Source organism: Canis lupus, chromosome 5 (assembly GCF_011100685.1).
Source record: "Canis lupus familiaris isolate Mischka breed German Shepherd chromosome 5, alternate assembly UU_Cfam_GSD_1.0, whole genome shotgun sequence".
Classification (NCBI taxonomy): domain Eukaryota; kingdom Metazoa; phylum Chordata; class Mammalia; order Carnivora; family Canidae; genus Canis; species Canis lupus.
In genome coordinates, this window is record NC_049226.1 from 73,888,270 (window position 1) to 74,176,627 (window position 288,358).

Consider the following 288,358-nt stretch of genomic DNA (forward strand, 5'->3'; position numbering starts at 1 on the left):
ATTTTTTTGTATTTCAAATATTTGACCATTGTGTCCCAATTAAAAACTTGGAATGGGGATCCCTGGGTGGCGCAGCGGTTTGGCGCCTGCCTTTGGCCCAGGGCACGATCCTGGAGACCTGGGATCGAATCCCACATCGGGCTCCTGGTGCATGGAGCCTGCTTCTCCCTCTACCTGTGTCTCTGTGCCTCTCTCTCTCTCTCTCTGACTGTCATAAGTAAATAAAAATTAAAAAAAAAAAAAAAATAAAAATAAAAATAAAAACTTGGAATGTTTCCAAAGTGCTTCTGTTTTAACATGCACACTTTGTCTCTTACACTGCCTCTTTTCCTCGTTGTGCAATAATAATCCTTTGTCAGGCTTTATGTCCTGACCTTCCTTTGAGAAATGTAGAATACAGCCGGGAAAATAAACTCTCCCCATTACAACCTCACCAAGTTTTTCTTTTTTTGTTTTTTTCTTTTCCTTTTTTTTAAGACTTTATTTATTTATTCATGAGAGACACAGAAAGAGAGAGGCAGAGACACAGCAGGCAGAGGGAGAAGCAGGCTCCATGCAGAGAGCCTGACGTGGGACTTGATCCCGGTACTCCAGGATTACACCCTGAGCCAAAGGCAGGTGCGCTTAACTGCTGAGCCACCCAGGCATCCCCTCACCAAGGTTTTCAAGGCTCAGTTCAAAGACCCCCTTTTAATCAGGTAGGGCTCTTTATGCATGCAATAAAAATTAGGTCTGGCTTACTTAAGCTATACATACAGGATTGCCCACAGAATCTAAGACAAGTCTGAAGATCTAGACTGGGGGAAAATAGAAACATGATATCTTTGGGGATCTGGGTAGCAGGGAATCATGGGGAGGCTCTTTAGGGTACCACCATTGGGATTATGCACTCCGTTCATTTTCCTGTGTTTGCATCCCTCTTCTTAAACTTCATATTACTAGGAAAACATCCATTTGGGCTTTCCCCGGGTCATGAGTCCCATTTGGTAGAGAAGGGAAGGGCACCTTGACTTACCAGACCCTTGAAACAACATACAAAGCAGGGTCATTCCCCAAAGGAAAATCAGGCACAATTGACAAAACACCTCAAAATCACAAGTAGTTTTTATGTACCAGGCACTCAGTTAAAAATTCAACATCTGTATTGACTGATTTAATATAAACCACAACCTGATAACATTTTAATGCTGTCATTCCCTCCCCCCTTTTTTTTTGTCATTCCCCTTTTACAGAGGATACAACAAAGTAAGAGATTAAGCACATCATGTGTTCAAGGTCATATAGCCGGTAACTTTTAAGAGTCCCAAACCTAGTGATCTATGGAGTCCCTGCTTTGACCACTGAGCTGTAGGTAAAGTGCAGTCAGTACTTAGCAGAAGTCTAGTGCCCACCCTCTTCCGTTCCATAGAGACTTAACTCTTGTACAAATATCACATCTACCAATTTTGCATCCTAGAGCTGTATGCATCTCTCCCTTTTACACTGCTAGCCTTCTCTGCGTGATTGGGTCCCTGTCTCACTCTGTCTTCTGGACAGTGGGCTCCTTACCAGCAGTGCCAGGCTGTATATAGCTCTGAATCCTTAACAGCGCATAAAACAGGGCCATGCACATAGCAAAAGCTGAGTAAATATTTGTAGACTTGAATTGAGTCTCCTTAGTAATATTTCCCTTAGCTTAGATAATAGTAATATTTCCCTTAGCTTAGATAGATAATAGATACGTAATACATACTTACATGTAGATAGAAAGACAGGTCGCTCCTGATTGAGAATGGGAGCTTTTAATACCCTCTTAATTCATCTAGTTAACAATAAAATACTTTGTGTCAAAATGATGTACAGTGACTTCCTGTCTTGCTAGTTGATTAATCTCAAAAGATTATTGGGATATCCAGACTTCTGCCCTCAAACAGACAATCAGCCCCACTCTTAATATCACCAGTCTGAGCTTAGGCTCAGTAAATAGGTATTTATGCTTATTTTTGCAAAGGATTGGTTGTTTTTGCAAAGAGATCAAGAGATCAAGTATGTTGTGATGTGTGTGTTAGTCTGACTCCCTGCTTCCCAGCACAGCTTTTTAATTCATCAGGCTGTTGGGCCCCCTCCTGCTGGCTTTGGATAGAATTCTCTGGAGTCAGAAAAACAGCAATAATCCTTTCTTGCTCCCTGGGTAGGCTTTTGAAAAACTGAGAAGGTCTGGCCCCAGAAGTCATTTTAATTGACACTGGCTTGGCTTTTGAATAATTTTTTTTTCCAATTTGTTAAGTGGTATTGTGTGTTTTCAGTGACTCGGGCATTAGAGAGTGCTTAGCTTGATTTCTGGGCCCAAATTCTGGAAACTCAGTTGCTCTGTGTAGTGTTGGGCATTTTACTTAACTTTTCTCAACTTTACTTTGTCATCAGTAAAATAGGAATAATATCACTTACTTTATAAGGTTGTTGTATTTGGAAAATTAATACATCAAAAATGCTGTTTTCTCCCAAAGTAGCCCCCAAGATAAGGACTTGGGTGCAGGTCATTTATTTAGAAGGTGATATCAAGAAGCAAGAATTGAACCTTTGAGATCCTGTGTAGAACATGCCCCAGAATCATGACAGCAGAGGGAATGTGGGCATTTATCCACTGGCTCCCACCCTCTGCTTCCGTGATTGGTTTAGGATAGATGCGTGACCCAGGCCGGAGGAATCAGAGCCTTCTCAAGAGCTCCTTGATTCTCAGCAGAGCTAGTAGATTGGAAGTTTTAGGGGTGCTAAGTTAGAAGTGCTGGGCCCCATCTTCCCCAGCTGAGTAAACATGGCCAGGTCACCTAACCTGTCAGAAAGGTGGTGTGCTTATCTGAAAGCAGGATTGATGCCTTCTATCCAAGGAATTGTTTTGATTCCGCAAGAATATACGTAAAATGCTTGGCAGAAGCAAATCCTCAGTTAAATATTAGTTTTGTTTTTGTGGTTTGCCTTGATCTGATTCCATTTTGTGGAAATCTCTGAACGCTAAGCTGGGACAGTTTTTTGAAAGCGATTCCCATCTTTATGCATGTGAGTGTTTGTGAGCATGCCATGTGGGTCCTCTGTTAGTTTTGACACCCAGCTCTGATAGGTGGTGATTTACGTTCTGGGGACTTCCCATGGACAAGCGTCCCCCAGTCCTCAGGAGAAGCTGCATCAACAGCCCCTCGTGGTCTTACCACTCCAGAAAGAAAGATGTGTCCTTCTGTTCCCACTCATGCTAGATTGGTAGCTACCTTAATTCATGAGCAAATAGACAACGGGTCGGCCTTGGGGGACAAACCAGAGAACCACTATGTGCCAGGAGGACATTGTACCACTATGTCCTCCCTCCCAGTCTGTTCTGCCTCCCCAAACTAGACCAAGTAAAATGGTGATATTTATTTTTGGAAGATTTTCTATTGTTTTCTCTTACTTGAGAATATTCTCCAATAATCCCTTGATTAGTCTCTATGCTTTTAGTAAAAATCCAGAACTCTGGAAGGGACCTTTGTGGCTTTCTATAATCCAATCTAGTCCATCTTTTGTCTCTCCTCTCAATACACACAATAGCTAAAAGGGCCATTCTGTGAACCTACCCCACTGATGTGCCCAAAGATAGTTTTTTCTCCTGGACAACTCTCTTCACCTGCTCTTGATGGACATTATTCAACAATTACAGCACTCTTTACCACTCTGCCCACATAATTTCTCAGTACCAAGGCAGGCTTTCCAAATAAGCTGCCATTTCCAGAAGAGATATAATTTATTTGTTATTTCATCATTAGATTGTAAGCTTTTGGATGGCAGAGGCTATGTATTTCTTATTTTTCCTAAGACATTAAAAATATTGTGTTGGGAAGATGCTAAGTATTTGATTGATGTTTGTCAAATGAATGAAAAACCTTGTTTGAAAGCATTTACCATCTGGTTTCCAGACTGGAACTTGTGGGTCGTGGTTTCAATCTGCTCACACATACACAGTTAAATTTGATCTTCATAACAATTCGAGGCCATAGACAATATGATTATTCCCATTTTAGTAGGGGAAGGCTCAAATGCCAAGGAATTTGCCCAGATTTGATCCCCAATTTGCAAGATTCCAAGTCTTATGCTCTTAATCACAGCACATGTGGGTACATATGCTTGTGGTGTATTGAGGTTGCAGTTGCTCCTGTCTGAGTCATTCTTTCGTTTGGTGTTTGGGTGCCAATTTGAATAACTCATGGGACATATTTCCCAGCATCTTTGCTTGGCTGATAATGGGAGCTGTGCTCATTATGCAAAAACACTTATGTCTTAGACAATCCAGGCTGCTGTAACAAAGTGTTGTAGACTGGGTGGCTTCTGAACAATGGAAATATATTTCTTATTGTTTGGAGGCTGGAAGTCTGAAATCAGCCTGCCAGCATGGTCAAGCTCTTGAGAAAGCCCTTTTCTGGTTGCAGACTGCCAATATCTTTGTATCCACACACGACGGGTGTGTGTGTGTGTGTTTGGGGAGGGAGGGGACAGACACTGTCCTGGCTTTCCTAATGGCAGTAATCTCATTCATGAGGGCTCCACCCTCATGACCTCACCTATTCCTGATTACCTTCTGAAAACTCACCTCCTGATATCATCCCATGGGAGGAGAGAATTGCAACATAAGAATTTTGGAGTGTCACAAATATTCAGTCCATAACAACTATTTTTCTTCCACAATCAAATCTAGAAATGAGGGGCACCTGGGTGGCTCAGCAGTTGAGCATCTATCTGCCTTTGGCTCAGGTTGTGATCTCGGGGTCTGGAGATCGAGTCCTGTGTAGGGCTGCCTTCGAAGAGCCTGCTTCTCTCTCTGTCTATGTCTATGTCTCTGCCTCTCTCTCGGTGTCTCTCATGAATAAATAAATAAAATCTTTTTAAAAACCCACACAAATCTAGAGGTGAAATAATGAGATCTATGTATTTTCTATTGTTAAAAAAAAAAGGAAGCTACTATTTCCCAAGTATCCCATTTTTCCCTGCACTAGCAAATGGGAAAAGAAGCCAAGAAGCCAATGTTGATGCTTACTATGTACCAGGCACTATGCCATGTGCATTAAGTACATTATTCCCATGAACAACAGCCACTCATCTTAAAAGTCCTCACTCAAAAAAAAAAAAAGTCCTCACTCAAGCATCACTTCCTCTGTGTACACTTGCCTTGACACCCTCTTTTATCATAGAGTTGACCCCTCTCTACTTTGTGCTCCCACTTGCCCCCCTAACATTGTCTCTTTGAAGCTATGTTGCATATATCGGTGTCCATTTCTGCCCATTCTCTAGACCTGTCTGTCAAAATGGAAGCCTAGTCACAAGTGCTACTGAGCATTTGAAATGTGTTCAGTCCAAATTGAGATGTGCCGTATTAAAATACACACGAGACTTTGAAATCTTAGTGTGAAAATTGGAATGTAAAATATCTCATTAATAATCTTTATATTGACTGCATGTTGAAGTGATAACATTCTGTATATTGGGTTAAATAAAATATTAAAATGATTTTTTTTTACTTTTTAAAATTTGTTAGAAAATTTAACCAAATGTGTGGCTCATATTCATATTTTTATTGTATAGCATGGTTTTAGACTGAATTTCTCAAGGAAAGGTCTGTGTCTTCTTTTTTTTTTCTATTTCTAGGACCTGGAATAAGGTCCTATGCCCCGTAAATGTGCATTAAAAATCTGTTGAATAAATATGTCTTCATTTAACATACAGCCCCAGATCTTCTGGCCCCAGTGATGAGACCTGAAATTTGCAGGAAGACCCCAATGAAGGAGCTCATCACAGTGAAGGTTAGGTGGGGGGCAGGCATTTTGGCTGTCTCTGCGCAGAAACCATATTCTTCAAGTCAAGAGACCAGTTAACGAAACAAATGCAAAACAGAAAGAGTGGTATGAGCTAATGGGATAGCTGGAGTGGGGAAGTAGTTAGTAAGCCTGGAGTATGGCTAGTGGAAAGCCTCAACAGCTTCCCCCTTTGACTTCCAAAGAAAGAGCAAATTCCCTGGAAGAGTCACAGTAGGAGCTTTGGGAACTTAGCTGTTCTGAATTCCCTTACTGCTCCCATATATCCTAATGTCTTCTTGTGGCAATTCATCTGAGGGCACTGTCTGGTGCATGGTTCGCACAAGGTGATGGTCAAGTGCGTCAGGGAATCAACACACTTGTTAGAAGCAGCTTTCTACCAATGATACATTGGAATTGATGGACATGCGACAACTTCTTTACCTTTCAAATGAAACAACTATAGGGGCTGTTTACCTCTCCCACAGTGGTTACTTGTTCATCAACATAACCTGAACTGGCTTCTTCTCTATCCCTCTTTTCCCCAGCTGTGCTTCTTGGGAATACCTCCCAAGACTGCTGACACTCAAGTCCTTGTTCTGACACTCAGTGTCTGATTCTGGAGGATCTGAAGCAGGGCAGGGGGTATGAGGTACTTGATGTCTAAGTGGGACCACATTTAGGCTCATCTCCTATTGCTCATCACACTGAACCCCACATTCACTCTTGGTAATCACCTCCATGCCCAAACTTTCATGCCACAAGAACACCACACATCCTGTTCCTTTCCACAGAAATCCAAGATTATCAACTTGACATTCAAAGGCCTCCACATGTGGTACTGACTTCCCATCCTGCCTTCTTCCTTTTCCACTCCATCCCCATGTGTATATTTCAGCTACACTGTTCTACTCTCCACTCCTCGCTATGCCCTTCAGATGTTCTCACCTCCTGGCTTCTACACAAATGTTTGCCTATGGCCCCAAATGGCTTTTTTTTTTTTTTAAGACTATTTATTCATGAGAGACACAGAGGGAGAGGCAGAGACATAGGCAGAGGGAGAAGCAGGCTCCATGCAGGGAGCCTGATGTGGGACTCGATCCCAGGACCCCAGGATCGTAACCTGAGCTGAAGGCAGATGCTCAACCACTGAGCCACCCTGGTGCCCAGCCCCAAACAGCTTTTGAAAGATTTACCTCCATTACCACCCAAAGCTCATTCACACTGCTGAAAAGAATTTTGTTTCCAACTGCTTCACTTCTTCCCCATTCTCAGAGTGGTGCTGGGCTGTGTTTAAATGTGACGGTGTACCAACACTGGCTAAGTGAGACCATAAGATTTATGTGGGATACATGAACATTAAATTAGAATATGTAAGAAAATCCTTTGTGGAAGGAATTTCACTGACAATGTGAGTAATATTTCTACCTTGCAAATTCAGGTTTATGTATGTGGCTTTTTATTAATATGGGGCTTAGCTCTATTTTTTTGGCTTCCTGCTGAGAATATGGTAAACACAGTGAAGCCTCCCTAATCACAAATTCCTCCTTCATGAAATCTTAGCCTTGGGGATTTACTTTTGTGTATCTCTTTGATAACTTTGAGGATCATGAAAATGAAATGGTTGAGATGTGTGAGGTGTTTCTTTTGTTTTTGTTTTTTGAGAGTAAGATGTGTGAGTTTTAAAATCAGCACCTCACTGAACACTGGGATGGAGCCAGAAAAAAAAAAAAAGCTTCTTAATATGCATAGTATTTGCTATACAGCAAAACAAATTTACAAACATATCCTTGAAATCAGAGGAAACGGAATACCTGAAGAGTTTCTAGGGAACAAGGGATGGTAATTTGAGATGCATCATATTTCACCCTATTTAAGCCAAGAAGCACATTAAGGTGGTTAAGAGCATGGGTTCTAGCTTGGCTCAAAATCCTGGCCCCATCACTTACGAACTGTGGGATCTTGGCCAAGTGCAAAACCTTAATCTTCATTCGTGTCACCTATAAAATGGGTGTAATGATAAACCCTGCCTCTAGGGCTGTTGGGAAGGTAGGAAAGTTACTGTATACAGTATTTAACTTTAGTTTATATATATATATATATATATATATATATATATATATATATATATATACAGCTCTCTTAACAGCATATTGTAGGTGGCTTATAAGTGCCATTATAATTATTGCCATTATTATTATACGATGTCTTCAATAGTCCTTTTATTTAGTGGTTATACTTTCTTGCTTGAGGGAACTTGAATATTTTTTTAAAGGCTTCTCTCATCCTGACTCCTATTTCCTTTACACAGTCTTTAGTTTCTCATTTGAGAATTCTTCTATCACAAATTTTTAATTTTTTTCTTTTTTAGTCACCCACTCCTTGCATTTTTAATAGTGGGGCTGCTTTTCCAACAACTATTTATGTGGAGTCACCAATGCCAGGCGAGGTTATGCTATGCTGAATACTTTATTTATATATTTTATGTAAACATAATTTGCTTTGTAGGCACAATGTAACAAAAGCTCTAAAGCCACAAATACATTAGACAATGTTTCAGTTCACTCCAATCAAGTTTAAATGACAGAGAAGCCTTCACAGTTCCTTTAAGGCAAACTGAGACTTTCTTACACTTCCTTCAGAAAACCAATCACGTGACAGAAAGAAGGTGCTTAAAACGAGAGTGCATTAAATGGCTAATTTTGGCATTATCTTTCTCCTGTTCTTCGCAGCATAGCTTGACCTTGATAGTCAAACTCTAGTTTTCTCTTTTCACGCTGTATTCTGAAGAGACAAAAGGGTTTTCTTTAACCAACTGCCATAATTTGTGACGACTATTGATTTTGCTAGTTGAAAAACAGATTTGGGGAAGCATGATTTTCTTTAATGCCTCTCCTCCGGATAGAACAAAGGCCATTTGGATTCTGCACGTAGAGTTCCCACTCCCTTGGCAGAGGACAGCTCTGATATGGCCAGTGGCTCTTTGTTACCCCAGCCCTAGAAAATGCCATTCTGTCCAGCTCACCAGGAATGTCACTTGGGTTGTGGTTCTCCTTAAAACCTCATTGTCAACTTGGTTATGGGAGAAACATGACCAATAATACAGCATTTAGCAAAAGTGTTGGGGGGAGGTGGGGATAAACCTCCTCTTTCTGAATGGCCCAGAAATGAAATATTGGTGAGCCCTGGGGTACGAACAAAAGATGATGTGAGTGTCTTTTTCTGATACTCTCATCTCTCTGCTCATCAGATGGCAGCACCCTTTCTTGTCTTCATATTTTACAAGTACATTCACAATGAGGAGAAACTCCTGTCAGATAAATATTTGGCATAAATAAGTCATCATCACAAGCTCAGGGTAGGAAAAAAGAACATGATTAATGAGGTGACATTTGTTACAAAAGGACTTTGGAAATAGAAAGGTAATTGCTGGAATGCATTCATTCCCATTGTTTGGGGAAAGAGTTGGGTCTACCCTAAGGCTCACTGGTGGAGAGATGGGGCAATCAGGGAGCCCTCCAAGGTCTTTTAGAAGGCAAAGTGACTTGGGGTGCTAATAATGTGGGCTCCTTGTGTCTCCAGCTTGGTTTGTGAGTGAAGGAGTCACTCTTTGAGCCATAAGGAGTGGGAGGAGGGAATGAGGAGTGCTCTTGTGGAGACATCGAGCCTCTCCTTCATCCTCCAGGGGAACTGTTCACCTCAAGACATGTCAAGTATTGGTGGGGCAGGTGTGGGGTTTCTTAAGAGTTTAGGAGCTGGAAAATTCGACAAGGGTATACAATCAAGTAGTTTGGTCCCTGATTTCCAAAAAGCAGGGGCTTGCAAAGAGTCTGCACCATAATTTTATATTTTAGAGGAGAGGAACTGCACATTTGGCATCAGATACTGAACATCAACCGGTTTGTATCGCTAGAGTTTGTTACATGTCAGAACATGCTTTGGCAAGAAAAGAGATACTCATTGAATATTTTTCCCAAATATGGTCTACAGGGGAGGTCTTCCTTGGGGATCCTTGGTAAAGGTAGCTGCTCACTACCTGGAAATGAAAAGAGCAAAATCAGTAATGCCCATGGCAAGTGTGCAAACGTAGGCAAATCTCAGTAATGACTTCTGAAATAGTCCCACACATGTGGAGTTTTCTTAAAATTAAAAGAAAATATATATGGTGGGGAAAGATTTTGCTCATGAGACCTGGTTTCAGAGGAGAAATCTCTGTGGCTGATCCTCAAACTCATGCTATTGACCCATCTTCTATCCTGAGAAATCCATTATCTACTTTCCAGTAATGATGATTAAGAACCAGTGAAGGGATCAAGCATTGGAGGCTGCGAGGAGAGTGGTTTAACCTTTTGACCATTAAAAAACTAAATGAATGTAAGGAAGTTGCCTCTTAAATGGGGAGAAGGAAAGTACTATTTGGAGAGATCCTACACATATGGGTTCATAAAAGCACCTCCTGGCCTACCCTCGTTCTGCCAGCCACATTGGCAAGTGCTCTTGTCAGAATCATGGGTGGCTGGCAGCAAAAAGTGTCATTGGCCTGAAGAATTCTACAATCTGGACAGTGCTTTTATGATAACACCTTTTAATCCACACTTGTCTTTGCCCATGACTGGTCTCGTAGGCATTGGGCCTGTGGGCTTGTATTAATTTGCAAGGCTGTTCTAGAACTGTTCAAGAAGGACCCAAAGATGTATAGTTTTGAAGTAGGAGAGAGTGTAATACACAGATGGGGGAGGGACATAATACTGCATGGAATGGGATTGGCACTTAATGTCAAAAACAACAGTGATCAACAGCTTTTTAGCTCAGCTGACTGCAGACAAACACAACACACAGTGGACTACAGCATTTGTTCACTGGGGCACAGAAGAGCTTTCTCAACAGGCTCCTCTTGTTCCAAACCATCCTTCACATTTTCCTGTCTGGGTCCTGGGTTACTGGATAAAGGGCATCCGCTCCTTGTTCTCGCTGTCACCCTCGTGGTCCTCCTCCTCTTCTCCCGCCTCACTGGTCTCTGTGCTGTCATTGGCCATCTACAATTCAACAGAGGATGTGTTAGAGGGTCTGCAGTCTGTCTCTTACTTTCTTCATATCTGAGGACGCCCCTTGGGAAGGACTTCTTTGAGAGCTCAGAGTTAGGGTTGCTTTCTTCCCCAGGAAGGCAGTGTGCTGCTAGCCATCTTCTGTTGGGTGTCCTAAGAAGCAGACTCTGAGATAAGGATTTGAATGCAAACATTTGGAGTTTGGGAGATGATTCCAGGAAGCACAGGTAGGGAGGGAGGAGATGGGACAGAAAAGGCAAGGAAGTCAGGACAGGATGTGTTAATAAGTAGGCTCCTACTGTGGGCACCTGGGGCTCAGTCCTGCTGGGGACCACTGGGAGCCAATGAGGGACACACCTCATAGTTGCCCTACTTGAGGGAGAAGAAGCCAGGGAATGGCTAAGGTGGGTCATCTCCCTGTCATCTCTGGCCAGTTCTAGACATGCTGGCCCAACATGCTCCTGCCACTAGAGGTTCTCAGGCAGAGGGGTCAGCACTGGGGGAACATGGGTGGGCAGAGAGAGCATACCCTGCACAGACTGGCCAGGGTTTAAGTCCTGGTGCTGTCAGTTACTAAGCCGGAAAAACAATGCTAACAAATGCATGTTTGTCTACTTTGCGGTCTACGCCCTTCGCTTGGAAGTTGTTTCTGTGAAGACGTGGAGTTTGATTCTACCCAAAGCCTCAGAAAAGCCCTCCTTAGATTCAGGAACAAGGCCCTTGGCATATGCCAAAGCAGGCTCTGAGCTCTTACACTCAAAGGTGGGTTTTTCAGCTCCTGCTCTGATGAAAATCCCTTGTGGTCAAACAGGCCTTCCTAAATCCCAAGGGTCCCAGTAGGACCTCACGTGTTATGGATACAGACAGGAAGCTGATGTCAACTATCCTGCTTAAAAGCAACACACTGTCCAGGATGGTCCTAGATCTCTTCTACAGACAGGGTAAAATAGAGCTGGTTATTTGTTTTAAGAACAACACAGGTGCAAGAAGACCTGTGACCCAGCCCCCTTCCCCTAGTCTCACCCCCTCATCTGCTTTCAGACATTTGCTGGCACAGTCCTGGAACTTAGTAAGCACTCACTGAACAATGTCCCTATTGTTATAAGTCACTTGCACTTTGTAAAATGCCTCCTCATGAAGCCATCCTTCATTGAGTGAGATGACCATCACTCCCAAACTACCTAATGGTTACAAAAGCCAAGGAAACAAAAAAAAAAAAAAAAAAAAAAAAGCCACACGTGGTAAAACATGCAAAGATTTAAAGATTTCAGTTCTTTCTGTTTTACAAACGTCTGATGCAGATTTGAGACTAAACAGGTGAGAAAGCAAACAAAAGACTCTTCCTAAATATGTTCTTGGTTAAGCCTTCCCTAGGATTTAGTATGAATTCCTGTGTATCATTCTACCCGACTTGTGAGAATTTACCAATCTCCAGTTTACAGGCAGGGGTACGAAGATGGAGTAGCAGAATGACTGCCCAGGGTCACCCACAGGAGCTCAGAGCCGGGCTTCAGGTGGAGGAAGTCTGAGGGCGCTCTGTGTGTAGACCACCCACCACATTGCCCCCTGTCCTGGACCAGTGGCCACTGCAAGGGGGCTGGGTGAGCGTGACATGCTTCATGCCTGATGGGTTCCATGGGTGTAAGGGTATCATCCTGATGAAAGGAGACGAAAATCAATGCAATCATCAGGAGGCATCTCGGAGGCAGGTGGCATCCTCCTCTGAGTACTGAGTGTGAGTTTATTAGATTTTACCAGGAATTCCTCCCACTTGTGGCAGCAAAGAGACGGCCCTTGTAACCGACACGGGTCGATTATCCGCTCCTTTCCCGACTGCCCTCTGATTGCTCCTCAAATGCTCTCATGGGCACCTTCCTTGCCCTTTCAGCGTGCGTCCCAGCTTTGTGACTAATGGCTCATTTGCAGAATCAGTTGGTTAGGCTGGTCGAGAACTGCGGGCTTTCCCTCTACCTACCCCGTACCTGCCCCGGCAGGCCCTCTTCTGCTGAACTGAACGGATCCCTCGGCTTTTGACTCACCAGTGGAGTCGGGGTCTTCTCCACATCCAGAATTAATTTGCCGATGTTCCCCCGGTCATGGATCCGCTGCATGGCCTCCTTCACCTGAGAGGAGAAAAGCAGAAGCGCTGGGTGGGGGAGAAGCGCCCAGGTGGAGGAGCCGCCACTCGCCGCCCGCCTGGGGGGCTGTGGCTCAAGGTTAGCCGCCAAGCCGCGCTGGAGGGGGGCCAGGGTGCGAAGACATTCCGGTTGTGTCACTCACGCACACTGAGCTTGTGCAAGCAGCTCAGTCTTCTGGGTCTAAAAAATGAAACTGGTAGTTCCTGAAATAAGACGAAATTTTCTTAAAAATAAAGGTGGGGGGGGGCACCCCGGGTGGCTCAGAGGTTGAGCGCCTGCCTTTGGCTCAGGGTGTGATCCTGAAGGCCCAGGATCGAGTCCCGCGTCGGGCTCCCTGCATGGAGCCTGCTTCTCCCTCTGCCTGTGTCTCGGTCTCTCTTTCTCTGTTGTCTCATGAATAAATAAATAAAATCTTAAAAAAAAAAAAAAAAAGGTGGGGGGTGGTGGAGAGGAGAGGACTGTGTAGTTCTAAAAGACAGAGGACACATCAGCCAGAGTAAATTTTGACCAGCAAAATCATTTTTTTTCAAAGTCACTTGTGATCCTGCTTACCAAAATGTTATATAACTCTGATTCATAGTTTTAACTAAAATAACCCATTGCCTAGGCTAACCCATATTCAGGAAAATTCCCTTCAGTTAGTCCTGGTTATTGGGTGGAAATTTTGTTTCCACCAAAGTAGAGATTTTTCCAGAATTAGTAGTCTACCCAGAAAAGAAGGCCTAGATTCCTTTTCATATGATAGGGGCCTGTCAGACCAAGCCCCTCTAAAAAAAAAGGCAACGTGTGCCCTCATCTGATTGATGCTTTAGCCTTTCACTCCGTGGCTGTGAGGAAAATGGACTTGGAGGGGGTGCTGTGCGGGTAAAATGAGATAAGGAAAGGGCCACACTACCCAGTGCTGGGCATGAATAGGTCCTCCACATCTCCTACTGCAACTTTTTTCTTTTAAAGATTTTATTTATGAGGGATCCCTGGGTGGCACAGCGGTTTGGCGCCTGCCTTTGGCCCAGGGCGCGATCCTGGAGACCCGGGATCGAATCCCACGTCGGGCTCCCGGTGCATGGAGCCTGCTTCTCCCTCTGCCTGTGTCTCTGCCTCTCTCTCTCTCTCTGCGACTATCATGAATAAATAAATAAAATCTTTAAAAAAAAATAAAAAAAAATAAAGATTTTATTTATGCATTCATGGGAGACACAGAGAGGCAGAGACACAGGCAGAGGGAGAAGCAGGCTCCCTACTGGGAGCCCGATGTGGGACTTGATCCCAGGACCCCAGGATCACACTCAACCACTGAGCCACCCAAGTGTCTCTCTCTCAGTGAAATCTAAATGGAAATACAGCATCTCTTGATTAAACAACAAAACAAAACAAAAACAAATAAACAAACAAAAAAAACAAAGCTACAAGAGATCTAGCCTAAATATTTTTCCTACAGTCTCAGATTTTTAAATATTTTTGTTCACTCATTCAGTCCACAAAGTATTCTGTAAATGTCCTCATAAGCTAGATGCCATGTTTTGTTTTTTGTTTTTAATTTTAAGTAAGCTATGATGTCTGTCTTTGAGGAACTCAAACTGGGGCTGATGGAGTAGCGTTTGCTTAAAACCCCAAAGCTGTCTTCTCATTTGGATAACAACTTGACAGAGCCATTTAAATGTGCATACTCTAATTGCTTTTCTGGGACTTATCCTAAAGACATAATTCAAATTGTTGGGGGAAAAAAAAAACCTTAATCACACAAAAGACACTCAATCACAGCATTGCTTTTAATGGCAAAACACCGAAGCAACTTATGTATCACAGAATAAGGGAATGGTTAAGTAAACCATGGCTCTTACATTTATCTATGAAATGGAAATATTTTGTTGCTATTAAGCTGCTAATTATAAAGAATGTACAGCAGGATTAAAAGCCTTTATAATATTGCTAACTGAAAATTGAGATGCATATTTTTATTTATATCCCCATAAAAACATGGACATCCTAAAATAACTAGAAAGGGATTTGGATATATGATAAAGCATCAGGTAGGGGAAATAAATGCCTTTTAACTCCAAACATTGCTATTTGGTAACATGTTATCAAATTCAAATCAGTACTTAATATAAGTTAAACGCCTATTTAAATATAGTCTTTGGAAAACCTAGCATTGGTTAGAATCAGCCTTTTTTATAGACTGAACTGTCATATGATTGTTAAATTTCCTGACCCTAATACATATGCCAATAGATTTATTTCTGTGGTGAACATTGCTTTTCAAGATGCTGTCATGTCTGGTCATAACCAGAATTTATTTACTGAGAAATTAAAAATTTGGCAGACAGCTTCCACAATGGCTCCCCCCCATCCTTTCCTCCTGACGCTTACCCTCCCGTGTAATCTCCCTCCCTTGAGTGTGGGCTGGACCTCCTGACTTGCTTCTGACCAGTAGAATATAACAAAAGTGATGGGATGTCACCTCTAAGATTAGGTTATAAAAGACTGATTTCTGCCTGTTAGTCTCTTTCTCTGACTCTTCCTGCCTTCTTCCTCTGATGATAAAAGCTGCCATGTTGTGAGCTGCCCTGTGGAGAGGCCCACATGGCAAGGAACTAAGAAAGACCTCCAGCCACCAGCCAGTGAGGAGCCATTACCCTTAATCCAAAAGCCCATGAGGAACTAGATTCTGTCAACAACCAATGGGAGAGCTCAGAAGCAGACCCTTCCCCAGTGAAGCCCAGAAATGAGACCTTATCCCTAGCTGATACCTTGATTGAAGCCTTGGGAAATCCTAAACCAAAGGACCCAGGGAGCCCATGCCCAGGTTCCTCACCCACATAAAATGAGGTCACAAATATTATTTTTGGCCACCAAGTTTTGGGGATAATTTGTTATGCAGCAAGAGATAACTAACCTTCTTATCTTTCATATACAATTCTTACCCTGCGAGACCTATATTATACCCATTTTACAGGTAAGTACCTTGATGCCCAAAGATATAAGCAATTTGTCCAAAGATGATAATGGCTATCAGTGACAGAATTGTGATTCAAACGCAGGTTTGTGAAGACTTCAAAACTGATGTTTTTTCCAAGTTCCACGCAGACTGTGTTTCATTTAATTCTCAAAGGCAGAGGAAGGTGGTAGGTAAAGTCTCACATAATGACTTCCCAGAATTCAGTTGTTTATTACCCTGGCAAGTCATTAAGCACCTGGAAACTCCTTGGAGATCCAGAACAATTTTTGTGCTGCATCTCCAACTAGACAGAGCCCAGGGAAACTGAAAAGCTGTTTTCCTACCAGTTAAAGCTTATTGTGATGTTACAAAAAAGCCCCCTGAAGGGCTGACTCTAATCTGCATATTTTGGGGGACATTTCTTCTTTGAAATGAACTGACTCCTTGAAGTTCCTTTGGGGGGGGGGGGCGGGTAGAGAAAAAGGTAGGAGTCTTTCCAAGAGGTGACTGAAGTAGTCTGATCCCCAGCCATGCTGTCTGAGTTTATATCCTCTTAGGCTGCTCTTGGAGACATGCAAGAGACCTTTTGAGGACAGCTTAGAAAGAAAGAAATGACCAGTTTTTGATCAATTCTTTATCAGGTACAGTATGAAGCGTTTTACATACATTCCTTCTTTTTATCTGCACAACCCAGCTTCATAGACGAGAGACCTAAAAGGTGAGAAATCTAAGGAATCTGTCCCAGGTCACCATCTGAAAGGTGACCCAGGAACCACCTGGGAACCAAGAGAGCGGGTTCCCCTTTCCCAGAGTTCAGACAAAATTCAGGACAGGCAGGGCTCTGCTGTCCACACTCCAGAACTGCCCTCCAGGAAATCCATGGCAAGGTCAAGAGACTTTGCTCCTAAATTACCAGTTTATAAGCTGAAGGACCTCAGTAGGTGACAGTGACCAAAAGGTGGTGGCAACAACCTCCAGAAAGCTACTGGTTGTCTCTTTGGCTAGCAGTTTTCGATACAGTACGCTTCTGCTTAAAACTCTCTCCCTTAGGACTCAGGAAAAGCTTGGTAGACCTGCATTGCCTCACACAGTAGCCACAAGTCACATGTGGCACTGGGCACTAGAAACGAGGCCAGCACAGACTTCAGCGCACTGTTGGTGTAAACCACCTGGCCAACTTCAAAGACTTAAGACAGAACAGACCCTGTGACATCGATCACATGTTGCAACGATCGTGTGTTAAATATTCCGGGCTAAGTAAGACATACTACTAAAGCTAGTTTTGCTCACATTTTTCTTTTCTGATGTGGCTACTACAAAACTGAAAGCTTCACGTGTGGCTCGCGTTGTACTTCTGCTGGACAGCCCTGGACTTGATCTTCAGGAGCTGCTGCCTGTTGCTCTTTCCGGCTTCCCTCTTTTCCTCTTACACCGCCCTCACTCCTGCTGCTGGAGATTTATCTGAAGTTCACTGGGTTTCTCATCTTTGTGCCTCTGTATGGATTGGGTTCCTTCCTGGAGTCCTGGAGCTAACTCACATCTGTCCTGTGGCTGGTTTAGATGTGAACCCTTCTAAAGCTGCTCTGCACCCCCGCCCCTGCCCCTTGAAATTGGGGCCGAGTCTCCTTTGAGCTCCCTTCACAACCTGGGCCAGCTAGTAATGTCACCCTTGCCCTCGGCTTAGAACTTGGCCCCTCTTCTCTACAGTACAATTCTCTAGACCAGTGCCGTGCAGCAGAAATAGGAAATGAGCTATAGAAGTACTAAAATTTCTCTAGTAACTCACACTAACAAATATGAAAAGAAACTGGTGAAATTACTTTTAATAATGTATTTTCTTTAACCAAATCTATCCAAAATATTATCACTTAAGTATATGCCCCATATAATAACGTCTTAATGAGTATCTTATATTCCTTTATTTCCCCTTTTGTACTACGTGTTTGGAATCCAGGGTGTGTTTTACATTTACAACATGTTTCAACTTTGGAGAGCGCAGCTTCAGATGGTGGGACAGGGCAAAGGGACCCCAGGGCACAGGAGTATTTAGCATATGATAGCCTCCAGAATGAATGAATGAATGAATGAACAAGCAGGTATGTGGAGAGAGCGAGATGCCACATGGCTGAGCCACACAGGAGGTTTCTGTTTCATGTAACCCATATGCCTCTTGGTGGCCTCCTCAGTGCTGCCTGCCTGGGTGGCCCAATGGATTCTGTTTGTAATCAGGGCCATGGTCCCTTCACATCCAGTTTGAGATGCCACTGCCAGCTGTGTGGCTGGCCAGATCTGGTGTTAGCAGCTGGATTTTCCAGGGCGAAGGATTCTGGGCATACTCAGACTGTCCCAGCCAGAGCTGGTATCCCATCCAGACAGTGGGAGGAAATTTGAGTCATCTCATTAAAACATCTCAAGATGCCAAGATCCTGCACACAGAGGCTACGTGAGCTTTTCCTTGGTACCATCCCAAGTGAATGGCATAGGAGGCAGTGAGATCATCACTGAGTCCCAGGCTCTGCTTTAACTCAGCAATGTCATTCCAGCAAGTTACATCATCTCTACTCTTCACCTTCTTTTTTTTTTTTATTTTTATTTATTTATTTTTTTATTTATGATAGTCACAGAGAGAGAGAGAGAGAGAGGCAGAGACACAGGCAGAGGGAGAAGCAGGCTCCATGCACCGGGAGCCCGACGTGGGATTCGATCCCGGGTCTCCAGGATCGCGCCCTGGGCCAAAGGCAGGCGCCAAACCGCTGCGCCACCCAGGGATCCCTCTTCACCTTCTTAATATATTAAATGATATTAGCTATTCTATCCATTTATTCATGCAGTCAGTCACTCATTCAACAGTGCCAAAGCCCTACTTGGGAGCTGTGTATAAAGTAATGGATGAAACAGATATGCTTTCTCTGTGCCGAGGTACTCAATGCAGAGGTACACAGTGCCTTTTTTTGCTTATTAGATAGGCTAGTCATAATAAAAAGAATCTCACAACTAAAAAATGTGTTCTTGATTTGTTTAGTTAGCCCCCACAGATTGCAACCCATCAGAGCTGATCCTTTACCATGGGTTCATGCTCCAGCAAAGTCCACTGGCATTCAAAGTGGTATTCAAGCATGACCTACGGGGGAAATGTAATTGATTCAGACCATGTTTGCAGAGGAACAGTAGTTAACGGTCATTCCTATTTCTGTCTGCAGTAGAACTAGGAGTTGCGGCTTCTGGAAGCCTAGGAAGATAACGGTGAGTAAACACCTACAAGATTCCCTGCTGTCATGAAGTTCATGGTCTTATGGGAGACATATGCAATCAAAGAATGATTCGAATAAATGTAAGATTGCTGCTCGATAATTCTAAAATGGTGTTAAAAGAAGGTGGATAGGGAATTTGATCTGGTTGGGAAGATCAGGGTGGGCGTCCCTGAAGAAATGGTAACTGAGCTGGGATTTAAAGGATGAGTAGGGAGTAACTAAGACAAAAAAGGAGACGGACCATTCCAAGTGGAAGGAGCAGAATGTGAAAAGAGAGACTGAAAAGAAACCAGTGGGCATGAAGATGAACAGCAAATGTGAATATAGGGCAAGGTGCTGGCAAGTTTGGTTAGGGCCTTTGGTATTATATTTCAAAGAGTTTCCAAGGATGAGGTGGCCACACTGACCATACAAATCTAGAATATCTCTCTACCTCCAGTTACTCACTGAGTAGTCAGTTTTTCACACTTGAGTAATGAGAGTTAACAATGCTCGATCTTTGTTGGGATCTCATTTAATGTTTCACGGCATTCAATTTCCTTTTGAATGGTGTGAAAGACACAAAGTCATTAGGGTATAAATGATACCACTTAATAATCAAAGCATTTGGCCTGTGCTATGAATAATAATAAGCCTAGTCACCTAAAATAGGAAAAAAATTAAGATGGGTTATTCCATGGATCACTGTGCCTATTAGGTGATAAATTAAAAGGTTTGAAAAGGAAGAAATGAGTAATACTATAATTAAGTAGCACATCTACCAATGTCATCTATGGAAGATTACTCACATTAACAACAGCCATCTTTGGGATGGCTTAAAATACAAAGTGGGTGTTGAAAAAACACATTCGTTGCAAGTGGACTTGGAATCCGGAATTTCTGTGTTCTATCAAGTAGCTCCAGGAGTCTAAAGTGAGTGAGCTCCCAGATTTTGACCTAGATGAAAGAGTGACCAAAAAGGTAAAATGCCAGGGACCATGGATTAACCCACTTGGGAAAACAGAAGATTCAAACAGTCAACTGCTTTTTGGGGCTAGTTGCACATGGGGTCGTGGCAATAATACTGAGTCTGGACTAGGGTGGAAAAGGGGAGGTGACAAGGGTGCAAAATTTAAGGATGCACCCATTCTCAGGGTCATGCAGGGGCTGGGTTGGCACCTGAGAGGAAGCCCCTCTTACCTTTTAATCCTTGTTACCTGCCTGGCTCCATCCTAGTTCTACTCCTAAAGGAGTTTCTTTAAGAAGAGAAACATTAAGTAGCTTTTAGAAGCATCTGTTTGGCCAGTGGACAGAAAATGGAAGTGCTCCAAAAGGATTTTTCAAGAGGCCATTAGTAGGGAACACTTGTATAAAAGAGGTAAGGAACATTCTGAGTAGGAGGAAGAAGGAAGGGAGAAAACAAGATGGTGGAATCTGGCTGGAGTAACTGGTCCTTTGTCCTTCATGGGTACGTGGACGACACTGACTCTTTTGACCAAATATATATTGTGGTCACGAGGGGTTCAATGAATTGAACCAAAAGCCAGGATATTCTGTAGAAATCTGCAATTAATAATTGAGCCAAACTATATATTTTTATCCCTATTGTATTTTGAACTAAAGCAAAAGAGGAAAACAATCTTATGAATTCTCTCCACTGTTTTATCTCATTTAACCGTGTTTCCCAGTGTTGGATTTGGATGGTTGGATAGAATTGAAGTGGACACTCAGTGGACTCTTATTCCAACATGAGAGTGAGGTTTCTGGGGAGGAAAAAGGTGCAGAAGATGATTCCTGCTCCCTGCAGAAAAATATCTGTTGTACAGTCCGTAAGAGGGACATTTGAAATGTGACAGGGCATAAAAGAGGAAGCAGTTGGGGTTAGGACAAGGATGAAAACCAAGGAAGTAGCTCTTAGTCTGAGACTCATAGGTTGAGTAGAATAGCCAATAGAAGGACACTCAGCCAATAGAAGGACATACACCTAATCCATAGGAGTATTGCTCAACTCAGAGAATGAGTCACTGATGGCCACAAGCACGTGGAGGGTGACTCTCATATCACTACGCAACTAGGTCCAGAGGTCCATACATTGTATTAGGAGAAGGCAAGAGTGCCAAGGAAAGAGCTGCATCTAAAAATCAGGTAAATGTAGAGGACAGGAGGGCAGAGGCAGCACCTCCATGGGGTGGAAGTGGGCGTTGTTCGTCATCATCACAGCGGCTGACATAGGACGAACACTCAGCAGGTGCTGTCACCGAGCAAAGCACCTTATAGGCATGACCTCATTTCATTGCATCAACCCGGTGAGGTAAGCGGGGGTTTGTCGGACTGTCAGTCAGAAGTACATAAAAAATTCTCCAGTTTCTTCTGGAGTCCCCATTGCTCTTGGAGGACAGCTGAGATGAAACTGAGGTTTAGTGAGGAGAAGTGGCTTGCCCAAGGTGAAACAGTGGAATACGGAAGAGCCGGGCTTCCAACTGAACCCGGTGTAACTCCAGGGCTTAATGCACGGTTGCAAGGTATGCAAGCGTGGGATGCTGCAGGAAACAGGAGGGAAGGCTCTGGGGCCCGGGGCCCTGCACTGTAGGACCAGTAATGTGTTACTTCCTCTGTACTTTGGTATACGCCTTACTGGTTTCTTGGTTATGACACTTACTCCCTTCCCTCTTGAAGAGTTTCTCAACTGAGGTACTATTGACATTCTGCACCAGAGAATTCTCAGTTGGGAGGGGCTGTCCTGTGCATTACAAGGTGTTCAGCAGCATCTCTGGCCTGTACTCATTCAATGCCAGTAGCACTTCCAAGTTTGACACGTAAAAATATTTCTAGCTATTGCCAAGTGTCCCCTGGAGGGCAAAATCGCCTCCAGTTGAGACCTGTAGTATTATGGGAGCATATTCCCCATTATCCCCTCTCCACCCCTCCCACTGGTCTGTGGGCTCAAGGGCAGGCGGTTGCCACACCTCAGTACTCACATGTCACCTTGGACAGGGACTTGCCCACAGGATCCTGGGTTCTGCTCTATTCCTAGGACTAGGAAGAGTGTGTAGTACACAGCAGGTGCTCAATAACAGAAGAACACAAGATGGCCTATGATCTCAAAATGCTCATTGGTTATATTAGGTTCTCTCAAAGTGTGGACTGAAGGCTGCCTGCACCAGAATCACAAAGCATGGCTTTTAAAGTGGTGTTTTGGCCTCGCCGTACACCTGTTTGTGGAGCCTGTGGAGATACTTCACTTTAGGTGATTCAGGGCTCTTAAGTTTCAGACCCTTGAACTTCACTGGTTCTTCATTTAACAAATATTGACTGCCGACTATAAATCAGGCACTGTGCTTGGCTAACTCATGGCAAGGAACAGGAAAGACAAGCCCCCTGCTCGGCTAAGATCGCTCTTAGAGAATGAGCTTCTATTCCCTTTTCTCATATCTGGGTAGAGCCTAGTTTAACACTTGGCTTATATATCATTGCATGTTAGAATGTGGCAGAGAGCCACAGCTGCAGCCCCTCCCATTCGGGGCTATAGGGGAAGTAATCAGATGTCAGCTTTGGTTTTGCACCCTTGTGTAGACCTCAAACAACCTGATTTCTGCTCAGTGCATCAAGAAACCTTCAGGATATTGTCTTATGATTAATTATACCCATTCACTGGCTCTGTGTGGCCCCTCAAAGGACCCAGCAGCTGATTTCATGCACTCATGGTTGGAAGGGATGATGTCTGTGGTGGTGGGGGTCATAGGATGTGTGTGTATCAGTTAGAGTCAGTGAGTTATTGAGCAGTTCACAACCTGTGGTACAATGCGCCAGATCTTACTGTGACATGAGCAAAAAAATCAGAAGCAGAGTTGCATGCTGGAAATGCAGTGGGAAGGCTTGTTTCATTTTGAGGAAGGAAAGTGGGATCTAGTGTGACCCAATGGCTGGTAGAGACGTACATCCTTGAATTAAGAAATGCAAATCAGTGCTCTGCAAGGTGAAAAAAAATGTCCAGAAATAAAAATTGTATTTAGCTATAACTACAACCAAGTAAATAATTGTTTGCATATAGACAGGAATCCGGTAGTAATACCTTGAATAATCATACCCAGTCTACCGCTAAACCATTCTTTTCATTAAAAAAATTATGAACACGTGGTAAAGTTTGGGTAATAGTTTTGTAGGGCTGCAGAAACAACATACATCAAACTGGGTGACTTAATAGCAATTTCTCACACGGTTCTGGAGGTTAGAAGTTCAAAATCAAGGTTTGATTGGTTCTCAGCTGCCGTAATTTAGAGGAGACATGTCCCTTTATCCATTATTTAATTACCAGTGATAAACAATTCCTATAGCAGAGGCAGAATAAACTATTTTTTCCTTATATTTACCGGTAGCAACAGCTTTTCAAGAGAAGCAAAATGAAAGAAGGAGAATAAATCCGTATGAGTAAAACATCCACTACTTTAATAGTTAATATTCCTTATTTGATATTTAAAGGCTAAAAAACTAGAGAAAGATATTCATTGGGAATAGAATAGTTATGAGAATTGCAGGATATCTCTGTATCTTACTGACATGATAAGGAGAGTAGGTAATTGTATATTCAGTGTGATCACATGTATATAAAATACATATTAATGTAAATAATAATAGGTTGTATCAACCTAACAACCCTGGCGACATCTGAGTGGTAAGGACATGGCTAGTTTTCATTCCCCTCATTATCTGTGTTTTAAATTTTTATTCATTCATTCATTCATTCATTCATTCATTCCACTTTATTGAAGTATAACTGACATGTAAAAAGCTGTATATAATTGATGATTACAGCTTGATGAGTTTGGGGATAAGTGTACACCTGCGAAACCATCACCACCATCAAAGCCATAAACATACCCATACCCATCACCTCCCAAAGCTTCCTCCTGTTCTCTTCATTATAATAATTATGTTTTAGTCATATTTTATGAGAAGAGCACTTAATGTAAGATCTACCCTCTTAGCAAATGTGAAGTGTACAATACATACAGTGCTGTTAGCTGTCGGCACTATGCTATATAGTAGATCTCCCGCACGTATTTATCTTGTATAACTGAAATTTGACTTTGCCTTTGACTACTGCCTCTACAGTCCTCCCTCCGCCAGTCCCTGGCAACCACTGTTCTATTCTCTGCTTCTGTAAGTGAGACTAGTTTAGATTCCACATATAAGTGAGATATTTTTTTCTGTGTTTGTAAAAATGTCCACAATGAGCCTGTATTCATTGTAGAGTATAAGCGATGGTGAGTATACTCTCTAGGTCCATCTGTGTTGTTGCAAATGGCAAGATTTCATTTTTTTTTATGGCTGAGTTATATGTGTATGTATATATATGCCACATCCTCTTAATTCATCCGTCTACGGATGGACACAGGTTGCTTCCATATCTTGGTTATTGAAAATAACGTTGAAATAAACATAGGGTGCACATATCTTTTTGAATTAGTGTTTTTATTTTCTTTGAGTAAATACTCTGTAGTGGAATTACTGGATCATATGGTAATTCTATTTTTAATTTTTTTTTTTTGAGGAACCCACAGGGTATAATGCTAAGTAAATCAGTCAGTCAGGGAAAGACAAATACCATATGATTTCACTCGTATGTGGAATTTAAGAAACAAAACAAAGAAAGAAAGAAAAAGACAAACCAAAAAGCCAGACTTTTAAATACAGAGAACAAGCTCGTGGCTGCCAGGGGCGGGGGGGGGGGGTGGGGGGGGTGGGGTGGGGGGGGTAGGGAAAACAGGTGATGGGGATAAGAGTAGACTTATCTTGATGAGCACTGAGAAATGTATAGAATTGTGGAATCATTATATTGTACACCTGAAACTAATATAACACTATGTTAACTATACTTGAATAAGACAAATAAAAGAAATAATCCCACTTAAAATAAAAGTGATGGTGAGTAAAGCAGCAGCTCCACTTGGATCATCCCAGTAGTGAATGGAGGTTACAGAGCAGAGGCAGAGGGAAGCTTATTGGGGGGGGGGGTATGGAAATCTGGAGCCTTTCATGGAGATGTGCAAGTGAATCCAAAGTAAATGAACCAGCAGCCACATGAGAGCATGTGCTAGCACAATCAGTGTCTCTTTGAGGATGCCCCATCCATGCTGCCCAAGAGGACACTCATTATTTTCCACCTGACTCTCCCCAGGCCACCAGAATCGAAACTCAACCTTTAACTCCAGAAGGTGCCACCCCTGTGGCAGCCAGTCAGTGGGAGGTCTTTGCTTTCATCTCTTTATGTATGTTGTCTCCCCACCTCAAGTCCCCCATCCTGGAGGGTGATTTTTCCAGCCTCCTATCTGGTCCCAGGCTCCAGTTTTTCCACATTCCAGTCTGTCCTCAATTCTGCTGCCAGAGCCATGATTGCTGATGGATACTGTTGTTTGTCTTTCATGCCCCAGATGCTAGGACTGTGCCGTAAATTCAATAATGATTGTGATAATAATCATAATTTTTAATGGCTATTCTTGACCACTTAGCACATGACCTAGGCACATGTTAAATAAGCACCAAGTGTTTTTCATGGACTATTCCATTTGCTCCTCATTATAAGCCTGTGAGGGATGTATCATCATTACTCTCATTTTACATCTATAGAAAATGAGGATCAGAGAGGTTAATTAACCTGCCTGAGGTCACAGACACAGTAGCTAGAAGAGCAAGGATTTCTAACCTAGATTGTTTATGAAATATAGACAAATGAAACTATTATGTCTGGGATTGCCTTAAAACACTCCAGATAAACAGTGGCGTGGGGTGGGGGCAACAGAGAAAACAAAACTGACCAAACGTTAATCATTGTAGAAGCTGGGTTGATGGGTGTGTAGTTGGGGGAGGGCAGTTAGTGTTGTTGCTAATTTTGAATACGTTTGGAATTTGGCAAAAAGCTTATAAATATGAACTTTGAGCATTGCTCCCCTAACAGCAACCACAACAACAACTGCAGCACCCAAATGCTCAACTGTTACACCATCATTAGGAACCCAGTATATATTTGATGATGACGTTACAACTGAGGGCTTTGGGTTCCTTAGAAATTTGGTGCTAGAGAAGTTAGAGGTGTTGATATTTCCCCATAGAGAAGAATGTACCCTTTCAACCAGATAGCCCAGCTATGAGAAGGTAACAACTTCCAGTACTGAGCACATGCCAGGCTGCATTAGGGGGGATGATGCACGTAGCCCCTACCCTCCACGAGCCCAGGGCTGCCGACAGGGGAGGCCACGGGAACACTCAATTCCAGGAGAGTGTGGGAAGAGCTATATTGTGGGAATTAATGAAGAGGCGTTGGAGCCAGGAGATGAAATGACTCAGTTTAGAGAAAAATGGCATTTGTGTTGGGTTTTTAAGGATAGGGAGGCGTCTTCCGGGAAGAGGAAATGCGTGTACTTGAGGCAAGAACAGAGTGCTGGGAGGGAATTTATGACTCATTCAGGGAACTGAGTTTAAGTGAGGGGGACACTGCGTGCTGAGTTTTGATGGTTGGGCTCTCTCGTGGGTACAGGGAATGGGGCAGGGAGTGGGAGAGGCCTTCACCTGGATGCAATCGGAGGTGTACCCTGGCAGGTGGGGCACTGGACAAGGAGAGACTGGAAACCAGTGAGATCCGGGACTTAGGGATGCTGCGGACATGGAACTGCCAAGATGGCAGTGGGATGTCGAGATATGCTGTTAAATCCCACTTCTCCTTTAAGACCATTTCAGGCTATTTCCAGAAGCCATACAATTCCCCAAAGCCTAGAAAGATCCTCTAAAATGTCCTATGTTTTGAAAGATTCTCCATCAAGTGGAGATGAGATCTGAGGTAATCTGATTTATCTTCATCCATTTTAATTAGCTTTGCAAACAGATGACCTTGCTAGCCCTGGGACCTTCCTTATGTCAGAGTCTGTGACGCTGAAGTCTAATTTCTAATTATCTGTGCCCATTTGCCGAGGCTCAGAGGAGTACTGGGGGGGCTAGCCTCTTCTTTCCTGCCTCTCTCTCTCTCTCTCTCCTGCTTGTCTGTCAGCTTTTTTTCCTCTAAGCACCAAGGAATAGCTATTAGCCTTGAGATGGGGTTGCCATGGCAACGAGAAGGCAAACAGACTCAGTGTGGGGGGGAGGAAGTAGGAAGATGAGGGAGTTGTCATCCAGCAACTTCCCATTCCTGGTCAGGGGTCCCCTGCCTCAGCCAACTTGTTGGCATATAGGGGACAGAGTGGCTGAGTCACTCTTGCTCCAAGTGGGGTTCAGTGACTGTGTGGTCAAACTGGACTGATCTCTAAGGGATGGCTTCTGGACAAGAGTCAGATCCTCTCCGTTCTTTGGGGGATGGTGGATCTGGGAAGGTCCCCATAACAGACAAAGGGTTTGGTAGTAGCTGGAGAAGCAGATGGCAATTCACCTACACTAATAAGACACTGAGGTCCAGTACTGTAGGAAATGTTTGTAGGGTCTTTAAAAAAGTCCTTAAAACACCGTGCAAAGCCTTTAAATTTCCCTGACTTAGTAATTCCACTTTGGGGAATATAGTCCAAGGAAGTAATCCTACAAATGGAATAATAATAGAAAAAAAATATATCCAAAATGTTTGTTACAGCTCTAAAAATAAAAATGAAATCTAGATGTCCAGAAACAGGGAACAGTTGAGTAAACTCTGACATGTTAATTTGTTGGCATATTATGTGACCATGATAGTTTAACATGCTTAATAAGAGTCTCTGAGAGGCGAAAAAAAAAATCAGTCTGCCAAGTTTTTAAAGCAGTGTGATTATGATTGCTAAAAAAAAAAAAATGTCAAATCCCTGAGCCAAAGAAAAGCAAAGCCAACCCCCCAAATATGAAAATATCAGAAGAAAAAAGGAAAAAAGTACAATTGACCCTTGAAAACAGCAAGGTTAGAGCACCAACCCCACCCCCCAGGCCCCACAGACAATTGAAAATCCAAGTATAACTTTGGACTCCCCCAAAACTTAACTGCTAATAACCTACTGTTGACTGAAAGCCTTACCAATAACACAGTCGATTAACACATATTTCATACAACACATATTGTGTGTTTCATATACTGTGTTCTTACAAAGGGGTAAGGCAGAGAAAAGAAAATCAAAGGGAAGAGAAAATGCATTTATAGTCCTGTATTATAAACAATCCGCATGTAAGTGGACCTGCACAGTTCAAACCCATGTTGTTCAAGGATCAACTGTATTCACAAGGGTTTTTATTGGGTGACGTGGCTACAGATGGGTTTTTTTCTTATATTTTCTCTTTCTTTAAAGGGGCATTTTTTTTTTTTTTTTTTTTTTTAGGTTTAAAAATCTCCTCAAGCCTTCATTTGTTCATGGTAAAGGGGCATATTTTTAATGTCTCCACTGAGTATGTGTTATTTTTCCAGCTGGAAGGAAATTTTTAAAATTTCTACAATCTGGAATTGGCCATGTTTTCAAGGAATGAGCTGATAGGCTTAGCAAGTACAGGTGCCACAGGCCCCTTACTATATACTTGTTTTCAGGCCCTTCTATTGTCAAAGCACTTTTAGGCATTGTGGGACCTAAAAGACCAGGTGACACAGCAGTTTTGCCCCATGGATATGATGGACTAGGTCTGTTAGCTTCTGCATGGTTCTGTCACTGAGCATTCAGAACAGACTCCGACTCACCCCAGACAATCTGTACGAACACACAGCAGACAGTCCTGTGTACAATACGGAATCTGTAATTAGCCTCATCATTTCTCATTACTTGGGATTCCATGCAGATTTTAAAGAAATTATCCCTTGGATGAAGAAGGGTTGGGAGAGCGTTCAGTGAATCTCTGCGTGTGTGCAGGTGGAATTATGCAAAACCTGCCCCCGTGAAGGTCCCATCTGCCTGGGTTGTTTTCCTTTACCACTGCTCATCGGTCTGCAAAGTCCTGGCACAAAAAAGAGGCAGGTATACCTGCCTTTCAGCCACCCACAGCTGTTTAAGAAACTGAAATAGATCCAGAATAATAATGTGGACAAAAATAGCTATTTGAGCTCTGATTATGTTAGGCAATATAATAGTAAAAGTAATGATGATAACGGTTATGTTTTCTGACTACTTAAAACATGCCAGCAGTGACCGGCTGATGGGTTTAGAGGCATCACCTCCCTTACTTTTCACATCAGTTCTGTATATGCAGGTGCATTGTTTCTACTTTACATGAGGGAATCAAGAATCCTAGAGCTTCCTATGCTCAAGGTCACACAGCTGAAAAAGTGGAACAGCGAGGATTTAAAGAGGGGAACCAAGGTATTTAAAATATACTTTAAAAAAGTCTACTTTAACATCACCATTAAGGAAGTCACTAGTGCTTCCAAAAACGTCTGAGAAGCTTGGAGCATCATTGCAGTTTCTAAGGATGAGAACCCTGAAGCTGAGAGAGGTTGAGTGACTCTCCCAACATCGTGCAGCTGGCAGGCAGCAGAGCTACGATCCAAACCCAGGTAGTGTGTGTGTGTGTGTGTGTGTGACCCTAGAGCCTACTTCCGTCTCCCTCCTACAGTGCAGTGGCCCTGTCACCTGGCAGGGGCAAATATTCCTAACACTCTGCATTGAGCCCAGGGCAGGGCAGATGCTTAACAAGATTTGTTGAAAGCCTGATTAAATGACATACAGAGGCTGAGAAACTCTAAGCAAGACAGACAGTGAGAGTTCCAGGTGCATCCATCCATCCCAAACGTAATAGTCAACCAACCAAACCAAAGCGTCTTTGAATCAACATCAAGAGTGTTGCACACCAAGTATCAGGGTGTTCATCCATACCTTATGACTGAAGAGGTAAAAAAAAAATCATGCTCTAAGTGACTGGTTTTGCTGTCCTGGAAACTAGGTGCTGCTCCATGGGGCTGCCTTGCTGGGAGGTGCCTTGGAGTGTCATATGGGAGGCAGTCACCAGGAGCAAATGAAGTGAGAGCCATTGTGGAAAGATGAGGAAAGTGCCACTGCAGTCCCAAGATGGTCCCTAACTCCACCAGCAGAGTATGAGACGTAGTTACAATTCACGGAGGCTATGCCATTCCTTCTCAGCATGGGAACTCCAGAGATGCTTCCAGTATCCCAATAGAACAAACACATCTTCCACAGTGACCCAGCTCACTAGCTCTTTAGATAGGTTCTGCAGCCTCGACACCGGTGGCATCATGGGGTGGATGATTCTTTGTGGTGGGGAGCTATCCTGTGTATTGTGGGATGTTTAGACCATCCCTGGCCTCTATATGCCAGTAGCAGTGGGTGAGCAGTAAGTGCCAGTCTCCCCCAGTTGCGAGAACCAAAAACGCTTCCAGACATTGCCAACTACCCCCTGGAGAACAGACTCTCTCCCAGTTGAGAACCATTGCCTAAGAGGTAGGCATTAGAAATTGCAAGCTGCAGGGGAGGACAGGTCTGTGGCCAAGCATCATGCAGCCAAGTATAGGTGGAGTTAACTCTGAAGTTGTATCATCTTTAAACAGTGCCCCTTTTCCTTGGTACTGCATTCGTGGGAGGTAAATAGGGATGAGGATCCTAACAGCATTCTGATAGCTACCACTGCTATGGGAGAGCCATGTGTTCTGTGCTTCTAGACACATGATGACGCCTTGAAGTTAAATGACTTGCCAGGGACCACACAGCTAGTGAGTGGCAGGTCTGTGGATTCAAACCATGGTGCTGCAGTGTCTACATGTATATGACCGTGGGGCCTCCCTTAACCTGATCCTCCTAGGTTGTGAGTGTCACTAATTGGAGGAGAGACAGAGAGAGCTGTTCCCTCAAAGTATCTCCCCTTCAAAGGTTCCACTCTCACCACTGCCATTACCACTCCAACCTGTGGAGGGCGCTGCTGTCCTTCCCTGTCTGGCCCGAGTGTGCCATTGCAATTTTTACTTACTGAATGAGTTGAAAATTGGTTATAACATGTAACTAAGGCTTAACCAAAGGCTCTGACTTTACCCCTTCCAATAATTTACTCATCTCTGGATGAAGACCATGGCATCTTCTCTTAGCCTCAGGATAACCCGGCAGTGATAAAGAACAAAGAACGCCAAGGAAGAAATCAGCAGTGAGAGGTAAAAGGGACTAGCCTGAGGACACACAGCTACCCAGTGACCAAGTTTGGATTAAGATCCTAGTCTGTATGATTTGGCAATCCCGGCTCATTCCACTATTCTTGGAGGACTGCAGTCAATGTGGATGCTGAAAATCTCGGCCAGCACACTTAGGGACTCACAAGCAAGCCACGATCACTCTTTCATGAGAGGCAACAGCAAGAAAGAGGGAAAGGTGGCTGAGTTGGGTTCTCAGAAGACCACCAGTGGAGTATGGTTTCGATGCTTTAGAGGAATCTTGACTTTTTGCCAGTTGCTTCATTTTCATGCCTCTGGTTTTTCTTTGGAAATAGGACTGGGGGCAGGTTCTATCCGACTTGCAGGTACCAGTGTTTAAGAACCGCCCCCACCTGCACATCTCATGGATCATCTGGAGAATTGAGATCGCCTCCAGAACTGAGAGAGCCACAGCAACCTTTCTAGAAATGACTGCATTTGAGGAGGCTCAGACAAGCTGCCAGGGGTGTGGCCACCTGCCACAGTGTCACACACCAGTTTGCAGAGAGTCTGGCCTCAGACCACCTGCTCTGCGTCCATGCAGCCTCTAGCCCATCCTTGCTTCTGAGAGCTTGTCTCCAAGACAGTGCACCTGGGCAAATGACAGACACCCCAACACCACCAAAGTTGACCCATGTGATCTATTCACTCAACAAACATCTACAGGGATATACCACCTCCTCCCTGGCTTAGGAGCTCACTATCAGGGACCAGGGAGGGCCAAACAGCACACTTACATCCAGAATAGAGGGGTCTACTTTGGGAGGATGAAGCAAGCACTGTGACATCCCAAGAAGATGGTCCCTAACTCTGCATGGGACTGTGAGGTTTAGTTACAATTCCCAGAGGCTACACCAGTCCTTCTAAGGATGGAAATCCAAGGAATCCCTCTAGTCCTCTAGTATAATATGCCTTCTGGAGTGACCCAGTTCAGTAAATCCTGCCAATAGCTTCAGGAGGTCAAGTGGCCTCCTCTACTGCCCTTCTGCTCTGTACCTTGACAAGGAAATTTAGCCTGAATTCAGTGTGTCTGGGCTTGTGCTGGGTCATGGGGCAGAGCTAGCTCAGGGGAGACAGTAACACTGGAGCTCCAATCCCAGCCTCATCACTCCCAAACGGGGTGACCTTCAATAGGTCACTCAACCTCCCAGAATCTCACTTTTGTCATCTACAAAATGGCATAACAACACCCACTCCATGGAATGGTAATAAGGATAAATGAAAGAGGATCCTGGGTGGCACAGTTGATTAAGTGTTCAACTCTTAGTTTTGGCTCAGGTCATGATCTCAGGGTGATAGGATCAAGTCCCACACCAGGCTCCATGCTCAGCAGAGAGTCTGCTTGAGATTCTCTCTCCCTCTGCCTCTGCCCTCCCCCACTGATGTGTGTGCACATGCATGCACATTCTTTCTCTTTCTCAAATCATCTTAAAAAAAAAAAAAAGATAAAATGAGAGAAGAGGGTAAAGCCATAAACAGAAAGCCAGGCATATAGCAGGAACTCAATAAACAATGGGTCTTCTCTTCCTCTTTACCCTAGTGGAAGAGGATATTCAATGTCATGGTCAGGGTGAAAGTGAGCTCTAACAGCAGGATGTTGACTGGGACTGTCAGGGGGCTGAATGAGGCCCTTATGAAGTACCAGGTGGATTAAATGTTTTTCTTTCATTTTTCTTACTTGCATGCTGTGTAGATGGGCTTGGGTCAGAAGATGTGCATCATGAGAGATAAGGCAAGAAGGGCAAGATGGGCAGAGCTTCAGATGCCACAAAGGGTGTTTTGAGCCTCAAGTGGTAGAAGAAAGGGAGCTACGCTCCTCATGCCGGGGGCTGATGCATCTGAAGGGATGCATGAGGATAAGGCACCGAGTGCAGGGACGTCTGCTCCAGGGGTAGAGAAGGATGCTTGTGCTGACTCAGACCTGGTTCAAACCCCAACTCCATCACCTACAAGCCACATGGCCCTGGGCATGTCTTGTAACCTCTCTGTCCCAAAGTAGTTGCTTCTGCAAAATGGGAAATCATTTTTAGCAACTACAGTTTTGGGGATTTGCATGAGATGTCAAGGAAACATGCCCTGTGTGGTGCCTCGCAGCATAATCTGAAACCTATATGATACATGGTGTTTAAATCCAATGGTGTGCTGGGAGCCAGCTCCTACTGGTTCATGAAAACTGTGCACGTTTCTTCCCAGTTCTGAATCCAGTGATGTCATGTTGGTTGCTTGAAATCAGCCATGGTAGGAATATTTACACCAGAAAAATTGGCACCTGCAAATCAGCATATGACAGCACACCACTGCCTGAGTCTAAATCTATTTGATTTAGATGAATGGGAGCAGGAGATACCAAAGGTAGAAAATAATTACAAATGCAACCAAGCTGCCTCCAGGCCCTTCTGCCCCCAGAGAGGCTTGCAAGCATACCCCATGGAGGCGGGGTGTCATCTTCTGGAGATTCCCAGATGCAATTGACTTCTGCTTCATCCACATACCTCCTAAGGATCAGTAGCACATTTAGTAACATGCTTAAAAGAAAACTCTGAGGGCCGCCTGGGTGGCCCTGTCAGTTAAGCATCCTCCTCTTGTTTTTGGCTCAGGTCATGATCTCAGTGACCTGGGATTGAGCCCCAGCATCATTGGGCTCCATGCTCGGAGAAGATTCTGCTGGGGATTCACTCTTCCTCTCCTTCTGCCCCTCCCACTCATGTTCTCTCTCTTTAAGTACATAAATCTTTAAAAAAAAAAAAAAGCCCACTAAACTGCTGTGCTGCATAAATGAAAAACATAAGAATCATTTACTATAAAAAGCTAAGCATAGTAAGTAAAATAAGATGCAACAATTTTATTACATCCTAGCTTGATACCACTGCCTGCCTAAAGACTTAAACCTGAGGCCCACTCCCTCTTTGTAAAAGAGGGAGAGGAGCAAGTGTTCTAGAGGTGTTAAAGCACACTAGCTCCCCCGCTGGGATTTTACTCTTTGCAGAGAGGATTAAGGTGGAAACCCAAAGGACATACCTTTCTCAACGGGTGTTTCAACCCTGAGGCTATTACATGTTCAAACCCTACACCGTGCCATTGCACGTAAGCAGATGAAACACTGTATTAGATGTTATTAAAAGATCTGAAAGCAGGAGGAAAGCCATTTAAAAACATTTATGCAGGGATGTATCATTGAGCTGAATGCAAAAATTCTCATTAACCTTAAAACCAAGTCAATGGTGTGTTGGACTTGCTCATGGGAATTAATGGTTAAATTCTCCGGATTTTCAGCAAGTCAGTAGACAGCATGTTGGCCGCTTTAAAACCACAATGGTGGGAATCTTTACATCATGAATACTAGCAAGTGCTACAAATAAATCAGAGCTTCCCATACCCCTAAAATCCCATTGTTGAAACATTCCCGAGCATTCCTCCAGCTAAAGCTTTCCATGCCATTTTGAACTTGTAAAGGGGTTTCTTCATTAGGCTTAGAGTTCTGGGGACATCCCTTCCCTTCCTCCTGCCTTGGAGACTCGGTGTGGAACAATCTGAGATGTACTGAATAACTTCTTTAAGTGTGATGACCTCATTTCCATTATTGCATCTTAAAGAAGAGTGATAGAAACCGCCGCTGAGAAATCGGCCGTAATTGATTATTGTGTATAAAGCACACTGACAATCCTTCTTTCCAACACGCACTCTTTAATGAGCTCTTTTAGTGCTGGCTCTGCTAACTGCTGGAATTGATAACGCCCTGGAAACTCAGTGTCTGAGGGTATAATGGCTGTTAGGGAGCAACAACAAAAACAAACTATAAGACAATAAATTGAGTGCGTGGATTTTTCACCCTTTGTATTCCCTCGTGTCACCACTGTCTGTTTCATTCCAAGCCTCTCTGTGTATCTTTTTGGCCCAAAATCCCAAACCCTTTGGTCTTCACTAACCCAGGAAGAGAGAGACCACACCCAGGTTACCTGACAAGGAAAGGGTGGGGCTTTATCAGTGTGCTGGTTAAGTGGGTAACCAAACATTTGTTTTGGATCTGGTGTGTGTGTGGCGGGGAATCTGATGTGTGGCACTTGCTGATTACTACGACCACAGCCAAAGTTAAGCTACATTATAATGTCACTGATGCATAGTTGGAAAGAGGTGCATTGTAAGGGGCTCTCAGGAGCTGGTGCATGGTGGCGCCAGCACACTCCTGAGTGTGGCTTAAGTGAATTTTCAGTCCTTCTAGCATTTCAGAGAACTAACAAGTGCTCAGTTCTGCAGAGAGGTGTGGACAGGTACTTCCCCACAGTTTGGAAAGGTGGTGACAAATTCCAGTCAGCAATGGAAGGGTTGGCCTCCTGTCCTCTGTGGGTGGGTGGAATCCATGGGGACCGGAAGGGGGCAGCAAAGCGCTTGCAGGGGAAGAAGCTGCTCGGAAAAAGAGGCGGTCCAGGGCTAAGCAGTGCCGATGGGTGCAGGTGGAGAGGCCCGAAGCCTCATTCCAGGAGCGGAGAAAGGATTCTGGGACACATCCGAGCCAGTACACCCCTTCTCTCCCAACCCTGCTCTCACATTTCCACTTTATCCTTCTATTTTCTTAGCTTCTATTACCTTCTGATACAGAGTGAAAAGCTATTTATTCATTATGTTTATTATTTTCCTCCCCAACCCCTATCCAGAAGAATGTAAGCCCTAGAGATTTTTTATTTTTTTGTTCCGTTTATAAGCGTAGCTCAAGTGCCTAAAACACAGCTTGGAAAGTAGTTGGAATTCAATAAATAATCTGTTAATTCGGATCCAGTAGGCAAACACAAGAGCTTAGAGCAGAGGTTCCCGACTTGTGATGGGAATTAGGGTCAGCAGGGGATTCTGATAAAATGGAAGACTCTGGTCCCCTTTCCAATAACCTCTGGTTTGCTGGGTCAGAGGGGAGGCTCGGGATTCGCTCCACGTGGGTCCACACTGAAACGCAGTCTCTGTACTCAGAGGGAGTAACTACAAGTGGCTACAGCTCATAGGAGGAAGGGATCTGCCCTGCATGTTCTCAGCACCCCCTTCACGGGTGGTGGCAGGCAACTGAGTGGACCTGTCAGAGGACGCCTGGTCGGGGAGGCATGACCCAAGCAGTGGTCTTCTCTCTGGGTAAGTTCAGAACCATTTTAATTAACTGTGGCTCTTCTAGTGCCAGCACCAGCATCAACAGACGTGGAGGTGAAATAACCATTTTACCTGTTCAGAACGATGCTTTTTATTTTCAGAATTGCGCATTTTCCCAGTTCCTAAATCTTTCATGACTTAGCATCTTCCTTCAAAGACCATGGTCCTATCTCAAGTCTTGGGAACGTTTTCTTGTTAACTCTCTTAAAACCTCTGGCTTAACAGCCTGTTTTGAATCCTCACCTCCTAGGGGCATCACAGCTGGTTGCAGGCTTGCTGGTCTTCTCCTCTATGTAACTCTACAGATGCAACTGGCCTTGTCCACAGGCTTTTCCCCTGGTCTCAGAACTTTGCTCCTTCTCTTTGCTGTTGGCTTTTTCATGAAGGTGGGAGGCAAGTGCATTGCGGCAGAAAAAACTTCCTGCGTGGTGATTTGAGAAAATTCGGTGCCTTTCACCGAATTGAACTTAGTGATCCTGGGCAAGTCATGAAACTGCTCTGAGCCTTAGTTTCTTCTGCTCTAAAATAGGACACATACTGCTTCAGAGGTTTAGGCAGAGGAAATATGGCTACAGAAGTACAAGAACCCTTTGACCTTCGGTGTCAGTATATTAAGATAACTAGGCTCTCACTGTACCTACCAGGCCTTTCCCCAATCAGCCTAAGGAACCAAACAGCCTAAGCATGCCTCCCCCTTTCTTCCTACCTGCTCTCCTTTCACCCAGGCACATGTCACCAATTCTTGGAAGAGAAAACTCAGGGGGTGTGGAGGATGAGAGGCAGGATGCTCTGGAGAATGAAATGAATATTTATTAGGCATCTACTATGTTTAGACAGTGCTGGGCACTTTACATACATCAGAATGCTTAAACAGCCCTCACACAGGTGTGATTCCATCAGTCTGATGGATGGAAACCTGAAGCTCAGAGCTTGGACATCTTGCCCATGGTCTCCCGGATAATTTGCGCCAGACTCTGGTCAGCGTAACTTCGCCACCAGTACTGATTATACCAAGCAGTTCTGTGTCCTGCAAGGGCTGTAGACACAATCCTAGGAGTCTGAACCTCCTTCTCCCATTAGAACTTCCTGTTCTGATCTTCATTTGCTCCCTCCCTCTTTGGAGACAGCCTCTCTCTGTCTCTCTCTGAGATTTAGGGTAAGGGCAGGATCTTCTCATAAACATCACTGAATGGGCAGTGGAGGGAGTACTGGGCACAAGGTTCCCGCTGACTGGAAATATTTAAAAACTTTCTGGTGCCCCCAAGAGGCTGCTCACCTCCGATTTCCCTAGGAGTTGCAATTCTGTAGAATATCCGTTCCGCTACCCGCACTGCCAATTTATTTCATTATCTATAATGAGCAGTAATGACATTTCTTAATTGCACTCCATAAAAGTCTCAGTTATCACTTTAGAATTATATCAGATTCGGTGAAGAGACGTCTCCTACAACTGAAAAAAAAAAATTCACTCTTCAAATAAGTCTGTCATAATTTTTTTCAGAGATGTCTTATATCCTGTGAGTCATTTGTGCTGGTTTCATTGGAAAGTCAAGAGTCAAGTGGAGTAGGCTACATTCAGTGGGGCTACAGTAAGAGAGAGGAAGACTGTCTAAGGAAACATTCTGGGGGTCTATAGGCAACAGAGTATTGTGAGGATACTCAAAAATGAAGGCTAGATGAGGGTCCCTTTGAGAGGTCACATGAAAGATGGGTCCATTATGCTGCACTGAAATGGCTACACAGCCTGCAGAGTTCATCCATGACATGTAGCCCTTCCTCTTGCTCATCCTTACCCTTCTGTCATCTCTTGCAGGACCTGCCATAAATGGACACCTCCTGCTTGTCTTTGAAACCCTGTGCTACCACACTATTAATTTCGCTTCTGTTTTCCACTTGAACAATAAAGCCATCTGTCTCCCTCTGTCTTGTCTGCTCTAATTCCTAGGTTTCTGTGGTGGCCATTGTTTCATGTTTTACAGTTTTCAAAGCACTGTTCCGCATACCCCTGTATTAGTTTCCTCTTGTTACCACAACCTTAGTGGCTTAAAATGACACAAACCTATTTCTGGAGGTCAGAAGCTCCAAAATGACTTTCATTGGGCTAAAATGAGGATGTGAGCACCTCATTTTCTGTTTCTTTGGATTCTGGCTATGTCCTTTGGCTCATGGCCCCTTCGTCCTCCTCCATAGCCAGCAGCATCCTCAAATCCCTCCCTGACTCTGACCCTCCTGCTTCTTCTTATAAGGACCCTTGGGGTGACATTGAGCCCACCTGCCTAATCCAAGCAAACATCCCCACCTTGGGACCCTTAACTTAATCACATCTAGAGATCTTTCATTTTGTCCTGTAGAATAACATATTCACCGTTTCCAGAGATTGGAGCATGGACATGTTCGGGGGGCACTCTTCTACTTAACCACACCCACATCCTGAATAGCAAGTGGTACATGTAGGAGTTTAATAAATAAGTCCATGAATGAATGGATTTCTAATTTAGTCCTCAAAATAGCCCTGTAAGGTACATATAGCATCTAGAGTCAGACAGCTATGGGTTTGGTCCTGGCTTTATTACATAATACCTGAAGGACCTTGGGCAAGCTACATTCTGAGCTAGTTTCCCCCAGTTGAAAATTGGAACTAAGGTGAATTGCAAGTTGACTCAAATTAAATAGATTAATGAAACTGTTAAAACGTGATACTTGAAGTATTCTATCGCATTAATCTCCTTTTCTTCTCTTGGCCATTGAAATTAGGTACTTGAGGGTTTGAGGTAGAAACACGGGTGCTGCCCAGATCTGGTCCTCTCCTTCCTGGACACTCGGGAGAACTACATTTCCCAGCCTCGTTAGAGTGAGCCAGGACCATGTGACTGGTTTTAGCCAATGAGACTGGTGTGAGAGAATTGTCCCACTGCATTGTCCCTCAGTGCGCACTTCTAGCATGCTTCAGACAACATTCTCTTCTGTGCTCTCTCAGCAATCCTGGTTCAGAAAGACCCCTTTTGTTTTTCTTCCCCCCCTTTGGATTTCTGTGAATTCATGGAGGCAAACAAGAATGTAGGTTGGTGGGCAGAACAGAGAGAAAGAGCAGCCTGGGCTCTGTGGCTGGCATAAATAGTGCATGGTGATATCTCACAGATTGCTTCGTTGGTAGGAGGTGGTATTCTTTTCCCCAAACGTGCTGCATCTCTACTGTGGATTCGAAGTAGGGAAGCACCATCCTGTCTTTCCCCCAGGTTTGAACTATTCCATTGCCAAGATCTGACAGTCTGATGGCAGAGACATAGATAGTTATATGTCTGTAAAGAAGGTAGTTTCCCAAACTGTGCTCCATGGGACACTTGTGCCTCAGGAACCTTTAAGTGAACTACAAAGGAAGAGTTTCCACAGTCCAAAGTAGGACAGTGTAATAGAACCTGTTAACAAGAAGTCCTGCACCAAGAAGGAAATCTGCTGAACTTTCTTTAACCTGGCACTTCTTAAACATACCCTAGTTCAAGCTTAAAAGATGCATTTCCTGCATGTCTTCTCCCCACCTTGCAACAAAAGAATAAGAATCCAAAGATCACCCTGCACTAAATGTCCTGGTATGGATGGGTGAATGAAAACCTGAGGCAAAATAATACTGGATGACTTCCTTAGAGGAAAAATGGATAGCCGAAAAATAGCCCAGTAAAGATACTTTTTTTTTTTTTTTTTTAACATTAGTTCAGAAGTTTTCTTATCAAAATAGCAAGTTAAAGGCCACATTCTGCTTAGGTATAGAATTTGAGTTTTCTCCCTAACATTTTGAACTTAATTGATTACTACTAAGCTGCCGTGTGCCAACATTCACTAAGGCCCATACATTTCTGTAAGCTATATAATGTTCATATCCCCTCATGGGTTTGCAAGGAATTACGACATATTCCGATTTTATGGTTTCCAACTAGATTCCACTATACAACATTCTGTACTTACATGTATATGGGGTTTTTCCCCTCTATAGTATCACTTCCTAAAAAGTGATGAAAAGTACTATTTTGCACAAAAATGAAATTGGGATAGATCTCATAAAATCAATGAATTTTGTACACCAGCAAATATAGTATTTGACCCCAGAACCTTTACTCCCTTCCCTGATCTACCTTTTAAGATCTCGCAGGCCTTACTCTTTCAGGAACACATGCGGGAAAATCTGATGTAAAAATGATTTCTAAGTAGATTGCTACTGTTTGTTTCCCAGAGATAAAATCTGTGATCTGGGCCAGGTTGTTTTACCTCTCTGGCCCTAAGTTTCCTTATCTCTATAGGTAGGTAGATAGTAGATTAGGTAGGTATATATAGCTGGGTAGGTTAGGTAGGTAGATAAGTAGGTACAGTAGGTAGGTAGGTAGGTAGGTAGCTTAAGTAGGTAAACAAGTAGGTAGGTAGGTTAAAGAAGCTATTGAACATTTCACTTCCAATATTGTCATTTTGTGTGTGCTGATGTAGTCTTGAATGAACTAAGCTGCTTAATGCCCACTCACCCCCCTTCAACAGAAGAATGTTCTTCTGAGGCAATAATTCTGATTTGGAAAGTAGTCTAATAAAAAGATTAAGCTCTTAGCCTCTGGAGTAGAATGACTTCGGTTTGAATTTCAATTCTACTACCGACTGGCTGTGTGCTTCTGAGCAAGTGACCTTTTTTTTTTTTTTAGCCTCATCTGCAAAATGAAGTAATACTTTATCCACCTCTAGAATTGTGAAGTTTAAATGAGATAAAATTTAAAATACTTAGTACAGAGCCTGGAACATCACAAGCACTCAAGAAACAAGGCTGAATATTATGTCTTAAGGTTGGGTCAGGGTCAAGCTGAAGAGAATAAAGTGTCAGAGACCAGCCCACCTTTTTTCACCTAAAGGACAAACGCACTGGCTGGAGAGAGAACATATATCTTCATGTTCCCTTGGATAACTCTGCAATATCAGGATAGGCCAAGAGGAGATGTACGTCTCCTATGAATAAGAACAAAGGATTTTCTTAGCAGTCAAGACTTTCAGTGTTCTGGGATTAATATTGTCCAAGCACTAAAGGGTGATCCATGCCATACAAGGCCCATGCATGGGGTTTTACTGGGTGTCAGGGAATTCACTCTGTGATGTAAATTGAAGCAAGAAGAGCCCCGAGACCCATCTAGAATACTGGATCAGGATTAGGGGTGTGCAATTGAGTATGATTCAATGAGGTGTCATCTATATGACACCAATCCCCCACCCCCACCCCCGGAACCTGTCTCACATGCTGTGACAATCATTCAAAGCATAATGTTATCCTGAAACCAATACTACACTATATGTTAACTAACTTGAATTTAAATAAAAACAAAGGCCAATGTCCGACTAAACTGCTTGTCCTCCTCAGTGTGGTGAGACACAGGACCGATGGATGGGAGTAGGGGAAGGTGGCCATTACACAGAAAACTGCCGAGCAGTGTACCCTAAAGAACACTAGGTAGTGGTAACAGCGAAGAAAACCCAATGGCTGCCACTGGGGCCGCGCATGGCTAACAAACTCAGAGTATGGGCTGGGGTGGAATCTGGGTTTCATTCCACAAATGATAAGAAATATGGCCCCACGATAGATGTTGGTGACTCATTTTAGGAAGATGGAATATGGGCTGGGGATGTTGGTGGGAAGTGTTGGTGGCTCATTCCAAGAAGGACAAGATGTGGGTTGGAGAAGGGGCTATATTGGTGGTTCATTCCAAAACAGATGGGGGCCATGGGTGTGGTTTAGAGGTTCATCTGGAAATACAGTGCTATTTCTAGGAAGGCATGCAGGAAGCAGAGTGTATTATGTTGGATAGGATGGTGGCCTGGGGGGATGGGCATTTCAGAATCATTCTGCTGGCTTCAAATCCCAGTTCTATCATTTACCAGTAGGGTCTCCTCAGACAATTTGCTTAACCTCTAAGTGTTTCCTCAACTGTAAAATAAGGGTAATTATAGCACCTCCCTCATATCACTTTATGAGTATGAAGCACTTATTAAGGGTGAGGGTGGCCTTTGCTTCATTCTGTGAGAGTCTTCATTCCACCACAGAATTCCCGTTTGATTCCCTGTCTCCCTCTCCATTCCGGAAATGTCACTGGTTTGAGATATGTTGACTACTTGGGAAAATGGGGCTGTTTGCTTCCATTTCAAATTTACTTTTATATTTTAAATGTTCTCTGGAACATATCCATGATTTGCTAGAGCTGAGAATTGCCACTAAGGCTTTATTTATGAAGTATTAAACACTAAAAGAAATTCAGCATGTCTCAAAACTCCTTAGGGAATAATACAAATATATGTTCTTAAAAACACACGCAGAGAGCTTGTGTAATTCCTGTTCCCACCAGTGTAGAAAAATATTGCTGGTCTTTCCCTTACTAGTGATCTCTGCTTGGAAGAGAATGTCCCACTGTTCAGGTGGCATGGAGCCAAGTGCTAATTATTGAAGAGGGGGCGGGGGATTTCTGGAGACAAAGAAAGATGTCATAATCCATCCATCTAGAGAATTCAGCGCTCAAATAAAGGGCATTCAAAGTACATCAATACCATGCAGCATTAAAATAACAGCTTTCTGTTGCAGTAACCTGGAAATTTTCAAATACTCTTTAAAAAAATTTTTTTTACTTGTCTGATTCTATCAATGTAAGATATTTTGCACATTTGTTTTTACAACTGATTTTAGTAAGTCATTATGAGGATGAATATGAAACAAGTTATTTCAGAAGGGATTCTTTCAAATCTTATTCCCCTGATCATAGCTACTTCTTTAAATGTCACCATAGTGGTGAGAGTGAGGTACAAATGCTTTAAGGAGGAAAGGTTGCACATAACACCCAAGGGAGAGATTTCCATGACACCAATTAACGGGACATTTGGATATGACTTTTGTCTCACATGTAATGTAATGTTATAAAGAGTCTCAACATTTGATGATGAAGTTTTATAAGCTGAGACACAACCTCTTTCCATCCCTAAGTCCTCCCCCATTCATGTGGAATAATAGTGAGAGCCAAATAATCAGTTAACAATAGTAGAATTAGTGAACAGTCTTTACAAGTACTGGGTATGGAGCTAAGTGATTACATAATTTTTCTCATTTAGAGTTATCCACATACACATTTGTCAGAAAGGAATGGTGTCTAGAGAGATTATGGCTTCCCTGGTACCTTATGGGTAGCTAATGGTCCACAGCTGGGTGGGGATGTCCTCACAAAGATTTCACAAAGGGAAGCCAGCTCTGGGGTCTTTGATGGGATTCAACTACATGAAAACTCCCTCGTCAATAAGTCCTGCTATGAAAACGTTCCACGTGAGCCAGCAGACACCAACAGAAGAACTGCTTTATTATCTCTCTGATATCGCAGAGAGGAGGCATCTCATTGGAAAGAACAAGGATCAAACCAGAGGCCAAATGACACTTGATTTCCACACACAAGAGAAAGGGGAGTTAGAATCAGGAATGCTAATTACAAGAACTTGAATTTTGAAGTTCAAAAAATTGCCACAGCAATTTTATTTTCTGAACTACAAGTCAGGGCAGATGGCAGGATGTGAATCAATGGGTGTATCTAGAGTGACCACAGGGACACAGCAGTTGTTTGACCTTCATCAGGTCATCAGGTCATCCCTGATGTATTGTTATTTAAGCTTGCCAAGCCTCAGTTCCTCCATCTGTAAATTAGGGACAATAGCAGTACTCACTGTATGCAAAGCCCTCCTGTGTGCTGGGTTCTATGTTCTCAATAAGTAGCTAATGATTATTATATTGTATTGCATACTCCTAGTGGGATAGATGACTATGTGAATGTGTAATTGTCATTAAAAATCTGGAGGAAGGGATAGCCATGATCGAGTGATCCGAGGAGCTGGAGTCCTTCCTAGGTCACAAGTCGGGGTAGAAGTGCCCCCCACAAAGGGAGACTGCAAGAGGGATTGCAATTCTGAGCTGAAAACAAAGGCTCAGTTAGAGCTGTGGGTCAGGAAGCTGCACAGTCAAGAAAGCCATTGGGCCTGGCGGTGGGGTTGGGAGGACTGTGAGCCAAGTTTATTTTGTATTCCGAGATACTTTAAAAAAATAAATAACTGCACATACTTAATCAACTACCACATTTTTGAGTGTTCTCTTTTTTCCCCATTATTCTTTAATGATGGATCATTGGCAGGAAAGAATCAAATGGACATGAACCATTGATCATCAAAGGACCAAATAAAGCATCTAGTCAATTTCATGGTCAAGGACTTTCAAAACAAGAAAAGGTAGTGGGGGGGATTAAAGAAAGATGATGCTTCCAGATTTTTATGTTGTTTTAAAGATTTCTCAAAGGGCACCATCTTGTGATCCAGCAATGACTCCCAAGTCCACGATCTATAATAATCTCAATTTCCTCTAGCCTCTCCTCTAGACTTTATATCATTCACAGTGCTGGGGGAAAGCAAAATTGATTTTAGGAAGGGAAACCGTGAAAATGCTTTGGGTTAGTCTCCTCTCCTGCTGAGTTTCTTTATTAGGAACAGAGAAAACACTGGAACCCGGGAAGCTGAAAGTGTCCTTTTTTCTTATATTAGCTGGGGCATGAGGAAAGCAGCATTTACTGAATGAACACCTTTCATATATGGACACTTTTCATTCATCTCAACAACTCTTTACATTTAGGGGTATGAACTCAATTTTATAACCAGGGTGAAGCTCCAGCAACTGAAGTCCAAATAGAGACTATTTGGTAAAACTGGGCTCAAATTCACACCTGTCAGATTCAAATAACTATGAGGGCAGACAGTGCTGTAACCAGGACAAGAGTAAGATGAGATTTAAGGGGGGGAGGGTGTTCACTCACAAGATTGTACATGAATCTGAGAGTGAGCAATTCCTCACATTTTGCACTGAGTGCCTCCTCTGTCCTAGCCTTGTCCATCCATGCGACTGTCAGGATTCGTTATTGGTGGTGGGGAGACGGGTAAGTGGGCTCCTAACTTTAGGGGCCTTCTATGAACTGGACAGTCTGCCAGGAGCTTTATGTAAAGAACCACTATCTTCTGAAAAGCCTTGAGAGACGGTATATTTACCTTCCATGTGCCCATAATTAGGTAGAAACAATTTTCTAAACCAGAATTTCTCTTCTTGAGAGGCCCATATACTTGGCAGGAAATCCTTTTAATAAAGAGAAAAGGGACAGAGAATGAGCTGGCATGTTCCCTGCCCTGGGGCTTAGGTATTTGCTGATAGCAAGTCTAAGAAAAGAAGAAATTACTCTGCCAGACAGAGGGAAAAAGAATTTGAAGGTCTTAGGAGACAGGGTTGAGGGAAGATGGAAAGAGGAGGGAGTGAGTGGCAATTTAAAGAAGGCTGAGGACTCATGAACCTTGATGTGACCCCTCCCCACACCCTCATATGTTCTTAAGTCTTGAGCAGATTTGACTAAAGCTCAGTGTGCTGGACATGTGTGGCGGTGTTGGTGGGGTGGGGTCGGGAGGGGTGTGTTATGCAGTGATGGTGCTGAATTGATGCCAGGATGGCTCCCGGTGAAACAGAGACCCTGCCACAATCATGGGAAGACCACCAGATCACAACAGAGCAAATCCTGGAGAGTATCAGACTTTTGCAGACCGTGGGAATCGCTGGGCATATGAGCCAATACTGTTTTTTAAGGGGAAAGGAGGTCCCCAGAAGGCATCTGTATATTAGGTACAATGGAGAAGATGAGGTTTGGAGATCTTGAGTCTTCTGCTCATTGGCTTACAGCTGGAAAGAGTGGGGGTCCAACCTCTGGTGTGTCTAGGTTCAGAGTTGCATGAACCTCGTCCTCATGTGTGCTGGAGGGAGAGAAGGTGGGAAGGCAGGTCCCAAACTATGAGGGAGACATTAAGGCTTGTGGAAAGAGGCCTAACTCGACAAATACATCCCCTACACACCAGTTTGTGGCCACTAAGCTCTGAATAGCTCTCTGATGGTTTTCTCAGCAGCCATTTGTTTTCGTGGAACGCACTTTGTTTTCAGAAGCTGCATCTATCAACTCAAGTAGGAAATTTAAGCAAGGAGGGGTATTGGGAGATGTCCTCGCATTTTATGGCTTGGAAAACCAAGGCCCAGAGGAGAAAGTCCAGTGACCATACAGGAGGCTGGCTTCTGAAAAATGCCAAAGGGATTCTACAGAAGCCCAAACGAGAGCAGAAAAGGTTTTTCGAGTGAGGAGGTCTGCTTGATTTTGTTAAAATCAATCCTTCCTGGGCAAGGATTTGAAGACCTGATTCTGAGTCTGAGGTTGCTCCTTTTAATGGACGGCCTGTACCCAGTCCCTGGTTACTTACTTGCTGGCTGATAAACTCCCAGCTGCCCCTCCTGCTGAATTACTCTCTAGAAGCTGAGGTGTGTGTGTATTGGGCTGGAGGGAGGGGGATCTTCAAGTTATGAGGTCAGCTGCTGGGGGAGAGCATCATGAATTGCAGAAATTTCCAAACCCCGGCCCTGTGGCAAGAGGCTACCAAGCCTAGTGCCGTGGTTCTCAAGATTTAGTGCATGTAAAGTTCAATTAGGATTCTGAATTAGAAGCTCTGGGTTGGGGCCCTGGAACCCACATTACAGAGCTCCCAGGGAATCCAGCTCGGGTGCTTCACAGACTGCGCTCTCAGGGGTACTGATCCAGAGCAAATCACATGGGTTGGGAAGCCCCACAAAGCTGGGTTGAAATCCTGGCTCTCCCTACTAGTAGCTCCTTGGCTGTGGGGAAGGAGCTTTGTCCTTTGTGCTTATTAAGCTGCTGCTGCTTTTTTGGATCTAAATGGAATTCTAAACTGAATTAAAAGAATTTCTATAACATCAAGACAAAAGGGTGCTGATTGTCCTTAAGCTTCTTCATGAATCACATGGAAAGGGTTTTAGGGGTATGAAAGTTTAATAAGAATTTCCAAAAAGTGCCTAACACAGTGCCGCATATAGTAGGAGCTTTATAAATGTTTGCACCCATCTCCCCCTCTGCCCGTCTTTGAGAGGTTGCTTGCTTTCCCGCTTCTCCCCCACCATAAGCTCCCACCTCTGCTGTCACTGCCAAACCACCTCTCTTCCCAGCTGCGACAAGCCACCAGCAGCTGCCTTTTCCTCATAAGGAATTAATCTCCATTCACTGTGAGGCCAAGGCAGAAAAAGAACCTTCCCTTGCAACCATTAATAAGCAGTGCATTTCTCACAATGGCTCAGGCTTCCTTTGTCTGTTCAGTTGAAACATGTCTAGCTTGGCTGCCTTGATGGAACAGGCCCTGGTAATTACTGTACTTTTGTGGCTCTGAAACACTCAGCTTGAACACTGTGCCTTTTAATTCCAAGACCCAATAAGAGCTGCATGCATTTCATGTACATATGCGTGTACAGACACACAGATATGCACGCAGTTATTCTTCATTTTCCAAATACAGTGTCCCACATGCTTTGAGTTTTCCAGATTGTAATGACTTGTCTCAATAGGTGCTAATCTGAAAAAAAAAAAAGTTTTCCTGAAGTGTACACAATTCCCTGTTATTTATTGAAGAGGCATTTGAAATGGCTTAGATACATATGCCCCCAAAGTCTCAAATAAGGACAGAGGGAAAATGTTAATAGAGACATAAAGTTAGGGGTGGGAGGAGCAGACAAAATGCCTACAAAAGGCCCTACAAGTTTATGGGAGAACCCACATCTGGCTCCCACAACCAGAGCATAGAGGATTTGCAGTCTCCAGCAGATCAGAGACAACCCGTTTCTTAAGAGAAACACTGTTCCTCCTCCCCCTGGATGTTTTTTCCCCACGGGTCCTCATCAAGGGGAACGGAACCCCTGACATGGTTAAAGTTCTGCAAACGCCCCCATGAGATACATAGCGAGTCTCATCTTATTGCAGCGTCTCTCAGGGGAGAACAGGAAAATGTCAGCACACCACTCAGTAAAAGCAGTTCCATGAGGAGTCAGACCAATAAGGCCTTGATTTACAGTGTTCTTGGGCTCTCACTTGCTTCAACTAGGAAACCGTCAGAAGCCTGTCAGCACTCGCTTCCCAGGTCCCAAGACAGTCCTATCACCTTTCAGTAAGAGCCCTTCTAGCTAACATGAGATTTGGCCTCCGAATCCTTCCCAACACAGATTTCCAGGTAGCCCCTGGCAACCCACTGAAATTGGTATGTGAGAGAAAACTTATCTGCCACTGTTACTCATCTAGAAGAATGGATGTTCGTGTTAACTTCTAATGGATTCGTTATATTGTGTGTGTATACACTCTACATGCACACACACTGGATACGCTTATAGAGTGCATATTCATATACAGAGGCATATTACGTATACATATATACTTAGTCTTCTGATCATTAGGTAACATCTTGAACTATAATCCAGTGGGGTTTTTCAAGTGCTAATGTGCTCACAGAGTTATTTTGTTCCTGCTATAAATGGCAGCTGTGTTTTGCTGAGACCTGTGGACGGCTTTGTGGAGGTCTATTCTGCTTTTTCCTCCCCTGTTGCTGGGCTACTGGCTGTCATACTCCTCTCCACAACTTGTGAGTGGACCTGCCTCTGTCAGTTTCCTCCACCTTTTATTTTTTTTATTTTTAATTTTCTTTAAAGATTTTATTTATTCATGAGACACACACACATACACACACAGAAAGAGAGAGAGAGAGAGAAAGAGAGAGGCAGAGACACAGGCAGAGAGAGAAGCAGGCTCCATGCAGGGAGCCCGACATGGGACTTGATCCCAGGGCTCCAGGATCACAAGGATCACGCCCTGGGCTGAAGGCAGCACTAAACCGCTGAGCCACCCGGGCTGCCCTTCCTCCACCTTTTAAAACTTCATATCCCAAAGCAGCCAAGATCTGCAGTGGTTAGAACTGTGTGAAAAGTACAAGTCCCCAGGTGCTGAACTAGGTCACAACTGAGTAGGCTTAGGCTTTCAGCACCTCTTTAAAGTTCCAACAGTGAGGTCTTTCCCTCTCTTCTGGAATTATGACGTGTCTGGGTAAGGTTTGCAGTTTAGGTAAATGAGATGTGTTGAACCTGTCCTAATAGGTCCAGGTATTTCTTGCTTTCTGAAGTCCTGCTCTTGGGATCCCTGGGTGGCGCAGCAGGTTAGCGCCTGCCTTTGGCCCAGGGTGCGATCCTGGAGACCCGGGATCGAATCCCACATCGGGCTCTCGTTGCATGGAGCCTGCTTCTCCCTCTGTCTGTGTCTCTGCCTCTCTCTCTCTCTCTCTCTCTGTGACTATCATTAATAAATAAAAATTAAAAAAAAAATGAAGTCCTGCTCTTTGAATCCAAGAACAAGGAGATTTAGACAGAAAAGGATATTTTCTCATTTCTTGCCCTTTCTCTGTTGTCTCTATTTCATATACAGATGCACTTTCAGTCCTGCTCCATGAGATCCCGTTTAAAGAAATGGGGTCTGAGAAGACAGCTCAAACTGACTCAACCATCCTTGCAAAGTCCCACATCCTCCTCACCCTACCCAGCCCCGTGGAGCTGGAGAGGCAGCAGGGGTGGGGGGCTCTCCCATTCTGCATATTTCCACCTCTAATTAATTTTAAATAGGCTGCCTGGCAGTGTTGTTGCTGAACACTTCACATTCCAGCTCCTGACTCTATTTCTGTTAATTGGAGAATGTTTTATTTCAACTAATCAGCCCAGCATCCTTTCCAATCAAAACAGCATTCTGGTCTAGGTACAACACCCATCACCAAAGGGCCAATCAGATTTGCAAATTGGGAAGCACCAGTGACTTTCTATCCCCCACTCCTGACACCCAGGTTGCAGACAACACACACACACACACACACACACACACACACACACACACCTGGAAATTCTCAAGGGACTTGTATCCTTTCTCTAGTCTAGTGGCTGGCTGGTTTCAACCCTTCCACTTCCCCACGGGCACAGTTTCTACTGTGAAAGGTGATATTGATGCCTCAGCATTGTTTATCAAACCAAGACTCTTGTGAATAAATAAGAAGCTAGATAGGAAAGAATGATGGACAATGCCTGCTTCCCGAGCAATTTAATTTTAACTAACAAGCAAGCTAACCTAATGAGAGAAAGAACGCACTATTCACTGAGCAGTTACTGGGAGCCTATCCTGGGCCAGGTATTGTGTTATACATTCCGAACCCTGAGATGATAAAGCAAGTTTCCTGCTGCCAAGGAGCTCAGAGTTGGATGGATTTGCCATGAAAGGCAAAGTAAGAATTATGTAGAGTGTAATAAGAGATAGGGCAGAGGAAACCCATGGGTCTTGGGAGCATGGTGGTGAGAGTGGTTGGCTCTACATGGGGAGCAAAGAAGGCTCTCTGGAGGAAATGTTTGGTTTGACTATAAAAGAATTCTTGATAGGACAGGGTTTTTTTTTTTTTTTTTTATTCTTGTGACCTTCTTTTCCACCCTTCCTCATCCATAGTGTCTGTGTTGGAGGGAGGTTGCCTCTGGATAGAAGAGTAGAAAGAAATAGTTTACTTAAAAAGTAATATATTGAAGTTATATTATGGGAGGGGGGTGTCAACAAGGTCACCAAGAAGAGAAATGTGTTTGACTTGTAGATGCCCCTTTTGTAGAGTGTAAAAGGCAATATGCCTCTTTGACTACACAGCAGGATGGAAATTGGGATGATACCCATGTGTGCTACTCCAGGATGAAGCCAGGGCCCTGTGGAGTGTCAGGGATGAGGAAGGGCCCAGGAGGCTGTGGGGAAGGAGAGAAGACAAGGAACCCTGAAAGCTCATACCAAAGAGAGTATGGACTGAAAACTTAAGAAACCTTGTTCACTGCCCCACGAGATGCATACTCATGATCCCCTTTGGAGGGCTGACATATCTCCCTTCCATTTTAAGACTGTATTTTCAGGGATGGGGCTGGATATTGAGAAACAGTCAGAAGAGGAGATTTTTCCATCCCTCCTACAACTCAGGCACATCAAGTGCATTGTGAGTAGCACCTACACTCCCAGCAGACATTTGCTGGCCACAAGGAAAGCAGGAGTCAATGGGACTGGAAGCAAGGAGACAAGCGGCCAGAGAAGAAGCCTAACAGAGAAAACAGTGAGTGGGCTTATAGCAAGTAGCCATAAGCTACTTTCTCCCTTTTCTATGGGAGAAAAGACTAAATTCAAGAGAAATGCAGAAGAAAGAATGGATAAAATATGTGTCTGTGGAGGAGAGGGTTTTGCCATGGCCGCCTGTGTGGATGATAGTACCGTTAATTGGGATATAATGAGAACAACATATCCAAATGTCTCCATCAGTAACTAGCTTACTGGGCTCACTGTATCATCTTTTCCTAGCCTCTGAGACAACACAGAATAAACAGCTTGCTGGGCCAGCTGGTGTAGGGTCAGTGAGAGAACCTTTCAGTTTCCTGAGCCAATTAGTAAATTCCTTAATGCCTTTGCTTTGCATCCCCACAGCTCCCCATTCACACACTTACTGGACCATGAAATTCTTCAAAATGTGTCTTTTTGATGGAAGAGATTCAGGCTTATGTCTCTTCTCTTCATTTCCTTGTCTAGGTGGATGTCCTATAATTTATTGTTTCCTAAGATGATGGGAAGGGGCTGCCTACATCTGGAGGGTCTTATAGATCGAGAAATTCAGTGTCTGACTCGGGTGATTTCCATTCCTGGGGCTCCCATGAAGATGGGGAAGTCTGGGAATTCAGGATCCTCCCAACCTGTGTCTCCCACTCAAAGGCAAAACAAATCATATACCTTCCTCATTACTCTTTAACATATTTCAAGAAATTTACTTGGCAGTATAGTAGAGGGACCCTTAGGTTAGAAAACAAGAATCAAATCTCTGCTCCCCCCATACCAGTCTTGTAGAGCCTTGGTTTTCTCTCAGTAGCTATGTAAACTGCCTATTAATGGAAGCTGCAAATACTGCAAAACATGAAGAAAACGTGGTTAGTTCTCTAGCTGGATTGAAAAGTGCCTTCCTAAATGCAGTGATTTCAAGCTGAACAGGGATCTTTGGGACTACATTAGGATGAATTTAATGATCTCAGTTAATTTGCAATGGGACCTGAAAATCCCTTTAGCAGTTTCTTTTTACCCAATATTAGAGGAGGTAGGGTTATAGGAACTACTTTAATAAAAGGTATTATCACTGACATTACAAAGCGTAGATATGCCTTTGCACATAATAGGCATATCTTAGAGCTCAATATGCCTTAACCTTCCCTTTCTTGTCTCTTCTAACTTTTCTCCCCTTCTGATTCCACCTCCCATCTCTCTTCGTAATACTTACTGAGAAGATGAGCCTAGACTTCCTCTAATCTCTTCCTTTCTTTTCTTTTCATCATCTATCCAAATTGGCCCTCCATTAATGAAGTGAGACTTCCAAGGTGATTCTGAGAATCTAGGTAACATTTCAGAGGCTCTGTTAGGCCAAGAAGACAAATCACTCAAGAATATCTCTTATCTTAATCCTTCAAATGCTGGCAGATGAATCATAAACTTTGATTCACTGAAGTAATACACAGAGATGACTTTTATTTTATTATTATTATTACTTTTTAAAATCAAAGCAATGTGTGTTAGAGCTCCTGGCTGGCCTGGCTATTACTGTGAGGATGACTAATGTCACCATGAGAGCAATCATCACTAATCAGAGGGCACTCTTTGCACAGGATGTTGACAACAAAGTGGAGAAATGACCGAGGTTGCTTTGAAGATGTGCCTGCCTTTCAAAAAAGGAAAGAATTCAATATGTCATAAGAAGGATCCCCTTAGGAGGAAGTTAAAAAAAGAAACTCTACTATAGATTCCTTTAAAAACCTTTCTTTCTTTGATATTTCTACAGTTGATAAAATAACAAAATAGCAATTTAGAAACCATCCTCACATTTATATGTATATATTCTTTATCCTCAAACCAATCTTATGGGAGCATAGTAATATTCCCATTTTACAGACAAGGAAGAGACAAGGACCTCCTGAGTTTCATAGTCCTGTAGCTACTAAGTGGCACAGGTGGGACTTGAACTTTAATCTTCTGAACCCAAGCCCCTGGTACCTTCTTCTGTACAATGTTGTAGGGATCCTATCATAGGAGAAGTTCCTGTGGAGGCAGCATTTCCAAGGATACTTCTTTGCTCAAGAACATGCTCACGTGAATCTCTACTGTTGAATTCACTAAACCCAAAATTAATGGGTATAGCAGACGCTCATCCTCGCTGATCCCAGAGCGCTGCTCACCCATTTCTTTGCCTAAAGGCTTCCTCTTGCTGATGCTACCAACACAGCAGGCCAGAAGTGTAAAAATATTAATGTTCCTCATCCTTGGAGCATCTGTCAGAAGTTGATACTTAAGTGTTCTGGTTCCCCTCATCCCTCAGGTGGGATTACTCTGAGATGAGACTTTTGTGGAGCCTCCTATCTCCCCCGTGGGATTAACCTCCATTACCCACAGGGGTAGTTGGTTTGCTAAAGCACCTTGCAATGATTGCCTTTCTTTTCCTATTCTTTCCTACTTCTCCCAGGATTTGCTGGATCCTAAATAAGTATCTTGTACTTAGATCCCTGCTTCTGCCTTCTAAGATCCTTTGGTCCCATCTCATCTTTCCCACCCCTACTTACCATTAGTTCTCCATTCATTCATGCAACCCTATAGGCTTAGTCTTGGAGCACAATCAGTCCTAAATGCCAATGATATGTTCTCCTGCCTCTAAGCTTTTGCTTACTCTGTTTTTACTCAACCTTGGCACTGTCATATTCTATGCTTTCTTTAACATTCTACTCCTGTCCATCTCCTCTGTGAGGTCTTCACTGATGATTCCCATATGGGTCCCTTCCACCTACTTACCAGGTCTTCTGCATTATTTCCCCACAGTAAACAATATACTCTTTTGTCATGTTTCTTTGTCCCCTAATTCTTCTTTCATTCATACCATTTGTTTTCCCCAAAATAGACTTTAAGTTCCTATATATTAGGATCATGTGCACAGCCAGCAAGATGCTGGTAAATGTTTAACAACTGACTCTCTGGGAAAAAAAATATATGCATATACTGACATATATACATTTACTAGAATTTTACTGACATGGAGAATAGATAGCCCACAATTTACGATTGATAATAAGACACACTCTACTCTTTATTTTAAAGCCCATATGAGTCAACTGACTCGTTTTCACAGAATGCTTTTGCTGATTTTTGCAGAACTGTTCTATCTGTAGCCAACCGACGGTCACAATTCAATCATGACTTGACAAATTGAGTTGCATGCCCAATAGATTCGGTGTTATTGACCCTGATATATGATTGATATCTGATCTACTGTTAAGCTATTTCTCACCTCCATCCAGATTTAACTCAATAAACTGTCACGTCTTTCAGCTTCAGCACCAGATGTGACATATTTTCAAATTTAATCTGCAGTATTCACATTTTCTGCTTTACTTTCTTAAGTTTATGCAATCAACGGCAACAAAAAATCAAGCCCTGGTTTCCATGGTGTAAATACTCCCACTGTAGCTGATCTTCAAGCTACCCAAGTGATGTCACTGCATGTAGAGTCATGAAGCACCATTATATAGTACTTTACCCATGCAGATAAAATAAGTAACCTCAAGAGCACAGAGAGTGAAATATAAAATAGTTAAGAACTCGTGAGTTTTAAGTATATATTATCTTTTCTTACAACATAGTTTTTTAAATTATAAGTTTATATACTTTGATATTTAATAAAATAGTTTTGTTGAATGACTGGCTCACAAAATTCCTGAGTATCTAACAATAGGCTCTTGTGAGCTGGTATGAGCCAGCTCCGGCACACCACTGCATCTATTTTGTAATTCAGAGTGTCTAGCACAGTTCTGGGCTGCAGTAAAAGCTCTCTGAATACTTGCTGTGTGAATGAGCAGCTTTAGTTTTCAAAAGGGCAGAAGACCAAAGAACTTGAAAAAATAAGGCAGCCCTCAGTAAATGTTGTTGCCCAACTGCTCAGGGCACCAAGCCACAGGATGAGAGGGTCGGTCCTTGCTCTGATAGTGGGGAATAAGGTCAAGTAATAGAAGCTGCTGATTGACCTCTTTGTTACTTCCTTATTATAAACAAGGATTTTGGCCAATTAGCATTTGGATTCCCCTTTTCTCTCCTCAACTGAGACATGGAGCTAACCAAAGATACTGTATGTCTAAGGTTGGGATTATGTTTCTCATTGTCAGTTAAAAACTGGCATTCTGGTTGAGACATTGGCCTTATTGGGTGGTGCAGGCTGGTGTAGATACTGGCTGGTCACTACTGCAAACCAGTTGGGCAGCCTTCTTCTGCAGGATGATAGTCGATGTTCACATGTCATGATTATAAGCAAGGCTCTGGAGTCAGTCTATTTGGGTTCAGATGCCCATTACTAGCAATGTGACCTCGGGAAACGTATTGAATCTCCCCAAGACATTGCTTCATCGTCTATAAAATGGGGATCATGATTGCGTCTTACTCACTTGTTGTCAGGGTTCAAGGTGAAACTGAACATAAAGCTCTTAACACGATGCCTGGCATGCAGTATGTGCCCAAATAATGCACGATGCTCATGCTGATGCCAATGTCAGTGATGTGCTAGTGCCTTTGGGCAATGATCATCTAACTGGTATTAATAAGGTTTCTTTAATGCAGACTTCTCCAATCCTTAAGATGTCACATGCCAAGTGATACTATATGCCAAATTTCCCAAACCGCTGGTATTCATGCTTGTGAAACATGCCCTGAGAAGTCCATTTTTAGCTCTATCTGGAACTCTTTGAAACTTCCCTTCAGGAGAAAAGAGCAGGTGCTGCTTCTCAACTTTTCATTTTCCTTCCTTTGAAGTGGAAATGTTATTTGTGCCTGTTTGTCAGATACCGGGGCCTTCGTTAGAGCTCCAGGGAATTGAGAGGAGCTTCAGGCATCCCAGTTTTCCATGTGGGAAAATGTATATATTTACAAACAATATTCAAGTCTAATTAAATTTCACCCTGTTGGTCATTCTTGTTTCCCAAGAGATCAGAAGAGGAGTCTCCTAAGACTGTCCTCTCTAGCAGTTTGGCTATAGTATTTTCAACTATATTCTTCCAAAAGCCTGAGGTGTCCCTGAGCAGCTCTCAGGAGGAAGGTGGGGAGGGGTTGCTGGCGGGATGGGGTCAATAGGCTGAGGCAGTATGCAGGCATGGACAGATTTAGCATCCCAGTGATGCGGGTTCAAATCCTGTCTCCTCCACCAAGTAGATGTGCAGTGTTGGACAAGTTCTGAATCTCTGTCTCCCTGCCAAGGTTGGACTGGTTGTGAGTAGGTTGCAAAGATCACAGGTAGACTGCCTGGCACCTAATAGCTCAAGAAGTCTTTATAATCCTTAATGCCGAGAAGCGAGGCAAAGAAGTGCAAGAGGAGGCAAGGATTAGAGGAAACATACAATTTTTTTGAGAAAGAACTGCCTTCACATTTTTTAAAATTAATTAAAATTAAACTAATTTTTAAAACCCTCTTTAGAAACAAGAGATTGTCTTCTCTTTCATGTTTGTGTGATCCTTGGCAAGTTACTTTCTTCCTCTGTGTCTCATTTTCTTTCCTCTGAAATAGGGATAAATAATACTACTACTTCCTATGGTTATGGTGAGGGTCAAATGAAATTAAATAGTGCATTTAAAGTGTTTAAGACAGTGCCCAGGGCAGCCCCGGTGGCACAGCGGTTTAGCGCCGCCTGCAGCCCGAGGTGTAATCCTGGAGACCCGGGATCAAGTCCCACATCGGGCTCCCGGTGCATGGAGCCTGCTTCTCTCTCTGCCTGTGTCTCTGCCTCTCTTTCGCTCTCTCTTAATAAATAAATAAATAAATCTTTAAAAAAAAAAAAAAAAAAAGACCGTTCCCAGTTCATTGCAAGTATTCGATGTGTGTTTTGTATTTTTATTATTATTATAGTATTGTTATTAGTATCATCCTTTGCCCACACCTTCCTGTTGCCTCTTCTCTCAGTTCTCTCCTTGTCTTGTTTTTTGGTTGTTTTTAAGATTTTATTTATTTATTCATGAGAGACACAGAGGCAGAGACATAGATAGAGGGAGAAGCAGGCTCCCTGAGAGGAGCCTGATGTAGGACTCGATCCCAGAACCCTGGGATCACGACCTGAGCCAGAGGCAGACACTCAACCACTAAGCCACCCAGGAGCCCCTCCTTGTCTTATCTGAAGTCACTAAAAGATCATCACTACTAGGTGATGGCTGCCTAACCCTTCTGCGCATCCTACAAGTGTTCTCGCCTTCTGAGCTTGGATAGATGCTATTATCTGGGGCTTCACTTGAGAGCTAATCATGGAGAGCCTTAGGATGGCTTTTTTATTGTTGTCTGAGCTGTTATTCAATCTTTCTTTGCTACTCTCTGCTTCTGTTACCATTCTCCCTAAACAGGTACGAAATAAGAGTTAGAGGCCCTCTCTCTAATCACTGATGCTGAGAAACACAGCTGGGCTTTTGCTCTTCCCAGACCCAACGTACCCTGCTCAGGGGCAAACACAATGCACAGCACAACTCAGTACTCTTTCCTGGGGTAGGGAAGAAGAGAACTAATATTCATGAGGTTTCAGGCACTGAACTGTAAGTTAGGTGTTGGGAATATAAAACTCAGCACAGTGTCTGCCCCTGCCTTTAGGAAGCTCACAGTTTGGTGGAGACTATGGATGGTGGAAAGACAGTATATCTCAGTGTTGGAAGTACAGGGTGCCGGGGAGCCCACAGAACAGACTTGAGCTGAGAAAAGTCCAGCAGGGAGTGGGGAGTATCCAAGAAATGCCAGGTAAACAGAAGCCTAAAGACTTACGCAGGGCAGCCTGGGTGGCTCAGCGATTTAGCACCGCCTTCAGTCCAGGGCGCGATCCTGGAGATCCGGGATCGAGTCCCATGTCGGGCTCCCTGCATGGAGCCTGCTTCTCCCTCTGCCTGAGTCTCTGCCTCTCTCTCTGTGTGTCTCTCATGAATAAATAAATAAAATCTTATTTAAAAAAATCATGCAGAAATGGACCTGAGGAAGGCCTGAAGCCTGGATACTGATTTTTTAAAAAATATTTTTATTTATTTCAGAGACAGGGAGAGCAGGAGTGGAGAAAGGAACAGAGGGAGAGGGGAAGGAGACTCCCCACCGAGCAGGGAGCCCAATGGGGGGCTCGATGCCAGGACCCCGGGACTATGACCTGAGCCAAAGGTAGATGCCTAACTGACTGAGCTACCCAGGCACCCCCAGATATTGATTTTTTTAATAGTCTCACAGTAAAGATTCTGGAATGTTCTGAGATTGTTTCCGCCTGTGTTATATGGCACCGGTGGTCAAGCAGGCACATAGCCAGGTTTGCTCACACAGGAGGCTAGCAAGAGTGAGCTCTGTGCCTGGTGGAATGCGTCCTCCAAGTGACCGGACTGTCAATCAAGCCCTGGAGCCCGGGGCCGAGGCATGTGTACCCGGGAAGCTAGCTCCCGCAGTCGGTTATGTGCGCCTCTTCTCAACTGCACATTCAGTGACGTCCTATTGATCACCTGGTCATGGTAGGAGTGCTTACGCCACCGACACTGGCAAGTGCGACACATCAAGGCTTTCTTCTCCAGGCCCAGTTGCTGAAGCACTTACTACCATAACCACTGTGTGCACCTCCTGTTGAGAACTTTCTGTGCTACCCCTCGCAAGGTGTATCCCCCTTGAAGCGTCTGCATCTTATTTCACTAAAGAAACTTTATCGTATCAGACCCCTCCTACTTAGCCCTTCATATCTTCTGGCTTCCCTTCCTACTCTAGCTGCTGCCGCTGGAACCATAGAGGTGCTGAGCAACTTTGTGCAGTGCTTCAGTCCTGCTCACACCTGTGCCTCACCCTGAGGGGTCCCTGACGTGGAAGTGGGGGACATGCACGCACAGCCCCGTGGCACCCCCTTTGCTAATGGGGCCTGACGTTCAGTGATCACACCTCCCCTCGGGTGTCCTAGGAAAGCAGTTCCGAGACACGTTTCCTAAGTGTCCCCAGGAATCGAACACTCTAGCTGTATTTACTCATACAATCTACCCACGACCAGTCTGACTTTGGCAGCTAGAGAGACGAGGGCTCAGAGTGACTCAGTCACTTGTCAGAGATGGTGCATCTGCTCGGGAGGAGACTGAATTTGGACCCGCATCATTGGGACTCTGAGGCTGTCCATACCTGCATACTGCCTCTGCCCATCAACCCGGTCCTGCCTGCTTCCCCTCCTCTCCTCCTCCTGATGCGGCTCGTATGGGATCACCTTGGTCTCGGAAGAGTGTGGTTGGAAACCACTTCCCAACGCACCGGCTGCTTTGATAACACATCCTTTCTTCGGTTCCTGAATGTTCGCCTCCCTCACTTCTCTCTCCTCCTTATCACTTCCCACATAAATGTTTGCACACAAGCCTGAACGCTAGGCTCTGCCTTGAGGGGATCCCAGCCTAAGACATGTTCTGACTGTACCAACCAACACCTCGCATGTGACCCACCTGTTGTGATAACCACAGTGATAAGTAGGAAGTGGCCCAAGACGGAGAACCAGATCAAGGGCCACCTTGAAGCCTTGCCTCGCTTCCCTACCCCTGGTCATACTGTGCTCCCCACAGAACCACCCTGTTCTAGAATGGATGGATTTACACACCAGACCGCTCTCCTTCCACACTCGAGGCATTAAGGCAGTAGGCACGCTGCTTTTCTCACAGCATTCCCTGGCACAGAGTAGGTATCAGGAAACTTTCTGAAGAGCGAATAAAGAAGGCACTTTTTAAAAAGTTTACTGTTCGGCACATCTGAGAAGAGCCTGTTGGTCTAACACTCACTGCCCAGTGGAAGATGGAAACAAGAAGTCCCGCTGTGTGCCAAGGCCATCCCCAAATGGCAGAGATGGATGGTGAGAGGAAACACCAACAACTGGCAAGGAAATGTAAAAAATTAAGCCTATAGCAAACATGAGCCCTGACAAAATGCTTGGAATGTCAATGAGAGAAGCAGTGGCCACTGCTCCTAACTATTTTTAATGACTTTTTTTTTTTTTTCCCAACCCTGCAAGTCTGGGATAAGCTCATAAACGCTTTAGGGGAAGCACAGACATTGGTGATGAAAGCAACAGAGTGAGTCATATTTGCAGAGCATTGAGGGAAGATCCTGTAACACAACAAACCTAAATTGCATCTAATGACATAAACAGAGAATAGCGATGCAGGGAAACCTGCCAACCGGGAAAACAGACCAAAGGAAGTCAACTTGGAAATAACAGGATGGCCAAAGACACTGGGAGCCACCGGGAAACCAGAAGCAGGAAAGCGATGAAAATTGATCTGAACAGAAAGATGATCTCCATGGGGGCAGCAGGGACTCTTCCGTATTTGCTCTCAGAAGCTTGCCTCTGGGGAAGATCTAAAGAAACCTCCAAAATTTTAAACTCAAGAAATAAAGGTAGAATCTTGGCAAAGGGAAAGAGGGCAGTAAGAATAATATCAGCTGTCTCCTCTCAGCGATTGCTTTTTCTTCTTGATTCTGCCTCAAATTCTTTTTTTTTTCCTTCTTTTTTTAAATTCTTTTTTTCCTTAAAGATAACGAAGCCATGGCAAGACATTGACTCTTACCTTTCTTTCTCTTAGCCATAGGAAAATTATTTCAAGATCTGGAGCACCGAAACATTCCATTGTCTCCGCAGGCTGCCCACCAGGGACATGCAAATAAAGCCCGGGTCCTGGACAGGTAGGAGGCTTTCGTAACCAGGTAACCATTCAGGCAGAGCTGAATTCCTTCTGTTTGCCAGCAGGCTTCCTTGTGAACCTCTCCCATTATTCAGCTTGCAACACTATAGTTTAATTGTCTGTTGACACGTCTGCTTTACCACCAGCTGGTATTCTCCTCAAGGACCCTTTGCTTTTCTGCCTCTCCAGCGCCCAGCTCTGGGCTTGGGAGATAGCAGGTGCTCAGTAAAGGCAAGTTGGGTTACAAATGAATGAAGGATTACTCCATGCAACTACAGGGAATTGAAGAAAGCATTTTCTTAAATAAAAAGTGGGTCAGGGAAAGAATCCCTGAGTCTCCCGAGCAATATTGAAAGCACGCTTATTTACCTGAAACCCTTGTATTAGAAAAGGATTGATCTAAATGTCTCTAGGGAATCAAGGAGGTGCTTGTGGACTGAATGTTTGTGGCCTCCCCTCCCCCCCCAAAAAATTTGTATGTTAAAACCCTAACCCCCGATGGGCCAAAGCAAATACCTCCTCCATTTTTAAGGGATACTTTGTCCCTCCTTAAGCAAGCATCAAACACACTCCTAATTTGCTCACACAGGCTCATGAGCACATCTGGGGCACTTAGGACCACAGTTTTGTGGGCAGGGGCAGCAGATGTATAGGAACAAAGCCAGGAATGGGCTACATTAAAACAATAGCAGTCATTTTGCTTAGGGTTGCACAACTGAGTGATCTCTTCTCTTTTGTTTTCTAAATGCTGTCTACTGTGATTATATGATATTTATATAACTTATTCTTTTAATTGCAAGGAAAAAGTTATTCTGAGGAAAAGGCAATATAATCAGCAACGCACGCACACAGATGCACAAACACATACTCACAAACATACATAAGCTCCAGAACAAGAAACCTAGCTTGGATTCCTGGTTCTGCTACCTCGTACACATTATCTTGCCCAGTCCCTCTTTTGAAAATTCTCTATGATGGGCATTGTGTCATCTGTCCTGCCTATCACTGTGGGTCTTGATGCCCAAAAGGCCAGTAAAATGCTGTGCAAAGAGAAGGTGCAGGGCAGGGTGCAGCCTCTCCGAACTGTCACCTCTATACTTCCCAGCACAGCTTTGCATTCAGGGGTTTGGATGATAAAAGCCATCGTGTGGAGTACATCCAAGTGCCGAGCAATAGAAATGCAATAACATTAGCCCCAACTAGCTCATAATTTGTAGCCACTGGTGCAAGACAGGGAAGGGAAGTAGCGAGCTCAAGTACCAGCCTTGAAGTCAAGGTAATCTGTGCTGCCATTAGAGTCCTGTGTCTTGGAGGAAGCATCAGCTTGCCTGGCCTCAGCTTGCCTGGCCTCAGTCTTGTCATCTGAACCGTGGACATAACCATGCCACCTACAAAAGATCGGGGTGAGCATCATGTGGCCAACAGCTAAATCATCATGTCCCCATCCTCACATGTCCCCAACCCAAGGGTTTGTTGAGCAAATTCGCCGAATGATAATGTGTGTATGTGCTAGGGAAGCCATAAAAATGACACACATTTGGGAAGAGATATGGCAAGAAAGAAACTAGAGTTGTGTTAAGCACCCACTCTGCGGCATTTCCATACAGCATGCAGTCTACAGCTTACACATGGCTTGTAACAGACTTTAAAACTGGCAGGAAGAGCAAGGGTTATCAGCCCATTTTTACGGAACCAGGAAACTGAGGCTTGCAATTCAAAGTCACCCGTTTGCAATCACTGAAGTTAGGGAAGAATGAACCAAGGTCTTGAAAGACCAGTCTTCTTCCCCTGAACCAAGTGCCCTCCAATCAGGAAGACTGGGCAAGCAGGGTGAAGAAGGGCCTGGGACACCCCTAGGAGTCACCCCTACTCCTGAAGGGGCCAAGCTGTGGCCATGAGCACGGATTCAGGAGAGAGCCAGCTTGAGAGTTGAGTTTTGGCTTTAGCACTTTTGTCTGTATGACCTTATCCAAGCCACTAACCCCTCTCAATGTCATCTGGACAGTGGGGAAATAATAGTTCCTTACAGCACTCAGGATTGCTGTGAGTCTAGATGAGCCGGTGCATGCAAAATGCCCAGGACGATGCCTGGCTCAGGCTAAATGTCAAACTTGAGCCACCATTGTTACTTTGTCGCTTGCCCAGGGCTCCAGAGGCAGCTGCTCACTTGGAGTTTATTAAATGACTAACCAGAGCATGGCACTTTCCTGGCAGCACCACCTCAAACAAGCTAACGGTTTAGTAATCAGAGCCTAGATGGTTGGAGGATCAGAGGATCCAAACACCAGCATGTGTTTATCATTTGTGCTGCTTAGAGCTTCTGTTCCAGAAAGCAGCTCCCACAGATGCCTTTGGAAATGAGTAAAAACAAAGGCAAGAGCAACGGTAAAGCCTGTTCACGTCATGGTGGTGGCAAACCAGAGAGGGGCCAGCTCTGGGAGGATGAATTATAAGAGACAGGCAGGGCCATACCCTATCCATGCATCCCCAGGTGATAACACAGCTGACTTTTATAGGGTGCCTGGACATGCCCCACAACCTTGCCCTGTACCACCCATGGCATTTGCACAACAACCCCATAGAGGAGGCACCGCTACTATCTCCACTTCACAGATGACCAAAGGGAGCCTAGAGTCCTTTCCCAAAGACTCACATCTGTAGCCAGTGGAAGGAGGACTTGGCCCTGTTTGGGAGCCTACTCTTAGGCAAAAATTTGTCTCTTCAGCCCTTTACGTTTCACAAAACATTTTCTCATTTTGAGTGTATCTGACTTACCATCTGTTGTGTCTTGAATTGCGCTCCCAGGCCCTCATAGAAAATTCATATGTTGAAGTCCTCACTCCCAGGACCTCAGAATGTGACTGTACTTGGAAAGAGGGTCTTTGCAGATGTAACTAGTTAAGACGTTGGAGTAGAGGGAGCCTTATTCCAACAACTGCTGTGCTTCTAAGAAGGGGAGATTTGGAGACAGACTGTCACATAGAGAGCGCCCCATGTGAACACAAAGGCAGACATGTGGTGATATGTCTACAAGCCAAGGAACAACCAAGGATGCTGGTGAACCACCAGAAGCTGGGGGAGGGGCTGGAACAGATTCTTTCTCACAGCCTTCAGAAGGACCCAACCCTACTGACACCTTGATCTGGAACTTCTGGGCTCCAGAACTGTGAGACAATATATTTCTGTTGTTTCAAGCCATTCAGCCTGCGGTCCTTGGTTCCAGCAGCCCATTTTCAATGGAGGAAAGGGATGCTGAGGGAGGAAAATGCCTCCAGCAGGTGGAAGTAGAGGCAACATCCACAGCACGCCTACCTGCCGACGAGCAACCTTTCTTTGCACATTCTCTGATTTAAATGTGTGCTCTAGTGGTTCAAACGATCTTGGTCTGCCACACGGTTATCTTCGTTATCTGCTTCTAGTGAATAGTTCAGAATCTGTGATTAACACATCAGTACAATACCTCGGAAAATATTTGAAAACAGTCCTTCTGGTGTTAGCCTTGCAAATGAGACCTATAAACTGATTGCTCCATCGACTTGGAAAGCAAACAGAAGCAACCAGACATTTCTAGCCTCAGAAGCAGCAGAATTTTGTCTAGGTCTTTTAAAAACACAGTCAAAAGCAGCCTGCATCGACTCTATCCCTGGCTTACAAGAAACTCCAGTTTTGTGATGTATTTTCAGCCAAACGATAGGCTTGGAGGCGAAAGCAATCATTTTCTTCATCACAGAAATGTATTCATTGCTGAGCTCCCAGAAGGAGTACTTAGCTGTGAATAAACCTAATCCCGCATCCTGCTGTGGTCTCTGGTGGAGACGAAATTGGTTAGAGCCTGGATGGTTAGACGCTGCACCAGGCTGATGGGCACACCTGCCCTGAGGCCCTAGAAATCTTCAGCATGGCGCACCCTGTGTTCTCCTTGCTTGATATTTTGCCTGAGAGTCTCTGGCCCCAAAGATCTCAGCTCTGTGGGGGATACATTTACGTCACACTGCAAGAGTAATAGCTAGTGAGCACTTAATATTTGTCAGGTATTAGGTCATTTAATTCCTCCAATTAGAAACTGGTAGAATATACCATTTTCTCCATGTATCTTTTTTTTCCCCTTTTCCCTATTTTTTCATAGGTAGCTGTCCATTAACATGTTGATGAAGGAGGCAAGCCCAGGGAACCCAAAATCAGAGGTTCCTCTCTTGGATTTGGGCATCATGGCAAGACCATGGGATGTTGAGGATGCTTTTGCAGAAGAGCCAACACCATCCCTGAATCTTGAAAGGGGAGCAGGGACGTCATAGGCTAAGGATGAGGGAAGGGCATGATAAGCAGAAATAACAGAAAAGCATGAAGACAGGCAAGGGGGCAATAGAGACCCAGGTTCTTGAAGAACCACACAGTCCAGTTGGCAGGAGTGAGGATGGCACACTGGGTGGGGGTGGGAGCTTGCACGTGCTCCGTTTCCCCATCCTCCTCTCAAGGTCTGCCTCTTGGCATCCCCATCACTTCATGCTCAGCCAGATGCACCTTCTCCCTGTGCTTGGATGTGCCAGCCACCTCCTCTCTCTCAACGTCCAGGCCTGGGCCTGGGCTATAGCACATGTCTTGGTCACCCCTCCAGCTCTCTCCCTTGGGTTTTATGTCCTGCTTAGGTAACCGTCTGGCTGTTCACTTCTGCTACCTGGCTGCTACCTGAGTGTGGACCCACCGCTTCCCACTTATAAGTGTGTTTTCAAAGCCCGGCCTCTGTGTTTGCTGAATAGATGTTGTCTTAATTCCCAATTGCTGGGGCAGCCCCGGTGGCGCAGCGGTTTAGTGCCGCCTGCAGCCCGGGGTGTGATCCTGGAGACAATGGATCGAGTCCCACGTCAGGCTCTCTGCATGGAGCCTGCTTCTCCCTCTGCCTGTGTCTCTGCCTCTCATTCTCTCTCTGTGTCTCTATGAATAAGTAAATAAAATCTTAAAAAAAAAAAAATTCCCAATTGCTGCTGTCACAACCCCCACCCCCACCCCAAACTCAGTAGCTTAACAATACAAATTTATTCTCTTACAGTTCTGTAGGTCAGAAGCCCGAAATGGGTCTCTGCATTAAAATCTGGGAGTCCAGTGAGAATGGGGAAAATTAACAAGGCAGGAAACCACAAATGTTGGAGAGGATGTGGAGAAAGGGGAATCCTCTTGCACTGTGGGTGGGAATGTGAACTAGTGCAGCCACTCTGGAAAACTGTGTGTGTGAAGGTTCCTCAAAGAGTTAAAAATAGACCTGCCCTACGACCCAGCAATTGCACTGCTGGGGATTCACCCCAAAGATACAGATGCAATGAAATGCCGGAACACCTGCACCCCAATGTTTATAGTAGCAATGTTCACAATAGCCAAACTGTGGAAGGAGCCTCGGTGTCCATCGAAAGATGATGGATAAAGAAGATGTGGTTTATGTATACAATGGAATATTCCTCAGCCATTAGAAACGACAAATACGCACCATTTGCTTCGATGTGGATGGAACTGGAGGGTATTATGCTGAGTGAAGTAAGTCAGTCGGAGAAGGACAAACATTATATGTTCTCATTCATTTGGGGAATATAAATAATAGTGAAAGGGAATATAAGGGAAGGGAGAAGAAATGTGTGGGAAATATCAGAAAGGGAGACAGAACATAGAAGACTCCTAACTCTGGGAAACGAACTAGGGGTGGTGGAAGGGGAGGAGGGCAGGGGGTGGGGGTGAATGGGTGACGGGCACTGAGGGGGGCACTTGACGGGATGAGCACTGGGTGTTATTCTATATGTTGGCAAATGGAACACCAATAAAAAATAAATTAAAAAAAATTAAAAAATAAAGAAGCCAGAGAAGAACAATTTTATATTTCAAAAAAATAATAAAATAAAATAAAATAAAATAAAATAAAATAAAATAAAATAAAATAAATAAAATAATCTGGGTGTCTTCAGGACTGGTTCCTTCTGGAGGAGAATCAACCTCCTTGCCGTGTCTGGTTTCTGGAGGTGCCTGCATGCCTTGGCTCGTAGCACCACATCATGTCATGTCTTTCCCTCAGCTTCCTTTGTCACATCACCTTTTCTGACTCCGGCTCTCTTGTCTCCCTTTTACAAGGACTCCTGTGATTATGATCACCACACAAATAATCTATAGTAATCTCCTTCCCTCAAAATCCTTAAACACATTTACCAGGTCTCTTTTGCCACATAAGGTAACATCTTCAAAGACTTTGGGGATTAGGAAGTGGACATCTGGGCAGCCCGGGTGGCTTAGCCAGTGGTTTAGCGCCACCTTCAGCCCAGGGCCGGATCCTGGAGATCCAGGATCGAGTCCCGCGTCAGGCTCCCTGCATGTAGCCTGCTTCTTCCTCTGCCTGTGTCTCTGCCTCTCTCTCTCTCTCATTCTGTGTCTCTCAAGAATAAATAAATAAAATCTTAAAAAAAAAAAGGAAGTGGACGTCTTGTGTGGCTGTTATTCTGCCGGAGCTGTGACTAGCCGGAGCTGTGTCTCAATTTGCTGATGTGTTGGGTAGCTCTGAGCAGGGTTGAGGGCAGGTGCATGGGAGGGCTTGTGGGCAGGATGGTCCTGGGATGTTTGAGCTGCAGAAAATACCTGTGACTGGGGCATGCAGGGAGACTGTGCGTGGAAATGGAAATTGAGATTGTGTGTGTGCGCATGTGTGGGGCAGGACTGATTGAATTGAAAAATCTAAGATTCTACTTGAGAGGAAGGGGAACATGAGGCAAAGGAAGAATGAAGTTTAGGGACACAAAGCAGACATAGCAGTCGCTTCTGGAGACTCGGTTTCCTTATCTGGAAACTAGAGGAAGGGACCAAGATACATGGATGGTTTCACAAGGTCATGCAGATAGGATTCTCTAAGGATAGGGGCCAGGGATCTGGACTCCCCAAGCTGTACCTCCTCCCATCTCTCCCATTCCCAATTCTATGCAACCCCCCACAATATAACAGCCTTACTGAGATATCATTTGCAAACCATACTGCATGATGCATGATAATGCATATAATGTATTATGCATATAATGCAATGGTCTTTAATATACTCATAGAGTTGTGCAACCACTACCACCAGTAATTTTCGAACATTTTCATCCTCCAAACAGAAGCACCATACCACTTAGAGGTACCTTTTCATTTCCCCCCCAAATCCTCCAGCCCTAGGCAACCACTAGTCTACTTTCTAAACAGCCCTACCCTGGAGCCTGTTCCTCCTGGCTATTCTCAGAGCTTTTGTTCCACTCAATGTGGAATGGGAGGCTTATGCTGGCTGTCAGCCTGTCTTACCCACACGTTCCCTTCCTGACCCTCTGCATCCAGACTTCTGCTCTCATCATCCTACAGAGAGGGCTTTCTGAAAGGTCAGCATGACCCAGAGTCAAATCCAAAGGCTTTTCCTCTATGTGCTTCCTGACTTGTCAGCAGCAGCCGACACTAATGACCTGTCAGACCGTGGTGGTCCCCATGCCACCGCCGTCTATGGACACCTCATCTTTTGCCTGCTGGCGTGAAGGCTGGGGGATTCTGGGTCTCAGGCCTTAGCCCTCTTCCCTCTGCAGCAAAGAAGTGACACGGACTCGAGAACTGATCTGTCTTGGTGTGATTGCCATCGTGGACACATACCAGCCGTGTGACCTGGGGCACCTTACTTCATCACTAATCCCATTTCCTTACTCGTGCCACAGTGATAATAACACTACCCACCCCTCGAGGTTATTGTGGGGATGAAATGAGTTAATTAATGGAAAGTGCTTGGCACATGTAGACAGGCGATGCCAAGTGTTTGCTAATGTGATTATTTTGCTTATTCTTTTGTTCAGTGAGTTTAATCATTGCCATTTTTTCAATAACTTCTCTGCATCAGACTTCACTGGGCTTCAAATTTTCATTAAATTCAACATAAGCAGGAGATTTGGACAAGTATAGCTTCCCAAAAGCCTCACATTTGTAACCTGGAGGATGGGGATAATAGCAGCTGGGTCTCAGGGCTTGGGGCAGTCCAAATGATTTAATACATGCAGAACACTTAACAAAGTCCAGCACACAGTGAATCCTCTGGAAATGGCAGCAGTAGCCGCAGCAGTAGTCACAGCACCAGTCAGGACCCTCCTCTTGCATCTCCATGTGATTGGGGGTTTGAATTGTGGACATCTCCACCTGCATGTTCTCTCATCCCCTTCAACCAAACTCATAACTAAGTTCATCAGATTTTTTTCATGGTAGTATTTACCACTGCTGAGTAAAAATGGTGTTTTCCAGCACCCCACTCCTCGTCTCCTAGGTAATAAGACCCTTGGTCATCTCTGACTCTTGCTTCTCTTTTCTCTTTTATTTTCAATTTCCATCCCTTCCAGTGACCCCGACTCACTTATTCTCTCCCATTCCGCTGCCCTCACTTTTGCCTGGGGCTCACCTACCTGTATTTCAAAATCTGCAGTGACTTCCGGGCCAGACCAGCTGCCCCCAATCCATCCTCCAAACCAATGCACCCATGATACAGCACACATTGCCTGCTTTGGGATGATGTCTTTAAAATACCCTCCCTACCCCCAAGTGTGTCTCGAAAGGAGCTTCTAAATCTTTAAAGACAGTCCATGCAGCCAGCTGCCAGCTGCCATAATTAAGTGGAATTTTTCATGGTTTCTCCTTGAATCTTTGCCTCCTTAGCTTGAGTTTAGACAACTGTTTCCGATGCCTGGCTTCATCTTCTGTGAACTTCCCAGTCTGGTGTTGGAGTCGAAGCCTGCCATTCTTTTACACTGACAATCACACTCCCACCCGATCTGGTCTCTTGGGTCATTCCACCTTTGGTTGCTGGTTTCAACATTAAACTGTCTCTTACCAAGTTACCCTCCTGCTCCAGGACAGATAAGTGTCCCTATCAAGCTCAGCATTGTATTTTTTTTTCCTTCATTAATTCTTTTAGGCAGACCTATATCTCTGTATAGGTTTTGTGATAGCTTTGTGATGGCATAGGATGAAAGACACACATGTTATTAAACCATGACTATTAACAAGAAGGGGAAAATGCAGGGAAAATATAATGAGGGCTTAGGGGCACTTAAATAAATGACTACATTTGGATAGCAAAGAGAGATACACAAGGAAGGGCATAATTAATATAATTTGCTAAAAGGTAATCATGCCAGATTGCTAGGGAGGAAAATTTTTTCCTACTTTCAAACAGAAGGATGACATCATCTCAAAGATCAGCTCCAGCAGGATTTCTGTAATGACAGGCACGTTCTTCTATCTCTGCATGGTCTAATACGGTAACCACCAGCCATGTGTGGCTATTGACCACTTGAAATGCACCTAGTACCCCTAAGGAACGGAATCTAATTTGACTTAATTAACTTACATTTAAATAGCCACATGTGGCTAGTGGTATCAAACTGCAGAGTGCAAACACAGACGACTATGTAAATAATATTGTAAAATGCTACAGACAGTGCCTTTAATAGAAGATTTTGAAACTGCCAAGATCTCCATGCAACCCTGTATCATTTTCCTGGGGCTGCCATAATAAAATAACATAGACTGGCGGCTTAAACAGAGACTTATTTTCTCACAATTCTGGAGGCTGGGAGTCCCCGATGAAGGTGCCGACAGGGGTGGTTATACTCTGGGGCCTCTCTCCTGCCCCTGCAGATGGCCATCTTCTCATCATGTCTTGACATGGTCTCTCCATATGTCCTAATCTTCTGCTCTTAGAAGGGTACCAGTCAGACTGGATTAGGGCCCACCCCAAGGCCTCATTTTAACTTAATTAATTCTTTAAAGGCCCTATCTCTAAATATAATTCCATTCTGAAGTACTGAAATTAGGGCTTCCACATATGAATGTGTAAGGGTATGCAATTTGGCTCATAAGAGAGTAGACCCTGTGCTACAAAATGGCAGATGGGAAAGGCATTTTTAATTAGAGGCCACACCTACATATTCCAGGTGTATCATACTAGTGTCCCACTTGGGACCAGGATGGGCTTCTAGGAATTGAAAGGATCAGATGGTACCATGCTCCTCAGACCATGCTCTCCAAGAGCGATCACCTCACCTAGAACATCAGTCCTACTTCTCTGCTTGGCAGTGAAGGCCTCCAGGATGTGACTCCATGACCAAACCTACCTTCCTCTCCTCCTTAGGCAACCACTTCTGCTGTGTTTCACTCAGACCTCTCACCCCACCTACCCCCTACTCTTGCTTTGGAGATTTTTCACTGTCCCTCCTGCTTAGAATGCCTTGTTTTTGTCTTTTTTTTTTTTAAGATTTTATTTATTGTCTGAGAGAGAGAGCAGGAGTACAAGAAGGGGGAGGTAGAGGGAGAAGAAGACTCTCCGCTGAGCAGGGAGGCTGACTTGGGACTCAGTCCCAGGACCCTGGGATCATGACCTGAGCCACCCAGGTGCCCCTGAAAGCCTTGTTTTTTTAACCCAACATCATCCAAGGAATTTGTATCCTTCTGATCTCAACTAAGCCCCATCTCATTTTTGGAGCCACTTCTGAGCATTCATTCTTACTTAACAGTTTTTAACCCCACGACTGACACCTCAGTGTTGTCTCAGAAACTAAGTCACAAACCTAAGGATCAGGGAATCCTAAAATAGTACTAGCACACAGTAGGTCTCAATAAAGTCACCCTGCTGGTTGACAAATACAAGTATTTTTCATTTCCACGTCTGAATTGTTGGGAAAGATGAGCTTTTCTCTGACTTAATGTATAGCTACACATTTAATATCTAGAGGCAAACCTGAAGCCGGAGTGTATCTCTGCCTCAAGTATTAAATTTACAATAAAGTCAAAGACAGATGGCTAAAAAAGAAACACTAAATTGTTTCTGAAATTATTAAATCTTCTAGTCTGAGGGCTCAGAGAGCCCAAGAAAATTTTCTTTTAATCCCTATGGGCTTTATATTCCATTGATGAAGTTACAGAGCTGGCCTGAAAAGCAATTTTGTGAAATCGTTTACCAAAGGGGAGGGGAAAAATCATTACAGTCATCCTTCTGAGGTTCGCAAGTAATAAGCAGGCTCTATTCTCCTCAAGCCCAGAAGAGCCGCGTGGGCTTGATAAATAACCGAGTCTGTCCCAACTGCAGCTCTAAACAGATGTCTGTAAATATTGTAGAAAAGAACCCCCAGAAAGTCGGTGGGTGTTACTGATGAGTGACTGTAGATGTTTTTGTTGGCAAACAGGCAACATCCTCTGTGGATGACTAGCCTGCTACAGGAAATTGTAATTCCTTTGTTATCCTAGTCACTATCTTAACCAATATGGCTTCTTTTAAAGCAGTGTTTCTCAACTAATGGATGCTTTGCCCTTCTTCCTATCCCATCTGGGGGACATTTGACAATGTCTAGTGGTATTTTTTATTGTCAAATAAAAAATGCTGGCAGGGAGGGGTGCTGCTGGCATCAAGTGGGCAGAAACCACTTGATGCTTTAGATGCTGCTAAACATCCTACAATGCATAGGGCAACCCCTACCCCCAGCAAAGGATGATTTGGCCAAAATGTCAATTGGGCCCAAGTCATCTTAAATAATACCTTGTTTTTGTATGTCATTCAACAGACATTTATTGTTGAACGGAGACAATACCCAGGTAGTCCTATTTCTGTGTATTGCTGGATTCATCAATTCACTCATATAATGCATGTTTATTGAGCACTGACTCCATGCCAGGCACTGGGATGTTGGAATGGCACAGTCGGGGTCTTTCCTCATCTGAGGTTTATTTCCTAGTGGAGGGAGACTAGAGTCTCCACAAGCCAACAGACCAACTAGATAATTTCAACTAATGGTAAATACAATGTAGATTGTGGAACAGGGTAAAAAGGGGGAGAATACCTGGGTGGGTGGTTGTGCAGGAAGCCACTTTGAGGAGGGGCTTTGGGAAGGCCTCTTTCTATAGGTCTCATTGAAGTTGATAGACGAATTGGTAGAAGGAAGCAGCTCTGTGAAAATCTGGAGAAGGAGTGTCCAAAATACCCCTATTCACACAGGTTTGGGTAGTTTCAGGACCAGGGACACGCGAGCCACTGAAACTCAGAGGGAGGAGGTGAGGTGGACAGTGTAAAGATGGTAAGTGGGGCAGGAGTTGTACAGTCCAGGAAAGAATTCAGACTGTATCTCAGGTGCAGTGGGAAGTCATGGCGGGAGTTTAAGCAGGGTGGACGTGTCTGGGTTAGGTAGTGAGAAGTCCACTTGGGCTGCTGGGTGGAGAATGCGCTGTAGAGGGGCAAGATGGAAGCGAGGAGCCAGTCAGGAGCTCACTGCAGGAGGGAGGCCAGCTCAGGCCACAGTGCCATGAGTAGAAAGGAGAGCAGGTGGGTATATTTGGGAAGCATTTGGAATAAAGTTCCTGGACTTGCCTGGATAGGACCCATTACTCAGTCCATTGCCAACTGCCAGCCTGAGCTACCCATCTCTGGTCAGTGCGCATCCTGAGAGCCTTTGCTCTGCATCCTCGGCTTAGCCCACCCTGTTAACTCCCACCTGCACAGGAGTTCCACAGTCCCCCTGCCTTACATGAGCAGATCTTCCCTAATAAAAGCCGGGTTTACGTTGGTGACCCCCTCATTCCTTGATCAGGTTGAGAGCTTTCCTGGATATCAGACTTCTACAGCTGGAGCCTGGGATGCAGCCTTAAAATTTTTGCTTCTTCCTTGGTGGATAATACCCTTGGGGGTCCCAAATGTGGCAGCTTTTGATCATGACCTGTTAGCAGCCTCCCATGGGACTTAGACTAAAATCCAGATTTCTATCCAGCCCCTGCTCACCTAGGCAGGCACTCCTTTAAACAAATTTTTTTTAATTTAAATTCAATTTAATGAACATATACTGTATTACTAGTTTCAGGGGTAGAATTCCGTAATTCATTAGTTTCATACAACACCCAGTACTCATTACATCAAGACCCCTCCTTAATGCCCATCCCCCAGTTACCCATTCCCCTACCAACCTCCCCTCCAGCAGTCCTCGGTTTGTTCTTTAGAGTTAAGAGTCTCTTATGGCTTATCTTCCTCTCCGATTTCCTCTTATTTTATATTTCCTTCCCTTCCCTTATGTTCATGTTTTGTTTCTTAAACTCCACATACGAGTCAAATCATACATTTGTCTTTTTTCTGACTTATTTCACTTAATGTAACACCATCTAGTTCCATCCATGTCATTGCAAAGAGCAAGATTTCATTCTTTTTGATGGCTGAGTAATATTCCAGTGTGTGTGTGTGTGTGTGTGTGTGTGTGTGTGTGTGTGTTTATATACCGCCCCCCCACCATGTCTTTATCCATTCATCTGTTGATGGACATCTGGGCTCTTCCCATAGTTTGGCTATTATAGACATTGCTCCTATAAACATTGGGGTGCATGTGCCCTTTCGAATCACTATATTTGTGTCCTTTGGATAAATACCATTTTCACATTTGCTCACACCAACCTGTTGAAAGGGGCCACATAATCCATCCCTCTAATCCTTGTCCTTTTACTTTTGTGGGCCTCTGCCTTGCAGGGGCACTTTTTTTGTAGCTTTCTGCCTCTTTCATGTCCCAGCACAAATGATACCTAACATTTTTTGTCTGAAGTCACTCAACAGCATGTATTTCCAGTGAGTATAATACGACCCCTCAAAGGGATGGAAATTGATTCTTGGAAGATGAAAAAAATCTTACTCTTCTAATCTGTAAAGCACAGATATACATGCAGGACATAAACAGCAGGGCAGCTAGCTAGATGATAGGTAGGTAGCTAAATTGATACAGAGGGATGGATGGTATACCCATGGTATTAGAATATCATAGAGGGGCTTCAGCAGGAAAGGAAGTCTAAAAAGTCTCCTGAGAGGGCAGATAATAAGGAAAAAGAGGTTGAAAATCAATGGTCTAGGGAGACCATCTCCCTGTTCCACTTACTTGCCAACATATACCCTAATTTAAATTTTTTCAGGAACTTCGGAAAATTGACAAATACCTTGCTTATTTTTGTCTCCTTCCCAGTATTTTCTGGGCTTCCCCCATCCCTCTAAATGTAAGCTCCATGAAACCCAGGTATCTTGGCTGTCTGGTCACCACTATGTCTCCAGCATGTGCACAGTGCTGGGTATACAGTAATTATTCAATACATATTTGTGACCAAGGAATACCATTGTGACCAAGGAATGATTTCAAATACTAGAATAAGGACTCACCAGGCCAATTGGACCCCTTCTGGATTTCATCTCTTACTTAAATGCTTCCAGATTTGTTGGGTCCTTCGGAACATTGAGTTTAAGTATAAGCCCCCTTCTTTGTCCCATAGTCAAGTTCATCTCTTAGCCCTGGTCTTGACTACCTCCAGTTTTCTCTCCTCTCTGACCACTGAGAACCAGTAACCATGTAGTCCAGCCCTCCTCGATGCCACTGAGATACCACAGTGAATATGGAACAGATGTCTGACTCGGTAAATTAAAAACATTTTTGAGGAAAGCATAACAGTAGGCTAACCATCTTGGAAATTACAAAGCAAAGGAATGCACGATTATTGGGTTTAACAAGAAGCCGAATCACAGTGAACATCTGCAAAAGAAAAAAGACTGGAAGGACGCAAACCAAAATGTCAGCTATGTTATCTCTGGAATGTAGACTTGCAGTTTATTTTCTCCTTATGCTTCTGTTCTTAATTTAGGACTTTCCTACAATAAGCATGTATTTCTTTTATTAGAAGACACAAGGGTTTTATTGGTTGGTTTTTTTTAAAGACCATCCAGGATACTGCAGTATCAGAGAGGCATATATAGGCGCACCCCTGGTCCGTGCATCTAAGACCAGTTCTACTTGATTACATGCGGACCCCCACAAAGCTTTTTGTAGGGCGATTTCTGTGCTTAGGGGAGCCATTTGATCTCAGCTAACCTAGTTCATTAGGCAAATAGCACCAGCTTTATTGCCAGGACAACACGTACTATCCATTCCACAGCACATTATGTTTGTTAGCTTTTTCAGGGATGTGTGTGACTCCCAAAAGTACAAAAAATTTCTTGTATTGTAAGGCACTCACCCATGCAAAATGCAAAGACGAAACAAACACAAAACACATTCCCATATTTTTTAAGATATTTCTCAGGGGCTTCATGGCTCCCAGAAGCCAAAGGTCTGACTTAGGAAGATTTCCCACTGAAATGTCTCTTGAAACCTAGGCTGTACCTCTTTATTTTCTCCTAGCAGGTAGCCACCAAGACTGGCCACCCATATGCCCAGAACTTCCCTGGTCCTGGAAGATTTTCTAGACCCTGCCTCCTCCTAACACATCCTACCTGCACCAATGCAGACAGTTCATGCTTCAATATCCTTAAAGATTCATTAGGGATTCTTGATTTTTTCATGGTCAAAGGAACACTTTCAAATGCTAGAACTTTTGGTAGATCAATTAATACACTCAGATGAATACTAGATCCAACAATTCATTAATAATTACAATGCCCATTGTGACAGCTAATAGCATCTCGTCTCCAGGGGTCTCCAAGCATTGAGGTTTAGCACACAAAATATATCAGCTCTGAGTCATTGTCTGACCCCACCTTAATGTCATATGCCCACAAGGTGATATCATAAATGATGCTGCAGTAATATTCATGCCCTCTAAGAACCCAGGTGGATCGTCCACACCCATGAAAACCTGGTGGCCTGAGAAGGGGTCATAGTACAAGTGGTAGTTTGAGGCACAAAGTTTGAAAATCACTATGGAACTGAGAATATTTCTCATATCCAAAGCACGATTCTAGAGGACAACAACTTTTAGGACTCTCATTTAAAATGAACCAGCCCGGAGAATAATATTCGAATAAAAGACTGTATCTGGCTGCCCAGATCTTCTTGGAGTAAAAAGAGATTATTTGCTGGGGGTGGTGACATCATTCTTACCTCCTCTAGGGCCCAAAGGGAGTCTACCACAGGCTTGATCTTCTTCTGGTTGTAGAGCCCAATGAGTTTGTCCACCACTCCTCGAATGAGGCCTGCACGGCCCTGTTTGAAGAGCAGATTTAGGAGGGAAAATCCTGCGATGACTTTGTTCTCTTCATAGAGCTTGATGGGGTTCACCTTCTCGACCTGCCACCACTGGAGGGAGAGCAGGTGTCAGTTAGAGGGAGCCCAAGCCAGCCCTGTCCACAGCACTGCAGGCAGAGGAGGGGGCTGCTATAGTGGGGTGGGTTCCAGCTGGCCCAGGGGTGGTCCTTGTTGGGGTATTTTTTTAAAGCAGCTATTTAGCTGGCAGAGCTATAAGTGCCTGGTGATGCTCATGAGCAAAGCACGAGCTCTAGGTGGAAGTGAGAAACAGACTTCCTGAAAACAGCTACTAGGACACATGTCATGGGACCATTGAGGCGTGGGGCTGGGACTGTTAGCTCTGGAGCCAAATCCTGGCTCTCACTTGTGCTCTCTCTTCTTCTGTGTGTTTCATATCCCTTGGCTACGGATAGTGGCTGGGTATTTCCTCAGGTTTCTGGGAGAATTTAGCGTATGAATGGTGATGGCAGTGACCTGGTGGGGGCAGGAGCAGGGTGGCAGAGAAGTCCACCAAGTGTGGTGGGGACTCAGTGGGATGATGATTTAGCCACAAGAGCAGCTTTCCTAGGGGGGATGATGGCACAGCTGGAGAAGTGGGTGGGAATCCACGAGGAAAAGAGCGAGGGAACATAATATAGGCAGAAGGAACAGCATGATGTGGCGGCGAAGCCATAGCATTGGGACTAAGCCAGAGGTTCTTATCTGAGGTAAGTTTTACTTCCCATGGGACAGGTGATAACATTTGAGGACGTTTTTGTTGTGGTGACTGGAAGGCAGAGGAATCTACTCCATCTATTGGGTAGAAGCCAGGGGATGCTGGTAAACATCCTATAGTACACAGGACCAGAATTTAGAAACCCCAAGTTCCAATTTCTAGAGGGCTCTAGAAGGGAAATGTGATGGGCACTTAGGAACATTGGTAATGTTTATATTATTGGTGTGTTTATTTACACCGTGTCTCTTTCCTGAATTGTGGGAGCTCACAAAAGATTTTGATTTTTTTTTTAAGTGGGAAAATCATATGGTCAGGAAAATCAGTGTGAGAAAAACAAGTCAAAAGCAAGGATAAGATTCATGCACAAAATTTTTTACTAATGCACATTCCCTGAGGGCCCGGAGGCCAGCTCCAAGAGACACATGTATTTGGCCATGGACTGGCTTCCCATAAAAACCAAGTAGAGAAATGATTAATGACTCGTTTCATGGTGCATCTGCGGTGTCTCAGTAAATGTTTGTGAAACGGATGCTTGCTAAATCTGCAATTCCTGCATAGTTGTGGTTAAGTGAGTTCTAGAGCCAAGTGTCTGGTTTTAAATCCCAGTTCTGCCACTTAGTAGCTGTGCAATTTTAAGCGAGTCACTTAACCTCTCTAGGCTGTGTTTCCCTACTGCACCTCATGGGGTCATCATGAGGATTAAATGTGTTAATATACAGAAAGCTCTTGGAACAGTGTCTGACCCAGAGTAGGTTTTCTATAAATATAAAATATTTCCCTTATCTTTGACTTAGTGAGTAGGAGCTCTGAAATTGGAGTCAGATTGCTCTCTAAGTGCTAACCACTGTTAACCATTGCTATAGTCTAAAAGCAAATAGCATATTTGATAAAGAGTGAGTACAAGCTCTGCAAGAGCTTTAAGGTGGAACATAATTAGGATATCTGAGAAATTCTTGTATAGTTCTAAGTATGGCTTTAATTTCTAAGCCTTTCTTCAATAGGTAGAAGAAAATTCCTTTCTAGAACCTTCTAGAACAATGTCATCATTCCACTCCTTAGCATGCCCTATCTTCATTTTGCTTCTAAATGACCAACTAACATTGGACCAGGTCTCTGAAAGGAAATAGTCTTTGTTCTTGACCTCCAACTATATAGCATTCTTGTAATCGGCACCCCTGTTTCAGGCAGGAGAATCTCAACCTCCATCCTGGCCATGTTTCTATGAGTGCTGTCATTGAACCTGGGCACACTGCAATTATTTCATTAACACTGTGTGTTGTGATTGTGCGTTGAGGGGAGAAAGGGAAAACACTTCTTACAATTGCATGTAATTTGGGATCAATCTGGTTACCCACAGCAGGCTGTCAGCATCACGTTAATTACAGCCACAGCAACAAAACAGCTGTGAGTGGCACAAAGCCTATCTTCAGGGGACTTGCTCCAGACAGCATCCTTCATTACATGCCATTCTTGCTCCCTTACAGATTCTTTTGTTGCAATGATCTTGACCTAAACTCTGAAGTTTAAGGGCAAAAACAGGCCCTTAATTCTACTGTAACAGGGCAGGCAGTACTAATAATTCGAGAATCAGGGAATGTTTAAGGGTAAAGCCAGCCAATGCTGGCACTTAGGGGGCATATGAATGCCCCATAGTGCCACACGTAGAATGATTTCTATGGCTTTCCCTGGCCACCTATGCAAAATGCCTCCACCCCATCCTGCATCTTCTTTTTAATCCTTTTCAGAGTTCTTATGACCACTTAGAATAATCATCTTATTAATATGTCTTTCTTATTTCAGTTTGTCTCCCTCATTAGAATGTAAGAGTCACAAGGGGCTAAAATGTGCCCATCTCATTCACTGCAATCCCCTGGTGTCTTGCACACATGGCAGGTGCTCAGAAGATGCTTGTAAAGCAAATGAACCAATGAGTGCTGCACTGGCTGCTAAGGCAGTTGAGAGGATAGGATACAAGAGCAAACTCTCTCATAAGAAGTAGCAATTCTCTATTGAGGGGGCATGGCTAAAAACTGAAGTTCTAGCCCAAATGAGCTTAATTCTAGCAAGTGTTGTTCTAGGTAGGAATAGCGAATACCCAGGGATGTGGTTTCTCAATCGCAAAGTAAACACTGCATTCAGAGCATGATTATTTAAGCTAGTGGTTCACAAATTTGCCTATGTCTAAAATCACCCTGGGGACTCACTAAAATTGTGGGATCCCATTTGTATCTCCAGCTCAGTAGAATGGAGATACGGAGAAATCTTAAGTACCCCCAGAGGACCTGGTCAAAAGAGGCCACACTCACAGTTGGTTTCTCCATGAAGCAAATAAAATGCACTAATGTAAGTTTATTTTTAAGCAATGATGAAAAACACAAGAACTTAAACAATCTTGGCTGAAATCAAAATGCTTTTGTGATTTTCTCAAACGTTCCCACCTCTCCACTTCATTTAGACAAAGCAGCCGAAGTATATACACAGTCTTGCCCGTGTGTAGTGTGCAAGGCAGGAATACACAGGCTTTATTGAAAATGAATGATGCAGATGAAGAACAAACAAGATTTAGGTGCTTAGTCAATGTCTTTAGTTGGAAGAGCTCACAACATGCAAGTCACTGCATTACCACAGTACATTTGACACGTATGGATACTTACTGATTTTGCAAAGCTAAAGAAGCTCTTGGTCTCTCCAGTCACCATGTTGGATGAACCTGTAAATGGAGGATTCCCAAATCAAGCTATTGCTAATGAAAACCAACATCTCTTGCTATACATGGAAGAATGGCAGTTGTTTGGTCCAAAACTGCCCAACTCAGCCTTGGAAAAATGAGGGAAATGGAGGGAGTGATGACATCAAGTTGACTTAATTTTAGCCAAGTTTCCCTGGATCAAAGAGAAAGTAGTATTTCTCAAGGTGACCACGTCATTATTTTGGAAAATTGGGCATGTAGCAAAAATGTGATTTACATTCTAATACAATGATGAATTGCTTAAAATATTGGTTCTGTTCTTCAAGATTGGGAAGTGAAATTCTATGTGAGCCTAATTCATGGTTTGAATTTGATTTCTTAACAAGTAAGGAGCTTGGGGCTCTGATATGGGCTGGACACTTAAGTGGCAGGGAGAGATGCGACTGCACTAGAATTTAGATGAATGAAAAAATGGCGTACAGGAGAGCAGGTGTGGGTGAAAATAGGTTCAGGAGCCAGGGAAGTGATATGATGAACATACTAACTCCAAAGATATCTGAGCAGAGAGGTCAAAACCACTTGAGACAAATAGTGTGAGAAACCGAGCTTTGCTAATGGAAACAAATAACATTCAGAAAGAAGATGGGAAATGGTGTTAGGAAGATTTCCCAAGATTCTCTTTCAGAGAGAAAAGACTCCCTTGTGTGGTTCTTAGGAATGTGGAGGGGATGACAGAGCTCTTAACAAATCAGATGCCATATCGGTGCCTTTTCGGTGACTTTCCTGCCTTGTCCCCAGAGATTGGGAATAAGCCCTTAGAGAACCATTACTTAATGAAAAAACAATGTACATTTTAAACTTCATTGTTTGGCCTGGGTAGACTAGTTAGTTAATCGCTGGCCTGCTTTTATGGGGTGACTACCACCAAGCATCATGGTACCAGGCTTTGGTTCCTTAGTAATCAGTGTAATCAGTTAGATACTTGCAAGGTGATAAAATTGTACTCTGCCAAATGCATCATGGAAGTGGGGCAAAAACAGAACTGGTGAATAAGTAAGAAAGAATAAATTGGCCATCGAACATTTGACTCCCAGGTTAGTTCTATCCAATATCCCCCATTGTGCACTGACACAGCTTCTGTTATCAACAGTAATAGTTAAAGAATTATGAACCCACTTGTAAGGACTTTCAGATACTATTGAAGATACCAGAACACTCCAGCAACGGGAGGCTTATTCCCTCTCTTTCTGTCATAATAACAATGACAAAAAGATGCTTGAATATTTATATCTTTCAAATATCTCTTTTATAAGTTTCTCAGGGAATAGCAGGGAAATGAAATTTTTTTTTCTGAGTTATACAGAGCTAAGTCTCAATCTTCTATGGGATCTATGGAACAGAACTGCCAAAAATCTCAAATGTTGGCTAACCCCAGTATCATTTGGCTTTGTAATATGATATCTGGCTTCAGATAGGCTTTTTTGACTTTGTAGAGAGACTAATGTTTAAATTAGTTTACAAGCATATTACAGAAGAGAGGAAGAAGATGAGGAGGCGGCTCTGAAGTCTTCTGCTTGAGAAAATCTCCCAGATATCTTTGATAAATCCCTCAGACTTAAGAGCATACCGGGGGCTGCAAAAGAGCATACCGGGAGCATACTGGTGTGCTTTAACCACCCAGAGCCTCTTTGTGATTTGGGACATACAGGGGTAGTTTCAAATTTGAGAGTTGTATTTTGCAACATCATCTCCACTAGGGAAGAATGGCCCTAAAACCTGCATATCCTAGCCACCCTTCCCATCCTATTGTGGGTCCTTCATTCCTCCATTTTTAAAATTTCCTTTGAAGCCATTAATATTTCCCACCTGTGCCACCTTCTGTGGGCCAAATCAATGACTGCACTGGCTTGGTCTTTACCCCTTTTGGAATGAGAAGTATTCACAGGGGTAATAGGGCAGTAGACACATATGTTACTTTTATTTATTTTTTTTTAAACCTTAATGTTTTTGTTTTCTTTTTATTTATGATAGTCACAGAGAGAGAGAGAGAGGCAGAGACACAGGCCGAGGGAGAAGCAGGCTCCATGCACCGGAAGCCCGACGTGGGATTCGATCCCGGGTCTCCAGGATCGCGCCCTGGGCCAAAGGCAGGCGCCAAACCGCTGCGCCACCCAGGGATCCCCATATGTTACTTTTATAATTGAAAATAACTAATGGCAATAGCAGTATTATGGAAAACACTAAAAAATTAAGCCCTCCCAGGGCTCCTGGGTGGCTCAGTTGGTTGAGTGTCTGACTCCTGATTTTGGCTCAGGTCATGATCTCATGGGTTGTGAGATCAAGCCTCATGCTGGGCTCTGTGCTCAGCGAGGAGTCTACTTGAAGGTTCTCTCCCTCTGCCCCCCTCTCTCTCAAATAAATCTTTAAAAAAATTAAGCCCTTTCAATCTCATTACCCCAACATATCAACACATTTCATTCATCAGAGCTTTTGTGAGCATATGGACAGTGCTCCCTGTTGCAGACCATCCCCACTTCTCTTTAACACTTACCATATAAAATGTAGGTTCCCAGTGGTTTGAGAAGGCTGAGACCTTTTCCAGTGTTATCCCCACAGAGGCAATCCAAAACAATGTCCACTCCTTCAGCCGAGATTCTAAATGGTGTGAAGACAAAGTAAGATACTGTTACCTGTTAGGGACCAAACTTGATTACTCTCCCTTCCTGTGTCATGCTGTTTACTCCCAGAATCAGGAAGAGCAAGGGCTCTGGGAGTAGCCATAAATAGGACAGCAAAGGAGTGCCTGGGTGGCTTAGTCGGTTCGGTTAGGCATCTGCCTTCAGCTCAGGTCATGATTCCAGGGTCCTGGGATGGAGCCCCGCATCAGGCTCCTTGCTTGGCGGTGAGCCTGCTTCTCTCTCTCCCTCTGCTTCTCCCTTCCGCTCTGCTACTCCCCCTGCTTGTGCACATGTGTGCTGGCTCTCTCTCTCTCTCTCTCAAATAAATAAATCTTTTTTAAAAATTTGAATTTGTATCTAGCCACCTCACACTGCTTCTCTGAGCCTTAGCTTTCTCCTTTGTAAAGTGGAGTGAGCATGTCTTCTTGTGCTGAGGATGAAGAAGGTGACAGATGAAATGTGTGGCCCATTGCCAGCCATACAACAGTCACTCCGTAAGTGAGTCACTCAACAAGTCTGATCTGTGGAGCTTAGGTTATGGGCTAGACTCTGTCCAAGGTGCTGGAGACAGAGCGGGGGTGGGCAAAACTTAACATGCTCCTGTCTGCTTGCGGCTTCCAGTCTAGCAGGGACTAGCTTTCCTCACTCTCTCTCTCCATCCTCAGTGCCATAAAGGCACATTAATGTAACTCACAAACTTGTATTCATTCAATCTCTAGGTTCAATCTAAAATGGAATCTTTGAGGAAGAGGGTTAAATAGATAGGACCTTGGAGCACAGGAGTGGCTTAATTGGTTAAGCAGCTGACTTTTGGTTTTGGTTTAAGTCATGATCTCAGGGTCCGGGGATCGGGCCCCATGTTGCGTTCTGCACTCAGTAGGGAGTGTGCTTGTGGATTCTATCTCTCCCTCTCCCTCTGCCCATCCTCCCCTAAAATAAAGAAATCTTTAAAAATACATAGGATCGTCTTATAACAATAGAAGGTTCCAGAGTATAACCACATTTGTATTGTATTAAGTAGACAAAATATTTTTTGATCCCTTCTTCCATTAATTTATTTATAGATTCATTGATTCAACTTACTCATGCATTTAACAAACATACACTGGGCTTCCACTGTTAAAAGATATTATGCAGAAGGGAGCTGTAAACAGGAAGGTTCTGGGGATTGTAGGGGAGCTATTATTCATGCTCCCAGGGCTCCCAGTTGTGGTTAGGCCTTGTTCTGCTAAGACAAGAATAGCATTTCCCCGGATTTGTGAGTTTGCAGGATCATCTTTCTTAGCACACTGCTCAACATTTCTACCTCCAACCTCATCCTCAAACCAAGTTCGGCCATTGCAGCTCATGTGGACAGCTAGATCCTGTTTTCAGAAGTAGGAAATTCTGCATGTGCATTTTTAGAGATCAGACACTAAGTCAACTGCCCCATGACCCAAGACAGCTGAGTCATGACTTTCGAAAGCTGAGTCATGACCTTCAAAAACTCTCGAGTCAAGTCCAAAATCCAGGCATTACAAAGACTCATCAAAAAATTATCAGCTTTGCTTTTGCCTAATAGGATCCTTATCTGTAAAGGTGTATCTATTCAAGTTCCACCTATAAATTCAGAACCAGGGAGTTAGGCCAGTGGATCTAAACCCTTCATGAACATCAGAATCTCCGGGGGGGCTCATTAAAAGAGATTGCAGTTTGCCCTCCCTCCCCCTCTTCTCCTAGCTTCTGATTCACTTGGTTTGAGGTGGGCCCCGAAGATGTGCATTTCTAACAGGTTCCCAGGAGATACTGATGCTGCTGATTCTGGCTCTACACTCTGAGAACCACTGGTCTAAGCCAGCTACTCAGGAGCCAAACTGGCATTATTTCTTATATTAACAATTAATTTGTCGATTAAATATTTGGCACTGCACTTGGCACTGGAGACACAGTGGTGAGCCCAAACAGCTTTGATTTCTCCGCTTTTAGAACTTTTATTAGGTAGATGTTAAACCCACGATTACACGAATAAAAATTAAATTAAAATGCATGGTGTCTAGTGCCACACAGGTGCTCTGAGATCATGTCAATCTAGAGTTTGCCCAATCAAGTCTGCCAGAGAAGGCATCCCTGGGGAAATGCGAAGTGGAGGAGTTATCTAGGTAAAGAGCAGCAGGAATAATGTTCCAGGTGAGGTAACAGCACATGCAAAGGCCCTGTGGTAGGACGAAGACTGGGAAGCAGCCAGTTTGGCTGGAGCAAAGGAAACGTAAAGAGGCGAGGCCTGAGAGGCAGGTGGGAGTTGGAACACACAGACTCCATTGGTGGGCTCTAGGTTGGTGCCTCACACCGACTGCTCAGGTCTGTACCTTGCATCATGGGCTGGGTAGCTATGCTCCTGCCTTCCTCACTTCTCCCAAGTTTTTTTTTTTTTCTGCCAAGTGTGTTCACTCCTATAGAAGTAGGACCCTCTCCATTTCTACTACTAGCCATCCTGGGCCACCAAGTCTTCCCTGTAAACTGCTTTTCTGCAGGACGTGTTTCCTTTACTGCAAGATGCCCACCTGGGCTCAGGAGCAGCCTCCCAAATGCTGGGCTGTGCACACCTTTTGGGTATCCCTAAAGGACCTGCCCCCCAAATGCTCACTTCTTGCCTGATGCTCCTCACGTCTGTATTCTGCTTGTGAGTGCACATTTTCTCCCACAAACTGCCAGTCACACCTGCTCGTATTAATTAGCTGCCCCATCTAGGCCTGTTACTCTATACTCTGGTTCTGCAGAAATGCAGGGCAATCCATTGGCAAGGGGTGACCTATAAGCTACAGCCCACTTCCTCATCCTCACTTGCCACTAACTGCTCAAGGCATTCTGACCTTGGAGCTATTCCTAAAACTTCCTTACCTCAGGTCCTTTGCATATGCTATAATCTCTGCCAGAACAGCCTTTCCCCAGTTCTACTTGGAGTTGGCTCCTTCTCATCTTTTAGGTCTTACCCACATGTGACCTCCCTGGAGATGATGTAACTAACCACCCCACCTGAAGTGGCAGCCCCCCGTTATCTCTGCTTCAGTATCTATAATAAAGACACTTTTCAGTTTGTCATAAGCTGTAATTATTCTATTTCTTTGTCTCTTCCACCAAAACCTAAGCCCCATGAGACAGGGACCATGTTTGTGCTGCCTGTTGTTGTATCGTTGGTCCTTCTCATTCTGATGGATGAGGCATTAGATCTCAACATATATTGATTATATGAATGGATGATTAAATAAATGGAGGAGTGAATGAATGCAGAACAATGAAGAAAACATTTTAAGACTGGTATCCCACATTTCTATATATGTACTTCCTTCAAAGGAAACTCACATTTTCTGAGCTCTGCTATATCCTGGGCATTTCAGAATTAATTTTCATGACAAGTCTGAGACAGGCATTTTAACTCCCATTTTTTTGAGGAAGAAATGGAGGTTCTCAGATGCAGTGCCTTTCCCAAGCTTATGTAACAGGTACAACTGGAATTCAAACCTTGGTCCAGTTTCACTCCAGAGCAATGGCCTTTTCACCATTCTGAATTTGAGATTTAATTAATGTTCAAATCAGTCTAACTATGGAAGCATCGTTTTAGCAAGCAGCTCCGGGAAGCAGTCAATTTAATTTATTCTTTGTAGAATTCTGGTTTAAATGTTGTCTTCAAAAATAAATATAGATATATCCAGAGTTAGACCATGTTATTCCAAACAGATAGGCCAGGAGGTTTCTATTTTCAAACTGCTTTTTTTTTTTCCCCATCCTAGATTATAGAAGAGGCCCAAGGTCAGGGTTGCTATACATTCGTTCTGCATTTCCAGCCACTGGACAACCACTCAGTGCTGATACTATGCTGGACAGGGTATATGCTGAGCTGGGGGGACATAGATAGGAGCTCAATTCCTCCCTGCCATCTGGGAGCTTATGGATATTAGGGAAGCAGACTAAACAAATGGCCCAGCCAGTCACCACAGCTTCAGCAGAGCCACTTGGGGCAGTGGAGGAGTATCCTGTTGAGTGCTGATGGATGAGCAGGAATTAGCCAGGTGATGAAGGAAAGGCATTTTACAGAAAGCACTGTGACAGGTTGACCCAGGGCAATCAGTGCTGAACAGGCCAAAGGAAGAGGCTTTGGGACACCAACATGGTAATGAGAGACCCTGTCTGCACGCTGTCTCCTTCCAGAAGGACCCAAGAGTGTCTGCCACAACTGACAACCAACATAGAGGTAGAGGGCAGGCATGGGGTTGGCATGGGGGCAGCATAGCACTGGGCTTAGGAATATGAATTTAATCTCCATATTAATCATTTAGTTTGCCTCTCAGTGTCCCCAACTGTTGAAGGAAATGATGGTTATAACACCTGCCCCATGCTTCTCTGGGAAGCTTGGATGAGTTGATGCACATGAGACATACGGCCTGGCTTACGGTAACTTCTGTGTCCATTGGTAGCTTTTTAATTATTTTTTTCAGAGTGGGCCAACTTAAAGAGAATTCTTTTAGTTTGGGAAAGGAGTATAAAGGAAAGACTGCAAAACCTCAACAACCAAACCATTAACCCAAGCAACCTTCAAGGTGGGTGTAGCCACCAGTCCAGAAACCATTAGAGCAGAGGCTTGATACCCTTGATCCTCCTAAGAGAGCATGTCCCACATTCAAAAGCACTTGCTATGTGCCAGGCACAGTGCTGAGCACTTCCTAAATCCCATCTCATTGAGAATGCCTCATGCCAACCCTTTGACTCAGAGGCCATCATTACCCCACTTGTGCATAAGGAAGCTGAGACTCCATGGAGTCAGGCAACATACCCTAGGACCCACTACAGGGAATGAGGGGACTCTGGTTTGACCCATCACATCTAGAAACCATGTGAGGGCCCCTGAAGCAAGGCAGGGTTTCATACAGTGAGCTGTGGCCAGCCCTGGTGACCACTGCCGCCACCACTAGGCACGCAGGCTACCAGCAGGGGCTGAGAAAAGCTGGGAGCTGCCTTCTTGAGCTTCTTGCTGGAGGGAGACACCATAGATCCTCTGTGTACCTCTCTCTCAGCCTCTCTTGGCATTGTGATAGCTGAATCAGGTAAGATAGGGTTTGCACAGGCACAAGGGTCATATAAGCCACAAATTCATGCCCCTTGCTGTCACTGTGTCCTTTTGAAGGTCAGTGGTGGGGTGGGGGTGGTAGGTGAGAGTAAGATGGATAGTGAGCAGAGGGAGATGTCATTTCCCAGACCCCGAAGGTGAGGATGCTTTGGTTGTTTCTATCAAATCTTCAAGCAGATGTTGCTCCTTTTAAGGCTAGATATGTTCCTTCAGGTGGGTTTCAAAATTGAAAAAATGCTCCATCATGCATTCAATCAATCAATTATAAGTCCAACCAATGAATCGGACGGAATGGGACTCAGTTGCATCTATTTCCAATGCTCCAGGCCCCACAAGAAGTAGCCTTGGAACAGGGCCTCCTTTACTCAAGCTCACACTGAAAAGCACCTTAGCAGCTCTTTTTAATGGAATAATCATGAAAATCACAAGCAGAGCTAGGTGACTCCTCGGAAGCTCAGAGGCTATCCTCATTTCTTGGCACCTCCCCAATCCCTGGGGGTGTCGGCCTCGCCTGTGTGTGCATAATCATAATCACACAAAAGCAGACAGGATGAGGGCTTTCTCCTGCTGCCACAAATCTCTGCAGATTCAAAAAAGCAAACACAAAGAGCCTCGGTTCAGAGATTCTCTGAGCCAAATTCAGCAGCAAGACATTTTGGAAATGCTGATCCAAGGTTTTCCAAACCCTGCCCCTCCCTCCTGGATCCCTAAAAAACTATTGCCCCTTTATTGTGAATGCCATCACTTTGCTTCCCACCCACACGGGTGAGTGAAGAATTTCTCCTGAGCAGTGCTAGGTCCAATAGGGCTATTACTGGGAGAGAAGCCCTTGACTTTGCCAGGAAATTAATCCCCCTTTAACTTTCATCTCCAGCTGATTCTCTGGCTCTCCACTCAGTGCTTCTCTTTCTGAATTCCTTTTTCTCTGAGAATTCATCTGTGCCATAGCTTTAACCATCACCTCCAAGCTCATGATGGAGGGATGAGGCCATTTCAGGGTGCCCGGCACACTGCCTGGTGCACAGCAGGCTTCTCCCAGAGGGTCCAGCACAGTGTCTGGTGCACAGAAGGCCAAGTGCAATTCCACACACACATAGCAGCCTTCTCCCGGAGGGCTGTGCACAGTACCCAGTGCACAAGAGGCTTTCCAAAGGGTGCTGAGCACAGTGCCTGGCACAGAGTAGGCTTCCTAGTGAATGTGTACAATTACTTAGCAATACCATCTCTAGGAATCCATTCCTGATCATGGTCTCTGTTCTCTCCAGGTGATTAGATTCCCCTTGATTTCCACCATCTCAGTTTCTTTATCTGTAAAATGAGGAACTTTCCCCTTGCAGGACTGAGAAGCATGCACCATGGTCCAGTCGTATGGGTCAGCAGAGGGAGAGGAGGCCAGCAGAGCCTGGTGCTATGATCTGCCTTGCCTGTGCCCACTCGCCTTGCTGGGATTCATTCTCCACCTCCCTCTACCTGCTGAAATGTGTCCCATCCATCAGGCTCCCTGTCGGGGGCTGCCCACCTTGTTGCTCTCTCTCTATCTTTCTTTACTTTTGAAGTCCTTACAGCCAGATGCACATGACTCAAAGCTTCTAATTCTTCTACTCGGTTTTGAGCATAGTCAAACAGAGAAGAGGCTAGTGACATAAAGGTTAGGTCTATATTACAAATAATCTCCCCCTGCCACTCCATGTCTGGCTGAAGGCTGAGAACGTGTTCAAAAGAAGATTACCAGTTGACTGGCTTACAAAATACTTTCCGTCTCAAGAAATCTTATATTGTTATTTTTTCCCTAGCCTATCACCACAGAACACTATAACAAACAATATCCGCAGTCAAAAACCAAAGAGAAATCACTCTACATTCTGCTCCTCTTGCATATTAGTGGTTGGATGTTTTTTTTTTTCCCACTTTCCTTTCTTTTTTCTTTTCTTTTTTTTTTTTTTTTTTTTTTTTTTTTGTCTTCATGAGCCAAGAATTTATACAAAGCTGTGATCACACTGTAGCTGGAATTTGGCATTCTGCTTTTTTCCCCACTCAATATGCTACCGTGGGTATTTTTTCATTTTGTCACAGAATCTTCATAATTATCTTTTTTTTTTAAGGGCTGCATAATACTCAAGCGTGTGGGTGTAGCATAATGCACTGAACTGTTTCCCTCCCGTTGATAATGGAGGCTCGTTCTGAAATCTCACCATTACAGACAATGCTACAATTCATCCCGTTGGTATATGCTGAGCACCTACCATGCAGAAGTGGTGCTTGGCTCTGCAACAGGCACCGAGGACCTGTTGCTTTTATGTTCTTCTGGATTCTTTCCTGAGAGAGGGTTGGTGGGAACCTATCTGTGGCTTCCTAGTCATTTTTAATGGAATCCTCGGTTCTCTGCTTAATAACATAAGAAATCACTGGAAGTCGCTTTTGAAAGAAGATGGTGGCTAAGTGGGTCTCAGATGCTGTCATCTCCGGCTCTTCTGACATCAGCATGAATCACTGACTCAGGCTAGCAAGGTGGCAGGCTGACGACTGTGAAGGGTTGAGAGGGCTAGGAAATTCTCCAGGGAAAACAGGGAAGGCAGGAGCTCTCTGGTTATGCATTGTCACTTTTTTTCTTTTAAAAGAATGGCCACCTCGTGACCCTCTTTGCCCATTACTTCCTATATCCTACTACCTTCAGTGGCTCTGGTCTCCTTTCAGATTCTTGAATTTACCAAGTCATTTCTTTTCTTTTTTTAATTTTTATTTATTTATTCATGAGAGACACAGAGAGAGGCAGAGACATAGGCAGAGGGAGAAACGGACCCACCACGAGGAGCCCGATGTGGGACTCGATCCCAGGACCCCAGGATCACAACCAAGCCAAAGGCAGATGTGCAGCCACAGAGCCACCCAGGCGCCTCTACCAAGTCATTCCTAACCCTAGGCCTTAGCACATCCAATTCCACTTGGTCAGAAATGCTGTTCCTTTGTCCAGTTTCTCCTCCTTTAATGCTCAGTCTGAACCTCACTCTTTGATGTCTGATCTGCTGCCTCCATGTATCCACCAGCACCTTGCATTTCTCCACCAGAGCACATACCAAAAGTGAAAATCAATACATTTTAAAAATACTGGTTTTTATCCCTCTTCCCCAAGTAGACTCAAAGCTCCATGAAGAAAGTGACTCTCGAGGTGTTTGTTTGTTTGTTTTGCCAAATCTTCTGCCCTAGCACAGCACCTGGCCCATCACAGACACCTTGTATTAAGTAGGTCAGGGTATGAATGAGGAAAGGATGCTTGCAAAATTATCATTTAAGGGGTTAAAGGCAAAGACTGCTGGAGGGACAGTGACAGTTCATTTTCCAGATCACAGCTTGAGAGATGCAAGTTACAAGAAGGAAGAGCTACCCAATGGTTAGGAAAGTAGGCCAAGGTCTAGCCTGGAAGCCTTGAAAACATGCCTGCAATGTCTAGACGTCTGAGAAACAGGTGGCAAACTTCTAATATTTGGTCTGGAAGCTCTTTTTTCATGTCCCATCGGAAATGTTGGTACAACCTTAAATTCTGTGCAAATCTCTACATTTAACATTTAAAAACAAATCTGAAAATCCAGGCCATCAGAAGACTCTCCTTTCCAAAAAGCTCCCCATAATTCACCTAGTCTGGTCTATCGCCTTACACAACCAGATCTCCCATCTTCTCAGTCCCTCAATTTGGAGAAAGTTGCTTCTTTATTATAATGCTAGTCAGACAACTGAATTTCTTTGTATCTTACAATTTAGTGCTGGGAAATGAAAAGACCACAACCACAGCTCTGAGACATCTCTGAATCCCCTCAGGAGCTGCTTAGCAGAACCTGAGCATCAGCCTCCACCCGCTCTGAGCAGCAGCAGGGGTGTGACGCACAAATCATCTCAAAGATCAGCTGGGCTTTCCACCTGATTCCCTGTGTTGACATGCACGGGCCAGAGTCAATAGCTTCAGGATCGCAGGTGGAGCACGGGTCAGGTTATAAACCAGCATTCCCCAGCTTGGGTCTGCAACCACCAGCAACCCGATTTCCCACCTCCCAGTCCTTCTCTACACGAAACTCAACTCTGATCATGTCACCACTTTGTGCTCCGGGGGCTCTCAGTCACACAGGGGTTGTTCTCTTACATGAGTGAGAGATAAACTTCTCTATGTTAAGGCCCTGTTATAGCTGCTATCATAATTTAGCTAAATTATGCAAGCTTAGCATGTTATCAACTGCACGGTTTCTCAGTTTTATCCTCTCAGAATAGGGGCATTATAATAGGGCTGCTGAGAATTAAATGAGAGCATAGATGTGAAGTATTCAGTACAGAGCTAATAATACTATGGCCCCATTATATCCTTACTATTATTGCTATCACTATTATTTTTATCAGCCCTCCTCTAAACAAGTGCTATTGTTCTTTAAGAAAGAGAAGAGCAAAAAAAAAAAAAAAAAGAAAAAAAGAAAAAAAAAGAAAAAAGAAAGAGAAGAGCAAGGAACAACCTGGTGCTCTTTAGAGCAAACACCTTACCTTTTCACTTCTTGCACATAGTCTGCATTTCTGTCAAAGAGGTGGGTCATGGAGTCTTTGATTGCTTCATGCTTGAAAGTAGAAGCTGTTCCAAAGACAGTCACATTGGGGATAGTGGAACACAGCTGAGCCACAGCTTGGCCCTGGAAGTGAAATGCAATAGACAAGTCACGCAGGACAGTTATCATCCAACAGCCAGTCTTGCTGGTTTAGAGTAGGGTTTCCCAACCTTGCCACTGCTGACCTTTTTAAGGCTGGATAAGTCCTTATTGCAGGGGGCTAAGTTGGGCATTGTAAAATGTTTCACAGCGTCTCTCACCTCTGACCTGCCAGGTGCCAGTTTGGTTTTGATAACTCAAAATGTCTCCAGACCTTTCAAAATGTCCCATTGGTTGATGACTACTGGTATAGAGGAAAGTCAGGGTGAGCCAGCAAAACCCTAGTACTTAACCATCTTAACAACTATTATTTTATCACACTGAGCCTTAGGTTCCTTACCTATAAATTAGCAATAATGGTACCTACTCCACAGAGATCTTGGGAGATGTCTTAGCCTGGATCCCCCAGAAGCAGATCCTGAGGCAAGGATTTGAGAGTAAATACTTCATCTGGAATATGGACCACAGGAAATACAAGTGTTTCGAGACAGAAAGAGGAGGCAGCCAATAAAGGGTGTGCTATCAAGTCAATACCCACCATGGGTAGGTAGAACTCAGTCCCTTTGAGGAATTTCCTGAGCATGTGTAGAATATATCTCAGAGTTATCCCAAAACACATGGTGGGGGAGGCTGAAGTATTTATTCCCCAAATTTCCATCTGATATCACTCGAGGGTTGTCCCTGTAGCGTTAACTCCTAGATATGCCTGGCTTGTCCTCTTGGGCCAAGCATGTCCCCACAGCCAGACAGATGCCTTAAGTAAGCAACCTTCAGCCATGTTGAGTGCAGAGAAGATATGAGGACAGCATCTGCTATGGGGTGTGTTAAATGAGGCAATATGCAACACAGGTCAAGCACCTGGCACAAAACATGACACTTAATATAAGGTACCTAAAAACTCTTCATCATCTTCACCTTTTTGTGGCTGAGATGTCCAGGCATATAAAGAAAAGGTGAATGCATGAAGTTTAAATATTGAATGGTCTAAGAGAAATCACAAACGTATTTTTTCAGTGTGGTCAGAAATGTAAGCCATCAGACAAAACACTGTGATCATGTGAATTCGAAAACCTTCCAGTAAAATCCAATGTGCTGGTAATGAAGGTGCATTCTAAAACCAAGTACTCAAAAAAAAAAAAATAATTAAAACCAAGTACTCTTTCCAGTCTTCCAAGTGCCATCCTGAGGAGGCAGGAATTATTCTACCAAAGTCACCTGTGATATTAACTTCTGCCTATCACCTCATTACGTGCCTTCATGTTGGTGGACTAAATCAGGTTGGCAGCTCTATTTTTGGAAATATTATTCTGTCTAACACTGGCAGTGAAAGGCAACATTGACAGAATCCTGGAATGTCAGAGTTAGAAGATCATCCAATTACCCCCTCCCCATCATTGTTTCACAGATGAGGGAAAGGTTAAGTTGACCCAGTTCTTCAGAGGCAGATCAAGATGTGAAGCAAGGTCTCCTAACTTCTGGTTCTTGCCATTTTCTGTAATGCCGTGCCGTCTACTTATTTTGACATTTTAAGTTAAGCAGACTTTGAAGTTGCTGCCTAAAATAGACTTGGAGGTCAACATTTCAGAACATGGGCATGAACCTAAGACTCCAGTCAGGCTATCATTTTCTGTTCTAAGAATACCTTTGATATTTGGTTAATATTTTCTTTCATCACTTGATTTTAGAGAACAAAGAGGGAACTATCCTTCTTGGTGACTGGAAATATCGGCAACCAATGCAGCAGTCCTCTAAAATTCAACAGGGCTGGAGCTAACCTCGTTTGTCCTGGGATGAGAGATTAGAATGAGTTCCAATATCTGTGTGGTCCGTCCTGCCCACTGTCCTTAGGCCACCATGACATCCACTCAACTACTTTTTCAAATTCCCATTATGTACTGGTCACACAGTGCTATGGGTGGATGCAGGAGTGTCAGAAATGAGTAACACACCTCAATCTCTGTTCTCTGGTCCCAGGTCCCCCACCGAGTCTTAGATTCCTGTACTGAATGACCACTTTGGTGCCTGTCCCCACCTGGCTATCCAAAACAACACTTCAAATTCAACTCATCCAAAATATAACTCTTGGCTATCTCCAAATGAGTTTCTCCTCATATTGCTTTGCTGGAGCAGTTGTAACAAAATACCACAGACTAAGGAGCTTACACAACAGAAATGTGTTTCATAGTTCTGGAGGCTAGAAGTCCAGAATCAAGGTGTTGGCAGGATTGGTTCCTTCCGATGGCTGTGAGACTGGTCTCGTCCAGGCCTCTCTCCTTGGTTTGTAAACGGCTGTCTTCTCCCTAGGCCTCTGCACCTGGTCCTCCCTCTATGCCAACCTGTGTCCAAATTTCCCCTTCTTGTAAGGACACCAGTCCTATTGGGTTAGGACTCATCCTCATTTAAAGTTGATTACCTCTATAAAGACCACAGTGCTAGAAGGGGACACCTTTTGAGATATTGGAGGTTAGAACTTCAACATATGAATGGGGGGTGCACAATTCAACTCATAATATTCTTCTTACTGCATTTCCTGCCTCAGTGGATGAAACTGTACCATTCACCTATCCCTAGACTAAAGTCAGGAATCCTGGGGTCACCTGACTTTTCTTCTTCCTTCAGCCCACATCCAGCTAAGGTATCATTTCTACTCAGATCTTCGTGACTATCACTTCTTATTCTGGAATAATAAGAATAGGAATAAGAATAAGGAAGTTCTTATTGTTGAACTTCCTCGCCTGGATAATGACAAGGCCCTTATGGCTGGTCTGGCTGTTTCCATGTGTACTTCACACTGTGGACAGTGATTTTTCTCAAACAAAACATTGAGCATCTCACTATTTGTCTCAAAGCTTCCCAATGCCTACCATGGCTTTTAGAATGAAAAGTACACCCTTAAGTTTCTCCCACAGGCTAGTGCTCTGGGATCTGACCCAGTCTACCTCATTAACATGCCATCCCTCCACTTTTCCAGTGTCTGCTCCCTGACAAACATGGTGCTCTATCCACCGCTGGTTAACATTCGCCATGATCCCAGTGCTGTGCGACCCTCATTCCGTGATGTTCTCAGAATGAACCCTTAACCTGATTTTGCTGAGGAGACAGAGGTTAGACACCAGGTCCAAGGCCAGTAGAGTAAGATGGTAGACCCTGATCTGCTGTAATCATCAGCTGAGCAAGCTTGAGTAACATATCAGTTCTCCTGGTCATTCATTTTAATATGCAGAGTGTAAGGCTATATATATCCTAGGTTTTTGTGGGACTATTTGACATAACGCATCCAAGGACTTAGATTCAGTGAATGCTCAGTATTTGCTATTACTACTACTATGAATACTAGTATTATTTTTCTTGCTATTATTATGTCAGCGGTATCTGACAGTATGTCAGCAAATCTACTGTCCTACTCTCCTGGATGTATCATGCCATTTTAATTTTGACACTAGTTCCTTACATGCTGTCCCCTACCTACCATGCTTGTCCTTCCACTTTCTTCTTCAGACCATAGCCACTCCCCCTTAGGGGAGCTCCTTTTCTAGAAATCCTTCCCAGGCAGTCACTTGCTTCTTTTTGTGCCACGATAGACCTGTGGTTCTTTCCTCCAGGACAGCGGCCACCGTGGCCCTCTGGGGCTGCTAAGGGATCCATCTGTGAGTCCCATGAGACCAGGGACCATGCCATATCTGACTCTGTACCCCAGTGTCCAGGGAAGAGCTTGCCACATAACAGGTGTTACTTAGTAACACTTGTCGAATGGATGTATGAGAAGCTACAGGAATGTGACGTAATGGGGAGCCCCCTCATAATTTTGCAGATTGCCATGTCCTTTACTATTGCATACTAGGTGTAAAGCACAGACTCATTTAACGTGTCTAACATCTGACTAGAGCAGAACTTGATCATTTCCATTTTCAAGAAAAAGATACATGTGGTAGCAAAGTGAGATGATGTAAGTAACTGACTTATGTATTTATATAATTATGTAGCAGATTATATGAGTATTTTATATAGTATAAAATACAGAAATATATAAATATTATATAATATGTATCACTAGAAGAATATATAATTCGTATTATATACACATATACACATGTAAGTAGTAATATCTGGTATATAATATATAATTAGTGTAATGTTACATGGTCATAATATATGAGTAGCACAACCTGCAAGTATTACATAGAATATTATATCATAACTTGTATCACTATATAAATAATACTGGGTGGAAAACCAAATTCAGTGGACATCTGCTTGTACCGCCTTCGGTGTTGAGCTCTCTATTAACTCACTAAGGCAATGAGAAGCCCTTGCAAGATCCTCAGTGATCTAAAGTAAATAATACTCAGCATTCTGTACTGAAGTAGAATGTGTGCTTTCGCTCACATTTACAGAAAATCTGTATTCTCTCCCTTCTCCGACTCCCAAGGTGAGTGCCGGATCAGCATCTAATTTATCCTTGTTTCTCCCACGTGCCCAGAAAATAGCATGGGCTCAATAAACATTTGTGGAAGACGGAATGAATTTTCAATAAAAAGGATTTTGCAATTTACCTACAGACCCAGAACATAAAATGAACAAGGCAATCCATTCTCCCAGCAACAGCAGCAAATGAAGCTTTGCACGTACTTGTTTTTAATTGATTTTCCTGTCCCTCTTTGGAATGTAAGAATTCTGCAGTGAGCCTCTGCTTCTCTGCCCTATGGCCAGCAAGACAGCAAGTACAGCAGCTGACGTTCCCTTTGCCTCGCCATATGCCAGGCACTGCGCTTAAGTGCTGTGTTAAATCCTCAAACCACTTTGAGAGTAAATGCTTTTATTTCCCTTTTGTACCTGAAAATGGGGATCTAGATGGAGACAGGAACTTGTCCAAGGTCATATGGCTTGTAAGTGATGAGGCTGAGGGTCAAATTCAGGTCTCCCCGACTCCAAAGCCACTCTGCTATTAGTCTTCTTTTCCATCCAGCTAAGCACTCAAGTTGCTGACATGGAACCGAAATCTTAGAGAAAACCATGGGTGCTTGGCATCAGTCTGGAAGGCTTCCCTGAGTCACTTTTTAGATAGCTCTGTCTCAGGTTCATGTGGGTGAGTGGATTTCAACTAGCTCAATCCTAATTCCAGGGCTGTCGGGAAACAGAGCACAACTATGAGAAATCCAGGGACAGTAGTTACAAGGGAGCTGTTTGGGGTCACGGAAATCTCTTATCAACAGACTGAGGTTCAAAGCTAAATCCTATTCCAAAAAAGCCAGACAAATGAGTCCAGGGGTAAATGCATCTATATCAAAGGCTTAGTACACTGTCTGGTACATACTAAGTATTCAACAAATGGCATTTTTTAGCTATCACTGTTCTGGAATTAGGACTGAGCTTAGTAGAAATTCCAGTTACCCCTTCAATGAGAATTTAGGATAGATGATCCTGTCAGTGCACTGATATTCATAAATCAGCATCACAGACTCAGCTAAGTAGGATGCAAAGAATGGATGGCTTTCTCTAGAACACAAATAACATCTTCCTCCTCAGACTTGTTTTCATCATATACCCAAACTCTATGCTTAGTCTTTCCTAAGTGCCACCCCCTTTCTCACCACAGGACCTTTGCACATGAAGTTTCCATTGCTTTGAATCCTTTTTCCCTGTCTTTTCTCCTGGATGGGTCTAGTCATCCTTTGAATCTTGGCCCGTCTGGTACTTCACTGAGTCATTCATTCCATCATTGAGGTTATTTATTTACTTACTTACTTACTTATTGAGATATACATATGTGTGTGTGTGTGTGTGTGTGTGTGTGTGTGTGTGTGTGTGTGATAGTGCCCAGTGGTCATCCCATCAATGGTCATCCCATCCTCAGTGTCCATCACCTAGTTACCCCAACCCCTCACCCACCTTCCCTTCTGCAACCTTTTGTTCATTTCCCAGAGTTAGGAGTCTCTCATGGTTTGTTTCCTTCTCTAATTTTTCCCACTCAGTTCCCCTCCTTTCCCTTATACTCCCTTTCGCTATTTCTTATATTCCCCATATGAGTGAAACCATATGATGATTGCCCTTTCCTGATTGACTTGTTTCACTCAGCATAATAGCCTCTACAGTTATTTAATATGTGCCTCTAATAGGTTAGACATTATGAGAGGTGCTGGAAAGATAAAGGTGAGCAAGTTATATATGGTCCCTGTCATCTTGGAGCTTGCATCCTTGTAGAGGCAAGCATGTTAATAAAATAAGCATACAATTAAAAGTACTGTTATACACCTAAAGCAGGAGGCTGATAATACCAGTTTCAAACCCTGAACCACTGGGATAAGACCACATTGGTGGTACACTATGGTTTTTTTCAAATGTACAGAAAACGAGAGCCATGTACTAAAATGAACATGTGGGGGAAAGAATAGATAACATGGACACTAGACTTGGTTTCTATATCCTCTCCGGTCCTAAGATTTCTAGCGCACACCAACCAGTTCTTCAGCTGCTAAAGAAAATCTTTTTGAAGAAGCCTCCCAAAGAGAATGCACGTTTGCTCATTACCCGAAGTCTGATGAAAAATGTAACTTTCTATGGCTAACTTGACCATTTCTGAGATCATTTTAAAAACAGGATTACGTTTATCTCTTCCAAAAGTCGCTTTCACTTTTTAAACAGCTCATGTAAACCACCGAGCACTTATGTAGAGCCAAAGAATGGAAAAGAATTAGCAAAGTGAGCTCGTGAAAGTACCTAGAAGATTCCTTGGGTAAATGATGAGGAAAGATTGTTTTCTTCCAAAGAATTGTCAGTTTACCTTTTCATCTTCGTCAGTGCATAGAGGCACTTAGACCGATAGAGCTAACTGAACGTTCTCACATCTTGTGCATTGGGTCCCTGAGCCGGCCTTATGCTTTTCTTATGACAGTACACATTCCCACGTTGGGATTTAGACACAAGTTTTGAAACGTTTATTTCAGAGCGGTGCTGTCATTTGCTGTTCAACAATTCACTTGACTCAATTGTTATAAGGGGAGGATTTTCAAATCCCACTGTGGGGGCTGATCCGCGTGACCTGTCATCAAAGGCAGCAAAGAATATTCTATGTTCTCACCGAGTACACTCTAAGAATCAGTCAGGTTTCTTTTTCTTTCTTATTTGCACTGCAAACCTGTTGTTCTGCACACGATACTCGCTTTAACATACATGTGCAGAGAAGTTCAATAGCAAGGAGCTTCAGTGGCTCCTGGCTGAAGGACCAGAGAAAAGGAGGAATCAATTGCTCGAGATAGAAGTATGGAAACTTTTCTTTTTAATCCAAGAAAGCAGTAGACACATTCCAGGGAAGACCTGGTAGATAAAATCTTTATTTCCTGCTTATATTTATTATATACATTAGTGCTTCTCAGTATGTGGTGCTGAAACTAGCGGCCCCAACATCATGTAGACTCTTGTTAGAAAGCTCCACCACCCTGCAGGGACGCCAGGGTGGCTCAGTCTGTTAAGCGTCTGCCTTTGGCTTGGGTCATGATCCCAGGGTCCTGGGATGGAGCCCCACATTGGGCTCCCTGCTCATAGGGGAGTCTGCTTCTCCTTCTCCCTCTGCACCTCCCCCAACTCCTCTCTCTCTCTCTCTCTCTCTCAAATAAATAAATGAAATCTTAAAAAAAAAAAAAAAAAAACAACTTCAACCTAGACTACAGAATCAGAAATTCAGGGAGTGAGGCCTGAGAATCTGAGTTTTAACAAGCTTTCCAGAAGATTCTACTGCAGCTCACATTGAGAACCACTGATATAGATCATCTTTAATGGCACACATTCTATTCCACATAATTTAGGCACTAAGGCCCCTATGATGCTCAGGATATCTTAATATCAGATACTTCATTTAAAACCAAGGTGGGGCTTTATTATTAATGTATTATTGTATTAATGTATTTTATGTACATTGTATACATTATGTATACAATGTATTAATTGTATTAATGTATTATTAATACATCTTCATTGTATAGAGTAAATATTTATAGTATGCATAATTCTAACATGCAGCCCTTGCTGCAGTCCAGCGCTCTATAAAGTATCCCTTCTACCGGGATCCCTGGGTGGCGCAGCGGTTTGGCGCCTGCCTTTGGCCCAGGGCGCGATCCTGGAGACCCGGGATCGAATCCCACATCGGGCTCCCGGTGCATGGAGCCTGCTTCTCCCTCTGCCTGTGTCTCTGCCTCTCTCTCTCTCTCTGTGACTGTCATGAATAAATAAATAAAATCTTTAAAAAAAAAAAAAAAAGTATCCCTTCTACCAATTTGGTCAATGATGGCATCATAGCAACCCTCTTTTCCTAGTTGGGGTTGACATCACAGCCCATGAGTTTACGATGTGGGATCCTATAGATCAAGGCATGACTAACACGATCTTCTGTGAATCAGAGGTGCAAGAAGAGAAAATAAGTCACCATCGCATTAGCAAGGTCTGAAGTTCTGGACACTTGGAGAAATTCAGCCTCCTTGCTCCCCAGGCCTCAGCTTTGCTGTCCATCATCCAGGTTTTCCAAGCCATTCACAGGTCTGCCCATCAGATGACTGCAAAGGTGAATATTTAACCTTTTCCCCTGCTCATACAGCACTGAGCTCATCCCAGAGGCACTCAGATGAGAAGCAGGAAGGCAGCAGTGAAGAGTATGGGTTTACTCATTCAACTTCATCTGCATGGAGTTTGCTATATGCCAGGCCGCGTCTATATGCTCTCTACAAACACAGGCCATTTGACTGCACCGTGGCCTCCTGGAGGCTAAATACTATTGCATCCTCATTTTCTAGATGAAAGAACTGAGGCACAGAGTAGTTATGTAAATGCTTACAGTCACACAGCGATACCAGAGACGAGAACTGACCCACACTGTCTGGCTCCAGGACAGTAATGACTCTGAAGGCCAAGGGGAGAGAACGAAGGGGAACTGTCTCATACTGGCTAGCAACTCTTTGTCGAGCCCTGAAGGCACTTCCTACACCTCATTTTACCTCCCGACATCATATTCCCGTCATGAAGACAGGCTCAGAAATGGAAGCTCAGAAAGATCAGTGAATGCACTCAAGGTGATCCTGCCAGTAATTGGAAACTGAGGTTCCAAAAGTATGTACTAGCAACTGGAAGTGATGGGATTTAGACCCAAGCCTCCTTGTCACTCGGCCTGAGTTCTTTGTTCTGGACCTCAATAGAACACAGATGAGACACATCAGGGGTTGCGGAACAAGCTAAAGTTCCTGAATCCCACACCTGATTCAGTCCTGCGGTCACCACCTAACCTGGCTGAGCTTCTGATTCCTCTTATTTAAGTCAGGGATGATAATGTCTACTTCATGAGTTCTACTTCATGTGGGACAAAGGAGACAACATAAGTAATGTGATTCCCCAGGGATGACCCAGAGCAGGTGCTCAATAAGCGAGTTATCTCCCATTGCCCTCTGAAGCTACCTCTTCTGAGAAGACCTCCTGGAGATCCCCAGAAGGGTTAATATCTCCTGCTTTGCCCCAAACTCACACACATCACTATTCAACCATCTTTTACTCTGTTCTATGATTCTTCTCTCTCCTCACCTCCCCGCTCCCTTCTTCCTTTCTCCTCTTCCTTCACCTCTGTCTCTCTTTCTTCCTTTTGTTTTTTTTTAAAGGTTTTATTTATTTATTCATGAGACACTCACACACACACACACACACACAGAGAGAGAGGCAGAGACACAGGCAGAGAGAGAAGCAGGCTCCATGCAGGGAACCCAACGTGGGACTCGATCCCCGGTCTCCAGGATCACACCCTGGACGGAAGGCAGGCACTAAACTGCTGAGCCACCCAGGCTGCCTGCCCTCTCTCTTCCTTTTGAAAAAAATCTTTCTTTTTGTATCTCCCACCGGGTGTCAACTCCTTAAGGGAAGGACCATATCTTATTCCCCTCTTTATCTAGAGTATTGAGCCCACTGCTTAGTTCTCAGTGACTGTGTTATTGACTGTAGGAAACAGCAGTAAACAGAAATTTGGAGAACAAATAGCAAAGGTCAGAGAGGACTCTCGAGGTCAGAGGGCAGTCCAGGGCTGAGCCTGGGGATGCAAACCCTTCTCTGCTTTATCCCTTGGTTGATGGGGACAGAGTCCACCCCACACCCACTTGGTAGTTACAACTTTACACTGATGAGGGAACTTAAGTGCCTTCCAAGAGTAGATATTTTCTGGTTTTTCTTTTCCACCATCCATATGGAGTGGGGAGAAAGGTGAGACGAGGGAGGGATAGGGAAAGAATGTTAGGGTCAGGCAGGTGTGGGCTTAGAAATATATTTCTCGCAGAGCCACCAGAGCCTTGTCACAGTTGGCTCACAGCCTTCATTCCTCCTTGCCCAGTGTTTGGCAGATGCTGCTCTCCCACCCGTGCACACCTGCCAGTAGAGGCCTGCTTCTGAGAATCTGGTCACCTATGGGGACAGAGGGATGTGTTCATGAAGGGACTTGGCAAGAATGACTCCCACACCAGGCATGAGCCCAGCTCCCCACCTGATGCCTGAAACCCTCAGTCTTATCACAGCTGGTATCCTAAGGACTGTGAATCACCAAGCAGCAGGCATCTTGGGGACTAAGAGCAGGAGGGAGGTGACTTTTGCTTTTCCAAAGTTCCTCCCAGGAGATGGTCCCATGAACACAGGGTCCAACTGGGATGATGCCCTGGTGGCAACTCGGCCTTCTGCTCTGATCGAGAAGGAGGCCAGTCTGGTATCACTTCATGGTGTGTTTGAGGGTCCAACAACATGGTGCATTTTTGAGCAAAAAGGAAGGGTAGCCCCAAGATGGGTCGAGGGAGACACAGATATGGGGTCATAGAAAAATAGATTATATGAGCCCTCCCCCCTTCCAAACAAGACCCAAAGTAGGGTGGCTCCAAAGGGACCCCTGGACACACAGGAGCAGAAATGCTGAGTCCTGAGGTACCTGCGTGACTCTTGATTTCAGCTCCGGTCATGATCTCAGAGTCATGAGATAGAGCCCCATGTTGGGCCCCGCACTGGGACTGGAGCCTGCTCAAGATTCCCTCTCTCCCTCTTCTTCTGCCCCCCTCACCCCTAAAAAAATACTGAGTCCTAATCCTCCTGCCATTTCAGCTTGAGTTGCTCATAATAGCAGGAAGGGCCAGAACACAGGACTTCATGTAGGACATCTCTGCAGTCCCACATGAAGCAGCTCAGCATGTTGGGAGAGAAGAATAGGGACTTTAAAAAAAAAAAAAATTGGAATGAGATTAAAAGAGAAAAGCTCTACATATTTAATATATACATTTTCATGAACTTAATGCATATATCCCATAAAACTCTCACAATAAATAATGCCACCAACTCAACCGGCACCTCTAAAATCTCCTCCTTCCCTCTTTCTCTTTTTTGGTGATAACATTTAAGATAAGGTCTACCCTCTCCACAAACTTTTAAGTATTCAGCACAGTATCGTTAACTAGAGGCTCTGTGCTGTGCAGGAGATCACTAGGACTCATTCATCTCACATAACTGAAACCACACACCCTTTGATACCTCTCCACCCCACCTCCTCCAGCCCCTGGCAACCAGCATTCTACTCTCTGCTTTTGTGACTTTTAGGTTCCTCTTCTAAGTGTGATCATGTAGGTTTTGTTCCTCTGGGTCTGGCTTATCTCCTGTAGTATAACATCCTTCAGGTTCATCCATGGGGTAGCAAAGGGCAGAAGCTCCTTCTTTCTAAAGGCTGTAAGATGCTCTCTCGTGTGTGTCTATACCATATTGTGCTTATCCATTCATCTGTTGAAGGACATTTGGGTTGTTTCCGTGTCTTTGTGATTGTAAATAATACTGCAACGAACATAGGAGTGCAAACATCTCCCTGAGATCTTATTTCAGTTCTTTGAGACGGATAACCAGAAGTGGAATTGCCGGATCCTACAGTAGTTCTATTTTTAATTTTTTGAGGAGCCTCCATAGTGTTTTCCATAGTGGTTGTACCAATTTGCATTCCTCCCTACAGTGCACAAGTGTTCCTTTTTATTCACATCCTTGCCAACACCGACCTTTTGTTTTTTGAGAGCAGCCATCCTAGCAGGTGAGTATCTCATTGCGATTTTCATTTGCATTTCCTTGACGGTGAGTGGTGACCGAGCACCATTTGAGTCAGCGAAACCTGAATCTTGATGTACCACTGACAGGCTGTGTGAGTTTGGACAGATACTCCATCTCTCTGAGCTGCAGTGTCTCGTCTATAAAATGGAGAATGAGCCAACTATGCAAAGCGTTGGTGAGCTGCAGACTAGAATGCTTAGTGCCAAGCAGATAGTAAATTTTAGGGCCCTTCTGTTCTTCCCACATGCTATGCTGCTGCATGCTATGCTATGATCTTCAGCCCACTAGTTCCAGGCTATACAGCCTATTCTCAGGCGCTCTGGGATTTATGATTGTCAACGACAGGACAGGTAGCTGGGTTGGAAGGGTTTGATTTATGGCCACCGCTCCCCACTCCCCCACCAATTGGCAGACTTAGCTGTGAGCCCTGGCAACTGGAATGTGGGCATCTGTATCGTAAATTTTTCAAATTTCCCGTAAATTACATGAAGTTTTGGCACCTTAAAAAATCTTTCTGGCTAGGGAGACTGTCCTTCTCTAGGTTAGCCAGTCTTAGAAATAAAAGAGGGATCAGTTGGGAGTATGCCACTGATATCAAACTGACTAATTCAGAGCCAGACCTCCTCCACCTGGTCCATATACTCCAAGAGGCAATACTCCTCTGCCTGGATCACCCCAGGGCCAGATACAGGCAAACAGAAACCATCTCTGTAACCCAGACCCCACACTGAAATTATTCAAACTAGCCAATCCTAAACTGCCCACGCTGCCCTGTCTTGCTTTTCCCCAGAAACCCTAATAGAGACCATTGCTTAAGTGCATGCACCACTGCTGTCTTCTGCCTCCTGACCACCCTGGTATCTTTCCCTTGTGGTCCTGCGTGCCTCCATGTCTTTAGGACCTACGAGTATAATAAACTGTTTTCCTGACCCTCGCCTCTGTCTCCTGTTGTGGCCACATCTGACTGACCATCTACTAAAACTATACAAAACAGCATCCCTCTTTCGTCCCAGGAGTCGAGCGTTTTTGTGCAGTGTACAACCTGCCCAACTACACAAGGGGACTCTACTATCCAGCCCTCATGGGGATCATGTCAAGTCTTGCATCTCTCATCAGTACCACTTTCCGACTGATGGAAACCACGGGTGGCCATAGGCCAACCCCTAGTTCACAGACTCCCACATTGCCTGAGATTTGGACTCCAGGAACCACGTGACTGGAACGCTAGCCAGGGAGCCAGTCCAGCCCACCAGATGGCAAAATCTCCTTCATGGGGCTCTAAATCATGGTGGGGCAGAACCACTTCCAGGCTGGCTGCCTTCCATGCAGTGCATCTGGATAAATTTCCTGGATGATTACATTTGCATGGTGGGATGCCGGATTCACATTTCCAGCCAAATTACAATTTGTACCCACAGTTTGGAGCTGTGGTTTTGATAAATGCATCTATTTCAACCAAAACCTTGTTAGATAGAGTGATCATAGAATTTCTTGTCTAAATTGGGAGACTCTTCGCGAGTGAAGAGGGATACTATTATTAATTTTTCCCATCCAATAGGTATAAACTGGAAGTGTCGTGGGTGGATTGGGTCACCACTATTGGAGTGGCCACCCTAATAGTAAGTCAAGGAAATTCAAGGTGGCCAGGAGAGGAGAGCAAAGGTGTAGGAATCTATGGGATTTGGAGTTTGATCCTTGGATCTACTACTCATCACTTGAGGGACAATGGGCCACTTATTCTGAATGGACAGCTTATCTTTAACATTGGGGTAATGTTTCCTACCTCACAGGGTTGGCATGAGTGTTAAATAAACATATATAGAAAAACTCTGCACAGGGTCGAGCACAAAGAGGGGCTTAGGAGGTATAAGCTTGCATGCCCTACTCCCCATCTACTACATTGCTTGCATCCCAACTGCAGAGTTTTTTTTTTAAGATTTTATTCATTTATTTATGAGATACACACAGAGAGAGGCAGAAACGTAGGCAGAGGGAGAAGCAGGTTCCCTCCAAGGAACCTGATACAGGATTCGATCCCAGGACTCCAGGATGATGACCTGAGCTAAAGGCAGACGCTCAACCACTGGGCCACCCAGGGACACCCAACTGCAGAGATTTGGGAAGACAGATGCATCAGTGCCTGGCAGGGTCTGCTCTCACTCGGATGATGCTTTCCACACCTCAGTGACCTGCCTGCCTGCCTTTCCCTGAGTGTCCCTGTTCGTTGAAGACACCTCATTAACCAGACCTCGGGACAGGAACAGGAGCCTGACCTACTGCTACAATCAACAGCTTCACTGGAAAACAACTTCCCCAGGCATGAAATACCCAAACTCTCAAAGCGCTGCTCTCCCCTGCCTGCCCTCGGAGATCACACACCAAGGCTCTTTCTGTAGCTTCAAACCCCTCGGCTGAGGTTCTGAACCTGACACTGCAGAGCCTGTCTGGGCATGGGGTGGCATCGGATGCCTCTGGATAAGAGCACGTTTCATCTTCAGGCCTGTGGGGAAGCGAGGTGCAGAGGCCAGTCTCCAGATGGGAATTCCCAGGGGGATGTTTAGCCCAATTCCCCGAATGCTTTCGGCCTCTCCATCCTCAGACCCACTCTCTCTAAAGAGCAGCTCACTTCCCAATGCCTTGTCCTGCTGTCTCAAATCAACAGCAAACTTTCAAAGTTAACCAACTTTCTTTGTAAAGAGAACAAGTGTAATATTAGTCCACTCTTGATACTGTTTCTCAAGCCCTCTCTCTTGTTTACAGTGACGCCACCAGGTCCAACACTATGTCTTTAACAGCCTCTATCAGGACCCCACCTACCTTTGCATAGCACCAGGCACATGGAAGGGGTTCATAAAAATGTGGGAATGAATGAACAGAAGAAAATCTCTTCACATCTCTTCCTTCTCTGGCACATCTCAGTAAGGTGGCATCCTGCTCCTTTCACGGTTTGCTTTTCACAGTCCTACAAATCTTACATTTACCTGTTGTACCATTCAGCACATAAATCAGTGTGCTATGCTCTATACATACTTAATTTGTGCCATGCACTGAACTGGGTTCTGGGAATACTAGCAGCAGGCAGCAGGTTCTGGACACAGATTGCCTCTGGAATAGCCCTGGCTGTGCTTACTAGCCATCTGGAATTGGGTGAGTCACGTGAGCTTTGAGAACGGTAGTTTCCACACATGTACATGGTAATGGTGCCCGCCTCTCAGAGGGTGTGAGGAGCGACAGATGTGATCCTGTAAAGGGCTGGGCATCCTGCCTGCACCAGCTAAATTATGGTTAAGGACGTGGACTCCTCCTCCATTTCTCCAGCAAAGACTCTCACCAGGCAATCACGCACGGTGGGACAAAGAGGGAGGACCACGAAGTGTTGAAAGCCTACATTTGGAGTCTTCAAGACCTAAAGATGTTATGGGGTCCCTGCTCTCTACCCACACACCTGGTGCAGAAAGCCTGACTCAGCTCCCGCTATGTGCTTCTGGGATGCAAACCGATGAGATGGGAATGGAGAATGAATGGCCTCCCCGGTTAGCCCATCCTGTTTGGGGCCAACTCTATGGTTCTGAAGGTCTCATTTACATTGTGCTGTGGGAAGCCTCCCTGTAGATTTTGCTCCCAGAGGGCATGGCACACAACACATCTGGAGGTCTCATAGCCCATATTACTACTCTGTTGATAGTCCTAACATCATTCCTACATCCCGAATCCTTTTTTTCCAGCCTGTGTCCAATCACTTCAGTTCTTGTCACTGACAAACAGAACTATGTCCAGTGGACAATATAGAATGGAAACCCTCTTAAATGTGGCATGCTGGGACCATCTCCCTCCACTTGAGCATTGGCAGTTCTAGATATTTCTGTGTTCACAGCCTACTTTTGTATAACAGAACTTGAATAGATCAAGAAGATGAGAAGAGCACCAAAAAAGTAGGGTGAAATTCCATCGCTACTCACGATCACCGTGTAGCAGTATCTCACAGTCTCTGCAAAGGCAACACAGTCATCCCACGGTCTGTGGGTTTTGCCACTCGATTTTAGAACTGCTTAGTGGCTGATCAGGCTCTCTTTATAGGTCCGCATAAGACAATGGTCTTGCATGGCCCAGTAAATAGGTATTTTTCTTTCGATAACCATATCATTTAACCTCATTTTGACACACAGCAAGTAGTATCACATGATATGCTGCATCTTAGAGCCCTCTCAAGTCCACACTCTGGTGGGCAGGCAGGATATGCCTCCTCAGTTATAGCAAAAGCATGCACGTGGGTCCTTATTGCCACTTTTGTGGCACTGCTGGTACAGTATACGAGCAACCCAATTCGAGGATCACAGGTTTGTATGGGGGACAGAAGCATGGGGAAGCATGGGGGGACATGGGGGAAGCATGGGGGACAGAGGGAGAGATAGGTCGTTTGGCTTTTGTCTCCTTCCTCCCTGCCCTCACATATCCACTGCTTCTAGGCCACTAAATATTTATAGGTTGCAATCAACAAAGGCACTGAAGGTAAACCATTCACAGTTTCTGAGTTTCCTGTCTGCTTCCTCATTCCCAAAGAGCTCCTGGCAAGATTGAAGCTATTATTTCCCCAAGCACAGCACAAAACTCTGAACATCTTAGTAAGCTCTTCTGATATATGGGAGGATGAAATGCCACATTTTGCAGTGGAAGGATCTATTCTGATTTCCACTAAGCTCTTTAAAAAGTATTATTATGAAAGCAACACATGTTCATGCCCATGGTAAAGAATAAAATGTGGAAAATACAGGAAACTGTAAAAATGCCAACCACAATGTCGTATCTCAGAGATAAATACTCTACATAATCTGGCTCATTTTGTGCCAATAGCTTTGCAACATGTAGACATCAATATTTGATTGTCCACAGAATTGGAATCACACTGAATATACCACTGTGTAGCCTGATTATTGTTTTCTTTCTAAGCTTATATTGTAAGCGTTTTCGTGGGTCATGAAAAATTCTTTAACACCATCATTTTGAATGGCCGGGGAATCTTTTATTATGTAGATCTATTATAATTTCTCTTAACCAACCCCTGTCTTACAGGAAATTATAATGCCACAGTTTTATAAGCCATATTTCAGGGAATATCTTTGTACATAGATCTTTGACTTTTAGTTTCAGAAAGCAGAGACTAAATCCGTTTTATCGGCTGCTGTATATTTTGTGTCGAGCACACTGTTGGACAAAGTGTGGATGCTCAATGTTTCAATACAGACTGGGTCCCTGTTTGACGAACTCTGAATCTTTCTTTAGAAGATATTGCCAGTAGATAGCACAGTGTCATGTATTTTAAATGGCAACCCTACCAGTATGAAATTTCAAGGTCAAAAGCTTAGCAGAGTTCCAAAGAGAAGACTGGAAGGCAAAGCGGGAATTCCAGACTCTGTGACCCACAGAGTGATAAAACAGAGCCTGCCAAGAGCCGTTTCTGCTTTGAGAATACATTTTGGTTTTGGTAAATCAAACATGGTCACTAGTTTAATGGCTTACAAGCTATATTAAGTAATGAAACTGCCTCCATATTGTTCACAATTTGATGAAAACATACTCATTTATTAATTCTACATACTTAATAAATGTACCTTCCTCTGTGTAATTAAAAATCTCATTATCATTGCACAGATGCCGTCTGCCTGGAACAGGTGAAGCTCATCAGTTTAATTCGATCAAACAATCACCATGCGCCCACTCCATCCTGGATCCTGTGTTATGTGCTAGAAACACAGCAGTGCTTAAGACTCACTCTGCCCTCAAGAAGATCCGTCTAGACAGGAAGACCCATAGACAGTTGTGGCATGCTAGGTCTTGGCATTTGGAGGTAGTTTATACATATCTGTTGGATGGATGGATGGATGGATGGATGGATAGATGGATGGATGGAGGCTGGTGAGAGCAATATCAGTAAAACAATGCTGAAGGTATAGAGATGAGAACGTAGGAAAGGCTTCCAAGAGGAAGTAACATTTACTTGATGGATGGGAATTTGCCAGGCAGAGGAATAAAGGGAACTAGCAAAGGCTGTCAGGTTGAAAAGTATATGGTCACAAGGGGAAGATGGAGAGATGGGCATGTCAGAAGATATGAGGGTTGGTCAGGGCCGGGGGATGATGGGATGAGGGATGCTTGAGTTACTTTTGGCTGACCATGAATGGCTTATTCAGATGGTTTGTGACCCCGCCCCCCAAAGCAGCCCCTAAGATGAAGATCTATGTGCATGTAATTTACTTAGGAATCCCAAAGATGGGATGAAGGAGTAAGATGAGGGTGTGGGATAGAGAAGCAGGGGAGGGAGAGAAGCCCATCAAATGGTGGGCCTGGGTACACAGCTGGACATATCCCTTGGAGGCAGGGAGGGCTTGTGAGAGACCATGCAGATAGTGCTGATGCTCATCCTCCCACCACAGGGTGGAAGCTCAGGAATCTGGCCCCCAACCCCCTCGCTCATATGTTGTGGGAGGTTCCCAGCCTGCCCATGGAAGGGCCAAGTGCAAGCCAGGAAATGACCTCAGTGAGTGCTGGCACGAACCAGGAGGGGTGGGCGTCTGGGCGCCTGCCACAAAGCCCAGTGGGTAGCAGCCTAGATGCCAGCAAGCCAACTCTGATGAGGCGGGGAAAACAGGCCCTTTCCAGTGACTTGGTACCATCAGCAATTCCTGCCTGGGGGAGGTTTGGTGTTTCCTGAAGCCCACAATGAGCTTCTTTTGCCTCCTTGTCTCTGCTCAAATGTCCCTCACTCAGTAAGGTCATCTTTGAAGATTCAATCTGCATCTTTTTTCTTCTTTATTCTTAATGCTAGCACCTTGATCCTTTATTTATATTTGTATATATACACATATATAGAAAACATGTACCCATGTATTTGTTATTTGACTATGTGCCTAGCTCCTTTACGCACCACTGCCTTCCAGACACCTAGCATGCTCCTAGCACACAGTAAATGCTCAGTAAAGGTCTGTTGAGTGAATAAATAGGATCTACAGCCTGTCTCATGTACTCCCTGGCTGAGGACGGCTCGTCTCCTCCATTGTCCCGTCTCCTATTTCCAGGCTTTAGGGTGCTGTCATTTCTTCATGCTATGGGCTTATGTGGCTGCAGAAGAGCCCTGAGCAGCAGGGAGTAAGGCTGGCTCTGCTTAGCCCTGGATGGGGAGTCCAGGTCTTGGCATTGAACTCATAGCCACTTGTCATCATGGGGATGGGCTCTAGAGAACAGGGCTCTTTCAGTGCCTTTCTTGAGGCTTAAAATATTTGCCCTCCTTAATGCATTCCTCACTGGATGTATCTCCTAATCATCTAAATCCAGGATTTCAGCCTTGCTAGTATAATTAACTCCCTGGAAGGTTTAGAACTTTTTGTGGGAGAACTCAAGGGCCCCTGGAAAGTGAGGATTGCCAGATAAAATCCATATTTGCTAAACCTGGCAACCCTATAAGGATCAACCTTCTGTCAGGGCCCTGGAGAAGTGGGGAGTAACGTGGCCACCACTACACGCTGGGTGGCTCGATGCATACCCACCACCTTGCCCTGCCCCCTGTGCTTCTCTCCTGCCCTCCCACGGCCACCTGGCTGCTCAGGCCAATGTGACCCTATATGCCATCAAAAAAGACAGCTGGTAGCAAGGTAGCTTCGATGCTCCCAAAATAGGTGAGTAGGCAAAAAGCATTGAGCAGATGGGTAGACCTGTACCTGCTGTCACCTTCCTCATTCCCTGGCTTACCTTAGTGGTTTAAAACACAGGCTTTGAGAAGGACCCATCTGAGTGTGACTTCTACCTCCATCTTTGCCAGCCTTGTGGCTTCGGATAACCGACTTCACTTCAGCAAGCCTTGGTTACCTAACTCTCAAAATGTGTTGGTGATGATAAATATATACCTCACAGGGTTGTTGTAACCATAAATAAAATAATGGGTACAAAGCATTTGACAGCATGCTTGTAAAAACATTAAGAAAAAATATATTTCCATGCCTCATTTTACATATATAAAATCTATATACATTATACATAAACTTCCTAAAATCTGAAAAATTGGCATTTGCCGATTAAAACATCATTTCCAACAGAACAATTAAAAATAGCCAAATGGACATTATTCCGTGCCATATCCCGCTGAATCTTTGGTACGCATCTGCTTTTACTAGCAAATGCTGAAACATATACAAAAGCATTATCCCATTGCTGTTGTCTCCTCTGAGGTAGGGCGTAACTTGGATGTAATCACAGGCACCATTTACTGTGTGCTCACCTGGAGCTGGCATCCTCTGATGATTCTCTCATCTGGCTAACTGAGGGACCACAGCGAGAGCATGGTGCTATCACGCCAGCCTCACACACAAGGGGATGGAGCCTTAGGTTAAGCAACTGGGTTAAGACCATCCCGTCAGTTGCTGAAGCCAATATGCAAATACAGGTGGGTCTGGCTTTGCAGACTCTAAGCTTCTGTGCCGTGATCAACATGAGCTAGCCGGCCTCAGCACGGGGGACTGAAGTGACTACTAACGCGTTCCTTACGTCTATATTTAACGTGCATTACGTAGGACAGCACTGCCACACAACGACTGCGATGTCTAATTCCTCCTGAACTTCGGTCCTACGCAAGCTCTCTGTATCGCTGGTTCTCAAACTTGAGCTTGCATTGGAGTCTCCTTGTGGGGGAGGGAGGTGCAGTTGAAACACAGACTGTGGGCCCCATCCCAGCTTCTGACTCTGTAGTAGGTCTGGGGTGGGGTCCAAGAACTGACATTTCTAACAAGTTCCTAGGTGATGTTGATGGTCCGGGGACCACACTTTGGAAGCCACTGAATCAACTCACTGAACACTCACATCAACACTTCATGATGCGAGGGAAGAAGCTGAGGTCTTAAGAGTTTACGTAACTGGCCCAAATGAAGAGAAATACAGCTTTAATCTCTTCTTTGACCTTCTCTTCTTTCAGCTGATCCCAGAAAAGAACATTACTTCTCGAAGCTGCTGGCAAAGCCCACCACAGGGGCCTAACGCCGGGGGCCGCATTAACCCAGCTCAGGGCCATTAACCACAACTCATGTTGTGGTTATTCCAATGTTTTGGCTGGTACATATCCTTGGTGTATTAATACCAAGAGAAGCCCAAATGATTGAGGAAGAAAAAAATGTTCAGCAGCAACCTTGTTCACCCACTTGTTCAACCCATTAGCATTCATTAAGCTCCTTCTGGGCACTCAGGAAGGATTCTGAGAAAAGAGATGAGTTTCCTGAACTAAGTGAGACCAGGGCTATGAAGCAAGGTCTAAGGGAGATCCATCACTGAGGTATGCACCCAGTGGACCAGGTAGGCAAAGAAGTTTGCATGGGCTCCAGATACGACACCTGATAGTAACGATGGGCACCACAATAATCATCATAGGTCAGGATCCCTGAAGAAGGACTCTGAGTGAGGTCTGCATGCGGGGTGTTTACTGGGGGGTACTCTCAGGCATGACATCTGCCAAAGAATGAGGGAAGCAGGACTGGGGAGACAGGGGAAGTTGAGCTGGGGCGCAATTGCAAGAGATGCTTTAGCTCGTCCCAAGAGTTGCTCCAAAACTGGGCTAGCTCTTCAGAGTTGTGTCCATTGAGGCAGGAGGACTGGGCTTTTGTAGCCCTGTATCCAACAGTGATGAGAATACGGGCTGCCCCAGCAAGGGGCAGGAACTTGTACAAGGCAGCTCCTTTCCCCGAGGCCTATTTCTAGAGAGGGATATGGTCACCAGGAGGCATCCACCGTGGCAGCTAGGGGAAATGAGTACCTCAGTCCTGAAGGGTCTTCTGGGTGGCAGATCACAGCTTTATTAGGTAACATTTATTCAGTACACACTGTGGTCAGGCCATGTTTGAATGCTTTATACGTACTGATTCATTCAAGGCTCCCAGTACTATGAAGTAAGTATCATAACTATATTATACATGAAGAAACTAAAGACCAGCTAAGTAAGAAGTCAGAGAAATCAGCACTCAAATTGAGCAAGTCTGCCAGAGACTGAATGCTTAACAACCATTGTTAACTGTTTCTCTAACTGTGAAAAAGTTTCAAGAAGGGAGCCATGGGTTAGGGGAGGGAGTGCTGTTGAGGAGAGTGACAGGTTAGGAAGTTTTCAGCTGGTGGGTAAAAAAGAAAACACACAAGGGACACCTGGGTGGCTCAGTCGGTGAACAGTCTGCCTTCAGCTCAGGTCATGATCCCAGGGTCCTGGGATCCAGACCCGCGTTGGGAGTCCCTGCCCAGTGGGGAGCCTGCTTCTCCATTTCCCCTCTGCTCATGCACTCTCTTTCTCTCTCTCACTATCTCTCTCACAAATAAATAAATTCTTTAAAAAACAAAATAAAACAAGAATACACGTGATCTCCAATAAAGGACAGGGCTTAGAAACCATGTATCTTCCTAATTTTACCCATGAAATATTGGGTCTACCTTATTTTTACAGAAGCAGGAGTGGCTCTGCCTCATTTTACAGAAAACCTGAGACACAAGAAAAGGTTATTCAAAATGTGAATAAGGCTATTCAGGTTCCACTATGATGATACCAGCCCAAAGCACAGAGTCTTGGGTACTGCCCTCCCTCTAAGTGCTCTAATGAGAGAAGCTGGAGAGAACACCCTGGAACACAGCCATCTCTAAGTCACCCGGCTGACACCCTGACCCACTCAATCTATTCACCTTCTGGCAACACAGGAGCTTATGAAAATGTCAACCATGAGTTAAATGTCTGCTCAAAAGCCTCTATGACTCCACATGGCTTTTAGGGTAAGGATAGGGATAAAATTATCAACACGGCTGCTATGTGGTCATTTGTCTGCCAATGACTCACTGTCACTTCTTTCTCCCTCTCTCCTGCCATGAGCAGGTCAGCTCCATGAACGTGTGCAGATTCCACGTCATTGCCCATTCTTGTAACCTTCTATCGCTCCTCCATTGTGCTTATCTCCCCATCTCCTCCTCATCCTTAGATACCAGCTCTAAGTTTCGTTCCTAAGCACAGTCATCTCTGATGTCCTAGAGCAGGCGCTTGGGTCCCATGTTCTACAATCACTGCCCTGTCATGCCATCAGGGATTCATGGGCCTCCGGGAAATGTGCATGATATGCACAAGGCTGCAGGCTTCAGTGGGGGTCGGTGGGTAGGGAGAGAGAGAGAAAGAAGAAAGGGAAGAAGAGAGACAGAAAAGCACATAGAAAGAAAGAAGCATGAGAGAGAGAGATCTAGAGAAACAGAGAAAGAGACAGAGAAAAAGCCCAGGCAAAGAGAGATGGGAGAGAGATGGGGGTGGGGTTATGATCAAGGGTGATGAGTGTGAGCCAGAAAGGATGGAGGCAGGGTGGGAGGACTCCACAGCTTGTGTAAGCAAAGACTGGGTTCAGATTTCTCAGTATCCTGTGGCACAGCTGAGAAGCCCGAGCACATACTGAATAGGGGTGAGTAATACGTAGTGTTGAGTATCATGGAGTGAGCTGCAGGGTGCCCTGGGGCCAGCCTGGGTGCTAGGGTACCCAGGCCCATGGCCGACACCCTGGTGGTGTCCGTGAAAAGAAACGAGGCTGCTGCTTGCTATGCATCTCACTTTTTCTCAGCTGAACTGGTTTTTCTTCTTAATAAGGGCAATAATATTCTGAACAGCAACTGTGGCCTTTTGGGTGTGTCACTGGGGAAGCGGATGCATCCCCAGGGCCATATAAACTCAGCAAAGACTGGTTTATGTCGTTTGGAGTTCTTGGCATGTATCCAGGGGCTGGAACTATGGAGCTAGGTTTTCCTTAAAGTCTAATTATGTCGTCTGTGTTGGAGGAAAGTGATGTTTGGAAAGGGGCTTGTGTGACACCCCACCTACCCCTACCTGGGAGCACCGAGCAGCTGGCTGTCAGGGAAGATCCACAAAGGGAGCATAGATCTGCTCAGGCTGCCCGTTGCGCCAGGTTCCAACCACCAGCCACCAGTGGACTCTACTGTTTGCTGCCCGCTGGCTTCTGGCTATAAAGGCCGGAGTACTCTTGAGTAATATTCTTTAATCAGATAATGATCTTAATAACATGATGGTAATAATAATAACACTAATAATAGCCGCTGACAGTTGAGTTTTCTGAGCCCGTTACAAAATGCTCTTTTAAAACATCATATAAGGGACCCCTGGGTGGCTCAGCGGTTGAGCGTTTGCCTTCGGCTCAGGGCATGATCCCAGGATCTGGGATCGAGTCCCACATCGGGCTCCCTGCATGGAGCCTGCTTCTCCCTCTGCCTATGTTTCTGCCTCTCTCTGTGTCTCTCATGAATAAATAAATAAATCTTTTAAAAAATAAATAAGCCATCATATAAAAACTATGAGATAGGCATTATACCCATTTTTTTACAGATGATGAAAAAAGGTCCAATGAAGTCAAAGTACTTGTTCTAGGTCTTTTCTCCCCTGGAAACCAGAGAAGCTAGGATTGGAAACCAGCTCTGACTCTGGGATCGGGGCCATTATGTCCATAACTTCAATGCTGCCTTCTTGGCCCCCTTCCCTCCTTCTGAAGATCCTCTAATTCCTGGGCAACCCCAGGTTGGCCTCAGCTTCTGGGGGGAAAGCCACCAACAAAACCTATGAGGTGGAATCCATTTCACCACAATCTAAGCAGAAGCAATCTAACCTGCCAGCACCACCTCATACTTGAAAACGTGGGCTCTCCTACGCGCCAGCTCTTCCTCTTTCGTAGCTGTGTGACCTGGAGCAAGCTACTTAACCTCTCCGTGTCTCTGTCTCTTTGTTAAAGTGGGGATATGATAGTATCTTCCTCAGAGACAGGGTATGGAAGTGACTGGCTCCCATCTATTCAGCCCTTACCCGCTTGTGAACTGATATACTTATTCAACTACTATTGAATGAATGAATCCCATCTCAGACATCAAATTAACCTTTATAATTTTTATGATAAAGATAGTTTCTTTGATCCTGTCATGATTTACTATAAAGGAGTTAAAAGCAACTAGAATAAAGATCAAATGAGGCTTTTGCAGGCGTAGATATAGCCTGGAAGAAGTGTTTGTAGATATATTTTTTTCTTAACCTAAGGCATATTGCTGATAAGGAATCCAAGCACTGCCTGCCAGCCCCAGAGGTTTCCAGAAGCAGGGAGGTGGGGCATTGCTCTAGGACATGTCACTGAAGCACCTCTGACATTTAGGAAGGTGATGGCCTTCTTCTTGGGGCCATCAGAGAACAAGGCGTTGGCCATTTCAGGGTCCTCGGTCTGCAGCCCTTGCTGCTGGCGCTGCCGAGCCGTTTATCCTCGGACTTTCGATTATTCATGAAGGATATGACGCAGCCACTTTGTTCTCTTTAAATTTTCAGAGGCTCCATTTCCTAGTGCTATAGCCCCCGGGGAGCTGGAGGTCTTGCTCTAGTGAAGTCCTCATTGTCTGGGGTGCAGGGTGGGGCGAGCAAAAGAAACGAGAGGAGGCGCGCATCTCTGAGGTCTAGTGCCAAGAGCACCAGATTGGGAGCTCCCCCCAGCCCTGGATATTTGCGTTTTCTCGATCCTTCCTACTAATTAACATTGCAGCCTCAGAAACAACAGCAAACCTCTTAACCTACCAAATATGATCACCACATTTCACTGGGTGTTCATCCTCTGCCGAGCACTGCTCCAAGTTCACAAGTTCCACCCAAGGCTAGAACTAACATCACCCCACTTTACAGATAAGGAATTTGGGTCTTAGGGTTGGGAAGGTGGAGCTGGGGTTAAACCTAGGGAGGTTGACTCTAAAGCTCATGCTCCAGCTCTTCACCGCCATGTGCCATCCAACGGGCTCCATTGGGGGAGAGCTGTTATGAAGGCTTATGTGAGTCACATTTTCAAAGATTCTACTACACGGCTGGTGTAGTTCGACACAAGTTGGTGTCGGTCTTTGTTTCCTTCCTGCCCTAAGGTCTCATGCATATGTCATGCTAGTTGGGCAGGGCGGGGAGGGGAGGCTGAAGGATACAGGCTGAGCATGGCTGGACCATGGAATGATGGAGGGGTGATGGGTGGGACAGCCACAGGGCCATGAAAAGAGCGCCTCCTTCAACCAGTAATGCACACTGAATGCAGACAAAAATCTCAGTGAAGAACACTCAGAATGTTGGATGAGCAAGATCACCGAGGACTGCTTAATAGATTAAAATTGGTAAGATCGCTAAGAACAATTTCTCCCCCCTGGGATTAACTCATTGACGGGGCTCTCCTTAGCGCAGCAAGCAACTCTTCTAGAACATAGAAAAATGGCCTGCAATGGCTTTTTGATTCACAAACGTTTACTGCCCTTATTAAGTAGGAAGGAACAGACACAAAAAAGAATAAGACCCAGGTGCTCTGGGATAGGGCTTAGAGCTTGGGGGAGGGGATAAGATAAGCAAACCAACAAATGATGATGATGATGATGATGATGATAATAATAATGATAATAGCTAACACTTTGTGTCTGGTCCTATGTTAAGTGCTTCCTGAGCATCAACGCATTTGACATACACAAAAACCCTCTGCAGAATAAATGTAATGTCAGTATTCCCATTACTGAGAAGATGAGCAGCTCGCCAGAGGAGGTGGGCTGTGGAGGTAGACTGTCTGCCTCCAGGGCCTGTGCCTTTGCCGTTACCCCAGGGACAGCAGAGGGAGGAGGTGGGTACAGCCTGGGGATGCAGGAGAGCCAGGCGCCCTGTGTGTGGAGTAATGGAAATGCAACGCTAGCTGCTGTGACAGGCAATCCCTGGAATCTCAGGAATCAAGACAACAGAGTTTCTTTTCTTCCCCTGCTCGCATAAAGCCTAAATGGCAGTGGGGTAGGGGCAGGGACAGGACGTGGCATGAAAAGGCAGTCATTGAGGGTCCTGAGCTGGCGAAGTTTCTACCATCTTCAACATGTACTCCCAGGTCAGCCTTGCCACCTGCCAGGAAACCACAAAGACAGAGAGCATGGAAGGTCTCACAGGAAGGGGCAGGCCTGGAAGTGAGAAGCATCACATGGCCCCTGCCACGTCCCATTGGCTTGAGCTCGGGTGTGTGCCCCAGCTGGACACAGGGGCAGGGATAAGGGAGAGGGGATTGGAAATGCTGTCCCTGGCTGGGCAGCCAGTTCAGCCACACACCTGTGGAACCTGTGAGTGTTTCCGTGTTACTGAAAGAAGAGGGATGGCGAGAAGCGGCCAGAGGGAAAGACAAGATCCAGAAAATGAGGGCCATTTGTGCCAAGAAGCTCAGGAGACTGAACTCAATCCTATCAACAGTGGGAGTCTCCATGGGTTATAAGCAAGGAGTGACAAGAGCGGATTGGCATTTTGGCTGCAAGTACAGAGCTGACTTAAGAGAGGGGACTGTGCATGGAAAGGCAATCAAATGCCTGCTACAGGAAAGTGGGTGAGAGAGGCCAGGGCCATGAGAAAACCAGCAGGAGATGGGGCAGGGAGAGGCGGGTGGCTATAAGAAACATCCTGTTGGCCGGAATTCTTTATATCTACCCCTGCCTCTATTTCTCACAAACGCCTTACCCTCCACCTCCACCTCCAGTCTTATCCAGCATGCCTGCTTATCATCCTGAGATCGCAGTGCAAATGCCACTTCCTTGGGCACCCTGAGATCGCGGTGCAAATGCCACTTCCTTGGGCACCCTCTGCTGAGTGCCTAGTGCCTAATCTGATGTCTGGAACTGAGTGGGCCCTTGCACCTCTGTGGTGGATGAGTGAATGAATAAAAGAATGAATCATAGGATATGGAAATTTACTGCATACAGGAGAAGGGCTCCCCACAACTCATGGGTTGCTGGCTAGGCTGGCTGGGTAGATGCTGGTAACTTTCATGATCAATGAGGATTTTATTTTCAACGAAATATTCTCAAGTAGTGATTCTGCAGATGGTCATGTCCTTCCTGCTAAAATGGAATGACTATCTGATACGTCCCAACCGTCCAACCCACCAAGGACCCCTACTCTTCCCAGGTTCTGCCACTTTAATGTTGACCTGATGTATGGCTAGTTGGCCATTCAGGGAGGACCGCATGAGGTAGGGGAGCCTCAGGATGCCTCCTCCAAAGATCCTGGCTCTCCCTCCTTTATGATGATTTGAAAGGCACGGGAAATGCCCCATCCATACTGAATAGAACTTGAGTAGTAGCCATTTGAGTCTGTCCGGAACTTGAGCTCTGCTATCCTTTCCAAGTCTCCGGGCCATCGCAGGCTGCTCCTCTCTGTTCAGATGACATGATGAACAGGTAAAAGGACGCCAAAACCTGGAAAGCATCAATGTCGGACACAGACACAAGTAACCACAGAGTGACGGATGTGCTGCTCGGCAGAAACCAAGCCCTTTCCAGTCAAGATGCTCCAAGTCACAGCAGCTTGTCAAATGGGCCGGGCAGCAAAATCGTCCCCGTCATGGGTTCCCGACGTGAGCCCCTCTCGGTTGCTTTTCTTGTTACTTCTCCTCTAAGAGATTGTCAGACCATTTTCGGCCAGAATGGAAAGAAATGATTTGAGGGACCTCCCTTCTCAGACCATCTGGTTCTGCTATTGTCAGTGAGAACGTGTCTTCAAAGACATGACAGAGCAGTGTAGACACTCCGGCAATTCCACGGAGAGACTAACCTGCTCTGGATCGAATGATTTTCCTATACAGCGATTCCCCCTTAGCCACGGTTTCTCTTTCCACAGTTTCAGCTACCCACAGTCCACCTGGGTCAGGAAGCAGATGATCCTCCTTCTGATGTTTGGTCAGAAGGTCGGTAGTAGCCTAACGCTACATCCCAATGCCTACATCATTCACCTCATTTCAAGTCAGCAGCACATGGGCATTTCATCTTGCATCATCACAAGAAGGGGGAGTACAGCCCAATAAGGTATTTTGAGAGAGAGAGAGAGAGAGAGAGAGAGAGAGAGATCACATTCATAAGGCTTTTATTACAAAACACTGTTGCAGTTATTCTATTTATCACTGTTGTTGTTAATCGCTTACTGTGCCTAATTTAGAAGTTAAACTTTGTCATAGGTGCGCACAGGTAAGAAAAAACACTGTCTACATAGGGTCTGATACACCTGCAGTTTCGGGCACCCACTGGGGGTTCTTGGAATGTAATCCCCTTGGATAAGAGGGTGCTGCTGGGCTGTATTAGTGTTCTTCAAAATCACGGTGTAGGCGGGCATTCCTCACATTCTGTTTGTAAGTTCCCCCAACTTTTGATAAAAATCAGATGGAAGTCTTGGTGCTGTTAGAACTGCAAACTTCATATTAACTCGACTTAGGAAACTTTATCCTAATTAGGGGTTTTGTGGGGTTTTTTAGAGAGGGAGAGAAGGTGAGGGAGATGGGCAGAGGGAAAGGGAGAGAGAGAATCTTAAACAGGCTCTATGCCCAGTGCAGAGCCAGACACGGAGCCTGATCTCACGACCCTGAGATCATGACCTGAGCTGAAATCAAGGGTTGGATGCTTAACCTTCTGAGCCACCCAGGTGCCCCTTTCCTAATTAGGTTTAATCTTTGTCATGTCATCAACATCAAGTGAGAAAACAGGTACTGACCACAGCCCTTGGTTCTACAGTTAACACTGGGTAGAGGTTGAACAAATATTTGTCAAATGAATAAATGAAGGAATGAATGATCTGGGTTCTCCTAACATTCTGAGTTGTCTAATGGAGAGAATAGGTTTTGGAATCAGCCAGACTTGGGAGCGAATCCTTGTTCTGCTGCTTGCTACTTGCATTTTTTTCAAGTCCTTGTGGGCTCTCCACCACGAGAAGGGAGGCAGCCCAGGAAATGTAGCTGTATTCACTTCCTATTGTGGCTGCAATTAGAACTACTCACAAATAGTGGTTCCCAAAAAAACCCAACACAGTTGTATTATATTTGGTTCTGGAGATTAGAAGTCCAAAATGGATTTCACTAGGCTAAAATCAAAGTGTTAGTGGGGCTGTTCCTTTCCAGAAGCTCCAGGGGAGAGCCCATTTCCCTGTCTTTTCCAGCAGCTAGAGCCCGCCCACATGCCTTGGCTTGTGGTCTCTTCCTCATCAGCAAAGCCTGCAGTGTAACATCTTTAAATCTCTTTCTGACTCTTCTACCTTCTTTTTCCATCTGTAAAGACCCTTGGGATGACATTGGGCACACCTGGGTAATCCAGGCAAATCTATCCATCTGAAGGTCCTTTCCTTAATCACATCACAAAATTCCTTTGCCATGCAAGGTAAACTACTCACAGATGCCAGGGATGAGGGCATGGACCTCAGTGGGAGGTCATAATCCTGCTACCACCACAATCATGAGCCAGAGGCTGCACTTACCAGATTTGTTCAACAGTGGTGGGAAGTACCTCCATTTCTCCTCAGGGTACCACAGAGAGCACATAAAAAGTACTCCCTAGGGAGATCCCCCCACCATGAGAGCAGTGTCTATTTGTTTCTTTGGGGGGAATCTAGCTCTGCCTGGTCTTTCCACAGTGGAGCAATGGAATGGTCTGGGCTTTCCCTAGGACTGCTCAATTTTTATAAGATAGTGTCAACTCCACCCAGTTTGGTTGAGTATTCAGATATGTGGATCTGCACTTGGCCAAAAGTCTTTCCTCTAATGGTCACCTTGAACTCAGTGCTGCACACCATCTGTCAAATCTTGGTTGAAACACCATTCAAGGAGACCCACTCACCTGAGTGTTGAGCTGTCCAATGACACCTTTAAACTCTCCAGAGGTTAAACCAGGCCGTCTCCTTTTGGCCCCAGGATATTTACTTTCACAAAATATTGCTTTAATTTGGTGCTATTAGATGACATCTGGGGCACATCATAAGCAAAAGCATCACGGAAATAGTTGCATTTACTATAACAGTTTTGCGGAAGATGGTTTATCGCATGTCAGCATACGTTTCTTATGAGAAACCACAGAGAAATACTTCCAGTCTCAGACCCAGTACTAGCTGCGGTTCCCCTGCTAATTGGTCTGTTTCCTCTTAAATGAACACCAGCTCAAATGGCTGATTGTTTTTCCCTCTTTGCACTGACTATTAGGAAGGAAGAACTTTAGGACATCAGAGTCCACGTTATGGGCACCCACTTATCTTGCAACCTCATTGTCTCTTCCCCCTGTTTGCCTTCATCTATTTTGCATTTTGGGTCTTATTCTTTTAATGTCTAGAAGCCCAGAATAAGGCATGATAAAAACTTTTGTTATTTTCCAAGATTTTCTTCCCTTTTGTGAGACACATGCCCCTGATACATTCCTCTTTGTTCCAGGGACAAACTCAAAATGAAACACACACACACACACACACACACACACACACACGAAAGGAAACATGTTTAAACACTGGGCCCCAGCCAAACTGGGCCCAGCACCACTGTAGAGACTGGAGCTTATGTTGACGATATGAAAACAAGTCTCCCAAGTCTCTGTCTCCGGTATGCTGAGCACGCTGAGACCATAAATGCCAGCATTCTAAATGGCTTGCTTGCTGTTAGTAGATTCGCTGGCAATGAAATCCATTTCTTTTCTAAGGATGTTTAGCTTTTATTATATCTTTACTCATGGTCAGGAGACATCAGCACATTTGCTAAAGCGATGGAAGATATTCCTCATAAGGCATTCCTAAAGTTTCACATCTTTGCCTTCATGTTTTCGTAGGAGAGTCTGTCCTCTTGGAAAGGAAAACAGAAATGCGCTTTACACCATGTAGGGTTTTGATAGTTGTAGAAATCCAAGATAAGAAAAAAAATGATGTTGGGAGAACCCCCAATGAAAACATCTTCAAGATAGACCCCAACATACAAGCTCATTTCTGAGCTCACCAAACCACAAAATCACCAGTACTGAGAACAAACCCTATTAAAGGGTGTATTAGGAACGTCTCTTTTAAATCTCTAACCTATAAGAATCCAGAATATGGTATATATTCAATAAATACTTGCTGAATTAATGAGTTAGACCTCTCATGCTCAGAAAGACTGAAGTTCTACTCCAGTCCCAGTAGATTGCGATGGGAACACAGTGCGTTCTGTGTGGCAGCCATGCAATATGTACTGACAGACTGGCACTGAGATATAGCCAAACCATAGAAGAAATTTCTGCCATCTCAAAACTGCAGGGCAGGAATTTTGTATTTCCATTATTTCTCCCCTTATCAAAGACACACCTGATAGGTGATATTTGCTTATTCAACCACTCTCACAGCTATTCTTAGGTTCATGTGTAATTCCCAGTGTGCTAATACGATCTCCATTCACCTCTCCCACTCAAGAAAATATATCAGAACACGAATGAATAAAGATGTCACTAATATGGGAACAACCTAGGATCCATGGCAACTTATTGAAGAAGTAAGTCATCTACCATTTTGGCGTTTCAGATAATATTAGTCGTATGTGACTTATGAGGCATCACACAATGACTGACATCACAGCTTAGTGTGCTACCAAGACTGAAACCATCTCTGAGACCCACTGAGTCCTAATATGCCATCTTGGAGACCTCTCAAACTCCAGAGGTTCATCCTACCCCTAACACAGTCATCCTACTCCCAATGGATGGGGAGTTCTGCCAGGCATGTGAGCTTCATCCAGAACCACAGAGATCATCACTACTAGTGGACATAGCTCACACAGGAATGCCACTGTTAACTGGATATCAGTCCACTTTCACCCTTATGATTTTGAGGAAAAGGACGCACAACCAACCAACTTACCACGCCGCCACCAGCTGAGTGCACGAGCACAGACATCCCTTCTCGGAGATTGGCAACTTCAAAGAGCATCATATAGGCTGTGACGAAGTTCATGGGGAATGCAGCGGCCTCCGAGAAGCTCATGTCATCTGGGATCTTGTAGACAAACTCCACTGGCGTGCAGACCACCTCTGCCCAGGCATTGTAATTGACAAATGCCATGACACGGTCCCCGATCTGGAAACGGGGAGGCACAGGGTTAATGGAAACTTATTACTCTTTTCTTAAAGATTTCTCAAATCCTCTTAGGAACCTAAATGGAAACTATAGATTCCTTTCCTGAAAACACAACAAAACAACCAAACCCTCAAATATGCACCCCCTCACCTGCCTCCCAATTCCAAGGCATTTGTGGATGCTCTGAAGCCCATCTATGAAAACTTGCCAGGGACTACGGAAGCCAGGTTCTCTACCCTTCTTCTCAAGCATAACTATACAACGCCGTCACATCACACACCAGGCCATGTTCGTGTCAGAAGCTCATTTTACCCACTCAACCTCTCATCCCATCTCTGTTTGGGAGTTGAGGAAAATTAAGCCATAAGGAAGTTTAAATGGGCAGAGCTGGGAATAAAAATCACTCTCATTCGTTTTATGCTGCTCCTTAGGGATTCCCTGCCAGGCTAGTTTATTGGGGTATTTGCATCACAGGTTAGCTCTGAATTACGGATCACAGTAGATGTGATCAGAAGAGCCATGTAAATCTAAGTGCAGAAGACTGAACAAGAACAACTAGACTTAGAGCAAAATAGGATACCGTGAGGTGTGAATAACAACTAACCCTTTTTTGGAACACATACCATATAATAGGCATTGTCCTAAGGGCATCACATGCTTTAACTCATCTGATCTTTACAAAACCCCTAGGAAGGCATGGCCAAATACTGTGTTCTTTTTTATCAGTTGTTTACATAGCCAGACATCATGCAAAAAAATAAGAAATAAAGCATTCTTCCCTATAGAGTGGTTACCATGGCATGCTAAGCTTTTCCATATCATTATTAAAGGGAAATACAAATGAGTGAACTGATCCTAGGAGCTTGTGTGAACTGCCAAGCGCTGGTGAAGTCAAACCACTCTGCTCTTTGACATTAGTTGCTTGGACTGCGACTTTCAAACATAATCTTCAAACTGCTGTGCTCAGAGTGAATTTTCAATAAATGAATGGCTTTCATACTCGTGTGCTTTAGTTTTTATATATTTATAACTGAGTCTCCTGTTTTATTTTCTCTGAAGCTTAGCACTTCTCTTCTTCCCTACTCAACAAACAACAACAAAAGCCTCCTATGAGATGGGTCTATAAGAGCTCACATTACAGATGAATGATTATAGATTTTCCAGACATTGAAATTGAGGCTGAGAGAGATGAAAGCACATGCCCAAGGTCATGCAGCTAGGGAGTAGCTGAGCAAGGATTTAAGTCTGGCAAGGCTGATTCCAAATACAAGTGATTAATTCATCACACCTGAGGTAGGCGCTACAAAGAAGACATGGTTCTCTAAGGGTGTACACCAGGGGGACCTACCACCTCTGAGAATATTAGTGTAACTCTTTATGTTTCCTCAACTGTAAAATAAGTATATTAGGAAAGGGTCCTTATGGGGAAATTAATATAATATGCATGCAGTGTATTTGTCATGGTGCATAGAAAGTGAGGAAAGAACACTCAGTGTTAACTCTTAAAAAGAACAGACTGGTTTCTCATCCCATAGAACTGATGGAAAGGAGAGGCTGCCCCACTGGCAGGGAGTCTCTCAATCCCTGGAAGGGTTGAAGACCAAATGATGAATGTTGGGATTTACCATTTTAAATGCAACCACTTAGACCAGAGGATAATCAAGGCAACACTGGCATCCTTTTTTTTTTTTGCATAGAATCATGCATCCAAAGGTACATAACATCATGGAGTATGATGGCCCTGTGCCAACACAGAGGGCAGTGAAAAGTAGCTCAACCACCTTGGCAATGATGGTCACAGCCAGCACACCAGGGTTGACCACTCCAGGTCTCTCATTCAACTTTGCTCCATCATTACATTATAAAAATGGCAAGAGTGGCTTAGCCATCACATCAGCCCTAACCTGAGTCCAGAGGTAGGCAGCTTTTTTTTTTTTTAATATCCAATTCATCTCATTATTTGATTTTGTTAATAAAAAGAAATTAGTCCTGGGTGACTGAGCCCCAATTACTCCTTTACTGCTGTGCCTCTGGAGACAACTTTGCAAGCTTCCCTTGCAGTAGATCAAACCAAGAAAGCTATTCAGTGTACCGCCCCGTGAAATTCCATCTGTGACATGACTAAAAATCTTAAGTCAAAATTATAGAGGGAGGGCAGCCCAGGTGGCTCAGTGGTTTAGCGCTGCCTTCAGCCCAGGGTATGATCCTGGAGACCTGGGATCGAGTCCCATGTCAGGCTCCATGCAGGGAGCCTGCTCCTCCCTCTGCCTGTGTCTCTGCCTCTCTCTCTCTCTTAGTAACAAATAAATAAATAAAATCTTTAAAAAAATTATAGAGGGGATATTAGTATTGGTTTTCCCCCAAGTCACACCCTGAAAGGAAACCTGGAGGTGGCTTCCTTCATTTGTTTGTGCAGCTAAAAGTCACTGGAGGGGAGTGGGAGTGAAGGGTAGGATTGACAATAAGTAAGCAAAGCCTAAGCATCAGAAGAAAGATCATATATAAGGGAAAAACACATAATCAAGCATAGTATGTCCTCCTTCTAAACCGAGGCCAACAACATCCCCATCTACTGTTATATTCTAAAACAATGGATTATTTATGCAATGCTCAGGATTAATAGCATTAGTAGCATGATCTTTTCCTTTGGGACCAGGTAGAGGAGCGAAGAACAGATAATATTTCTCATATGCAGCACTTTCAGGGAGCGTTGGCGCTGCCTCTGGTAATATTGCTTACCTGGGGACAGAAAAATGCGAAGTCATATGAAAGAAAAGAAAAGTACATTTACTTCTTTCTTATACTTCTCTGCTGTAATATCTGGAAACCAGTGACATAAAGACTGATGTGTGGGATGAGATTTTCAGACATTCATCACAGTGAATTTGGAACATACAGATATTTTCAGAGTATGTCGAGGCTCAGACGCACTGAGCCTGAGTGGCGGGCTCCAATTTGATGCCAAGGGCATTTTGGCATTGCATTTGTAGGATTTTCGTCTCTGCATTTAGCCCTGCAGCTTTTGCAGGTTGGAAATGGGTGAAGATCTGGTGACTTGAATCCATGTTTGGCTACCTTTCTGACTTCACCGGAAACAACTGTACCCTTCTGAACCTCACCTCCAAAGGGATAATAACAATCTTTACCTTGCATCATTGTGGGAAGGCGGAAGAAGGATGACGTGTCCATGTTTCTGGTTCTGGTGGATTCTCAAATGTTAGCTCTATTCATCTCTCCCTGGGGAAGCACTTAAGTTATGCGCAAGAGCTCTCGTACCTGATTGGCATTGGTTTTTCTCACTCCAAACTGCTGCAGTTTTGTGCAATTGATTTGCCCACAGTTTTTCAGTTTTTAAGAGACTGGATTCTATTTGATTTGCATTACAGGGGTAGGAAGGGTCATATATCTTTTCATCGATTAAAAATTTTTTATTATGGAGAATTTTTAACACATACAAAAGAGCCAGAAAAATAAAATAACCCTTTTTATCCATTGCCCTATTCCCAAAGCCATCAACCCATGGCCAATTCTGTTTCATTGGAAGGTGCCTCTACCCTATGCCTTTAAAATCATCATTCAAAAATGTCACTTCCCCAGTGTCTGAAATAATCATTTATAAATGATTTCTTAAATGCATCAGTTAAGCAGATAGTTAAAGGAACCAGATTATGAAATACAGGGATATTTCTCCCCATTTCTCTTATATGTTTTGTAGCTGGTTTCTGAGCCTGAGATAGTGGGAAAATGGGAGCCATGGGTAGGGTGAGGGGGTATGCACACCTAGTTAATCCAAGGCCAGGAATTCTTACTAACAGCTACCTTACATGAGCAAAGGGAAGACAGATTTTGCCCTGGCCACTTCACCAGGCTGTTCCCAGGAGCAACCAAGATGGTACATGAGAAAGGCATGAGGCATGTGGAAAATCCTATCATTTATAAACATGTTAATAAGACCGACCAATAAGACGACAACAATGACACACACCATAGATTCTCTCAAACATTTTTTTCATCATCTTTTATTATCTCAACAGATTCCAAATAGGTATTACTTTTTTCCATCATGAGTTGAAATATTACCTCGTATCCTTTCACGCTGTCCCCCAGAGCTTCAACAATCCCAGAACATTCAAATCCTGGCACTAGGGGAGTCTTGGGAGGGTTGTCGATGTTCCCCTGTCGCACCATCAAGTCAATGAAGTTCAAACCACTGTGAACAGCAGATGTGAAAAGAGAGACATTCCAAATGAATCCAACGGAACGCATGGGCTTGACTTTTTTTACATTCCCTTTTTGACCCTCTCTCCCCTCCCCTGTTCCTCTCCTTTCTTTTGTTTCTTTATGGTAAAATATGCCTAATAGTAAGTCATTTGGCGGATGTCACTAAGAAAGCAAAAACAATGATCTCTATAAACAGGGAATGCTTTCCTGGCAGTTAGAATGACCGTTGCAGATGTTACCCTCTGATTTAAACGACAGCCCCCTTGGCCTCATTCAGAGCCTGCTAACTCTTACTCTAATAACACGTGTCGGCTAGCCTGGTCATTAGCCATGCTAGCACTTCCTCAAGGGTAAAGAACATACTAGGAAGAAGTTATAAGAAGACACATGGAAAGCAGCCAGACACAATGGCCATCAGCCATCTATGAGAAAGAGAAAGAGAGAGAAGACAAATTTAAAAGGTCTCGAAATAATTGACACACAATTAGTCATTACACAAACTCATCCCAGCACTGTGCCATACACAGCACCCATAATGGCAAATACGAGCCATCGAGGGACGATGTTACATCCAACTGGGGGAGTGTAACTAGAAGAAGTGAGATCAAATGGATGGACCAATGGATATGGTAATACTGGAAGGTTTGCTTCAAAGATCTTAGTTCTCTTTGGATGAAAAAAGTGACTAGGTCTCTTCGATTAACATATTACTTTTGAAACAGGAAAGCTACCATTAAGATATATTAAGCCATCACCTTGGAAAGCCATATACTTGATTTTAATAACATCAGTGCTCCAAACTGTTGTTAACTTTTTAAGAGCTAGTCTTGGAAACTGCGCTGAACAGTCATTTACTAATCAAATGAGAAAACACATCCCACTGAACATGTATTTTTTTTGCCAGATGTTCTAATGTACTTCCTGTTTTCATAATCCCCCATTTTTAAAGGATTTTATTTATTTATTAGAGAGCACGCACAATGTAGGTAGAGTGTATAAGCCACCATTCTAAGAAAGACTTGGGTTATAGAAACCAAACTGCTTAGTCTGGCTCAAGGTCCATTAGCATCTGGCCACAGCTTCTTTTCCAAGCAAGATGATTCAAAGCTTGCTCATTCCTTCCTCGGCCTCTCTGGAGAAAAGGAAACATCAAATTCTACCTAAATCTCCTGGTCATTAGTCTCACCCATTGAAAATGGGTAACGATGAGGAGATGACTTCCTTGAAAGGTGGGTTCAAGAGTGGCCACCTTCTCAAGGTTTTCCTGGCCACACATCAAGCAAGTTTCACAGTGGCCCTAGCTGAAGTATCTCTAATGTGTGTCCTCCTCAAAGGCAGCAGAATGCCTCATATTTCTTTGTTTCCAGAGTCCCCGGCATGCATCAGGCCCACAGCAACATACAAGTACTCAAGTAACATCTGCCAAATGAAGGAATATTCATGAGTATTCAAAGAGAGGTGCTGCCCGTTTGAGTCCTAACTCCTTTCAACAAGTGGCCAAGGGGTGCTCGAAGTAAGGGACACGTTGCTGGAATGTGTACGTAGACCTCCAAAGATGCTACACTTTGATTGCTAATAGTTCTTAGGGCCATTGTCTAACCAAACTGTCCTCCAGTAGCATGGCCAGTTTCTTAAGAGCTTGGAGAGGCCTGAGCACCAATCTCAATTTCACCACTTCCACCTGTGTCTTTGGACCAGCTCCTTAGCCTCTGTAAACCTCCATTTCCTTGTCACTAAAATGGAGGCTCTGGTAGTACCTGTCTCACAGGGATGTTGGGAAAATTCATGGCAGGTAAACACCTACACATGATGCCAGGTACATAGCAAGTATCCAGTAAATGCTTACATTTAAATTTGCGCCTTCTCTTAAGAATGCAGAAGTATGTGATACATTTTAGGAAGACTGCCATTAAACGGGAGTTAAAAATAGTTTCAGAGCTGTGATGGGAAAACTGAGCTACCCATAAGCTCCACTTCTGTGAAACAGCCCTTTTTCCAACATAACCAAATAAATAAAGCATCACCACGTAACAATAAAAGGAATTCCTATCTCCCAAATCAAGCACTCCATCTCGTTTCATGCATATATTAGCTCACTGTGTTCTCCTTTGAGTGAAACCCTATGATTTCCCAAGACCCTGATGGAGAAATGCCAGAAGAAATTACTTGACAGTTCTGTAAACATACTAGCCCCCTGGAGAAGGTTTCATCCTAGATGCTTGTAATGCTATTCAATCGGGCTGCCTTCTACCCCTATCCAGCATGAAGTGGGCACACTGATTATAAATTGAGAGCCCAGCTACTCAAATTCAGTGAGAAGGGCAAAGTAAGACTGACTTTATTTTTTTATTTTTATTTTTATTTTTATTTATTTGTGAGAAATAGAGAGAGGCAGAGACACAGGCAGGGGGAGAAGCAGGCTCCCTGAGGGGAGCCCAATGCAGGACTCGATCCCAGGACCTCGGGATCACGACCTGAGCCAAAGGCAGACGCTTAACCACTGAGCCACCCAGGGCGTCCCAAGACTGACTTTATAAGAGCCCGTAGCACCCCACCTCCGCAGTGAGGCAAGCAGCAATTCTGTCAAGGGCATGGAGAGCGCTGCCCATCTTCAGGAAAGCACCGTGAAGTAGGCATATCCCAGGGGACGGTGATGAACAATGGTTAGCGGAGTACCTCTACATGTTGTACCAGACCTATTTCCAACTGCCTGCCCACACACCTGCTCCTGATAAGGACATAGCTAGCATTTACCGAGAGTTCCCTTTGTAGCAAGAATTGTGCTAAGTGCTTTACTTTCGTTATTTAAGACCTAATCATAATACTACGAGGTATGAACTATCACCCATTTTTCAGATGAGAAAACTGAGATGAGCAAGTTGAAGTAATTTGCTTAAGGTCACATTTCTAAAAACTGTCAAAATCAGGATCTGAATGCAAGCAGAGTCTAGAACTTGAGCCCTTACATGCAACACCTCTTGTTTTTAAAAGATTTTATTTATTTATTCGTGAGAGACACAGAGAGAGGCAGAGACGTAGGCAGAAGGAGAAGCAGGCTCCTCGCAGGGAGCCTGATGTGGGACTCGATCCCGGGACTCCAGGATCACACCCTGGGCCAAAGGTAGACGCTCAACTGCTGAGCCACCCAGGCATCCCAAGATTTTATTTATTTATTCATAAGAGACACACAGAGAGAGGCAGAGATGTCGGCAGAGGGAGAAGTAGGCTCCCTGCAAGAACTTGATGCAGGACCTGATCCCAGGCTCAACCACTTAGCCACCCAGACATCCCCATACCACACCTCTTTATGGGAACTTCGCCCACTGCCCTTGCTGAAGTGACATGTCCAAGGGGCCACGCTTATAACTTATCTTTCTGACAGCTGATTGCACCAGTGGTGGGCCCAGTGTTGGAGGAACGGCCATTCCTACTCTAAGCAGGAATCCATTGCATTGTATGAAATAAACGAGCTGATCTAAGAACTGAATGTTCTCTCAAAGACTCTGAATTAGGAAGCCTGTAGCAAGAAAACAACTAATCAGAGAGGACGTCAAAAGATAAAACTGAGCTAGAGGGACCTACTGACCTACACTCTGGGGAAGCATAAGTGAAAAAGCCAGTAGGTAGGGAAATTAAAAGAAAAAGACAAAGAGCCTCAGAAGCAACCCAACAGCTTGCCCCCGGATGGGCTTTACAAACTTCTTTGCCAAGTTGCTAAGAATGTGAAGGTCCAGTCTCCAGTGAGGCCCAGGCCCAGCGAGCCCCCTGCCCTCCGATTTCCCAGGATTCTTTTGCTACTCCACACCTGTCTTTAGAACAGAGAACCTCTTTGTTTGGGTTACGTGTGCGGTCACTGTCTCATGAAGCCAAAAGACAAACTAAAACAAATACCGTAATCAATAACCCTAAATCATCCAGCGGACAGACATTATTGACTTCGTTTTTTTAAAAACAAAACCAGTAACCCTGTGTAGAGATGATAAGTTATTTGCCCAAGGCCACACAGACAGTGAAGAGTGAAGCCATGGACTTAAACTGGGGTCTAACACTTTTCTTTTGCCAACCTATACACCTTCTTAATTATAGTTTCCAGTATTCTCTAAGATAATTTGATCTTCACTTAGAGATTGTTTTGGGATGGCAGTGACTATTTTCATGACCCGGCCTCACACAGGGGCTAATCTTCAGATGTCTCTCTTATCTAATACTTATATGGCTCTTAAACATTTAAGATTGTTGCAAGAAATAAAATAGTGCTGGAAAGTGCTTGACATAGTATTCTGCTGGATAATCTTAGCTTTCTCAAAGATTAGTATAATTTTAACAAAACAGGCCTTAAGTGTTTCCTCCCATATTCTTATTCAAAGCCCACGTTTAAATGGTTATTAACAAGACATTGGATCGTGAAGGAATGAAGACAGGTTTGACAAAGGGACCCCCAAAACCTCAAAGCAAAGGACGAGAGATGTTATAGAAGACACAGGGAAATGTGGGGATAGTCCTTTTAAAAAAGAATCCTCTGTTACATCTGAACCGCATGGTGCAGTTTGCAGTGTGCTTTCATACACATCGAATTAGACCTTGTAACACCCCAGAAAGGCACAAGTACAGATGTTATTATTCCCATTAAATAGATGTGAATAACAAGATTCCTTAGCAAGCAACCTGACTTGTCAAAGACAACACAATTAGCACATGGCGGAGCTGAGACTTGAACTAAGGTCTTCAAACTCCTTGCTTGTTGTGTATCCCATGACACCAAGAACTCTTAGATACAAGTAGATGCGGCCGTCCATGCATGCAAGGGCCTTGGCCGAGTCTCCGAAGCCCTCCCCAGCTCTCCCACGCTGTTCACTTGGCGCTCCTTTGTCCTGTGCACTCCCCTTAAGATATTATCACATCAAAACTTAGGTAAGTAAATAGGGGGGTTACCTGAGTGGCTCAGTTAAGCGTTTGCCTTCAGCTCAGGTCATGATCCTAGGGTCCTGGGATTGAGCTCGCATCAGTCTCCCTACTCAGTAAGGAGCCTATTTCTCCCCCTTTACCCTTTGTGCTCTCTCACTCTCTCTCATAAATAAATTTAAAAATCTTAAAAAAAAAAAAAAAAAAAAAAAAACTTAGGTAAATAGGAAGGAATGCTTGGTGGTTTTAGGAAAAGACATTGATTGGGGATGCTTAGATCCTATTTAGAAGGGAGGCAAAATACCATGACCCCTATCCTTTATTTTCTGTTATCTACTAAGTGATGGATGCTAACCTTGTAACGTCTCATGAGAGAAGTTTAGCTGTCTTCTTTTTATGTTCTGCTAGAGTCAACAAATATTGCTCCCCTGATGATGCTACATCCATTAAAGCATGGACCATTTCATTCTCCATTTTGTGCAAGAGGAAGGTCAGGCCTGGAGAAGATAAATACCTTGTGTATGACAACTGGGGTACGAGCCCTTTTCATATGACTTCCAGCCTTGCGTTGTTGACCACTAGGATAGTCGTTCTGTTAACTGTACACCATGGTGGACTACTATGTATTCCTGTCCTCAAAGCTCATGTCTGGGAGCTGTCCATTTCTTTTAGATATGCTAATATCTTGAAGAAGACACAAATTATTTATTACAGGACACCACTAAGTGGATGATGGAAGAATCGGCTATGGTTTATGAAGTTTCCAATTTGAGATAAAATTGGCCCAAAGATGTTTAGCAAAGAAGAGGCAAGTAGATATGGAGAAGTTCCACTGTCTTTTATTCCCTAGGTGAAAGGAAGTGGGGAGGGGTTGCTTATACGAAAGGATTGTAGATCTCTTGTCTTTTAGTTCCTTCCCCCTATTGTCAGTACTCTTGAGCATTGGCCATGGGAATCCGAACATCGTCCGACCACAACACAGAGAACAGTACCATGAAAACCTCCCTTTTCCAGCAGCTTACTTCTGTTGACACAGATCAGTAGAAAGAACCCCATCATATATTCTGATCTCACATTCAATAGAAATCCCAAGTATTGCCTCATCATTGGTTCAATTAAGAGAGAGATGGCCAATCCCCTTCAGAAGCCTATTATTTTACCTACTAGGGAATATTGTTGAGTATATCATGTGTTACAATATATATTTGCTTCTTTATGAAGACAGAGGAACTGTTCCTCATACATAAGCACAAGGACTGATTTGTATGGATCTTACGGTCCCAGAAGTTTATAAACTAATGGTATTCCTTTCTTTGCATTGGCTAATAGGAAGCTGAGCCAAATTTGCAGCCCTCCCCCTGCCGCCACCCAACTGCAGAGCTTTATGGTATTCATTCTGTCATCCTAACACTCAACTTCATCTTAACTTTCTGAATGCTTTGGAGTTTCTTTAAAAAAAACAAAAAACAAAAAACCTTAAACTCTATGATAACACATCTCAAAACTTATTATGTATCAGAATTCCCCAGAGGGCTTGTTAAAATGCAGATTGTAGGGCCCCACTGCTGAGTTTCTGACTCAGCAGGTCTGGGGTGAGGTCCAAGACTTTGCATTTCTAGCGAGTTTCCAGGTGATGCCGCTGCTGCTGGTCTGGGGATGCCACTTAGTGAACGACTGCCATATCCTTTCTTTTTAAGCTACTTCAAGTCCTTTTTGGAATGAGGCAAGGTAAAAATTAATAGACGATGATTAAATAGATAAGAAAATGGAAAGCTCTCTCAATTGTTCTCTAGGGCACTTGAATTTTTTGATCCCAGTCCAAAGGATTATATGTATCCTTGTGAAATGTGGTCTTATTAGATTAGCTTCATCATGCCAATTTGTCTGGCTCTTTTTTGGATCCTAATTCCTTCATCCAAAATATTGGCTCTTCCTCTTGAATTTGTATCCTCTGAAAACATGATTATCATGCCACTTACATCTATGCCCTAACTGCTGATAAAAATATAGGTTGTCACGTTCTTGGTGACTTGGGGTATTTGTGAAGATCATGGAAGATGTCATGGGAGGGGATCTAAAACACAGGAATAGCTGACATGTCTTAAGTTTCTTGAAATCATGAGCTCCTACGAACCTCTCCAAGACCTTTGAATTTGTGTGTAACAAGTACTCACCCAGTAAGACCATGAGACCTTGGTCTTTGTGGGTGATGGCAGTCAGTCCCCTTCCTCTGTAGTAGTAACTGCTGACCACAGAGGGTGCAGCCTGATAGAGCCTAGTACAGTCATTTTCTGGGTCACAAGTTAGATTATTATGATGTTCACTTATATATATATATGATTTTTTTTCTTTTTCTAAAGGTGTATATCCTGACCCAGCAATGAGTCGCTTTAGCCCACACACATATTCTCATGTGCTGTTAGGGTTGAGAAAAATCGCTCTAGTAGCCCAAAGCCAGCTGTTCCCCCAAAGAACAGATGTACTCTTTCTGAAAAGGGTTTTCTCATAGGGATTTGTGACAATTGGAGGGTTCCCCCTCCATAAGCTGGCAGATATGTAGAAACCCCTATTCTAATTTCTCTGATGATAGAGCATGGGGACAAAAGGGATGATCTGTGGCTACTAATTGTGGCTAGATAACATTTATGGGATACTTGCTATGTAGCAGGCATGGGATTGAGGGTTTCATAAGCATAATTTTTACAGCAACCATAACAACGCCAAGAGATAAATCCCATTACCACATTTTACAGAGAATAAAACCAAGGCATGTTGAGGTTCACAAAGCCAAGGTGTAAAAGCAAACAGTGTGAGTCCAAAGGCTGTACTTTTTGCTACTGTGCTTTGCTTTCGAGAGACCATCACTCAGTTTTCCCAGTTACAGAGAGAGGGCTTCTCGACTCATCTGCCACAATGAACACTTCCTACATCCTGAGCATATTCTAAGGACTGGATATACAGAGGGAACAGGGGGCTGCAAGATTATAAGAGCTGATTACAGTACGGCGTGATGGGTGGCTTCACAGAGGTATACACAGAGTGCTCACACAGCCACCAGGACATTTGCTATCCCACAAGGTAACCATGAAATCAGAACACTGACCCCTAGAAAAAATTTCCCAAGGAATTGTTCTAGTGTTCCTCTGCAAGCACTAAAGCTAAATTTAGGTCCTTAGCATTAGCTTTCTGACTCCCCCTCAAGTGAGTTGCTGCAATCCTTGAGCTTTAGTTTATTCATCTCACAAATGGGGTAGCAACACGCTCACCCTATGGGGTATTGGTGTGGATCGTATGCGACACTACATGTAAAACAGAGTGCCTCACACAGAGTAAGTACTCAATAAATGTGAGCTGCTGTCATTGTCACCACCATCCCCCACTCCCACCATCACGACACAAAGAAGTGTCACAGGTCAGGTTCCTTGGGAAGCAGACTCTGAGCCTGAGATTTGCATGCAGGTGTGATGGGGGGAGCTCTAGGAAACAACACAAGGGGTGCTCTCGTGAGGCAGTTGGGCTGGGCGGAGGAAGAAGTTAAATACTGACGTAGTAGTAAAAAAGACTCCATCTGGCCATGGAAAGTTCCAGAGCTAGGATGGCCCCTCGAGTCACCGTGAATCAAGGCCAGGAGACTAGGCCTTCATACCCTCACATCAGCTTGTCATGGGAGGGAGTGCAGCCTTGGCCAATGCCTCAGCAGGGATATAACTGGGAGCACTCAGCCACCCTCAGTCTGGGTCCTGGGTCCTAAAAGATGATTCCAGGTGGTGTACCCAGTATCCACTACGAGAGGGGTGGCACATTCTTCCTTTTCCAGGTTTTATTCCCTGTGGGCACAAAGCAGTTGTCACTGATGGTGAATATTTATGGAGCTCCTTTGCATAGTGGCCCCTGAGGAGGAAAGTTCTGGGCGTTTTATAACTAATGCAGAGAGGGAGGAAAAGAGAATGAGATCTTTATGCCCCAATCTGAGAAAATAAGAGGAAAGGGAAAGGCAGGAATTGAAGAGATCAAAGCACCAAGGAAAGGACAGAGACTGAGAAAAACAAAAAAGGTAAAAGGCAGATGGATTTTCAAAATACATGCAGGTGGGACACCTGGGTGGCTCAGTGGTTGAGTGTCTGCCTTTGGCTTAGGTTGTGATCCTGGGGTCCTGGGATCGAGTCCCACATGGGGCTCCTCGTAAGGAGCCTGCTTCTCCCTCTGCCTGTGTCTCTGCCTCTCTGTGTCTCTCATGAATAGATAAATAAAATCTTTTAAAAAAATACATGCAGGTAAATCGCTTGGGAAGGTCCAGGAAAAATAGGAGTTTGGGGCTTTCTATGGGTCTGTATGAAGTCAGAGGTTACAGGATACTGGAAGCTACGTGGACATGAAGGAGAACGCTGTCACACTCCAGGGGGGAAGTGTGGGATTTGCTCGGCTTGGGGAGCATCCGTGGGCACCTCCGCCAGCTCCGGGAAGAGCGAGAGGGCCACACGTGAGGCTTTGCTCTGAGCAAAGGGGGAGGTGTGCCTTCTTTATTCTGCACTCATCTTGCTGTTGCGTATGTTCATCAAAGCATTTAACTCCGAATCCAAGGGGGGCAAAGAAGCAGATGTCTGAGCCATTCCCTCATCTCCCCAGAGCTGACATTTTTGTTTTTGTTTCTTCATCTCAGCTGATAACTTGAGAAAGCCCAGGACAATAGGCCTTGATCTCAGAAAATCTTGCTTCCAAATTCCCCACCCCCACCCCTTTTTTTTTCTTTTTGGGCTTGTGTAAGCACCTGTTTTGTTATCTCAAGACTGATACCAATCTGTTGGGGGAGGGCAAAAAAAAACCCCACTCATTGTCTAAAACAAGGACACCTTTTATGCAAATCTCAAATGGCACCTCTCATTTGAAAACAGCCAGAACTGTCCTGGATGGACCTCAGGATAGAGAAGCCACCCGTGTTCCATCAGTGGTTGGAAGGGATGCTCAGACCCCCTTCTTCCCATCGCTGGCCTGTGGTTCCTCACACTGGCTCCCTCAGTGTTCCACTCCACATGACCCTGCCCACCCTCTCTAACCACTATTTTTGGATAAACAGACCACTGTGGCCATTGAAACATACGAGGTTCTCTGACACATCTGATGTTTAGTTATCTACCATTTTGCTAATGAAGTAAAAAATCCTATCGTTGCCCCATCCCACCCCCAGAGCCCCATAGCCACAAAATCTGGAGGATGATGAGGGCCACAGTTTGGGCTAGCGTTGTACACGTCTGTTCTGTTCCCTCTGAGAGAGGAAATATATTCAAGCCATATGTCCCAATTAGTATTCAAACCACACTTCGGTAGTATTCCAAACATGGAACAAAATGGCCAATGATTGAGAATCTAAATATCAAGAGCCAGCTTTCAACAGAAGCAGACAAGCATGGTACCAATGGGTTTAAAACAAGTTCTGCTGGATGCCAAGACTCATCCCTTGATTTTTGGACCTAGAGTTATTTATTTACTTGTAGCCTCTCCTGGGGACACAGCAGGTATTTGTTCCTGAGAAGGTTCCAAAAAATGGTTAAAATCTCTGGGTCCCATGTTAGACGTTGACCAAGTCTTTGACTTCAAACAAGTGCCTGGCAGGGATTGGTTATGTAGAACATTCAATCTAATTCGATTGAAACTCAGCAGCCCCTCCATGGCTTGGGGCTTGGCTCAGCATTAATGTTACCACGGTGACAATGGCAGCTCTGCTTCCCAGGAGTTCAGAGATCAACAAATAAGTGACTACATTGTGTGACACTCCCCCCTAACAAGAGCAGGTACAAGGGTCATAGCTAGAGAGGGCAGTTACTAACTCGCTTTGCAGGAATCAGAGAGGTGTCTCCAGGAAAGTGTCACTTAGGAAAAGGGTGTCTCCTTTGCTCCTGTTCTCCTGACCTCTTCTGCTTCATCCCACCTCTCAACGGAAGGAAGAAAGCAGTGTCAGACAGTACAAAGCAGTTCCTGCTTGACTTCTCACTGGAGACCCAGAGGGGCAAGGGCCCCACAAAGAAAAAGTCCATTTTCGCTATAACATGACAGTTATCCTCTAAGTCATTGCTACTGATAAAAACAATGTTTAGTATAACAATTGTTTCGTAGGGAAAAAGTGAGCTGAAGACAAGAGCAGCCAACTGTCCAACTGAACATTCTGCAGCAGTGGAAATATTCTGTACCTGGCCTGTCTAATTTAGAGGCCACTGGCCATATGTGGTTACCAAACACTTGAAATGTGGCTAGAGTGATTAAGGAACTGAACTTTTAATTTAGGCTAATTAATATTTAAATGTAATTAGCCTAAGAAGGAGGCAGTAGCAGAGTCACTACCCTGCTGCCTTCCCCATAGACAATGTGCAGCTCCAAGGCAGAAGAGTTTGTCTTAAAATCCACCTTTCTCATGCTTAGCACAGGGCATGGTCTGGTCTTGCAAAAACCATTCCTCCACTGAAGGTGTCTGTAGGAACATAGGAATGACTCAAGCTCTTTCTTTCCCTCTTGCTGAAGGGAATGATCTCAGCCTTGTTGTGTACTTTGGTGGAGCAGGAAGGAGGTAAACAGAGGATCAAAGTCCTGATGTGCTTTAGGAAGAGTAGAGATTTACTTCTGGAAGATAAAAGAATAGGCGTGAAAGGTGAGCAGAGATAAATGTATAAGACAAGAGATCCAAGGGTAGGATTTGAGAGTCTGGAGGTGTTTGAAGAGCACTGGGGGCCAGCCTGGAGGTTAGCAGGAGGCATGGGGGGATGGAGATGGGAAGAGGACATTTTTGGGAGGCTTTTCTCTGTAGCACAAATGGATCTAGCACTGGTGTTTTCCAAAGGACTCAACAGAATTTGACAGTGCTTTGAAATTATATTGGAAGTTGGGCTTCTATTCAAGAATGAACAGACCCACCTACGTCAAGGATACAAAAGGGGTAAAGAAGAATAGGAAATGCAAAGACAATGTTAAAAGAGCAAAAGCAAGAAGTCGAGTCTCCCACAAGTGCTGCTGCTGGCTGAGGACAGAGAGGATGAGGGGCTCCAAGGGAGTAGGAGGGTGAAAATCACCTTTGCTGTTTATTTCCTATGGAGGAGGAGTCCCAGAGGCAAGGACTTGTCTGCAGTCAGAGAAGGCTCTCAGGGATCCGAAAGCAGATAAACCTGGAAGGAATGTTTGGGGAAGGTGGGCACATTGCTAGCTGCATTTCACATCCTGGGTTCTGGCTGCAGAATGTGGGCTCAGAGTTTATTATAAAGGTCCCCCAATAAGTACAATGTTAGTGAGTCTAGTGGGGAGGGTAAAAACATGTCCACTTACAAGATCCTTCAGGCAAATCAGAAGAATAGTGATAATAGTGATAATAGTTCATCATTAGTTGATGAACTGGGTATAGTATAGACAAATGAAAAACAATTGTTTCTGATCTTAGACAAGGAATTTAAAAAAAACGAAGTCTGTAACTTGATGGATAGTCCATTTGAAGAGGCACCTATGTCTGCATTGGGAGGAAGGAGGGGGGACTACAGAGTTACAGCTTGAGAGCCTCATCAGAGTTCACTGTAGAACTCAGACTGTCTGGGCCAGTGGAGCTGCCACTATGGATCATGAAGAGCAGCTAAGCCTTCTGGGTAAAAGAAAAAAGATTCATCCTAAGTGAAATGTGAGTTGGAGAATATAAGTAATTCTGGGTGAAACCACCTGTGGCAATTCAAGGCAGGGAAGGGCTTGCTTCTGATATGAGGTATATGCTACTATGCGAATCACCCGTCATCTCCAGGGGGGCTAAGTCTAGGACAGAGCAGTGGACAATGGGTACAAAATCCCTGGAGAGGGAGAGAGAGAGAGAGAGAGAGAGAGCGAGCCCTGGCTCAATCAACATCAGCTCTCTTTGTCTAATTAGTTGTGTGATCTTGAGCAAGTTCCCACACTTCTTTGATCGTGCATCTTCATCTGTGAAATGTTTGGTATCCTAGAAGTTCCTATAAAACACTTAGCATAAATAATAAGAGTCATTATGATAATAGCGATGAGAAGTAATTAACGAAAGAGTGTTACATTTACTAGCTCTGAACAGCAGAGGCATGAACACATAAGGTAGCATATTGATGCTTTTCACCTGTATGAAGTAGAAAGGGTGCCATGGTCCAAGCAGAGGGCTACAGCACCAGGGATGGAGAAGAAATGGGGAACATAGTGGGGTGGCTCCAGTGTACAGTAGGAGGGATGGAACAGGGCAAAAGGAGGGGGTCAGAATCAATGGGGCAACCAGGAGAACAGTTTGTGAGTGTCAGGGCAGCACCCCCTAGGAAACCCCTGCACCCACCTGGCAGGTGTCAAGGCGGGGGGGTCCTGATACCTACTAAGGAAAGTAGGAGCTATCATGGACATACTCTTTGTTTTAAAAAGACTAGGTTTTCCCCTCCAGTAGTTTGAAATAACTGATTTATTTTCCAGTGTTACTGAGCTATAACTGACATATAACATTGCTTCAGGTGAAGACGTACAGCATAATGATGTGATATATGTGTATATCGTGAAATGATTGCCTCAGAAGTTTGCTTAAATACTGTTTGAGCATCCAGGCTGCTGGGGCCTGGGTCCCCTGGTAGACAAACAGCGCAGGAACACTTGAGTAAAGTGCTCCAGGAGGAATAATCCCCAGACACAGCACCGAGGGTTCTCTTTAAGATCCTGGGCCTCCAACACTTGAGGCAGTGGGATGTCAAGAAGGAGAAAATTATAGACATCTTGAGAAGTCAGAGACCCACATTTCCCAGCCTAGGGAAAGTAGTTATTAGAGAATTCAAAAAGCCAACATCCAGTTTCAAGAGAACAAATTGTATCAAGAAGACGTAAAATCAAACCATCTGAAAACATTTGGTACCCTCCTTGGGTGTCCTCTCAAGTCTCCACTAGAAGCCCCACATGCTGGAGAGGAAGTGGAGGTGACAGAGGGGAGCTAGAAACCACATTGGCGTGGACCAGCTGCCCCCATATTAGGAAAGTAAATACTACTGGTATTTGCAAGCGACACAGCAACTTCTGCAGAAAGTTGCTGCAACTTGTGCACCTAACGTTTGAGGGAAAGTCGGTAATGTATTCGTTCATTCCCCAGACATTTATTGAGTGCCTACTGTTAACCAAGCATTAGGCTTGATATTCAGCAGTTAAATGATAATAGAACAAGTTTCCAGAATTCCCAAGGTTACCAAAGAGATTTAAAAGATAGTGGGCCTTGGATAGAACTAGAGGGTATTTATTATGCTGAGCAAAGTAAGTCAATCAGAGAAAGACAATTACCATATGATCTCACTCATATGTAGAATGTAGGAAACAAAACAGAGGATCATAGGGGAAGAGAGGAAAAATAAAACAAGACGAAATCAGACAGGGAGACAAACTATAAGAGACTCTTAATCATAGGAAACAATCTGAGAGCTCCTGGAGGGGAGGGGGATGAGGGGATGGGATAACTGGGAGATGGGCATTAAGGAGGGCACATGATGTAATGAGCACTGGGTGTTATATAAGACTGATGAATCACTGACATCTACCTCTGAAACTAACAATACATTATATGTCAATTAATTGAATTCAAAATTTTTAAAGAAGTAAAAAAAGGACAATGGGCCTCAAAGTTGAAAATACATATGTCATTTAGATGATTCAATCACTTTGTGCTAAGAATATAAGGTCCTAGGATAGGAAATGGAGCTGGCTTCTCCAGTCCCTTCTCTGATTCGTCACTTTTTGTGGTGAAGTTCAGTCACCCATTCCCCGCGGTGGCTACCATTTTGACCAGTTCAGTGTGTTTCTTACCCTTGTCTTCTGATAACTGCCCTCCATTCCTTTCAGAGTATATACCCACCCCCCAACACACACATACACACACCCTTCATGCGTTCCTAGTAGAGCAATCAATCATGATGTTCTATTCTTCTAGGTCAGGGTTGGAGGGCATGAGATGCAAATGTTGCCAAGCACATCATTCCCTTGGGCCAGGCAGAGAGAGGAAGAGAGATCCAGAGGCTGGTATGTGGGCCATTAAGATTCCTTCCTTGATATTTGAAAATTGGGAGAAAAAATTGGGGCTCTGCATTGAGCCTTGCTACACTTGCACAAGGCATCTGGGGCAGAAGGCCACCATCTCTCCAAGTATCAGGAAGGAAGCTCATTGCAGGAGAAGCACATGAAGCTACCTTGTGAGAAGACAAAATAGGGAAGTGAAAAGAAAGGGGGGAGCCTAGAAGTCCATGATGGTTGGCAGAACTGAACTAAAGGAAAAAGAAATCAGAGCAGAAGTGACTGGTCTTCTTGTTGAAGATCCATGAGCTTGGCCCAGCTTCTGGCACACAGGAGGAGACAATACATCTTGGCTCTGTTTCCTCTCCTGTTCCTTCAGAAATTCACCTGATTCTTCTTGCGTATCTCATGGCACATCCTGTCTGGACCACCTTTGATATCAGTCTTGTGCCCTTTGGAATCTGAATAGGGACTCCATCCAGAAAGCTTCATGAAGTCTGGAGGGACTTTTTAATGCCTTATTCTTTGCATCTCCTCCTTCCCATTAATATATATTAAACATATACTATATGACAAAGACTTAATTCAAATTACAAATATTAAATATGCCAACATCATTGCTAGATACTTTAGACATATTTATCTCTTTTTACCTTCCCACAAAGAAAATACCCCATAGGTGCTGTAAGTATACCCATATTACAGATGAGCAAACTAAGGTAATAAAAGCCAAAGTCATTTTCCTAAGGTCAGACAGGTCGCTAAAACAATCAGATCCAGGACTCAAAACCAGTTCTGTTTCATTTCAGACATTAACTATTTTATAACCAAAAAGCACACTTCCTCCCATCCAGTCTGGGTGTGTAGTCAATGCCAGCCCAAGAAATGAATCATTACCATTTCCCTCACAGAAGATAACTATCCTACATTGAGCTCTGGGGACTACAGCCATTTAGACAAATCGGGAGTAAGAGGGCCCAGTGCGTTCACTTCCCAAGGTAGGTCTGCCTGGGAAAGCACTGTTTAGCACACCCCCGGTCCCGAACAATGGTAGGGATGAGGCTTAGCTCAGGGATCAAGGGTCACTGACAGAATGAGATTGCGGACAGAAGCTCCCTGTGTGTTTTCATCAAGAAAATATCACGTTCAAAGATGAAACAGCCTCTTTCCCTGAAGCACGTATTTTGTCTCCTGGGCCTTCAAACATTAAATTTCCTCATTTTAATACCATGGCTCCAACTGATTTTCTGTGTGAGATCACACACAGAGGAATCAAACTAATTTAAGATTACACGCCTGTTGGCCTTTTCCTATGAAGAGGCTCTTCTTGTTTCTAATTAAACTTTTTCTTCTCTGACAAATGCCAAGATGCCAAAAAAGACCCCTATTAAGAGAAGTGCCAGGAACTTGAGGTCATAGGGGTGTCATTTCCCCATGCCTGGGTGAGCTCTCTTGTCGGTGGTAAATGTCAGTGATGTGCCCAAAGGTTGTGGGATTTTGGTTCCTCTCAATGAGAGTGAACCAAACTTCAGAGGCTGGGCTCTTCGGTACACCCCACTATCCTAGAAATCCCTGCTGCCACCAAAGGGTGGGCATGCAGAGGGCTGGTGTGAGGGTAGCTGTAGATCAGTCCAAATCCATTCCAACCCTGGGGAAAAGATTCAAAAGCCAGCACCTTGCTCCTTGGTACCAATGTAGTTTGGCAGGAGAACAGCAAAGCCAGGAACCAGAGGATGGCATCAAGTTTCCACCTGTCTCTTACAGCTTGAGCAACTGAGGAAGGAAAATAATCTTTCTTGAACACTCCTGGTGTGCAAGGAGCAGTCGGGCCTTGATGGACTCTCAGCTGGTCCTCATAACAACACTTAAAAGTGGGTATAATTCAATGAGACTGAAGAAAGAGAAATTAAGGAGTCAATCCCATTTACAATTGCACCCACAAGCATGAGATACCTAGGGATAAACCTAACCAAGGAGGTAAAGGATCTACACCCTAAAAACTACAGAACACTTCTGAAAGAAATTGAGGAAGACACAAAGAGATGGAAAAATATTCCATGCTCATGGATTGGCAGAATTAATATTGTGAAAATGTCAATGCTACCCAGGGCAAGGTACACATTTAATGCAATCCCTATCCAAATACCATGGACTTTCTTCAGAGTTGGGACAAATCATCTTAATATTTGTGTGGAATCAGAAAAGACCCTGAATAGCCAGGGGAATATTAAAAAAGAAAACCAGAGCTGGGGGCATCACAATGCCGGATTTCAGGTTGTACTACAAAGCTGTGGTCATCAAGACAGTGTGGTACTGGCACAAAAACAGACACATAGGTCAATGGAACAGAAGAGAGAACCCAGAAATGGGCCTTCAACTCTATGGTTAACTAATATTCGACAAAGCAGGAATGGCTATCCACTGGAAAAAAAAACAGTCTCTTCGATAAATGGTGCTGGGAAAATTGGACATCCACATGCAGAAGAATGAAAGTAGACCACTCTCTTACACCAGACACAAAGATAAACTCAAAATGGATGAAAGATCTAAATGTGAGACAAGAATCCATCAAAATCCTAGAGGAGGACACAGGCAACACCCTTTTTGAACTTGGCCACAGCAACTTCTCGCAAGATACATCTATGAAGGCAAAGGAAACAAGCAAAAATGAATTATTGGGACTTAATCAAGATAAATAGCTTCGGGATCCCTGGGTGGCGCAGCGGTTTGGCGCCTGCCTTTGGCCCGGGGCGCGATCCTGGAGACCCGGGATCGAATCCCACATTAGGCTCCCGGTGCATGGAGCCTGTTTCTCCCTCTGCCTGTGTCTCTGCCTCTCTCGCTCTCTCTGTGTGACTATCATAAATAAATTTAAAAAAAATTAAAAAAAAAAGATAAATAGCTTCTGCACAGCAAAAGAAACAGTCAACAAAACTAAAAGACAACCTACAGAATGGGAGAAGGTATTTGCAAATGACGTATCAGATAAAGGGCCAGTATCCAAGATCTATAAAGAACTTCTTAAACTCAACAGCAAAGAAACAAACAATCCAATCATGAAATGGGCAAAAGACATGAGCAGAAATCTCACAGAGAAAGACACAGACACGGCCAACATACACATGAGAAAACGCTCCGCATCACTTGCCATCAGGGAAATACAAATCAAAACCACAATGAGATACCACCTCACACCAGTGAGAATGGGGAAAATTAACAAGGCAGGAAACAACAAATGTTGGAGGATGTGGAGAAAGGGGAACCCTCTTGTACTGTGGGTGGGAATGTGAACTGGTGCAGCCACTCTGGAAAACTGTGTGGAGGTTCCTCAAAGAGTTAAAAATAGACCTGCCCTACGACCCAGCAACTGCACTGCTGGGGATTTACCCCAAAGATACAGATGCAGTGAAACGCCAGGACACCTGCACCCCGATGTTTCTAGCAGCAATGGCCACAATAGCCAAACTGTGGAAGGAGCCTCCGTGTCCATCGAAAGATGATGGATAGAGAAGGTGTGGTCTATGTATACAATGGAATATTCCTCAGCCATTACAAACGACAAATACCCACCATTTGCTTCCATGTGGATGGAACTGGAGGGTATTATGCTGAGTGAAGTTAAGTCCATCAGAGAAGGACAAACATCATATGGTCTCATTCATCTGGGGAGTATCAAAAATAGTGAAAGGGATTAAAGGGGAAAGGAGAGAAAATGAGTGAAAACATCAGAGAGGGAGACAGAACATGAGAGACTCCTAACTCTGGGAAACAAGGGGTGGTGGAAGGGGCTGTGGGCAGGGGAGTGGGGGTGACTGGGTGACGGGCACTGAGAGGGGGGCATTTGACGGGATGAGCACTGGGTAATATGCTATATGTTGGCAAATTGAACTTCAAATTAATTAATTAATTAATTAATTTTTAAAAAGTGGATATAATTACCAAAGTGAGGATATGGGCAGGTTGAAAGTACTGTTCGCTTAATGTCACACAACCATGGTGTGGTAGAGTTAGGGTCTGAACTCAGATCTTCTGTAGCTTCTCGCTCTTTCCACTTCAGCTCTGAAAATACGCATGATAACCTCACGGAGTTATGAGCATCTTATGGGAAATGGAGGATAATGGGCTTTGTTGCTACAAAGATGGTGCAAGTGTAGGGTAGGATGAGCACGATTCTCAGCCATCACTCCCTTTGCCCGTCATGGGTAACCTGCCGTTGGTTTCTGATGAGTGCCGATATAACTAAGATCGGGCTGCTACTTATGGGAACCTGCTGTAGGCCGGATGTTCTATAAAATGTTCTGTACTTCCTTTTTCTATGAAATAAAAGAAGCCCTACTTCTGGGCTTCCTTTCTTCCTTGAATTGCTGGGAAAGCAAGAAGCCCATTCCATTGTTGGATGAAAAGCAGACATAGTCACTGACCCCAGCTCTCATCAGGGAGGACACAGTTAATGGGAAAAATGCAAACTTTCATGAATAAAGTAAGATCCCTCCAGTAGCATCTCCATCTCCTCATCACCAAGTGGGGCTCAATGTGAGTCAGCACAGAGTCATCCTTTCCTGTCAAATCCTGATATCTCTATCCAACACAGAGTGATTCAGAACACTTTGTTCCAATCTCCATGCCAGGCTCCTGGCTTGGGTATTACAGGACCTTCCAAACAATTTCTCAGTTTTACAAACATCGGTATCACTTAACCTTGTGCATTCTATTCGTTTATTTGCATAAACACAGGAAAGATAATATTGGCCATATTTCATTAGCCTGGTTTTATCAGTGACACTTTAATCCTATGTTGTTTGGGGATATTCTACAGTCAAGTTGTCAATGTAGCAATAGCCCAGTCGAGGCAAAGGGGGCAGAGGAAGGAATCTGAATGTCTTGAGTGGGTCCAAGGAGTGGTGACTGTGTTTAATCAGCACAGATATTCTGGGTCAGCAGCCATAGCAATTTGATCCAAAGTGGATCTCCAAAGGGTCCCATACATCAGCAGTGGAGGGAAAGTGGATGTGGTTTGGAAACCCAATGGCCATTTGGAGGGGGCAAGATGGCACTGTGCCATTTTGAGTCTTATCAACTTCCAACCAGTCAAATGCACGCATGGTTCTTTGTATTCTTGATTCCAGTCTTTGTGTCTGTCTGCCTCTCTGTATTTCTTGGTCCCTTACTCTCTCTGTGTCCTTTCTCTCTTGTGCCTTTGTCCCTGAGTCTTACTGATTTTCCCAAATGTAAAGAGTCGAGGAGCCCGTGGACTTGGATTAGTTGTTTGTGATCTTAACATATCTCTGAATGTCAGTTTCCCATCTTTAAAATGAAGATAGTAGTATTGATCTTGTTGAGTCGTCATTAGGTAAAATGGAACGAAGTACAGAGCAGGCAAGTCAGTTTGTGGCTCCTCACGAGTGCTCAGCCAATGTCAGTTCCTTCCCCTGGCCCAGTGCACTCTACCCCTCTGACATGTCGGAATCCCACTGTGTGTTGGCTTTCCTTTAGTGTGGCCTGCCCTCAGCCTATTTTCAGATCAGCCAATAGAGCCATGACCGGCTGGGACCATTTTTCATCCAACTGCTCTCATTCTAGCCTCTCTCTGTAAATCAGTCTGGGAAAATAAATGTCCCCAATCCATTAGTGCCTTTCCATCACAAGCCAATTTGAGCCACAAACCAGACACGGCTTGTTAATGGCCACTTAAATATATTTCTGCAGCCCAGCCTAGAGACCCTCAGCCTCAAATCCTCCTAGCTTCTGTCCAAGAGAAGTCCCCACTTTGACAAGACGCCAAAGGCATAGACCTGACCCTTAGCAGTTAGTGTGGGGTACATGCCTAGTTTGCCTAGAACAATTCTAGTCTGCTCCTGCTCCAGAGTAATTTTTTTTTCCAGAGTAATTATTAATCAGTGCCCCTTTACCCCAAAAGTTCCAGTTTGAATGATAACACTGTAGACGGTAGCTATGGAAACCAAGAACAATGGTTTAAATAATAATAGCTATCATTTATTGACCACTTGCTATATGCCAGGCATCACCAAAAAGGTCTTTATACACTGTATCTCATTTCAGCTCCATGACAACACTGTAAAGGGAGGTGCTATTATCATTTCTATTTTATAGACCAGGAAACTGAAGTTTAGAGAAGTAAACAACATGTTCAAGGTCAACCAGCATAGAGAGCCATGTTTGTGCCTCACTCAGATCCCTTTTTCCTGGGCAGTACACCTATCCCAGTTGGGGAACTGCTGGGAGCGTTGGTGGCTCATGGCTCAATGCAGTGCCCTAACCCCCCACCCTCTTCCAGAGGAATGGAGCTCAAACAGAAGACACCTTTGCCTGAGAGGCTCCATGCATCCACTGCCCATACCCGACTGACGACAGGGGGTTGGGGTGTGCAGGAGGCACAAAGGCTTCCCCTATTGCTTCAAGGTCAGATTGACTCTATGGTACAATTCATGCTCCAGAACTCCTGGTGGGGTCCAGGGGAGATGAAATCCTTGCTTAGCTCCTTCCTTGTCTTGTTCCCCTTGCTCCCATTCTCCTGAAAGCACCCCCTCAATCAACCACTTAAAAAAGCACCCGTCTCAGGCTCTGCCTCTGGGGTGCAAGACCCAAGACATATGGTTAGCAAGTGGCAGGGCTGGGACTCATGTCTAGGAAGGTCTCACTCTTCATCACTGAGCAAATGTAACATGACATTGCCTATATTATATACATGATTTAAATGATGGCCTCCAAATTACCAAACTGTCAAGAAATAAGTCATATAGGCATAGATACTACAACCATGATGACAACAGTCACAACAACTACTACCTATTTAGTGCCAGTCTCTTTCTTATATCTGATCCTCTGAACAACGTGCGGTTCATTGTATTATCTGCATTTTGCAGTCGAGGCGTGGCAAGATGGAGAAGCTGAGATGTGTCTGTTGAGGTCACACAGATAGGAAGTGATGGGGCTTGGGTCTACATCCAGATCCTTCTTCTTCCAAAGGCCAAGGGCTTTTTCCGCGTGGCCACTTAAATCACTTGCTATGTAAATTGCTCGATGAATGGGTTCCCCATCAAAGCTGATGCTCTTGTAACAAATTAGAAGACTCTGCAATCCCTCCCACCCTACACTCTCCGAAGTGGTTCTTTTTAAGCTGCATTTCACCATCAAGTCTCCATTTGAGGAGAAAAGCCCTATTACTCTGGGAATAGCCAGAGAATGTTCTCTTAAGTTGGACATAAAAAGATCAAAGAAGCCATATTCTGAAGAAAGGAAGGAAAGCAAGCTTGCATGCCAAAGGTCCAGAGAGGTAAATCACATTTCCTGTGGCTCTTTCACGGAGGGAGACCAAATGGAATAAAAGGAAAACAGTAGAGCTTTAAGGAGAGACAGGCCAAGACTCAAATCCTAACTGTACTATCTGTGTGATGTTTTTAGCAAATTACTCAACATCTCCAAGCCTCCATTTGCTCTACCATAATACCTATCACATTGGACCATAAATGGGAGGGAGTAAATGAAATAAAATATGTATTTCCCTGTACCTCCTCTCTTCCATTTCCACAAAATTTATAGAGTAACCAACTGGGACCTTCATTCCAGGTCTGAATAATACTAGTTAAGATGGACTATGCTTTATCCCCAAACAGCATATCCTACTTGATGATAAAAGGTTTCCATTAAAAATAGAGAGCAGATAAAAGGGGGACCTTCATCCAGGAAGCCATCAGCTGATTCATAAAAATACAGAATGAGTCATCCTGGCTCCCAAGGCTAAACTTACAATCAGTCGGCATCTTTGGCCAGCCAATCCTGGCCCAGAGGAGGAGGAAAGGCCCAGCGGGCAAGCTTCACAAACCTACCTCAATCCCTCCTTGCAAACTGATTAACTATGCTTCCAGCTTAGGGAAATGAAAATCAACCTGGGCCCTTTGCAATACTGGATCCCACTTGTTCCCGCATGCCTGGTTGGCTTCCTGAACAACTAGGGTGGGGAATCTGCAGTGATTCTACTGTGTGCATGCATGCGTGCGTGCGTGTGTGTGTGTGTGTGTGTGTGTGTGTGTACAGCTCCGATAAAGAACAGGCTTGTGCATCTGGCTTTGAAAAGCAATCTCCTGGCTTTCATCTTGACATGTATCATTTCAAAATGCTTCAGTTCCCATCAGCATCTATGCAATTAGCATAAGACTAGAGAACCCAGACCTATTTGTACTGCAAATGATGCTCTTTTCTTTAAAAAGTAGTTTCAACACTTCCACTCTCTGAACATACCCTGGATGGAGGGTCATAAATTATATACATACACACACACACACACATATAAGGAGAGAGAATTTTCAATACATAGTTTTAGTTTTACGAGGCAGACGTCCTTCCAACAGCAAGTGAAGAAATTAAGGACTCAGCAAGCCCGATCCAAGCATCTTTTCTCACTCCATTCATTTAGCAATAACTTGGTCCCTCAGCAGGAACTGATGCTGGACATACTGTGTGCCAAGCACTGTGCTGGGCATTGGGGATTTATTTGTGCAAAGGGCAGACGTAAGCTCTGCCTTCTGGGACCAATCAGCTTAGTTCACAAGAGTTAACAAAATAGAACTGTACAGGATCCCCCAGTTTGCAAAAGCCTTTCCCCGTACCCTGAATTCCCAAGAGTCATGTTTAGAGTCAACCATGACCGGCTACATGTATGAGGAGTGAGTCAGAGACCAGAGCCCGCTTCTCTTGCCAGCTGCCTTCCAGCCTGGCAAGTGAATCCTGCACCTGCTCTCAAAGCAGTGAACAGGAGAAGAATCTCCTTTGCATTTCTCTTGCCTCTCTGCATATGGTCCTAGAGTTGGGGTTTGGGGTCTAACCTAGGAGCAGTAAGCTGACTGCTGCTTTCCAGAGCATTGTCTACTGGGGACTTTAAGACACAGACATGAGAAAGGGTAAATCCATCTCACTACGCTGGGAGCAAGTGCCCCGTAGGTGCTTCCTACTACTGCATAAAGAACTCAAGAGTGTTGGATCCAGGGAACCCTCTGGGGTGAGCCCTCCCTCCTGGAACTTCAGAGAAATGATCATCTAGTGACAGCACACGGAAAAGCTTGCAGGGGGGAATCCTAGCCGGGCAGGAGTTCCCCCGGGAGGAGCGAGTGGGGAACGTCAGGACCCTCAGATGGCTGAGCTTCCTTTGAGAAGGGGGCACAGGAGTCCTGAGGAGGTTGCCGGCGGTTGGTTCTTCCACTTTGGAGAGGCACGGAAGATGCCAGCGGGGCAGAGGGGGCCCTGGCCTCCCTCCTCGCCAGGCCGGGACTCCCGCGCCTGGCCGCCGGCTCGCGGGCCCGGTCTCCCCACCGGGCAGACCCCGCACTTGCCCAGCCCCGGCTCGGGGGCCAGCGCCCGCGCATCCGCCGCTCACAGGGTTGCGGGATGGAGGAGCAAGCCCCGGGCGGGCCCATCGGGAGCGGCGGGGGGCACCGTGGGCGCCTTACCCCGTCCGGGCCCCGGTCTCCTCGCCTGCAACGGGGGGCAGAGATGGTACCCGACTCCCTGGGTCCCAGAAGTACTAAACGAGACCGCACGCATACAACTCTAAAATCCAAGGCGGGGCACAGGGGGCCGGCGGTGACGATCACGGTCGAAGCGGGGCGTCCAACTCCCCCTCCCGCGGCCGAGCTGCCCTGCCCGACGGGCCCCGGGCGCTGGGCGCCCCCACCGGGCCCCCCTCCCCGCCCCGCACCCCCGCCCCGGCTCCGGCTTGCAGGGGGCCGGGGCGACCTCGCGGCATCCTCCCCGGCGTGGGCCGGCCGCGGGCTGCGCGAGGCCCTGCGACCCGGGCGGGGCGCGGGGGTTGGGGGTCCCCGCGGCCGAGGCTCCGCCACCCCCGCCCCGCGAGCGCCGAGCGCGCAGAGGGAGACGCGAGCGAGCCGCGGATACTGGACCAGGCTTTGACGCGGATCTTGAGCTCGCCGTCCTGCGGCTCGGGCATGGCCTTCCTGGAGACCCGCAGCTTGTTGAGCCCCCCGAAGCCGGCCAGCAGCACGGCGCGCATCTCCTGGGCGTCCCCGAGGCGGTGAGAGCCGCCGCCGCCGCCCTCCGCAGGCTCCTTGCCTGCCTCCTTCTCGATCATCTGCTCCGTCTCCTCCGCCTTCTCCGCGCCTTCCTTGGCCATGGCGCACCGGGGCGCGGGGCGCACGGGCTGCGGCGGCTGCGGCGCGGGGGCTCGGCCGGTGTCCCGCGGGCTCCTCCTGTTGAATGCGGGATGCTCGGCGGTGCAATGGCTGCAGCCTCGGCGAGCGCGCCCCGGGCCCCAGCCTCCGCCGTAATCCTCGCAAGAGCCGCGCCCCAGCCCGCGCCCCCGCCCGCGCCCCCGCCCGCCCCGCCCGCCCCGCTCCGCGCCTCCCTCGCGCGCCCGGGCGAGGCGACCGCTGCGGCCCCGGAGCCCGTCTCCAAGCGGCCCGTTGGTCGCCGCGGCGGGGCCCAGATTTGCCGAGGCTCGTGGGTGAACACGCAGGGGGCGCCGGGTCCTCCGCGGTGGGCGCAGTACTCTGTTATTTACGGCACAGCCTCGGCGCCTCGAAAGGGACAGAGACGGTCGTCTGGGCCTGGAGGGCGCCTCCCCGAGCGGGTGGCCGCCTCCCGGGACCCGGTGCCCGCCTCGCCCGCCGACCTCACCCGCCCGAGCCGCGGGGCAGGCGGGAGCGGGAGCGGCCTCCCAAACCGCAGGGGCCGGCTGCAAAGGGGAAGAGGTTCGGGAAGCGGGAAACGAGAAATCTCACCGCCCCCCCCGCCCCCAAGAGTCCAAAGCGGGGTCTTCTCCCTCCAGCCCCTCGGGGTCAGGGCAGATGCTCTTCACCAGGCATCACCGGGAGCCGCGTAGGACGGCTAAGTCTCCCCACCCGCACCCTTGCCGGCCATCAGAGAGTCTTCAGAAAAGAATTCTGTACCTGAAAGGGGTCCTCTTTGTGTTTTGACCACCACAAGATCCATGTGCACACCCTCCCCAACACACACGCACACACACACACACACACACACGCAGACCCCAATAACTGGCTTTCTGGGGTTTGTTACGAGCCCTTTGAAAAGGAGCTTATAGAAAAACTTGGACTTTTTAGAAAAAAAAAAAAAAAGATGGGCAGGTGGAGGAAGACTGCCATGCAGTTGTTTAAAGAGAGATTGTGGTGGGGGAGTGATGGATGTTTGTTCTACTTACTGCGCAGCCACTGCCAGCTTTGGGACTTGGGCAACTCACTCAACCTTTCTGGTCCTCAACTCTCTCATCCGTAAAATGGGTACATTAATCTTGTGTATTTGCATTGTGCTAAGCGCTGGAGTGGATAGGACTTTCAGTGGCAACATGGCCCTTACCTCTAAGGTACCTTATTCTCAAGAATGAGAGAGGGAAGTCACAGCCAACAAGTAGGAAGGACAAAGTGAATGGTATAAGTGGCTCTTCTCCTTCTATTCTCCCTGCGCCTCTCTTCTATTCCTCAAATAGAGTATTGTGGTCCCTCCTACCACCTGTGCCTGAAATGTATGTTCCACTTCCTTCATCTGATGTTATCTTCTACTCCACTTTCAACTTAAGCACCTATTCCTTGTATCCAGAGGTTGGGTCTGCAACATTGATAGTAAACTCTTGTGGCAGTTTGTAGTGAACTTTTATGTGATCACTTGACAATTAATGTCTGTTTCCGTTTTCCAACTGTGATCTTCATGTGGGCAAGAGTGATTTCTGCTTTTATCCAGCATGGTTTCTCTGGCGCTTAGCACATGCTTGGGACATCATAGAAAGTGCTCGGGAGAACCCTTGTTGAGTGAGTGAATGAATGAATGAGCCAGTGGATACAGATGCCCAGAGGGAGCATCCTCTATGGGAGCCCAGAGGAGGGAACTGGCTCCTGGAGTTGGAGAGGTCCTCACGGAGGTGAAGAGGTTTGAGCTAGAGCTTGAACAATAAGTCAGATTCCTCAGACAGGGAAGATCACAAGCAATTCAAACACTTGGAAAGGTGACAGGTGGAAAGAAAAGACACTGTCTTGTTCTTTGTAGGCTGACCATTAGCTGTGGCTAGCAACCACTGGAGAAGGTGCTGAAAGATTGGAACTAGTTTTTGAGGTGTTTTACATACCACATTATAAAATTTAAGACATAATTGTGGAGGCGATGGGTACCCCTGAAGTCTTAAAAAAAAAAAAACAACAGGGAATGGCATTACGGTATTTTAGCATAATAACTTTGGCAGTAAGTGGATGGTGGATTAGAAGACAGATTTACTGGAAGCATGGACATTGGTTAGAGACTATGGTGCAGACATAAACAAATAAATAGATAAATAAGAGCCCTAACTGAGGTAGTGGCTGTGGGACGGAAGAGGGGCTGGAGAGGAAACTGAATAGACAAGGCTTGTTAGTGAATTGAATATGTCATTGTGATCCCCAAGTTATGAAGTCAGTTTCCAGTGTAAGATATAGTGCTGGATTCTATCCCGAAACAAGACTTTGAGTGCCAGTGGTTTATTTTGGAGGTAATCCCGGGAAGCTCCCATCAGAAAGTAGGAAAGTGAGACAGGGAAGCCAGAGAAGCCATCCAAGGTGCATTAATCAGCAGGTTAGCACAGGGATGAAGGGGACTCAAACCCACAGTAGACCCTTGTGAAACAAGCCCCAGAGTTGTCCTGCCCAAAGAGCAAGGCAATGGGTACTTACCACTAAATTTTCTGCATGATTGGCTAAGGGCTATTCTTGGGAATATTAACTCCCTGGCACTTCCAACCCGCCTCATGCCCCTGGGCTGAGAGAATCCCCAGGCAGAGAACTTTAAGTGCTTTCACTAGGGAACCATTGTCTTGTTGTATAGGGAATGGTGAGTCCAAAGGAGATGGGCTAGAGGCTGACAATCTACAGTATATGATATTGTTTTGGGGTATCTGCTGTTCTGGACACTTCAGATGTGTTTTATAATTAGATTCTCAGAATAACTTTATTCGATGAGCATTATTCTGCTTTCTAGAAGAGGAAACTGAGTCGTAACATCAATGCTCTTAACATCTCATCATGCATGTTTACTTGAACTGGTCAAGCCGGCTCCACCCCTGAATGATAACACTCCATGGCATCATTTATGTTCTCTGTTCATTTATTGGCCTCCTAATATCTCTGTCCTACCAAGATTCCTCGCCTTTATCCCGAGGGTTTTCCTTTAGCATGAGTAAAGTAAATCTACTTTGCAGTCAGCACATAGCATGTTTAAGAAAAAATGTTTGCCTTATATGTTAAAGGAAATATAATTACTCCCTCCAAGGGAATCTTCTAGCAGTTTACAAACCCCAGATTATAATTGGTATGCAGCTGATTGTCACAACAACCAAGAGGAAGCGTACCACAGTCTGTGCTGCTGGGGGGACAAAAACCTTCCTCTGAGTCCTATATTCCACTATTTGGATTGTTAAATATTCCCAAAGCTGTGCCTCTCTGATGGCAAGAGTCATGCTGCAAGGCACCTCTCCAAATAAACACAATAAATCTATTTTCAATTTGTAAAATTGCTTTCTTGGGCATTCACTCACTTAGAACTTCAATTGGGAAATAGTTGTAGGGCGATGTCAAACAGCAGCCGCTTCTGGTGGGACACAGTATTACAGCTCAGCTCTACGGACTTGTTTATAGCCTGGGAACAGCTGGGTGTGCCTTTAAGAGCAGTGCAGACAGTCGAATTTAGGAATCCCTCAAAATACTGACCATCTGAGAGAGTGGCTAACAGAGGTGAGCTCTTTGAGTAAGAATATATGGGAAGCAGTCTTAGTACAATTTTAGGAGTGGTTTTCTAAATAACTTGAAATGGTTCAGTAACTTTCTGGAGAAATATGTTACCTGGAGCAAGGAGAAATGTCTTCAGCTATATCCTTTAATAATATTTATTCTCAGGACACCTGGGTGGCCCAAGTGGCTAAGCATCTGCCTTTGGCTCAGGGAATGATCCTGGGATCCTGGGATCGAGTCCTGCATGGGGCTCCCCACAGGAAGCCTCTTCTCCCTCTGCCCACGTCTCTGCCTTTCTCTGTGTGTCTCTCATGAATAATTTAAATCTTTACAAAATAATATTTATTCTCTTGTGGCGCCTGGATGGCTCAGTTGGTTAGGCATTGACTCTTGATTACAGCTCAGGTTATGATCCCGGGGTTGTAAGATCGAGCCCCACATCAGGCTCCATGCTGGGCGTGTAGCCCGCTTTGGATCCCTCCATCCTCTTTTGCCCCTCCCCAGTCTCTCTCTCTTAAAAAAAAGTTTAAAAAATAATATTCTCTTGTATTTTCCTCAATACAAGTAGGGTCATTTATTAGGCATATGTTATATTATTTAATCTACAAAGCAATCCTGTGCCATAGGTACTATTATCCCTATCTTATATGGGAAAAAAAATTAGTAGAAACTGAATAACTTTTCCAAGGTCACCAACTTAGTCTGTGGCAGTGACAGGATTTAAAGTGGGAGCCATTTGAGTCTAAAAGGTGGATACTTACCCACTATGCTGTAATGTCTGTAGTTTTATATGCTGTTATAGTTTCAAAATGCCATAGAATGGGTCAAGAGGAAGGAGACAAATTTAGAAGGTCAATAGTAAAGAAAGGTAGGAGATTCTGGCCATTGAAAACCCTTTGTAAAATCTAAGGGCTCATACGAAAGAATATGTGCCGTAATTTCCTATAGTTTGTGTTGATGTAATTTAACAGATAATGGAGCATGATTGCCATGGGCATAGCATTATTTTCAGAGAAGTGCTGGATAGGTGTGCAGCCCATCCTGAATGTGATAGAGTACGCTTCCTAATTGTATCTCATAGGACCAGTCATAGGCGGACAACTCTAGATGTGTAAGAGGGGAGAAAAAAGTGAACTGACATTTATTCATCACCTTTTGAGTGCTGGCCTTGGGCTACTGCTAATACTGCAGATAGAATGGTGAATAAGAAAAACATATTCCCGGCTCTAAAGGAGCAGCATTCCTCCCAGGGAGACACATATTGGTTGAGGTTGGGTTCCCCAGAAGCAAACCTTTCTTCATTCAAATTCCTGAATGCAAATGACTTATTTGAGTGGTGATTCCAGGAAACAGGGGTCTGTGGAAATGAGACCAAAAAGAGAAAGAAGTCGATACAAGATACATTATCCAGCAGGTTATCACTGTCATTGGCTCAGGTGAAATCCTGTTGGAGAATTCTAGATGATGGTGTAGAACATATTTCAGAGGCATTCTGATCAGGAGGCAAGTAGATGGAGTGTCTACCAACTCCTGTCAGTCCTTGGTCTAGGGCTGTTGGGGGCGGGGGAGGGCGCTAGCCATCTGCCCCTCTGGTCTGCCCTGTGCAGTGGCTGTTTTAGAGTCAAAGGCTAGACCAAGCTATCCTGAAAATGTTGCACATGCTTCAGTGTAATGCTGCTCGACCGTCCCACATGGCAGTGAGGAGTTAGTTCCAAGAGAGTGTGGGTGGAGCATTGAGAGTCTCTGCTACAAATATTAAGCCAAAAATATTAAATAAGTAATTAAAACATTTCTCAGCCTGATAAGCACTATAAAGAAGAAGTATAAGATGCTGCCTAGACAGTCAAAGAAGGCTTCCCTATGAAAGTGATGATAAAGTAGTAGATTCAGCTATGAATAACAACAACAACAAAGTAAGAAGTGGCTTAAAGAAGATAAGCATATATAAGGATAGTATGGAGTCTCTACGAGGTCAGTCACCAAGGATCAATGTTCCTTCCAGCTCTGTGCCTCAACTAGATGAGGATCAGCCCTCAGTCTCATGGTTCAAGTTACAGTCCTCACATCCATGGTCCGGGTAACAGGATAGAGATGAATGGAAGGGAGGAGAAAGACCCACATGCTTCTTTTTAAGGAGACTTCAGAAGTCCTCTACATCCATCTATTCTCTCTTTTTGGCCAGAGCTAGACACACAACCACATCCTGTTGAAAAGGAAATTAGGAAATAATAGCTTTTTCTTACTTATGTGACATTGTCCTAGGTAAAAGTCAGGGTTATTCAAGTGATGGGAAAGACGAGAGAAAACACTGGAAGGTATAGCAGCGTATGGAGATGCCACTGGAAGAGAATGGGGAATGTGTGGAGGATGGAGGCCAGTCCTTCCCAGGCCTCCCAAAAGCACAATGCTACCCAAGGATCTCAACCCCTGTGACCCAGCACTGCTCTCTCATCAATTCCTTTAGGAGAATTTTCCACCCTCTTGGAATCTTCTCTTAATAAGAATTCTTCAAATGAATTTCTCTTTATAGAAACTGTAATTTTATAAAGGAAATTAACAAGAGAATCCAATTCTCGTTCTATAACCAAAAGATACCAGTCATAGGTCACTGAAAATTGTCTTTACCACTTTGTGAACATGATTATGTATGAATAGAAATAGAAACATTTCACCTATGCTTACCCTTTTATCCATAGAGAGATGATCTTATCAATTGTTTAGTATCATTTGGTAAACGTGGATGGCTAAGTAAGGAGAATATATCACCGAGGACTGAGTAAGGAATTTAAACAAGTAGTTTATGTTTTTGAGCACTGTTCATGCTAAAAGGTAATTTCTAAGTGATTTCTTTTACCCTTTCCTCTGATTATTATCTAGGGTTTTCCCCCTAGTTTGAGGTTGTTTGATTTCCTTCATGAATCATCAGTACAATGATGCTGTCTGCCTCTTTAAAATGTTGCAGAGAGCTGTGTTTTCCCCAAAGTACTTTGTTATAGATCACGGTGAATAATGGTAAAGGGAGAAGGATGTGAAATTCAGGTTCAGAAGTAAACAAAGCATTCACTCCTCAGATGGAGTCCAAGAGAAATCAGGAAGGAGGAGCATTCCCTCCCCCACCCATCGTCACCATTTTTCTTATAAACCGAGAGCATCACACTATAAATCAGGATGAAGTAACCCTCCAGCTAACTCAGCCTCTTATTTCCCTGATATTTTGGGGTTAAGAGTTTATTTCTCTGAGAGTTTTGTTTCCTTTGTTGTTTTACTGGCCCATATCCAGTTGGTTGGGTCTTTCTCAGAGTAATGACTGTGTGAAGCTACAAGACCTCAATGTAAATTGAAAATGCTCAGTATGAGAAAAGCACATTTTGCCTTTCCTGTTCTGAGATTAAAAGACTCCAACCCCAGGAGAAAAAAATTTCAGGGGCAGGCATCCTACCCTATCCCTTTAAGTATGCCCCTCCTCTTTACAAAGTTTGTGGGGTGCTTTACCCAAACTAAGTGGGCAAGAAATAATGTCCATTCATCATCCATCCATCCATCTACCCACCCATTCATCTATTTATCCATCCATCCATCCATCCATCCATCCATCCATTCATCTGTTTATCCATCCCTCCACCCGCCTAGTTTTTGTATCCCTGCTATGCAATAAGCAAGGTGGAAGGAGCATATAACATTTCCAGAACTTGTTTAGATCCCAGTTTTCCACTTACTAGCTATGTGGCTTTTGGGATCCAATAGGTTAAGAGAGTTGCCCAAATTAAAAACTAGAAGACCTCATTTTCAGGCATAGTGTGAAAAACTGCATAAGACACCATGCCAAACTCTTCCAAGTATTATTCCCCACACATAACAGTAGGTGAATGGACAATAATTCCCTTTCTGCTTCCTTCATGACTAAGGTTTGGTGCATGTCTTGAGAGGGAGACAAACATATCAACAGCATGGCACAATGTCCCGGAGAGGCAGGACAATGAAGATACAGGATAAATGCATAGAAACTGGGGTTGGGCAGGCTGTTTTCCAACCCTGGCTTGAACTGTTCCTAGCTATGTAACCATGGGCTAATTCCTTAATCTTTCTGTTGCTTTATTTTTTAATCTGTAAGATGTGGATATTGATCACACCTACTTTACCAGTTTGCATGGGAAATTAAAAGAAGTAACCCAGATAAATATCAATGCTTGGAAAAATCACGATAATACTCTGTAATTGCCTTTGTCATAGCACTTAGTATCTTTTTTTTTGCACTTAGTATCTTAACAACTGTGTTTACTTTGAAAGTTTTAGAGTTCTGATATAACCTTTTCCAAAGTACATTCAATAAAACAGTAGTTTAGAGTACAGAAGACAGCCTCACCCAAACTTGCTCAACTTCTAGCCCCTTTCTTTCCTTGAGGTCCACAACTAGCATTCTGCAGGGTATCTTTTGGGAGATATTGCTCTGGACAAATCAATGGAAAACTCTTCCTGAATGTCTGCTCAGGGTTAGGCCCTATTGGAGAATCAAAAGGAGGAAATGACATGATCTACCCTCAGTGAGCTGAGAGGCTTTCTTGAGAAAAAATGAAACTACAAACAGTTTTGAGAAGACTTAAATATTAATTGGTGCCCAAGAAGATGGTGAACCTAATCACATGTCTGTGTGGGGGGAACATGAGAGGGCAGTGGGGACAGTGATACACAGGAGGGTAGACAGCCATTCTAAAGAGACTGGAATCAATTCGATTTCGATCCCTCATGGCCATGGGAGAATGCGTGCTCACAGAATGTATGCCAGGTCTCCCAAATGTTCAAGAGAAGCCAGAAGTCTGGATTTTTAGGTGAAATCTCCCAAATTTAAAAAAATCTAACCAATGTTATGTATAAGGAACAAAACATAGCTGAGCCAAACTTAGCCCACATGGTACCAGTTTGCAATTTTTGCCCAAAGTCAGTAGTTCTCAGCCGGGGGTGACTTTGCCTCTCTGGGGATATTTGACAATGTCTACAGACAGTTTCTGTTGTCACAACTCGTGCTGTAGATGTCTAGTGGGTAGAGGGAAGGGATGCCACTAACCAGCCTGCAAGGCACAGGAGAATGCCCACAACAAAGAGATCTCCAGCCCCAGATGTTACAGTGTCAAAGTCAAAAGATCCTGCTGGAAGCCATGGATCCTTAGATCCTGTGAGCAAGGAGGCCTGTGGTTTTGACTTGCTGCCTGTGTGACTTTGGAAATGTCCTTGTTCCAGTTGGTAAAAGGAGACACTTGCACTAATTGATGCTCAAGGGACTTTCCAGCCCAGGGGCTGAGGTCACATCAGTCGTCAATGTTGGCAGTGGCCTGGCACCAGGGCTGTCTCTGCAGAAACGACATTGATCAGAAATGATAGCTCCTGAAATGACAGCACACACCAGGGGAATGTGTCCAATCTGGGATACTGTTTGTCCTTTGGAAGAGTTCAGAAGCCTGTTTCATGCAGGTCTCACTCCAGGCACTTGAATAAATTTGAAGCTGATCTTAGAGGGCTGCTAAATCATCTTGGGCAGTTTTGTTTTAGACACAGTTCATATTTTATTGAGTGGGGGAAGAATCAAAGGACATGCTTTAATTTAAGATACCCCTGCCTTTCCAACTAGGACCATCTCTTAGATATTGAATTTGAGTCTTGGCATCGCATGAACCTGTTCATCCAGTTGATTATCATGTTTGTGTAAGTGTAAGTTTGTGTAAGTGTGTGTGTGTGTTGTTTTATCTTTTTTTTTTTTTATGATTTTATTTTATTTGACAGAGAGAGAGCGCACGTGCACAAGCAGTGGGAACAGCAGGCAGAGGGAGAAGGAGAAACAGGCTCCCATTGAGCAGGGAACTGGATGCAGGGTCAGGACCCTGGGATTATGACCTGAACCAAAGGCAGACACTAAACCTACTGAGCCACCTAGGTGCCCCTCTTTTGTCTTATCGGTATGATTGAATTCAATCACACCTACAGCAGAATTGAGGCAGGCTGCAGGATGAGGCGCATGGAGTGGGGGGGTCGATGCTTTGACCCGGATAAGCAGTGGTAGAAGGGGAATAGGACAGAGTAAATGGAGCTAATGTGACATTACACCCAGTGTGTTACTGCTGATGTGAACTCTGAGCCCATCCCCCCAGGCAGTAAGCCACCCACTACTCAGGCAGCCCTCCTGTGGACTCATTCCTCCTCTCCTCCACGTGCTGTGGGGTTTCCCACATGGGGTAAAGCACTCTGGAGAAAAGGCTTTCTGTGATGCTGGAGAAGTACAGGCAGGGATGTTGTTTAGGGATCCTGGGCACTGACCAGATTCTCCCCCCACCCCCACCTCCAACCCTGCAAGAGGAGGTTGTGACCTTTGGTGGTGCCGAGCCACGTTCAGGAACGTTCAGGGAAGCTAGGGGTTTACGATGTTTGCTTTAACAGTGGTGTGTAGATTGTTTGGGCAAGATCTTCTGGTAATACAAGTTTGAAGATACAACAGCAGTAGCAAAGCAAAACCCCATGCTGGGTGCACAGTGTTCTCGGCAGCTGTGCCCCTGTTAGGTCTGAGGCCCAGAGAAACTGCCAAATGTGCTAGCTCTGCCCCTTCTCTGGGCAGTAATCACTCTTCTGGTGACTTCCTGTACCCTCTGCTTACCGGGCTGGCAAATCAGTGTAATTGTATGATACATGTGTGAGTGAGTTCCTGCAATCTCTGGCAGCCCTTCACACACATGACATCAGGTAAATGTACAGTGTTGATGACGCACAGCTATCTTAGCTAGGGTTCCCTGTCAAGCAGACCCGGAGGCTAGGATGTGCATTCCAACAGTTGGGAGAGGATCCCAAGAAGTGGTGGTACTGGAGCGAAGAATAGATGAGGATTGGAAGGAAACAGGAGAAGGGTGCATTTGCAAGCAAGTTGCACCCAGTGCTCATCCCCACTGGGGAATTATGGAAGACAGTGGAACACATGCCTTTGGGTTATTCCAAATGGGCACCGATGAAGCGGAGGTATTTATGCACCAGGAATTTCCCTTGTACGATTTGCTGAGGGCTGCTTTCAGGAGCATTAACTTTTCAGAACTTCTGGCTTGCCCTGCTTTCAGGCCAAGCTGGTTCCCAAAGCAAAAGCCCTCAGGCAGAGAATAGCAGGTATTCATAGCCAGCAGCTTTAGGGGTGCAGAGGTGAGTGTTAAGGGCATACAGGTAGGGCAGCGCTGGCACCTGCTGTAGCATATTGATTTAAGCTATTATTACCATCACACTACTTATAGAAATACAAGCCAACTGTGATATCCTTATACTTAGAGCCCTTATAAATGATTCAAAAAGGCAAGACATGCTTACATGCTACATTTTTATTTTTTATTTTATTTTTAATGTATTTATTTTTTACATATTACACTTTTAAGCAGTAAAAAGGAATACAAGTCAAAATTACAATGGTAACTTGATGCGATAGGTGGTATTGTTTGGTCAAACAAAATCAAGTTTTGCACCGTAAATAGGGCGCTAATTATCAAGGGGCAGGTTCTACTGAATCCAGAGTTCCAGTAATATCCTGTGATAATTAGATTTCCCGCTACTTTTCTGTATCCCAGCTGCTGCATAAAGTCAATCCAGCAGTTAGGAGGTCATTTGGTCTTCATGTGACATGGTGCATCATCTTTCAGGCCAGGTCCTTACTTGAAACTGTCTGATCTAACATACAGAGGATGGGAATTAATTGGAGGGATGTTGGGTCACTTGGGGGATCTGTGGGAGGATTGGTGGAGTCCAGGCTCTGGAAACCTGCTAGAACAACAGAAGTTGAAAAGTGGACAGGAACCCAGCTGAAATTATGCCACAGGAGCTGTCTGGTAAGGACATGGCTCTCACTATATCTGGTAAACATGGGACCCCTTCGTGCCCCCACCACCAACAGCAGGCATTGGGTGGGTACCACTGCTGTTCCATCACTCTGTTACCACTAAAACCTTGACATTGCTGCCCCTGCTCCAGGCACCCATCCTCAGAGTCAGTTCTCTGCTTCTTTGCCGCAAAGCCCAGGTTGGGCGTGAATCTGATCAGTGGCACTTGGACCACAGTCCTGCATCTTAACCATGGGGGAGACTGGCAAAGCAAACACGTTGTATCATCAGGTCCTAAATTGGGATTCAGGTTTTGTCTATTCCTAAGGTTCAAGGCGGGGCATGCCTAAGAAGGAGGTTCAGATGAACCTGAGTAGTCAAAAAAGTTGACTAATGTCCATTAGGATCTTTTTCTTTTCTTCCCTTTTTTTTTTTTTTAAGAATTTATTATTTATTCATGAGAGACACAGAGAGCCCGATAAGGGACTCGATCCCATGACCCCAGGATCATGACCTGAGCCAAAGGCAGATGCTCAACCACTGAGCCATCTAGGTGCCCTGATCTTTCCCTTTTCTTTTATCTTTAGTATGTCACCATGAAAGAGGCAAAGGAAAGCTTGGTGGGCTGGTGATAATCCTCTGAAAAAGTCCCAAAAGAGTATTAAAGTAGTCAAAAAAAAGAAAAAAAGTTTTAAAGTTCCCCAGATAAGGAATTGGGAAGTGCTCTGAGTAGGTAAGCACAATGTAATCTTATCGCTGCATGCCTGTTATGACATCTCATTCTGGAAGGCCAGGGTTATGTCTTGTTTATTTCTTTGAGGACAAAAGTAGGCATTGAATGTGTCCTTAAAGAAGGTAAGGAGGTGGCAAAGGAGAGAAGGAAACAGTTTCTGTTAGGTCTCCAACTCTTGAACACAAATAGATCGGGGCAATGAATCTTCAGGCAGGAGCCAGAAGAGAAGTGCAATTTTTAGAACAGAGCAGAAAAGAATTCCACTTGGTATGGGAAAAGATATTTTGAAGGGTAGGGAACCGCGGTTGTGGTTTGAAGAAAGAACACATGGGTATAAAACCAAAGTATTTATAAGAAAACCAAATGTTCTATAGAAAAAAATACTAGTGGGACATTCAAAGGTGATATGGCTTTCCAGTCTGGAAAATAAAATATTTCTCTGGAAATAAAACACAAAGGAAATCTCCTAAACAAGACCTCTTGAACAGTAGTTCTTGCTGACTTCAGTAAACACACCAGAGCTTCTTTGGGGGGAAATGAAGCTTTTATTATTTTTAATAAAAAATTCTAGGGTCCCAGGTAAATTTGCTTCACCAACTTTTCTATAATTATGTAAAAAATAAAATTATTCCCAGAAGAAGAGTATTGGAAACAGATGGGCTGTATAATCTATTCAAGAGTTTTCCATCTGTATTTTTGGGTATTAACTTGGGATTTCATGGAAAGGCATATGCTCAGAAGTGAAAGTCATTTTCAGATAGACACAGTTCAAGTGAGAAGACCATCCGTATTCATGGAAAAGTCCCAAGACACACAATCTGGATAGGACAGTGATTTATTTAAGAATGTTCCAGTTGGTAAGCAAGTCGCATCTGAAAAAATAAGCTCAAATAAATACAAATTTGAATGCTGAGCTCCTTTCTCTTGCCAGGGAATTTGAAAAGCATGTGACGAGCGTGTCGTTGTGTGTCTTTGAATGCTACAGTCCAGCGTGACTACAGGCATAGAGCAGAGGATCCACATGGGTGTTTTTGGAGGTGAAAAGTGGTACAAACATTTGAGAAGAGAATTTGTGCATGTGAAACAAAAGGCTCTGGAAGATATAAATTTTGACTCAGCAATTCCTTTTTAGAAACATATATTAAGGAAATTATTAAAGACGTATGCAAATATCTCCTCTCTAAGCATTTTTCACTGTGGCATTAATTATAATACTCTGAGTCTGGAAATCTTAACTTCTACAACAGAAGTGAGAATAAGAGATTTGTTTTTCATATCCATAAAATTAAAAATCATGAGCTCTTTGAGAATATCATCAATGGTAGAGTATTTTAAGCAGGTTGAAAAAGCACTCAGATAAGCGATACCTACATATATGCTTGTGTATTTAATGTTCAGATGATCAGCAAGGATCAAGGGAGGTCTTCATGGTGATTATCTGTGCTTGATTATTTTATGAATATCCTGCAATTTTTATTCTTTGTGCGTATCTGTACTTTATAATGTTTCTACAATTAGCATATATTGCTTTCATACTGAATACTTTTAAATGACTTTGTTTTAAGAAAAAAAAAATCTGGCGTACATCTTCCCTTCCAGCTCTACTGATGGGAAGAAGAAGTAATTTTGAATAAGTAAATGAATAGCTGTATGGTGTATGATCTTTATATATATATATATATATATATATATATATCGTCTCATTAATTGACTCAATAATCTATGGAGTAGAAAGTAGATTTATCTTAGTTTTACTGTCATTTATAAGAAACTGAGATACACACACCAGAGAATGGAAAAACTGGGTACAACCCGGGTTGACTGGTTCCAAAACCCATATATGTTCATCACACCATCTGTCACCAAGTCCCAAAGGATCTTCTGAAGGACTCTTTCACCTATGTTTTTCATTTCCCAAAGTTCTGTCTGGCTTCGAGATCCTTTTCTGGGGTTGGGGGGAAGGCAGGAATTTAGTCTATCAGATTTTTAAACATCCCAAAATATTTACCCTTGAGGTGGAATTACTTCCTTCCTCGCCCTTCCCCTGGGACAGACAATATACCAAGCCTCGGCAAATAGATGGTATTTGGTAAAAGGACACAAGGTGGGGAAAGAGGTAAAGTCCTCTGGGACAGCACAGAGGGCAGGTTACAGGTGGCAGCAGAGAGGCCCCAGCTACACTGAAGATGCTTCACCTGCAGGGTCCAAGAGGAACATGCATCTTCATTCCCAGTGAGCTCACCCAGAAAAAAAGAAAGGAAGGGAAGAAGGGAGGAAGGGAGGGTGGGAGAGAGGGAAGGAAGGAAAAAAGAAAAGGAAAATCTCTCCCTTCACAGGAAAGTGGGGAGAGATAAAGGACTAGAGACACAAGGGTAGTGGATGGAAGAGATAGGGAGAATTTAAAAAGGAAGAAAATATTTTTAATCTTTTAACTGTAAAATAAGTAGTGCTAAAGCGTGACCTCAGATGCTTAGAGTTGGAAGATCTCATCTCTGTTCACTTGCTGGAGAGTTGGTGCTAAAATGATGACATAGGGAAGCCATTGGCCCTAGGGTTGGTATGGCCTGGATGGTCTAACCCAAACCCAAGATGAAGGACTGTTTGGCGGATGTGTAAGCAGCCGACTGACACTAGGTTGCGTAACATCGGACCACTCCTTCCTGGTCATCCTTGTGGATTTCACTTTATTTTTTGAATATGTGCAGCATTAACATCCTTCCAAAAGTCAAAACTATACAAAAAAAAGGTATGCTTAGGGAAGTCGACTCCCTTCTGCATCTCTTCCCGCCCTGTTCCTCCTATCCGAGCCTTGTAGGTAACCAAGTTCATTGTTTTTGGGCTTATCTTCGTTGTCTTTTTGGAAAAGATTAGTGCATACATGTTTGTTTTCTTTTTGTCTCTTCTAACACATTCTGTATGCGCCTTTTGGATCTTTCCTTTTTTTCACTTAACAATCTCTCCTGGAAGTCACTCTATAATCCGTTCATGGAGATCATTCCTATTTCTCTTTACAGCTGCTCGGTAATCCATTGTGTGTATGTACCAAAGTTGATTCTCACCCCATTTTAAAATCTCAACAAATTTAATTTGTAAAATAGACTAAAACACATCTGTGGGCTGTGAGTCTATCACCTCTGGCCTGCACGTTCGCATAGAGTCAAAATGTCTCTGAGGAAAGAGAAGATTCCAGGGTTAGGAGGTTAGGGAGGCAGAAGCAGCCAGGTCATAGGCGGGTGTTGAGACTCTTTTCTAGGACTGAGGGAGGGCTGCGCATTCCATGAGTGATCTAGACCCCCACTCTACCCCCTCCCAGCACAGGAGAGAGGTGACTGATCCACGATCCCCGGGGAAAGTAGCTGTGAGGGGGAAGCTCAGAGGGGGCTGAGCTCCAGCTACCAGGACCCTCTGCCTCGCCAGAGCCCTTGCACTCATACTGTGCTTGGAAGCAATAGGACCATACTGATGAGGCCCAGGAGGTTCCTGAATGAATGCTCTGCTCTTGGAAAGACCCTCAGGGCCTTCACAAGTTGGCTCTAGAGTTCCATTGCTGTACTTTCTGCCATCCTGGTGGGATGGGTAATCAGCATAGATTTTTTTCTATGTTGATTCTATAAACAAGTAAATACTTGTTTGTAGCTGAGATGCAAAAGGCTGTTAGGCTACATTTTATTTAGAGAAACAAATGTGATGTTCTTGCACCCTGTATGTTAGAGCTAACTTCAGTGCCCCTTCATATATATAACATCTTAATTGATTCTTCTAGAACTCCCAGAAGATTATTCCCACTTTATAGATTTCAAATTTATAAGATCCAGAGAGACTAAGTTTCTTGCCCAAGACCACACAGCAAATAAGTGACAGAACTAGAATTTGTACCCCGTGTCTGATCCGCAAATCCCCAGGCCATTTTCTTCAAAGAGTCATATTTCTCAAAAGCACTGAACCCACAATAAATTTATGGTGGCAGCAATCAGAGTCTTTCAGAGAGTCGAAAACTACATTTTGGTGTGTTTTGTTGCTTTGTTCAAAGCTCAGAATGTACAGAGCAATCCAAAGTATTATACGCTTTAGAGTCTATACAAGAAAATCTGTAAATATCCAGGAGTGATTTTGAATAAGCAGATGAAGCAGTGATGAATATTTATTTGGCATATTTTACGAATCTCATAATTCAATTGTACCTCTTGTTTGGAGTGGGGGAAATTCACTCTGAATAGGAGGGCAGCCATGGAAACTCCAAGAGCTATAGGTGAATTAATTAGCTTGCTGCAGAAGTGGTTTTGGTTTTTCAATACTGTCTGTCTTAAAAGCAAAAGAAAACCTTCAACAATGGGCTTAAAGAAAAAGCTGGTGGTGTTTGGAAGGATGCCAGGGGCGGATGGGGCCCCGGAACAAGAAAGACGTCTGGACCCAGGCATTTTCTAGGTCTCTTGGGGCAGTGGGGTGCTTTCTCTTTGCTTCTCTCTAAAAATTTGCTTTTTCCCTCCTCCTTTTCTTGGCTTCTCTGTGCATGTAGCAGAAAATGGTTGTATAGTCCCTCGGTGAACCTTCCCTACTCTCCTTTCACGGATAAGAAAGGAAATAAGTCAACAAGTGGAAGCCTCTTACAGTGAATGAGAGCTACTAGGTTGGTAGGAAATGAAGAGTCTTCAATCAAGAGGGGCTCCCCCTGAAAGTTCTAGAAGTGACCTTTCAAGGGTGCTGAACGGGCTCTGCAGCAGAGGGAGAGTAAGGGGGTAGTGAGGCTGGGGAAGGTCTGAATTCTCTGGGAAGGTTAATTTGCAGATCACCCCTGGTTGCACACTTGTAAGAGGTAGATATAGGCTTTGAACCCAGGTCTTTGATAAAAACTACCTGTCTATGACTCTAAAGCAGGAATGATTTTTATTTTCCTGGCTCCCTCATGGATTTTTGGGAACTTCAAATAAGATGCTAATAATTTGTAGCATTAAAGAGTACTCCCTAATGTGAAAAGTATTGGTACTACCACACCCACCAAATACAGATACTACCTACAGACCCTGGATTAGGAGGACACAAGTTAGGGTAAGTTCTCCAAACGCAGGGGCGGATCCTGTCTTTATTAAAATATTGATGTTTCGGTTTTCATGGATACTTGCACTCTTTCCAATTTCTAGGAATCACGCATTAGACTACTGTTAGCGTCGGTTACATTTTTGGTATTGCTTTAAATTGTGCATCCTAGGTGAGTGCCTCAATCCTCTGACCCTAGTCCTGCCCCTGCAGTGGTTGACATTATAACAGGGTTTCCCAAAGTGTGGGCCATGCACAAGATAATCGTAGGTGGTACATGGCCATGACATTAAATAACACCACTCACTTCATGAGGAAGTTTTTCTTTTTCCACAGCTTCTGGCTAAGTTAAAGAGAAAGTATCAGGTTGGGTGCTAGCAAATATTTAACACCTCTGCAACTAACCCTTGCTAATTTTTTTTTTTTTTTTTACTAAAAGGAATTCGATTTGGGACTCAAATATCCTGGATATTTGAGATACCTGTGCTAGGTATCTTCTGTTTGCCTCTCCTTTTTCTATCCTGTTCTGTGCCCTGAGAGGCTGATCTCCACAGAAACCACTGGAAGACTGTCAACAGGTTCACTTGCCCATTAGTTTCTGGATTCTTCTAATAATGGGAAATACCAGGAAGTGACTGGAAGCCTGGGGAAGAAGCAAGAGCTCAGATCTTCATTCCCTTAGCTCCTTCCCTTGCCCCATGGGCTCTCCTCCAGATGCCATGCTCTGGGGTGTTTTAAGAACCACTTCTCCTACTCTTTCCCTCCTAGAGCAGTGTTGCCAGAAAAGTGCAGGATGTCCAGTTAAATTTGTATTTCCAAAAAACAACCTTGATACAGATGGGCATCAAATATTGCATGGACATAATTATACTAAGAAAAAATCTATTTGTTGCTTTCTGAAATTCAAATTTAATCGGATATCCTGTGTTTCTGTTTGCTAAATCTATCAAGACTACTCTAGTGGGTCATTGCTCCTGTCATTTGCCAGGTTAATTTCCCTTAATCTTGTTCTGCATCTTTGTTAATAATCTCTCCATTAAATTCTCTTGGTTTCCCCATTTGAAAATATCATCTGTCTTCTGAGGAGCCCTGGATGCATACTAGCAAGCACTAATAATGGGTAGAATTTTATAGCATTGTTTTATGCCTCATTTTGAGTTGATCTTCTCAAGTGATATTGGTTTTCCTTCCATGGTAGTGAAATATATTTTCCTTTAAAATAAGTATATGTAAGTTTGAAAATAATAGGAGTGCCACATGGCATTTTTTATGGCAAAAATCATGGAGATGATACACAAGCCAACTGGCTTTTGAAAAATTGAAAAACATGGCATCTGAAGTCAGATCAACTCTGGGTCAAATCCCAACACAGAGCTACTGCAAAGATTAAACGAGATAATGAACGCAAAGTACCCAGCAGAGTGTGGGGGCTCTACTTATAGTGGTGTCCTATCTATATATAAATAAGCATGCGTGGCATTGCCCACTCAGAGAGGTAAAATGACTCACCCACAGGTGCACAGCAAACTGAGAACATTTGGGGCTACAGTGCAGGAACCTGGCCTCATGCCCCGTGTTTTTCCATGGGGCCATGGGCTGATTAAGTTGTATGCCTAGGAAATGCTGTGTCAGCGGTGGTGCTGCTGATTGCTCTCAGAATGTCTGGCAAGAGTGGTCAGTCCTCATGACTCTGGCTTTTTGGAATGCTCAGATGAAGGCCTTTGAATCTGGCCAAGTTGATATTTCAGAGGGAAATGTTGAATACAAAGTTCTCCTTAGTTTAGTAAACTCAGAGAAAGGAAGGAGTGGCCTCATTTATTACTGTCTGCCTGACTGGATGGATGTATGGATGGATGGATGGGAGGATTGATGGTTGGATGGGATGTATGTATGTATGTATGTATGGATGGATAGATGGATGGATTCAGGGGATGTGAGGCATTAACCTGCCAAATTCCAGTTGTAGTACCCGGCCCTTAGATCTTGTGAACACTTCTCACCAGATGCAATTTGAGTCCCTGTAGCATCTTCCTGGCTCCTGGAAGATTTGGGATCAGGAGATTTGGGCTGGCTGGATCTTGGTTAACTTGCTCCCCAAGTGGTGTTCTGCTTTTCACAAATACTAACCTAGTGCCTGCTATGGCCAAAGCACATCATTAGGCATGGAGAGGACTCCCCAAAATGAGCTAGAAGGCATGAGAGTGTCCCTTTTCCCTAGCCAACCACAGGGAGAGCAGCTACTGAGCTGCTCACACTGCCGTGGATGGTGCTAGGGACCTCACACAACAGCCTTTCCTTCTGTCCTCACAATGGTCCAGAGATGGCAAATTTGAGCCTCAGGCAGCCATGGCGCCATCGTGCACACCCCAGTACCTTGCCAATCCTCAGGGCTACACCAGGAAGAAGGTACTATCATTTCTTCAGTTTACAGGTATGGATGCTAAGACTTAACAGTTGTTAGCAACTTGCCCAAATGCACTACATGCTATGTGCCATGTTCTAGAACCAGGATTAAAACTGCGCTGTGGCCCAAATCCTGAGTTTTATCCCATCAGGTCTTGTGCGGAATGGTATATAGGATTTGCTTACACCGCTGCTAAGAGGCAGAGTGGGATTTGAATCCACACTCTTTTCTTTATACAATTATGTTTCTTAAGAAATTTGGGGGCAGCCTGGGTGGCAGAGCGGTTTAGCGCCACCTTCAGCCCAGGGCCTGATCCTGGAGACCCGGGATCGAGTCCCAAGTCAGGATCCCTGCATGGAGCCTGCTTATCCCTCTGCCTGTGTCTCTGCCTGTGTGTGTGTGTGTGTGTGTGTGTGTGTGTGTGTGTGTGTGTGTGTGATGAATAAATAAATAAATAAAATCTTAAAAAAAAAAGAAATTTGGTGTTGGTGTGATCTTGGAACTTGTATTTCCACTGAATTGAGTTGAAGTACTAGAAGAAGTGCTATGGAACAAGAGAGAGACAGACAGAGAGATAGAGACAGGGAAAGGACAGCCCACAGCTGGATGAGATGGTGGCATGGAGCAGACATCACAGGGGAAGGAACAGTGTAGACAAAGGTTGGAGGTGAGAGGGAACTGTAGGGACACGCCTGAAGGATGGTCTAACTTAGTGCTTCCTCTGTGTGCCAATCTCAGCAGGCTCCAGTGTGTGTGTGTCCGTCTGGGGCCCATTTCTTAAGTGTCTATAGAGCTCTTCCTTCTGATACTGGGTTCTGGATTTCTCATGCAACTTCCATCCCTTTGTCATCCAGTTTTCATGAGCAAAGGCCTTGCTGGAAGAGCTAAGAATGGGTAGAAGGCTCATGGATAGAGACAAACTTTCCCAGGCCCACTTGGTATCCAACATCCTTGTCTTTTCTGGGTGCGTGATGGTGGGCATGAGTTTCCAGGGCCAGTGCCGACATCTTCCGTGGCTCTAGAAGGGACCGATGCCCACTTGAAGTGTCAGCTTGGTGGATGACGGCTGCATTACCTTTCTTGGAAGGAAACAAGGTTTTGGTTTTGGTTTTTTATGTTGTTTTGCTTTTTGTTTTTGGCAAAATGCCCTGTTCTATCAGGCTTTTTTTTTTTTTTTTTCCTGAAGCAAGGAACACCATGACTCTTATATTTGCCTTCTTTGATGAAAGGACAAAGCTGAGGGCTTTGCATTTTTCCATCTTCTTTGCTAAGTGGGCCTTTCAAGAAAGGTAAGCAAGTAAGGAACTGACATTTGTACAGTTTAAGAAGGGCTTTTGCACTTTTGATCCTTAATATAACTAGTAGATGCTTTTGCTGGCATCTAGTGAGTAATCGGTCCCCGTATCCAGTTAGGTAATCCGAGGCTGGAATTAGTTAGTGGAGGTCAGGGTTGAGAGTGGAGCAAATGCAAGGCTTCGGGTACTCAGTTCAGTACATGCTCCATTGCACAGTGTTGTCTCTCCGGTGCTATTTCTCCATCCTGGAATCAGGAAGCTTAGGAAGCTGGGTATTGCGTCGACAGGGCTTAGAAGGTGTTAGCTATTAATATTTGTTATATCACTGCTGTGGTTGTTGTTATATCCCTTCTCTGCTGTACTGAGGCGTTTCTCCCAATAGCAGAGGCTCTGTGCCTTGGGACACAGCATGTTAGGATGGGAACTGCAGACTGGGATCTGCATTGCCCTGGGCAATGGTGCTAAATGCATCCCATCTTCGATTATTTTGCTAGGAGATAGGGGAACCACCATACTCATGTTTTACTCTTGAACTGCGATCACTAAGTCAATTTGGGACATGATGACCAACATTTAAAAAATGAAATGGGGATCCCTGGGTGGCTCAGCGGTTTAGCCCCTGCCTTCAGTCCAGGGCCTGATCCTGGAGTCCAGGGATCAAGTCCCACATCAGGCTCCCTGCATGGAGTCTGCTTCTCCCTCTGCCTGTGCCTCTGCCTCTCTCTCTCTCTCTCTGTGTCTCTCGTGAATAAATAAATAAAATCTTAAATAAGTAAGTAAATAAATAAATATAAATACAAAATGAAATGAAATAGAAAAAATGGAATAGAAAATGCCATAATGGATTACCCGCAGTGTGTAGTTTCACGGAATGTTTACACGTATGTATGTGTATAATGCATTATGGTATAAAATGAATTTTCTACTGTGGGTGGCGTTCAAGTTTTAGGGACGCTGTTGTAAGGACTAGAGGCAATGTAGGTAAGGCAAGTGCTATGCACAGAGGAAGTGATCGAATGATTATTGTTACCAGCAGCTTCTTCATTGTTATCTGCATCTCCAGACAAGCCAGGAAAATTCATGGTTGTCTACCTACATTGAACCAGATAGTTCCTGAATCTCACACTATCAAAGAGCAACTCAAGTGGCTAGGCCGGTGCTCCTTAATCCTGCTGACCATCAGATATATCCATTCAAAAGGTCAGAGGACTATGACCGGCACAAATCTTCTGAGTCTGAGAAGCACTGAGCAGAGAACTGACCGAGCTCGCCTTGAAGGAATCAGGGTGCCTTCTGGGCATGCTATGCCAAAAAACTTTCTTGCCATTTAATACCTGGTGTCTCCTCGTTAGTTAAAAAGGACTGAGCAGCAACTCACATGTTGATTACCACTGAGCAGCTGTGCCCCCGCTCAGATCAGAGTGGCACCTGCTTGGAACAGAACATCTTGTTATTCTGGGTCCCTTTTTCTATGGCAGTTCGAGTGTGATGGTGCATAAGAAACATTGAGCAGATATTTGTTCTAACACCTACCATGAACTGAACGTTAATTTATTTATTTATTTTTTTTTTTTTAAATTTTTTTTCTTAATTTTTATTTATTTATGATAGTCACACAGAGAGAGAGAGAGAGAGGCAGAGACACAGGCAGAGGGAGAAGCAGGCTCCATGCACCGGGAACCCGACGCGGGACTCGATCCCGGGTCTCCGGGATCGCGCCCTGGGCCAAAGGCAGGCGCCAAACCGCTGCGCCACCCAGGGATCCCTGAACGTTAATTTAATTGTGCTGAGCTTTTGCAAAAGAGCCTCCACATAGTTATCAGAATGACCTTCCTTCAACAATGTCTGATTTTGTCAATATCCTGATTTTAGCACTTTAATGCTTAACTACAGGATGGTCACTGATCTCCTTGGTCAGGCACTCAAAGCCCTTCCTCCTGTGATCCCTACTGACTGCCTTTGCTTCATCTTCTGATCTTCCTGGCTTCAGACTGATGCTTTATTTCCCCTATACTTATAGCTCCTTGAATGGGCTTTGCTATTTCATGTCTTCACGCTTATTCACATGCCTTCCCCTCTGCTTGAAGTGTCTCTCCCTGTCTCAGTCACCTGCTGAGTTTCTATTCATTTATCAGGACTTCGTTCACCTCTTTTGTGATGCCTTGAAGGTTAATTACTTCTTCCATTGAAAACACATGAACCTGAGGGATATGTTCATTAATATTTGATTAAGATCAATTATAGCCAATTTATTTAGTTGCGTGTCTCTATGAAGGCATGTCCAGGTTGGCATGTACTAATTGTGACATCCACTAAATGATAGCGGAGCCAACCAACTTCTATGAGAGACCTACTAAGTGCCAAATTAGAGCCCCAGGCATGGTAAACTGTATAATACCCCACCCCAAATATCCATGTCCTCCCCCTAGAACCTTGAATGTTACTTTATGTGACAAAAAGAACTTTGCAGATGTGATTAAGCTAAGGATCTTCATATATAGAGATTATCTTGGATTATCTGTTTGGACCCACAAGAGTCCTTAAAAAGAGGAAGCAAAAGAAAGACACAAGGCCATGTGAAGGCTGAAGTAAGATGCTACCTGTTGGTTTTGAAGATGGGAGCCACAAGCCAACGAATGTGGTTCTAGAAGCTGGAAAGGATAATGGAACAGATTCTTCCCAGGAGCTTCTGGAGGACCATGGTGCTGCCAACACTTTGCTTTAAGTCCAGGAATCTGCTTGTGGACTTCTGGCCTCCAGAAGTTCAAGAGAATAAATGTGTGGGTTTTAAAACCATTCCATTGGTGCTAATATGTTACACCAGCAACAGGAATCTAATACACCAGGTTACATGCATGATGGGACAGAACTTACAGATGGGATTTACTGGAGAAAAATAAAGTAGAGCAGTGCTTCCCAGACTTCCCAAGAATCACCAGGGATCTTGTTTCATTGTAGATTCTGATTCACCAGGTCTAAAGAAGGGCCTGAGATTCTGTATTTCATGTAAGCTCTGGAGTGAGGACCATGCTGCTTGCCCAAGGACCACACGTTGAGAAGCAACAGACTCGAGCAGTGGGGTGAACACAAAAACTGGATGGAGTGAAGGGAGGGTTTTAGAGAGGTAGCTGTGGGCACAGAGTTTTAGAGAAAAAGATCCACTATACAGGAATCTATGTAGTGGTGGCCCTGGAATGGATGTATGATGGTACCAATGATTACTCAGTGCCCTCTTGGTTGGGAGTCCAGAGGTCACTCTTTATTGTCTCTATCACTTCCAACAGACCTGATGACGAGGCACTTAATGCTTTTTTTTCTTTTACACATGATGATTTAACAGCCTAGAGTATTAAAAGACTAGCCACACCCACATGGAGTGAGACCTAATGGGTCCAAAATAAGTGGGTTTTTTTCCCCCTACTTCCTTCGACCACCTTTTCTCAATAAGGAATAATATGCATGTGCTATGGGGTTTTGCTGAGAGAGCAGTGATTTTCAATTTTCCTGCAATGTCTGGAGCCTCAGTGGAGATCTTCACATCCCTCAGTGAAATATGCACATGTTACCAGGGATTGAAATTGGACTTGGTAAGACCAAGGCCGAAAGGGAACCAGAGCTTTTACCAGGGCATTCTGGTAGGTTAAGTGACAATCCAAGTGCTTGCTTCGGCAGCACATATACTAAAATTGGAGCGATACAGAGAAAATTGGCATGGACCCTGTGCAAGGATGACAGTCCAAGAGCTGAGGGGTAGAGAGAATCCCTCCAGGCATGGGTAGAGGACAAGCTTGAGAACATGAGGTGGCCCTTAAAGAGCTCCCAAAAGGTCAAATCAGAGAAGCCAAGAGCATTCAGCAAGGCCAGGGAGCAGGAGCAGGACTGCAATAGGAAGAGAACATGCAGATCCAGAACGAGAATGGAAGAGCAGTGGTAGTAGGATCCAAACAGGGGCCATGGAGATAGACCACATCTCTTACCTCTCACCAGGTCTGTGGCTGTGGTGGGTCTACTCATCAGTAGCATGGGAACCTTCATACTGATGCTGTAGGTGGTGGTGAAGGTCACTACTAATCTACAGAAGTCATTCCCAAGCTGTCACGAAAATGATGGGTTCCTTCAAGCAGCCGTGCTGTTGGTTGGTCTTTATGCATGTATTATTGGTTTTATAGTCTGACCTAAGAGTTTGCCACAGAGTTCCTGCAAGTTCCTTATTGGTGTGATTTTGTCTCCTGTTGTTCTATGGCTTAGAACATATAGGGAAATCCTTGAGTTTTTCCTAAATTATTAAAGATCATCAGAGGTTAGGAGACAGGAGAGAGTATATTTGGGCAGGGAAGCTTTAATTTTATGGTGACATCTTTGGCCGCTGGCTGATATTTATGTTATGCCTGATACAGAAGGGCTTTCCCTGTAAGTTCTCTTGCATCCACCTCCACAATCCATTCTTTGGAGGCTCCTATCCTAGTTCCCAAAGCTATTTTTCTTGCCCAGGCAGCAGATCTTACAGGTTTTAGAGAGTACTGGTGTAAGGAAGGGCAAGAGCATGCAGGCAATAGGCAATAGGCAGCACTGCGGGTTCATTAGGAAGGTAAGTTTTACATGGATTGGGCCCTAGCTTTACTTGGAGAAGTTACTTGATACCCTCTGGGTCTCAGTTTTTTCATCTGTAAAGTGGGAATGGAAATAGCATCAGCCTAGCTTATAGTCTTTGTGATGGTTAAAAAGGAAAATGCTGGAACCATTTAGACCAGGGTTCTGCAAACTTTTTCTGTAAAGGGTCAGAGCATTAATTTTTGTAGCTTTTTAGGTCCATAGGTCCCTGTGGCAATGCTCAACACTGTCAATGTAGAGCAAACACAGCCATAGGCAATATGTCAATGAATGGGTGTGCTCTGTTCTAATGAAGCTTTATAAAAACAGACCAGAGTTTGCAGATCTCTGCTTTAGAATAATACAAAGTAAGCCTTAGGGCACCTAGGTGGCTCAATCTGTTGGGTGTCCGACTCTCGGTTTTGGCTCAGATTGTGATCTCAGGGTCCTGAGGTCAAGACCTTCAGCAGGATCTATGCACAGCAGGGAGTCTGCTGGAGATTCTCTCTCTCTCCCTAGGACCCCACCCCTGCCACTCACTCTCTCTCTAAAATAAATAAATAAATAAATAAATAAATAAATAAATAAATAAATATTTTTTAAGAAAGGAATATGAAGTAAACCTTCAAAATGGCAGTAGTAATTATGACTCTACACTAATGTTATTAGAAGTATCTCATATTGACCTAACCGTTTTTTTTTGTTTGTTTGTTTGTTTTCAGCTGCCAGTTTCTCAAAGATTAGGGTTGATACAATTCATTGTTTATCCTCTAGGGAGTAGTTTGTGTGTGTGTGTGTGTGTGTGTGTGTGTGTGTGTAAGTGCTGGTAGGGCAGGGGTGGATTCTTTCCTTTAGGCTTTAAATCTGACAACAGAATTCTATAATCCAAGTGTTTTGGGTATCACTTTTTAAATATGTCGGTCCCTTAATAATTTAATTTTTATTGATCAAATCTTATAATAAGTGAGGATAATTTGAGAAATAAATAATAGATAGCCTGGCTCATTTCTTATTAATATAGTCAAGAGTCCAGATTCAACTGAAGAGCAAGAGAAGAGAAACTTTATAGGGAACAATTATCTGCAAAATGTGAGTAGACCAAGATAATCTAATTGTTTATATTCAGCTATCCCTGAGGTCTGAGCACTTACAGCCAAGAGAATTTATCTGATGACGTCAGTCCAAAAAATGCAACTTCAACCTAACCCTCCCACCCTCCGCCACTAACAGAGCATAAGCGTTAATTTAACAGTGTTGCATGCCCTACAAACATCAGTGACCTTATGTTCCAAACGAAAAAGTTCATCAGTGAGCTATCTCCTGATGTGTTATTGGCTAGAGGTCAAAATTAATTAATTTTGTCAGATTGCCTTGAGTAGAGATCGAAAAGGATAGAATTCTTTGGCAGACAGTTTCCACTCTGTCATCTGCTTAGTGTTTGAGGTTTTTGTTGTTTTGTTTGTTTGTTTAATGTCTCTCCTGTGGGTCCTCCAGACTTCATATTGCCTAGAGTTCTCAGGACACAAGACTGAATAGTATTCTATTTCCCCTGTACCTCCATAGGATCATCCATAAGGTCTGTAAGTTTGCTGTCCAGAGAGGAAAAGCAATACTGGTATCTATGACAGGAATGTCAGAACAAGTGATTGAAGAAAGTCACTGGAGTACAGATTCTGCAGTAGTGATCCTCACTTAAATAGCCTTGTATTGTTAGGCAAGCATCAGACATCACAAATCTCTTTGCTCACGCTGAACAACGGAGCTAACTGTTCCAGTCTTGCACATTGGATCATAAGAACAATTGAACAAGAAGTGTGACATGGGAACCCTCTGTAAATACACATTATTGTTCATTCTGTTCATTGCTTGGGTCCTTTTAGACCTAAACACTTCCAGTAGGAGTGGGTAGAAGGGAAAGCCATAGGGAAAGAGTTGCCTGATCAGTGAAGGTTTTCAATATCTGTGGATCCCACAGAAGGACCCACTTGTGGTTTTATATTAAAAATATGTGGAATGAGAAGCAAAATGTCTTCTCTACGCAAAGGCTCAGACTCATTTTTAGGTACAATATTTTTTTTCTCAAGTGATTACCTCTGTCTGGCCATAATGGAAACTCATATCTTCGGCTCAGGGCATTCGTGATTATTAAGTAGCCTTGACATTTTGCAAGATTGAAAAATATTTTTTTCCCCATTTTAGTGAATTAGTCTTTGGGGATGGTCTTGCGATAAATCTATATCAACATTGTTTAAGACAGGGGAGTGGCAAGAACCTCAACGCCCACAGAGGCCTCACAGCTTCAGCCCTCTGAGGCATGTGCTTCCTCCCGTGGCTACACATATCCACTGTCAAAGTGGCAGGAGGAGTACCAGAAGCCACTGTCTATCTTGGACCATGATTTTTCTTTTCAGAAATTCAAAAGAACTTTCAGATTCTTTTCCCAGTCTCAGTCTGTTATTCTAGACTCTCTTCCAGGTTGATTTTCTCCTAAGGGCTCTGTGGTTCTCCTGGCAACTTATGTGCAGTGGGGGTCCTGCACCAGGTTCTGACATGCCTGCATGTTGCTGGACCCCATTCATTACTGGCTAGTTTCAATTCACTGTCCTGGAACATGGCTCTGCTGCAGGAGAATTAGTTGGTGAAAATAGATGCCCAAGAAGATGCATAGCCATATGTATCTTCCATACATTCAGAAGACCTTTTCAACTTCTCTGAATGTTTTATACATGACCAATTTGTAATGTGGGTATGTGAAGATAATATACTGGGATGTAGAGGGATGATATGGGGTGCAGGGAATGGAGTAGGAGAGAGAACAAAAAAGAAGACAGTCTCAAAGTCACCCATAGACTATCACAGTGTTGCCTGGTCAGCTGAGCCAATGCTTGCCAAAGATGCAGCCAGGATCACCATTCTCTGATTCCCCACCCCCACCCTCACCCCCACCCCCAGCTGAATGCTGTCATTCAAACTCTTGATTTCAGAATTTGGATTTTTTACCTTTTTCTCTACTGGGGATTAGGTTGTTTTTTGTTTTTTAAATTCTCTCCTCCTACTCAAACATCCCAGGTCCTTATATTTTATAGTCTTTCAAAGTTTTTGTGTTAAAGGGTAGCATGATCTTAACCCTCTTCCTGAGAAGACAATTTCAAACACCTTGGTGAATAACTATCTAAATAGAGAGGTATGGATAAAATCATTTGACAAAAATGAAATAATATATACTTTTCTATAATTTATGGTAATTTATTTAAACAGTTCACAAGTTGTTTGGGTGCCTAGGTTGTCCTAATTTTTTCCTAATGTATACAAACATAAAGCCAGACTAATTACCTGGAGTAAATTAGACATTTTTTAAGAAGAAAGCAAAAGATGTTAGAATTCCATTTAGAATTGTTAACAATGTGTAAATGGTCAAAACTAAAGGTGCATAAATGGTTATAAAATTGTCCCATTGTGAAACGAATTACCAATATCAAAATACAATAAAAATAAAAACTGGAATACCTGAGAAATTTTTGACCTGATCATTGGTATGATTTCACTGTAGTGCTGACCTAATTCATTGTGGCAAAATGACTTGGCTACCTAGTTTTCAACAAAATTAATCCATTCATGCATTCAAGATATATTTACTGAGTCCTGGCAGAAAATAAAATCTAATAAAATGTTTCCATACTCACAGAGCTTATGTTCTAGTGGGAGAGAAAGGAAAAAAATACAAGTAAATAAATATACAAAAATATCAGTATTGAAAGTGGAATGCAGAAAATTGAAATATGGGTATATAATAGAGCATGGCACCAGGTAGGACTCTCCTGAAAGGACAAGTACGCCAAGAATTGATGATAAAACTGGCACCAGGCATGCAAAGACCAGAGCAAGACCATTCCAAGTAGAGGAGACAGCTGGTGCAAAACCTCTATTGTAGGGATGACCGTCTTATGCTTCAAAGAGAGAAGGAAGATTGTACTGAAGGAAGCTAAGTGGCCCAGGGTGAGAGGGGATCAGAGGCAGGCAGGGTCCAGAATGTGCCAATTTGTCAGCCAGGAGACAAGCTTGAACTTCATTATAGGTACAGTTGGAAGGTACAAGAAGGTCTTAAGACAAGAAGTGATATGATTTTGCTCAGGTTTTTGAAAGATCACTGTGGATGTTGGGTGAAGGATGCAAGGGTGAGAATAGGTGTAAAGAGAGGACCAGTTAGGAGGCTGTTGTGGGTCCAGGTGGGAGGTGATGGTGGCTAAAACCAGATGTAACAGGGGAAATGCAGAGAACTGGATGGATTTGGAGTATGACTTGGACACAGAATGAACAAGACTTGCTGGTGGAAAGCAAGTGAAGGACGTAGGGGAAAAACCTAGAATCAAAGATAATGCCAATGGAACTGCTGAGAAGAGTTATTTTGTCTGATAATCATTTTTGGAAAAAAATAGCTTGTTTGCACATCTATTATAATATGAAGCATAGTGTGGATTTTTTTTCTGGTAAGAATAATAGTGCCTTCTATTTATTGAGTACTTACCCTATGCTGCTCATTCTTTTCCTTACCGTATATGTAAGGGGGATACACACTCGCCTTACTCACTAGGTTGCAAAATGACCTATGTGTTTCATATGGCCTTTGCCCCTCTGGGGATTGCATTGCCAAGGAAACAGACTGTTGAGCATAGGCACCAAAGCCAAATCCTATTAAATGTGCAATAATTCAAACAAAACATACAAAGCCAACCAGCCCTTGGGTTTGGAATATTGGCTTCGAAATGTCCCCCTCTTAATGCCTAGCTAGATACCTAATAAGGTTCAACGTTTAGATGCCTGTCTAATTCTGCCCAGAGTTCTGGACTTGTACATTCCTGCCCCCAAATCCCTGCTCTGAATGTCAGAGTTTTTAATTAATCTCCCCAAATGGTATTTTAGCATAATGAGCTCTCTGCATGCTGCTAGCTTCAAACAGTAGACAAAAAGCGATTCTTTTCTTTTCCTCAGATTTTTTTCCTCTGTAAAACATTAAGCAAAAGTGATTAGATACCTGTACATGCTCAAATATGGCTGGAGAAGGTCCAGAATTAGAGATTTCAAAGTACAAGTTGTTTAGAGAGCAACTAGTTCAAATCTGCTTTATACATGAGAAACTTAAGGTTCAGACAGGTTGATTAATGTCTCCAAGGTCACACAGCATATTAATAGGCAGTGCCAGGGCCAATGCCCATGTCCCTGGCTAGTGACCCAAAATTATCTCTAGGTGTTTCAAGGTTGTTCCTCTCAAACCTCTCCTCCAAAGGTCAAGTGCTGACTGCTCCTTCCTTTCCCACTCTCTTCCACCTCCATCCTCTATGGTCCAGTCTGATCCCCTTGCTTCTCCCTCTCCCTCCTCCCTCTGCCCCCTCCTCAAAAGCAGCGTCTCACTCCAGGTCCTACCTCTGATCTTATCATCATTCCCACCAGCATTTCTCAGGCTCATCTATCTCCATACAAGATCAATGTGTTTACACACTAAATATGTTTTGCACAAATGTTTTTTTTTTTTTAATCCAGCACCTGTGGGTTTGCTATAAGACTATCCTCACTTGACCCTGTCATTTCATTAAAAAAAAAAAATGTCCAGTGGAATGAGAAAGAAGTGTGATTGGAATCCGTTTACCATATTTAAATGAATTATTTTTATTTAGGAAAATTTATTGCTAAGCTTTTTGGATGTGGAAGCTAAGTCCTGGTGGTCATGAGATGCAGGGAGTCTAATAAATGAGTGCCACTTTGGTAGTGTAAGTGAAGAGAGGAGAGAAAGCAAGGGCCAGAGTGCTGAGGAATGCCATGTCAACCTGGAACCTGATGTGGCAGTAATGGACAGGGCCTTTTATTTTTAAGCTTTTAATTTATTTATTCATGAGAAACACAGAGAGAGGCAGAGACACAGGGAGAGGAAGAAGCAGGCTCCATACAGGGAGCCCGATGTGGGACTTGATTCTGGGACTCCAGGATCATGCCCTGGGCCAAAGGCAGGCGCTAAACCACTGAGCCATCCAGGCATCCCAACAGGATCTTTTTTAAGAACATGAAAACACGATATTCAAATTTAAGTTCTGCTCTGTTAGTTACAATCTACTTACCTGGCTGATGCTGCTCTGTCTCTAATTAAATAAAGACATTCATGGGGCAGCCCGGGTGGCACAGCAGTTTAGCGCTGCCTTCAGCCCAGGGCCTGATCCTGGAGACCCAGGATCTAGTCCCACGTCGGGCTCCCTGCATGGAGCCTGCTTCTCCCTCTGCCTGTGTCCCTGCCTCTCTCTGTGTGTCTGTCATGAATAAATAAATAAAATCTTTTTTAAAAAATTTAAAAAAATACAGAACACAGAACTAAGATTCGCTGAAGGTGGAAATTGAACCAGAGGTGATACGTGGAAACGTAAGCCCTTAAGGGTTTGAATAAACCCTTGAATAAATCTCGGAACATTGGACGTTGAGCTTTGCATTGGAATTACACTGGGGATTTAAGTCAAGTTTATCTAGATTGGCAGGCACATGGGGGCCCAAACATGTGTCATGCATTGGAGATAGGATGAAGAGATCTAATTCTTGCCCTCTAGTGCTCATAGGAAAGTATATGGAGAGCTAGGTGTGGAAAACAACCAAGTTACTGACTGAAGATAGGAGCCCCTCCCTGATTCATTCGTGGTAAGGCACTTTATACCCTTTATCCTGTGAATAGGGTTGACTAACAATGCTGAGCTATTTTTTTATTTTTATTTTTAATTTTTTTAGGTTGATATTTGTTCAGTACTCTATTTGGAAGAGACTGGATTTTTTCTCAGCCCACCCAGCTGGCTATTTGATTAGGAATAGCTGTCTTTGCCCATTTAGTTTTCTTTCACTTAATTAATAGCTTTTGGGCATCTACTTTTTGCCAACTGCTACACTAAATGGTAGGGTACAATGATGGGCCAAAACTGAGACGTGATCATGCTATTGTAGAACTCAGAGTCTAAAGGAGGAAAGGGGCATCAATCAAGGAATCAGACAAAGAGATGTAATAATGTAGTTCTGATAGGAGTTATGGGGGAGAAGTACAGGGTACCAAGAGAACGGATCACCAGGGGAACTGACCTACTTACAGTGCCAGAAGAGGCTTCCCTGAGAAGCTGAGACTCTTGTACAAGAGTCCTGTGGCATTCATGAATTTAACCAATGATATAGGAGTGGGACAAGCAGGAAGGGGGCACTTGATACAATATACAGCTGGAGTAGGTAGGCAGGAGCAGAATACAAGGCTTATATGCTCCATTGGTCTTTCTCATAAAAACAATGGGAAGTCATCAAGGTGTCTCAAAGAAAGTATGATCATATTTGAATGCTGAAAAACAACTCTGGCCGTAGGGGAAAATGGTACAGAGCAGTGTTCACCAGAGAGATGTTTCGCGGAAGTCCACAATGCCTTAAATTAAGTTGATGTCTGTAGAGATATGAAAAACTAGCTTTGACAGACAGTCAGAAGGTAGATTCAGTGGAATTTGGTGGCAGTTTGGATATAGGAGTATCCTAGTTTGAGTTTACTAGAAACTCTAAGACAAAGACTCAAGTACTTTATTGGAATACATAGGACTCATTGGTAGAGGAGTGGGGAAATGAGACAAGAAAAAAGAAGGCAGCCACTAAAAAGTGAGGTATTAAGCCAACTACCATAGAGGATGACTGGAACTTAGTTTATTCTCAGCATCAACGAAGAATTGCACCTCAGAATTATCCCACCTAAGAGGTGAAGTAGCTGGGCTACTGATATATCAAATTCTTCTAGCCATTGACTGAGGATTGATATAGGGGCCATTAATTTTCTGGCACTTCCAACCTGCCTGCTATGGATTTAGAAAAATCTTCAGGCACAGGATGTAACAATTGGCTGTTGGGAGTTATCTGGAGCTCATTGCATTGATGGGGACCTAGGAACATGAGTGACTGTGTCTGCTAGGGAGTAAGGGCAAGGACAGTGTCAAGGGCAACTCAGATTTCCAGGCTATCGAGCTAAGAAGCATTGGAAAGTATTGCATTCCAGACACTGCCATGCCCTGGAAATACCAACAAGGCAAAGTCACTGCTTTCATGGAACTTATAGTCAGTCTAGCAACACTGACTAGTTAGCAACCACTAACTAAAACGTATAGTCTAGTTAATGAGAACACCCCAAGGATGTTCTCCGGAGTGCAGGCAGACAGGCTCTGGTGCTGTTTGATCCTAATCCCAAGAGAATTAGTGAGCAAATAAATCTAACAGTCCGGGCTGTGTGCCAATCCCTGGACAGTCAACAGTGGACTGTTTCCATGTTAATCCTAAGGCAGAGGGGAGACTTATTCCTCAAAATTGCGTGTGGGAGTTCAGAACCAGGGGGTATTTGTTTCCTAGAGCTGGTGTAACAAATTGCCATGAACTTGCTGGCCTTTAACAACAGAAATTTATTCTCTCACAGTTCTCAGGGCTGGAAGTCCAAAATCAAGGTGTTGACAGGGTCACACTTCTCCCTGAAGTCTCTAGGGAAGGCACCTTCTTTGTCTCTTCTAGCTTCTGGTGGCTGCTACGTTCCTTGGGTTTGTGGCTGTGTTCCTCCAACCCCTGCTTCATCTTCACATGGCCTTCTCCCCTGTGTTTCTGTGTATGTCTCAAAACTCCCTCTGCATCCACTGATAAGGCCCACCCTGACAAATGGCCCATATATATAAAGCCCACCCATCCAGGATGGTCTCATCTCAAGATCCTTAATCACATCCACAAAGACTATTTCCAAATAAAGTCACATTCACAGGTGCTGTGGATTAGGACCTGGATATATCTTTTGAGGGCCACTATTCACAAAAGGGGGCTAAGTCAGATTGATAAATGTTTATAAGAGGTTAGGAGCCCTGGCAAAACTATCTTCAATTTATCATTTGGTTCAATGTTAGGCCATACCGATTTAAAATCAGAAAAAAAACTAAGTAACTTCTCAGAATGCTTTACGGGCTCCATGGAATAGAGGAGATTTAGAAGACAAACCCAGGCTAGTGGGAGGAGAGGAAATGAGCCCAGAGAGGAATCTGTTCACAAATTAATAAGGAAACACAAATGAATTAAAAAAGTAGAACAAAGTGGCCAGAAAGCTTTGGTTTCACATGAGAAAGAAATGAAAAAAAGAGAAACAGAAGTGCCATTGACAACCGTGATGAAGTATGGAATAAAGGCTTGACAATATAAAATGAAAAATGAGGAAAGTTATAGTCAAGGAAATATCAAACCAAGGCTATACCTATAAAATAAAAATTTATGGACTTGAATATGAGCCCTTTAAAAAGGATCTTTAAATTGCTTCAGGAAATATTTCTTCTTCCAATTGTATCTGGTGGACTCTGACAGGACCGAGACTGCCTAAAGACACATTTCCACCAATTACTGACTAACTAACCTTTAACCTCTGACTTTTTGGACTTACTCACCATTATGCACATGGCCCAAAGTAGTTCTTGAACAAGTATTATGTTCTGGTATAATGCAAATTCTTTGGAAAATCTAATCGATTTTGCTCAATTCTTTAAGCAGACCACACAAGTCATAGATTACTGGCCATCAAATTAGACACTGCCTTTGGGTTGGCCATTGATTCCTCGCTTCATTTCAGGCCAGGAGAAGTTAAACTGAGGGGTGTCATGGTATGCTGATCTGTCCCTTCCTGGGTCATGGCTGGAATAGGCACAAAGATACACATGTACTAATCAGATAAGCAAAGCAGTGCAATGAAACAGTGTCCATGCTCTGATGCAGCGTGGGTGGTTGAAGTCATGGGCACCCAGGGATTGACACTTAGAGGCTGAGTGCTGCTCAACAGTGGGAAGGCACAGGGAGAGGCTGAGTGGCGATGGGAAGGCAATCAGGAATTCTAAATGCAATATACACACAGACTCCATTAGGGACCCACACACCACATCTAAGACAACTAGACTGAGTGATGATCACTCCAGTGATTATATCAAAACCTTGTGCTAGTCTCAGATAAGAAGCCAACTGGAACCAAGCATAAGACTCAAGTTCTATTTAATCATCTTGTCTGAGGGGTGAAGCAATATTTCCCCATCTCAGTTCTTTAACTGGAAAGCTGGCACCACACACTGAGTTGTTAAACTAGCAAGTATGCCAGCACTTTCATTTATTAATTGGTAGGTTCCATTTTAATTAAAATCATCCTAGCTAATTACTCATTCCACTGTGTGCAACGCCAGCTGAAGAAGCTGGAGGACATGATGAAGGCAAAAATAAACTCTGTTCTCCCTCCAATTTATTAAGTTTTTATTGTTTTCCCTTTCATATGTGGGGAATCAAGGGAAACATAAATTTAATCTTTTATTCTTGCCTCTATCTGATGAAATGAGCCTCATCTGGGAGTAAGTGGGAAGTAGCAAAAAAATTATAGGTTCCAAAATTCATACATGTGGGTTTGGATGGGCTCTTTCATTTATGAACTGTGTGACCAGGGGAAAATATTTAACTTCTCTGATCCTCAAAATTTCCTAAGAATGGGAATAAGACTAATACTCACTGCAGATTTGGTATGAGGGTTAAATGAGTAAGCAAACTCAAAGGCCAGCATATAACAAGTGCTTAATCAACGTTTGTGCCCATCATCACCTCCACCACTCCATTCACTCAAGTAGCATCTCCCTATCTAGCAAGGCTCAGCTCAGCCACTATCTCCTCTGAGATGGCTTCCCTGAGTCCCAAGTCTGAGTCATGTGTCCCTTCTCTCTGTTTCTACATGTTTATTCCTATCACAAGACTGTATGTGAATCTTCAATCTACTTGTGGGCTGAACTGGTGCTTGTATCCCCTTAATGAGTGATTATAAGATTCAAATAAAAATAGTATTTTTCTAGCATATAGTATAATTTCAAATGGCTACCAAGTTAGTAGGACATGAACACTTACTAAATTGTTTGGATGTGGGACACCTGGGTGGTTCAGCGTTTGGGCATCTGCCTTTGGCTCACGGTGTGATTCTAGGTGTTGGGATCAAGTACCGCATTAGGCTCCCTGTGAGGAGCCTGCTTCTCCCTCTGTCTATATCTCTGCCTCTCTCTCTCTCTGTGTATCTAATGAATAAGTAAATAAAATCTTTTTTAAAAATTTAAAAAATAAAATAAATTGTTTGGATGTAACAATACAACAAACAAAATTATTCTTTTGGCCTACATGTACCGTGAAAAAAAATTACTGATATGCCAAGGGTGCTCACTGTGAACCAAGAAAGCTCAAGAATCTCTGGCATAAGGAAATGATGATGTGTGAACCAGAGAAATTATAATACTTAATATTATTGTTATCATATAATCTTGCAGTTATAATAATGCTACAACTACCAGCTAACAGGTAACTGAGCCCTTTCTACTTCCTAGGCATTAATCTGAGCATTTAGTTGTGCTTTCAGTAAAGGGGCCAGGTGTATTCACTCCTTTAATCAATCCCTTCAAAAGCCTAAAAAAGTTTTTCTCCCACTTACAGAAGAGGAAACTGAGGCTCGTAGACAATGAGTCGCTTGCTAAAGGTCACCAAACGGGCTGATGCTGGAGCTGGGATTCAAATGTTGGCATGCTGACTCTCAGGATCACGGCTCTTAACCACCTGCTTACCGAGGCTGGCAGGGATGCAAAGAAGGGGACCTAGCTGAGCTGGCTGGATGGCACAGTCTACAGAATTTAGGTATAGACTTTAGAGATGGAGACAGCAAATGTTTTGGGATGTTCACCTAGCCCACTTTCTTGAGAAATGCTCCTCCTCACAGCCTGCTGATTCTGGGGACTTAGGGAGAGAGGTGCATTTGCGGTCCCAGACCCTACCCTTGACCACATCCACAGGTTACTGGGAAGCTGCCAGGTGACCCAAGCTAGGCTAAGTGAAGCTTCCTCCAAGGACCTGGAGACTGACACACTGAGCTTCTGTTGCTTTTCTATGCCCGTATCAATCAACTCAAACGGATGGTTATTCCCACAGTAATGACAGGATAGAACACAGAAGGTTTACAACTTCTTGATTTTGAGGTAGCTAGCTGAGGCTGCTCCTTCCCCATTGCTGATGTGTTCAGTGGTTTTGCAGACTCCCTGAGAGCCGTACCCTGCCAATAACTTCTTTCATTTGAGCCAGATTTGCTAGACTTCTGTTCCTTTTAACCAAAGGATGTTTAACTGGAACCCTGAACAGAAATGTCCTAAAACACATAAAATATAGAAAATACATCAAAAAAGGGTGTGTGGGAGAGGCAATACCTCCATTGCTAAATATTTAGCCCCTTAAATTGGGTGGCCACGAGTTCATTCAGACTGTAGACTTCGGCTGAGCCAACTCCTCTTAGAAACCAGGCAGGTCTGAGGAGTTCACAGAAACAAACAGTTCAGAAAGGCGGCTTTCTGCACTGCCAGAGAGGTCAACAATCTACCAGGCAATTATACTGCTGTCAGATTGTAAATACACATTTGCAAATGCTTCTATAATTGCTCGGAAACAGTTTAGGCCTGTTCATGCAGGGCCAGTTACTGAATGTTAATGGAGAAGCTTATCCAACATCTGCTTTCAAGGTTGGAGACAGATCTGTGCCATTTCCATGCTTATGGGTGCAAAGCAGCATATCGGGTGTTTTTCTTCTGCCAGCCGATTGATTTGTTTGGTGTAGGCAATCACATTTTCAGCTATACCAGAAGCTTCCTAAAACTGGTTTGGCTTTCTAAAACTCTGGTAACTGTCAGTAAGATAGGAAATTGCCACCACGGACTTGAGGTCATGTTGCTTCATGCACTGGTTTCTCTGACCTTGTGCAGGATGGTTAATACGATAATTGAACAAAGAAATTCTTGCTAACTAGAGGGCATGATGTATGGAGATGTCCACATAAGAGTGGTAGATCTCAAGGCATGCAATTCAGAACGTTTGTCTTTTTGACTTTTGACTTAGGGCTTGTGCTCAAAACCAGTGTTTTTCTGCTTTCATCATCTTAAGACAGAGAACATGGTCTCTCCCAATTGGTGGGCACGTGGGCCTCTTAAATTCCTTTGTTTCAGTTGCTCTGGATGATGACTACTAAACCTACCAACACCCATGGGTGTCTTGTGCATGTCACAGACACATGTGTTAAATGTCAGAATCATCCCAAATTCTAATTGCTGGCAACACTTCAAGTTTGGGTAAATAGCCATCTAGCCATTTTCAAGTGTTATGGTTTATTATTTAGCAGAGCTGTTGCTCTGCTCTAATAAAATGACTCCAAATAACGGTGGCAGAAAAGTGACAGAATTTTATTCTTCTCTCACATAAGAAGACCAAGTGAACAATGCAGGGTGGCAGTTTGCTTTACTCCAGAGTCATTTAGAGATCCAAACTCCTACCACCTTTGAGTCCTGCCATCCCCCTAGGAATTGTCCTCACTTGTACGGTCAAGGCTGGTTTGCAGATAAATCCATGTTGCAGCTCCTGGAAAAGGGAGAGTCCAAGGAAGCTGGCTTACCTCTTCACTTAAGAGATGACCTGCAAGAGCAAATTTTACTCACATCCCATTGGCCCAAATTAAGTTCCAGAGACACATTTAACTGCAGGGGATCCTGGGTAATGCAGTTTCTTCCTGGGGAGATAGGAACTTAGCTTCGACTCTACTGCCAGGGAGGAAAAGGTGGATAGATCCTAATGGCCAGCCAGAAGTTTCTAGTCACATGTAACAACAGACAGAAAGAGATATTACCTCTCTTGAATAAAATAAATGCCACAGGGTCATTCATATATTCAGCAAATATTTATTTATTTATTTATTTATTTATTTTAATTTTATTCTCAGCAAATATTTATTAAGTGCCTACTTTGTGCCAGATACCTTTCCTTACATGTGTAGAACAAATACTGACATGTTGTGGGTGAAATGATGCAACACTTTGAACACATTTTTCCACTTTTGAAAGACTTTTTGCTCTTTCAGCTAATACAAGGCAAGTAGGGAAAAAGTCAAGGTTTTTGGTCTTCATATTGCAGGAAAAAGAGCTGCACCTGTCAAATTCCAATAGCTTGCATTGTTGTTGTTCTTCTGGATCAGCACCCACAAAATCCTCTTAGTTATTTGGGTGGTGGTCTCACAAATCACAACTTGCTTGTAGCATGTTTATGAAGTTTCAGGAAATTCTCTTCAGAGGATGAAATTAGGTCATTGAGATTAAACTCCATTTCAAAGATGGGTTTTCTCCCCAAAATAATTAAGGCAAGGAACAGGGCTAGTTTTGCAGTTACTCCCTTGACTTGGTAAGTGACACCATCTTCAGGGTTTGTGTACTCAAAGCAATGAATAACAACATGATGATCACTATGTGTCAGGTAGCTCTGGTGGTAGACATGCGGATGTAGGAAATATTCTAGAGGCACCAAAAACACGCTCTTAACTTCATCGGGATTAGGCTGGGCCTGGAAGTTGTGGTCTATAAATCCTACAACCGGGGTTATCAATGTATCTCTCTAAAAGCAGAAAACAAAATACGCAGATTAAGAAAACAGTGCAAAGCAGTCAATTACACAAGGTGGGTAGGGAAGGAGCAAGAATTTGCTCCAGAGGTGAACGTCATATCCCCTTTGAAATGGGGGTAGTCTCACCCCTACCTGACGCAGTGTCTATGAGACAAGTCTGAAAATGGTATCTTTTGTGAACATACTGGTATAATCTTTCAGAAGGGCAATCTGACAATATTATAAAAACATGGTCCCTTAGACCTAGCAACCGCATTTGTGTAAATATATCTGTATGATAAATTTCTACCAGTGAGAAAAGATACAAGACTGAAGCATCATTTGCAATAGTCCCAAACTATAAAGTTATCACTCCTCCACTGATGGACATTCAGGGTCGGTCAGTTATGAGTGTATCTACAGGATACTCTGCGGCCCTCAGAATGCATGAGATAGACACCTTTCCCCATCAGGACAGATAAGGATGTGCCATCTTATTAATAGAAAAGTGACAATATTAACTGTGTCATATACCCAATTATGGGAAACTACATTTATCATTATATATTAACTATTTTACATAACAGATGTTTATATGTGGAGAAGGATTTCTATTTATAACCACAATTGCTTGCAAATGAATGCAGGGTATTGTTAAGTGAAAGACCTGCTGGGAAATCTCCAGGGTGAGGCCTGGGGTTTAGTGTAGGAGCTGCATCATAAGAGAAGAGCTGCATAAACTTGAAATGGAAAGTGAGAAGAATCTGGAGTTAGGGGCGGGGTGGGCATTCCAAGAGAAAGTAGCTGGGAAAAGCCAGGGATACCTTGTGAAGCTGGGATATTAGAGCAGGATAAAGAGGTCCATGGAAAATTCTCAGGGCTGTGACAGCTGAAGCATGTTTAAGAGCAGTAATGAGTCAGACCATTAACTGAATTCATGGTGAAAGTCAGTATCTGGACCAGGAGTGTAGACTTTAGCTGTCCTTGGGGTGGGAGATCTGGGATCCTAAGGGGCCCCGAGGCAGAAACAGCATTCTATCATCAGTGAACAACACATGGCCCTGGGTGAATGCTTGGCCTCTTTGGCCACAGGTTCCCCAGAAGCAGTCTCTGGGAGGTAGGGAACACTCAGATGCAAGTGATTTCTTAAGGAAGTGCTCCCAGGACAAAGCCTGAGGTAGGGAGGAGGCCAGGCGAGGGTGCTGCGGGGCATCCAGGTGTAAAGCACGGTGCAGAGCTAGGCTGTCATGCCCCTCAGCACAGTCACTGGTGAAGGCCTGCCCAGCCAAGACCATTCTCAGGCCCTCCAGGCTCTCAGTGAGCAAGGAAGGGTGGAAAGCTGCAGGTGAGAACTTTCAGAAACACAGTAAGAGGGATATGATGGCTTCTGAACAGAACCTGCAGTGTTCGTTCAACGTGCATTTGTGGTTGCTATCACCATGAAGTGACCCACAGCTTCTGGGGCCCTGTCTAGTACCCAGCACCCTCTCCCTGCTTCTTCACAACATGTCTGAACTTGAAGAAGCCCTAACAGCAGACTTGAGGCAACCTGTTCAAGGTCATGGCCACGTAAGACTTGGTAGAAACCAGGATTCACCGGCTGCTGTCCACACACTAGAGCATAGTGCTTAAATGCTATGAAGACACAAATGTCACCATTATCTCAGAGATGACACATCAGCCTTGCACATGGCTTACATACTGCAGTGGAGAGTTCTCAGCTGCAGCTCGGATTCAAGCTCTTCCTGAGGGCTGAGCTAGGAGCACAAACTCACCCTTACTGGAAGGGCCAAACTGCTAGGCACAGGTATGGACAAGCAACTTAGCGTGGCAGTGCTGGCCCTTGGACTCACATGTCTGAGTCTAAGGAAATAACTGGTGTGTGTGGTGGGGGAATCAAAGCCACAAAGGGAGGTAATGTTGTTATACTGAATGTTTCTGCTGGGAAGTCAGGCATTTTCAACACGGCTCTAGCTTAGAAAGTCAGAAAGACTTTGGAAATCTGTGGATGAACCAGAATCTCTGGACACATAGTTCCCAAAACACAGGTGTCTGCCTTAGAAGGAAAAAAGGATGGTGCGTGCACGGCAGACATGCTAAGACAAAGGAAAGACTGAATTTTGACCACTTGCTGAGCTGAAATCCCATGGAGACTGTCTCCTGCCGTGGCAGCAGGGATAAGGCATGTTTCCAGCTCCTGGAAGAAGCCACATGCACTTAGAAACATTCTCGGGAAAGGAAATGCCACTGAAAGGCACCAAAATGCTTACAGGAGCTGAAGCTGCAGAGGTGGCAAAGTGAAGGAGAATGCGTGGAAATGTATGGGTTTGTGGCTTCTAAAGAGAAAAGGGAGAAATGTCTCCCGAGGCTGTTGCAAAGAGAAGCACATACATGTATGGCAGGACACCTGGAGTGGGCTTGGAAGGCCATAGCCTGCCTTGAAGGATTAACAAAGGAGGTGGGAAACAGCCAACAGCACCCTCTCTAGCTCTGACTCCCAAAAACACCTCCAGACATCGCCATGTACCCCGGGGGCAAAATCAGCTCTAAGTAAGAATCACTGAGTTAGATTCTGCTTGTGTTTAATAAATGGTAGTTTTACACTACGTTTAAAAGATTTGCAAGGTCCCAAAGAACAAAACAACCCTCGCCAGCACTTCCAAACACAGGACATCTTTCTTGAAAGCCTTTGTTCGTCCTAATTTCTTGATAATGTGATTGGCATTATTATATCAAGAGGAGGTCATTTTAGAAATCTCTGGCTTTAGGAGCATCTGGCCCACCAAAATCTCCTGAAGACCCAACATTCTCCTGTGAAGACAGTCGTATTCTTACCCCTCATAGGCAGAACTCAGTAGTTCCCAGGAGCCTTGGAAACTGAGTTACTCTCACTTTGGGAACTTTTTTACCATTAGGGTTCAATCTGTCAATAGAGTTTTAAAATAAATCCCCCCTTTAGGCTGGGGGATTTGTAGACGTTGAGTGGAAGGGGTTCCCATTAGAAAACTTAGTTGCCTAGGAAGTAATTGATACATTTCTTGTCCTAATCCCATGCTTTCCCCTCTCATTTAGGAAGCATTTATTTGAGAGGCCATTAACTTCTTCTGAACAAAATCTCCTTTGAGTGGTGACCTTTCTGTTTTCAAAATGGGCCTGATTAAGATCGATGTCTCAGCATCACTGATCGTCATAAGACTGTACCACCGAGACTTTAAGCCAAATGGAACATAAAGGATGGTCTGACTCACTGTTTTTCTCATTGTTATGCATCAGTGGGACTCTCCTCCTGAAATAAAAACGTACCTGAAAGCCCAATGTATATAAAGCACACAGTTTATACCTACCTTCAATATGGGATTAGAGCACTTCACCTCTGTGGTAGTCTTCTCCCAAACCTATAACCCTAGCTTAACCGAGGAAAATATCAGGTAAATCCAAATGGAGAGGCATTCTACAACATACCTGAGCAGTGCACCTCAGAAGTGTCAAGGTCACGAGAATAAGGAAAGTCTGAGACACTGTCACAGACCAGAGACTAAAGAGCCGTGACAACCAAAAACACTATGGTATCCTAGATGAGATCCAGGACAGAAAAGAGGACATTAGTAGAAAAATTAGTAGAAGGCAAATAAAGTCTGGAGTTTAGGTAATAACAGTGTATTAACATTGGTTTCTTAGTTGTAACAAACATACACCAGTGATGTGAGATGTTGACAATGGGAGGAACTGGGTGCGGGATACATGAACCCTCCATAGTATCTTTGCAACTTTTCTGTAAATTTGTAACTATGCTAACATTACAAGTTTATATTAGAAATTTTAAACCAATAAAATAATGCTGTCATCCAAGTACAAATTTACAACATTTACTCCTTCTAAAGTCCATTAATGCAACAGTTGAAAGTTCATGTGCAGTAAGATCTGGGTATATCAGCCCCAGAATTCATTTTACTCCTTTCATGTTTGTTTTTTATGTATACAATCAAGGAAGTCCTGATTCACACAGAAATGTAGTTACAAATAGTAATAGTTCTTAAACAGCTTGCCTAGTGATCTCAGGGTACTTCTCTATTAATGTGATATGGATAAGCTTGATTCCATGGTATGTATAAAAATATGTATATTTAGGACAAAGGTAAGACACTAGTGGCTTCCAAGAGGCTAAAGTTTGGAACACAGCATGCTCAAGGGCATGATTATTTTTTCAACTGAATTCTCAAAAAAAATGTATACTGGCAAAAAAAAAAAAGTGTAAATTGAATGTTAAAGAAAGAATCCCGAAGCACCTGCAGGATTCTAGAGATCCACTTTCAGAGATGGAGTTCGAACCTTTCATTTCTGGATGGGCAAAGAGGGGCTCCAAAGGGAAAGGGGGCTTGCCCAAGGCCACTTGACTGACAAGGGGCAGAGTCTACATGAGAATCTGTCTCTGGGCTCCATCTGTCAAGGGTCATGCTTGCCCATACACGGAATGCTGACAATCATGGATCCACCAGGGGCTCATGACAGTGTAAGCAATCCAGTTCCACTCTACCACTTACGTCAAACAGATACGGCACCAGGCAGCAGACAACCTCCACCTGATGAGGATGTAGCCCTACTTCTTCCTGGGCTTCCCGGAGAGCTGTGGCCACATCATCCACATCTGTAGGTTCACACTTGCCTCCGGGGAAACAAACTTCTCCAGGTGACCTTCTTAGCTGGATAGTGAAAGAACAGAGCTGTGATGCAGGATTCCAGTTGACTCATTCAACAAGTATTTACTGACCTATTTTGTGCCAGAGACCACTCCCACACTGGGGGTAATAAGGGGGGGGAATAAGAACACCCCCTCCCCAAAAATTTTTTACTTGAATCCTCTTTAAAAATGAGCTTTGAGAACTTCCTTCACTTGTAATTTTTTTCTACTTGCCCCTAAAAGATACCAAGCACACGAAACAGATCTATGCTTAATGGGGGGGAGGTGGGAGCCAAAAGGAAGTATAATAAAAAGGGCAATGTTATCAATAGACAGCCTTTACTGGATGCTTACCCTGCTCCAGGCGTGCTTCTTCACAAGAAGCTTTTCCACTTAGCCCTTAGAACAGGTCCGTATGCTGTTATTTTTAAAAAGCATTTATTTTTTAATTGAGGTGAAATTTATATAACATAAAATGAACCATATGTTTAATTTTTTAGAGAGAGAGAGTGTGAGCAGCAGGGGGACAGGGAGAGCAGAGGGAGAAGGAGAGAATCTTAAGTAGACTCTGCTGAGCTCAAAGCCTGACAAGGGGCTCCATCTCATGACCCTGAGATCACAACTTGAGCCAAAATCAAGAGACAGATGCTTTACTGACTGAGCCACCCAGGTGCCCCTAAAATGAACCATTTTAAAGTGAACCACTCAGTGACATTTAATACATTCATGATGCTGTACAACCACTACCACTGTCTAGTTCCAGAACATCTTCTTCACCCTGTACTTGCTCCCCAACCTCCCGCTTCCTTGCCCCTACTTTCTATCTCTATGGATTTACCTATGCCATGTATATCATGTATTTGTTATCCATCCATCCGTTGATGGATATAGAAGCTACTGTTACACTATTACCATTTCCTCTTTTGACAAGGGAACTGAAGCTCAAAAGAGTTAAAAACAAAAAACAAAATAAAACAAAACCTGACCAGGGTCACACAAGGGTTATATATGTAGTAGAGCCAGAATGTACACCAGTGTTTTAACTCTCCATCCCATGCTCTTAACCAGCATACCATACATGCATTAAGGCCTACTAAAAGGCAGGTAATGTGACCGCTACTTGAGCCATTAGCATGGACACATCGGCACCTCTGTATCTCTGTGCATGCATGCAAGGGAACAGAAGTCTCTTCTCCCTACACTGCCCCTTCCATCTCCACTCTTGATTCCATGCCTTCCTGACTTTAGAAGAACTGTGGCTCCATTTGTAGCATCCTCCATCTTTGGGTTGGGTTACAACAAATATAACCCAACTTTATTGACTTCACTCCTGCCTGGTGCCCACCATCCTTTCTATTGAATTGCCATAAGGCCTCAGGCTCAGCAGGAGTCCAGGTGGGCCTCTTCTCAATGGGATGACACAGGGGTAATGTCCCTGTATATCTCCCAAGGTCACAGAGCCAGTCACATAGGCTGATGGCTGAAGTTCATGGCACAGGGTCTGGCCAATGTGAAATATTTATTAATGAGACCTTGTAAGGTCAGTTCTTGATGTTTAGAAGCTAAATCAAGAGATCTCACTGGCATTTTTAGCACCAGGGCCAATATATCTATGTAAGAATAAACTAGATGCTGTTATAAATTCTGTAGTGCTCTAGAATTTAAAGTCCCATTTAAGCAAGCTTTTTTAAAAAAACAAAAGATAACATTTTAAAGTAACTCTCTGCTAATGTATCAAGAACACTGCAGGAATTGCTACAGGACGTAGGAATCACACACATCTTCACATCAATTACAGTTACGAGAGTTGGTGAAAACAAGGTTGAGGGATAGGTTTCTACAATCTCGACTACTGACTACCCAAATTTTTAAGAAACAAACCTACTGTTACATCACCTCTGAAAAAAAGTATTCTATTGTAGCACATGGAGCACCAGAGCATTCGTGGCAGAAGGCACCTATGGGGAGTCAGCAGGCTCGACAGAAATACAGACCTGATGGGATGGCTATTTCAAATACTATTAAGAAAATGCTATGCTGTTTTGAAGAAAATAGACACATTCATAAAAATGATTATTCATAACTGTCAGTGCCAAAAAGGGCCTTAAGTACAGACGTTTTTAATCTTTCTTTTTAACGGCATAAAAATTTTTATTAAATAAAACCTTTATGGAAATCTATTTAGAAGCCAGTAAGGTTGTAGGCTAATTTCCCAAAACTTTTTTTTTTTAATTTTTATTTATTTATGATAGTCACACAGAGACAGAGAGAGAGAGAGGCAGAGACACAGGCAGAGGGAGAAGCAGGCTCCATGCACCAGGAGTCCGATGTGGGATTCGATCCCAGGTCTCTAGGATCGCGCCCTGGGCCAAAGGCAGGCGCTAAACCGCTGCGCCACCCAGGGATCCCTAATTTCCCAAAACTTAAATCTATGTTTTGTTCTTGCATTTTCTTTTGCCTGTTTCAAGCCCTAGCAAGCTGGGGGGAGAGGGAGGAAAGGAAAGACAAGTAGAATGGGGGAGAGGAGGGGAGGAGAGAGGAGGGGAGGGGAGGGTAGGTGGAAGATGCTAAGGAAGGATAGGGAAGGAGATTGGAGTCTTAGGCGGAGAGGCTCCGGAGCTGACGGTATGCTCTGCTGCTGTCTCTCTAGTCTCTGAGCGGCAGGAGAATACGGAGGATTCTTTACCTTCATAACATTAGGCACTGTTTTCAATCCCATTTTAGGAATGAGAAAACAGAGACTCATAGAGATTAAAAACTTTGTTCTAGGTTCCAGAGTTGGTAGGAGAGCCCATGCTAAAGCAGGAGGGACTGGGGACAGGCACCCCTTCCCCTTCTCTACTTGTGCGACTCCAGGGAGCTGTGCAGCTCCAGTAAAGCCTGGGAGGGAATTTCTTGCCCCTAGAATGAGACAGGGGTAGAATCAGATCTAATTAGATTTAAATACTTTTAATTAATTAATTTTAAAAAATTTTTTAATACTTTTTTTTTTAAACGTGATCTTTGCACACCAGAGTTTATGGTGTAAGATGATTCTCGCATAATAATCAACAGGCAAAGCTCTCTGGATGAAGTAGTAACCTGAGATCCATTTTGGTCTTGCCTCAACTGTCTACATTATTATTTGTCTGATGGTTCGAAAAATATATTGAAGTGCTTCTCCTCTGCTCTTTGGCAAAACTGAGAACAGACCCAGGTCCCCTGGCTCCCAGCTAGGTATCTCCTGTTGGAATCTGGACTTTCTTACCTCCTGTGTTTATGTGATTGTTACCTGACCCAGACCCAAAAGAATTCACACGAGTCTGATCTCAAACCCAGAAAACTTCAGCTGATTCCTCAGCTTTCTTTTCCCCCCTGAGAGGATACTATTCATTGTTCTGCTTTGAAGCCATGCTGTATGGCCCAGTTTCATTTTTTGTACTTGGATAACTCTGAAGTTACTGCTTCCCCAACTTTTCCTCAGAAGCACCCCAACAGCAAAGGAGAATGACTATATCCAGGGGTGTACCCAGGGAAGCTCCATTCCCAGCCCAACATTTCTTTAAAGTTAGAATAGTTTATCTGAAAACCTCAGGCCATGTCTGCCAACAGCAATAGTGATGGCGGCTGAAGCTTACTGCATCCTTGCCATGTGCTGGGGCCAGTTTAGTTGCTTTGCATTTGTTTCCCTGGAAAATCTTCATAGTAGCCTTATGAAGCAAGTGCTAGCGTTTTGTCTGCATTTTGCAGGTAAGGAGACTGCAGCACAGAGAGGGCAAATAATTAGAACAAAATCACAGAGCTGGCAAGGAGTGAGCCTGCGTTCAAACACAGGCAGCCAGCTTCAGGGCCTAGGCTGTTAATTTCTGTGCTCTAGAATTTTCATATTATAACCTGGGTGGGAGTCTAAAACAGTGGCTGTTGGTGGCAGCAGTTGTACCCATCCCCCACCCCTGCCAGGACAGGGATATCTGGAGACCCCTGTGGTTGTCACAAGGGGTGTGTGTGTGTGTGTGTGTGTGTGTATTACTGGCACCTAGTGGGTAAAGCCCAGGGTGATGCTAAACATCTCATTATGCACAGAATAGCTCACACAATAAAAAAAATTATCCAGCCCAAATGCCAATAGCACCAAGATTAAGAAACCCTGGTCTAAAAGTATTTCAAATTACTTGCTAGCTAAATTACTTATTTTTTAAAAAAACTTCTCCAAAAAATGCCTTGTTATCCTGTGGCTTCTTGTACCCCTGAACATCACAAATCTTGAAAGTCCATTTGAGAATGCATGGTCTCAAAATGTGTGCAAGTGACAAATTGTTGTGGGGTTTTCAAATGTCCTGGAACTTTTTGTCACCTACCTTCTCTGACCGGAGGGTGAACAACAGGTAGAGTTTTCCTTCTTTTACCAACAATGGTAAAAGGACAGAAAATTTGTTAGACGACAAGTGAGAATATTTGGTCCCAACATCATGCTTTTTTAAGCGAGCCTTAGCTTCATCCATCAAACTGTGTCTAAAATGGAAACAAACCAAATATTTTAGTAACCAGAGTTATGATAAAAAGCTCCTAGTCCTATGTTTCTGTTTCATTGTGTATCTTGGAGCTTACCATTTCTGACTCTCATTGTATTTTCCAGGAACACAGCAGAAATAACAACACACAAATCACATGACTGTTGGCAAGATAAGATGAGCAAAAAAATAAAAAAAATAAAAAACTAAGAATACAGTTTAGTACACAAGTTCACTTTGAAACTTAAATAGAAATTATGGTAAAATATTCTTTCAACAATGCCCTAGTTAAATGTTGAATTCTTAATTATATTCCAGTAAGGCAGTGTCGGTAAACAAGTCATTGTAAGGTTACACAACTGTCAGGTTAAGGACTTTCTCTTATATTATCAAACCCTTTCGTCTTCAGTTGCCTTGTAACAGTGGTTCCCAAACTTTAGTGGCAGCAGATTCACCCAGAGGGCTGGGCCCACCCCAAAACTGTGACTCAGGAAGTTTGGGGTGGGGCCTGGAAGTTAGCATCAAACTCCCAAGCAATAGTGATGCTGATCCTGTGGGCCAGGGTAACCCACTTTGAGGACAATGTGCAAAGTATCTGGATTTATAACAAACACTGGGTGCCTTGAGTTCATGACCCTGAATGTTTCGGTCCTTTCGACTGGTGTCTTTTGTGGCTGGTTTGTGTAGTAGTTTAAATAGTGTCTCCCCAAATTCATGTCACCCAGAAGGCTCAGAATGTGACTTTATTTGGAAATAGTATCTTTGCAGATGTAGTTATGGATCTTGAGATGAAATCATCCTGGAGTTAGGGTGGGCTCTAAATCCAGTGATTAGCAACCTTGTAAAAAGGAGAGGTCGTAGACACACACATAGGGAAGAGGGCAAGGTGAAGACACAGAGATTGGAGTGATGTTGCCACAAGCTCAGGAACGTTAAGATCCATCAGAAGTTGCAAGAGGCAGGAAATTTCGGATGTCCAGCCTTCAGAACATTGGGAGATAAATTTCCGTTGTTTTAAGCCATCAAGCTTGTGGTAGTTTGTTATGCCAGGCCTAGAAACTAACCGTTTGGTTTTAACTTTCCGCTGGGAAAGGCAGTTTTTACATCGTGGGCAAAATGAGGTATGTAAGTCAAGGCAGCAGTGGTTTTCAAGTGTTTAGGAATGACCTCCCCAAGCCTTGCTTTCCGCATCTGTGACATGCTTGAAGATATTTGTGAGCCGGGAGTGACACTGATGGCATATACCGTGGCTGGCACCCGGCCAGCGCCCAGTGCAACGGCAACTACCGCCATAAATGTCTCCAGCATTAGGTGGCCCTGGAGGGCGTTCTGGGGGGAGTGCATCCCAGGCACGCAGGCCGCCGGAGGACCCCCGCCCCGGACCAACCTCGGCTTTAGAGGCTCTCCCAGAACCAACCAGGGGCGGCAGCAGTGGCGAGAGTGCGTCTGTCCACGTTTGGGGCTGGTCCCTGGAAGGACCCCACACGGCCCCCCCGCAGCAGGCGCCCTGCATGCGCTCCCCCGGTGCACTTTCCACGCTTCTCTTCCCAGCCTCGCGACGGTCCCGCCAGACGAGGCCTTGCTCGGGGCCCAGGCGGGTCAGGTTAGGTAACCGAGACCCACGGTCACCACGGGGGCCCGAACCCTGAGCTGCCGGGGCGCGCCCATGCTTCCCGGCGTCAGGGTCCGCAGCGGCCCTGGGATGAAGAGGGCCGGCCTCTGGGCAGGCGGCAGCGCTCTGCCCGTGGGGAACGGGCGCGAACCCGGGAGGCTGGAGGCGAGCCCACGGGCCGAGGCCCGCCCGCCTCGCGCGGGGAGGTGCCAAGGCGCCGGGCCCGGCCGGCCAGGTAGGCGGGCGCTCCGAGCCGGGCTCCGCGGGGGCAGGTGCGCTCGGCAGGAGGCCCCGGCAGAGAGGCCCCGCACGGCGCTCCGGCGCTCCGCGTGCCCAGGGCGGGGGAGGTTTTACCTGGCCGGCTCCGGGGACCGACTAGGTCCGGACATCCCGCAGGCAAAAGTTTGCTTTCGGATGGAGACGCCTCGGAAGCGCTCAGCCGGTGGGCATGCGCAGAGCAGCCGCGGCCTGGGGCGGGCGGGGGCGGGGCCTGGGGCCTGGGGCGGGAACGGGGGCGGGGCCTGCGGCCGCCGGGCGGGGCTTAGGGCCAGGCTCTTCGCGGGTTTGCAAAGCGGTTTCTGCCCCGCTTCTTCAGAAGGGAAAAGAATTCTGAGGTTGGTCCTTGTAAAAAAAAAAAAAAAAAAAAGGGAAGAGGAAAGAACGTACAAATGCAGTGCTGGTGAGTTCAGAGGATTTGACACCTGCATTCACTGTTGCTGGGAGGTTAAATTGGCTCGTTTTCTGAGCAGCCGTCTGCGCATGTTTCCTCTGTGCTAGCAGGGCGCAGATCCCACCTAGCAAAAAGACACGCGGAGCCTACAGGCAAGTGGGAGAGAGAGAGGGAGGGAGACATGGATGAAACAAGTGCATAGATAAAGCAGAGGCCTTTAGTCCTTGACGAATATATGAGGGAGAAACAGGGAGAAACGTGGGTGAACCAGGTCAGAGAAGGCTTACCAGAGACCACGGAAATGGGGAGGAAAGCAGCTGTGCTCAGGCTCCCCAGAGGGAGCTTCTCCCTCTGCCTATGTCTCCGCCTCTCTCTGTGTGTCTCTCACGAATACATAAAATCAGAAAGAAAGAAAAGAAAAGAAAGAGAGAAAGAAAAGGAAAGGGGAAAGGAAAGGAGAAAGGAAAGGAAAGGGGAAAGGAAAGGAAAGGGGAAAGGAAAGGAAGGAGAAAGCAGGTGTGCATGTGCTCTAGGTGTGGTCCTCAGAGCATGAGCATCATGTGGTGCTGTTAAAAGTGTAGATTCTGGGGCTCACCCCAGAGCTGTTGAGTCAGAAACTGGGGATAGGGCCCAGCAATCTGTGCTGTAAGGGAGTGTGATCATTGGGGAGCTACTCTAAGGTATGTGTGGAAAATAAATAAAGGAAAGAGACAGAGGAGTTACAAGAAGAAGAATAAGTTTGTGCGAAGACCGCAGAAGTGGCTGGAGGAGAGGCAGTTGGAGGGGAGCCTGGTTTGAGCTGATACTTGTAAGACCCCAGACTTCAAAGACTGAAAGCCAGGTTGACTTCTCCATGGGGCACAGGCTCAGGAGGAGGTACAATGCCTGGAGTCCACAGTAACTTGGGGCTTCACAAAAATGTTCCAACTTATATTCTTTTAAAAATCAAAAGAAGGAACACCTGGGTGCTCTGTGGTTGAGCGTCTGCCTTTGGCTCAGGTCGTGATCCCGGAGTGCTGGGATCGAGTCCCACATCAGGCTCCCTGCATAGAGCCTGCTTCTCCCTCTGCTCATGTCTCTGCCTCTCTCTGTGTGTCTCATGAATAAATAAAAATCTTAAAAAAAATAAAATTACAAAACATAAAAAGAAGAGGGGCACCTGTGTGGCTTAGTCAGTTAAGCATCTGCCTTCAACTCAGGCTCAGGTCATAATCCCAGGGTCCTGGGATCTGTGGCATGGAGCTCCCTGCTCAGCGAGGAGTCTGCTTCTCCCTCTCCTCTGCCCCTACCTCCCCCCTGGTGCTCTCTCTCTCAAATGAATAAATCATCTTTAAAATCAGAAGAAGAAAATATAATAATAGGCAACATGAAATAATGAATCCAGCCTGAGTTATACCCTTCTTTATATGAATGCAGTCATAAAATAGAATTATTTCATTATCATTTTATGGAGGAAGGGGTCCATAAAAACCTGGTTGCCTGATCTCCATGAAAGTCACACTGTGGCCCTCAATCATGGGACAGCTGAGCTACAGTTCCTAAGACCTTTAAAACTACTCAGGTCTCAGATGTTCACCTGGCCAGTCCTTGGCAAGGCTGGGAGAACCCAAACTAAAAGCTTGATGACATCCAAATAACAATGTTCACGGCACTTGCACCTACATTAGCAAACTTAGTTTGAGCAACTGCACAAAGTAATTTCTCTAGAGCTATTACTATCCTCACTTTCCAGATTAGGAAATAACGACGTGTCTTGTGTTATGTCACACTGCTAGGGTTAAAGATTAGCTGGTTCTGACCTCTGTGTTCATTTATTTTGACATCACCTCTCAGAGGCAACTGACCTTTGAATTATGTGAGTCTGATTATAAATGAGGAGATAAATCAAGCCCCTCATCCAATATCCATTGAGTAGCAACTGCATGCTAGCCATGTCTAAGATGGGGCCCCTTGATCTCTAAGGGTTCCTGGTCTATTGGGGGTGATAATAAACATGATCCTCAGCTCTCATAATGCACAGTGTGTTCTCAGCTCTATATGAAAATAGATAGGAGAGTGATTCAGAGGATTAAGTTGAAGGCTGAAAAATCATTGAGGATTTTATTTGCTCTTCTTTTAGATATCCTTTGATTGGATCATTGTGAAGATGAGCACGCTGGAGTGCCTTCCTCATGGTCACACAGAAGGTAAATGGAAGAGCCAGGTTTTGATCTCATCCACTGAGCTACAGCTCTGGCACTCTAGTGGCATTTGAGAGATACGTGGGATTTCAAAAGGCCAAGGTGGGAAGTCGACGTTCTTGGGCAGAGGGAACAGCAGAAGCCAAGCTTGGGTGAAGAGTCTTGTTCAGACGGGGAGGCAGTATAGCACAGTTGGAGCGAAAAGGGACATTTTGCAGAGTGTAGCTCTGGGAAGACATAAAAAGGTTTGGAAGCCAAAGCAAAATGGAAGTTGAACTTCTTCCTAAAGGGAGAGGAATAACAGGTCAGGGTTTCCAAGAAGATCTCTGTGGAAGCAAGATGGGAATGGAATGAAAGTGGGGAGAGACCGGAGGTGATCAGAGGGCTCTTCCAAAAGTCTGGGCCCAAGGAGCAGAAAAAGATGCTTTAAACCTTCAGAAAAATTCACATACTCTCAGCATCAGAAAGTCAGAAGGTAACAGGAGTTTGGGTTGCTTTAAAGTATAACATGGCATCCCGAGGTGCACCAAGGCTATATGCACAGTTTCTTCTTTCAAGATCAGAAATACTGTTGTAAAAAACTCAGTTCTTATGGCTTTTGTAAGGCTGGAAGCCATAGCACAGAGAGCATCACAAGGTGAAATGTATCATAATAAGATTATATATGTATGAGGTGTGTGCATATATCTGCACCTGCAAAACAAAACAGGCTTCAAGGTTAAACTGGCAATGTCTTTTAGGGGAAGTGACTTGTCTCTGTAGTTTTTGCACACAGACTTGTTGGTAGTAACATAATTCTGGAAACCATGTTAAAGAGAAGCAAAGCTGTGACAAGGTTCAGGCCAGCCTGCAAAGCTAACACCTCACTGGTGCAGTTTCGTTAAAGAAGCACATCCCAGGGGGCAGGAGGGGCCTTATCTGAAGTCTACCCACCTGGAAACTTTATTTGAGCAGCACCTCATGGCCAGCTGGGGTGGTACAGAGATAAGAAAATACCAGTCAGCCTTCAGGAACAAAGAACATCTGGGGAAAAGACCTATAACAAACAATTAGCCTTAATGCCAGATTAGTGCTTTAATCGTGGAAAAAGGGCTAACTGCTCTGGGGAGCGAGGACCAGCAGCAAATGATGAATTCTCTCTTGGCATAGGCCCTGGGGCCTAGATAGGCTGCGGAGAGCAGGTGAGACACTAGGGAACACATAGCACTAGGCATTATTTTCCTAGGAAATCCAAGTTTCCTCCACTCCCTCAGTTTTTTTTTTTAATTTTTATTTTTTATTTATTTTTTTAAAACTTTTATTTATTTATGATAGTCACAGAGAGAGAGAGAGGCAGAGACATAGGCAGAGGGAGAAGCAGGCTCCATGCACCGGGAGCCCAACATGGGATTCGATCCCAGGTCTCCAGGATCGCGCCCTGGGCCAAAGGCAGTCACTAAACCACTGCGCCACCCAGGGATCCCCACTCCCTCAGTTTGCAGGAGGATCTCCAAACTCTTGGAGGGAAGTCATAGGGGAGGGCTTTATTTTTTTATTTTTTTTTTTAAAGATTTTATTTATTTATTCATGATAGAGAGAGAGAGGCAGAGACACAGGAGGAGGGAGAAGCAGGCTCCATGCTGGGAGCCTGATGCAGGACCAGGATCGCACTCTGGGCCAAAGGCAGGAGCTAAACCACTGAGCCACCCAGGGATCCCCAGGGGAGGGCTTTAGATTAAGTCTCATAGACACATCAGAGTGTACTGGCTACCACTGCTGGGTGGGGCATTTGCCAAGCAGACGCATGCTTCCCCCTCTCACCCTGCAAGCTCACAGCCCCATCCTCCATCAACTCTCCCTCACCCCCAAATCAGATGGAATTAAGGAGCCATAGCCTTCCCCTCTTTTAAGGAGAGGGAGTTCTTTGAGGACTAGGTTTTTTTTTTTTTTTTTAAGATTTTATTTCTTTATTCATGAGAGACCCACAGAGAGAGGCAGAGGCACAGGCAGAGGGAGAAGCAGGCTCCCTGTGGGAACCCCGATGTGGGACTCAATCCCAGGACCCTAAGGTCATGACCCGAGCTAAAGGCAGCCGCTTAACCACTGAGCCACCCAGGCATCCCAAGGACTAGGGTTAAAGACGAATTTCTCTATGTGTTAGGGGTCCTCGGCATCAAAGTCATCTGGGCAAGGATGCTGCATGGACACCTCAGTGCCCCCAAATCCCACCCCACAGGTCCTTCTCTCGGTGTAAAACTCACCAAGGATCATGCATTTCTCAGCAAGCGTTGAGGTGAATTGGCTATAAAGAGATTCCTACATGATGCAGTCCTTGCTTTTTTTTTTTTTTTTTTTTTTTCTATTTTTCTTTTTAAGACCCATTGAAAAGAAAAGAGTTTATGAGTTTGGTTCAGTACATTCCCTGGTGAAGTGCCCATTCTTGGCTAGGCATGGAGTTGGATGTTAGAGATGCAGAGATACATAGCAATTGGTCTTTGCTCTTGAGGGTTTGGTGTCAAATATGGTAGTGAGTAGCTTTAGTCTGCACAAGAATCTCCTGGGGCTGATTAAACATGTATGTTCTTGAGCTGAGGCCTCAGGGATACTGACTCAGGGCCCAAGCATCTGCATTTGTGTCCTAACCTTTGGGCAATTGTGATATAAGTATATGCTTTGAAAGGGGGAGAAGTGGAATTTAAATCTGAAAATAAAATAAAAATAAAAATAAAATAAAATAAAATAACAAAATAAAATAAAATAAAATGAAATAAAATAAAATAAAATGAAATAAAATAAAATGGTGGAAATCAGCCTGGCCCAGAAGTCTGGGTAGGCACCTGAGCCAAAAAGTCAGTGACCTGAGGCAGCCCTGGATTTCTGGCAGCAGGTGTAGGCTAGGAATTAAAGGTTAGGTAGGGATTACAGGGAAATGCTTTTAGAACTGTCCTAGATTACAAAAACATAAATTGCTGAGGATTTATTTCCAGGCACTGCAAATGTGATTTTTCAAAGTAATTCATGGTGTTTTCACCCACGTTTAATTTTCATTGTGAAACAATAAAACAGATATATGCTTGCATATTAAGATGTCTTAAAATCTCTGTGTTTCGGTGAGCCAGGCTGGCAAAAACACAAAACTGATGGGCGTGCATAATTCGTCTATTTTATATCATTGTTGGTTCTCATTTCTGTGCCCCTCTAGAAATGAGATAAAGATTAGTTATGTTTGATTCCTTTACTGTCATGTTTCTTTGTGTAATGGAACCATCAAGTAGGTTTAATTACCAGTAACAAGTGTGCTGGGAAATCTGTAATCTAAATGAACGCTCGGCCTAGGATGCATGTAATGGCGTGACTGTGCCCCACAATGAGGAGCCGTCTGGTCCCAATTAGCTTGTGAATTAGTTGTGAAATTGGTTTAAGATCTTTCCAGTGCATGTAGGAAGCTCAGTGTCTGCAGAAGAAGACAGCCTCTGCTCCACAGGGAATTCACCCTGTGTCCTCACCTTGGCCTGGGCCACCCAGAACTCACAACTCAACCCTGGTTAAATTCTCTTGCCTTTACAGGTGGGTGGGGGAGGAAGAAACTCATATCCCTCCCCAAATCCAGACTCTACCACTCACCTATCTTGATGCCTTATTCAACCCATTCTTGACACTTCAGCAGAAACCATGCTACCTGTGCTCTGCCCGTAGGAGTGACACTCTGCATGCAACCTCTCCTGATATAACGCATAATAAACACTGCGGTGGGCAGAGAGACAGATGGACAAGTCTTTTGAGAAGATGCTACCAATTTGCTGCTAGCCTCTGGTTTCATGTTTGTCCCATGGCTGGTGTCCTGTTCTTTTTTTTTTTTTTTTTTTTAAGACTTTATTTATTTATTTGAGATAGAGTGAGAGAGATAGCACAAGTGGGGGTGGGGAAATGGGAAAGGGAGAAGCAGATTCCCTGCTGAGCAGGGACCACCCCATATCCCAATGCAGGGATCATGACTCTGGGATCATGGCCTGAGCCAAAGGCCATTTAACTAACTGAGTCACCCAGATGTTGTCTTAAAATGGCTGCATAATAGTGTTGTCAGGGAAGAAGGGTGCTGGTCATTGCTTGAGGTCTTCAATGGAAGCCAGAAAAGGACACAGGCTGTTTTGGAGCAATTTCAAGGATCTGGTGGTGGAGGGTTATGCTTCTAGCAGTGCTGTATGTAAACTTTCTGCAATGAGGGTAAGAATCTCAATGTTCTCTAATGCAGTGGCCACCAACCAGGTGTGCACTTGATTATTTGGTGTGCCTGAAGAACTAAAGATTTTAAATTTTATTTATTTTCAGGTAATTTAAATAGCCACAGGTGTCTAGTGGCCACCATATTAGCACAGTCTGATGGTTGTAGTTTCTGAGTTTCCAACCATCTTGCAACCTTTTTGGAAATATCAGCTCGAGGACCTAACTTCTAGTTAAACATGTGCTTTGGAGAAAATTCTTGCAGGTTTCTTCCCAGGGTATTTTTGGGAGATGGAACCTAGAAGCACTCATCCTTATTAATTCCCTTCTTTTACAACAACAACAACAAATGTGAGCTCACATTCCCTCTGGCAGACCCCTACTCTTGTCCTCCCTCCTATCACATCAGTGAGGATTTGTATCAGGCCTCTAGATTTACCCAAGACAATAAGCTGTTAGCAACGAAAGTGCTTATTTGCTCATGACTACTACATGGCATGAGCTGTGTTGTCATGTGTTGAACACAATGATCAAGTGTCATACTCACACTTGTCGAAGTGTTGATATTCTAGAAAGGGAAATTTTGTGTTTCCCAAAGTGGGATCCAAGCAAATGCAGGCCTGTGAAGTGCTCTGTGGGACAGACTGTGGTCAAATACATTTGGGAAAAGCTGCATTTGATGCCTCCTCTTGCAGATTTATGATCTATATTAACATGGCAAAGTTTCCAAGAAGTAAAGCTGTAAAGAAGTCTCCTTTATTTTGTTTATGGCAGCTTTTCTTGATGTATTTGGCCATGGAGTTCTTTTTACTCCCATAATACCCACTAGCATTGATCTGAACTAGTGTTTTGTTGAAGGCACTTTGGGCGGTGCCGAATTAGAGCGATGAGTAGGGTTTAGGGGCAGGAGGCACTGTTTCTTCCTGGGGATAAAGGAAACCTTCATGGGGGAGCATGATCTGCTGCCCAAAATAGCCCCTAAAATGCTGCCATTCCTTTTTCCCTTAACCCACTTTATTTCTCTTCAAAGCACTCATTGCTGAATGATATCATACATGTTTATTTTTCCATAATTTCCTGCCTCTCCTCACTAAAATCTCAGATCCAGGAGACGGGAAGAGTGCATCTTTTCCCCTATTACTGTAACTGCAGCATCCAGATTTCAATACCTGTTTTGTTTTGTTTTGTTTTTTCTAAACATGGAAATGAAGAAAACGTTTCAACTGGGCTTTGAAGGACAGGGATGATTTTGATGGGCTTCGGTGAGGGGGTTAGTCACTCTAGGAGGAAGGAGAAGCTTGGAGGGTGCTTGAAGGAAGGGCAGGAAGCCAGTAGTGGGGGAAAGCCTACAAAGATAAATGGAGGCCAGCTGGTGAGGAGAGAAAGAGAGGGAGAGAGGGGAGGAGAGAGCAAGAGAGAGAGAGAGGACTGGCTTGCTGTATAGGAGCAACTCCTAAGAGGGGTGAGATGTGGGGGGCACCCTTCTGTCTCCAGAGAGTGCTGGGTTCTCTACTGGGGAAGAGGCAGTGTGGGCAGTGGGCCACTCGCATCTTCTAGCATTCCGGCTAGGTTAGCAGCACACAATATACCCAGTGCTATATATACATACATGATGTATGCACGGAATTTGCTTTTATAAATTTTTACAAGATTGTACATTCCTAGTGAACTTGCCTCACTCCGTGTACACGGAAGCAAAATGCATGGCATAAAACATGCACAACCAGAGGTTCCCAGAGGACGCCATCCTTATAAACAAGTCTCAGCAGGACACTCACAGAGGAGGTGAGTCATCTTTCTGGGAAAAAGCATCTGCTGTCGGACCGTATTTCCTTTCTGTGTTGTCATTCAGAATACAGATGTGCTCTAGAGGCAGGGATAAAAAGCAGAGCATGTTTCTATTAATGTTGTTTGTCTTTCTTCATAGTTAAAAGTAACATTTTTTTCCCCCAGGTAGGTACTGGGCAGCTAAGTAGGCTCATTTGTATAGCCTCATGGGAAATGAGATGTTTACAGTTGCCACAACATGAGTCTAACTCTGACCTTGTGTTGAGATTAAAATGTATGCCAGCTTAGTAAAGGTAAAAATGTGTTTCTGATAGCATCTTCCGTCACCGTGGCAGCCCTGGGATTACTTGTTTTCCTTTTCCGGCACTGTGACAATGTGAGTTTTATACTCTTTCTATATCAGAAATCATCATCAGTGACAGCCCCTTATGCTTGGGGACCCATGTATGAGGTGTTGTAGGGAAGTGTGTTCCTTGCTTTACATGGATAGGTTTAATTAGTCCTTATAACCACGCTCCAAAGTGGAACTTCTTTCCCTTTCTTTGCCTGTGAGCATTCTGAGAGAGCAGATAAACAGGTGAGTAGCATAGAACAGATACAGATGGAGTTAGGATTTGCATAAAAACCATTTCACTCCAATGGCAATATCCATGTATGACTTTTGTTCCTTATTGAGCATGGGTTTTATACTTTCTCTGTATTTTTGTGTCTATTTGACTACTACTTAATATATATATGTGTGTGTGTGTGTGTGTGTGTGTGTGTGTGTAAGTATATGCCCTGAGACGTCTTTTATTTGTAATGTATACCTTGCCTATTAGAAACTGGTTTAAGATGATTTGCCTGATATTAAAACTAAAGAAGACCAGAGACACAGATTGTGTGAGTGGGAAAGAGTAGGAAATTGTACCAGAAGCAGAGGGCAAGGTGGCAAGATGTTCATTGCATTCAGGTTTATCTGCGACCTCCCAGGTAGCCAAGGGAAGAAAGGCAGGCTCCTCTCTTTTTTGTCCTGTGTCTACATCCTGTTAAATGTTTCCAGTTTACATCTTCCTCGTATGTCCACAGACAATAGGCTCTTCTCACTGCTGGTGAGGACCCGTGTCCCCCCTGTATAACAAAATGCAGGGCTGAGAAGGATCCAGTATAATCAAGCAGGACATGGTCTCCCCAACCCCCTTCTCTTGGAGCTAACTCTATCAGAGCCAGCCCTGTCGGGGCACTGTCCAAATCCCAGTGGTACATCAGGGTTAGATAGAAGACGCACCCCGGACCAGACAGCCAGGGAGAAAGTGCCAGAAACTAAGGGATACAGACCTGAGACCAAAACCCAGCTCTGGGCTGGCAGCCTCTCCCAGGGGGGCACGGATTATTGGCAGGTCCTAAAACCTACCCACACAGGCTTCTGCAACTCGTCTCATCACTTCTGCCCTCTGCTGCCACCACCTCTACCTTCTACCACCTGGTCACATACTGATGAAAGAAAAGGAAACCAAAGGGAGGGTCAGAATGGGTTTGTTTTTAAAGATTTATTTATTCATTTTATTAAAGAGTTTGTTTATTTATTTATCCATGAGAGACACAGATTGAGAGGGGGGCAGAGACATAGGCAGAAGGAGAAGCAGACTCCCTGTGGGGAGCCCTATGCGGGACTCAATTCCAGGACCCTGGGATCATGACCTGAACCAAAGGCAGATACTCAACTGCTGAGCCACCCAGGTGTCCCTGTTTATTTATTTCAGAGAGAGCACAAGCGGAACGGGCAGGGAATCTCAAGCAGACTCTGTGCCAAGCCCAGGGCCCAGCACAGGCTCGATCTCAGGAAAATGTTGGAATATTTTGTTTAACAATCCCCAGACTCATGCACAGTGTGTGTGGCCCATGACTGAATGATACATAAGAGTGGAGAGTGTCTTGATTCAAGCAGCTCTTCCCCTTTCTAGCTGTGTGACCCTAGGCAGATCACTCAGCCTCTCTGAATTGCAGAGAGTCCTCGAGAAGCATGGCAGTAACCGTTAGATCTGCCTGGGTGCACTGCCAGGATGCAGTGGAGCAGTGCATGGAGTACATTCAGCCCTGGGTCTGGCCCCTGCAGGCAGGGAAAGGCTCAGGAAGGTGGGCATGGCCAGGTCTGCAGGGCTTTCCGGCCAGATCAAGGAATTGGGAATCCAAGCCTCCACTTCAACCTAAGCACTGTAAATAGTCCCCCGAAGATGCTCTCCTTAAACTGCCTCTTAGCTGCCGTATTTTTGAAAACTGTGTTTAGGTGGCAGCTGCTGCCAGGAGGCTTTGTTTTGTGATTACTTGTCTCACTAACAGCTGTTGGTTCCTCCTGGAACTCTGTTTACCTAATTTGGTTAGGCTGGTACACAGACAAATGGGCTTTGATATGATAAATGGTCCGTGAAAGCGAAAGGAGTCAGCATACAACGCTAATTTTCCATTCTATCCAGGAATAAAGGAAAAGGTTACCAGCTGTGAAAAACCACCAGATTAGAAGCAGATTTCTGATTGCCAGCCTGCCGGGAGATCATCTCGGCAGCCTGACCTGCAGAAGTGGTAGTAATTTGCAATTATGTACCAGCCTTTCTCTTAGGACACACAAACACTTTCTAAATATTTCCCTCCGCTCAGGGAGGCAGAGATGCTGGGATATTAGTATTTTGCAATTAAAAAGTCATCTTAAAAGAAATGCCTTAATCATCTTTCTCACGCTGTATGTATGTTTGAGAAGCTTCTCAAGCCGAAGTTTCGGGATGGAGATGCTATCTGGTTATGTCACCTGAACACCTAGAAGCTTGGAGCTTGCACGCATGTTTCTACACTGGCCTACTTGTTACATTGTGGAGCAGTGTGCCTCTGGTTTCCTTTACACGTGTCAGAACAAAAGCGCCTTAACCCATGCATCCTACAGAACCTGCCCTACCCGGATGATTCCTGAACGTCAAGAGAAATAATGGTGACCAAGTCCTTGCATAAGGCCTTCCTACATGCTGGCTCCTGGAGTGTATCTTACTGATGGCTGCAGGGCATGGTGTTTCCTTTTCCTGTTTCAAACCTCTTTCTAGAACAGAGACTATGGGGTTTGCCAGTGAGGAATGAGAGCCGAGCCTCTGCACCAGGGGGTATGACAAGAGAAACCTGAGAAAAGTGGGTTTTAATCCTGGTTTTTGAAAGCCACTAACACCGCATGACTTTAGGAAAGTCACTTAGCCTCTGCGAAACTTTCCTTTACCTTTCTCGAAGATGCCTGCCTTCTGAGTGTTGAGAATTACAGAAAGAGAGAACACAAGTAGGAACGGTTCGAAAACCATCAAGGGGTCCACATATCTGGGAAAGGATTGTCACATGTTATTTGGAATCGAGGCCTAACATCAGGGGTTCTGACCTCTTTTCTATGCTGATGGTGAGATAGGCATTGCCCCAACATCTCTGTCTGCTCCCCCTGGAACCTGAGGGGCGAGTGCATGGTGCACATACTCTTGTTCTCGCCCATTATTCACTCATCATGACTGATACTCATCCATCCCAGAACTCATTCAGAGCCAACAGTCCAAGATCAAGGTGTCATCAGGGTTGGTTCCTTCTAAGGGACAGGGGGAGGGAGGATCTGTTCCAGCCTCTCCATAGCTTCTGGTGGTTTGCTGGCAATTCTTGGTGTTTCCTGGTTTCTAGAAACATCTCTGCAATATCTGCCTTCATCTTCACTTGGCTCTCTCCCTGTGTGCATGTCTGTCTCTAAACTTCCTCTTACCATGAAAAAACCAGTCATATCAGACTAGGGACTTGACCTACTCCAGTTGACCTCATCTTGATTAATTATAGCTACACTGACCTTACTTCCAAATAAGATCACATTCTGAGGTAGTGTGGGTTAGGACTTCAATATATGAATTTGGGGGAAACAAAATTCAACCCATAATAGATAGTATTGACCCACATTGGACATGCCATCTGTGTGAGGGAAAAAGAAACTTTGGTTTTAAGCAACTGAGATTCGGGGGTCATTTGTGCTATCAGCATTGTCTCACTTGTTCTAATTAACACCAGGAGCTTAAATTAAATCCTCAGCTTCCTCATAGGTGAGCATGAGTTAAGAGCAGCATTTTTGCGGAGAGACTCTCCCAGGTGTGACCATCTCATAGGCTAGTCGGTAATTTACTCTCAGCCTCACAGAACTGGTGCCACCCAAGCTTTCTGAAGACTAGACGAGTCCTCCATGCCTCGCCTCTTACTATTGGAGACAAATCACAAAACAAAGACAGGAATAAAAGAAAAATGCTCTTTTTCTGGAACTAAAGGGCAGATAATCCATTTGTTAGCATTATTGAATTTTAGAAAGGCATCTCCAGAGATCTTCCTGTTCAAGAAATTTACATATAGATGAGGATATTGGGATCTTGTTGGATGAAGTGGTCACTTGTCCAAGGTCATGGAGTTAATAGGCAGAGCTGGATTTGGGAATTTAGTCTGCTATTCCAAGTGTGTGTGTGTGTGTGGGGGGGGGGGGTTTGGAGCAAATGATAGTGGCCAAATATATTCTCTGGCCTTGAGCACAGCTATGGTGTGAATGTCTGTGTCCTCCTAACATTTATATGTTGAAATTCCAAAATTCGGGAACCCTGGGTGGCGCAGCGGTTTGGCGCCTGCCTTTGGCCCAGGGCGCGATCCTGGAGACCCGGGATCGAATCCCACGTCGGGCTCCCGGTGCATGGAGCCTGCTTCTCCCTCTGCCTGTGTCTCTGCCTCTCTCTCTCTCTCTCTCTCTCTCTCTGTGTGACTATCATAAATAAATAAAAATTAAAAAAAAAAAAAAAAGAAATTCCAAAATTCGATGTGCTGGTATTAGGAGATAAAGTCTTTGGGGGGGTGATTAGCTCATACGGGAGGAGCTCTCATGAATAGGATTAATGCCCTTATAAAAGAGACCCCACAGAGCTCCCTCCTCTGCCATTGGAGGACAATGAAAAGTCTGCAGAGAAGTCCTCACCCAACCACACTGACCACCCACCCTGATCTCGGGCTTCCAGCCTCCAGAACTGTGAGAAATAACCTTCTATTGTAGATAAGCCACCTGGTCTGTGGTATTTTGTTGTAGCAAGTTGAACAAACTAAGCCAGGAAGCTTTTATTTCAGCAATGGGAATCGATGCAAGTATGATTTTTGCAAAGCTGATCAAGAATGATCTCTTGCAATAATGACAGTTGAGCACTTGGTATGTGGCTACTATGAACTGAGGTGTGCTGAGAGTATAAACTACACCAAATCTTGAAGACTTGGAAAGAAATCAAGGATTTTGTTAATAAGGACTACACGTTGAAATGATAGCTATAGGGGTGCCGGGGTGGCTCAGTCAATTAAGCATCTGTCGTCAGCTCGGGTCATGATCTCAGGGTCCTGGGATCCCCGCTCAGTGGGGATGCTACTTCTCTCTCTCCCTCTGCCTGCCTCTCCCCATGCTTGTTCTCTCTCTCTGTCAAATAAATAAATAAGATCTTTTAAAAAATTGAAATGATAGGTATGACAGGAGACGAAGTACTTTTTTAAAGATTTATTTGCTTATTCTAAAGAGAGAGTGAGTGTGAGTGAGCAAGAGGGAGGGGCAGAGAGAGAATCTTATGCAGACTCCCTGTTCAGCTGACACTTAACTGACTGGGCCCACCCAGGCACTCCAAAATAAAATATATTTTTAAAATGAATTTCTTCTGTTTCTTTTTGCCTTTTAAAAGTGTAGCTGCTAGAAAATATAATTACATATGCAGCTTGCAATTGTAGCACACAGTGTGTTTTTCTGGGTTAGTGCTGGCACAAGGTGATTTTTCAGTGCAGACTCCAGAACCCTGTTCTGGACCCCATGACCGGAATCCTTGGCTTTCTGGTTCAGGAATCTCATTTTTATAAAGATTCTCAGGGGATTCTGTTGCATGCTACATTTTGAGTTCGCAACATGATGATGGGTGGTGGCTGCCCCTTGAAGTTCACCAAAGTCTACACCATTCCCTGTCTTGTCCTCCAGACTGAGAAGCGGGACAACCCTGGTCATGTACCATGAGACACACATCAGGACAAGTGAGAGAAAAGGAGAGTGAGATACCTTTCTTTACCTACATCTCAAACTTGGAAAAAATAGGAATCATTTTCACTTCTGCAAACACTCTTTCCCATATTTCTTGAAACACAGAATTTCCTCTCTGTCTGTGAGGAAGTATGCATGGATTGTGCATGTATAAAACCCATCCTGCTTCATTAGGATGAGGAGGGGGTGATTTGCTGGATCCCTCTGGCCATGGGAGTCCATGCTGAGTTCCCCTCCACCCGTGGCACGAGTGGTTCTGTCTGAGTGCCGAGAAATTGTAACTTGTGCTTCCCCTTTCTGCTGAGACTCCCTCTTCTCTTTCACACTAGATTTCTGGGGAAATGGGAGGAAGCCTTAAGGTGTGTTCACATTTTTTTTCCTATTATGTTTGAGTCTCTGACTCCAGGCAAAGGTGGTTCGTCTGGAGGAAAAGAGTATTTCACGTTATCCTGGAACTAGAAAATATTCTTTCCTCATATTAATAAAGTTATATATATATTTTTAAAGATTTTATTTATTTATTCATGAGAGACACAAAGAGAAAGAAAGAGAGGCAGAGACACAGGCAGAGGGAGAAGCAGGCTCCATGCAGGGAGCCCGACGTGGGACTCGATTCTGGGTCTCCAGGATCACACCCTGAGCTGAAGGCAGATGCTCAACCACTGAGCCACCCAGGCATCCCCATATTAATAAAGTTATAGTTTAGACTTAGTGATTCAAGAAGAAATATTACCCATTTCTGGATTCTTCTTCGATATGTCAAGTGGACTTCTCTAAATTTAAAAATAATCTGGGAATAACATCAGTATAATTTCTTTTTTTTTTCAAAGATTTTTTTAAATATTTTTTTATTATTTTTTATTAATTATAGTCACAGAGAGAGAGAGAGAGAGAGAGGCAGAGACACAGGCAGAGGGAGAAGCAAGCTCCATGCACCGGAAGCCCGACGTGGGATTCGATCCCGGGTCTCCAGGATCGCGCCCTGGGCCAAAGGCAGGCGCCAAACTGCTGCGCCACCCAGGGATCCCCAAAGATTTTTTAATTTATTCATTCATGAGACCCACAGCCAGAGAGGCAGAGACAGAGACAGAGGGAGAAGCAGGCTCCCTGTGGGGAGCCCCATGTGGGGCTCGTTCCCCAGGCCCCAGGATCACGACCTGAGCTGAAGGCCGATGCTCAACCACTGAGCTACCCAGGTGTCCCAGGCTTCTATTTTCAGCACAGAAAAGTTCCAAAAGAGTTTAGTCGCCTATGTTCCTGTTTGTGGCTGGGGCCCCTCTGATTTGGGGAGCAATGCTTTTCCGGTCCTGACAAACTCCAGTAATGTCTGAATACAAAGGCAATTTATTTTGTGGGGGAATTCTGAATTTCAGTATTCTACACAAATCATACAGCCGGGGCACTTATTCCCCCTTCTTGTGGAAACCAAGGAAAAGGGGTACCCGTGTGTCATCAGGCAAGCATGCCATGGTCCACTGATCGACGATTAGGTTGGACAAATCTGGTGCCCACTGAGGGCTGGCAGTGACCTCCCCATGCCTCCCCCTCCCTGTCACTCCACCTTCTCATTCTTCCCCTTCTTCCTGTCTACTCTCTTCCTTCTGTCAGAAATAAAAGCATTCTCCACGGCCCAATCCAAGTTTCACCTCAGAATATCATTTGACAGAAAAAGATGTAGCTGCCTTAGGGCTCATGACAACTCCTGTTTGCAGTTATTACTAATTATCTTAACTACACAATCAACGTCTTTATTTCCCATTTCCTGGTTAGGCTAGCTAATGAACTCGTAATTTCCATGAGTTAGCCAGGATTCCCATCCCCCCTGAGGTAGGAATGCCCCGCTGTATTATTTTCTTCATCGTCTATGACTACCTGAGATTTCATTATATGTGCTTACACTGATTTGCTCATTATCTGCCCAACTCACTAGAATTTAAGCACCCTGGGACAGGGTGTATATTGAGTTTACTGTAATATTTCCAGTTCCCTAAAATAGCATCTGGTTTGTAGTCGGTACTCAGTAAACACTTGCTAAATGAAGAGCTGTATGAACAAGAGCTGACTAGTGTTTAAGATAAAAATGGCATCCTGCCTCTTGTCTCCTTCTTGCTTAAGAAAATAGTAGTGGTGGTAACAAAATGGACGCAAAGAGCGGTGCTCAGCTAGTCTAGAAGTGCTGTTTGCAAAATATGTCTTGAACCTTGCCCCATCTCCATAGTTAGACCCATGCGTAAGCCACCTTCGTTACCCCATGTGGACTATAGCTGAGACCTGGGGTCTTCGTGGTCCCCCATTTCAATCCATTCCTCTGCACGCAACAGAAGGGATTTTCTTAAATTTGAACAGCATTGCACCAGTTTTCTACTTAAACTCCTTCAAACCCAGGACTCTTGGCAGATAATCCAAACTGGCACAGAGCCCTGAGAGGCCCAGCATGACCAGCCTTTTCTTTACTGGTCACTGCCGTCTCACACGTCCTCTTCTCTGGCCTACTGTGCTTCACCCACTTTGGCTTTCCAGCAGTGCCTGGGGTGTGCCAGGCTCTTTTCCACCCCAGGGACTTTGCATGTGCTATTTTCCTCACCTGGCATTCTTTCCCCTTCAACCCCTTCTCTTTCTTTAGGCTGAGATGTCGTGTCTGCAGAGATACCTTCCATTGTTCCCATCTAAATTCCCCCATTCCCATTCTGCTAGTCTCTTTGTCAACCCCTCTTTGTTTTTTTTTTAATTTTTTTTATTTTTTTTTGTCAACCCCTCTTTGGTTTTTCTTTATTGTGCATCTTGCAGTCTGTGGTTCTTTGTTTTTTTCCCTCTTGTCTCCACCACCAGAGTAGAAACTGCAAGAGGGTAATGGCAGTGGCTGTCTCCCTCATTCTTATGTTCCTAGTACTGAGCTCTGAGCTGTTGATGAAGCTTGTATTAGGGTGTTATGGCTGCTATAACGAAGTGCCACAAACTGGCTTAAAACAGTGCAAATTTATCAACTTACAGTTCTGGGAGTCAAAGGGTATGAAAGGAGTCTCATTGGGCCAGAGTCAACGTGTTGGTAGGCTCCAGAGGCTCTGGATGCTCTAGGAAAGAGCAGTCTCCTTGCTCTTTCCATCTTGTGGAGGCTGCCCTCATTCCTTGGCTCACGGCCCCCTTTTCCATCCTCAAAGCCAACAGTGTTACATCTCTCTGCATCTTTCTTTTATAGTCAGATATTTACCTGACTCTCTTCTCCTGCTTCCTTCTTCCATTTTTAAGGGTGCTGGTGATTGCCTTGGGCCCACCTGGATAATCCAGGCTAATCTCACTATTATTTTATTTTATTTTATTTTATTTTATTTTATTTTATTTTATTTTTTTCAGGCTCATCTCTCTATTTTAAAGTCAATGGATTAGTGCCTTTCATTCCTTCTGTAACCTTAGTTCCTTCCCCTTGGCTATGTAATTTAACATAGTCACAGGTTCTAGGGATTAGGAGATGAATGTCTTGGACGACCATTATTTCTTGGAAGTTCTTTGTGGGCAAATGGCTACATTTAAGTTTTTTTTTTGTGTGTGTGGCTTCTTGTGCCTGTTCATGTCAGGCCAATATTCAGGCTTCGTAATTATTCTGATGAATATTTTCTGATTCCCAGAGGAAGCCAGCAGATTTAGGACAGAGTTCTTTCTTTAATTATCAGCTTCAGAAGAGGACCCGGGGACCCTTAAGGTACTAGGTGAAGAGGGTTTTAAAGATCTAATTAAATATCTAATATTCTTTAGAAGCCATGAAATTTATAGTTGGTGCCACGGTAATTGGCATGGTTTCTCCTGGAGTGACGAATGTAGGCATTAGACGCATTTGCACCAAAGGTGGTTCCAACCAAGGTGATTAATTTCTGGAAGATTAATACAGGGAAGCCGAAGGCCATGTTTTGCAATCAACTAGGCTGCGCTTGCCTCGACCTGGATTGAATTCCAGCTTTGGAGTGGAAAGAAATATGGAGATACTTCATGAGTACCATACAAATGGCAGCCCCTTCACCTATGAGGTGAATGAGTGGAATGAAGTAGTGTGTTTGTGGAGAGAAGCTGCTGATGCTCAGCCTACCATTATTTCACGTGCTTTTCTCAAGGACGACACAGCCAAGACACTCAGTCACAAGATAGGTTTTTCTTCTTGGAGGAGACCTCATGTTTAGCTGTCATTTCTGGGGCTATTTTTAGTGATGGTGTTTTAAAACCTTGAGGAGCCTTTCTCCCCTCACCAAGCTCAAGCGCAGGGTTGCTATGCAACAGTCCCATCTCCCCGGTGGTGCTCACACTCTTTTCTCCCAGATATTCAATGAACTGGACCTTGGCTGGAGCCAAACAATAGAGTGAGACAGACTCATGCAAAGATAAAGCAACAGCTTTTGCTCTCACAGACCAGGGTCTGTCTCCACTGCGACCAGGTGCACGGTCCTAGGCAAATCTCTCTCTCTCTCCTTGGGTCTCAGTTTCAGCATGTATGAAATGGGGATGTTACTTCTTTCTAGCCTGTAAGTCTGTTGTGAGGATAAACTGGGATCCTACCTGTAAAAACCTTTAAAACATGATAATTTCATGAGACAGAGGTCTGTTTTAATTTTCACAAAATGGGTTTCATAAAGCCATGTTTGGAAAATTGAGGAAATCCTATTGATTCACCCTTTGGTGCTTCTCTGCCTCCTAGGTTTATTAGAATCTATCACAAGATAATATTCTATGAAACTAAAAATAACAGCAATGCCAGCGGTTAACATTTGTGAGCATTTATGAGCAAACGCTTGTAATTAAACACTATTTCATAGGTTTTCACAAAAAGCCTTGCGACTACATGGCTTTGCTACCTATACATCATGGAGAAACCCTGAGTTACTCTCAAACTAAGGTCCTGGTGCCTCTATGTATACTTTAGGACATGGGACAGAGGTCTGGGAAATTCCTTGGTGAGCCATGGGTGACTTCTTAATTCTCATCTAGGGGTGATCACCTTGCATGCCTGCCTACTACTGAGAATAAAACCCATGCATAGAGCTCGTCACTGTTTACCAAATGGTTTTCACATCGGTGATAACACTGACCAGTTTCTTACTATGTGCCTATGGAGTGCCTTTGGTTTTTATATATTTTTAAGATTTTATGTATTTATTCATGAGAGACACACAGAGAGAGGCAGAGACATAGGCAGAGGGAGAAGCAGGCTCCCTGCGGGGAGCCTGATGCAGGACTCAATCCCGGAACTGGGTTATGCCCTGAGCCAAGGGCAGATGCTCAACCACTGAGCCACCCAAGCGTCCCATGCCTTTGGTTTCTTTTTTTTTTTTTTTTAATTTTATTTATTTATTCATGAGAGACAGAGTGAGAAAGAGAGAGGCAGAGACACAGGCAGAGGGAGAAGCAGGCTCCATGCAGGGAGCCCGACGCAGGACTCGATCCTGGGTCTCCAGGATCACACCCTGGGCTGAAGGCAAGTGCCAAACCGCTGAGCCACCCAGCGGCTTTGGTTTTTAAAATGTTCCAACAACCCTATGGGAGAGGTACTATTATAACAGAGAGGGCAAGCTACTTACCTAAGTCTACTCAGCTAAGAAGTGGTGGACAAACACTTTGTATTTGGGGCTGTCTAAATCTAGGGCCCTAGATTCACTCTCAACCATGACCCTGCACTCCCTCCCATTTGACATTTGCAGAAACGCTGCCCCATGGACAGGAAAGGTAATATTTGCTCTATTTTGAATCAGATGGAACAGAGCCTTAGGGAATTCCAGTGACCTGAAGGTAAGTGCCAGGGCTACAGTTAGAAGACAGGTTTTGGACATTTAGAACAGCGGTCCTTTTGCCGTTCCATCATGCTGCATTCAAGTCTTGAAGAGGGACCATTCTCGACTCTTTATGAGGGAATAAGGGACACCTCTATGGTCTATGTATATAACCAGATCTCACTGCATGTTGGTTTCCTGATTTCTTGAGGATGGCTGTAATAACAGCCCTTGGCCAGCTGGGGCGCTCTAACCGTGGGCCGGGCACCTGCCTCTCTTGCAGTCTTTCCAACTGTAAGGTGCATCGAGATCTCCACCACCACCCCCGACCCCCGCCACCCCTGCCACCCCTGCCCTGGGAATGGGGTGCTAAGCGCAGATTCCCATTCTCTAAGTCTGAGGAAGAGCCTGTGACGTGGCATTTCTAGCCAATTCCTAGGTGATACTATTGCCACTGGTTCTGGGACCACGCTCTGAAGAGCAAGTGTGCAAGTGAGGGAGCAGAAGAAACTTTAGTAGGCTGACTGACAAATGAGAACTTAGGGTCTGGGAGTTTTTCCATTCCTTTCCATTTTTCCTGTTTGTTACTCTGATACAGACTCTCTGATCAAAATTTGAGTCTTTGGAATCACAGCTGCTAAAGAGAGAGAAGAGAGAGGGAGGAGGGGAGAAAGGAGGAGGAAGAGATGAAAAAAAGAAAGGAAAAAAAAATAGGATATGTAAATCACTGTGACATATGTCCTGGACTAGAAGAAGATTCAGAGGGACGCCTGGGTGCCTCAGCAGTTGAGCATCTGCCTTCGGCTCAGGGTGTGATCCTGGGGTCCTGGGATTCCAGTCTCACATCGGGCTCCCTGCATGGGGCTTGCTTCTCCCTCTGCCTGTGTCTCTGCCTTTCTCTCCGTCTCATGAATGAATGAATGAATGAATGAATGAATGAATAAATAAATAAATCTTGAAGAAGAGAAGGGAGGAGGAGACAGCAGGCCACAACTAGAGGAGCTATTTTGCTAGGCTTTCTCCCAGTGGGAATAGAACAGTGTGTGTGTGTGTGTGTGTGTGTGTGTGTGTGTAGGGTGGAAGGTAAGGAAAAGGGTCTGATCTGAAATTAATGCAAGGGGATGGAATTGTAAAAAGGTCGTTAAAAGATCCAGAGTCTGGTACTGATTTTGCCAGTAACTCTGTGGTCTTCACAGTTACTGCTTTTTCTAACTTGTTTGACAGGACCCCCTAGTAATTACACCACATTTCCTCAGCTCCTGTCACATCCTGACAGCCTTATTTCCAAAGTGACTGAATGACTTGGGTTTCCTGGAACAATTGTCATTTCAATATCCTGTCTTGGTGTCCAGCTGTGTGCTCAAATCTGCACCCCAGCTTTTAGTTTTGAAAATACGGTCATTGTAATTATGCCCCAGCAAGAACACATCTGCAGTTGGTTAGCTTAATTGATACCCTGCGTATCTCAAGGGTTCTTAACTTTTGGGGATTAGGAGTCATGGGGCTTTCAGGAATCTTGTGAAAGCTATGGACCATCATCTCAGAAGAATGCTCATGTGCATAGGCATGCAAAAGTTTGCACTTTTCTAGGATGTTTCAGAGACTCTCCAGCGCATTGCATTGCAGGACCTAACTGGATCCATGGGTTCTGGCTGTAGGTGATGAATGCTTAGGTAGACATAGAGAAATGAGCTGCCTTTCTATACACAACTTATCAATATGCCACCCATCATGCTGGCAATTTCATTTCTGCCCCTGCCGAAGAGCATAGGTGATTTTTACTCATGGAGATAGACTATTAAGCAGATGGCTTCATCCCACATAATGTGTTCTGAACACAAGCTGTGCTTCATTTCGTCAATTCATACTTTCCATTTAATATGGTTAAGATCCTCTTCTCCAGAGACATCCATTTTCTTGGTATGTGAGTTACACTCGTAAAGAAAAAGAGAGAGCCCTAAAAGGTGAATAAATGGCTTTTCCCTTTTCTTGTTTCATTTATTTTTTTAGAATTATTTTTTATTTTTATTTTTTAGGGAGAGAAAGAGTACTCAGGCACATGTGTGAGGGGTCTGTGGGGGGCAGAGGGAGAGGGAAAGAGAGAATATTAAGGAGACTCCCACTGCTGAGCCAATGTGGGGGCTTGATCCCACGACCCTGGGATCATGACCTGAGCTGAAATCAAGAGTCTGACGCTTCCCTGACTGAGCCACCCAGGCACTTATAAATGGCTTTTCTAACAGCAGAACACACATTTTTCATAGAGTCTCTAGAACTGGAAGAGACCCCTGAGATCATCTCATCTGGGAGATATAAACACTAACACTGGCCTTCCAGATATGTAGCATCAATGAGTGAAATCATCCTGTTGCATCAGTTCAACAAGGATGCATCCTGTTTGCACAGGATACACTTAGAAATAGTCTTTGGTTCCACAAAAACATGTTCTCTTTGCCACTTTTATTGAAGCACGCAGCTTTCATTGTCTATCTGCTCCTGTACATACTCTCCCCTCCGCCCCATCACTAGTGGGAAAATGAAATGGTTCTCTACAATAGGAGAACAACAGAGTCACGTGAATATAAATGAAAACTAACTTCTCCCAGTACCAGGGATTGATATGAGGAGTCGGGAGATAGTGGCGAACTGTATTGCTGGGGCGCCAGGGAAAGTGGCTAGCAGTTACACACTTCTAACAGCCATGTCCATGAGGAATGCATATGGATGTGGCCCCATCTTCTGATTTCTCTGGAGAGCCTGGAGATGTGGAATTTGAGTGGAAATCTCTTCAGTTGAAAAATCTTGGCTATGTTGGGTTTTAATGTTTGTTCGCTGGTTTGTGTTTGTTTTATACTGTGCAACCCAAAGAAATTAGGTTGCCAGCCAAATCCTGCCATTTGGCTGCTGGTTTGTGATCTCTGATGTAGTCCAGCTACTTCATTCCGCAGATTGGGATGCTAAGGGGAAAAGTGACATCTGTGTATATGTAGTGAGTGAAAGTGTTAGGGGATTGAAGCCAGGCCTCCTGGTTTTCAATTTATTTCTAATCCTGTTTTACCATGATGTTGCATTAATTTCATTCTCTATTTTTTTACTTTGCATTGAGGGCAAGCGGTGTCCTTAAATTTAAGACATTTTTCAATCCAGTGTTAGGAGTTCAAGGATCTCTTAGTTGATATGTAAAAGCGGAAGAATCACACTATTTCTGGCAACATGGCTTTTCTCTACACTCAACCACAACATGCTATGCCCTGCAGATAATTTGTCCTAGAACATACTATGTTTGGAAAGTCATTAAGCCATAAATCAATTGCTCTCCAGAGCATTTTATATTGGATTCAAATAAAACAGTTTGGGTGGTCTGAAACCAGAAGCTCTTGCAGGCTGCAGAAATTGTATTATGGCAGAAAATGTACAAGAAAGCTCTTTAGCCTGATAAAAATCCATAAACATAGACAAAGATTTGTCAGTATTTCAATTCAGGGCTTTAATGTGGTCCAGTGAATCAATAGAGGGAACATAACCTCCTTTGAGAACGCTCAGAGCAACAATGCATTGATTTTTCATATTTTGCATGATGACTCTGGCCAGGCATTTAGTCCTAGAGGGGATAAGCAAAAAAAAATGAAGATTATAAAAAATATTCCTTTCAAACATCAAAGTGGATGAGAGAAATTCATGCAAGAATTAAGGAAGGGCCGCTTGGGTGGCTCAGTTGGTTAAGCATTTGCTTTTGGCTCAGGTCATGATCCTGGGGTCCTGGGATAGAGCCAGCATTGTTGCCGGGCTTCCTGCTCAGCAGGGAGTCCGCTTCTCCCTCTGCCCCTCCCCCTGTTCCTGCTCTCTCTGTCTCTCTCAAATAAATAAATAAAATCTTAAAAAAAAAAAAAAAAAGAATTAAGGTAAATGGAAAAGGATCCAGAGCCAATGTTCTCTGGAGGATAGGGCCTCTGGGACTGGCTACCAGAAACAAGTGTAACAGCTTCCCTGTTGGAATAGTTAAGATGTTTGGTTCATGATCAGAAAAGGTTTTAACTGTAAGGTCTTTGGAACCAGGCCAATCTTATCCATCAATGTGATCCTATCATTTAGTGTAGAACCTGGTGCTTACAGAGTGCTCAATATATATCCAGGGTCTTTTTATTTTTAATTTACTAAGTGCTTACTATGTGTCAGCCATGGTATTTAAGATTGAGAAAAAAGACACATGTACATATTTCCATGAATCTCAGGGGTTTTGCTCTACTGTGTTGAAGCAGCTTCTTCAGTGGACTCCTGAGCTTTCCCAGAGCTATTTTCATTCATTACATGGATGTCTGTCTAATTATTGTTCATTGTTGGAGGATAGAACCTGGGTCTCCTACTCTGCCATCTTGGTCCTAACCATTCTGTCTTAAATGTGCCATCTGTTCAGATACCAATGGATTAACAATGGCCAAACTGGGAAATCTGCTCAGAGAAGGATGCTTTTAGAGCTGGATAAAATAACTATTTAATATCTTTTGAACTTTTTTTGTTTTGTTTTATTTTTTGATCAGCATAGCAATTCTTAAGTGATGTCTTCTCAGGGATCATAATATATGAGAGGTTCACCTGGTGAAGCTGAGCTCAGGAGGTGACTGTCATTGCCCAAGAAGCTAGAAATGCCTGCAGGGAAACTGGGAACAAGAGGGTGATATTGGTGGTAATGGAGAGGAATGGGTGGGCTCCAGAGGAGCCCTTGGGAGGTAAAATCAATTATACTTCTGTTGGATAGAATTGGAAAAGAGGGAGAAAGAGGCAGTGCCAAGGGATCTCCTGGGTGTCTGGCTTGTGTAGATGATTGGATGGTGGTGCCATTTGTGGAGATAGGGAGCCTTGGAGGAGGATTTGTACTGGGGGAAGGCCCACGAGTTCAGCTTTGGATACAAAAAATTTGTGATATCTAATGGAGATACCGAGTTGTATATCCAAATGCAGGAAAGTTGAAAAAGTCAAAGGAGAGGTCAGAGCTAAGAATGTCAATTCTAGTATATTTAGTGTACAGGTTGGACTTTGGGGTACAGATAAGCTCACCTTGTAAAAGGTTACAAAAGAGGTGTAGAGCAGGGTTTTTCAGTTTAGCACTGTTAACATCCTGGGCTGGCAAATTCTTTGTTGGGGTGACTTCTCCGTGCACTGTAGGATACTTACAGCACCCTGACTTCTGATGCCTGATGCCAGTAGCACCCCCCACCCTCGCAGTTGTAATAACCAGTATGTCTTCAGATATTTTCAATTATTTCCAAGGGGGCAAAATTGCTTCTGGTTGAGAACCATGGGTAAAGAATTACGGTTATGAACTGAGGTTGTGGTACTTGGTTGCCTGGCTTGGTCCATGACCAGCCATACTACACAGGGTGGGTAACTTACTGAATCTCTCTGGGTCTCAATTCCATCCTCTGGAATAGAGACAATAGTAGAGGATGATATCTTATTAGCTTTCATGAGGTAAATGAGAAAGCTTGAGAAAATCTCATAGATGAGTGGCTCATAGGCAGTGTTTGCTGTTGTTATATTCCTGGTGGTGTTCTTATTGAGAAGTGCCTAGGATCTAGAAGCCTGGAGAAACTCCAACATTTAACGTGATAGGTAAGTAGAAGGAGCCAGCAAGGGAGCCAGAAAATAAGAATGAGTAGTTGGAGCATAGGAGCAAAGGAGGGTGAATGTGATGTCATGGGAGTGCAGGGAGAAATCAACTCAATGTATTTTATTGAGACAAAGGCTCTAAAATAAACACCTTTGTTAAATTCATTAGCGTACAAGGACGATAGTTTTATTGTACTATCACATGGCACTCGGAATGTACTTAGGACATTTGGGTAAAGACTTCTTGCTCACTCTCTGGCTGATAATCATTTTAAAGCCATGTTACATAGTCAGTGGAGACACAAAACATTGGTGAAAGGTGAGCCTGGAAGAAGCAGCAACTATGTGTAGAGAGATTACCTAGCTCTGATCACTCCTTCCCAGAAAGCAAGACAGTGGAAGAGGGAAGGGATAAGTGACAGTTACCTGGATAAAAGGCGGTTTACAAGCAAAACTGCATTTTGTCTATACAGCCAAATTATTTTGTCTCTACAGTTCAACATCTTTGGTACTGATACGGCAGACCAAGAGCAATTTTCTGTGTACTACTCCTTCCTCCTTCACCCCAGTTGACCTACCACGTTTTGCACTAAGTCTCCACTTCAGAAGTGTAATTCTGTTGGAAGAAAACGAATGGATGTAATGCACGGAAGAATAGGGCTCATGGAAATTACGGATGTCTTCCTCCCTCCTTCTCCTCCTCCTTTCCTTCCCTTGCTCTCTGCTCTCTTCCTCCCTTCAAATACACATGTCTTCGGTATGTTCCTGGCACTCAGCTAGGTGGTAGAATACAGAAGAGAAAAAGAGAGAGGGGATATTCTAACCTAAAGTTCCTTACTTTTTTAAAAATAAGAGCAGGGCAGCGCCAGTGGCACAGCGGTTTGGCGCTGCCTGCAGCCTGGGGTGTGATCCTGGAGACCCGGGATCGAGTCCCACATCAGGCTCCCTGCATGGAGCCTGCTTCTCCCTCTGCCTGTGTCTCTGCCTCTCTCTCTCTGTGTCTATGAATAAATAAATAAAATCTTTTAAAACAAATAACAAATGATAAGCACTGAGGAATATATAGACTTCTTGAATCACTATATTGTACACCTGGAACTAATTTAACACTGTATGTTAGCTATACTGGCATTAAAATAAAATTTTAGGGACACCTGGGTGGCTCAGCAGTTTAGTGCCTGCCTTCAGCCCAGGGTGTGATCCTGGAGTCCGGGGATTGAGTCCCGCATCGGGCTCCCTGCATGGAGCCTTCTTCTCTCTCTGCCTTTCTCTGCCTCTCTCTCTCTCTCTGTGTCTTTCATGAATGAATGAATAAATAAATAAATCTTTTAAAAAATTAAATTAAATTAAAAAAATAAGAACAAATGCCTTAAACACACCACACACACACACATACATTCCCAGGCAACCCCCCCAACACACACACAAACACAGACATACTTATGAAAATGGTAAAGAAAATAACCAGAATGTGTTGATAAGGAAGTGAAGAAGTACTTATTTTCTAAAGAGAGATCCAGAAAGGACCCTGTGAGGACACAACATGTAAGCCAAGATCTGAACAGTAAGCCTGGAGCAGAGCTTGATGGGGAGAAAGCCACAGGTAGAACAGGTCTATGCAGGAGAAGCTTGGCCTGCATAGACCTGTTGGGGTCATGGAGTCCCATGAGGGACTGGAGGGAACCATAAGGACCACATGAAGACCATAGGAGGCCTTTGAAGTTGTCCTGGGTGCAGATCAAGGGCAGAGCTGAGGTGGGTGGGACACTTGTGAGTAAGCACATCTGATCAGGTGGGAGGGGAGGGTGCCCTGACTGGGAGCATAGCTGGGGAGAGAAGGCTGGTGGGCAAATTTGAGAAGCATTCTCTTCTCCCCCACCTCTAGGTGACTACACTTGCTATTAGCATTTGAAACATTTAAATGACTCATGATGGTATCTTATCTCTTTTCCTGAATGAGTCTTTGGAGAATAAGGATACCTTCTAAATTCTCAGCATAGTGTTCTGAGAAACAAGTCACTAGTGTGTATTCCTATCTTGTCATTTGTCTGTGAGAGATGGAGACTTTTAAAAATACCATCCTCAGCTTTAGTATTCTTTTTTTTTAAAGATTTTATTTATTTATTCATGAGACCCACACACACACACACACACACACACACAGAGGCAGAGACACAGGCAGAGGAAGAAGCAGGCTCTACACAGGGAGCCCGATGTGGGACTCAATCTCCAGTCTCCAGGATCACGCCCTGAACTGAAGGCAGAGGCTAAACTGCTGAGCCACCCAAGGATCCCCAGCTTTAGTATTAAGTGAGTATCATGTTGCTTCCATAGCCTTTTTTAAAAGATTTTATTTATTCATTCATGAGAGACACAGAGAGAGACAGAGAGAAACAGAGAGGCAGAGACATAGGCAGTGGGAGAAGCAGGCTCCATGCAGGGAGCCCGATGTGGGACTCGATCCCGGGTCTCCAGGATCACGATCTGGGCTGAAGGCACAGCCAAACCTCTGAGCCATCCGGGCTGCCCCCCATAGCCTTTTTTGAAGAGTAAATTAGAATAGGGCAAGGGTGGGAAGGAAGGAGTAAAGTGAAAAACTGTTTTGGCTTGAAGCTCATTGGAAAGCCTGTTTTTTTTGTTTTTGTTTTTGTTTTTTGGTAAGGATTTATTAAGTGCCTCTGTATACAAGGATGAGTAAGGCTTTTGTTTATTTTTTAGCTGCTTGGGTCTCAGCCTAGTTGTAAAGTCAGATACATAAACAAATAGAGTGAGATGATTGCATATTTTAATAGAGTACATACTAAAGAGAATTATGAGGGATAAAGTAGGGAGTTAAATTTGCCTAGCAACACTGGGGAGACTTTCCAACACAGGTGAGATGTGAGCTGGGTTAATAAGCTTGGGTGAAAAAATAAAATAAAATAAAATAAAATAAGCTTGGGTGGTGGTTCACCAGGTGGAAATGGGAGCAGAGGGGACTTCGGCTTTAAAGAAATAGTACATGCAAAAGTCCTGAGGCCTAAAGAAGCATACAGATTCCCAGAAAGCCAAGCCATTTTCTAAAACACATAGTGATTAGCAGCAATTAGATGAGACTGCAAAGCTTACAGTAGGCCAGGCTATGATGGGCATATCAGATATTCCAAGGAGTGCCTGGGTGGCTCTGTTGGTTAAGTGTTCAACTCTTGATTTCAGCTCAGGTCATGATCTCAGGGTTGTGTGATTGAGCCCTATATCAGGCTTTGCACTGTGTGCTTGGGATTCTCTCCCCTTCTTCCTCTATTCCTTACCCCTGCTCATTCACTCTTTCAACAAATAAACAAAGAATCTTTTTTAAAAAATTTAAGACATTCCAAGTAGTGCACATTCTCCTGCAGGCTGGTGTTTCCAAAACCCTATTTCAACCATTCAAGTACCATTGTTCATGATATTTTTCTATATACATATGAAGGGGAGCAGAATAGACCACACCAAAATGTGCCTCTTTGGCATAAGGATCAGTTTGGGCTGATTATTTTAAAGAAAAAGCAGACATAGGAAATGCTTTGAAAATTGAGTAGTAGAAGACATTTATATTTATAAGGAAAACCTCCATTTGTAAGAGTGTCTCCCTCTCTGTGCCAGGAGCAGAAGGATAACTGAATCTCTAGAAATTCTTCTAAATAGACAAGGAATGGACTTAAATCTACATTGCAGCCTTACCCTTATTTGCTGTGTTTTTCTTTTCCTGGTAACCCCCATAACTAGTTCCCCTGCCCCCAACATCTTCTTTTGTCTTTAGTTGGAAATGATATTTAAGGTAGTGATTTAGGCCATATGGGGGAATTACTTAGTTTTTCTGTGTATTTCCTATGTATATAGGAGGTATACATATTTCATAAAATGTTTTTCTTCTGTTGATCTGTCTTTTATTATAGGAAGATCTAGTCAAAAATCTAGAAGGGCAAAGGGAAAATTATTCTTCCTCCCCAACATACCAGTACCATTTGCTTAAAAGTTGTTGTTTTTTCCTTTAAATTAATTTATCTTGTTCACTTAAACATATTTAGGAAGGAAGTTTTTTAAACATAGAATTTTGAAAAAACTTTACATTTCAAATGAAGTTATGAGTTTGATGTGCTGTTATGTTTTTACATAATATATCTTAAATTATATACGTGACTAATGAAACTTGAGAGGCTCACCTGGACACTGCCTACATCACCTTACCCTACCTACATCACCTCACATGCAACATCTCGCTTTGTTAATTAGGCTGCAGGTGAAGAGAGGGGTGGAGGATTATAAGCAAGTACATGGTATTATCATGTTGGGGAGGAAACATTTTTCTATGTTATTCAAGATTCTTCTGGCTGGTCTAAGAATGAACTTGAAATGGCACAGATTAGCAAGAGAAAATAAAATTTAATAAAGTGCATACAGGCAAAATGAGATTATGTGTCATCCTGGACTAAGGAGGGGGGGCGGGTTGGGGTCTGGGGCTTCAACACAAAGGATGGCAGTTGGCTGGGCCATTCAGAAACAACAGGACATAGAGAAGACCTTGATCAAACAGGTCTTGCTGGGTTCCTCCCTGTGTACCACACCTAGTTCGTTCATATTATACTATAGATATCTATCGTGATAGCTCCCTTCCTAGGTCTCCCTCTAATTTCTCTTAGTTGAGAGGAGGCAAAAAGACAATGTCTTGAGTCTTCTGTTTCTTAAAAATAATAAACCTAAAACAACCCACCTGCCAAAAGTCACGTTTTGGGTGGAAATTTTGCTCCATTACAATCACATCTGTGTTTTAGAAGCATCACTGAAGTGGCAGAGTGGATAGTAGAGTGGAAAAGGAATTTCATTTCAAAATGCTTCCCATTCATTATCTGCTGAGTTCAAATAATTATACAAACGAGTTACCTCTGCTGTGTCTGTGGAGTAGCACCGGGGGAAATCACAGTATTAGAAGCCTCTAATTTCATGGTGGAGACATCACCAGTCCCTCCCTCCCCTCTAAACCTGAGCATCTTTGATTTTGCTTCATCTCACGGGTGTTTTGGATGAATTCAAGATTTAGGGGGCTTATGACAGATGTGACATTTTTTCATTGGAGGAGAATGTTATTGCAAAAATGCAGATCAGAGAACCTGCAGGGCCTGGTGATTAATCAGAGGCGACCAGTCCTTTGCAACTTTTTCAAGAAACACAGTGAAACTTGTTATAAAATAAAACCACAGGCCTGAAATTCCTTTACTTAAACCAAGTCACCAAATCTGAATTTCACACTTACCCTAATTGTAGTTTCTTTAAGATTTATTTATTGATTTTAGAGAGAGTGAGAGAGAGAGTGTGTGTGTGTGCTCGAGAGGGAGAGGGGCAGAGGGAGGAGAATCCTAAGCAGGCTCCATGCCAAGTGCCCCTGATAAGGGGCTCGATCTTATGACCCTAAAATCAAGACCTGAGCAGAAACCAAGAGTCTGCTCAACCAATTGAGCCACCCAGGCAACCCCCCTACGTTGCAGTTTTAACCTCTCCTAGTCATATAGTTTTAAAACTGATCTTTTGGGCATTTTTAGCATTAATGGAGTCATCTGTCACAAAGGCCTTCTCTCTACCCCAAGGAAAGATGAGACAATCTGCATAATAAGACCCTCTGCCCTTTCCTGAAAGGCACTTTGAGCTTGCTTGAAATCATTTTTTCCTTTCTTTTGGTAATCACTTCTTGCCCCACCCTCCTTCCTATAAAAACCTTCCATTTTGTACTCCTGGGAGTATCCTCCTTGCTAGATGGGAAGCTGCCCAACTCATGAGTGGCTTAATAAAGCCAATTAGATCTTCAGATTTACTCTGCTGAATTTTATTTTTTAACAGACCAGATGGCCTCTTTTGAATCAAGACCTTGAGAATCCCTTTTCAGCAATGGAAGTACAGAATGGTTAAGGCATGATTGCTCACCATTGAATATGGGAAAAAACTGTATGTAGCAGCAAGCCCCAGGGTCAAATATGCAGATGCCTCCAGGGGCCCAGCAGGTACTTGAAATTAATGATGTGGAGTCTGCAGGAGGGTCTGACTCATTTAAAGGAATAAACAGCTACTCAGCCATACCTGTCAGTTATCAAATGTAGCCAAAGGGAGTGGGCCTAGTATCTTTAGATCTCTGTTTTCTAGAAAATCTGGATCTTTTTGGTGTTATCTCACAAATTTTTTTGTTGTTGATGGTCTTCCTCCCCCAATCCCTGTACCCCTTAAGAAAGGAATACTCTGTGGAATATACATTATAATGCCTAAACTATTTTGCCTTCCCATCTGATTTTTGCAGCATTTCTGACAGAGAATATTGGCCTTTGCTTAATCACCTCCAGAGCCAGAGGGCTCACTACTTCACAAATAAGCCCACTGTATTCTTGGACAGAGAATGTCTGTTCAACAGAGAATCCTTATGAAAAAAACAAAGCCCAAATGTCTTAGCCTGGAATTAAAGCCTCTCCCTGCACCCTGCAGTATGGTACGCACCTCAGGAGTGGTCTACTGCTTTCCAGAATGGCTGATCAGTGTCTCCTGAATTTACCATCTACCTTCCCAACATGAAAGTCTTATTCACTAACCCCCTCTGTCTTAAACCCCCTGGGCTCTGCTCTTTGATGTTCTAAATTTAATAGCCTGTTTTTAAAATCTAGCAAATCGTGTCTGCAAAAGCAATGCATTTCAGGAAAAAAGGCAAATTATGGATTTTGAATATGGTTTGAAAAGCTTCTCAAGCCAAGCTTGCCAATTTAACACTCCAAGTCAGCTACTGGCATCTAATATTTATTACTTAAAATATTTGTTGTATGTTTAACCACTAAGATCAAACCCACTTTCAGAACTCTCTCCCACGTATTTCTCTAGGCAGCTCAAGCAGCTGAACTGGCATGCAATTCAGAATCCTGACTTGGGGTCTTTTAGGCACCAGATTTGGTGGTTTTTTTTGGGGGGGGGAGCAAGTTCTAGCTTTGAGGGGCTATTTTGAAAGTTTAATGGAAGGTGGGGTGGAAGAGAGTTTTGAACCTTAGGGGCACTCCCCTCAGCCTCATCAGAAAAGCATCCTAGTAGAGTAAAGCCTGCTGAGTTTGGGGCCTCTTAAAGGGATAGTTAGGTTTTAAGATGCTGAAGTGAATACTTCAAAGGCAGCTCTGTGATACCCAGCTGTAATGTACTCCTCCTCAGCTGCTGCTTCATTCTTTCAGCTTTCTGCACCTACAATGCAAAACCTGCTGGGACCAGAGGGCTCAGCTCAATTGTAACATTCCAGCAGTCTGCTGAGAATTCCAACACTGTGGCCAACATGTTCTCCATACTGTCCTCCCCTATACCTTCCCCAGTTCACAAAGTGTGGGGCTGATGTTTCTCTTAGGAACAAGGCAGTGTGTACACATTAAGACTAGCACATTAGAATGACCTCACCTGGCCATATAGTGACCGCAGCCAACTTTGAGTGGATCCCCAGATCTTCTGGGTGAATAGAATTTAACTATAACTAACAATTATTGGTCACTATACACCAGGATTGTGCTGAACACTTAATATGCATGATTTCATCTTATTCTCCCATCCCTAAGACATAGGTAGTGTTTTTCTCCCCATTTTACTAATGAAGATACTAAGGCACAAATACCTGAGATTTTCCAGGTAGTTACAGAGCCAAGATTTGAATCCAAGGCATTTTGTTCTCAAACCCTGTGCTTTTAATTCACAAGCCTACAGGATAAAAGGTTGTATGTCTTCCCAGTACCTCAATGCCTCTTAACCCATAGGTGCCAAACTGCCATCTTAATCCTCTAAGTCTAAATGTTGAAAGAACTATTCCTGTGAATGCTGTTAGTTGTTTTGAAGACAACTTACATGTTCCTATTGGGTGATGGGGTGAGGGGAGGCAGAGGAGAAGGAGACAGAGCATCTCAGCAGGCTCCATGTTCAGCAGGGAGTCTGACACGGGGTTCAGTCTCAGGACCCTGAGATCATGACCTGAGTCAAAGCCAAGAATCGGATGCTTAACTGACTGAGACACCCAGGTACCCCAAAACTTACATTTTTGACCATCTCCCTTGATTCCTGAACTCACTGTTTATTTCCTGCAATTGGTAGCTTTTGTGTCCTGCTTCAGGTAGAGGGACATTTCCTCTTGTGCACAGCCCTATTCCCCATTTAGAGCCCAACTCAGAAGTTCATTATTCTCAAAAACCCTCCAACACCCACTATCCTCTTCCTCCTCTTTATCTTCCCCCTTCTCTCCCTTTCCTTTCTCCTGCCCTTCCTCCTCTATCTCTCACCTGGGTCTCAAGACTTCGGGCTTTGGAGCTGGCTGGTGATAGAATTGGATCTCAGGTGAGGGGAAGATGAAAAGACCCCTCCTCTCAGACCATTTTTCTGGAGCCCTGCTTGAATGGTGATGAGCACCGTCTGTCCACAAAGTAGAACCTCATTCTTTAGATGCTAGAGTTCCCACTGTATCCATGTCACCAGTTCCTCAAAGAACTAATGGATGGTTGGCAAATGTGAGGCTTAGGCACTGCCAGCTCCCTTGTACTGATTCCATCTTAATGCCATCAAACCTCCAAGATCATCACATTTTCAATTGGTCCATGCTTGATGAGACCATCCCATGAGCAATTTATTTATTTATTTATTTGTTTATTTATTTAAAGATTTTATTTATTTATTCATGATAGTCACACAGAGAGAGACAGAGAGGCAGAGACACAGGCAGAGGGAGAAGCAGGCTCCATGCAGGGAGCCCGACGTGGTATTCGATCCCAGGTCTCCAGGATTGCGCCCCGGGCCAAAGGCAGGCGCCAAACCGCTGTGCCACCCAGGGATCCCCCATGAGCAATTTAATTGCACAGGGGACAAAGTTGAAATGATAAAGCCTCAGGAGGAGATGACTAGAATACTCTAAGAAACGATAAGGCTAATTCGGGGGACTAGGAGAAAGGAGTCATAGTTGGGGGATGCTAGCGGGGTGGGACTGCAACATTTGATAGCTGGCGATAGCAAAGAGCATAAGCTTTGGAAGCTAGAGACCTGGGTTCAAATCCTGCCATTAAACGGTGGCTAAACCTTAGATGGACCATTTAATTCCCCAGGCATCAATTTTCTCCTGTAAGTATTGTTAGGTTATTTGAATGTCTATCACAAACATTGATTAGTCCTGGAGACTAACGAGAAGGCAAGATAAGATTCTCTTTTGATCTTGAGGAGCAGGGGCACCATTAACCAGAGGTGAAAATATCAGAAAGCAGGGAGGAGAGGCATTTGGGGCAGCCGGAATTGTGAAGAATTAGGTATAGGTTGACTCAGTGAGGTGTAGTGTGTATCCAGGGAAGACACGTAGTTTATGCTTGGTTTTATTTACTTTGCAGACATATCATTATGTTAAGGATTAATGGGAACAGATGACTAACATATTTGATCTTGAGCTAAACAGTTGGATGCTTGATAAATACGTAAGGATCTACACTTCTCTGGGTTTTCTTTTCAACCTCATGGGCCATGTGATAGATAATCCTGCTTAAGAGCCAGTAGCTGGAATCTGAGGCACTAGTCTTTCTTAGCTGCAGCTGGGCTTAATACTAGGCACAATCTCAGCCAAGTTTTTTGTTTTTTTGTTTTTTTTTCCTCTCTAACTTTGAATTTCTCTGGCCCATCATTAACACAAGCACCGAGGGCTGTGTGACCCAGAGTTTCCTTCGGCTCCCTTCTTAAAGGAAGCAGAGTAACACTGTGGTGAAATGGACATTTTCACATTTTCAAAGCTTTTTTTTTTTTTTCCGGGTAATTCCAACTCCCACCACTTTGCTTTTGGCAGGCAATGTAGCCTCCAAGTAAGTGGCAAACCATCTTTTGTTTTCATAAAGACAGAATGAGCATTTTATTGCACTACAGTGATTAGCAACTTGTGGTCAGTAAAATCAGGGCTCTTGGTCATATAATTGGTGGATTCCCACCAGCAGTCTCTCAGGTCAGACTGCTCTCTGGAAGCTTCTAACACGGCTGGGTATTCTGGGGGATTGGGGAGTGACAAGTCCTTTAAGAAGAAAGCAAAGCGAACCTTTAGAAAAGGAGGAAAAGGTAATAGTTGGTGAGCCTCCCAGGCTAGCAGCAGACTTCATTTACCCATTAGAAGCATTTCCTGTAATTAGCTGAAAATGGCTTTAGGCTCTATTCGATTAGGACTAGATGAAACAATTGACAGGATCTCAAGGCAAGTTAAGAAATGCACTTCAAGCACGCTCATTAGAGAGTAAATGATCTTCCCTTAGACAAAGTTCAGCTCTAGAGAGTATAAAGGGGAAGGGACTATCACTAGTGATCCCTGGTTCCACCACATGTTTTTTTCAGAGGCTTGTACTTGCCCCAAACCATGGACAAGAAGCCAGTGCCAGTGGTGGGACCAGAAGCTGCCATGCCTCAGCACAGGTTTCTCCCCCAGCCACCTGTGTGATCCTGTGCAAGAGGCTGGCCAAACCTACCCTTGTGTTTCCCATCACAGAATCCAGAGCTCTCTCACTTTGAGATCCTGTCATCTCTTTGGGGAGATGCCTATATGGATTCCCCCCTCCCCTCAGGGATGAGTAATTCCACTCTATTGTAAGATCCAAATAGGAAACATGTTAGGAAAAAGGGAGAGGAAATCCTGGGCTATACTGATTAGAACTTCAATCAAAGTAGAACCAGGAAAGGTAGTAGTGAATGGCACAGAATTTGTAGAAAGTCCTGGGTTGAATTCCTGTTCTGCTACCACCTGGACAAGTCACATAATCTCTCTGAGCCTCAATTTTCCCATGTACAAGGGGATGACAGGGCTGCTTTGCAGAGGTAATTGAGATGATGTGTATGTATAGAAGTTGGGGTAGTTACTTAACAGTGTTACCTAGTATGTCCATTCTGCCTTTTGAACTGCTGACCACAGCTATACATTCTTTGCTACTCCTTCTATTAAGAAGTAGAGCCAAGTCCCCCTCTTCAAACTGGGCAGGCTCTGGTGTCTTCTTGACAAATGGAATGATGCTCTGGGACTGACAGAGCCAGATCCCAAGAAGCCTTGCAGCTTCTGCCCTGGCCCTTTGGAAAACTTCACTGTATCGCACTGAGCCACCATGTAAGAAGTTTGACCACCCTGAGAGTTTCATGCAGGGGAAGCCACATGAGAGAGCTCATAGAGAGGCCCTGAGCTGCACAAAGATGGCAGGTGGTCCCAATAGCCCAGTCTTCAGCCACTGGATCAAACCAGGGGAAGCCCCAGACATTGTGTAGTAGAGACAAGCTGCCCCCACTCTACTCCATAGAACCATGAGAGATGATAAGGAGGAGATGTGAATTTAAGCCCCTAAGTCTTGGGGTTATATGTCATACATCCTACGGAGCTGCATAAATACTCAACTCGTGTTGTTGACATTTACTGAAGGGGAGGTCCAGGCATCTGTCAAGTAAGTGCCCTCATTGAACTAAGTCGTTTTAATAAAACTGAGTCATTCACTGGGGCACAGCATTTGTTGTAATTTAGAACACGTGGTTCATGTTCTATAGCATCCATTTATTTATTTGGGATGTCTAATCTGGCACTTGTTCCTTTACAGGAGGAAGAAGCTCACTGCATCCAGGCACATCTGCATCAAAATCAGAGCTGAAGAGCCCACATGGGGGTGGAGTCTCTATGGCAAAAAAGCCCTTCCTGCATTTTGGCAGTTACACAGGCTTTCTGAGAAGATGGGGTATTTTTCACTAGACTATGATCATCAGTGGACCTCTATCTTGTTTTATCTGAGATTATTCTGAGTTTCTGATAAAAGTTATGGGCCCTGTTTCTGAAAACATACACACAAGAAGCAATACTCTGCTTATACTTTTGGAAAGTGGGGGAGGTCACAGACCCCAGAAGCCCATTCTTGAGTTGAGAATCCCTGACCTAAAGAAGGCTCTTATCTTTTTTTTTTTAATTTTTAAAAATTTTTTTATTTATTTATGATAGTCACACAGAGAGAGAGAGAGAGGCAGAGGCAGAGACACAAGGCAGAGGGAGAAGTAGGCTCCATGCACCAGGAGCCCAATGTGGGATTCGATCCCAGGTCTCCAGGATCACGCCCTGGGCCAAAGGCAGGCGCTAAACCGCTGCACCACCCAGGGATCCCAGGATCTTATCTTTTGATAAGACCTTCTTCCTTGGGCAGCCTGGGTGGCTCAGCGGTTTAGCATCTGCCTTTGGCCCAGGGTGTGATCCTGGAGACCTGGGATCGAGTCCCACGTCAGGCTCCCTGCATAGAGCCTGTTTCTCCCTCTGTCTGTGTCTCTGCCTCTCTCCCTCTCTCTCTGAATAAATAAAAAATAACAATCTTAAAAAAAAAAAAAGACCTTCTTCCTCAACATATTTTCTGTTGTTTGATTACCTGCTTGTATGGTGTAGAAGAATCCACTGCCCCTCCCCAAGCTATCAGGGTTTTTAGTATGGAATTAAGGTTGTTAATAAGACTTTGGTAAGCTTTTATACAGGTAGGTTATCAGAAATAATTACACTGATTCTTTGCTTTCTTATTTGTTTGCTTTTCTCTTAGAGGTTTCTTGATTTTACTCCACTTATTAAAATCTATACTCAACAGACTTATGAAAGCTTCTGCTTATGAGGGGGACTCATCTTTAGCCTGAAATCAGCTAAGCAAACTCTCTTCCGACCACACTGATTGCAGAATGCAACGCATAATTAAGTGTTTACAGAAAAAGCCAGCAAACAGGGCCTAGAGGAGTATGTCGGAGCAGCTCTTGTTGCCATAGCAACACCCTATGAGCCTTGCAGAAAAATGAACGCATTCGCAGGATCACTGATGCAAAATGATAAAGCCACAACTAACAAGAACACAAAATCAACTACATCATTATGTTCAAGGCATTAAAAATTTAATATCTCAGCTTTTCACGTCGGCTTTCAATAATCCTAATTCATTTTTGGTTGTTTTTAAGTCGCTTAAGTGGAAGACAACTGACGGCTGATGAGTAAACTTCATGATGGCAAGTCTTGACATTATTTACACAGTATTGTAGAACAAATTTTGTAAGCAATTAGGAAAATGCAGTTTAATAAATGACGGCAGGTTTTACTAGCCATGATGCCAGACTACACTCACTCACTGATGAACCAGTGTTTATTCTTTGTTGAAATGAAAAGCCACTCCGAACCACTTTGGGCAACATTCCTTGTCTTTTGAGAAGTGTGCTCTGGAGGTTAGTGGTCTTGGGAGGAGGCAGGTTGGGTTGACAAAGCTACTAGTTTTCTGAGGATGTACATTCACTGTTCACTGTAAGTTCTCCTAGAGTCTGGGTCCGTGACCTTGTCTCAGGTGCTTGAGGCAGGACAGGAAGCCTCAGCTACCTCTGCTAGGTAGGTCATCATTCTCCCCGTTACTCGGTTTTCCAATTGGGTGGCCAGGCAAGCTCATTTACTTGGCTGACTCAGTGACCTCGCCATCCATTATAAGTAATCAGAATATATAAGTAAAAAAAGCAAATCAGCTCAGTCGCAACTAGTCAGTGTAGACAGGAGGACCAAATGTAAAAGAAAGTATGCAAATTCATGGAGGAGAGCCTTGAAAAAGCACTTTACCAGGGTGTCTGGGTGGCTCAGGTGGTTAAGTGTCTGCCTTTTGCTCAGATCATGATCCCAGGATCCTAGGATGGAGGCCTGCATTGAGCCTTGTATTGGGCTTCCTGCTTAGCAGAGAGTCAGCTTCTCTCTCTCTCTCCCTCTCCCTCTGTCCCTTCCCACCACTTGTTTTCTCTCTCAAATAAATAAAATAATTTTAAAAAGCACTTACCTTTATTTTCTCATCTCTGTGTTTGGGAGATTTATGCTTGTAGGCTGCATATTCATAAACATATTGCTGAATAGTATTTGTGTATATGTAAGTATATTCATATATCCTTTGTAGAATAGTGACATCCATTAACTTATTCAGTGACTATGATTTGCCACACACTTTGCTGGACTGTTTTATATTTATTGTATGTAATTATCCTAATGACTCAGCAGTGTATTTGATCCCCTTTTCCATATGGGGAAACTGAGTTTCAGAAAGGCTAAATGATTTGACCAAGAGTTGCAAGTGGTCCATGAGGATCCTAATCAAATTTGGCCTTAAAAAATAGCGGTTTTCCATGAATGTGTGGGTGTTCAAATGCACACCTGTAGCACGTCTCCTGGTTCTGTAGTCTCCCATGGCCCCGTCATGGAAGATGCTGGTCAACGCAGCACCAAGGATTACTGCAGCCTTACAAACCCCTTTATTTTCTGACTGGATCACATGTGGTAAAATGCTATTTCCATGCCATGGTTTGCTCCCTGTCTAAGGATTCCAAAGAGGCTTCCGGTGGCTTTTGTTCATTCACCCAAAAGAGACCAAAGAGGTGGATAGTGTTCAGGTAAGCTGGAGCTCTTGGTAATGGGTGTTGTGCTGAAACCAGCCTCCCTTAGACAAGAATCTCCCTGGATGCCAGTTCTGAAATTATAGGGTCCACGAAGATTTGAAGAAATTGGAGGAGTATGTGTGTGTGAGTGTGTGTGCATGTAGGCATGTACAATAGATAGATTCATTGCCATTTATTATCTTTGGCTTTCATGATCTTGTTTTTTATAGTCTCTCAATAAATGGCTATAATTTGGAGGTTGGTTTGATAACCTGAGATTGTTATATAGATGTGAGCCCAAGCGCCCTGGGGATGTGACATGCATATGAGAGCCCATAGCAGGAGATACTGCATTTTTAGGAGAGCCCATAGCAGGAGATATTGCATTTATAAGCAAGAGACATCAGCCTCCATACGCATATTCATAAGGACTTTAGTAAATATATGCAATAAATGTTAGAATGGTGATGTAACAAAATAGCAACTTTGGGATTTATGTAGATTATTTCATTTAATCCTTACACCACTGGATTTAGATAAGGAAACTGATGCTTGGTGAAATCTGGTAACTAGACTGACCCACAAAGCTGATGAGATAGAACAGGCAGCCTTGTTTTAGAGCTTGCAGCCTCCTTTGGACTCTGGTTTAAGTCAATGCTAGGTTCAGTTCCTACTTATTTTTGAAGAAAATAAAAAATTACCTAGACAGAGATCGAGTCTTTCATTATCTACATTTTATAACAGGCTTCAGTTATTTGAGATTAAGACCACGATGATACACTCAACAGGCAGGCATGTTCTATGTTCATAGATTTATTCATTGATCCATAGACTATTATTGAATATGTACAATGAAGCAAAGTCCATGCTGAGTACTAAGCAGACCAAGGTTGGCAAAATATAGTTTCTTGAGAGAAGCTAGGAAATTATACAGTAGCAAAAGGCACACACTGTCTGCATGAAAAGGGGGCTTGATTCAGGTTTAGGGGTGGGGTTGGAGTTCATGATAGTAGTGTGGAGTCAATCAGGGAAGCCAGAAAGTTGCTATGAACAGTAAGGAAGTGTGCAAAGGTTGGGAGTGTATTTGTGTGACAATTTAAGTATATAATTGCTGGATTCTTTGCTAAGAGGCCTAATATTCCCTTTTTGACCTCTCCCCACCTGTGGAGCAACAGCAAAGTTTGAAGCAGCTTAAAACCAGAAAGCCTCCAATGGATTAAAGATAGTTGAAATTCCCAACATTGTGGAGTTAATGCAACAATTGGAAAACTCACACTCCTGTTAATGTGTCTTATTAAAAATAAGGAAGGGAATGTAAAATGGTACAGCCACTTTGAAAAACTCTGACCATTCCTTAAAAAGTTACAAGTATAAGGAAAGTGAAACAAAGTGGAAAAAAAAAAAAGTGAAACAACAACTGAACGTATGACCCAACAATTCCATTCCCTGCATCCTCCAAGAGAAGTGAAAACATATGTTCATGCAAAGATAGTAGCCTGATTTGCAACTGTCGGAAAGTGGAAACAACCCACATGCCCATCAGCCTACACAACAGGTGCTACCTCTATACAATGGAACACTACTGGCTGATACAGAGGAACAAGGTTCTGTTCCTTGCTACAACATGGATGACCCTCAAAGTCATAAGCCAAATGAAAGAAGCCAGACACAAACACGTTTTTGTATGTTCCCATGTAGATATGTCCAGGGAAAGCAGACCTGTCGAGACAGAAATAAGATTAGGGATTTCCTGGGTCTGGGAGTGGGAATGAAGAGTTGAGCGCAAGCTGATACAGGGTGCGGGAACCTTTCGGGGCAATAGAATGTTGGACAACTGAATTGGAGTGATGAATGCACAATTCTGAACATTCCCTAAAAAAAAAAAAATCATTGAATTGTAAACTTAAATGAATTGTATAGTATATAAATTATATCTTTAAAAAACTTAAAAAAAATGACCAATAGCCTGCTAAATTTTCTGTTTAGGTTAGCTGAAGTATCTGAAGTGTCATCTTAAATATTATATAGCAGGCGTCCTGGCCATACACTCTTTTATTTGTTCACTTATTTGTATTGTAGCATACACTATAACCCAATCCTACATTAGTTTCAGGTGTATAACAGTGATTTGACAAGTCGAATTATGCTGTGCTACCAGCTGTGTATGCCATATGTATAGCTATCACCTGTCACCATACAACGCTATTATAATACCATTAACTATATTCCCTATGCTGGGCTGTCCTCTCTTTTAAACATAGCTTTGAAAGCTGTTCCAATTTTTGGCTTGGGAAAAAAAACAACACAGACTTTAAAGATGGCTCAGGGAGTTAGTAAGTCATTGAAGCTGAAATTTTCTCCATGTTAGTTAATATTAAAAGATCTGTGATTTACAGATGTTTTCCACTAAACCTGAACTTCTTGTCAGCATTTCAGATTCTGTAGGACTTTCTGGGCATATGATAGAGCAATTAGTGCTGACAGCCCCTTTCCATAATTGTGCTATATCCAAGGCAGGCCCTGGAAATAAATGGCATTGCTCAACCAACAGCGATGAATTAACCAAGACACGACTGCGTTATTTTGGGGGGAATGTATCAAATTAACATTTCACATCTCTTTCAATGAGCTCTGGGACTAAAATTTATGGGAAGGAAACATTGGAAAAAATCAAGTTTCCTTGAATTTCAGTTCTCTGTATTAAGCCAACTTTTCTTAGATAAGCACTGAAGAGTCAGTCGAGAAATATAATTCTGGGAGAGGAATTGAGATTAGCCCAACTCATTCTCAGGAATGGAGGCAGGCAGGCATTATCTGAAATTGTTGGCTGAAATTTTCACCCCCTAGGAGAGCTGGGTCCCTTGTTCTCTGTTTCCATAGCGATTAGGAACAAACAGGTTTGTGGTTGAGTTCTGGTTCTACTACATCTTACTGAGTCCTTTTAATCCTCAGTTTTTCCATCAGCAAAATGGAAATAATAATTGTATCTGCTCCAGAGGGCTATGGTGAAGTGTTACAAAGATAACCCCTATATAAAGTTTAGTCCAAAATAGGTCTCCTAAAACATAGACTATTAGTAAGAGTAGTTGTGGCATCCTGTAGAACCTACTCTCAGAGGTAGGAACAGTTTTATAATTATAGATTAAAATGTGTTAGATCATTAAAAAAATAATAATAAATAAAATAAAATGTGTTAGATCTAGAATGTGTTAGAATGCGAACTCTTGTGTCCTCAGTGTCAAACACAGTGCCAGGCACATTGTCCTGGGTTAAAAAATATTTCTCTAGTAATTGAGCTGAATGGTGCCTCATTGGGTAGAGGAGGCATCAAGCTCAGACATGGTGGATGGTTTTTCTGGGCTACTCAGCTGGTCAGTGGTAGAGCTATTGATAGAACCTTGTAGCCCTGGCGTTCCTCTGGGGCAGATGGCCCATTTAGTGTCACAGACTGAAGACCATTCTGGAAAAGAGCTGGGTGGTGGGGTCATGAAATCTTGACCAGCTGCAGTTGGCGGCGGGGGGAGACTTGTGTTTTTTTTTTTTTTTTTTTTTTTTTTTTTTTTATTTCCCCGTTTATTTGACGCCCACCCCAGAGACTTGTGTTTTTAACTGAACCTCGTGGTTGATCGTCTGAACCATTGTCTCTGTAGTTCTTTGAACCACCTCCCCAAACCCCACTTTTCACTGTGCCTACCCAGCAAAAACCACAACTCCAGGTTAGTGTTAAATTTGTCTTAACCCCAGGTTCCTGAGCTTTGTGGTCGAAAAACACGCGATGGATAGGATGTCATCATTACAACTGTATGGATTCCAGGGCTTAAGGAAGCTCCCAGGACATAGTAGACACTTGAGAGAGGGTGTGAGTGAGTGAATGCATGAACCAATCCTGGTTCAAATAAGGAACCATAGTTGTCTTTGGTCAGTTTTTCTCCCATCCCCAAAGTCCTCGAGCACAGTAATAGAGAACAGCTGTGTGCTCACTTTCTGGAGTTCACATCCCAGTGCCACCATTGCCATCAGCACATTGTTGGGCATAATCTCCCTGTGGCTTTGTGACCTCATCTGGATAACGGGTATGATGGGAGGAGTTAATGGGTTAACTCATGTACAGTGCTTTGCATGTAGCCTTATGGCACACCCATAAATATTATCTTATTATTATTACTACGACTACAACCACCCCAACCTCTGACTCTCAAGCATGGTAAGCTCTTGCCTTCTACTTGAAGGACCGACTTGAGCCGCTTGGTGGGAATGGTCTCACATTCTAAATTCCATTCCCAGTTTATAAACTGGGAAGATATACTCCGATTTATATTTTAGCAAGATTAGGACTTTGAGAGAGTTACTTCAGGATAGGTGAGAGAGCTAGTATCACAGAATTTCAAGGAGAAATAAAATCCGGGGGGTCATCTAGGATAATGCCTTCACCATAGGGGACACTGAAACCCTATAGTGTAAACTCAGACCAGTGGTTTTTCTCTTTGTCACGCAAGTGTCTGATTTAAGCTGTGATTGCCCAGGCATCCACTTCAAAGAGGCACCCACTTCAGATGCACTAGACTATCTCAAATAAACATAGTGCCAGCCCCAGGACTAGATAAAAACCAGGCCACCCCACCCCCAGCCCCCAGGCTCCTTTGTTTTAGAGATCTTGGTTGATTTCAGGGATCTTTAACCGCCCATGTGGGCCACCTGTTTTTCCTCTTCTTGCAAATTAAACTCTGGCTCTTATATTTTATTTTATTTTTTAAATATTTTATTTATTTATTCATAGAGACGAGAGAGAGAGAGAGAGAGGCAGAGACACAGGCAGAGGGAGAAGCAGGCATCATACAGAGAGCCTACGTGGGACTCAATCCAGGGTCTCCAGGATCACACCCTGGGCTGCAGGCGGCGCTAAACCGCTGTGCCACCGGGGCTGCCCTGGCTCTTATATTTTAAATTCACCAGTGAAGAGTGAGCCCGAGAAACCCAAGGCCCCCACCCTCCACCCCAATAAAAGCAGAATCCCAGAGCTGGTCTCTCTCTCTCTCTACCTGTGAGCTTGCTGTGTGGCCCCACTGGGCTGTGTAACTTCCAGGACTTGTAAGTAATCTTTTTTTCTAAGTTTCTTGATGGTTATTACTGAGGGTGTCCTGCGATCTTTTTAAGAACCCCAAGTGCTGGTCCAGCCCCAACATGGCTGAGGTTAGGCAGTGACCTGCACAAACCAGACCCGTAGGTAAAGTGACTGACTTCTCACCAGCACTAGGACCCAGGCACATGGGCTCTCAGCCCAGAGGATTTCTCATGCTGTCAGGCACACAGCACACAGGCAGTGATTTATTCTGTGCTTTAATCTGCCTCGGTGCTGGTAAATCTGGGCCCTCCTGTCTCCCTTGGTTATTCCTAGCAGGAGAGGAATGGGCTGCATTGTGCACTCCTGCCCTCTGCTGACGGATGCACATATTGACGCAAGGAAGGTGCTCGAGAAGGCCACCCTTCAGCAAGCCGGACTAAGCGATTCTCTAAGGGGAGAAGGCAATCCTTGGGTCCTTGAGGGGTTAGGGGTGTAAGGTGGTCCCTGGGAATCCAGGGGGTAAAGACAACTGCTTTTATTAAAGGACCAGAGGCCAAGCAGGGGGAGTGTTAGTGTTTCAAATGGAATATTGGAAAGGCCTCTACTGCAGCCGCCACAGCTCACTCCTTACTAGGTCTCAGACTCCCGGACTATTGCCAAGAAGCATCTTGCAGGAATCCTGGTCTTTTCTAGTTGTGAGTCTGTGGACACTTAGAAATCGGTTCACAAATATCTGGAAGGGTGAATGCAAAGAATAAAGAAGGGATTTAAAAAATAGCTACACAGTTTATAGAAAAGATGTGGTTAGGTTAGGCTATGCCTGGTTGTAGCTATGAGTGTTCCTGTTACTATGTCAAAGGAGAGAGCTTTGGGCTGCCTCCCCAGGACCCCCGTGGTTCTCCATCACAACACCCATCTTGCTTACTGAGTTCCTTACTCTTTCTTGGAAGCTCCAGGAGGACAGAGCCTGTGTTTACCTGATTTAATACTCTATCCCCAGAATCTGCCAACAGTGCCTTGTATACATGAGACGCTTACTAATTAGTTATTGACTGGCCAATACAAAACCCTGTTGACTGCCCCTAAGTCATGTTGGTAGTTTACCGATGCAAAGTTCCTTTACGTTTTAGTTTAAGTACATGAAGTGTGGGTTATTATATCGCAATTGTTGATTAGACTGTTTATTATCACAGCCAAAGAATCCAAGGGACCAAATATGTGAATTGATCTTTAACACTGGCAGCGTTGAGCCTACCATTTGCTTAAAGGTGTGACCATGTGAGTAATAAAGATTAACTCGACTATCTGTGATCCACACAAAATGTGTGCTTTTGTTAACTAGGGTTTGATACTGGGTACGGCACTTACCAGCTGTGAGGATTTAGGGAAGTTATTTACATTCTAAGCTTCTGTTTGTGCATCTGTTAAGTGAAGATATAAATAGTAACTATTACATGTTTTTTTTTTCTTCCTGAAGAATAAATAAGTTATGTATTTCGTTTACCTGGTACCATGGCTGACATGTGGAAGATGCTTAGTAAATATGAGAAAGTATTATTACTGCTGGAAGAAGAAAGGGGAAGATAAAGAGTTATGGTTGTTTCAGGTACAATCGATAATTCAAAAATCCTTGTTATGTTGGGTATTACATTTCCTTCCTTCCTTAATTAATTAATTAATAACCAAATTATAGCCTTTAACTTCTTAGATGATCTAGTTGGAGAAATGGCTTTTAAAAAATAGCATTTCCTGGGGTGCCTGGCTGGCTCAGTCAGTGGAGCATGTGACTCTTGATCTCAGGGTCATGAGTTTGAGCCCCACGTTGTGGGTAGAGTTTACGTAATTTAAAAAAAACATTTCTTTTACATAATTAAAAAAATAACATTTCTTTTTTTCTTATTTCAAAAAGTAATGTATTCTCACTATGGAGAAATCAGAAAAGATAGAAAATATAGAAAAACACCAAAGGAAGAAAAGTTACCATGAACCCCACCACTCAGGGTTAACCTATAACCTATAACCTTTGAGGCATTTATATTTTATAAAGCTCACTAATATCACTCTGCTTTGTAACTTGTTCTTTTTTATTTTGTATCATGACTCTTCTCCCATAACAGCAAAAACCAAATTTAGGGGACTGTTTAAAAGCTGCGTAGTATCCCTTTCTATGGACCCACCATAGCAGGGGTAAAGAGAGTTCCCTGTTGCCGGACATTGGGTAGTTCTAAACATACTGCATAGCAATGCGAGTTATATCCATCTTCCTGGTGACAACATCTTGGCACATGTTCTTAACCGTTTATTGGGGAGTAACTCTTTTAGCAGCGAAGTTGCTAGTTTAACAGGTACAATCAGCATCTGGGAGGATAATTTTCTCCAATACAGTTTAATTCTCAGAAACAAGTCACAGATCCCCACCAAATTTCAAAAATGGTGAAAGATAAAGAAAGGTCTTGCATCCAAACTCCAAATTCTGGGTTTCCTTAGCTTTCCTGACTCTTGGTCCATTCACCTGACCTCTGCTATCCATTCTCCGCCCTTCTAAGAGATTTCTGGACCCAGTGGTGTGCTGGTAAATGTTTAACAGCTGGCCCTAGGAAGGGTGAGGGAAGCCCAGCTTTATAGCATTTGGCAATTTCAGTGGTGTCAACAATCCCACCGCTGCCAATTTCAAGCTACCAACATGGTATCACTGACCGGGGAGTTGGGTGAAGTGCACAATCCGCTCTCAAGAGCTGGGATGAGCAGACTTCAGCACACCACTGTGGCTGTCAGTGGAGAGCCAATACAGCCCCCAGGTCCTCCTTCCTTCCCCAAGGGAGCTATGAAGTTCAAGAGAAAGGACACTCTTTTTATTCCTCTTTACTTTTGGTCTTCTTTTTACTTTATAGCCTTGAGAAGACCGTATTTGGATTTCAGGTGCAAAAGAAGGCACCCCACTGCCTGTTCCCACCACCACTCTCCCTCCCCCAAATATTTTCATCTTGTTGTAGAGAGTTTATGCTTCAGGGAGATATACATACTTTCTTTTTATGATTACTGGTGAAAAATAGCTTAATGCCTAATTATGGTAATAATGACTAAAATCTGCTTATACTAAAATGAAAAGGACTACTGTAAGATTCTTCTTTAGATTGTGGCAAATAGAAAATAGATGGTGTCAGATGTCAGGAACATGCTTTTGCATCAGTTATTTCATTTCATAAATTAAAAAATTAAAATACAGAGAGGTCCCCTAGAATGCTGATTATATTTCAGTATTTTTAAACAAGTATTTCCTGAGCATCCCTGCTTAATAAGGGTTCATATTGGGTGCAGAGATGGATACAAACTAGCACTTCCAGGTGCTAAGAACTGTGCTGAACAATTTACATATATTACCCAAGTGGCTTAGCCTTCCTAATAAGCGTGCAGGGAAGGTTATGTTCATCCCCTTCCCACAGAAAAAGGAAACAGATGTTTAGGACCAAACCCATCTCACTGATGACCAGCTCCAGGTCTTCTGAGTCACTCTGTTAATCTGCTGGGACTGCCATTATAAAGTACCACAGCCTGGGAGGCTTACACAACAGAAATGTATTTTCTCACAGTTCTCGAGGCTAGAAGTCCAAGATCAAGGTTTCACAGGGTTGACTCCTGGTGGTGAGTTTCTTCCTGGCTTGTAGATGGCCACCTTCTCCCCATGTCCTCACGTGGCAAGGAGAGAGTGAGAGAAGGAGAGAGGGAGAGAGAGAAGGAGAGAGGGAGGGGATGAGAGACAATGAGAGAGAGAGAGAGAGAGAGAGAGAGAGGGAGATCTCGATTTCTCTTCCTCTTATAAGGATCATATGGATTAGGGCTCTACCCTTATGACCTCATTTAGCTTTAATTACCTCCTAAAGATCTTATCTCCAAGTATGGTCACCTTGGGGTTATGGCTTCCCTATGTGAATTGCAAGGGGCGGAGGGCACAGTTCAGTCCATAGCACACTCTAACATGCTTCTTTCCCTTTAACAGTTCCAAACATAGATAGATGATAGACAGATTTCTATATTTCTATATAATATGTTATGTATTATATCTATGCATATATATAGATATAAAACTGGAAACAGGGAACATACGAGCTGTGTGTGCCCAAAGGTCACCATCCTTTGTGGTGCATATGATTGAGAAGGTGAGCTTTAGTCAAATGTTCAGGGATAGTAGTAAAACAAAGGACCAATTTATCCCCTAACATAGATGGATCACAAATGCACTATACTGAGTGAATGAAGTCAGACTAAAAGATTCAATATGCAAGATTCCATTTACATGACATTGTGGAAAGGTGACACTGTAGGAACAGGACAGATCAGTGGTTTGTTGATCTTCAGGGACTGTGAGTTGGGGATGGTAGGAGGAGTGGGTTTCGAAAGAGCAGGAGGGAATTTGGGGGATGATGGAACCATTCCATACCTTGACTGTGATGGTGGGTTATACAACTGTACGCATTTGTCAAAACTGTTGGAACTATGCCATAAATAGTTTTTTTGATTTTTAATGATATGTAAATTTTGCTTAGGGAATGTCTGGGATCTTTCATCTTTGTGAAGTCTGGTGTCCACGGCTATGCATCCATCCATCCATCCATCCATCCATCCATATATCTTCCTCCTTGGATGTACATTAGAGAAACTCTTCATATAGAATTTATTTCACAGTAAACATAAACCTCCTTTTCCCTTTGTCTGTGACCTTATTGTGTCTTCATTGATTTCTCTGTCTAGGAAGCAGGCTTGGTCCTGGGCCTTTCATTTATGTTGTATGGCATTTTATACACAACAATCCCGAGAGACCGTTACAGTTATCTCCAGTTGCCTGATAAAGAAACTGAGTCTCATGTTTTCTTCAAATGACCCGAGTGTGCTCACAGAAGTGGCAAAATGGTAGAGCAGCATTTCGACCCTGGTAGACTGATACGACAGATGTTTAGTTATGGCTTCCGGATTAATTTGTCTCATTAAATATTTCCAGGTTTTCATTTGATGGCTCAATATCAACTGGAATACTAAACAAAAACGTTAACTCAAGGGGCCTAAACTATAGGAGAATTTACTGGTTTGTGAATTTCAAAGGCCATAGGCTTTTGTAAGTTTCCATCTACTGACTCAACAATGTCATTACGGATCAATTTCTCTTCATCTTGCCACTCTATATGTAATAGTGCTGTTAATTTGCCATCATCATTCTCAAACCAAATATTCTTTGTGATCCCAAGAGAATGGCCAACAATTTTCCTTCACATTTCATTCCATCACATGCCCAACTCTGAAATAATAATTGTGGACACGGGGTTGCATTCTTCGATTGACTCAAGCCAATCCCCAACTGAACCGCAAGGCTGGGAAATACGACTCTGTTCAGGAGAGAGTAGGGTAGGATGCTGGGGAGGCTTCCAGAATATCTGTTACAGTCTTCAAGCCTGACCAAAAAGCTAGATCACTGGCCAAAAGTATGTTTCCTATTATCTATGTATGTGTTGTCAACATCTTTTATTTGTAAAGGATCAGACTGGCTGGGAAGGTGTCTTGTCTCACACGAGTTTCTGGAAGAGCTCCCTGGACTTGCAGGCATGCCATCACTTTTTCAGTAATGATGGACAGGAAAGTGGCTATCCTTGGGTGTTTGGGAAGGCTTCCTTTTTAATTGAAGCAATGTTCAAAGTCACCCAGTTCTCCTTTTCTTCCTAAATCCATAATCATCTGAAACCTTCCATGGGTACAATTCTGGTGAGACTGGAGAAGAGAGATTTGTGGTCACTTTTGTACAATAATTAGAATAAACATTTATTTAGTGTTTTATGCAGCATATATTTATGGGATTTATAAGCAAACAGAATGTGGAGACGGCTGAGTGCACAATTAAAGACGCAGTCTTCCCAAACTGCATTCCATTATCCAAAGATCTTCATTTGGTATACATCCTAGATCCAGATGGTATTTTTTTTTTTAACAGGAGAAAAACAAATGGAAGTTTAATAACAGGTATACCTCCTGCATACATGGAAGATAATCAGGGAAACTGAGTAACTCCTTAAATAGCCCTTGGAATAGACTCTGAATCTGTGGCAGAGACAGCTAACTGTCTCCCAATATCTGTCTTTCCTTTTATACCCTACAGTAGTAATAATAATAGTAATACTATTATTATTAAATTATTATTATCTATTATTATTAAATATTATCTATTATTATTAAATGTATTAAAAGCCACATTTCCCAGTCTTCTTTAAGACTACACATGACCACGAGACTAAGTTCTGCTCAATGGGATGTAAGCAGAGTGTTGTGCACAACTTCTAGCACAACTTCTCCCTTAATGAGAGGATGTATAATTTTTGCCTTTGTCCTCCTTCCTTCTGGCTGGAATATGGACAAGTTGTCTGGCAAGGGGGTCCCCATTTTGGATGAGAAAGAGAGGATTGTGTATGGAGTTTGGTGGAACATCAGGTTCTAGGTGGGATGAGGTCATCACCCTGGTCCTGGACTTCCTGTGTTTATATGAGAGAGAAATAAATTATCATGTACAAGCCATTCCAATGTTATTTTTCTTTTACTTGCAGCTTAAATGTACTAATGATAATAGCCAATGGTTAAAATAGTACTAGCCTGGCACACAGTGACACTTCTATAAGCACTTCACATGGACTTGGCTAATCTTTAATAACCCCATGGAGGTTATTGTTTTACCCATTTCCAGACAAAGAAAACAAATTCAAAGTCACACACATCCTAAGTAGTGAGATGATCACAAGACTTGGGATTTGCACCCAGGCGGTCTGGCTCTGGGGTCCCAGCTCTTAATTTCCACGTTGCCTTTATTAATACAAATTCCACCCAGCAGACTCTGCTGGAGAAACCCATGGAGAAGGAGTTCAAGTCTAGCACAGCACACTGAGGAAGTTATTAGGGTGTAGCTTCTTTCAAAATTGCTTCTGATGAATCTAATAGAAATAATCTGAGCCATATGGATTAGATTGTCATTAAAATATACATATGGGTTTAAAAGTTGAGAGCAAAGCGTGTGGTCAAATACATAGTGTGTTTTCTTGAGCTTGGAAGGTTGCATAATTGGCCTGAAATGTCATATGGCCTCAGAACATAGAAGTTCATCTATTTCAAATTAATCAGGTTTTGTGGTGCTTTTGGAGGCTCTTTGGCCAAATTACAGATGAACAGGGAGCCATGACTTGGAATTTCTCTCAAACTCCTGAGGGCAGGTGTGTCTTCAGTGTTTCCACATCTAACTTACAGTGTACCTGAGCAACTAACTTTTTTTTCAGTAGAGCATTTTTCTTGTTTCTATCCCAGGATTTCATATTTAAAAATCTCTTAGGAGGGCAGCCCCGGTAGCTCAGTGGTTTAGCACTGCCTTCAGCCCAAGGCGTGATCCTGGAGACCCAGGATCCAGTCTCGTGTCAGGCTCCCTGCATGGAGCCTGCTTCTCCCCCTGCCTCTGTCTCTCTCTCTCCCTCTCTCTCTCTCTTCCTCTCTGTGTCTCTCATGAATGAATAAATAAAACCTTAAAAAAATCTCTTAGGAGGCTTTCTAAGCTGGGACAAACCACCTTGAATCATAAAACTGAAGGATTTGTATTCATGTATTCATGTTCAAGGCAACAGAAGCCTAGAGAGATTTCATTTTGACTCTTGTTGGGCCTTGTAAGTTTGTGTATTCATTCACTCAGTTATTCATAAGCAAGCATTTAGTAAATATGCTTGAACTCTATTAATAATGTGACTTTGGTCAAGTTACTTCACGTATATTACTTCCTTTTTACAACAAATTTCAAATAGATTAAAGGTGTTTTGCACATAATAAATGACTGAAAAGGATAGTTGTAGTTATTACTGTTTTCAAGGCCTGATGCTAGGCAAAGAAAAAAATTAGCAGAGTTAGGGCAAATGTACTACCTTCTTTTCAACCTTGACAGATGTGGATAATCATCCATTTATTCAAATGCCAAACAAATATTTATTCAACATCTATTATTTGCCAGATATTATGTTAGATAGTGAGCCTAAAATAGTGAAATAAATAAATACTTAGTTCTAGTTTCCAAGGGCTTACTGAGAATGAGAGTGAGGTAATCTTTCTGTGGCTGTTTTCAGCATGAAAATTTTGGCAAATCACTCAACTACATAGTGACTCAGTTTCTCTATCAGGTTAAAGAAGGAAAATAATTCTCATCTTGTGAAATCATTGTGGAAGTAAATGAGATAACAAATAGTGCCTGGCACATGATGGATGACAAAAAAACGTGGTTTATCACTTCCTCTTACCCCCTTCAAGAGGAGCCCCTGTGCTCATTCCTCTTATATTTAATCCAACAGGGAGGCTAGACAAAACTCTAATTCCCTGTTAACTTTTCTGTATGCTTTTTTGGGAATAGGGTCTACACTGTGCCTGGCACATGGTGAGTTCCCAGTGGTTCTTACTGAATAATATTCAGCAAGAACTGTACACATGGATAAGAGGTAATGACATCTCAGGTGAGACAAAGCAGCAGGTAGAGGAACTAAGGAGTGAAATCAAAAGTGTGGAGTTCATTACTGTTATCTTTTCTTTGCCTTTCTTTCTATTGCAAACTATACTAAAGACATTCCTCCCATTTGAATAGAGTTGAAAGCACCTCAAAGGCAGGGACCATACATTCTACATGAATGCATTTTATACTTTAATATAAATCACTCCAATATCTTGTTAAAATTCAGATTCTGATTCAGCAGTTCTGGGGTGGGGCCTGAAACTGAATTACTAAAAAAGTTCCCAAGCAGTGATGATGCTTGTGGTCTCAGAGCATGCTTGGAGGAGGAAAGGTCTGTATCTTTCCAATTAGTTACTGACCAGCATGTCCAAAACAGTATTCTCCTTGGATTTTATTTATTTACTTATGTATATATATATTTTTATTTTTAAAAATAGACTTTATTTTTTAAAGCCCTTTAAGTTCAGAGCAAAATGGAGCACAAAGTACAGAGATTTCCCAAATACCCCTACCCCTTGTATAGTCTCACCCATATCAACATTGACCACCATATAAAAATAAATTTATTATAATCCATGAAAGTACAGTGACTCATGATCACCCAAAGTCTCTAATTTACCTTGGGGGTCACTCTTGGTGTTACACATTCTGTGGGCTTGGACAAACAGATAATGATATGTATCCATCATTATAGTATCATAGGGAATAGTTTCACTGCCATAAAAATCCTCTGTGCTCTGCTTATTCACCCTCTCTCCCACTAGCCCTTGGCAACCACTGGTCTTTTTTCTCTCCATAGTTTGGCCTTTTCCAGAATGCCATATAATCGGAGTCACTTTTCAGATCGACTTCTTTCACTTAGTAATAAGCATTTAAGTTCCCACCATGTCTTTTCATGGCTTCATAGCTCATTTCTTTTTAGTGCCGAATAAATCCCATTGCTTGCACGTACCAGAGTTTATCCATTCACCTCCTGAAGGACATCTTGGTTGCTTTTATGAGTTTCAAGTGATGTCAAACGATACTTATTTTCTAATGATCTTCACTGGCAAAATAAAGGACTATACGAGGCAGGAACTGCACACGGTTGACAATTTACTATTTTCTTGCTGTTTCTTTCAGTGCCCTTTTTGACTGAGGGGGGCACTTGATGGGATGAGCACTGGGTGTCATTCTGTATGTTGGCAAATTGAACACCAATAAAAATAAATTTATTATTAAAATAAATAAATAAATAAATAAAAATAAAAATAAATAAATAAATAAATAAATAAATAAATAAATAAATAAATAAATAAATAAATAAATAAATAAATTCTGCAGTCAGGAAAAAAAAAAAAAGAATTTCCAAAAGCTGCAGGGCTTGGGTGACCTCTGTGCTCGGAGCTCTGAGTGATTTACAAATCCCTGCGAAAGGCCACTAGGGGGAACCGTTTGGTAGCGTTGGACGGGTCCTGGGTGGCCAGAGGTGTGGTTTCCTTGCCTTGAAAAGTCGACCCAGTAAACAAAAGATGGCTTGCGAAATTAAACATCCCTCTGCCAGATGGCTTGCTGCGCGAGCTGCGGCGATTTTCCTGCGGCCCGCGTGAATGGTCCGCGGGATGGAGGCTCGGCGGCCGGGGAGGCTGATGCAGCGGGAGGATGCCCAGTGAGGATGCCCAGCGAGGACAGGAGCCCGAGCATTTCCAAGCAGCGGGGCTGAGCCTTTTTATTTATAACAAGTAAACCGAGCTCCAGAGTTGTTTATAGAAAGGAGGTGTTGAGGAGATTGAGCTGGACTCTCAGGGGCTTCCAGGATGCTGCACACACATGTTAGATGACAGGTACTGAGAAATTATTGCCCTGCAGGACAGGTGCGCCCCGGCTTCTGGCTTCGTGTGTGCCCAAAGAGTGGGTACATTTACTCCCTATAAGCTGTTAGCTGCGCAGTAGACTTTTAATGATGTTCAGAGTGCTATGCCTTCTAAGGGGACGTTTGTCATAGTGTCATTATTGATGTTTTAGGACCACTGGCTCCAGACAGTAACCTTTTGTAGATCCTTTTCCCAATTCCTGCCATAGCTACAGCCCGTTACTTTTCAATAGTCTTTTTTAAAAAAAGTTTTATCTTAAAAGGAGATATACAGATATACACTGTATGTAGAAAATAAGTTCCACTTGCCATTAAAAGAAAGCACGTGTAAAAATAAATTCCACAAAGGCATTTAACTCTAGCTGGATATTGTGGCCTCTTGAAGGTTTTAGGCCTGAGACGTACTCCCTGTGATTAGCAAGGGCTAGAAAGAGGTGTTAAAGATGTTTTAGGCCCCATGTAGGATTTTTTTGCCTTGACAAAATAATCAAGAAGCCCGAAAGAAAATAGCTTTCTCCCAGTGTGATTCAGAGTTACTTAACGTCTTGTCTGTGTGCAGCTAGTCATTCTGTAATCCACCAAAAACCACCTAATATAACACTAGTTGGACTCCTCTAACACTTTGGGAACTCAGCTTTAAATCAAAGTGATGAAAACATCACCTGCTGGAAAGATCTCCCTATGTTGCCCAGAAGTGAGAAACTGCTCAATTTCTTCAAGAGGGAGGAAGCTATAGGTCTACCCTGAAGGCTAACTGTGTTGTTAAAAATAATTCCATGGGTAAACTAGAATTTAAGAGCACCCCACCACGTGGCAGTGCATTCCCCTGTTTTAGGATTTCAAAATAAAAAATAGCTGAACTAGTTTTCGGGAACTTTGACTCTTCCCTTTTTTTCTCACAGCCCACATTCAATTTGCTACTAAGTCAGTTTTTGCAATCTGCCTTTTGTTTTGTATCCCAAGTGATGCTGCCTGAGTTGAAGTCTTGATCCTCTGTTGTCTGATCTTGATATTGTTTTCCTGTCTTTGTCTCTCCACCTTTCAATCCATCATCTACGCAGAAATGATCTTCCAATACCAATGCATATTTTTTTAAACTGCAATCTTCTTCTGTTAGTGATTTCTTTTTTTAAAATTTTTATTTATTTATTCATGATAGTCACACAGAGAGAGAGAGAGGCAGAGACATAGGCAGAGGGAGAAGCAGTCTCCATGCACCGGGAGCCCGATGTGGGATTCGATCCTGGGTCTCCAGGATTGCACCCTGGGCCAAAGGCAGGTGCCAAACCGCTGCGCCACCCAGGGATCCCCTGTTTAGTGATTTCTAAGTCATTTGCCCAACATCACATAATTTGAAAGTGACAGAGCTGGGATCCAGATTCAGTGGTTTGATACCAAAGGGCATAATTTTAGGACCATATTAATCTTCTTTGCCAAAGAATTTAAGCAACTGACATTGTTTTGCAGAAAAAGATATTTTGTAGACTTTAAGGATATAACATATTCAACATTTCCCAAGTCTAAAAATGGCTATTAACTCACCAATCAATATCTATAAAGATTAAATAAATGTGCATCTTTTTGGTTGGAGTGATAGAAACATTCAAATTGGTTCAAATATTATGTGATATTATTGGCTGTTTACTAGGGATAACTGAAAAGTTTAGGAGGTAGTTCTAGCTTCTGGCCTGAATGAATCCATAAACCAGATCTCTAGGACTTAGTCACTGGCCCTGTGTCCCTCAACCTGCCTATATCCTTCTGTGTGGCTTCATTCTCAAGCAGCTCTTCCTCTAGTGGAGAAAAGATGGCGGGTGAGGACCCATTAGCCCCAACAACCTCAAAGAAGGAGACCATTCACTTCCTTGGCATATTTGCAAAAGTTTCTGGACTGAGTCTCATTGGCCCAGCAGCTTGGGTCATGTGACAACCATGAACCAATTGTTGTTTCAGGGGAATGGGCTTTCCTGATTAGCCCAAAGCAGATCAGGTGCCCAGTGGGACTCAGGATGTGGAACTAGCTTCTCTGAAAAGAATGGACATAGGCTGAAGGAAGGTAGTTCTGGAGATATTGGAATGTGGTTCCCAGAAAAGAATTAGGAGCAGGGTGTGGGGAATAGATGCTGGGCAGGCAAAAGTGACAGGTGCTGCTGCACCTACTCTGTGCTTATGATTAGCTGTATGTTTGTGGGACATAGAGACACTTAAGCAGAGGCACTTAAGGAAGTGCTGGCTCTCAGAGAACTAGTAGTTGGGAGGCAGGTAAGAAATAATGAGACAAGAGGGCGCATTCTTTCTACTTCGTGGTTCACACAAAACAGTTAAACTAAATGAAATAGGAATTCAAAAGAGAAAGGATCCTTTGTGGAGGGTAGGAGGACAATCCTCAGGAGATGCCCTAGAGAGGGTGGGCAGGAAAGGTGAGTCACTACCTTGGGAAAGGTCTTGTCACTCTCCACCATCCCCACCTTCTCCCCTGGTGTTACACCTCAAGTGTTTCATTACATGGCAAAAGGAAAATTACTGCTGTGAATCAATTGAAGTCACCAGGTGGGCAATTTTCAGGCCCCGAGTCATCCTCCCTACATCTCTTCCCCGAATGCCCCACTGGAGGCCAGGATGGAATGGCCGCACATCTAGTACTCCTGATGAGATGATAGGTGTTTGTGCCATTTCTGGAGAAAAGAAGAGGGATGTGTAGTTTGGATCTTGAAATACTGAGATTTCTTAGACACTGAGGAAAAAATACAAAACCAGAAACCATCAAAATTGTGGTTTCAGTGACCACCAGCTTCAGAATCACCCAGAGTGTTTACTAAAAGTCACAGAATCCTTTTGAAGCTGGGGCTGGTGAGGAAATCTGCATTTTAAGGTAATTTCTCGGCCAGCTTTTAGGCATGCTTAACTATGATAACGAATGACTCATGAGGTCAGTGGAACAGACTCTTAGGAACGTAGGGCTGGATAGAATATTAGAAATTTAAGAATTTGGGCTTTGCTCTTTCCCTCAAACTTTCCTGTCTCCTTAACTTCTGGCTTTGATGTTGATTACATGCTTCAAGGTCTGCAAATGGGACCAGTGGACGGGGCAGAGGTAAGACTAGTGTATGGCTGAATAAAAGTGGATACACGTGATGGATGGTAAACAGCAACTATTATTTGAATTCTTAGCTCTCCATGTCTCAAGCCCTGCTTCTGTATTCTAGAATAAGAGTTCTGGGTTTGTAGACCATGAATGACAGGGTGTTTGCAGAGCTTCTGGAGGATGGGCTTCAAATTTGGTGTTAATATATATCTGTGAATTTCTGTGCAGGGCTCTATGACTTTATCGTGATCTCAAGGTGATTTCTGATCTTAAGAAATATCAAAAACCACCCCCTTGGAGATTGATTTTCCCAGTGACTAAAGTCTGTTCATAAAAGTTCCTTCAGAAGAATTTGGATGTAAGGCTGCTTCTTGTTTCATCTGTTAGTGAATTGGAACTCAGAAAGCCCCAACCACCAGCCCTGCACCTTTTCTGTGTCTTGGGAATATAGAAATATGAAAGGAATTTGTTTTGCTGAGTAATTTGAGTAACTTGAGCTGTGTATTTGAGGGAAAGAAAAAAATCTATCAAGCAGTTCTGTGCCCTATTGCACAGACAACATTTCTCCAACCCAGATGCCCCCCAAATTGGAATCACTGTTACCCTAAGAACAATGGGTGGTCCAGGAAGTGGTATGCCTGATTTTTAGAAAGCCAGACTCATCACTGGGGTGATCTTTAATAGAACTCTTTGTTGAACAATGGTTTTTGCCCCAGAATGTGATCACAGCTGTTTTATTTTAGCTAATGCAGCAATTCAAGCAATTAAATCCATATTCCTCTGTGGCTATTTATTTTCATGAAGTAGTTCTCAGTGTATTGTCATGAAAGAATTCTTTGAGACTTGCAAAGTTAAAACAGAATGTCGACTTTTTTCCTTCTAAAATAGCCACATCTGCTTCTTCAAATTGTCTTTTCTTTGTTGATGTCTCATAAAGATGTCAACTTTTAGTCTGTAGGAGTTGAGTTCCATTGGGAGAAGTGAGATTTATAATTCAGAGTCTATAGAACTAGTATTATGGTAAATCATAAACCAGGACAAGGAGGACCTATTCCTTTTAGCAGCAAAATAATAACTTCAATCCTAGAGCTAATGTTGAAATCTTATATTGTTGCAAAATTAAATCATAAGTAATTATTTCCTCATCGTAACATTGTATATAAATGAAAGATTTGATGGTTTTGTATAACTTTCTTTCCTTTTCCTGTGATTATATATTGCATACTTATTTTATCCAATCATTCAACAAATATTTATTGAGCTGCTACTATGTGTCAGGAGCAGTGAATGAGATGGACACAATTCTTGACCTTGTTCCATCTATACACTGCCAGAAAGACAGGCAAGGAGCAAGCACATTGAGAAAAGAATAGAAGAATTATAGATTGTGGTACATGGTACAGAGAAAATAAATAAGGGAATAAAATGGAAAGGAACTGGGGAAGGAAGTTACTTTAATTAAAAAAAAAATCTACAATTGTAGAAGCCCCCTCTGTGGAAATATTTAAGGTGGATTTTAAAGGAAAGATGATTTTTGAAGCAAGTTCATACATTCTCATGAATAGGGGAAGAGCATAATAGGCAGGGAGGATTGCCCATGCAAAGGCAGAGGGAAAGCACCTGGTGTGTTTTGAGACCTGCTGGGTGAGTGACGAGGCTGGAATATGAAGAGTGAGGTGAGTGTGGATGGAAATGATTATTGATTGCTGTTCTTGCCTTACTGAAACAAGCTTCCGTTGTTAGCTCTGGAATTCTATTGGCATATTCGCTGCCATCTTGCTTGCCACTGCTGGGGATAAGGTGTGTGCACCTTTCAACAAAATCTAGGATGGACTGTATGGAGATCATGGATGGTGTTATGGATTAATTGTTTATGTCTCCTACAAATTCATATTTTGAAGCCCAAATCTGCAATATGATAGTATTTAGAGGTGGGGTGTTTGGAAGGTTATTAGGTCATGGGACTAGAGCCCCCATGAATGAGATTAATATCCTTATAAGAAGAACCAGGAGAGAGATGATCTGTCTCTCTTTCTTACTCTCTCTCTCTCTCTCTCTCTCTCCCAGTCTTATGAGGGTGCAGCAAGCTGCTGGACATTGTATAAACCAGGAAAAGTACCCTCACCTAGAACCTGACCATGCTGGCACCCTGATCTCGGCCTTCAGCCTTCAGAACCATATGAAATAAATGCCTGTTGTTTAAGCCCCAGGTCTATGGAGCTCTGTGGGAGCAGCCTGAGCTAAGGCATAGGAGTAAAAGGTACCAGAGTGCTTTAAGAAGGGAGCCAATTGAAGGCACTCATTAGTTTCTGCTTAGCTGTAAGGAAAACAGCCACCAATCTGCAGAACTCATGGAGCCAGACGCTGGCCAAGATGCTGGAGAAATTATTCCAGCCCTTTGGGCTAAACAGGAACCTGTATCAGGGAAACTTGACAATTTTATATGGTTTATTATTGTTATATCGATTTCCTTTTTTGCCTACTTTTAAATAGAAAGAGAAATTACCTAACTTTGTCAGCCAGCCCTAACTGAGTTAAAGGGAAATACTGAAGGGTTCCACTTACTCTCCCTCACAAGCTGTGGACTGAGGAATAAAGGTGTGATCCCCACAGCAATGGCAGCAGGAATCAGAGAGAAGTGGGGAGTAGAGAGGGAAAATGAAGTCTACTTGGTCAAATTTTCTTCTCCTCTTCTTCAAATGAATTGGTTATTACTTAATACATGTGGTTTATCAAGATGATCTAAAAGTATCACGATGGGACTTCATCCTACCCATTAGATTCATTTCCACTGAGCACCAGTTCTGTGCAAAGCCCTGTGACAGGTATCTTTGATGAAATAGGTATTAATATGAATTACATACTGACTTCCAACTCAAGGAGACTGGAATTGTTAGGAAGAGTCACCAGTATATAAATAAGTGCTAAGATCATTCAAAGGAGGGACAGATTATTTCTGGAGGGAAGAACCTGGAATGGCTTTATGAAGGAGGAGAAATTTAAGTCAGGCTCTGAATTATCAGTGAGGTTTGGGAGACAGATATGGTGAGCAGAGAGTAGTCTCAGACAGAGGGAACATTGTCACAGACAGGCAGTGGGACTCATCACCGGTGTTTGCAAATATTGCCTAGGGAGCCTGTTAAAAATGAAGCTAGTCAAGACCCATCTAGAGAGATTCTCATGAACAAGGCCAAAGGTGGGGGCTGGGAATTTGAATTCTAAGGGCACGTCAGATGAATCTGATACAGAGGGCCCAAGACCACCCTTGGAGGGATGGGTCCTAGACCACCCTTGGAGGGATGTCAGTCTAGAGAAGAGGTGACCTCAGAGGTAGAGATATTTGTTGAAGGGCATCAATATGGGGTAAACTTGGAAATGTTGGTAGGAGCCATATACCTAGAAAGTCTTAAATGCTAAGTGCTTTATTTTTCATGCAGCTACCATATTTTGAGAGCCACTGAACTAGATCTTCAAAAGAACATTATGGGGAAGTTTTTTTTTTTAAAGATTTTATTTCTTTATTTGAGAGTGAGAGAGCACAGAGGGAGAGTGAGAAGGGAAGGGAGAAGCGGACTCCCCACTGAATGGAGAGCCTGATGTGGGGCTTGATCTCAGGATCCTGATATCATGACCTGAGCCAAAGGCAGATGCTCAACTGACTGAGCCACCCAGGTACACCTGGGAAATTTGTTTTCATCCCATTGTAGAAGAAGGCACCTAACTGAAGATGAGTATAAGTGATATGTTTGTGTTTCCCCCAGAGGGGGAATGGCAAAGTTGGAGCTCAAACCCAGGTGGTTCAGTAGGGAATGGGAAGGGGGTGGTCAATGTGATGAGGACCAGATTTGGAGTGATGATTGGCTGCACGATGAAAGAGAAGAAACAGATGATGGGGAGCCTACTGAAGCAGTGTAGGCAAGGTTAGGTACAGATCTGTCCAGTGCAAGAGAGGGGAAATAATGCAAGAGTTCCTAGAACTTTTGTGAGATTGCACCATACAGGAGTTCTTGGACCGACCACACTTCTCAGGCTCTTGTGATACCCGTTTGGGACTCGGGGTACTTGGGTGTTGTCACCATCATGTGTGAGGTGCTGACTCCCAAGTCTCTCTGGCCCATGGAGGGGCTGTAAGTGGTTAAGAATGAAGATGCTGAAGTCAGATTCCTGGATTCAAATCCTGACACCCCATTCCCTACCTGAATGACCTTGAGCTAGTTTATTTAATCTCTTTGTGCCCCAATTTTCTCACCTGTAAAATGGACAAATAAACTCTTCAAATGATTGATATGGGACTTAAATAGAAAACAGATGGAGGGATCCCTGGGTAGCGCAGTGGTTTGGCGCCTGCCTTTGGCCCAGGGCGTGATCCTGGAGACCCAGGATCGAATCCCACGTTGGGCTCCCGGTGCATGGGGCCTGCTTCTTCCTCTGCCTATGTCTTTCTCCCCCCCCCCCTCTCTCTCTGACTATCATATTAAAAAAAAAAAAGAAAACAGATGGAATAAACACTCACTACATGTTAGGATTCACTAATATTGCTACTATTTTTATTATTTTATTTTTACTTTTGTTTTTGTTTTATTTCAATTACTAGGTCTTGTGACACTTAGACATGCCTCTTGCTAACTTTACAAGCCACAGGCTTATTCATTTACCTCTGAAAGAAGTTCTATATCAAGTGTCTGTCTTATGAGGGACAGTGATCAAGAAGAAATTCCTCTCCTGATTAATTTTATTGCTTTACAGCATCTAAAGAGTATGAAGGAGGCTGGTAATTCAATCCTAGAAGAACACCGAATATTAGAGAAACAATCTGTTGTTGCAATCACATCAACCTCAGTTCTTTTAATGGCAGTTGAGAAGCTCCATCATGAATAGGATTTCCTTGAGCAAAATGTTGCTAAAGTGAAGGGAGTATTTCCTTTTCTTAATGCTTCTTCCTGGTGATGGCTCCATGGCTGTTATGGAGGTAGTTTTATATATAATTCACATTAGTTCAGTGACTATAGGATTGATGTACGCACCCCCCACCTGGCCCCACACTGGGCAATGCCACAAGTCTATATGCATAGATTCTCTTCTCATTAGCCTTTTCATTTATTTAGAATTGAGGCCATCAACTATATAAATCATGGCAATCCTAGGAAGGCTGACATAAAAAAAAAAAAACAAGCTGAATTATTTAAAGAGTGGATTTTCAGGGTGAGGAAGAGGGTTCTACTTTAGAATTCTTCAAGGAAGCTCAATGTAAAATGAGAGAAGAAGGTGAGACTGAGCCATGTAACTCGGGGAAGAACAGTCAAGGTGGAAGGAAGAGTGAGTACAAAAATCCGAGCCCTTAAGCAGGACAGACTCCATGCACACATTTGAGGGACTGGAAGGGGACCTGTTTGCTTGTGTGAAGTAAGCAAAGAGCAGGATGGTGTGGGGGAGTGGAAAAATATCAGAAGCCAGAGTAGATAAGGCTTCGAAGTCCATGATTTCATTTTGAGTACAACAGGAGCTATGAAACATTTTTAAAGCAGGGTTGTAAGATATTATGAGTTACATTAAAAAAAATATGTCTGGGGATCTGGTAGAGAAGAGGTTATAGAGGGCAAAAATACAGAGGACAAAAATATAGGATCAGTTAGGAGGCCACTACTGCCATCCCACTGCATGGAATGAGTTTTTGACAAATACAACATAATTCATTTGCCTTGGGTGTTTGAGTTGAAGAGTATGGATTTTTCTGAATTTTGTAGTTGAAAATAAGTTTCTGCAACTACTGGAGAGTTAAAGCCTCTTATTGCCATTTCTAGAAATGGTTGCAGAATTCCTAAAGATAGGGGATCCCTGGGTGGCTCAGAGGTTTAGCGCCTGCCTTTGGCAGGGGGTGTGATCCTGGAGTCCCGGGATCAAGTCCCGCGTCGGGCTCCCTGCATGGAACCTGCTTCTCCCCCTCTGCCTGTGTCTCTGCCTCTCTCTCTCTCTCTATGTCTATCATGAATAAATAAAAAATTAAAAAAAAAGAATTCCTAAAGATAAGCTTACAGTGTCATCAGCCCTGATCCCTACCTGTGGCTGTGGAAGCCTCTCCACAGCTTGGTCTTTGCAGCCTTAGAGTGCAATGGGGCAGTTATGAATACACTGAAGAAAATGAGAGCCTTGGCTCTTAAAGAAAGGAACCTTCTGTCAGTGGGAGCCATTTATTAACAATGAACCCAGAGGTAGGAGACTATAATCGAAGTGGGTCTGGGAACCCAGAGAAATGAATAAAAGTCCTTTGGTGCCATAGTTCCCATCAGGCACTGGGCCAGGTGTGGGGGGAGATGAGGACAGCAGGGCACATGCTTCTGCAGGGCAGCTGGATCCTTCTTGCGCTAGACTCAAGTAATGGATGTGACCCACCCCAAGGAGTCTACTCAGCATCAGACAGGTCCTACGCTAATTCGGAAACTTCTGACACTCTTAGAGTAATTGCAAGTCAATTTGGCCAAGGACAAATTATTGCCAGTGGTGAAGTCACTTTGCAGAATTTTCCTTGCTTACCCAAATCCTTGAGCTAAAGGAAATAAGTGAAATTTAAGCAGAATATTGGACCCCCAGAGTGAAACTCATAAGGTAGAAAATGAACACCAACTTACAGAACCTTAGCCCTTTTCAGAAACCCATGAAATTAATGAAATCCAGCTCTCTCTCCCCAGTTGACCTGTTTTTTTTTTTTTTTTTTTTTTTTTAATTCCAGGCCTGGGACTGAGAACCGATTTTTCAAAGTGTATCTGAGCCTGCTTCAGTGTCATCTCATTCTTTGCCCACAGGCAAAGAAACTATGGTCAGTGGTAGGAGTTAGAAGAGTTAGAAGATAGAGTTGAACTCAGAATTGGGAAGAATGGCTTAGTAATAATTCCTGCCCAACTATGGAACAGTGAAACAATACTACTAATGCTGTTAACATTTACTGAGCATATACTATGTGCCAGGCTAAGTGCTTTACATGCATTGTCGTCTTTGGGCCACGGTATAACTCTCTTTTAGAGGTAAGGAAATGAAGTCAAGGAAGGGTTAAAGTCTCATTTCAAACTTCACCCAGTTATTCTGCTTCATTATCCCTGGGTTGGGACAGGGGTTGGCAAACAGAGACAGTACATCTGAAAGAATGAATGAAGGAATGAATTTGATTAAGTTCAAGAAATATTTGCAAAAAGCTGCTATGTGCCAGGCATAGTGTTTGGCATTTTCTGGTAAACAAAGACCAATATGATCTAGATTATGTCCAGAAGATCTTTCCAGACTAATAGTAACAAGCTAAGCAGACGCCTTCTGATTTACAAAATAGAACATTTACAACCCCCCCCTCCCCGCCCCCCAATTGGGTGGAAGCATTTGGTTGCGTTTGCTGGGTGGAAATAGATTTAGGAAAGGCTTCCTGCATGAAGTGGCATTTCAGCCAAGCATTGAAGGAACATGTGGGAACAAATCTGGGGACCAAGGAATATTCTAAGCTGTAACATTTATGGGTTACACCAGGATATGAGGAATTCACTACAGCTTTTCCTAATAGGAGGCAATCTGAAAGTACCAAGAATTATCTGCTAGCTAGAAATGAACAGACTTGGTTAAAAGAGTGCAGGTCAAGGGGCAGTGAGATGACCAGAAGAAGGGGAGCAAAATCCTGTACTGGGGTGCCCTGTGTGGAAGGAGAGTAGCAGGGGCTAGGAGGACATTTTGAGAGGTAGAGTCCATCAGTCCAGTGATGTTGATCCAGTGGTGTTGCTTAGACTTTGAAGCTGGTGAGCCTGGAGGATGGTGGTGCCATACATGAAGGACAGGAGATGGTTTAGGGCCCTAGAGTCTGGGATCCAGATAGAGAAAGAAATGAAAATCTTATCATGGATTCACCTTTTTTGGACTCCTGAAAAAAGACTTTCCTTTCTATTCCTGTAGTGGGTAGGAGTTGTTGGGTTGTTAGGTTCTAGCAATCTGTGTCATCAACTAGCTAGTGTTAACTAAGACAGGTGTTTATTGAGAGCCACCTGTGGAGTCTGTGACACTGGGGCACACCAGACGGGTTCAGTCCTTGCCCTCATGGAACTTTCCTTTCTGTGGAGAGACAGGCATCATACAAATGATTGCAGGTGTGATTAGTACATTTACAATTGTGCTTCGAAGGAAGAATGTTAACCTGAACTAGCCTTGGGTCAGGCTTCAGTGAGAAATTGGTACCTGAATGATAAGCAGGTGAGTCCTACATTCCAGATTTTAATCTGAATGCTCTGTTTCCTTGTAATTGTAATAAAAGCAGGAAGAGATGTGGACACTTCAGGCTGCTTGGACTTGTAAACTTTGATTTTCAATGGAATTCTGGACGCAGGTATAAAGGTCTTATTGATGGGAGGTGTTGACCACATTCATCTTGCCAGGATCGGCTCTTCCTTCTGCTGACTTCACCAACTGCCTTGTTGGCCTTAGGTTGTCTGGGTTATTCTTAAATTAAATTCTGAAAATGTGCTTCATTTTCCCTAAAGCGATGACTTGGGGGAGGCCAGAAATGATGCTGTGGTAAGAGAATGACATTGGAATGTAGAGCCGAGGGCTCAGACTCTGGCTGGAGATCACTCAGCCTACCCACAAATCTAAAAATGCACAGTTTGCCTGTAATGTTGGAAAATATCTCATAATGTTTTGGCTTCTGCCAATAGAAAAGAGAAAGTTAAAATCATGGATGGCAGCAATATTATTAATTCAGGAATCTTAACACTCTGGCATTGCTCATTTTGCACTAATGATTTTTTTTTTTAAGAAATATATCATTTCACTGTGAATTTGCCCTAAACCGCATGCAGGTTATTGAGAACAGGGAAGGAAGAGGGAAGGAAGGAAGTAAAACGACAGACTGGGGACACGGTGGGGACGATGCAGAAAGGCCAGCGTTCTTCCTGGGAGATGAGGCTGAAGTGGAGTTGCAGGCGGATCTGTTGGTGCCCCTTCTGTCATTTTTCATTGCATGTCGCCATGTTGATTTGATTGTTGGATCCTTTTCCTGGTATGCAGGAGCCTGTGCCAAGGTTGATCCAAGGGACTTGGAATTAGGCTGAGCTTTTCATCACTAAGATCCAAACATCTCAGCTGCTTTCAGTTTTCTTATTGTAAAGCTCACATTTTTGCCTGTATAGATAACTGGGCCCCCAAGGGGATTTTTAGTCAATGTAAACCCATTGAAATACCATGCATTGGGGAGGAAGGGCGGTATTTTCTGCCATAGCTGTGTGACATAGACCTGCTGACATCTTCAAGGTTGCCTTATACCCTGTGAGTTCCTTTTCCGGATGACTTTTGTCTTGATTCTAATTCATTACCTGAGCAGCTGCTGTCTGTCTGGCAATGGGTTGGGCTGGTAGGCTGTGCAAAGATGAGTAGACATGCGATCCTCCCAAGACTGTGAGCTTCTTGAGGGCAGGAAGTAAGACAAACATAAACCACTGCATAATGAGGTTGAGGTATGGGCATTATTATAACCACAGAAAACCTTTATTGATGACCTGTCCTTGGTCAGTCCTATGCTATTCTCAGTTCTGAGAACCCCAGAGTTGGGAGTAGAGAAATGGTATGATAGCACTCTGGGGCTTGGGTGAGTAAGAATTCACTTCTGGCCAGAGAATTATCATAAATGACATGCACCCAAGTAACCAACCTCCAGGTTGAGAAACCAAACATTCTAAGCCTCTCCAGAAGCCTTTCTCATTCAACTTCCACTCACTACCCTCAAGGTGGCCTTTTTTTTTTTTTTTTCAAGGTGGCCTTTCTCTTGACTTCCCACAGCATAGGTTAGTTGGGCTTGGTTTTGAATGTTATAGAAGCGGAATTACTTAGAGAGAACTTTTTATGTTTCTGGCTTCCTTGCTCTATTTCACATTTGTGAGAGTCATCCTGTTGTTGCGTGCATCTGTTCACGTTTAGTGCTATATGGTATTTTACTGTGACTGTACCACAATGTGTTTATCCATTGCACTCATGTGAGGATTTAAGTTTGTTTCCACTTTTGGGGAATTATGAACATGCTTCTGTGACCATTCCTGTATAATGTCTATTGAACACATTGATGCATTTCTGTTGAATATGTATCTAGAACAGAATCTCTGGATTGTAGGGCTGAAAATCCCTTTTTAATAACAAAAATATTCATCTCATATGATTCTAATTATGCTTTTAATATTCCTAGGTTGGGAAATTCAGAGTGATAAATATCTACTGTGAATTCAATAACACTTATGAATCAATTGGTATATCATCAATCACAGAAATATCTTGGTATGAGCATGATATATTTTGTCTGCAGCCGAGGTTGGATGTGCATATGAATACATAGATCCCTTGCAATACCTCTGAGTCTGCAATCAGGAGCCACAAGACTTAGGTGAATGGTGGTGTGTGAGGCCAAGGAGCAATCATCGATTTAGTTTGCGTACATTTCTGCTGCTCAGGCCAACCTCTAATCTGGGAAATCTAGTGGGAGTTTTTTCTCTCTCTCTTTTCTTTTTGCCTGAGAAACCACACATGTGCTCCCTAACTGTAATACAACTAATGCGTTATTAGGAAGATGGTATGGCCAAGTAGAATGGCTATGACCTTTGGAGGAGAATCTGGGCTTGAAGCCACCATTCTGCCTTTAACTAGTTATGTGACTATGGTCAGGGAAGAGCCTCAGTATTCTCATCTGTAAAGTGGAAATGAAAATACGTCTCTGGTATAGGGCCTAGGATAATCAAATAAGATCATGTGTGCCAAACATCCATCACAGTGTCTTCTCACTGGGTGGTAACTACTAGCATTGTCTTCGCCATCACTTTCATCATCCTTTCCTACCTGTGTCTTCTCCTTGGGGTTTTGTTCCTCTTTGGGGGGTATGTAGTACCCCTGTTTTGTTACCTAATGTCTGCACCCCCTTGCCCTCATCATTCCTGTAACAAAGGAAAAGTATTTTGATTGCTCAACTCTTTGGGCTCCAGACATATATCTTTGTGAGATCTCTAAGCAAATATCTTGTATCCATGATCCCTTTTATCAGCCCTGTCAGTGACCAGAACAAATTGGAGTTCATTTTAGCCAGCATGCCTGTGGTCGATAATGGCATTCTGTGTTCCCCATTTCTCTAGCCAGTTATCTTCCATGTTTTAATCCAGAGGAAAGAGTTGAATAATTTTTTTTTGTTCCTGAGACAGGCTCTGGAGAGAGTCATTGTGGGTCAGAAGGGATCTTTCCATCACCCTCTTAAAGCATCCTTTGTAGGAGACCTCCTCTGTAATCTCCAGAGGTGCTTTGCCTCTAAGGGACAGGAGCACTTATTGAGAAGGCAGGATGTCTATGGAGAAGGAACTTGGTCGGAGGCATCAGAGGTGGAAATGTCCAGAAGAGCTAATATCTTCCACTAGTAGGAGCTCCACAGTGTGAGACTTCTTCAGACATACTCTCCGCCCTTCAGAGCTAGATCTGGTTTCCGAGCAAAGCAAGGAGAGTCAGATGGTCTGGTCATTTGTCTAGGATTGAGGTCAGACCACAGAACAGGGGAAGGTTTCTGGCAATGGGCATGAAAAGGCTGAGGATCAAGAAGGCAATTAAAGAGGAGTGACAGGTCACGCCCTCATAGGGCACAAGAGTAATACTTCTCGGGACAGATTTTTAGGCAAATGTGACTTTTGATGAGGAACAATCAGATGGATTTGTGTTTTGAAGCACACAGCCGTGGATCCAGCCAGTTCTTAAAATACTCAGAGTTGAGCAGATGGATTCTAACAACTTATTAATCTATTTATAATGCCTTTCCTGACTATTGTCCAACTGGCCTTCGCCATCCTCAGTCTCCTTAAGATAAAAGGGAAGAGGACTTTCTCTGCCTTGATAGGTGTTTGTCCTCTTCCTACGTCTATGAGGCCAAGTTGTCTGAAATCCCCACAGACTCCCTCCTTTGGTATAAGACTCTCTCATGAGATTTCAGACTTCATTGTCCTCCTTGGCATGCAGAGGTATGAAAATTCAAGATATGAGGAAAATTGCATCCCCCAGAATCAAATGCAGTTTCTTGAACATCCTTCCTTTAAAAGAATCATCAGAAAATGCACAAATGAATTTCTGCCTGCTTTGTATCAACTCGTATTTAAAAAACACATACTAAAATTTCCTTATAATTTCAGTGTTTGGAAATTAAAGGGGGAAAAGAAGTTGCTGAGGAAAATGTGTTAGATTTTACTGAGCCCCAAATATCTGGAAAACAGTTTGAGATCGTTGGCCAAAGTTAGAGCTCTGGCTAGGTTTTCATACTCCTGCTATCGACAGCTAATTTCTTGAGCAAATTTATTCACTGTTTTTGAAAAAAAAAAAAAAAAAAACTGGCAGCCAGAAGCCACCTCAGATGTGCAGCCTGTTCAGAAATTCCTGAGTTCAACTTTCTTAGGCATTTCTGTTTCCTTCTTAGCTCTCAAAGAACATTCTAGCAACGTGACATATTATTTGTCTGTGACCTTTCTCCAGAGGGCACAAAGATGGAGAAGCCCTGCTTACTTTCTGAAGATAAGGCAAATGTTTTATCTCTAACACGGCCTTATTTCTCAAAAAACAAAACAAAACAAAACAAAACAAAAACCAACAACAAAAAAAAAACCCAACTTTTTTTTTTTTTTTTTTTTTTAAGGTCAGAAGGAAGAAGAAGCTTAAACGTCTTTGATTTTGACAGCAGAGTGTAGCTGCTTGTCTCAGGAGGAAATGTTTATGTCTGCTTCAAACTTGGCATCTTGAACTTGAATCTGATTTCATTTATCAAAACCAAATCATTAGCACAGAGGACGTTTAAGGCAGTTGAAAATACTCTGTATGATGTTATGGCGATGGATATATGTAAGTATACATTTGTCCAAGCACAACAGAAGGTGCCACATCAAGAGTGAGCCCTAATGTAAACTATGGGGATAATGACATGTCAGTATAGGTTCACTGATTTTAACAAATGAACCCTTGCAGGGGACAGGGTTTTCATAACGGGGGAGGTTATGCATGTATGTGCTGGGGCAGGGGATGTATAGGAACCTTTGTACCTTCCCCTTAGTTTTTCTGTGAACTTAAAACTGCTCTAAAAAATTAAGTCTTAAAAAAATCATGTTTGATTTGAGCTACACCTTAAATCTAGATCATTATTCCTAACTTGCTTTGTGAGTAGCTCTTTGTTTGCATTTCCCAAAAGCAGCCCTTGAGATAAGAATTCATCAGCAAAGTGATCCTGGGAAGCACAGGTGATTGGAAGTAGGGTTAGGTGCAGAGAAGGGAGAAAGCCAGTAGGAGGGGCGCCCATCAGCAGATCTTTGAGGTGGGCAACTACAGCTCACTCTCACTGGAGAGCCTCTGAGAACCATTGTGGAACCCACCCACATGGAAGGATGGGAAACATGGGCATTTATGCACCAAGTCTTGCCATTCTGCTACACCCCGAGCTGTGCCCAGAACAAGCATCCATGGGATTAGAGGAAGTTCTTAGACAGTTACGGGAGTGTAAACACCCTGGGGGTGAAAAGCCATCAGCATGCTGGAAAAAGCCCAGGTCAAGGGAGCCCAGGTGTGTCAAGGGGAGTCAAGGAGGCACTGTCAGAAGTACTTAATGACCTTAGGCAAATGACATCATCTCCCAAGTCCCTACTTTCTCATCTTTCACAGGAAGGAATTGGGATTTCCAAACTGGGTCCCCAAGATGACAGATGTTCCTTACAAAAACAGTTCCTTGGCCAAATAAATTTAGGTATTAGGTTAAACAATGTATATATTTTTTTAAACTGCAGGGCATCCCAGAGCCTTTAATGTTTAAAAGTGGGAGAGCATGGGTGCTGTTTTCCTAAGGTATTTGATCATGGATACCTCCCTCCGTTATTACCATTTTTTCAAGTGACATCTGTCTTGAAGCTCTGATAGTCTGTGGTACACGGTTTGGAATATATCACACTAGATGGTTACCATAGTCCAGCTCAGGTCTGTGGCCAACTGAGCAAACCATAATTCCAACTCTGGAACTTTAGCTTCCGAGAAGATGGGGAAGGCTAGAATCCAGAGGGCTCTAGGCTCCTCACATTCCTGTTTTCATCTGTTTTATCTCTTGGAGTTCTGAGTCAGTTTTCTTTTGGTAAGAGCTTTCTGAAACTAAAAACAAAATAAGAAAATTAGCATATTTAGGAGAAGGTGCTGGGAAGTCATATTGTGGGCATGGGTGGAGACCAGTGTAGGGGCAGAAGGACAGGGGTGCTGGATGGTGGTCCAGAGGCTCTCTCTTGTGCTGCACAGGGCACCTTTGTGGCTTTGGCACAGGTGTTCTCATCTCTTGTCACATCTTACAATTATCTGGAGAGCTTTCAAAATAGGCTGATGCTTGGGGGACATAGGTGGCTCGGTCAGGCATCTGACTCCTGATTTCAGTTCAAGTCATAATCTCAGGGTCATGGAGTCAAGCCACCCCACTCGTGGGCTCCACACTCAGTGGGGAGTCTGCTTTAGATTCTCTCCCTCTCCCTCTGCCACTCATTCCTCCCTCACCCCCTGCTCGCTCTCTTTCCCCCAAATAAGTAAATAAAAATAGGCCTGACTTGCGACTCCTTCCCAGAGAGACTGATCAAGTGGATCTAAGATATAGCTCAGGCATCTATATTTTTTTAAATTATTTATTTATTTATTTATGATAGTCACACAGAGAGAGAGAGAGAGTCAGAGACATAGGCAGAGGGAGAAGCAGGCTCCATGCACCAGAAGCCCGACGTGGGATTCGATCCCGGGTCTCCAGGATTGAGCCCTGGGCCAAAGGCAGGTGCCAAACCGCTGCACCACCCAGGGATCCCAGGCATCTATATTTTTAAAAAGCTCCCCAGATATTCTTATGGGTAGTAAGAATGGACACCTACTTTCTTTGAAAAGGAGTTTTGTTTGTTTTTTCTTTAGTGTTTTTAGGGCAGAAATTGTTTCAGTTGTGATGAAAGAAAGAAAAGAAAGAAAGAAAGAAAGAAAGAAAGAAAGAAAGAAAGAAAGAAAGAAAGAAAGAAAGAAAGAAAGGAAAGAAAGGAAAGAAAGGAAAGAAAGGAAAGAAAGGAAAGAAAGAAAGAAAGAAAGAAAGAAAAAGACTCCAGGATATGGTATTTCCAAAGGAGAGCAGAAGGGAGTTAACATTCATGCAAAAGACCTCGTGTATGTGTTCTCTTATTTAATACACACACATACACACACACACACATACACATTCACATACACAGATTCACAAACTCCTATAAAGAAGGATATTTTGAAACTGACTTATTCACAAGTGTGAATAAGTGTGTGTTAGATCCTACTGCTACTATAACAAATTACTACAAACTTAATGGCTTAAAACAATACACATTTACTGTTTAATAGTTCTGAAGGTCAGAAGTCCAGAATCAGTTGTATAGGGCTAACATCAAGGTGTTGGGAAGGGTATTCTTTCCAGGCACTCTAAAAGGATCTATCTCCTTGCTTTTTCCAGCTCGTACAGGAGCTGAGTGCGTTTCTTGGCTGTGGCCCCATCCTGTATCTTCAAAGCCAGCCATGTTCAGCTGAGTCCTCTCATGCTGTTGTCTATCTGTTCTCTTCTGCCCCTCGTCTCTATTTAAGGACCCTTGTGATTATATTGAGCTGGCCTGGAAGATCCAAGACAATCTCTCTATCTTAAGGCTAGCTAATTGGCAACCTTAATTCCATGTGCAATCTTAATTCCCTTTTGCCACTAAGCCTTGCATATTTCTCAGGTTCTGGGCATTGGCATGTGGCTTCAGGCATTGGCATAGTGGGGGTCATTATTCAGCCAATCACAGACACTGAAGCTCATGTGCTGTGTGTCAAGCTGAAACAATTGTCAGATCTCAGGTCACAGCACTACAGAAGAGAGTTTCCCCATTTGCTTAATGGTTACTTTCAAAAACATTTCTCAATTTATTGTCAATGTGTCAAAACACATTGTGCTAGAACTATGGGCAAGTCTTAAAACTTTCCTAATAGGACCTCAGTTCACTGTCCTCTCCATGGCACTGGGATGATGCCAGAGCACAATGTATATGGAAACCAACTTCATAAGTCATAAAACACCAACCCCCTCTAAAAGATGATCATTAACACAGATCACACCAGTGGGGGACCCAGAATATAATTTTTGCCTCATTAATTCTGTAGTCCATGAGGCTATGAGCTTACTGAAGGTATGGACTGGGTCTTATTTATGCTTCTATCTCAGATCCTAGGAAGTTCCAATATCCAATACCTGTTGCTGAATTAAGGAATAGGTCACTGGGATCTAAGGGGAATACGCTGGTAAAGAAAGTGAAATTTCTTGACTTGGAGCATTAAAGATTTGGTAGAAGGAAATAGAGCCATGTAAATAATGGAGTAGAATATAGTAAGTGTTACAAGAAAAGCAGAAGGAGACAGTTTTGGGGTTTCCAAAGATGGAGAATTCAACACTGAGTTGCAGAAGTCAGGCAGTGTTTAACTGATGCTGTGACATTGGATAACAGAGTTTTTAAATTTATGAAACTCATGCTACTACTCCTCACTGCCAATCCCAGGGCAGATATAACTAATCAATTGTGTACTCTTTCTCACTAGAGCCAGTGATGAGGACCCAGTTACCCATTGCTTAAAATTGACAAGCAGGTTGAATCCAATTCATCCTATTGGGTTCTAGGTAGGATTTCTCTACTGGTAGTTCAGCAAATAAATTTTGTCTGAAATTCACTTCTAGCAAAGTATTATCTTAAGGTCCCATTGGGCACCCACAGTAAAGCAGCTCACTGTTTTTAGATTTCTCTGGATTAACATTCCCAGCAGCACAGAGCTTTCTTTATGTCTCAGCACAAATTTTGTTCTGATTGAGAGCCAAGGTTGGGAAGGCTCTGTCTACACCCGCAACTATGTAATTTAAGGGTGACCCTGCTGGTAAGAAGCCTGCACTTGAAAGCATGCTGACACAGGAGTAACCACGGCCTGAAACAATGGCCTACTTGTGAATCTGTTTGCACATCATTGCTCACTCCTCTGTCCTAAAATCTTGGTGACAATATGATGAGGTGTGTTCCCAAGTTTGCCCAGAGGACACCTCATGTGTTTTCATCCTCAGCATGCTGAAGAGAGGGGTCCTCAGACAGAAGTTCCATGGCCAGGAAAGGGGGGTCTAGAGAGAGCAACCCTGGAAGGTGACAGCGTTTTATTCCTAGTTCAGGAAAGGTCTTCTTCCCAGTATGTGAGAGGGGACTTCATCACAACTCACTTGGTCCTGAGTCAATGGCAAAATGAAGGATTGGATTAATGCAGATTTATTTGGAAATGTTTATTTCTGCTCCAAAAACATAGAATGTCCCTTACTTTAAAAAGTTTTAGTAAAAGTGTGCAGAAACCGATGGTCCAAAGTATTTACCTGAGAAAAGTAGAACTGTGAAGATTTCCAACTTTTAAAAGTGGAAAGCATTTAAAAGACGCATTTTCACCTCTATCATCCCTGATAATAATTTTTTGTGGGTCACTAAAAATATATAGAGTATTGTTATCAGACTAATGGGCAGTCATTTTGGGAAGATAATCTTTATTTCCAGAGAAAGGAGAATAGCTTTCTGAACTATATCCATAGACTCCGAAACAGGAGATTGAGCTGTTTAAAAAAAAATCAATTTTTCTGTTTATCTGCAGGAATTTGATCAATAATAGCTAAGGGAGTACCTCATATTTTCACTCATCAACCAATTGGTAGGAATTTTGAGCTGGTTCTCCATGTAGGGAAAGTGTAGTGAAAAATCCTAGCTGGAAGTTTTGGGTACTGATTCTACCTGATTTAAATAGAAAATAAGTTTGATTAAAAGGGTATTATTATTAGGGGCTGAAAATCAGGCTCTGATTTACAAAGTTGGAGACAAAGATCAAAATCATACCCTAGAAGTAGTCTGGGTATGGGGGGGAAAGCTCTGACTGCTTTTGATCTTAGAGCCCTATAGCTGTGCCCTGGGAGCTCTAGCTTGCTGCAACCTCTATTGCTGCCAGAGACAGTCCCACTTTTTGGCACCATTGGGTCCTGTTTCAAAGGCACCTGTGGGTGCCTCTGATTGAAGAGCCTAGGTCACTTGTCTACTCATGCCCTAGCTGCAAGGGAATCTGGGACAACAACTATCTGACATTTTCAGCATCTGTAGTGGAACACAGAATTCCCCAAACAGAGAAGAACATGCTGATGTTGGGAAGTCAAGATGAAAAGTGTCTCCCACAAGCAATTCAAGGCCAAGTCACTAGCATGTACAAAATCACCAGCTGCATGAGAGATGATTCAGATACAGGCTGGCCCTCTCAGAGCATATCATCCACTAGAGGAGATGGGTCATAGCACACTCTGCCTTGCCTTATGGCTATTCTTGTACAATTCAGTAATTGTGGGTATTTGGAAGCTAGGAGAGAAAGAGAGAGGGAGAGAGAGAGAGAGAGAGAGAGAGAGAGAGAGAGAGATGGCAGCTTGACAGTTATTACAAAATTATGAAAGATAACATATAATTGTATGGGAACAATACTTGTGTTTTTTTTGGGTTTTTTTTTGTTTTTTTTTTTATAAACATTTTTATTTATTTATGATAGTCACAGAGACAGAGAGAGAGAGAGAGAGAGAGAGAGGCAGAGACACAGGCAGAGGGAGAAGCAGGCTCCATGCACCGGGAGCCCGATGTGGGATTCGATCCCAGGTCTCCAGGATCGCGCCCTGGGCCAAAGGCAGGCGCCAAACCGCTGCGCCACCCAGGGATCCCCAATACTTGTGTTTTAAAGATGTGACACAACATAGTCAGTGGATATTACACTTAATACATATCATCTTCTGTGGCACGAGCTTTTTCCAGGTTTTGAGAAAGTTGGAGTTTGGAGAATGAGATATTTGTAAAGAAGTGGCCTTCTGCTATTTATGTGTAGATCTTGCATTTCTCGATTTGTTTTGAGAGGCAGTGGATGGTTGGGGCCATCAAAGCCCAGCCTGGGCTTATGGAAGAATAGGAGGTAAGGTTTTCATGTGAATTTTATTCCCACTGTTATAATCTATCAAGGAAGATATGAGTCTAGGTAAACCACAACGGGGCCATGGGTCTCTTTCTGCTGGATTCAGAGTCTTAGGGCACCTAAGATCTGAGATCAGGAAAGAACCTCTTGCTGTTGAGAGTTAAAGGCAGATGAAAAATTTGGAATTGCCTTCAGCAGCATGTAGGGCAAGCTCACACTGAGTGGATCATTTCCGGTAAACTAGATTATCTACATTCATAGCACTCTTTAGTCTGGTGTTCATTTCCCAGGAGGGAGATGGGAATGCATTAGCAGAGTTGGTTATGACCATCCTAATGTTGCCTCAATTACGGGATATGAAGAGAAGGGTCTTTTAGGCTAAAGCCTGAGTAATTTCTTCTGCTCCAATGCTATGCAAGGCCAGTGGGTGGTGGCATCAGGAATCCTATAAGAAATGTAAATTGTAGAGTCAGAGTCATAGCTGGACAGTCTAGCTAGCCTTCTCTACCAAAAAGTCTCCTTGCAGTGATGAACTTGATGGCTCTGAATTTTATACTTGGTAAGGAAGAGAAAAGGGGGATTTCTTATATTATGTTTGAGAACAGTCAGGGAATATATAGGTCTTAAAGAAGATCACAAAGCCAGAAAATGTAGCACTTTCCTGCCATATGAACACTCAACACTCAGTTGTGTCAGATGATGGGAAAGAATAATGGTAAACACCATTACCCTGTGCTCTCTCTAGAAAAGGGGTCTTTAAGTAGTACCCTTTGGAAGAAAGACTTCTTATTCTTTCTGAAAGATGCTGCCCTAAATCACCATGGCTTCTAATTGGTAGTGGTGGCATTTGGCAAATCCTCTGGTTTGGCCACTTTTGCAGGGCTTACTTGATTTCACAATTGTGGTTTTTATGCAGGACAAGATGATTTGATCTAGTAATTTTCATGCAAATTAGAGGTTGAAAGGATGTGTCGCATAGTGAGATACCCATGTCCTACATTTCATGTGGGAATCAATTTAAAGGAGTACTAAAACCCCAGTGGGGAAGACTGTTGACTAGACATTCCTTAAAATAAATACAGTTGAGAAAAGCTGGAGGAAGGGCTGATGGCTAAGTGCTGATCAAACCCAGATACATTTCATACTTTTTTCATAAAATCCTCACTGTAGCCTTACAAGGAAGAAATTACTACTGACAGGTTATGGATGGGTTATGCCTAGTAAAAATCTGATGGAAATCCCTGGAGAGGTTTGCTTTCTCCCTCCTCACCAGCCACCCTGGCATCATCTGGCACCACCTCCTACCTCACTCTCTGCGTCTCTAGTCCTTGGTTTTGCCCTGCCCCCTTCTTCCACAACACTTTGGAACCCACTCTGTTTTCTTTCTTTTTTTTTTAATTTTTTAATTTTTATTTATTTATGATAGTCACAGAGAGAGAGAGAGAGAGGCAGAGGGAGAAGCAGACTCCATGCACCGGGAGCCCGACGTGGGATTCGATCCCGGGTCTCCAGGATCACGCCCTGGGCCAAAGGCAGGCGCCAAACCGCTGCGCCACCCAGGGATCCCCCCACTCTGTTTTCAAGCATATATTAAACACCTGTGGAACTTGATCCTGTACTAGGCTACATAGTAATTCTCAACACAAACTAAAGCATCAGTATTACGCATACCACATTCTTTGTCCACCATGCAATAAACTTAGAAACCAACACCAAAAGCTCTCAAAGACCATATGTTTGATCATTTAAGTAATTGCTTCAAAACAGTGTATTACTCAACTAAAAAAATCATAGTGGTATTTTAAAAATATTTAGAACCAAATAATAATATTAACACTATATATCGAAATACTGAAGGATGGGCTGATGTGGTGTTTGGAGTGAAATTTTGAGCTTTACATTAACAGATAAGAAAGATTCAAAATCGATGCAAAAATGCTCAACACAAAGATGGGGGACCATCCACATAAATGAACCATCCAGGACTTTGGCCTCTCTGTCCTGGTCTCCAGTGACATCTACTACCTTTTCTCATTATTCCACCTCACATCTTGCCAGTTTTAATATCTCTTCCTGAGATCTTCCAAGTTTGTTCCTACCATAGGGCCTTTGCACTTTCCCCTGAGAGTTCTTTTGCATTTCATTTGGGATTCTTTCCAAAGCTATCTTCTCGGAGATGCCTTCCTTGACTCTCCTATCTAAATAGTACCTCTGATCATCATTCTCTATCCCTTGACTATAGAATTTATATGTAGTGTAGTAATAAATTATTAGTTCTCTCTCTCTACCTATGTACCTGTTATTACTGTGAGTCCATGGTTGTTGCCTGTCTTATTCACAGTAATACCTTCAGCATCTAGAACTGAGCCTGATGAGTGAGAGTACTTACAGTATTTTTTGATGAAATAAGTAGATGAATTCATCTACGCCCTTATTAAAATACCAAATACCCGAGTTTAAGGGGAAAAAACCTGTTCATAATCTCTGTCCAATAATTGAATTTCTGCCTTGGAATGTTCTATAAAAGTAGATCTTTCAATGACACAGAATTATGGAATATATTCCAGAGACCTTATAATCTTAAATAATCAGAACTGAATATGTAGTTTTGATGAGATTTTACTGTGAGACAACAATATTTTTATGTGAGTTGACATTATCACTTTCCCCACCTGCTCCTAAAACAAACCCTTCAAAAGAAAACAACAGTTCAAGGCAGGTGAGTAAGTACCTGCTGTATACCTCACTGGGAATTAATCAATAGCATTATTTAAAATATCAGCAGCCTATTTTACTGAAGAAAACATGTTTTTTATTATATAAAAATGATTTATTATTTGACATTGTGTGAACTTTTAGAAGTTGGATTTGTAGTTTATAGTTTTTGGATGGCACCTCTTAAAATTTGTAACTGTATTGTTGAAAAATATTTTATAGCCTAAAAATACTACATATTGCAAAAGAAAATCCTGCCCTTTCTAGTACCAAGCCCTCTTTAAATCAGTTATTTAATTTTTTTCCTCTTGTGGATGAGTCATATAAACAACAAAAAAGTTAAATGCTTGCCTGGAAAATGACAGCGGGTCACATTTAACCATTCCTGTTCCCATGTTGCCTTCAGCGGTAGTCCTGGGCCCAATACATACCCTGTGGTTCGGTATTCTTATTCCAACACAGACTGGCTTGGCCCTCTGCCCAGCCATCCTGGACAAATCAAAAGTCAAGGATCAGCACAAGTTTGCCCAAGGCCTGAAGAATTGTTCCAATTTGCATTTCTCCTTTCTTTCCTTCCCTTTCCTACTCTTTTGTGTTCAAACCAACTCTTTGGTCCCTTTTAGAGATTTCATCTAAAGAGAGATCCTACAATATTAAAAGAGCTTATTTTTATCTGCTTACATGTTTAAAGTTTGTCAAAATTGAAGGGACATTGGTGAAACCAAAATTTTCCTACTGAGAGTTCCCAGAAAGATTTTGCAAGGGTTGAAAAAAAAAAAAAAGTCTCCCTTGCATAATATGTCAGTTAGAATAGGCTGGGTTGTGCTGAAAGAACAAACAGCTCCTATATGTTGATGGCTTGAAGAACAAATGTTTAGTTCTTGCTCATTCCACATGCTTGCATTAGGTTCTCCAGAGAAATAGAAACAGTAATGTATTATGTTTATATTATGGAGGATGAGAAGTCCCATGACCTATTGTCTGTAAGCTAGAGACCCAGGAGAGCTGGTGGTATAATTCAGCCTGAGTCTGAAGGCCTGAAAACCAGGGGAGCCAACAATGTAACTCCTACTTTGAGGGCGGGAGAAGAGGAGATGAAATGTCCCAGCCCATTCAGTGAGGAAGGGAAAAAAAGGGGACCAATTTCTCCTTCCTCCATCTTTTGTTCTATTCAGGCCCTCCACAACTAAGTGATGCCCACTCACACTGGGGAGGACCATCTACTTGGATGAGTCCACCAACTCAAATACTAATCTCATCCAGAAACATTCTTACAGATACACCTAGGAATAATGTTTAATCTGGGCATTTTATGGCCCATCAAACTGACATATAAAAGTAAACATCACAGTGCCTAT

At 43.7% G+C, this 288,358-nt stretch overlaps 2 protein-coding genes, 1 long non-coding RNA gene, 1 other non-coding gene and 1 pseudogene across 5 annotated transcripts; 3 read left to right on the forward strand and 2 right to left on the reverse strand.

Moving 5' to 3' along the window:
- Positions 1 to 8,241: 8,241 nt before the first annotated feature.
- VAT1L (vesicle amine transport 1 like) lies at positions 8,242 to 155,397 on the reverse strand. The gene is made up of 9 exons (XM_038538248.1): positions 155,077 to 155,397; positions 130,106 to 130,235; positions 125,810 to 126,025; positions 92,861 to 93,003; positions 83,112 to 83,215; positions 80,526 to 80,581; positions 77,013 to 77,207; positions 12,877 to 12,960; positions 8,242 to 10,828 (listed from the first exon to the last, which is right to left on the reverse strand). Exons 1-9 carry the CDS (start codon positions 155,304 to 155,306, stop codon positions 10,730 to 10,732), a joined length of 1,257 nt encoding a protein of 418 aa, XP_038394176.1. The 5' UTR covers positions 155,307 to 155,397; the 3' UTR covers positions 8,242 to 10,729.
- LOC119872059 lies at positions 126,720 to 126,867 on the forward strand (annotated as a pseudogene).
- A 24,458-nt stretch (positions 155,398 to 179,855) lies between the features above and the next one.
- On the forward strand, positions 179,856 to 179,964 carry LOC119872119. The gene has a single exon (XR_005360300.1). It is a non-coding gene; the product is annotated as a U6 spliceosomal RNA (small nuclear RNA).
- Positions 179,965 to 194,559: 14,595 nt separating this feature from the next.
- On the reverse strand, positions 194,560 to 206,530 carry NUDT7 (nudix hydrolase 7). 2 transcript variants are annotated; one of them, XM_038538250.1, is made up of 4 exons: positions 206,408 to 206,530; positions 204,289 to 204,442; positions 199,815 to 199,973; positions 194,560 to 195,285 (listed from the first exon to the last, which is right to left on the reverse strand). In XM_038538250.1, the coding sequence occupies exons 1-4, from the start codon at positions 206,440 to 206,442 to the stop codon at positions 194,917 to 194,919; spliced, it is 717 nt and encodes a 238-aa protein (XP_038394178.1). In that variant the 5' UTR covers positions 206,443 to 206,530; the 3' UTR covers positions 194,560 to 194,916. The 2 variants fall into 2 exon arrangements, with proteins under 2 accessions (XP_038394178.1, XP_038394179.1); XM_038538251.1 differs by lacking the exons at positions 204,289 to 204,442; positions 206,408 to 206,530 and adding an exon at positions 202,638 to 202,787.
- Positions 206,531 to 251,601: 45,071 nt separating this feature from the next.
- Positions 251,602 to 256,472, forward strand: LOC111096124. Its single transcript, XR_005358935.1, has 4 exons — positions 251,602 to 251,827; positions 252,995 to 253,079; positions 253,279 to 253,407; positions 256,346 to 256,472. It is a non-coding gene; the product is annotated as an uncharacterized LOC111096124 (long non-coding RNA).
- Positions 256,473 to 288,358: the final 31,886 nt, after the last annotated feature.

What these genes read in the sequence shown, in the direction of transcription:
- NUDT7 (XM_038538250.1), bottom strand. Translation starts at nt 206,442, where the DNA reads ATGTCCGGACCTAGTCGGTCCCCGGAGCCGGCCAG. An exon ending in CGGTCCCCGGAGCCGGCCAG is followed by an intron (nt 204,443 to 206,407) that starts GTAAAACCTCCC and finishes TTTCCATTTTAG; the next exon opens with ACACAGTTTGATGGATGAAG. An exon ending in TGGTGCCGTATCTGTTTGAC is followed by an intron (nt 195,286 to 199,814) that starts GTAAGTGGTAGA and finishes TTCTGCTTTTAG; the next exon opens with AGAGATACATTGATAACCCC.
- VAT1L (XM_038538248.1), bottom strand. Translation starts at nt 155,306, where the DNA reads ATGGCCAAGGAAGGCGCGGAGAAGGCGGAGGAGACGGAGCAGATGATC. An exon ending in AAGATCCGCGTCAAAGCCTG is followed by an intron (nt 130,236 to 155,076) that starts GTCCAGTATCCG and finishes TGCTGTTCACAG; the next exon opens with TGGTTTGAACTTCATTGACT. An exon ending in CCCTTTGGGCCCTAGAGGAG is followed by an intron (nt 12,961 to 77,012) that starts GTAAGAATGATG and finishes TTCTCCTCTCAG; the next exon opens with GTGAAGGAGGCCATGCAGCG.